At 40.2% G+C, this 288,358-nt stretch overlaps 3 protein-coding genes and 5 long non-coding RNA genes across 8 annotated transcripts; all 8 read left to right on the top strand.

The window, feature by feature from the left end:
• The first annotated feature begins 119,908 nt into the window (after nt 1-119,908).
• On the top strand, nt 119,909-146,461 carry LOC124270832 (transmembrane protein 272-like). Its single transcript, XM_046705889.1, has 4 exons — nt 119,909-120,346; nt 132,659-132,839; nt 140,278-140,337; nt 141,190-146,461. Exons 1-4 carry the CDS (start codon nt 120,335-120,337, stop codon nt 141,636-141,638), a joined length of 702 nt encoding a protein of 233 aa, XP_046561845.1. The 5' UTR covers nt 119,909-120,334; the 3' UTR covers nt 141,639-146,461.
• Nucleotides 146,462-174,003: 27,542 nt separating this feature from the next.
• Nucleotides 174,004-204,551, top strand: LOC124270794. The gene is made up of 14 exons (XM_046705835.1): nt 174,004-174,185; nt 179,221-179,325; nt 186,629-186,718; nt 187,063-187,133; nt 187,443-187,613; nt 200,663-200,803; nt 201,413-201,526; nt 201,905-202,156; nt 202,489-202,624; nt 202,950-203,154; nt 203,239-203,385; nt 203,722-204,073; nt 204,317-204,459; nt 204,546-204,551. Exons 1-14 carry the CDS (start codon nt 174,100-174,102, stop codon nt 204,549-204,551), a joined length of 2,019 nt encoding a protein of 672 aa, XP_046561791.1. The 5' UTR covers nt 174,004-174,099.
• On the top strand, nt 197,035-198,341 carry LOC124270831. Its single transcript, XR_006896884.1, has 2 exons — nt 197,035-197,216; nt 197,390-198,341. It is a non-coding gene; the product is annotated as an uncharacterized LOC124270831 (long non-coding RNA).
• Nucleotides 203,894-277,691, top strand: LOC124270793. Its single transcript, XM_046705833.1, has 39 exons — nt 203,894-204,073; nt 204,317-204,624; nt 205,041-205,167; nt 205,374-205,610; nt 205,738-205,947; nt 206,392-206,666; nt 207,450-207,612; nt 207,824-208,045; nt 208,177-208,321; nt 208,409-208,692; nt 209,368-209,565; nt 209,669-209,807; nt 210,255-210,289; nt 210,819-210,945; nt 211,310-211,542; nt 211,630-211,803; nt 211,915-212,086; nt 212,214-212,459; nt 212,561-212,781; nt 214,810-215,025; nt 215,168-215,358; nt 215,495-215,709; nt 215,796-216,025; nt 216,391-216,544; nt 216,650-216,828; nt 217,037-217,177; nt 217,263-217,428; nt 217,648-217,780; nt 217,899-218,020; nt 218,179-218,315; nt 218,431-218,578; nt 218,755-218,949; nt 219,064-219,267; nt 219,368-220,126; nt 220,795-221,010; nt 221,176-221,271; nt 221,778-222,103; nt 222,948-223,149; nt 276,704-277,691. Exons 2-39 carry the CDS (start codon nt 204,620-204,622, stop codon nt 276,979-276,981), a joined length of 7,521 nt encoding a protein of 2,506 aa, XP_046561789.1. The 5' UTR covers nt 203,894-204,073; nt 204,317-204,619; the 3' UTR covers nt 276,982-277,691.
• Nucleotides 264,842-265,473, top strand: LOC124270826. The gene is made up of 3 exons (XR_006896880.1): nt 264,842-264,992; nt 265,140-265,245; nt 265,363-265,473. It is a non-coding gene; the product is annotated as an uncharacterized LOC124270826 (long non-coding RNA).
• LOC124270829 lies at nt 265,795-267,051 on the top strand. The gene is made up of 3 exons (XR_006896882.1): nt 265,795-265,883; nt 266,577-266,751; nt 267,018-267,051. It is a non-coding gene; the product is annotated as an uncharacterized LOC124270829 (long non-coding RNA).
• On the top strand, nt 269,378-269,921 carry LOC124270830. The gene is made up of 3 exons (XR_006896883.1): nt 269,378-269,405; nt 269,490-269,655; nt 269,877-269,921. It is a non-coding gene; the product is annotated as an uncharacterized LOC124270830 (long non-coding RNA).
• Nucleotides 274,338-274,634, top strand: LOC124270828. The gene is made up of 2 exons (XR_006896881.1): nt 274,338-274,489; nt 274,593-274,634. It is a non-coding gene; the product is annotated as an uncharacterized LOC124270828 (long non-coding RNA).
• Nucleotides 277,692-288,358: the final 10,667 nt, after the last annotated feature.

Below are 288,358 nucleotides of genomic sequence, written 5' to 3'. Positions count from 1 at the left end.
TGTGGAAAATGAAATCCATTTTTTACTTGCATGTCCTTTGTATAAAGATTTGCGTACGAAATATATAGCTGAATATTATCTATGTAAGCCACCTACATTAGCTTTTAAACTACTTCTTTCATCAACTGACCAGCATGTAATAATAAAGCTGTCGTACTATATCAATTACGAGTGTAACAATCTGATAAAGGTGTTGTAGGTCCATCGTATTTCACTACCTGTACATAATTTACTGACTGTATCATGATTTGCTGTTTGGATCACTAATATGGTATAATGTATATGTATAACTCCAATGTATATGGGCCGAATCTTTGATAATGTTGGTATTTCCCGAGCAAGAGCGAGGGATATACCGATTTTACCGAAGTCGTCAAATATGATATTTTACTTATTACCGAAGTCGTCAAATTGAGGAAAATAAACCCAAATCTACTTTCAAACATAGGCTGGCTACCCGCCGTCGCCGCATATAGAACGAGACGTCACAGAAGAAACATGACGTCATAGCATTGTTCATGACGTCACGTCACCGTGACAAAGTGACATTTTGCCCTAGGGCATCGTATGAAAAATATGAACCCCGATATTTTCGCACTCGTAGGTAATAAATATCATTCTTATTATCTTATGTATTTTTTTTAATGAACATACTTTTATGGTTGTGTAAATTTAATGATCAATAGAGGATGGTTCTTGTCAAATAATTTTTTCAACTCATGCGAATACATATCGTTTAACTATGTTATTAAGACAATACAAATGTTGTACTTTTTCCAAAGTCCGAAATGCAAATTAATGTTAAAAGAGGCACATGATCAATTAAAATCATATTTGTAATGGTTGGATAAATAACTGTTTGATTGACTTACGTGGGGTAGCCAAAGCCGTCGCTGGAGGCATGGTAGTTGTTTGGGGTCGACACGGTAAAGGAGCACTGCCTCTTGCCAGGTCCATCACCATCCGATGAACTGAAAGACAACGAGTTCCCTGTGTTGGAGTATTGTCGTTCAGCCTTGGGTGTATCTGAATGAGCCTTGACAGGAATTTGAGCTTGTGGGATCCGAGAATCGTGTTGAGTTGCGGAAAGGGTGACGACGGGTCCGGAAATGGGGACGGCTGGTGCAGAAACGGTGACGACGGGTGCAGAAACTGGGACAGCAGGAGCTGGAACTGGATCAGATTCAGTGATCTTGGGAACGCCTTTATCATCGGCAGCAACGACGTGGTCGACGTTGCCATTTGTTCTTAAAGCCTTGTTGTAGACGTGGGGTGGAGGCGGGGAGGGAAATGACGATGGGGACTCCTCGACGGGTGCACCAGGGGCTGTGTAAGGTGAGACTGGAAGGGTATGGGGATCGATGACTAACCGGTGTCCTTCTTCTAGGGCGGCGACCTTTGGAGGAGCTTCTTCAGATGCAGCAAGACATAGCAGCATAGCAACAACCACTGCAATTCGTGACTGGAAGTTAGAAAAGATTTTGTACTGGTGTATAGTCATCTGTTATGTTGGATGAAAAAACATTTGTTCTTTTACGCCGGTGAACTATCTTACCATAAATCTATCGAATCTGTGAACGACAACCCAGTTGTTTATATCATAATCACCCAACGCCAGACATATCATCGGATCCTATTTAGTCGCCAAAATAGTAATGAGCTACAACCGCCAAAAATACCATCCACATTCACTTATTGTAAGGAAAGCTCTTTCAGAGCGTGTGTTGATTAATGTTAATGTATCTATGAAATTTACTGATCAATATTAAGTGTGTTCTTCCCAGAAATGAGTTAATTTTGTGTGTAGATTCAGAGATATCTGTTCCGTGCTGCCACGTTCTTAAACATTGGTCACATCTTTATGTAAAGCCTTTGTATATTGCCCATTATAAGGGACTGTTATTAGTGAAGACTTTTCATATGTGCGTCAGGGCGGTCTGTAGCTTTGTGGTTTAAGTTAACGCTCGCCGCTTCTTAAATATGAGTTTGATTCCTACAGCACTGTACAAACCTATTTATCTAATTGATCATTTCAGGATCCCGGGTAGATATATACTCTTTAGTAATATACATGAGAACTGGTCAGTATTGTATAACAATATCTGGTTTGTCTGATCCCCCGTTATATAGCTGGAATACTACAAAAGCGTGTCACATTAAACAATGAATACTGTCTCGTACATATGCGTTTAATGCGTACATGTACAATATGTGAACAAGTGACAAACGGATTCATTATGTTAATGGAAATGGTTTTACTGGTTTTGCTGTCACACAAAAGCGGTATGTTCAACATAACGACATGAAAAGAATGACGTATATTAATAATTTAATTTCTCTGTGTTTCAATAAAAGACATTTCAAGAAAAATACCGTTTCTTAGATCTTTACCTTGACCTGACTAGCGTAGAAATTAATAAAATAAAAAATATCAATACAAATTATTGATATCCACACTGTTTGATTCATTTCGAAATAATATGTAGGAAAAAATGTTTTGATGTGAATGTTCAAAGCCAAGGGGAAATATTTGTCCTGTATTGCTCACATTTAAAGGCTTCTAACAGACAAGAATAAATTTACTTTTTTTCCCCAAAGAGAACAAGGAAATCTCAAACACTTTTTAAAATGTTAAAACGGACGGACGCTGCCGGTGTTAGGAACGCAACAAAGACATTAACGGTCTCTGACAGACGCTGACGATAAACATGAGGATCTAAAATGTATTTTACAAAAATAGAATAGCAATAAACATTAAAGAATGCCATAGGTTGGACTTCAAATGTATTAATCAAGAGCGTTTTATTCCTTGACATTTAAGATGAAACGTGTTTTATGATTAAAGTCAGCAAAACATAGATCGTTCCTTTTTCGATATTGTTTTCTCTGCGATATTGACATGTGCGTGTTGAGCATTTAAAGGTCGTGAAGATAACACCGGTGTTATGTCGATATCGATTATCCCAATATCAAAATATATATTTCATATACTGCAGTTCACCTACATGATCGGATTTGTTGTAATAGTTTCAATCAGTCATTCTCGTCACGTTGACAAAAGGTAGACATACACGAATCAAGTGACTGTCTACTCTTGACACATGCTGTGATGTGAAGGTGTTGCATAACGTCATCGTTAAGAACATTTATTCAGCGGGTCATGTACATACAAGTCCTGTATTCCTTGGTAATCGAATTATACCCATGGTAATAACTGTGGCCCCATCTCAGCCAAGAAGCACACAGTAATAATGCACTTTTATATAGCGCCTAATGTCCAACCAGTGCTGCACAGTGGCCCTTTGGTATATTGACGTTGACCATAAATAACAGCGTAGGTATATTTGGATGGAAGTGGTGCAAACTACAAATTATCCTAACGTAAGTTTACGTAAGTGTAGCACGAGTTTCTCGTGTCTGTAACGTATGATTGACTTTCTTCAAACTAGTCCCTACTTCAAAAATACCTTTAGCGTAATTATTCATCCGTAATTACCTTGTGTTAATCCCGTGTATGAAGGAGAGCGGATGAGAACATGTGTCTGGGAATACATTTTCTGTGGTCTATGCGACTAAATTGGATTAAGTGACCCTTTTGGATCTCAGTACGGAGATGCAACAGAATGTGTTCATTCGATTCCCTATACTCTCTCGACTCGACTATTGCAACAGTCTGCACTTTGGCATCAGTTCAAATCATCTTCAGAAACTTTAAAAACTACAGAACTCAGCAGCTCGCATCGTCTGCCTCAAGTCCAAGAAAGATCATATCACTCCTTCACTGATGTCTCTACACTAGTTGTTTGTCAAATTCCGGATTGACTTCAAAATTCTATGTATCACTTTCAAAGCTCTACATGGACAAACACCTGAATACCTCTCCAGTCTTCTGTGTCAGTACATCCCAACCCGACCATTACGATCCCAGAATCACCAGCTACTTGTCAGGCCTAAAGTTCGACTCTCATCCTATGTGGGGCGGTGGGGTAGCCTAATGGTTACGTCACGCAGCCGCCAGTCCCATGGGCACAACCTGCCCATTTCTGGTGTCCCCGCCGTGATGTTGCTGGAAAATTGCTCAAAACCATCAAGAATCAGCTGTCAGTCTTCCTATGTAAAAATCATTCCGACGCAGCGTTCCCTGGAACATCTCCTCCTCAAAACACTTCTTTGGACTTTTAAATCTCCTCTTAAAAACACTTTTTCCGTCTTGCCTATTATTAGATTTTCTATGTTCAGTTGTCTCTCTTTGCCTGTTTTAACTATTTTTCTCCTATAGTATTGTAGAATCATGAGCGGGTATAAGTACCTGGACGTAGCGCCATACAAATACCCACATTGTCATTATTTCAGGAAAATGTAAACAAAAGAAACCGTGAAATTTTTTCTTTATATTTATCTGTGTTCACAGATTCCAAGTGACAAAAATGACAAGAGGAATGACGTTCCCATATTCAACTTCCTCTGCTTTTTGTAATGAAAAATATTCCTTGCCCACATTTGTCGGTGTATGTTTTAAGATTTTGTAAGTACGATCTGACATACTCTTTCTCGGAATATATATAGAGGGTTATACTATTCTAATTCCAAGGATGCAATTTGCATTTGAAAGCTCTCGTGTTGAAGCTTCCAATTCAACTGTAGCCACCACTAATCAAAGAACACGAGGCACTATTCAGAGGTTCTGAATGGATATCAATCACTGTGTCCGACAATTTAAACCGACATTTAGAAAAACATTAGTCGTAATTTCATTAAGGTACACACACGTAGGACATTAAATTTGCACTTTACCTTTTTGACTTGTTATCACATTCTTGAATGTGTTTAAGACGGGTGCCCGCAGGGGTGCAGATTATGTTCACCGTTTCGCAAACACCAAGATTCCTCCCTATTTTATTGTGGTCATAAACACATTTTAATGATATAGTCGGACCTTTCAAAAGGGGCAGTGGGGTAGCCTAGTGGTTAAAGCGTTCGCTCGTCACGCCGAAGACCCAGGTTTGATCCCCACTTTGGTACAATGTGTGAAACCCATTTCTGGTGTCCCCCGCCGTGATATTGCTGGAATGTTGCTACAAAACTCACTCACTATAGCTGTTACTTTGAATGACAGAAACTTGATCAATAAATTGTGTAGTTTGTAACTACCAAAGAATACTTTGGGAACACGGCTTTTGCCCGTTACTGTAGACTTTCCCCCAGCATTAAACTGACACGCTGTGATATAACCAAAGGACTGTTCAATGTAGTATTGATTACTTAATTACTTTTACAGCCCCCGCTCGTCAAAGAATCGCTTTTTACGATCAGCTAAAGCTACCCCCGTGGAACGTTTAGTTATTTTCAAACCTAGACAGAGAGGAGTTTTAGACGTTCTGAAACAAACTCGAAACTGCTGGACAAAACTAATAGGATTTTTCAATTTACTGATTGGTTCAAAATGATCTTGATATCAGAGAGTGGGTGATTAATAGTTGGATGGAATAAGTTCAATTGTCTGCTGTACATGTTTAGATGTATCCCTGCAAGAGCTCCTATTGTGTGTTAAGTTAAGATGGTTGAAAGAGTGACTGAGTGAGTTTATTTTTACGCCACCTTTTGCAATGTTCCAGCAACATCGGGAAGCACCAGAAAAGGCCTTCACATATTGTAGCCATGTGGGGAATCGAACCCGGGTCTTTGGCGTGACGAGCGAACGCTTTAACCACTAGACTACCTCACCGCCCCGATGGTTGAAAGAGCTACCTGATGCCAAACAATGTGGGTTAAAATATGGGGCAAACATTCGCTTATTCTGAATTCCCTAGTGATATTGCTGGAATATTGCTAGATATTGCTAACTCTTACATGTATACTAAGCCAGTTAGTCACTCCCTCGTTCACTGCAATCGCTATAATCACACATCAGTTCCACACACGACCTTTAACACAACCATAATTACTTTATCCGCTTGCTTAATGCCACTCAACATAATGATATCTAAAACTAGTATTCTAAAGCTCTGAAGTAAAGGCTTTAGTAGCGTAAACTTGAGACAATTCGTTAAGCTGATTTTACAACCACTTTTATTCCTGTTTATGAGAGCAATAACTCCTTGATGGTAAGATGTATAACATTATGTTCTCAAAAGCACTGATGGACTCGTTTCTACGATTCACAATACTGAAACCCTACGAGCGAGACACTGACTCTGAAGATCAAGCCTTGCTGAGCGCTTATGCAACTACCGTGTCGTGCCTGTAGTCATCCCAGGTGTACATTAAAGCATATGAATAATGTGTTATCTCACCTCGTGCTCTGTGTAGGTTCTCGTCGCTTGTGTCAGAGATCATATAAAATATTCTTATTCTGTTATGGTCTCGTTGCTTCTATCACTTGATGCTTTCAAGTTATTTATTTTTATTTTGTGACAGAGATTTCATCTATGTATGTAACACAGGCAGTTTTTATTACAGCAAAATGACAACCGTTGTCTGGTATTGTTGTGTGCCTAAGTCGCGTACTAGAATACAGCCTGATTTAACTACAAATATTACGAAGTTACTGCATGCATTTAGTGTCGACTGTCCCCCGACACTAGCCATTGAATTACTATCAATATTCATCTTTCAACTTTCAATCCGTCAAATCAGAATATGTTACTGTGTTGCTATGATATTCCTTATCGAATCCGATTTACCACCATGCAGGTACTGCACAATGGTTACACCAAACTCTTCATTAAAGTTAACTGTGTTCATAAGTCCGTGCAGTGACAATACTCGTTTCAAAAAGACGCGGATCAGTACCTTTAATTTTGGACAGCATTCGTTAATGTATTATTGCATAATTTTTCACTCGGTGTCATATCAGGTAATATTGTTATGTGTTCCAATAATCTGGCTATACATAATTATGGATATTGCATTAACTATTGTTACATTAGAGTAATAGTTTAAACCATATATAGGCCCTGTCTTGGTAAATGTTATTCACACCTTTGAAACCTTCGTCCGTTAACCCATAGATATTTGTCCCAATAATTTATATCAGCAGCAGAAACACCAGTGAGTGCAATGAACACTTACTAGTATATAAATAAGTTATGTAAAGTTCACATATATTTACTTACCCTCATTGTGGATGACATACACCAACACCGCGACTAACTATGTGATCCCTTCAGACTTGTAATGCGTCACAATATTCTTGAGTTGAAGCCATACTAACCTTATTTATGTCTATTGAATAAGCGGGTAGCCCATAATCCACATAGTGGGGGGTTCTACAACAATACCCCTCAGTTGCGTTTGTTTTATCACAGGCGTAAAATGAAGATAAAATACCAGTTACCACAAAGTCAGCGTACAGTTGATGAAATTGTTAGATAATCCTTTCTATTCCATTCATTCGAATACCATGAGTAAACATTCTTTTTTAAGTCAATGTTCGATAATGAATCGATAAAAAGTAACATTTATTAGTAGACCTTATCATTTGAGAACACAACAAGAGATAAATAGGGCATTAGGTGGTAAATAATATTCACCAAATAGCACACCAAAGCAAAAAATAATACTTACCATTTCCATTTCAGAGCAGTTTGGTTTGGTGCGGCGTATGACGCTACAAAGACAGACTACTGGTCATCACACATTTACAATGATTACACAGTAAATAAAACTTAACTGACAATACATGTACGTGTGAAGTGAAATCATTCCACTGGCTTGCGCCGGGCATAAATTTAGTTCCATGAAAGTTGTTAAACTTGATTGCTTTGGTTTCTATGGATAAATTTATTAAATGGCAATGCCCTATAGCTGAAGGTGGTAAATAATCAGTATGGGGTATGACAAGGTGCGACCCCACATCCTCGTCTATTTGATCTGTCATGGTTTAATGGCCACGCAGGGTTAAGCAGAACGACACATACAATAGCGAATGCGTAAGTTAAGAGATTACGTCAGCTGCACTCTCCACGTCTACCCTAGATGAACTATTAATTTGAACAGCAACACAGGCCAACCTGCGGTTTCCACGAAAATAAATGCGAACATCGACGTGACCTTTGATTATAGATTCCGATGTTTAAATTCAGTACCTGATGTGAGGAATGGTTAATTTAACTTCTCTCTACCTCTCCCCTTTGTTCCTGCTTTTTGTTCTCACTCTCTCCCTCTCTCTAGGTCTGTTCTTTCTCTCTCTGTTCTTTCTCTCCCCCTCTCTCTGGTCTTTCTCTCTCTCCCTCTCTCTCTGTTCTTTCATTCTCTCTCTCACTCTCTCTCTCTCTCTCTCTCTCTCTCTCTCTCACACACACATCTCTCTCACAGACACGCGGCGCTTGGTGTAATTAGTACCTTGTGACGAACTTCTATTGTCTCTGTGTTGTGATCTTCAATGAACTGATTAAAACTGGCAAAGACTGTCAACTGCCCAGAGTCAAGACGCCCTTTAAGTGAAGCCCCAAGGACGTCCACAATACTTTCAGTCATGTAAAGTCACGTAGAGGTCACTGACAGTAACTCTCTGACACAGCAAGTCACAGGGGTGATGATGCTTTCTACGTCGTCGACAGCAACAACTCTGTGTATCTCTTCTTCAAACAAGATTTGGATAAATCACAAAATCAATTTCGTACAGCATCAATCATAATGTCATTTACTACCAGTCAGAGAGGGATTATTATATTTTAGCGTATTTGAAAAGAAAAACAGATTCCCCCAGAGGAATTATTGTGATGTATGGAGGGAAATATCTTGCTTGAATAATCTATTATGACATGGTAGGCACATTATTAAAAAGAGACATCGTCTAAAATATTTAAGATGAGTTGGATAAAAATACATATTTTTGTTTATGTGGCATCCGGTGTATAGTATCATAGTTTCAAGCATGTTATTTTCTGGTTTGATCTTATCGGATTATTGCAAAAAATGTACAAAAACTGTTTATCCTCGAGTGTTGATGTAAATATTATTATGATTAAATAACGAATTTATTATCCACATTTCAGGTATCTTATGTCGCCGATGACTCTTTGAATATTGGCATAGATATGTCAAGAAATTAAAGATCGCCTGGTATAGTGTTTTAAATCCCGATTCAACCATCCATATTTCAAACCCTTTTGTGTTGTACGCGTACGGTGCTGTGAAGTGAATGTGTGAGAGTGGCGCCAAGGGGGGCTTTGAGAGAAAATGTTTTCGAAGGCATTGGGTACTTGAAACGTTCGAATCATTCAAGCCAGGCTATATCAGGGTACGACATCACACTACTATTGGAAATACCAACACACGCACAGACACACACACAGAAACACACACACACACACACACTCACGCACGCACGCACGACGAACGCACTCACACACGCACGCACGCACGCAGAGTGGCACATGTAAATGCATTTTGGTTTCTGTGCACAAATAGGGCTAAATGTACATTGAGAAGATTTATATATTAATGCTTATTTATTGAGCTTAGGTTTCAAAAGCCTTATGAGACTTTGTTCTTTTTTATATTCGTAAATGATACTAAACTTACCATTCCCGCCTGTTTTTACTTATATGTATCCTTTGTACATCTGGAGCTTGAATTTGCACAATTGTGAAGCCTATTTCTGATGTCCCCGGAATATTGCTATACGTGGCGTAAAACTAAACTCGCTCACTCACTGAAAACATGACATTTTGAATGTTCACATTTACAAATAAATTCAACATTAAACATTCCAGGGCCATACTTGTGCAGACATGATTTTGTATGAACATCAGTGTGTGGGCTTTTTTTCTTCATTAAATGAACAATTATCATAATAAAATCAACATGGATTCCAATCATTTTGTCGTTTTTTTATGCCTCAAAGGATCGTACGGGTCGGAAAAACTCCATCGTGGCCACTACGAGAAGTTTTTTGTACGTGTTGCAAAAACACATGGGTTGCTTAATTAAGTTCTTTTTGTATACATAGCTGAACATTCTCCGATTCGCAAGGCACCTTCACAGTCACGAGACAATAGGATATTTATGCATTATTTTGGACATTGTCCGAACTACAGAAAAACCAAACCCTTGTTCATAATTTTAAATATAGTATTTCAATAGTCCAATATGAAGTGTGCGTGGATGACTCCCCGGATTCAAACAGCATCATTCTACACACAACCCACCTGCAAACATATCCCCTTATCAGTTAATGAACCATATATATAGAAGTCCCCCCTTATTCGGTCTGGAACGGACACCTTGATATAGCGTTTGAGGTGTCCATCATTCATTAATCTTTCATTAATGACGAACTGAAATTCAAAGGTCATGGGGAAATGTGCGATTAGCTGCAGCAGCACCAGGAAGTGATGGAGGGCTGCTTCCTTGTATCACAAAACATGAAAAGAGAAAAATCATTAGGATGTACAAATAGGATACGTGGCTTCTAGACGCTGAACACCTTCGTTGTTGTGTTCCGGTTTGTGTGACCACTTACATCACTAAATAATGACTCCTTTCACTTTTTCTGGATCTAGTATTATTGCTTTCCAAAGACCTGATTAGCCTTTGCATTTGTTTATGGCAGATGCCAACAGTGGGACAGGATAAGCTCGCGTTTTCGCGAACACCTGATATCATCACTATTTGATCATGAGAAAGAGGAGACTAACGGGATCCGGTGAGCTGGCTCGTTGACATTGTTGACACATGTTATCGTATCCCAAAAGGCGGTGAGGTAACCTAGTGGTTAAAGCGTTCGCTCGTCACGCCGAAGACCCGGGTATGATTCCCAACATCGGCACAATATATGTAAAACCCATTTCTGGTATCCCCCGATGTGTTATTGCTGGAATATTGCTAAAAGCGGCCTAAAGCTAAACTAACTCGTATCCCAAATATGTGTAGATCGATGCTCATGATGTCGTTCATTGGATTGTCTGGTCCAGGCTCGATTATTTGCAGACTTTGGCCATGTAGCTGGAAAATTGATGAGTGCGGCGTTAAACAACAAACAAAACAAACTTACTGAAACTGATTCATACATTCTCATGACATAGTCGGAATCGTACAATTGACTCTGCTTTTAGCTACCAGCTGAGAATGTGGTGAGGGTTCTTATTTACATAGAAAACAATTTGCTATGACGTTCAATTTGTTTTTGAGAACCTGCTTTCTGGTACTTAGCCTCTGATTGGTTCATGAGCATGAATAAGTACATAGCTTGTCTGTCATAGTTGTCAAAATTAAACAAAATTTATGTATTGAATTAGACTTAAGACTATAGCATCGTAAATAACATGTTTCCAAGACAGTTCAAAAGAACCGGTGTCACGTACAAACTAAGCCTGATTAGCAGACACTGGAAACATGAAGTATCTGAAGTTTTATGTTAACGTGAGAATAGATACGGACATTGATTACTAAATGCTTAATCTCTCCAAAATATGAGATTCTGCGTATTATTCTTAATATTCTTAGATGCTGCTTTATTAATCATAAATGCCATGTATTGGGAGACTTGGAAGTTCCGGTTCAGGGTAACATGACCGAATCATATGTAGGCATTTCTGTGATGTTTTATGAAGTCTTGTAGAACCAGTGTTGGCTTTAGTCGTCAAACTGTTCCGTTTCTACTAGCCACCGGCGGTCTTATGATTAACTCATTAACGGAATGAATTCGATATGGGACACGGTTTCCTCTTGTGAACAGCGCTCTGAAGGAGTGGGCGAAGTTGACAGGATGAACTGTAGATATCATGGTGCCCTGTAGCTAGATGTACGTGTTGGTATTGAACTGACCGATATATTCTGTATGCCCCCTCTCTCTCTCTCTCAATGTATAGGTGTGTATTGGACTGACCGATTGATTCTGTATGTTACTCTATGTGTGTGTGTGTGTGTGTGTGTGTGTCTGTCTGTGTGTGTGGAGGCTCTCTCTGTGCGTGCGTGCGCGTGCGCGTGCGTGCGTGCGTGTGCTGTAAAATCTGATATCATGGGTTTCTCATTCTCAGGAACAAATTACCTAATGTCTCATCTGTGTATTTGAAATTGGGCGATGCTGCCATATTGCGTAATGTATTGCGTCTGGTACGCATCGGAGACTGACTTTTTATCGGAGACTGACTTTTTACTTACCGGTTTAAGGAATACCGGTGAGCGACATTTACATATAATTCACATTTCTCCCCAAAATTTGATATTGTTGAAAAATGCAAGCTGTCATTCATTCGTGACAAGGCAGAATCTCTCGGTTGCAAGTGACGAGAAATATGCGTGTAAAGTCATTTTATGGAAGAAAAAATAATGCTTTCTATTATATTGCTGAAAATCTATACATAACAAATGGAAGCAAACACGCTTTGTCTATAACTGTCTGGAAATAAATGAAAGCTCACTCTAAAATGAAAAACCGCTCATAAAGATCAATTCTGCAATAAACTGATTAATTTATAATAAAATATATCTATGGAAGTAGGTAAATTGGCACCATATCATACAGGACAAAAAACAGCATGTCAGCCAAATATGGATGATAATTGTATTTTTACCGTTTCAACGCTTGTGTATTTTATCATGAAAGTAATTCTTTGTAAAATATAGCTCGAATGTATCATATATGTAGTGCATATGATAGTTGTACAATGAAGAATAGAATATAATAAAATTGCTATCACTCTATGATTGGTGCTAAATCTTTGCCTAGAACTTACCCGTTTTTTGTGCAGTTCGTGATCATAAATCTCAAGTCAGACAATTTTATAAAAGAATAGTATCTTAAGACTGATATCCCTGAATCTTTCCCAAGACCTTGTACCTGTTTTTTTATGCACAGTTTGCATGCATCGTAAATCTCGCGTAAGACAATTTTATAAAAGAATAGTATGTTCTACATGGCGTTTTTATGCAGTTCGTGATCATAAATCTCAAGTCAGACAATTTATATAAGAATAGTATCTTATAACTGATATCCCTGAATCTTTACCAAGACCTTGTACCTGTTTTTATGCACAGTTTGCATGCATCGTAAATCTCACGTAAGACAATTTTATAAAAGAATAGTATGTTTGTTTGTATATTTGTTGCAATGTTCCAGCTACATGACGGCGGTTTGTAATTAATCGAGTCTTGATCAGACAATCCACGGACTGACATCATGAGCATCAATCTTCTCAATTGGGAAACAATGCCATGTGCCACCCAAGATCCAGATCCCGTTAGTCGCCTCTACCGACAAGCATCGGTTGCAGAAGGCAAATTCTAACCTGGATCTTCCCGGGCAGAATTATGTTATAACTGATATCGCTAAATCTTTGCCAGGAATGGGTGCAGAATGTTGTAGTGTATGAACAGATCATTTCTAACATAGCCTTGTTGTGATAGACGTTTTAATATGCCGGGTGGTCTTGCCGCTATCATGCAGCTGACATATGGCTGAGTCTGGCGTTAAATAAAACAAAACTACTTATAGTGCAAGTGTGTAGTTGGAAACACAACCGGCCCACATCCAATATATCCGTGTGTTTTGTCCAGTAGATGTAAAGGGCACATTAGGTGGATTCTGTATCCATATTCAGAGTGTAATGTAGTTTCAAAATGTCCTCACATTAGATATATGTATTTCCTAATGTATAGAGAGGTACTGCAGACAAGGCTTTTGTGCGTGTAACGTGTGTTCTTTTGTGCACTTACCCTTGTCAAATGTGATTCATTTGTATCCTTAACGTAATTATCCGAACCAGCGCCTTGTTACACTACGTCTTCCTTTGAAAGCTTTTTGGCAAACAATTCCTAGAGAACACCCCAGGTTTCCATATCCATAAACATCTTCCTACACACACTGATTGTCCATTAATTAGGAATACGACTCGGACAGCTTATGTGTAAAACGGCAGCACTTTAATGTGGAATAAAACAATAACTCAATTCCCATAACCAACCATCTGCTCTTTAGAAGCTGCAGGCTCAGAATGACTTCCAAAAGCATTTATGGTAGATATATTGACATTAGTTTCTAACAGGTGATCCGGTTTATAATTGGTCTTGGTCTTTCAGCAACCCATGTTTGTCGTAACAGGTTTTTGACCCGGGCAACTTTAGTCTTAATTATATTTAGTCTAAATGTGAATGACGATCGAGCTGCGGTTAAAACAAACTGACATTAGTGGCCCCTATTAGTTCGTTACAACCGTATTGTTCTGCATATCAGTTTTGTGTGGTTTATTGGTACTTCCGTACAAAACAGCAAACATAAGGACATTCATAGTTCGTATAAATACTTTAGAACATGTCTCACTATGTAAAGTATTAATCAGTGTATTGAGACCATGCATACATAACGGTCGTGACTAGCAGCTGACATCCATTCCGTCTTGTCACATTCCGAACAGAACGTAATACATAAATAATTGCACCGTCAATATATCTTCGCACGCAACACAAGACATTAATGTTTGATGGTGTTTTGTGCATGCAACACTATCTCCATCAATTTATTCGGTGATAACTTGATTCTGCAATAAACGAGTTTGTTGTGCTTAGCTTTAGAACTAGAGAGTCTTATAAAATTACTGGTATGGGTAAAATGACCGTTTTATACACGTTTTTTGAAGTCTCATCTTGAACTTTCACACTAACCTACATTACTCTTTCATAAGTGTCAATAGCCTTCTGAATGGTCATATTGGTTTGAATGTAACTATCCCGTTAACTTGAACAGAGAGTGTGATTGCCGCCGTAGACAATACGTATCGAGGGTCCCTGTGAGAAAATGTCAAAGCGATTTCTTTGTCATATGAGTACGTTAATAACGTCTTTGGTTTCATATTTCTACCTTTACTTTCAGTGTGATTTCCCATATTGAATGGGGCGGTGGGGTAGCCTAGTGGTTTTAGCGTTCGCTCGTCATGCCGCAGACCCGGGTTCGATTTACCACATGGGTAAAATGTGTGAAGCCCATTTCTGGTGTCCCCCGCCTTGGTATTGCTGGAATATTGTTGAAAACGGCGTAAAACTAAAAAACTCAACTCACTCACTCACTCCCATATTGACTGAGATGCCATGTGGTAAGATACTTACACTCATTGGGGGACTGGTGATGAAGGGCACGGTCATTGAGATGAATTCTCAGAACATCCTGAATGTTAACTGTGATTGTTTGCATCCTTGAGTACTTGAAAGTGTTGTGGAACTTACAGCCATGTTGAATTACAGGATGCTACCACTGTAGTCTATACTGGAGACTAGGCGGTGACAATATTATATTTGTGAGGGTGCTTTTCGTGAACTGCAGTGTATAGTATGTTTAATACAGGTATGGAACGACAACTAGGCCTTTGGCAATCTGCCACGGTTGCACATGGATCCTCAGACTGTGTATTGCCCGACCACCATGGCACACTCGCGATGCTGATGTGTGAGTCTGAAATTGGACTAAAATTGCAATTGTAATTAGTTTTCCTTTTTAACAATGTCTGTATGCATGCATAAGAAAAAAATAGTCGATTACGGGCACGTAATTGTTGTGTTTTACCCTTTTTAGGACCACATTTTTCATGTCTGTCGCCAATACCATGTTTTAACAGCCTACACGGCATTACTGTATGTATGGTACAACAAGAAAAACTAAAACGACCACCGCCCTCACAGTTAGCAATAATGTGGGTGTCATGTTACTAATTTTGTTGCGCATATAAATGTTACCACAAAAGTATTAGGACCAAGGTGAACACCACCTGACGACAAACATCTTATCGAGGACGTTTATATTTGTAAATCTACACCAATCTGCAGGTGATAATTTGTAGGTGCCGCAAACACAGCTCAGATTCCTGCTTTTGACACTTTCAAGAAAGGTCGATTAACCTCTTTGGGCCATTATTTCTGTCAATCGTATTGACTGTGCCAATCATAGAGGAGTCATTTTCTTCAATTCATTCATTATTTGTGTATAAACTAGTGAGGCGGCGTCTGCTGGGCGTACTGTGTCTACGGCAGTTGGCGTCCTGGAAACTGGTAGAGGTCAGCATGCAGTGGCCAGTGTGTTCAATGTTTTGGAGTCTGAGATTAGCAACTGTTCCAAATAAAGCCTAAAACAACGTTGACGATCGACCTCGTTTATCCATCTTCAAGAGCACAACAATTGTTCCGAGACCAGGCTCTCAGAAATCGAAAAGCGAGCATAAACGAATAATCGTATTGATACAAACGTTCACCAGGATACGAGAGCAGGTTTATGTGCCCAGACGATTAAAAATCGACCATATGCAGTTCATCTACTCGCCTGGACAACACCACCCCTTGCTCACCAGGCACGTGTCGCCAATTCCCACCCCCAGCTTCGAAACATCCATGGAATGTCATGGCAAGCAATGACTCCAGACTTTTCGCCCATTATACATGATACAACTGCCTAAACGGCCGGCCTAGGCCGACAAACACGTTGGATGAACTTGGACAGGCGCTGCAAGAGGAGTATAACTGACTCATTAGTCAAATATGACTCGTCAAATGAATGAACATTTGACAAATAAAAGCGGTGGTATGACGCACCACTGATCCAAAACGTGAACTTGTCACTACTGGTTGTTTACGTTTTCCCAGTTTGTTCTTTATCATCATACACATTTTACAAGAATCTAATATCTCTTTGCAATTTGCAAGTGAATTCCGGATATCTCCAACATGTATCATTATTATCTAGTCGATAATGCTGTAGTTTACTGTGATTTCTCGCAAACATGAGATTTGAATAAACGTTTGAATCTAACATCTAACTAACTTCATATTTACATCATTTTCAGCTAGAGCACTTGGCGCTGTCAAATATGTGAGGATATGTATCCATCATTACGTTTTCCATCAAGTACAGGTGTTCTAGAGGGTGTGCGGGGGTATGTTATAAAACATTTTTGGTGACCTAATTGAACACCTGGCTGACCTCATTTCACAGGGGGCAATGACCGCGTACCCGTGGGAATCGGATCCGGCGTGACATCATAGCATCACACCATGACATCACGCCATTATTTTGCACCAATCAGCATAGAGCAACTATTGAACTCACTCCGGTGTGACTCAGGCTGACTGGTGTGTGTGTGTGTGCTGTGTGTGTGTGTGTGTGTGTGTGTGTGTGTGTGTGTGTGTGTGTGTGTGTGTGTGTGTGTGTGTGTGAATGACCGCGTACCCCGTTGGAAACGGATGACACATCCAGCGTGACATCATAGCATCACACCATTATTTTGGACCAATCAGCGTAGAGCAACTATCGAATTGACTTGACCACTGGCCACAAACTAGTTTTATCCGGTTTCAATTTTAACTATAAAAACCCCTCTGAGAATGAGTTGAGGTTATCACTCGCTACATATGTCTTTTTACAAAATGTTTATATTTTCCATACTCAATAACCTTTTCTGTGGCCTGTGGAGAAAATCTGTTATCTCAAATCTCAAAGCGTGCGCCGTTGAGGCATGGTGTTCAATTAGGTCACTTAACCCCCTCTACCCCTACAACATTACAGGATGAGTGCTGGCTCGATTTTAAAGTGTGGTCAGGTAGACTAGAGCTACGTTATTACCCACGTTTACATTTAATTAACGCTAAGATTGATATCCTAAAAGCAATACATAGACATCATAACCAGGTTTTCTTCAATCAACAACATATGAGCAAATTATGTCAGGTTTTTGTCCATCAGTGGTTTTGCCTCCTTATAAGCGACCTTAAATTTGTACCAGCAGAAACTCCAAAGTGTTCAACGCGGTTTTCAAACAGTTACATTCTCAGTGGATTCAAAACGTAGAGCGTCCTGGATTTGGCCGGTTGAAAACAACCAACACGTGACACGTTTATTCTCCAAAGAAATAGATAAACACAAAATGGAAGTAACAATTCGGAAGAAGTCTCGACGGTTTGAAAGTATTAAGTGAGAAAATACAGTATCCCCACCTACGCGTGCTAAAACGAACGGTCATTACTGGTACACGTTCCAACATGTCTGCCTTCATGACACCTATCAAAACCACCCTCTCCTTTAGCTTTTAACTAAATTACTGTTGCGGTAGACAGCATGTCGTGACGAAAAAGCCCCATGTTCTCATTAGGATTTACAAAACCAGGGAACGTTCCGTGACAGCCTACTTCCTTATCAACCAGAAAACAAGTTCTCCGCGTCCAGTGTAGAATTCATATAGATATCGGCAAAGGTACTGGTTGTCTGTAAAGATAAATATATATATTGGTTATGTAGGCTTCAGTTAGAATAAAGTACAGACATATTTTTCAATGAGACCCTTCATGTCCAGACTGGTCCTTATGTAAGAGAGATCTTTGACAGTGACCACAGTGAGAGCATAGATTGTTAACGACCGACAAATGTCTGGGAGACTATGACAGATCCTTGAGGTTCTGCAATTAGAATGGTATTGACGAAGCCTCAGTCAGTTTGACGAAACATGAAGGGCGCGAGAACGATAAATGGTCAGTATATAAAAAATGTCAGACATTATTGACGAATCAAGCTTGTTCTATCTAGCTTTGTACTCAAAATAGTCATTTTAACTTTGGTTTCATGCTTCCTCAAGTAATTTGTCTATCTGCATTTATTTGCTTAATCTAGACATTCACATTTGGCCCAAAGGCTTGATGCAAAGGATAAAAGATCAACAGTGCAGTGTTCAATACTCTTTAAAGTTTTTTCAAATATAAGCGACAAAAGCATTTTCAAAATTATACGAAATATATACACTGTGCATTGTACTATTTATATAAGCATGTGTAGTGAATCTCCATTTCCAAAAGTGATGACACTATCTATTTGAGAACAGATAAACGGATCGTGATTTTCTGGTATCCAGTTATTAAAATCTCAGACGCACACGCACACACACTCACTAACACAAACAAACAACACAGATATGCAATATGAATATCAATATAGAGAGACAGAAACGTACACACATATATTTTGGAGAAGACCCTCCCAATAATATGACTCCATGAGAGTGAACTACCTTGGCCATGCGAGCAAATGTGCAATTAATTTATACCTAAACATGCCGCCCTATAGGGTTTGCCTATTTTCAAAGCATAATCCGTCCAGGTGCAGACGTTTTGGCTACGTGTATAAAAAAGACATCCTTGACAAAGCCAAATATGTGTTTTCCAAATCAGTATTTAAACAAGGCAATTGTAAAGCTCTTCACGAGTCCAATCCCAATGAGGGCATCGAGATTGAGTTATGAACAAAATTTGATTAATTTTCTATTGACTTATGGGCCCCCAATCCTTCCCCACGAGGGTATCAAAATACAACTGTAGACAACATTACAAATTATCTCTTGAAAGACCAAACACTATACCCTAAGTTTACAAAGAAGATACAGCAAAATAGACAGTAATACAGAATATGTGCATAGATGTGACATACCATGCAAGTATAATCACTGGTGTTCTTCCTCTTGCAAATCTGGATTCCGCATCGTGTGATGTACACGGAGAAGCTCTTCAAGAAACTGGAGGAAACAAGCACTGAATCGAGAGGACTCCAAACTTGTTACTTGTCGCGATACGAATCTAATCTAACGGTTCCAATGTAAGAAACACCCCAAAAAATCCCGTATTGTGAAAAAGCAACTCCTTCGGGATAAAACTTCCTGAACTTGAGGTAAAGAAAACTGCTGTGACTTTTCCGGAGGTTTGATTGGATTCAGTGCATGATTGTCAACGCGTCTCCATTGTGGAAACGCGAGCCTCTCAGATTCATACAGAAGAAACCGATCTGTAGTGTCAAACCCTTCCATACGTTAACATTAAAGGTTGTAGGAATAAATAAAATCAGAGACGTTTGGTTCACGTTCTCATTGATTACAGAAGATCCGTTGACAATAAGCCAGAAAGATTACAATTTCGTTATGCAATTACAGTATTTATTTCACTCGTCACTTGTAGATACAAATAAGACTGCTATTATATGATGTTGACATCGGAGTTCTGTGTCTGGGTTCGAGATCGACGCTGAACACGTAAACATAAACCGTCAATGTCCGATAATGATCAGTCTCCATTATCCGTGGAAACAGATTCGATGACAGATTCTTCAGCCACATGACTAATGTGAAATAGAATTATTAAGGTCTTTTCGACAATGCTGTGTTGTCATACTGAATGTCCAGAAGGGTCGGGATGCAAAGTGACAACACAATGCCGTTTGTGGAGCCAAAGTTAGACTAGATCCTGAGAAAGTGTAATCCCAAATATAACATAAAAAGTATATACTGGACAAAATAAGTCAGGGATATTGGTATTTTTATGATTGATATTTTATCAGTGTGTCAATGAATAAATAGATCATTATTCATAATTTCAAAATTTACATATATCCCTAACTATTTTTGTCCAGTATATGTTCGTGAACACCTGGAACCATTACTGTATTTTGATTCCTTAACAGATGATAGAGTCGTATATCGACTGCAGATGTGGGAAGGGTCATGTCGCTCCTATTTGCAATGGTGAGACCATTTCAATGCATCAGATGTACCCATACTTAGGTTAAAGTTTAAATAACTCTCTCGTCCTAGAATGGAAAAGAAACACGTATTGTTCACATTTGTCCTTTTGTGGTAAAGGTGACTGTCATTTGAATAGTTTTAATTAATTTGCTGTCATGAACAGGTTATTGTATTTCAGTGTATTTCAGTTTCCTTTCCTTTCATCAAACAAGATTAATTTGGGCACATTTTAATCATTCTCTCGAATTTCACGGAGGACGTAAGCATGTTTATCATTTCGACATTTGTATTTTTGATTCAAAGATTATGTTAATTTTATGTGTTTTCATTAACACCTGAGGGCGGTGGGGTAGCCTAGTGGTTAAAGCGTTGTCACGTCACGTCGAAGACCCGGTTTTGATTCTCGACATGGATGCAATGTGTGAAGCCCATTTAGGCTGTGCCTCGCCCTGATATTACTCGTATATTGGTAAAATCGACGTTAAACCATAACTACTCACTCGGGAATACCTGAACTAAGAAAAGGAAACCAATAAAAGTGACGTATCTGCTTCACATTTAGATCTATGCATACAATTCAAAGAGTGAATATTCTATCCACAAGACTGTATAGCAATAGGGATGTCTTATACTAAGTTCAAGTTCAATCAGTTTATTGCATGAAGGCCAGAGGCCCATATACAAAATAAATATGTATAATATGTACAACATATACAACATACGACACACACGTTACATTGGATCTCTTCTCAATATAGAGGACATTTCCCAATTTGATGTCTTATGCAATATCCCAATGTTGACATACTATAAACTATATACTAGTATCCCATGGTTTTTAGAAGACAAATTGATTTGGTTTAGCGTGTGTTTGTGACAGTTGCTTCACCAGCGGACGCTCATCCTGTCCCAGATTCATTAGTATTCGATAGTCAATGATTAACACATCCTTGGTTGTGTGTCATACAGAAAAGGGCGTATGGAGGCGTGTAGGTATCGCGCCATTAAGAAAATTTCTTATTTGTCTTTTTCGGTGTGAATGTCCAATATCTTCAGCATTATTATGACCGTACTTAGCACTCCGCCCTCCTTGAACTGCTGACCTCTATCTTTGTTTTGTACAACATTATTGTTTATAGAGGTTTGCTTCATGTAGTATGATTGATGTTCATGGTCTGTGGAGTGGGTCATACTTCTGTCTTATCTGGAAGTGGTGTCCCGAAGAGCAATTGAGCTTTCCAATATTATATTCAGTGCAGGTTTCAGCGGGGAAATAACAGCACTATGATTAATCTGTAAGTAACCTGCCACTTTAAGCTAAATATAAATAGTAACAATGTCAACTCCATTCCTCCATATAGATTTAGCAGCAGCTAAGATTGCATAGGTAGACATTGGAAGGATGAGCCAAACTCATACCCATCATCCTTCAAAATTAGGGTCAGATCAGATGAAGGTATCGTCAACTTCATGAACGAATGTGGATTGAGAATTTTCTTTAAGAATATCCTATCTATGATCCTATTTGTGAGCTGTCAAAGCTATAACGGACTAAACAACTGATTCCAACAGTGCACTGTTGTCTCTTAATTTATTTTCGCGTCATGGTCAAACTAAGGGGTAGTAACCTTACTCCGAGTCACACTGATGTGCCCGACATACTCTGCCTCAACTTGCGATATAAGCAACAGCAGTAGACAAAGTACTGCGTCACTGAATAGGATGCGGCTCACTTCCGAGGCATCCGTAGACGTGTGTCCAGTCTCTCGGAAGATGTCACATGTTACGATACAACCTGTCCATTTTTATTTCCAACCGGGATATCAATTAACGTTTTTCGTGATTTAGACGTTTCTTTTATCTTTCATATAGGTTATCCTTCATCACAACAAACAGGCATCGCAAAACTGCAAACAGTACTGTCGAACATATCACAAAATGTTTGTTAAATATATTTGTTAGACTTTACTGTGTATTTTGCTGTCTTTTGATCGATGCTGACTCTTATAAATATTATTGCAGAAATTGGTTTAGTTTACAAAATTTGATTGTTGATGTCTGTCATTTATAGATAAGACATGAAGACCTTTTCGCTTCTGTTGAAGTTTTGTTGATTCAACTTTTCATTCTGTCATTTATGGATAATACAACAAACGTGCTTTCGTTTGTTAAATATTAGAAATGTTCGCTATAACGTATGTAATGCCCACCGTCTTATATTTTTCAGTGACTTCAGATTTATACAAATGTTAGTCCGAGAAAATTGTTTCATATTTACAATAAATATTTGTAATATATTCCTAATCACAACACTTCGTCTTTAATCCGGAGTATTCCAATAATGTTTTCTTTCAATTACAAAACCAAACCAAAGACTTCACACATGGAATATTGATTAACGCATCCCCACTATATTTACGCACGTGAATACAGTGTGTAGAACACAGGAATGCTCCCTTTTTACACATCAACAAATATATCGACCATTGATTTTCACCACAACATAAAACCTCCAAACAAAGTACATATCCTTGACGATAGTGGTTCCATGACCTTGCTTTAATATGCATTAGTCTTATACTCAGTCTTGCAGGTCATCAAGCACCGCCGTTTTTTATCCCGACAAATCCAGAATATTATCATATTATCATATTATCGAGTCAGCATTTGCAGCAGAGGGATGGGCAGGTGTCACAATGCTTGACAATTGTGGACGTGTGGGAAACGAATTTCTCTTTGGAGAACAGTTAATTTCCCAACATGTGGTTAAGATAATATGTATCATCATTACCAAGTCGATTAAGATGTAGTTTACTACGATTTCTCGCATCTCATTGGCCACACAGGAGTGTTGGAATATACGTTTAAATCTAAAATTATTGGAACGTAATATCGAAGTCAGACAATCCCTAGACCTGAGCATCTGGCACTGCAAAATTGTGTGCCATTACGTTTTCCATCAAGTTCAGGATGAGTGCAGGCTGGACATTAAAGTGTGATCAGGTAGACTAGAGCTACGTTATTACCCACATTTACATGTAATTAACGCCAAGATTGATATCCAAAAGCAATACATAGACATCATAACCAGGTTTTCTTCAATCAACAACATATGATCAAATTATGTCATGTTTTGTCCATCAGTGGTTTTGAATCCTTATTACCGACCTTAAATTTGTACCAGCATAAACTCCAGATTGTTCAACGCGGTTTTCCAATAATTGAATAGTTCTCAGTAGATTCCAAACGTAGAGCGTCCTGGGTTTGGCCGACTGAAAACAACCAACACGTGACACGTTTATTCTCCAAAGAAATAGGTAAACACAAAATGGAAGTAACAGTTCGGAAGAAGTCTCGACGGTTTGAAAGTATTAAGTGAAAAAGTACAAGTGCCCCACCTACGCGTGCGAAAACGAACGGTCATTACTGGTACGCGTTCCAACATGTCTGCCTTCATGACACCTATCAAAACCCCCCTCTTGTTTAGCTTTAAACTAAATTACTGTTGCGGTAGACAGCATGTCGTGTCGAAAAAGCCCTATGTTCTCATTAGGATTTACAAAACCAGGGAACGTTCCGTGACAGCCTACTTCCTTATCAACCAGAAAACAAGTTCTCCACGTGCAGTATGGATTATTATATAACTATCGGCAAAGGGACTGGTTGTCTGTGGAGATAAATATATATTGGTTATGTAGGAAACATTGGCCTCAGTTAGAATAAAGTACAGACATATTTTTCAATGAGATCCTTCATGTCCATACTGATCCTTAGGTAAGAGAGATCTTTGACAGTCACCACGGTGAGAGCATAGATTGTTAACGACCGAAACTTGCCTGGGAAACTATGACAGACCCTTGAGGTTCTGCCATTAGAATGGTATTGAAGACGCCTCAGTCAGTTTGACAAAACATGAAGGGCACGAGATTGATAAATGGACAGTATATCAAAGAATGTCATACATTACTGACGGATCAAGCTTGTTCTATCTTGCTTTGAACTCAAAATAAATAGTTATTTTAACTTTTGTTTCATGTTTCCTCAAGTAATTTGTCTATCTGCGTACTTTTGCTTAATCTAGACATTGACATTCGATCAAACGCCCTGATACAAAGGTTAAAATATCAACAGTACGTGTGTTCAATACTCTGTAAAGTTTTGCAAATTAGAGCGACAAAAGCATTTTCATAATTATAAGACATATGCACTGTGCATTGTACGATTCATATAAGCATGTATCATGAATCTCCATTTCCCATAGTGACGACACCATCTATTCGAGGACAGACGAGTGGATCATGATCGTCTGGTTTGCATTTATTAAAAATCCTCGTAGTCTTTATGCGTTAAAATTCAAGACCGAAATTCTTCGGTCAAAAATATCACATCGCTTTCTCTTGTCAGTGTTTTCAGAAGATGTTTTAATCTTCAGCGAACGAAATTGGTGAAACTAACTGTCAAACCAACACTTCGTATCATAAATATAAGGTTCGAACCTCAGATATATCTTTTAGTGTTACCTCACATGGCTATGTGTCGTTTAGGGCTATCTCCTGTTTTAACAACGATAAACTTATTCTTAATTACCGACCCCTTGGCTTTCATTATGCGATATGATAATTATTTTTAACTTACTATCAACTGTCAAGAAAAGCTTCATATGGAACACAGACACCCTTAGTTTACAAGAAGATACAGTAATATATACTGACTGACTGAGTGAGTTTGGTTTCACGCCGCTTTTAGGAATATTCCAGCAACATCACGGCGGGGAACACCAGAAATGGGCTTCACACATTGTACCCATGTGGGATTCGAACCCGGGTCTTCGGCGTGACGAGCCAACGCTTTAACCACTAGGCTACCCCACCGCCCACAGTAATATACACAGAAATACAGTATCACTATCTGTGCATAGATGTGACATATCATGCAAGTATTTTCACTGTTGTTCTTCCTGTTACTAATCCGGATTCCTCAGTATGCGGCGCCGCGTCTGTGTACGGACAAGCTCTGCAATGAACGAAAGAAAGCCTGGAATACCAGAGAAGTCTCGCATCGCTTCATTAGGGTGAGATACGAAACTAATGTATCCGGGTCATTGCAAGAAAGACCAAAAATCTTCCGTTGTGATATGCATCCTCTTCGGATTAAAACTTCCTGAACTGGAGATAAGGAAAACAGTTCTGACTTTTCCTCGGACTTTTTATTCATTCTACTTTCGCCATAGAATAAGGCGGTGGTTTAAATTGGCTTCATTCTAAGATAGTAATCGTGTATTGACGGGTTCTCCATTGCTGAAGCGCGCGCCTCTGACATTCATACCGAAGAAACCGATCTCTAGTGTCAAACTCTTCAATACGTTAACATTTAAGGTTGAAGGAATTAATGAAATCAAAGACGTTTGGTTCACATTCACATTGATTACAACATTTCTGGGGACAATAAGCCAGAAAGATTACAATCGTACGTTATGTAAGTATATATTTCGTCATTCGTAGACACAAATAAAACTGATATTACAGGATGTAGACATCGGTGTTTGTGTTCGACATCGACGCTGAACATGTAAATGTAAGCCATCAACGTCAGATAATGATCAGTCTCCATTATCCGTGGAAACAGATTCGATGACAGATTCAGCACTCACATTATAAATTGAAATAGAAATTAAGGTCTTATCGACACGCACTGTGTTGTCATACTGAATGTCCAGAACGGTCGGGATGAAATGTGACAACTCGAAGTCTTTTTGTGGAGCCAAGAATTGATTAGAATCTTAACTCTAATGAGAAAATGTAATCCCAATTATAACACATATGGTCATGATCACCTGGTATAACTACTATTTTAATTCCTTAACAAAATGCTCATGATGCATTCAGAAATGTACAATCGAATGCTAATATTTCTTATGGGTGTGGGAAGGGTCATGTCAGTTCTATTTGCAATGATGAGACCATTTCAATGTATTAGGTGTACCCATACTTAGGATTAGGGTTTGACATTCTCTCATCTCAGAATTGAAAAGAAACACCAGGACACCTATTCGTCACATTTGTTCTTTTGTGGTACAGGTGATTGTCATTTGAATGGTTTTAATTAATTTTCTGTTGCTATGAACAGGTTATTGTAATTCTCTTGAAACAAGATAAATTTGAGCACATTTTAATCATTCTCTCGAATTTCACTGAGGGCGGAGGAGGACCGCACTTAAGGGCCATACGATAGTCCATTGGTATAAACCGTTGGAACGTCATGTCAAAGACCCGGTTCTGATTCTCCACATGGGCGAAATGTGTGAAGCCAGTTTCGGTTGTTCCTCACCGTGATATTGCTGGAACATTGCTTAAAGCGGCGTCAAACCATACTTACCTCCCCAGGGACAACTGAACTCAAATATGAAAACCAACAACAACGCCTAATCTGCTTCATATTTAGATCGAAGCATAACATTTTTAGAGTGAAAAAAATATATCTGCAAGACTTCAACTTTCCAAAAGTCAACCTTTCCTTTGTGTGGGTTCAATATTAAATCACCTGCTGTCATTGATGGCTAATTAAACAAATTTCAAAATGCAACGGAACACGTTCTAAGAGGCTTGCTTTCAAGTTGTTAACTCAGGATTCACGACCATAGTAATTGTCTTAAAAATTCATTATGTGTGACTCATGTAAGACATTCTGATTTTGATGTATCATGCAATATCCCAACGTTGACAAACTAACAACTGTTTATCCAATGAATTTCGGACGGCAAACGTGTTTGGATTAGCATGTGTGTGTATGACAGCTGCTTCATCAGGGGCAAGACACGCTCATCTTGTCACAAACACCTAGAATCATCAGTATTCGATAGTCATTCATAAACACATGCTTGTTGTGTGCAATACAGTAAAGGCTGCATGGAGGCGTGTAGGTATCGCGCCATTAAGATCATGTTTTCTTTGTCTTTGTCGGCGTGAATGACCAATATCTTCACCATTAACATGACCGTAATTAGCACTCCGTCCTCCTTGAACTGCTGACCCCTATCATTGTTTTGTACAACATTATTGTTTAAAGAGGTTTGCTTCATGTAGTGTGATTGATGTTCATGGTCTGTGGAGTGGGTCATACTTCTGTCCTATCTGCATGCGGTGTCCTGAAGAGTAAATATCAACTGTGCTTTCTAATGTTAAACTCAGCGCTGGCTTCGGTGCACAGATCAGCGGGGAAATGACAGAGCACTATAATCAATCTTTGACTATCCTGTCACTTATCACTTTTATTTAGACACTAACAATATCAACTCTGTATCAACTAACATATTCCTCCATCTAGATTTCACAGTAGCCATTGTAATCAGTGGACACTGGAAGTATGAACCGAACACACACCCCTCAGCCTTCAAAGTTGGGGCCAGATCATAAAAAGCTGAAATCAACTTCATGAAGGCATTGTCGATTGAGAATATTTCTTGAAAATATATCCTACTTTAGATCATATTGTTAGCTCGAAAATGTCACTAAAACTAACCTATCACGAACAGAAGAACTGATTCCATCAGTGCACTATTGTCTCCGCGTCATGGTCAAACTACAGGGAGGTAACCGTGGTCTGAGACATACTGATGTGACCGACATACGTCTGCTGCAGCTTGTGCTATGAGCTCCCCACAGGGGTAGAATATGTACTGCCCCACTGAATGTGTTGCAGTTACATCCATAGACGTGTGCCCAGTCTCTTGGAAGATGATACAGCTTCCCCTGTGTAAATTTATAGACAATTCCATTAACTTCTTTCGTGGCATAGGTTTTCCTTTAACATTACTATATTAATGTTCCAACAATTATTCATGACAGACACACACCAGCTACAAACAGTACTGTGGAACATAATATTTGTTAAATACATTGGTTAGTATATTGCTCCCTCTTTTGGTATCTGGAATTTATAAGGCCACCCTTTTTAATAGCTTGGATTACGGACCCGCCGATCCTAAATTTCTGGAAATTAGAAGGAAAAGAATTGGAAATTGACGTTTTTTTCCCGCCGACTGGACAAATATTTGCTTATTATTCTGCAAACACTACTTGGGAGAAAAAATGGAATAAGCAACGGCATATTTGTTTGCATTTTCTACCCCGTATAGGAAATATTCACTGAAATGGCATTTGTGATTGTTCTCATAGGTGTGGTAAACAAATAAGAGTTACGCGCCACTGACTAAAGCGCCCTCTATGCGTCGTCTGCAAATGGCAGATACGAAATGTTATGGGAATCTGACAGGTTTTGATCTTGATACACGTTTAACCTTGATGACGTGTACTTGTTCGAAAGTTCTGTACATCAATGATACACTGCAACATTGCCAGGATTTTTTTCGCACTTGTAAGAAACGATTTTATTGGATAGATATTGATTTCTAATGACGCTTTTTCGGCACAGTCTGCTATAAGATCGTGATTGGTCAAAACCATGCACGTGACCTAAGACAGCCAATCATATTACAGCAATGGATACCGTCCCTGCAAACGAAACTTAAGATTTAGACAAATGTTTTGGGTAAAATCATCCTATTCTGAACGTATTAAGCAAACAATCAGCACCTATACGTAAATTATGGAACTTAGAGGACGTATCGTGCTAGGTTATGACCTGTGACAATGATGCGTCATGCAAATATTTTAGCAATAAACTTGTGAAGTCCAAAACGCCTAAAGCCGAGATGTCACTTGACTTACATTACATGATCCCACAAAACAAGATGGAAATAGTAATTTATAATGTACTTTTTGACAACTTCTTTGAGTACAGTTGTTGATTTTATTATTAGTTTATCATTAGTTTATTCAGTTTGATTAATTATTTCCTCGAAACATCGTTTTAATTCTTTGCTCATTGACTACTTTGACGTGCACCCGAGGCCGAAGGACGTGTTCGAGAATCATTTTTATTTTAAAACAAATCATTGCGAAAAATAGTTTATTATCCTAACTCTGTCGGTAATATATGATCATTTGAAATGTAATATGTTTTCAGTCATTGTGAAAAGTGACAGATTTAATAAATGAATGATAGTCGCAATTCTGAAACCTGACATGTTAGAAACATTTTGCTTATTAGTGTGTTTTTTCCCCGCCTACTATATATTTTGATATGTCAAGTCGAAGCGATTGATCGAAATGTGATCTTTTTCCCAAGTTATTTAAAAAGGATGTCCTAAGGCAAGAAAAAGGTTTCGCTGCTGCTGAAATTTTGTTGATACATCTTTTTATGCCTGTCGTTCATAGATAAGGAAAGTAAACATGTTTGCGTTTGTTGAATATTGAAATGTTCGTTATAACATGGTTTATGTCCACAGCCTTATATTTTTCAGTCACTTCAGATTCATACAAAATAGTAGTCCCACACATTGGTTTAATATTTACAATAAAGATTTACAATACACTCCTCACCACAACACATCGTATTTATTTTGGTGTGTACCGCTAATGTTTTCTTTCCATTACAAATATAAAAAGACAATAACACGACTTCATCCATACTTACTAAAATGGGATATTGATTAACGCACTCCGACTATATTAACTCACGTGAATATAGTGCTTGCAACACAGGAATGCAACAACAAGACAGAGTTCCATATTTACACATTTACAAATGTATCGACCATTGATTTTACCATCCCAAAGGTAGGAACTGTACTTGTTCACACACACACGCGCGCGCTCTCGCACGCACATGCACACACACACATACAAATGCAATAGATACCCTTGACGATACGGGTTCCATGACCTTGCTAACATAAGCATTTGTCTTATCATTACCATGAACCTGTGGTGTTGGGAAAGAACAGTTGTTAAAGCATTCGCTCGTGACGCCGGCGCCCCGGGTTCTATTCCCTACATGGCTATATTGTGTGAAGCTCATTGTGGGTTTCCCCTACCGTGATGTTGGTGGAATATTGCTAAAATGTGCGTAAAACCATACTCACTCACTCATTAAAATCCCATTTTATCCTGTCGCATATACTCGCATCGTAATTTTCGCCAATAGGCAATCCAGTTCCTGTTCTTGGAAGCCCAACTTCACATCATCGGAATTAGTCGCACTTATCATAACATCAAGCTGTTGTAGTTCAAACAAAGCTTACATCACTGCAAAGATATTTATGGAAGAGATTTGGAAATGATGGATTATAGTCCCAGTCTCTATTCATTCCATGTGCATTTCAGTAGCAATGTATCTGTTTCATATTAAAACTTTAATCAGGTGTGGTCCAGTTCAAACTGCTGGCCATTTCCAAATCCTGTAGTATAATTGTACTACAGATGTTTAGGGAAACGTTTAGTGTATATGTAAATTTATTTATTGTTGAACGCCACGTTCAGTCTATTCAAGATTCAGGACTAGACAATATAGAGATTGACATCATGAGCATCGATCGGGGGATACGATAAGTGGGACACGATGACATGCACCAACTAAGCGTTTGTCAGGCTCGTTAGGTGATCAGACTCAGCTATTCGATTTTGCGTAGATCGATGCTCATTGTGTCTGTCACTAGACTGTTTGTTCCAGACTCGATTATTTGCACACCTCAAACTATGTTCCACTGTATTCGTTGTATCAGAAAGACATTCACCACTTTTAGCTTCAATAGAATGGAATTGTACCCTAGAATCAGAATACTCTTGCATGTTATCACGCACCGCCGTGTTCTTTCCTGACAAATCTAGAATACATTTTCATAGAAAAATTGAAGAGCAAAGTGAGCCCAAAGATGGAAAGCAAAAGAAAAACTCCTCATGCCTTGTAATTTTGAGAGAGAGTATGCACCAGAAAGATAGGCAGATGACAGACTTGTCACAATACTTGGCACAAATGATGGCATACACATTTGATAACCATTTAAGGTTACAAATGTCATAATAAAGATTGTTGCGGCATATCGTGAATTAGTATAAATTACCCTTACGAGATCAAACTAAGCACTTTACAAAAGTGAGATAGTCGAAACGCTGTAATCTTGAAAGATAATACGTTGTCACAACAGAGTGCCATGAAGTGACAATATGAAAGAAGCAGATGTCCTGCCATGAAGTGATGTCCTCATCTTCTTTTCAGGGGCATATGTCACGGTGGCCTAAGCATTAACGAATCTGTGAGAACTAGAACTACTAGTCGACAACATGATCAACTCTCACCACGAAACATTAACATTTACCTCAGTTTTAACAATATTACGCGACTCCTTTATAATGTTGTTTTATGGTCTTGTATTGTGGCTTATGCACAGCAAATATGAAACAACTTGTACAGTTGCTTCATATCATGATTTCGTGTCTCGCGGTTTGATGAGCTTGTCCACGGTGTGGGTGATAGAGCTGGGGAATCCTGATAATACAATGTCTTTCCTCCGTATCTGTATCCGTATCAGATTGGGCACTGCAGTCTCCTCAGATTGCCTTCAACTGTATCATTCATCTTGAACTCCTGATACATATCTTGGTTCAGTGGGGGGATTAATTACATCAAACTGATGTCGTACTTTCCTAGCTGCCATACGAATTCGGAACCGTGGTAGTTCCATCTAAATCATTCTAAACGTTTTGTAATTGATAGCTGATGAATAGCGATGTTGTGCGTCGACAGTCAGTGTTCAGAGTTACGTCACTTGTTTGACAGGACCTCCTCTTCGGGAATGAATTATGATTCGCTATGATTATGACCCTTTGCCTCTCAGCAAAGAAAACCCTTGCTCATGAGTTTCTCCAGGGTTGTAGAACTATGGGATTGTGTGCTCAGTACCAGGCCAGTTCAGTAACTTCAATAGGAATCATGCGGTGTCTGTGATACCTTGGGGCTTTGAATATACTCTAAACCACTGGTATATCTGGTAGGTATATCAGTGAGAGGAGGGGTGTTTTACTAATATTATATATAAGATGAAATATATACAACTGCAGAAATTCAAAAAAGGAACTGGTATTGTAAAGTTAAATTTACATTGTCTTTCTAGTAGTATAAAGGCAGCCTCTAGGAGATAATTATTCATATAATTTATTCTAGCCAAATTGGGCTAATATGGCTTAAGTCAAAATATTATCTATCTGTCTGGTGTCCAACTGGTTCGCTCTTCACTCAGGAGGCCAATGTCGATTCCTCTTATGGGTACGAAATGTGAAACCAGTTGTCACTCATAGTGATATTGCTGGAATATTTCTTAAAATGAACTAAAACAATACTCACCTACTCCATAATTTAGAAGCCAGCGGCCCGTGAAGATCCGGTTTAGAATTGGTCTTCAGCAACCCATACTTGGTGTAAGAGGCGACTAACGAGATCGGATGGTCAGGTTTGCTGACTTGGCTGACACATGTCATATATCCCAATCGCGTATCTCGATGCTCATGCTGTTGATCACTGGATTGTCTGTTCCAGACTCGATTATTTACAGACCGCCGCCATGTAGCTGGGATATTGCCTGGTGCGGCATTAAACAAGAAACAGGCAAACATTACAAGCCTAACTGTGAAGAAACAAACAACAGAACACGCGGCACGACAAAACAGAAACACTGTGGCGTTAATCCATCTCACTTATCATCCTAGAAAGAAGAAGCGTTACATTGAGTGGCACTCAGTTGTCTCTTTGTGTTGCAATAGTATGATCTATGCCCACTTCAACTGAGCAGATCATTGCAGAATGGAGTCACGTCGTCTGTAGGTCATGCCACGGATTTACTGACCCTTAAAAACAATTGGAAGCGATCGTCAAAACATCCTGCATTGTCTTATAACACAATCTGGAGGTGCCGTGATCGGTGCTTAGCCGTAAAGGTGATCGACATAATCAGCCTTTCACTGCCTATTGTGTGTTAGTTCTTGCCTGGCGAGTCATACGGTCGAGTGCTATTAGCTTGTCTTATCGGTACGGTACAATGTATCTGAGATGAAGACATAGTTTTCTGTATGTTGAAGCGTTGTCCTGAAGCTAAATTATTCTTTCAACAGTGATATACGGTCATATTATTAACAACCTCTCGTTTCCTTTGATGGGTTAATATTCTGATACCCTAATGCTTTTGCATGAAAGCATTTTACTGATGTTCTTTCAGCTTCTAAATGACTTTTCAAACGCTGAATTGTAATGCAATGGGCTGCCTATTCTGAGTGTCAGCCTTGGCATGGCTCGACTCGTACTATCGTGCCTGTACATTGCAGTATTTCTCGAGCTAGAGTAGGATGCAAACACAGAGAAAAGAATGAGTATGGTTTTATGCCGCTTTCAGCAATGTCCCAGCAATATCACGATGGTGTACACAAGAATTAGGGTATGCACATTTTATCCACGTGTGTTATTCGTAGTATTGGCGTGACGATCGTATGGTTTGACCATATACTACCTAGCAACACCCGGCACTTATGAATTTTTCATACTTTCTTCTGACGTTTATTCGATTGTTCATTGACGCCAGTCAGCAATATTCCAGTGGCCTTTCACTACTTGGTGTCTGGACCACTCAAACCAGTGATTAAATATTAACATCGGACAGGTTACGATGACACGCAGACTACCAAAACCCTGATCACCCGATCCAATTAAGTCTTACCACAAACAATGGAGAACTGGCATATATTGGCATCTCCTGTCCCCAAGGGGATTCTTCTGAGAAACCTAACCTTCTTTGATGTCATTAAGGAGTTTATTCAACAAAGCATCCATAAGATTCCTTCATCAGTTTTTGCTTGCCAGTTACAATAAACTATGGTTATTACGAACTAAACAAATAGTTTTATAATCGTAGTTCCTTGTATGCATTTCGACTGAAATATACAGGAAGAGATCGGCACCAGAACACAGCTCGTTAGATCCGCCAGTTAGTTGTAAGCGTCGTCATTATTCACGTAATTTACTGCATGTGAAATCTCTATATGACAGCAATGGAATCTTAAGAGTATGCTTATAATATAGTTGGAATTTTACAATGGTCACTATTTTTAGTGGAAATGTATGATTACGGAAATGATTTTTGTCCTTTTGAAATAGAAACATACGTAGCACAAATGAGTGAGTGAGTTTAGTTTTACACCACTTTTAGCAATATTCCTGCAATATCACGGTCGGGAACACCAGAAATGGGCTTCACACATTGTAACCATGTGGAATCGAACCCGGGCCTTCGATGTGACGAGCGAACGCTTTAACCACTAGGCTACCCCACCGACCCAACATAAATACATGATTACATGCTACAGTAGTTCAAATGGCGTGGATTTGGGTCTGATGACCATTCTGAAGTTGTTCCGCTCTCCCAAATTCCACGCCAAGTCAAAGGTCACAGCACTATGCCCCCAGACACTTAATTAAACGTATGGTAAAGATCACGTCAAGCACCCCTCGAAAGGCCACCAGGCCATCAATGACAACTTCTTTCTGGACAGATAACGCAGAATGGGATGACCACTGGTGATCGGACGTGTTGTAGACAAAACATCCATGTACTGACTTGAGGCATTTGGGAGAAAAACTGAAATTGATTGTGTTTAGATGGTGTGAATTATTTATGAGCCTGTGGATGATGGTGTGGAGAGACGCCAAGAACTTGACATCTTCACAGTGAGACAAGATACGTGTGCTGGGCATGCACTGTTTGCTTGTCAGGCAAGATAAAGTACAAGACCACCCGAGGCCAACTGGGGAGTTATAATTAAAGAATAATTAATGAATAACAAACCTTTAACGATTATCCTTCACGTCGCAGGAAATGGTGTAAGAAAACGTGTTTGTCTCTCAGTTTGTCCGTTTGGAGGAGTGAGGGAGTAATGCTAGTGCAGTATTCCTGTAATTTGAAATAAATATAGAGACGTATCTGGTTTACCTCAGGACAAGCAAACGTTTTAACCACAAGCATCCTCTGAAATGAACGGATCAAAATAAATTATTTTTTTGTATACTTTTGTATACTCACCTATGAAAAAAAAAAGTTCTCAAAAAATTTTTTTGACAACTTCAAACAGAGTTTAATGCAGTTGAGATGATGCAGATAGTGTTCGATATCATTGACAGATATACATTTCATCACATGTTACTGGGTATTAGAAATATTCCAGGAACCCCGTTTACTGTCCCTTAGTCAAGTCAGGATCCGCTGACCGTAATTTACAAAATACCCGAGCATTTCACCATAGCGGAAAACATCAACGGCTTTGGCGCCATTGACATACCCATCTTTGCACTAACGTGTTCATCACTCTGTTTCTTTGGGCAGCGGGGTAGCCTAGTGGTTAAAGCGTTCGCTCGTCACGCTGAAGACCCGGGTTCAATTCCCCACATGGACACAATGTGTGAAGCCCATTTCTGGTGTCCTCCACCGTGATATTGCTGGAATATTGCCAAAAGCGGCATAAACCCAAACTCGCTCATTCACTCTGTTTCCTTAACATAGGCTTACGGCAGCCAAAGCGTTAAGATCGTTTTGTGCAACGGGGTCATGCATCACATAGGACTGTCGTATGTTAGGAGGTGCGTTTGGGTAGCCGAGCGGTTAAAGCGTTCCCCCGTCAGGCCGAACTCTCGTGTTTGATTCCCCACACGGATATAATGTGGTAAGCCCATTTCAAGTTTTGTTTGAAAGTTTGTTAGCGCTGCAATCAGCAGTATTCCAACTATATGACCCCCGTATGTAAATTATTGAGTTTGGACCAGACATGCCAGTGACTGGTAGCATGTGTGTCGATGTAAGCAAATGGAATACGATGACATCAACCAGGTCTATGAGCCTGACCACCCGATGCAGTTAGTACCCTCTTACGACAAGCATGGGCTGTCGTTCTAGATCCGTTCTAACCCGGATCTTCATGGGTCAAATTTATTGTGTCCTCCTGTCTTAATATTGTAGGAATAATACTAAAAGTGGCTTAAACACATAGTACTCATTCACTAACATTCAAATAGAACGCCTTTATAACTGAATACAGTTTAGGTTGAAATCCAACTCACGCCCCCTAATGTCATATAAATAACTTCCAAATCAATACCAGCCTATTCTGAACATCTCACCGTACAGCAATAACGGACAGCCAGTCACTCTAATTAAATACGCGTTATTTCCTTGCCATCTCTCTGAACAGAATCAGTAACTGTCTGACTACTTCTTGCATACAATAACCTGATAGGAAGAAGAACAATTCCTTCCAGACTCAGTAATTACATTTGATGAGACGATTTGCAGCTAACAGCTACCGAGTGACTTGTTGCTGTTTTTAAGCCAATCAAAGTTGATTTATATCATCTCTGTTCCGTCACATAAACTCATTTTAGGACATAACATATTGACCAGAAGAATGTTTAGATATATGTTACAGTACTGAAGATAGTTGAAGTTACAACTTCCAGATTTGTTAGTTTCATTTTCAATAATGAGTTGAGTTGAGTTTAGGCTAATCTTTACACATCATTTCAATAACATACAATCTTGTAACCTCAATATGGGGGAAAAGAACGACCCAGTGCAGGCCATAGACCTTGGTATAACCCACAAGCACATGTGTGGTGCTAAAAATGAAATAAAACAAATCGGAGCTAAAGCAGGATTCGAACCCAGAATCATGGGTTTCTGACTCGCCACTGAGAATAATTACGTTAGGGCCTCTCGAGCCCTGATGTCTAAATACGTTGAGATCATTTTGAATCACTGAAGCTAAGAATCAAATTGTTTTTCTCCAGAGCATCACGTGAGTTTTATACGTTTGATTGATTTAACACGTCTCGCAACCAGACAGAGAAAGGAGTAAAAACGTATTAAAGCTTCAAATCAGAAAACAGAACATCGGCCTGGTTTCACAAGATGGTCTTAATGTTACGACGGCCGCGTCCAAGGAAAGTGACAATAGGATTTGAAACAATGAATGCAACCGTTTTCAGTGGCAAAGAAACGTTATGAGTTAAATTCCAAGCAACAGCTATGTTCCCACATAATATTCTCCATCTTTGAAACTTTGGTGTCTTGTATGTGTCAATTTAAGCCACCGACAGACATGGGACTTTACCGTCTTTAACCAGGTAGAAGTTTTTAGTTCAACACCGCTTTCAGCATTATTCGAGTTATTTGACGGAGGTCTGTAAGTAAACAATTCTGACCCAGTCTGATTCACTGATCCCTCTTGTGACATGCGTCCCAGGGTCCCGATCCACTAATCGTTCGTAAACCTATGATAAACTATAGGGCTACGACAGGTCGTAATGTTACGAACGCTTTGTGGAGTCGATTACACTTAATGAACGAGACAACCGAGACTGTCCACTAGCTCTGTTATGTCGTCTTTTAATTAGGACCACCATGGATACAGAATGCTTGGGACAATTCCACCTTGAATCACGGAGCTAAGTTATGTTAAAGTAATTGGGTTTGTTTTGTTTTGTTTTTTGTTCAGCGCTGCACTCAGCTATATCATATCACATGACGGCGGTGTGGAAATTATCAAGACTGGACCAGACAACCAAGTGACTGAAATCATGAGCATCGATCTATGCAATTTGGATATGATGACATGTATCAGGGAACCTGACCACTCAATTCCGTCAGTAGCCTTTTACGAGAAGCACTGTTGGCGAAGACCAATTCTAACCCCGATTTTCACGGGGTTGAAGAAACTGAGGGTGCTGTGTATTGGCGGTCGTCTTAGTGCCACAGCCGTTTTGAATGACTGATTTGTTCAGTGGTTCTGCTGTATCAGATTAACGGTTGAGTAAGTGATACTATTTTCACTTTGCTGAAAGTCACGAGCAACCCTATTAACGGCGAACCGGAGTTCGAACCCACGATTATACATTACTTTTCTGAGACCCATTTGTGCCACTGCACCGCTTCAAGATCTTTTTTTTTGAAGGAGGAACGACTGATAGTCTGAGACATATCTTCTACATCGTTGTCTGTTGTTTGTAATAAAACAAATCAATATCGTGCATGTGTCATTTTGACATTTTCCGTACCCACACGTCTTACTATATCATTTGTAATAAATATTCTCTTGGACAGAGGCAATGCCGTTGTTTTGAGTAAAGAAATCCTGGACTTGCAATAACAAAAACGCCAAGGTCTCCAATGGAATTAAGATCTTCAAATTACTGCTCATGCCTGCTTGCTCATGACTTTCAGGGTTTCGAGGAAATTTAGTCTGACAGGCGAATAGACGCCTAGGGAATGAATTCAGCGGTGAAAAACGATTTATACACGTAGCGTTCGTTTAAAGATCAGTAAATGTTGCTGTAAAAATATATATTTGTTGGTTTCCATAGTAATCTTTGTCGTAATTCCAAATGAAGCAGCTTCGCCTTACAAGAAGGTTGCTTGGTGGCAGAAAGACATAGAACATGTGGATCTGTTTTTAATAGTGATTGCTTGTTAAAGTAGCGTTGCCAATGATGTAACTGTGTGCATGGAAATCGTAATTTTAGCAGATACATGACATACGTTTATCGTCCATTCTGATGTTCATCGTTCACTATTTATTGTTCATGGGCATCATTTATCGTTTATCATTCTGTTTTGTTTTATTTATCGTTAATCCTTTATCGCAATCGTTCATCGTTTATCGACCAGAATGGGCGTTGGGGCAGTCTAGCCTAATGTAGGTATCGTCCACTACTTATTGTTCATGATTATCATATACCGTTCATTGGTTATCGGGAACTGTGGGGTAGCCAAGTGGTTAAAGCGTTCGCTCGTCACGCGGAAGACCCGGGTTCGATTCCCAACATGGGTACAATGTGTGAAGCCCATTTCTGGTGTCCCCCCGCCGTGATATTACTGGAATATTGCTAAAAGCGGCGTAAAACCAAACTCATTCACTCATTCATCATTCGTTACCGTCCATCATTCGTTATTTATCGTTGTCGTTCATCTTTTATGGCAATCGTTCAATGTTTATCGCTCATCATGAATCATATCGTTCATCGTTCAACATTTATCGTCAATATCGATCGTTCCTCGTTTATCAAAGTGACTTCTGGGGCTATTGACCGATTTGCAAAAACCTTGAAAGTCGGGAGGTGTTCTGTGTACTGACTTTGAAACACCAAGATTGAACAACAGCGGATTTCGTTTCTTTTTCATCTGGATCTCTAAGTACAATTTCGATGATACAAAGTGATTTTGATGCGGAGAAGTCCTTCAGTACCGTGTAACCCATCAGAAGATCAGAGTCAGTTGTTTGTTACCGCAGCCAAAGCTCAGGAGATAATTCCCTGATGAATTTGTGGATCACACCATTCCACAAAGTTTGGCCCCCTGCGAATAATGCTGGGAGCAGTAAACCTGCTGATGTGACAATAGAGACTAACAACGTAATTGCCACACCGCATGTATCACTATTCAGTGTGCAAAACACATTCAATATGCTCATATCACGAATGAGACGAATCAGCCTTAATGGACTATGGGGCCAACATTTCCCCAAAGACTAAATGTCTGTAGTGTCAAATATCGTCAAATATAATTTCCAGTTCCATCCCTTTCAGAGAGCTGTCATACCTTTGGATTAAAGTGTTTGCTTCTAGGAAACATTATGAACTAATCCATTAACAGACTTGTTAAGATCTGTTAACCTAGTCTCATCATATGGGACAATGTGTCTGAGAGAGTCGCGTTCCATGTTGTTCAAGTCGACGGTTCAATCCAAAATTGGAACTCACCTTGCCGATGGCCCCTAGTCTGACCCCGAGTTGCGCCACTTACACGTGTAACTATTTTCTGTTAACACATCACGTCACGTTTGGATTTCAGTCGTCAACGCCAGTCCATCTTTGTGAAAAAGGTATTAGACCTCTGTCACTGAGCGTATTCCTATGGTTGTAAGGTTGCAGGCGGTACTGTAAACCCCTTCAGACCCAACTCACTAAACATGTTTGTTTAACGCCGCCCAAAAATGTTCCATCTTTAAGACAGACGTCTGGAAATAATTGACTGATCCCGTTAGTCGCCTCTTACGAGACGCATGGGTTGCTGAAGACAAATTCAAAACCAGATCTTCCCGTGTCAAACATATATTGAGCAATTCTCCAAAGAACAACAGCGACGTGAAATGACGTCCTAACGTGATCCTACCCAATTCCACAATTCCAAAACACAGACAAATTCTCTCATGTTGAATTTATCTTTAATGATGACAAAATCAACGTATCGTATATGTATCAATTTCGTATCGTGAAAACAAACCCACTACTTTGAATCAGCGAATTCAATTGGTGTCATGGTGGCCGTTCTAAGATTACAGTTTAATCAAGTCAATACAAGTTCCCTGTGGTACAATTGTGTCGCGAGGGAAAGCCGCAGCTGCCAATTTCCGAATCATAGCTAGATTTAGTGTCAGAAACGCTGACGGTTGTCGTAAACCTGGCAGGGGATTGGTCAACAATATCAAATATTAAGCATGCCGGGTTATATACGATTGACACGATTGAGTTTCGGATGAATGTTTGTCCAGAAGCTCTCCTCCTTGTGATGCGTCACAGGGACTTGAACATTGGTTTTGATTTTGAGTGTAACAACACAGAGCTGTGTATTTTCTACCTTACCGTGAGTACATGGAACCAACAACAGTGAGTGAGTGAGTGTGTTTTTGGGTGGGTGGGTGAGTGAGTGAGCATGGTTTTACGCGGTTTTTCTAGTAATACTCCACACAATATCACAGCGGGGACACCAGGAATAGGCTTCACACATTGCACATCTGACGCGGGTCTTCGCAAGACGAGCGACCACCTTATCCATCCGGCTACTGTACAGTCCGGTAACGATTCCTTGTGACGGTTATAAAATGAAATAGAGAAAAATGAAATGTTGCAAATATACTGGACAAGAAGAGTGAGGTATAGTGCAAATTTTGACCGATATCTTCGCTTGTAATAAGGTATCGCTGAAAATATTCACGATACGTTATATTTTAGTATTTAGTGCAAATAAAAAAAACCTCACTCTCGGGAAACTGGGCGCTCTCTAAGTCTTGTTTTTTGGTCCAGGAAAATTGTTTGATTTCTTTTTGTTGGAAAAGGCTTATACCTTTCCAAACACTGACTTCAAAGAAATATTGTCTCAGTCTCAAACAAAATCCCATGCCCACGCAAAGTATTAAGTAGCCTAGTGAAGTAGTGTGTGAAGAGTGATATGACTCTAGATATGTCTTACTCTATATGATGATGTTTGTCCACATCATCAGTGACATATATGAGCTTGTTTACTGAATGCTCACAAAGAAAGTAAGGAGATTCTGTAAATTCGGTGAATACAACAACGAAATAACCAGGTAGCATGACGATGGGATATCAACATTCGACTACCCTTTGAGTGAGTGACTGAGTTAGTGAGTAAGGTTTTATGTATCACTTCTAGTAATATTTGAGCAATATTAAGGCGGGGGACACCAGAAATGGTCTTCGCACATTGTACCCATATGAGAAATCGAACCCGGGTCTTCGACGAGTTGAGCGAACGCTTTAACCAGAAGGCTACCCAGTTGCCCCGAAGAAGATACTAGTATGACTGAAACATGTATAAATAATGAAGACTTACCTTACCTTTACTTACGTTGTAAATCAATGATAAAGGAACATGACAAAGACCGAGAAGACAGTTTTGATTGTTGTCATGGAGATTAAATCCTTATTGCCAAGAAATAATTACATAATAGCTACGAACAGGCCCGAGCCAGAGACTGATACCCGACCCTGTCTTTGCAGATATTAATCATAATTAGTGGAAGATTCAATTATTGTGTCTAGACCAGAAACGTTTAAGTCAGGTTTCTGTTTCCCAATACCGGAGATTGAGGTGTTGGATTTACCAGCTGGCGATCTGCCATTGGGAACACGAAGTTCGACGTCGGGTGGTCTACTCGAATTCAAAAGAGTCGTGAAGGAGGTAGGAAACGTGAATTCAAGCCGTTTCACATACAAACAGCAAGTGACAAAGCCTCGAAGGAATTGGTTTGAGATGGTCACTCAAATGCACCGTATGTGTTGATTCAACTGCGCAAAACACATCTTAATCATTCTAATCATAAATCAGTTATTTTTTTATTATTGTTGGTATTAACGGATGGTGATTAATGGTGATGATGACAACGACGACGATGACGACAATGATGATGATGACGAAAAGACAAATTTCACAAGTATACTAAACCATGAAAATTTTGTTATTATTATAACTACTCAATTTTATAAAAATTTAATATTGTCGCAACATAAATCTTCCCTTGTTCAAATTCACGCTCAAAAGTTGATTTGACCAGGAAGTATTTCACAAACCCACAGATCTGAGGTATTCCTAATTAACATTGTGATCTGATTCACAATATGTTTCTCAGATTTCAGCATGATGAATAGCTTAGGTACTTCATTGTTCAGACATTGATTACACTACTGCTCGGATATCGACACGGCGGTTCTTGCAGGTACTTCCACACGCCATATTACCGATAAGTCTTAATGTGATGTTGACGCCATACCTGCCGTCCACGTTATGGGCAGTTGCTTCATCACCATTGACGGTTTAACTTCATAGTTTGACGTTAAGAAGTTTGTTACGTACGATACAAAAACATATGCGCACAATCGGATTACTTCTTTGCATGAAGTAAACAGGAGAAAATCCATATCAATCTTTACTTTGAAAATAGTTCTGAATGATCAGTTGAAAGTGAACACAGTGTCTCTGTCTATGGTTCCTTATAGGAGAGTTGGTGTGGCCTAGTGGTTAAGGCGTTCGCTCGTCACGCCGAAGACCCGGGTTCAATTCCCCACATGGGTACAATGTTTGAAGCCCATTTCTGAAGTCATCCGATGTGATATTGCGGCATATAACCATACTCACTTATTACCACAAGGTTTTGATTTCACAGAAGTTCTGCTGTTGATCGTAAAATGAATGGTGGTGTCGTATAACATATCTAATTGACAAATTGGGTTGACTAGGATTAAACAGTGAATGTTATCAGAACGTTGTCACGAGCATGAACATTGTGTTTCAGTACATCCTTCATCATTATCCTTACAATCATTTTTTGAAGAGTGGGCGGTCGGGTAGCCTAGTGGTTAAAGCGTTCGCTCGTCACGCCGAAAACCCGGGTTCGATTCCCCACATGGGCACAATGTGTGAAGCCTATTTGTGGTGTCCCCCGCCGTGATATTGCTGGGATATTGCAAAAAGCGGCGTAAAACCAAACTCACTCACTCATTATTTGAAGAACGTTGTCTTCATTTTGACAAAATGTACACCACATTAATGAGACATGATTTTACTAACTGAATCTCCATCCACCTTCTGCTGATCAGGCGGATGCATTTGGTATAGGTTTTATCAGGACATCATATCATTCTGAAGTTGCAACTGTGATATTTCACGTAGAAGGAATCACAACTGATAACTTTGGTATTATGTGTTGTTGAGTCAAATACGTAAATATCCTTATATTTGCGAGCTTTTTCTCTTATGGGATAAAATTCTAACATTTGAGTGAGTGAATGAGTATGGTTTTACGCCGCTCTTATCAATATTCCAGCAATACCAAAACGGAGGACACCAGAAATATACGTGTTACCATTTCTGCCCATAATCCACTAGATTTTACGGCAATGGAGTAGCCTAGTGGTTCAAGTGTTCGCTCGTCACGCCGAAGACCCGGGTTCGATTTCCCACATGTATGACATGTATGATGTATCACGTATGATAAGCGTTAGGGTGGATCCTTCGTCTTCGTATCCTAGTGACATGGATAGTTTGTTTGGTTTCGAGCCGATTTAAGACCACAGTAAATAAAATCATGCAAGTTATCTCGACTCCATAACCTAAAATATGCACGCGAAGGGAACTGCATTCTCTTCCGACAGAGGTTACTGTTGTCATATCTTCCTACGTAACCTCTGTTCTACTACGGCCATATTTCCCGGTTCTCGTAAAATCCCCTAGCGGCAAAAGATCGCAACACGAATTATCTCCCTTCTTTCTATCCAATCAGAACACGTGTTACATCGACTTAGATTCAACTTGACTAACACAAGCAAATGTGAGGCCACAAATATCACCCATTTGCCGGGGACTTGTGTTGATGTTACACACAAGACGTTTAATGGCTAGCTTGTCCGTTGTCAACGAGGGCGATGGAGACGCCACTGATCCGCCAGAACATGACTCAGTTCTGTCTAGAAGAAACGTTTGCGCATCGCGCAGGGGAAGAGGTTTAGTTTTCTCGAAGTATACGAAAATTACCGAGGCCTTGCGAATGATCACTTTTGAAACAACGTCGGTGATTGCACAACTAAATCTGATTGCCTCCAATCACCAGTCTTGAACGCTCACACTATGAAAGGGCCGTATTAGAACAGAGGTTACGTAGGAAGATATGACAAGTAACCTCTGTGGGACGAGAATGAGGGAACTGTGGCGGGTTGTAAATTTTGACACAATTTGTTCCGGGTAAAAAATGAAACAGCTATTCTGTTGATAGGTTTTACCAGAAAATATATTTGATATATATCTTTGGACATGTTTGTCCAGAAACGAAAAAGATTTTAAAAAAATATTTGGTTCGTTTGAAAAGAAATTCCGACCTCCCACCTCATCCCGGAGGCGTACAGCTCCCGGACAGAGTTCAGGTAATGTTCCACAGAGAATACATTATGATATTATAACATTTATGTAAGTTATAACTCCGTCCTTGAGGATTCCAAGGAGAAACGAGTACCAACTGTGTCATTTGTGAAGAACACCGGGTGGTCATCACGCTTCGATGTCACAGATCGTTTCTTATGCTCTCAATTATCTGTACGATGGAAGCTTTAATACAGGGCGACGTGATCTGCATGTACCTGGAACAATTCTGATTGTTTCGTTATGCAACAAACACATATGGGTGGTGGATAAAGAGGGTATATATTAATTGTATTACTATAACTAGTCTTAGTTTGCATGAGAACATAAGTTATCGCTGATACTTGAATTTATGTGCAATACTAAGAATCAAACTCATCACCTTTTGTTCAACGAAGAGACCATCTAACTCTTTGTTTCAACACAATCCAACAAAGCTTGTCCTTAAAAATGTTGAATTCCATTCTTCTAATAAATCAAATAAAACATAACTTCCTGCAAGAATTGTAAGACTTCGAAACAGCAAATCAAACAATGCAAAACATTTCTTTGGCGAAATCATTAGGTTTCCATCACTGACAAAAGCTGCAGATGAGAGTCATTCCATCCATACTCTCGGCATGATTCGCCGGATGCCAACAGCGTAGGCTGAACACCGCCCTTTAACATCGTGGACTGCACGAGTCGATACATTGTCACGTTGCCTTGTGAAGCGAAGGGACTCCACTTCCAGCAGTACTGTCTGTGTTTGTCGTTCTGCTTCGCACGATGTAGGAGACGACAATTCTAGACTCGCGTGTAGAATAGCACCTGGCTAGGGAGAGCTGAGGAGGTGGACAGTTTGGATTGATTCCTGAGTTACTCAGAGTATCATTTGTCGTATTGCGGAGTTACAAGTGCTTTCCAACGATGTCGATGCTTGTTAGGAAAGGGACAATGGTTCGCAAGAAGAGAGGACAGTCAATTAGAAGGGGTGCAAGTCCCAAACCTGCTGACCCAGAGCTTGGCAAATTTCGGGTGACGGACCAGAGTACACTTCGAACTCCAACAAGAGCATATCAAGGTTCATATTCGGTAGGTGAAAGTTCTGTATCTGTTCATCAAAGTGTCATTGGTCGCAACGTCTTATGAACCCTTTTGCCCTGTGAACGTAAAACTTTTCAGAATATGTAGATTCTATTGATTAAATGGGGTTTTTTAAATTATGTAGAGAGGTTTTGCATTTATAACGCATTAAAAAATCTATTGCAGGTTTTTTTCACCCATTTTCACCAACATCCTCGTAAAGGACAGATGTAATAGGGCTTTTTTTAAAACACTACATTCGTCTTCCTGACAAATTGCATGCGGTTTAAATGGGAATTTAAACAAAAACATGGCCTTTGAATCATCAAACGTAAGCGCGAACGGACTCGGAATCAAGTCAAGGAGCATAATGGTGTTTGATACGCCGATGTGAAACAGTATCTTCGGGTTTATTGAAACTCGTATAAAAAACATGAAAAGCTTCTTCAATCCCGACAAACAGTGTAATAATGCAATTGGAATAACAATTTATTGAACTTGCAAACGTTTTCGTTTTTGTTGTGACGTACGGTAACATCTCACTAATCTGAACCCTGTTTTACCGAAAACCTGAGATGATAATTTCACCACATACACAAACTGCATTAGTGTACATACGACCCGTGAAGATCCGGGATAGAATTGGTCTTCAGCAACCCATGCTTGTCGTAAGAGGCGACTAACAGGATCGGATGGTAAGGCTCACTGACTTGGTTGACACATGTCATCGGTTCCCAATTGCGCAGATCGATGCTCATGCTGTTGATGATGGGATTGTTTGTTCCAGACTCGATTATTTACAGACCGCCACCATATAGCTGGAATATTGCTTAGTACGGCGTAAAAATAAACTCACCCAAAGGAATCCGTTTCGGCGGATAATCGGGCGTTTTTATTTCCACGCGTTGATGTTATATATTAATCCAGATATAACGACCGGCAGGAGTATCGTCCGGAGTAATTACGTTATACTGTATACCTGAACACTGTCTGTGAGAGGTTCCCGGAGTATGCAATCATTGTTTCCACCCGACTTGATTATTACCAGGAAGGTTAATTGTCTAAAATACTAGTGCCATTATAAAGATATTACGTGGATTTCGTTTTTCGTGTGAAAGGCAGATGATGTTCTGATGTTTAGGTTAAAATACAGTTCAGAGGATTGGGCAGTTTAATACGGTATTTCAAACTTTTGTAGACCAATGGGTTCTGCAGCTGACCTTGCATTACAATGGTGATATTGAACAGCCATTAGGCAAGCCATTCACATATCGTAGTAAAGCAGTTGGCCTAGCGGTACTAGCTTTCGCTTTGTCAGGCTGAAGCTTGATTTCGATTTTTCACATCGTTACAGAGGCACATTTCTGGTGTCATACATTGGATATTGCTGAAAGTGACATAAACCAATATTCAAGCACTGTCGTAATCTGTGGTGTTTGTTGCGCATTTCGTGTCGCAGAGTTGCGTCCCTTGAGTCCCTTGATTGTAGATTCGAATCCTGGCTAGCTATTCTCCAAACATTCGTAGCCCTTCGAATTTCTTAAGCCCATTCTTAAGACATTGGCTACGATCAAAATTAAAAATTCTTAAGGCTACGAACGTTTCGAGAATAAAGGCCCTGGTTCGCACCCATGAAGTTTCTTAGTTGGTCTTCCCGTAAAGATCCGGGTTAGAATATTGATATTCAGTAACCTTTGCTTGTCGTAAGAGGCGACTGACGGCATCAGGTGGTCAGGCTCGCTGACTTGATTGACACATGTCATTAGTTCCCAATTGCGCAGATCGATGCTCATGCTGTTGGTCACTGGATTGTCTGGTCCAGACTCGATTATGTACAGACCGCCGCCATATAGCTGGGATATTGCCGAGTGCGGCGTAAAACTAAACTCACTCACTCACTCTTAGTTTGTTAGCACCATACACATCCTCGTGCGTTTGCTGAAACAGTGAATGTCTGAGACATGCATTACTTCGGGATTTCCTCACTTACTCACTCACCCACTCGAGTTAGCAAAATGGTTTAAGCGTTGCTCATTCAAACTGTTTTGTTTTCTTCATATATGCATGATTGTACATTTCTGAAAATCTGTTCGATCACATTTGGTAAGCAGCCAGCGCACGTATCTTTCACAATTAACTATACATGGAAATGCATGATATTGGTGGAAACGTATGATGTTGTTGGAAGTGTTTGTTCTGTTTTTGTTACACGCTGCACTCAGCAATCTCCAAACTGTATGGCGGCGGTCTGTAAATAATCGAGTCTCGATCAGACAATCTAGTGATTGACATCATGAGCATCAATCTACGCAATTAGATACGATAACATGTATCAACCAAGTCAGCGAATCTGACCAATCGATCCCGTCAGTTGCCTCTTATGACAAGGATGGGTTTCTGAAAACCTTTTCTAACCCGGATCTTCACGTATATTGTTAGAAATGCATGACATTGTATGATACTGATGGAAATGCATCATTAACAAATGAAACAATACTCAGTCTCTGCTACGACGTCACTAACACGTTAAGCTCCTTTGAAATGAACATTATGATGAGAAACAGAATGATATCTGAAACCTGTGAATAGCATCGGAAAGGACACAGGAATCAATCATATATACTCATGGAAACAAATAAGGGAACATGAAAGTACAAGTGTTCCTTATTCTTTTCCAGGTTTCAACACAAGGTATGTATTGCACTGTGTGTGAAAATCTGGAAGTAAATAAAGGAATACTTGAACTTGCATGTGTTCCCTTATTCGTTTCTATGAGTATATATTCCAATTTAGTAAATTCCATCCATTAAATTCCCTTCTCAAGTTACAAGCAAAGTTAATTGTCCACACAGACAGCTGCAGGTACTCAAGTTACTTCGGTTAACTTTGATATAAGATGGAAACTCGTTAGCCAGTGCTGAAAGTTCAAAGATATATTACTTCCTATACCATATTCACTCATTATGAAATTAATCGAATAGGGGCAAGAAACGCCTACATTTAGTTGAGGGACATTACTTTAACAATGATGCGTGACGGATGCTTCTTTTGCGGCAGGATCCGCTTACCTTTTTGCGAACACCTGGTATCATTTTCAGAATATCAAACATATAATTATTATATGGAGTACCCTACCGTTGTAACGACCTGAAAGGGGCCATTGAGTCTATTTCGATTAAACCGTAGTTTTTTACACGCATTTCGATTAAGATGTACAAGTGGTCGGGTAAAAATTAATCTGTTTTTTTTTTGTATCCGTCGGTTCGTAATAAGCATGGTCGTTTTGTGGCTTGCATTTCCTAATAACGGTTCCTACATCCCGATGTTTGTCAAGCCTGATCATTTCATAGTCTGATTTAATGTGCAGCTCGTGATGATCGTTAGATCGCGGGTTCGATCCCCGGCCGCGTCATACCAAAAGACGTTAAAATATGGTACTTGTTGGCCCCTGCCTGGCGCTCGGCATGAATAGGTACAACACGGACTGGTCGGCTCGAAGTCAGTATAATGTGTCTGAGTGGTGTATTCATGCTTAACTGCTGCACGGTATCTCAGTGAGCTACATTTTAGCACTATAAAACCAGCTTAAGTCAGGGATGGTACAAGCAGCCACAGATACACACGCATGCATATGAGCGAAATATTCTTAAGTTCGAAATTAGACCCCATTTCACCTCACCTTACCCTAATGTGCTGCATATCGATGTTTTACCGTAGGATTGTCATCTTTCCTCTATATTTAGTATATTAACTCATCTATATTCTGATAGTTATTTGTCTTCATGTTGAGTTTAATTCTACGAAATGTAAGGAGCTACTTGCTGAGAACTCAGTTGCTATGAACATTTGAGGTAAACAATGGAGAACATCTAAACGAAAACCTGTTTCTACATGTGGAATGTTTATGCATATTTGTTTTGATTATTTGATTATACGCTTGTATACTTGTCGAAAGTCTCACTCTGCGATTAAATTGTTATGTTTTAGTGACTGATGGTATTTCAGGTTAGTTTAACACCCGTGTCACTTAACACACGCACATATTGCTGCAAACTGTTACAAAATAGTTGCGTGCTTACCAGTCCATTCTACTTTCTGATGCAATCTACCCGGGTTAGAATTGGTCATCAGCAACCCATGCTTGTCGTAAGAGGCGACTAACGGAATCGGGTGGTCAGGCTCGCTGACTTGGTTAAAACATGTCATCGTATCCCCATTGCGCAGATCAATGCTCATGCTGTTGATCACGTGTCCATATTCGATTATTACAGACCGCCGCCATATAGCTGCAATATTGCTGAGTGCAAACAAAAAAAATAAAATAAATAAATACCAATGAATTAGGTATGAGGTAATAACTTAAGAGCATGATTTAAGATTTTGAAACTGTTAACCTAATTTCCCAGAAGTTCAATTTATTCAAACTGACACGGTAAGACCGCCGCCATATACCTGCAATATTGCTCAGTGCGGCGTAAACCAACAACCAACCGACCTCATGCAATCTTAATTCATTTTGTTCCACGTGAGCCTGTTGGTATCTCTGTTTTATTGTACCATTGCTTCAACATCTGAATCCATGTACCCCTCTTTGCGTCAACAAAGGCACAGTTAATTCTGGTCAAAGCAAATTAATCCCTTAAAATGATTCGTAATATATTCCCCAAGACCATAACTCCATAATGCAAGACATCAATCCTGCTAAATTCAATTTCCTCTGAATAACGACCTGCAATATCAAATCAGTTGTCATTAAAAAACGAATTTAATACAACGTTTTGGTGTGTCAGCTTGATCCTTCTTCTTCTTTCGACCCGTTGTGAATAAAGAATACATCTGCTGTACATAAAGAACATTTAATCTTTGTTATCTGTCACATCTCAGAGGTTCTGTGTTCAACTTGTAATATACTGTGCTTTGCGATACAGGCCTGTATGAACTTATACTCTTAAAGAGTTTTCCATGCATCATACAGAATAGGACTTTCTTCCTGCCTGTTACAACATGAGCAATATGTGATCTGATCTCCGTAACCAGTGATGATAATCAATACAATGCCCTAGATCTGAACATGCTGGTGGTAAAAATACTCAAGAGAATGCCATCCTGTTTCCTCCTAGTTGAAGTCTTTGGAGGAAGGAAGTGTCACCCAACGTGGGGAAAATATTTCGCAAGGTAGCACAGCAATCATTGGCCCTTGCAAGGAGTGCCATTGATTTTACACTGTAACATCAAGGGTACTGTTGCAGATCGAAGAAACTAAACTTAATTTGTTGCCTGTAAATTTTTTAAGTTTATCTAAATAAGAATTTGCAACATTTTCATAAAGTCATTACGTGTGATTTTGGCTTCCTGATTGCTTGTCATCATTTGAAATTAACACACAATAACCACTCATGTTTATTCAATGCCCCATTCAAACTATATGACTTCCTTTCCTACTCTTTGAAAATCTGGTTTATTGGAAGGTTTCCCAAATATTCTTTCATTTTATAAACATTTACAAGTGGAACAATCAGCTAAACAGCAAATATTGTGCCTACATATCCGTGTAACACGGTGCGGTGGGGTAGCCTAGTGGTTAAAGCGTTTGCTCCTTACGCCGAAGACCTGGGTTCGATTCCCCACATGGGTACAATGCGTGAAGTCCATTTCTGGTGTCCCCCGTCGTATTATTGCTGGAATACTGCTAAGAGCGGGGTAAAACCATACTCATTCACTCCATATAACATGTGACATTTTGGCAAAAGGTTTACTTGTTGGGTGGATGTGTCACTTCTTGAGTCTGTATGTCTGTCTACCGAGTCAGGTATACAAACGTTTACCTGTCGTAAATACATTACACTTCCGAGTCTGTATGTCCGTATACCACATGTGTGTTAGACAAACGTTTACCTGTCGTATAGACATTATACTTCCGTGTCTGTATGTCTGTCTACTACGTCTGTTAGACAAACGTTTACCTGTCGTATAAACATTACACTTCCCGAGTCTGTATGTTCGTATACCACGTGTGTGTTAGACAAACGTTTACCTGTCGTATAGACATTATAGTTCCCGAGTCTGTATGTCCGTATACCACATGTGTGTTAGAGAAACGTTTACCTGTTGTATAGACATTATACTTCCCGAGTCTGTATGTCCGTATACCACGTGTGTGTTAGACAAACGTGTACCTGTCGTATAGACATTACACTTCCGAGTCTGTATGTTCGTATACCACGTGTGTGTTAGACAAACGTTTAATTGTCGTATAGACATTATAGTTCCCGAGTCTGTATGTCCGTAAACCACGTCCGTGTTAGACAAACGTTTACCTGTCGCATGGGCATTGTGCTTTCCGAGTTTGTTTGTCCCAATACCAAGTGTCTGTTAGACAATCGTTATATATTCATTGCACTTCCCGAGTTTGTATGTCCGCATACTGCTTATCTCTGTCACAAATGTTAACCAGTTGTATGTGAATAGACTTCCCGAGTTTGGATCTTCGCCTACCACGTATCTGTAAGATGGCGATTAACTCTTGGAAATGCATTTAGTTCCTATTCCTTGGTGTCCAGAACTGGTTTAATGCCTGTTGGTTGTTGGTTCCTCAAAATGGCATTACCATTTATACTATTCTGTCATACAGACCCTAAAACAAATATATCCAAAAAAGTCCATGCAAGTTTAAATTATGTGGCAAGTCCAGATATCCACACTTTCTGAAAATGAAGAAAATATCTAGGCTCCTTTTATTATTTTTATGACAATAATTTAGGAACTGTATTTTCTGTAAAATATGTTCATTTCAGAGAGACTATATGTTAGTCTAAACACATTTATATATTTACATATAATCAAATAATATGACAACCTCACTGGCCTAATGTGGTTCCTAGAAGTAAGTGTACCCTTGAATTAGCAAGGGCATTTATCGACGATCCCGTGGATGGCGCACAACACTATTAAATGCTTATCTAGCTGGTTAGTGTCGGGTTAAGCTGAGGATAAAAGCTATAATGGAGTGTTATTTGATTAATCCCAATATGCGTACTGGGATATCCGATATCTAATAGCAAAAGTATCTCAACTCCGACCAGACACGCACCCACACAATATAGTGACATACGAGAAACACCTACACCCACATAGACACACGAAACACGTTCACAAGGTCATTCACCAGTTCTGTATATATGTTACAGTCGATGTGTAAAATCAGTCAATTTGTAAATAGCTTGAAATTTTCAGTCAATTTGTAAATTGCCTGACTCACTCAGTCAATTTGTACATTGCCTGACACTGTTAGTCTGCTACAAGCTGTACAAGGAGAACAAAAATGTGGTGGGCAGGGTTCCACCAAATGCAACTGTTCTAAGAGTGGAAAGCAATGTGCAACCAACTAATGCAAGTGCTTTAATTCGGAGTCAGATCCAACAGCAGGTGCCACGAAAGCCTCACTTGTGCAAACAAAATGTGATCAAACAATGTCACCCAATTTCTTTTTTTTTGAATTTTGAAATATTGTTGAAATATTGTGTTATGTCAATAGAGATGTCCCTTGAGTGTGTGTGTCTTAGGTTTTTTCCTCTAAGAGTTAAGTTTTTATACACTAATAATGATAATACACATTGAAACTGACTTTCAGTCAGCCTGTCAAATAAATCGAATAATTTTTCTGGCAATTGTCCCAATGTTGGGAATCGAACCCTGGTCGTTGCTTCAACCACTAACACCCCGTGGTCTGAGTGGAGCTGTTTGAGAAGTGGTCTGAGGTGCCTCATTGGGTCGGGTTCCCACAGTTGTGTCAGGGTCCTAGATTAAAAATTATTATGATTGGTCCATCTGCAACAGACGAATTGTCCGGGGTTTCACTAACTTGTGTCGTGTTTCCAATCCAAATTAGCCCCTAATTTGATCACCCAACAACCTACCAGTCCTTATGGATTTCACTTACTTGTTTCTAATGCAACACTGGACCACAATGTTATCCCTGGCCAACCAGCAACATGCCCGTCCTCTACAAACGTTTACCTGTCGTAAAGACATTACACTTCCGAGTCTGTATGCCACAATATAGCTGGAATATTGCTAAGTACAGCGTGAAACTAAACTCACTCACTCACCCAAAGGAATCCGTTTCGGCGGATAATCGAGCGTTGTTATTCACACGCGTTGATGTTATATATTAATCCAGATATAACCACCGGCAGGGGTATCGTCCGGAGTAAGTACGTTATACTGTATACCTGAACACTGTCTGTGAGAGGTTCCTGGGGTATGCAATCATTGTTTCCACCCGACTTGAATATTACCAGGAAGGTTAATTGTCTAAAATACTAGTGCCATTATAAAGATATTACGTGGATTTCGTTTTTCGTGTGAAAGGCAGATGATGTTCTGATGTTTAGGTTAAAATACAGTTCAGAGGATTGGGCAGTTTAATACGGTATTTCAAGCTTTTGTAGACCAATGGGTTCTGCAGCTGACCTTGCATTACAATGGTGATATTGAACAGCCATTAAGGCCAGCCGTTCACATATCGTAGTAATGCAGTTGGCCTAGCGGTACTAGCTTTCGCTTTGTCAGGCTGAAGCTTGATTTCGATTTTTCACTTCGTTACAGAGGCGCAATTCTGGTGTCATACATTGGATATTGCTGAAAGAGACATAAACCCATAGTCAAGCACTGTCGTAATCTGTGGTGTTTGTTGCGCATTTCGTGTCGCAGAGTTGCGTCCCTTTAGTCCCTTGGTTGTAAATTCGAATCCTGGCTAGCTATTCTCGAAACGTTCGTAGCCCTTCGAATTTCTTAAGCCCATTCTTAACACATTGGCCACGATCAAAGTTAAACATTCTTAAGGCTACGAACGTTTCGAGAATAAGGGCCCTGGTTCGCACCCATGAAGTTTCTTAGTTGGTCTTCCCGTAAAGATCCGGGTTAGAATATTGATCTTCAGTAACCCATGCTTGTCGTAAGAGGCGACTAACGGCATCAGGTGGTCAGGCTCGCTGGCTTGGTTGACACATGTCATTAGTTCCCAATTGCGCAGATCGATGCTCATGCTGTTGGTCACTGGATTGTCTGGTCCAGACTCGATTATGTACAGACCGCCGCCATATAGCTGGGATATTGTTGAGTGCGGCGTTAAACTAAACTCACTCACTCACTCTTAGTTTGTTAGCACCATACACATCCTCGTGCGTTTGCTGAAACAGTGAATGTCTGAGACATGCATCACTTCGGGATTTCCTCACTCACTCACTCACCCACTCGAGTTAGCCAAATGGTTTAAGCGTTGCTCATTCAAACTGTTTTGTTTTCTTCATACATGCATGATTGTACATTTCTGAAAATCTGTTCGATCACATTTGGTAAGCATCTAGCGCACGTATCTTTCACAATTAACTATACATGGAAATGCATGATATTGGTGGAAACGTATGATGTTGTTGGAAGTGTTTGTTCTGTTTTTGTTACAATCTCCAAACTGTATGGCGGCGGTCTGTAAATAATCGAGTCTCGATTAGACAATCTAGTGATTGACATCATGAGCATCAATCTACGCAATTAGATACGATAACATGTATCAACCAAGTCAGCGAGTCTGACCAATCGATCCCGTCAGTTGCCTCTTATGACAAGGATGGGTTTCTGAAAACCTATTCTAACCCGGATCTTCACGTATATGGTTAGAAATGCATGACATTTTATGCATCATTAACAAATGAAACAATACTCAGTCTCTGCTACGACGTCACTAACACGTTACGCTCCTTTGAAATGAACATTATGATAAGAAACAGAATGATATCTGAACCCTGTGAATAGCATCGGAAAGGACACAGGAATCAATCATATATACTCATGGAAACAAATAAGGGAACATGAAAGTACAAGTGTTCCTTTATTTTTTTCCAGGTTTCTTCACAAGGTATGTATTGCACTGTGTGAAAATCTGGAAGTAAATAAAGGAATACTTGAACTTGCATGTGTTCCCTTATTCGTTTCTATGAGTATATATTCCAATTTAGTAAATTCCATCCATTAAATTCCCTTCTCAAGTTACAAGCAAAGTTAATTGTCCACACAGACAGCTGCAGGTACGTCAGGAGGAAGTTGACTCAAGTTGCTTCGGTTAACTTTGATATAAGATGGAAACTCGTTAGCCAGTTCTGAAACTTCAAAGATATATTACTTCCTATACCATATTCACTCATTATGAAATTAATCGAATAGGGGCAAGAAACGCCTACATGTAGTTGAGGGACATTACTTTAACAATGATGCGTGACAGATGCTTCTTTTGCGGCAGGATCCGCTTACCTTTTTGCAAACACCTGGTATCATTTTCAGAATATCAAACATATTATTATATAGAGTACCCTACCGTTGTAACGACCTGAAAGGGGCCATTGAGTCTATTTCGATTAAACCGTAGTTTTCTACACGCATTTCGATTAAGATGTACAAGTGGTCGGGTAAAAATTAATCTTTTTTTTTTATCCGTCGGTTCGTAATAAGCATGGTCGTTTTGTGGCTTGCATTTCTTAATAACGGTTCCTACATCCGGATGTTTGTCAAGCCTGATCATTTCATAGTCTGATTTAAAAATATGTGCAGCTAGTGATGATCGGAAGATCGCGGGCTCGATCCCCGGCCGCGTCATACCAAAAGACGTTAAAATATGGTACTTGTTGGCCCCTGCCTGGCGCTCGACATGAATAGGTACAACAAGGACTGGTCGGCTCGAAGTCAGTATAATGTGTCTGAGTGGTGTATTCATGCTTAACTGCTGCACGGTATCTCAGTGAGCCACATTTTAGCACTATAAAACCAGCTTAAGTCAGGGATGGTACAAGCAGCCACACATACACACGTATGCATATAGCGAAATATTCTTAAGTTCGAAATTAGACTCCATTTCACCTCACCTTACCCTAATGTGCTGAATATCAATGTTATACTGTAGGATTGTCATCTTTCCTTTATATTTAGTATATTAACTCATTTATATTCTGATAGTTATTTGTCTCCATGTTGAGTTTAATTCTACGAAATGTAAGGAGCTACTTGCTGAGAACTCAGCTGTTATGAACATTTGAGGTAAACAATGGAGAACATCTAAACGAAAACCTGTTTCTACATGTGGAATGTTTATGCATATTTGTTTTGATTATTTGATTATACGCTTGTATACTTGTCGAAAGTCTCACTCTGCGATTCAATTGTTATGTTTTAGTGACTGATGGTATTTCAGGTTAGTTTCACACCCGTGTCACTTAACACACGCACATATTGCTGCAAACTGTTACAAAATAGTTGCGTGCTTACCAGTCCATTCTACTTTCTGATGCAATCTACTCGGGTTAGAATTGGTCATCAGCAACCCATGCTTGTCGTAAGAGGCGACTAACGGAATCGGGTGGTCAGGCTCGCTGACTTGGTTAAAACATGTCATCGTATCCCCATTGCGCAGATCAATGCTCGTGCTGTTGATCACGTGTCCATATTCGATTATTACAGACCGCCGCCATATAGCTGCAATATTGCTGAGTGCAAACAAAAAAAATAAAATAAATAAATACCAATGAATTAGGTATGAGGTAATAACTTAAGAGCATGATTTAAGATTTTGAAACTGTTAACGTAATTTCCCAGAAGTTCAATTTATTCAAACTGACACGGTAAGACCGCCACCATATACCTGCAATATTGCTCAGTGCGGCGTAAACCAACAACCAACCGACCTCATGCAATCTTAATTCATTTTGTTCCACGTGAGCCTGTTGGTATCTCTGTTTTATTGTACCATTGCTTCAACATCTGAATCCATGTACCCCTCTTTGCGTCAACAAAGGCACAGTTAATTCTGGTCAAAGCAAATTAATCCCTTAAAGTGATTCGTAATATATTCCCCAAGACCATAACTCCATAATGCAAGACATCAATCCTGCTAAATTCAATTTCCTCTGAATAACGACCTGCAATATCAATTCAGTTGTCATTAAAAAACGAATTTAATACAACGTTTTGGTGTGTCAGCTTGATCCTTCTTCTTCTTTCGACCCGTTGTGAATAAAGAATACATCTGCTGTACATAAAGAACATTTAATCTTTGTTATCTGTCACATCTCAGAGGTTCTGTGTTCAACTTGTAATATACTGTGCTTTGCGATACAAGCCTGTATGAACTTATACTCTTAAAGAGTTTTCCATGCATCATACAGAATAGGACTTTCTTCCTGCCTGTTACAACATGAGCAATATGTGATCTGATCTCCGTAACCAGTGATGATAATCAATACAATGCCCTAGATCTGAACATGCTGGTGGTAAAAATACTCAAGAGAATGCCATCCTGTTTCCTCCTAGTTGAAGTCTTTGGAGGAAGGAAGTGTCACCCAACGTGGGGAAAATATTTCGCAAGGTAGCACAGCAATCATTGGCCCTTGCAAGGAGTGCCATTGATTTTACACTGTAACATCAAGGGTACTGTTGCAGATCTAAGAAACTAAACTTAATTTGTTGCCTGTAAATTTTTTAAGTTTATCTAAATAAGAATTTGCAACATTTTCATAAAGTCATTACGTGTGATTTTGGCCTTCCTGATTGCTTGTCATCATTTGAAATTAACACACAATAACCACTCATGTTTATTCAATACCCCATTCACACTATATGACTTCCTTTCCTACTCTTTGAAAATCTGGTTTATTGGAAGGTTTCCCAAATATTCTTTCATTTTATAAACATTTACAAGTGGAACAATCAGCTAAACAGCAAATATTGTGCCTACATATCCGTGTAACACGGTGCGGTGGGGTAGCCTAGTGGTTAAAGCGTTTGCTCCTTACGCCGAAGACCTGGGTTCGATTCCCCACATGGGTACAATGCGTGAAGTCCATTTCTGGTGTCCCCCGTCGTATTATTGCTGGAATACTGCTAAGAGCGGGGTAAAACCATACTCATTCACTCCATATAACATGTGACATTTTGGCAAAAGGTTTACTTGTTGGGTGGATGTGTCACTTCTTGAGTCTGTATGTCTGTCTACCACGTCAGGTATACAAACGTTTACCTGTCGTAAATACATTACACTTCCGAGTCTGTATGTCCGTATACCACATGTGTGTTAGACAAACGTTTACCTGTCGTATAGACATTATACTTCCGTGTCTGTATGTCTGTCTACTACGTCTGTTAGACAAACGTTTACCTGTCGTATAAACATTACACTTCCCGCGTCTGTATGTTCGTATACCACGTGTGTGTTAGACAAACGTTTACCTGTCGTATAGACATTATAGTTCCCGAGTCTGTATGTCCGTATACCACATGTGTGTTAGAGAAACGTTTACCTGTTGTATAGACATTATACTTCCCGAGTCTGTATGTCCGTATACCACGTGTGTGTTAGACAAACGTGTACCTGTCGTATAGACATTACACTTCCGAGTCTGTATGTTCGTATACCACGTGTGTGTTAGACAAACGTTTACCTGTCGTATAGACATTATACTTCCGTGTCTGTATGTCTGTCTACTACGTCTGTTAGACAAACGTTTACCTGTCGTATAAACATTACACTTCCCGCGTCTGTATGTTCGTATACCACGTGTGTGTTAGACAAACGTTTACCTGTCGTATAGACATTATAGTTCCCGAGTCTGTATGTCCGTATACCACATGTGTGTTAGAGAAACGTTTACCTGTTGTATAGACATTATACTTCCCGAGTCTGTATGTCCGTATACCACGTGTGTGTTAGACAAACGTGTACCTGTCGTATAGACATTACACTTCCGAGTCTGTATGTTCGTATACCACGTGTGTGTTAGACAAACGTTTAATTGTCGTATAGACATTATAGTTCCCGAGTCTGTATGTCCGTATACCACGTGTGTGTTAGACAAACGTTTACCTGTCGCATGGGCATTGTGCTTTCCGAGTTTGTTTGTCCCAATACCAAGTGTCTGTTAGACAATCGTTATATATTCATTGCACTTCCCGAGTTTGTATGTCCGCATACTGCTTATCTCTGTCACAAATGTTAACCAGTTGTATGTGAATAGACTTCCCGAGCTTGGATCTTCGCGTACCACGTATCTGTAAGATGGCGATTAACTCTTGGAAATGCATTTAGTTCCTATTCCTTGGTGTCCAGAACTGGTTTAATGCCTGTTGGTTGTTGGTTCCTCAAAATGGCATTACCATTTATACTATTCTGTCATACAGACCCTAAAACAAATATATCCAAAAAAGTCCATGCAAGTTTAAATTATGTGGCAAGTCCAGATATCCACACTTTCTGAAAATGAAGAAAATATCTAGGCTCCTTTTTATTATTTTTTATGACAATAATTTAGGAACTGTATTTTCTGTAAAATATGTTCATTTCAGAGACTATATGTTAGTCTAAACACATTTATATATTTACATATAATCAAATAATATGACAACCTCACTGGCCTAATGTGGTTCCTAGAAGTAAGTGTACCCTTGAATTAGCAAGGGCATTTATCGACGATCCCGTGGATGGCGCACAACACTATTAAATGCTTATCTAGCTGGTTAGTGTCGGGTTAAGCTGAGGATAAAAGCTATAATGGAGTGTTATTTGATTAATCCCAATATGCGTACTGGGATATCCGATATCTAATAGCAAAAGTATCTCAACTCCGACCAGACATGCACCCACACAATATAGTGACATACGAGAAACACCTACACCCACATAGACACACGAAACACGTTCACAAGGTCATTCACCAGTTCTGTACATATGTTACAGTCGATGTGTAAAATCAGTCAATTTGTAAATAGCTTGAAATTTTCAGTCAATTTGTATATTGCCTGACTCACTCAGTCAATTTGTACATTGCCTGACACTGTTAGTCTGCTACAATCTGTACAAGGAGAACAAAAATGTGGTGGGCAGGGTTCCACCAAATGCAACTGTTCTAAGCAATGTGCAACCAACTAATGCAAGTGCTTTAATTCGGAGTCAGATCCAACAGCAGGTGCCACGAAAGCCTCACTTGTGCAAACAAAATGTGATCAAACAATGTCACCCAATTTCTTTTTTTTTGAATTTTGAAATATTGTTGAAATATTGTGTTATGTCAATAGAGATGTCCCTTGAGTGTGTGTGTCTTAGGTTTTTTCCTCTAAGAGTTAAGTTTTTATACACTAATAATGATAATACCCATTGAAACTGACTTTCAGTCAGCCTGTCAAATAAATCGAATAATTTTTCTGGCAATTGTCCCAATGTTGGGAATCGAACCCTGGTCGTTGCTTCAACCACTAACACCCCGTGGTCTGAGTGGAGCTGTTTGAGAAGTGGTCTGAGGTGCCTCATTGGGTCGGGTTCCCACAGTTGTGTCAGGGTCCTAGATTAAAAATTATTATGATTGGTCCATCTGCAACAGACGAATTGTCCGGGGTTTCACTAACTTGTGTCGTGTTTCCAATCCAAATTAGCCCCTAATTTGATCACCCAACAACCTACCAGTCCTTATGGATTTCACTTACTTGTTTCTAATGCAACACTGGACCACAATGTTATCCCTGGCCAACCAGCAACATGCCCGTCCTCTTGGATTTCACTTACTTGTGTCTTGTTTCCAACGCCAAATAAGACCCTAATTAAATCACTTCTCAACCAACATACCACTCCTTATGGATTTCACACATGTGTGTCGTGGTGTCCAATCCAAGTTGTACTCGTAATAAAAAACCCGGTTTACCAGAGACAAACCGGTCGACACTTTCTTGTGTTTAGTGCCAAATCCAGATTTAAAACGATCATCGATAATTAGCAACATACATATTCTCACGGATCCCACTTACTTGTGTCTCAATTTCCTGCCCACAATTAGCTACTAATGTGAATCCCAAATCCGCAAGCCACACACCGGTGTTTTCGTACCCCAACGGCTTATGGTGTTCTGCTTTGTCAAGCACTGATTGTCCACACTCTCGTATTGTAAGATTATCGTGACATACATGTAGCTGGAATAGTGGTGACGGCGGTGTGCCGCCACTAACATATATCAACATTTGTGTTATACTTGTGTGTTAAAGACTGACTGACTGAGTTTGGTTTTACGCCGCTTTTAGCAATATTCCAGCAACATCACGGCGGGAGACACCAGAAATGGGCTTCACACATTGTACCCATGTGGGGATTCGAACCCGGGTCTTCGGCGTGACGAGCCAACGCTTTAACCACTAGGCTACCCCACCGCCCCTAGTTAAAGACTGAGATGTCTGAGAACAAGTCATGATTACCCTTTTCGCAAACACCCGGTGTCACTGCTGATTTTCAGCGATCCATTCAAATAATCATCACAGCTGTTTAGCCCTTTGCGAAATTTGTTTCTGAGAATAGCCAAGGCTGGGTGTTGTTTCACCTGACTTAAGTGACTTAATTGCCCTCGTTTGTGAACAATCACTACCTGTATGTATGCTTACTAGCACTGTAAATTGTTGATTTTTTCCTACATCGCTCTCTTCTCTTTCTCCATGTTTTTGTTGTTCTTATGCCAGAGTACCCGTGAAGGTCCGGGGTAGAATGAACCTTCAGTAAACTATGCTTGTCGTAAGAGGAGACTAACGGGATCGGGTGGTCAGGCTCGCTGACTTGGTTGGCATATGTAATCGGTTCCAAATTGTGTAGATTGATGCTCATGCTGTTGATCACTGGATTGTCTGGTCCAGACTCGAGTATTTACAGACCGCTGTCATATTGCTGAGTGCGGCGTTAATCTAAACTCACTCACTCACTCTTATGCCAGAGTTTTGGCGTTTACGCTGATCTTATTCATATAGTGACAATTAAATATAGCATTTGATACAATTATGTGTTATCTCGATTCTTATTATATTTTCGAATACGAACTATACTTTGTATTTGTGCCTGAACAAAGAAGCGAACAGTCTTTAGTTTACGGTTTGGAGAAAATCGCATTTTCTCTGATCAATATATTTTGAATTTAATTACACAAAAAGTATATAATAGATAGAATATGTCATGATGTATTTGTCTACTCGTGACGTTAACATATCACGTTTTTCAAGTCATTCAATGACAGATACATCACATTTCGCAAGATACATAAAATATCCTCTACGTATTTCCATGGTGGTCATCGAATTGTTTGTGTTAGTAAGAAACGTATTATAGTTATCCTGAAACTTCTTATTGAATAATAAGAAGCTGGTCATCAATCGAAATACACTGGCTTGTGATTATAGACGTCGATATCTGAAACACCGGGCGTTATCACTGTCAACCAGCTGTTATCGTTAACAAATACTTGCTTTATTATTTTTGCGATTTGCTTATTCCATATTTGATGACTACTCAGTTACTGCTATAACAGTAATACAGTAGATACATGGGTTTGACGTTATTTATTGGATTGTCCTTTACAGGAACAATAATTGAATCTGTTTAAAATAATTCTCAGATCCTTTTTCTAAATCCTCTCTAAAGAGGGCTATTGTTTAATACCTAGGGTCAACCTTTCCATTATATGAGATCGTGATTGCCGAAGACCTTGTGGCAACATCGTAAAATGTTTGTCCTTTTCAAACTCGTAAATGCTGATAATGTTTGCTGTGTTTTATTGGCTCTTGGTTTAATTGGCTATTTATCTCGACTAAACAATATAACATTCACAACAGTATCAGGATAAATGTTCATCGAAGTAATTTGATGTCCTGCTGTACGGATATCTCTGACATTTTGTTAAATCACAATTTGTCTGGAAATATCGCTGTCTGCATACACGTGAATATATACTCATGCCAATAATGGTTGTCACCCCCTTCAATTTTTGTTATTGGAGAGGGGTTGGGGGGTTGGGTTGGGGAGGGGGTGACAACCATTATTGGCATGATTATACTTCTGAAGCGGTCGGATTTAGTTCGTTTATTTAATCACGAGTTTCTCCTCCAAATGGCACCTTTTAAAAGGCCACTGTCTTATATAATGGATGGAGTCTTTGGAAGACATTGGCTTGAACTGAAATAAGATAGTTTCAGTGTCGCTTGATATTGTCATTGAGCGTCATTTTATTTTTGTTAACAAACTGTTTTGACAAGGAGCGGTCTACAACGTGAGAGCATGGATCGTGTACGCTTACATTAACATTTTGGTTTCAAAGTAATTACAAATTACGAATGAAAGCGACAAACTCTTTCCATAAGCACCATAAATCAAAAGCATTACAATAATCTAACTACACCGAAAGCAACTATGTATGAATCACTACCAAACATATCCTGCGTCAATGGCACGGTCACAAACATAAGCACCAGACATCAAAATGTATGAATCACTACCATAAGCACCAGATACCAAAGCATTACAATAATCTAACTACACCGAAAGCAACTATGTATGAATCACTACCAAACATATCCTGCGTCAATGGCACGGTCACAAACATAAGCACCAGAAATCAAAATGTATGAATCACTACCATAAGCACCAGAAACCAAAGCATGACAATAATCTGACTTAAACCGAAAGCAACTATGTATGAATCGCTACCAAACATATCCTGCGTCAATGGCACGGTCACAAACATAAGCACCAGAAATCAAAATTTATGAATCACTACCAAACTTTTCGTGATAATACATCCTGCGCCAGTGGCATCGATCACAAACATGGAAAGGCTTGTCGGTTGTTCTGAACATTCCCAACACATTGTACATGTCAAAATTGAATCGGGTATGACTTTAAACCAATGAGTGTTCTGAAGTCCGCAGACAAAATATCTTCTCCATCTATTATTTATCTGCACACCAAATCCTTATTTCATCTTTCAGTCTTGTAAAGAAATTATTATTTCACTAATGTATACATTTAGAAGCGTACATGTTATTTCTGATTCGCAAATATTCAGTTTAAAGGCATATTGTCGCAACGGTTTCGTTGGAATACAATTCCGTATACCTTGCGAAATGGTTTATACATATTGCAATGTACCTGTATTTACGGGCAATCACGAACATATTCTCGACAGTGGACGCGTTTGGTTTTACGGTCCACCGTTGTCCATATTGACTGATCTACTTCTGAAAACGCTAATCCATTAAATGTACCTGCTCTTTTGAAAACATAAGGACAACTGTTCTTGTAGCGTGATTTGCATATCTGTTCGAGTGCAGACAAAGTATAGGTAGCCATCGAGCTCTTGTTCCGCTTGCTGCTTTATCCAGAACGAAGTCTACATCATATGTATCGGATAAGTTCTTTCTTTGCGAGATTGATACCTCCCGGGTCTCCCGATGTCTACGGGGTGATGGGGTAGCCTTGTGGTTAAAGCGTTCGTACGTCAGGCCGAAGACCCGGGTTCGATTCTCCACATGTTTACTATGTGTGAAGCCAATTCTGGTGTCCAGCGGCGTAAAACTAAACTCACTCACTCCGTTGCCTCCGATGGTTGTATAGGGCTTATTAATGGATCGATTGGTCAGGCACTTGAGTTGGCTAATATCGTGTCATCGTTATTGTGACGTCGTTGGTCGTTGATGAAACTATTGTAAACCATTCTGATTATCTGGTGCATGCCATCATTTAAATATCACCGTCATAAATGGAGTGTAGCGTTATAAAACACAAACTCACATGCTTTAGTTTTGGTCGATCGATGGTTACATGTTAAAGGTGCACCTTTTACGATAGTCCGTGACCACGTCAACGCAAGCATCAAGTTTGAACAACAAACACAATCATAAACCCAAGGGAGTTATTCGACGTCCATCCACAGCTGATGGTCTGCCGTCCTGGAACCATCACGCGGTTCTGCAGTCACCACTGCGCCATCTGGCGGAAGAAGGCACCACATGACCACCATGATTAGTGTATCCGCAAGTTAGACTGTTGTCGTCCTCAGCAAAACATGTCCCGATATGGCAGGTCAGCACGCCGTTAATTATTTGTAACTCGCAGAATAATGATAATCCAAACGCTGTGTGGGGTTATGAAACGATGTCCGGCTTGATAAGGAGAATAACAACTTTATTTAAATCAGATTTCTACGTCTTCCGTTTCTTAATGTACATGAAGTCTAGACGAATCGCGCTTGACAATTCTGATTGGCCTGATCAAGGTATAGGTAGTAGACACAGAAAAGAACATATTTACGTAAACGTGATGGAATTTAATGCGTCCTTGAGTACTATGTCAGTTGTGTCACGGCGTGTCAAATTGATTAGAGAGGAAGTCATGGAGCGATCACAGACTAAACATCAAAGCAGTTCTGGTTTGGCGCGGCAGACGCATTTGCATTACCACTGCGAATCTGAAATTCGAATCATTGATTCCAAGTACTCAAAGGCTAAAGGGGTTGCATGTACAGACATGGAAGTCGGCACGAATACTCTCACCAAAATGTAAATATCACAAGTTTTGAAAAGTGGGGAGGTGGGGTAGCCTTGTGGTTAAAGCGTTCCCTCGTCACGCCGAAGACCCGGGTTCGATTCCCTACATGGGTACAATGTGTGAAGCCCATTTCTGGGCCCCGTTCCTCAAAGCGATCGTAGCGCTAAGGTGATCGTAACTCCCACACTTTAACATAGACTTACGCTTCATAGCGCTACGATCGCTTTGAGGAACGGGGCCCAGGTGATATTACTGGAACGTTGCTAAAAAGCGGCATAAAACTAAACTCAATCACTTTTGAAAAATCTTTGAAAAAACATTTTTATTGTCTTGCATAAGATGTTTATCGCATACTCTTAACATCGTACGGGGTAAATACACCTTGCTAGATATTAAAAGAAAGTAGAGATTGTAAATTGTGCAATTAGAAGGAAGCAGAAGATGATGACCATATTTTCTTTTTAAGTCAGGTATATGAGTATGTGCATATTGAATACTTATACCATATAGTACAAGTCATTAAACATGTTAAAGTTTATCATACTAATGTCTTTACGAGTAGGACTAGACACATTGGCTATACAGATGGAACCTTATTTCATACCTAGAGCCAATATTGATTGCCCACAGCTGATACAAATCAACATTTTAAAGCGTGTGACATCATATGTATCCATGCAATGGATTTTAGAAAATTGCATGTGAAAGATTTATTCCTAATATTACACTGTCCGCGTTGCCTGAGTCAGAGAGCTATGGCTTTTCACTATGCGTGCAAATAAAGAATGGATTGATTGACTTCATGCGCGCCTTAGATAGCCGGGACACCCGTGTAAACAAGTCTGTCAAGTTCTCGCGAGAATTGAATTGAACTGAATAAAGTATTTTGATCTTTTTTGGGTAGCCAAATACCTGACATGACATCACGTCTTTTTCTTATTGATACGATTTAAGCTACACTTACCATGAGAAGCATCGTAACTTTAATTTCATCATTCAGCACTGACGACATGTAGCCATCCCAGGATCCGCTTGGTGTGGTTCGAATCCATAATCATAATTTTTGTGGATATTACAGTGTTGTGCGGGTATGTTTCTTAACGCAGAGTCAGCACTATTTTAGCCATATACGAGGATATTTGACTTAGTGAGTGAGTGAGTGAATGAGATTAGCTTTACGCCGCTTTTAACAATATTCCAGCAATATCACGGCGGGAAACACCAGAAATGGGCTTCACACATTATACCCATGTGGAAATCGAACCCGGGTCTTCGGCGTGACGAGCGAACGCTTTAAACACTAGACTACCCCACCGCCCCAACCTGTCCTAAAAGTAGTGAGTTAGGTTTTACGCTGCTTTTAGAAATAGTCCAATAATATCACGACGGGGTACTCACGAAATGGGATTCACACATTGTACCAATATGCCCGCTTCATCGGCGTGACGAGCGCACCCTTTCACCACTGGGCTACTGCGCCTCCCCAGCAATATATGGAATGGAAAACAAGAATGGTTCACACATTGCTCCTCTGTGAGGAACGAAACCCTTGAGGTCCTGAATTTACTATGCTGCTTCACTTTCCTTACAACTGATGTTTGTTTGTGTGTTGTTTAACGCCGCACTCAGCAATATACCAGCTATATGGCAGCGGTCTGTATATAATCGAGGCTGGACCGGACAATCGAGTGTTCAACAGCATGAACACGGATCTACGAAATTGGGATACGATGACATGTGTCAACCAAGTCAGTGAGCCTGACCACCCGATCCCCTTAGTAGCCTCTTATGACAAGCATGGGTTACTGAAGACCAATTCTAACCCGGATCTTCACGGTCTTTACAAATGAAATAATCTACAAAGTTTCATTATATCCAACCCAGTCACTAACTCATTTCGTGTTAACGTCCATCACTAAGCATACGGGTATCACCTCTCCTTCCCTTTATTAACCTTATTCAATTGCTTCACGGACAGACCAAGGATTCACTGAAATGTGTCCTTCCAACGCAGTTTCCAAAACTCATCTTAATGCATATCGATGAATATTCTATTTCACATGATGCTTCGTGTCCGGTTACAATTATATGTGGAATATCCGGCTGTATCTCAGGCTATGCATTTCACCATATCCAATCCCTCGGTGAAATATCCGCCGCTGCTAAATTTGCTACGCTGGCTATTTAACACGAGTTCTTCATTTCCGTTTCCTTTACCCACAGGGGCTAGTGCTACGTCTTCTCAAAACAATACCTAGTAACCAAGGAAACTCATTGTTTGGATGATAATGTACACAAGCTTTCGGTGACATATCCACTGATTGAAGACTCGAGAGTCGTAATGAAAGAAACGGTTTTCCTTCGGTAGAAAGTAATATCATCTGTTGATCAGTTTGTTTAAATATGTTGTTTGTGTTTGATTCTTTCAAAGCTTGTGAACTGCAAGACATAAATCCTTAAAAGGGAAAAACTCCAAACTCGAATATTCGGTGTATTCCAAATCCTTTTCTGAGACTTTTTGCAGGAATATCTGTTTCTCTACAGCAGGCGTAATTCAAAATCAGCGGAATGGATTTTCCAGTCCATCTATCACTTGATTATCTGGTTTGTTTACAAGATCCGGGGTAGAATAGGTCTTCAGCAACCCATGCTTGCCACAAAAAAGGCAACTATGCTTGTCGTAAGAGGCGACTAACCGGATTGGGTGGTTTGGCTCGCTGGCTTGGTTGACACATGTCATCGTATCCCAATTGCGCAGATCAATGCTCATGCTGTTGATCACTGGATTGTCTGGTCCATTCTCGATTATTATCAGACCGCCGCCATAAAGCTTGACTATTGCTGAGTGTGGCATAAAACTCAATCACTCACTCACTTACGCCTTAAAATGAATTTTCTGACGCAAGTGAGGACTGGGTAATTCTTTGCAATGACGTTTCATTTAGAAATTCATTAACAAAAAGTGATGAAAACAGATGTTTTCGAAAAGGTGAGAAGACGAAAGGGATTAATCTTACTGGTCTATTTTAGAATGTCTTAGTTGTTTACTGTAGGCTTTTTTAAGGAAATGTCATTGCAGCACCAATATTAGTTCTAGGGCTTCATTTAGATTAACGTCTTTACACGTAATAACAAACCAGACAAAGAGATGCGGAGGCTGCTGCGTCAGTTCCCGCTCGAATATTTCGCCTTTGATGACATTAAAGGTGTTTTTAGGTCCTATCCGGATTGGCCGGTATGCCTTTTCATCTTTATAATTAAACCCTTTGGAAATGACAATTCAATTGTTTACAGTTCGGAGATTACGTTGTGATTTTATAATTTCCATTATGAATAAGTGACTGCTTGCTAAACGGAGTGTTCAATATTAGCCTCCGGCTCTGGAAGTTGAGAGCAGTGTTAATAGGTAATATCGATCATGGGTTATCTAAATACTGTTAAAACACACAAAAAGTGTTCCGTCGATATAAAATGAAACAATACGTCAAAATAATCTCCCTGTTTGTCTGTATAAAATTGATTATATCAGGGTCATTAGTAAGCTTCTCGGTCGGATTAAACGAACAGGTGAAAACGGCATCCGCGATGGTTATACACGGATAAAGATGCAAATGTGAAAGGTCAGGTAGTTACAACTTTCATTGCGTCGCCATTGTCAGTCTGTGATAGAATCAGAAATGGGCCGTCGAACATATTGAGAACAATAACTGTTATTAGTAGAGCTGTGTATCGTGGCCTAAGTAACGAGACGATATATTCCGATACCAGTTTAATGAGGCGAGACGATATATCATGAAAGTTTTGACAAGGAACCTGCGAGACGATTATCATCACAATACAATGGTGGTGATACGATACGTATCCCGATACTTTACAGTTTCTAATAACAGAACATACATGATAGATAAAATGACTGAAACAGCAGAACTTGTGTTCCATTCACACATACTTAAAAAGCTGTTAATCTAATAACATTTCAACATTTAATGCTTAGGAAAGTCAAACACATTCAGTATACCTTGATTTCATATATATACATTTGAAAGTGAGGTTTCCCTTGGGAAGTTGTGTTTCTACACCAATGCTTTCACAAAAAAACTCAATGCCATTTATATCAGCATTCACACTCTCTGACTTATACACCAACTTCTTTGTTCAAGTAACAGAGACAACAGACACAAACAAATTCTTTAAAGTTCAAATTGTTTTTAAAATTCAGAAGTATTCCAAAGAGACTCCTTTCCCATTCCTAATGCAATACTCCTTACAACTTTAAGTAGTATTTAAGTTGTATTCGGATATATCGTGTCTTGTGGCCATACATCGATGTATCACGATATAAATATCCTGATATATTGCCTAAATGTGTTTTGCATCGATGCACTCATATCGCGTAGTTGACGATGTAAACATCGATACTATCGAGGAATCGTTACACCACTAATTATCAGTATCAAAACAGCAGTCTGAGATCTAGATAAATTAGTGTCGGGGACGTAGTTAAGAAGTTTGGGCACATTCAGTGATGTAAATTGCGAAACAATTTAGCAAGGACATTGTCTCCTTATCTTTGCTTGTAGACGCTTGAGGCTCGGCTTCGTTTCCCCAATTGGAAAAGAGTGTGATATGTCCAATCTATGTCCAAATTGTTATTTTGTTTTATATTGTTGCTATGTGTAAATCTGACTCTGAACTTTTTAACGTTATGACCGGACCCTAAACATGGCTCACAGAGGATGGTTAGAGTACCTTCCCTTTGATAAAGGGCGGTTACTCTAGCGAGCATACCTATGGATCGCTGCGAACAGGTAGTTTGTGCTATTCTGTCGCTAAGCACTTACGTCACTGACTAAGAATATTTACCATGCCAAAACACACTCATTTGAAAGAAACTAAGTTCAGATCCCACCTTGTGACAATGACCAAAACTCTCTTGCAAATATCCCCAGTTAAATGTATAGGAATTCACGTTAGAGTGCTTTGTTATTGAGTTTTTGGTATATGTTTCTAATACATAGGTGTTTATGTGACAAAACCTTGTGCACAGGTCCAAAATCATGTAAAAATAGGAAACCGGTTGCGAAGAGCATTTAGATGAGTAACTGTTCACTTCAGAAAGTTTCGGGGCGGTGGGGTAGCCAAGTGGTGAAATCGTTAGCTCGTCACGCCTTAGACCCGGGTTCGATTCTCCACATGGGTGCAATGTGTGGAGCCCATTTCTGGTGTCGTGACATTGCTGGAATATTGCTAAAAGCGGCGTAAAGCCATACTTACTCACCCTAAAAGTTTCGTCCCTTCGGCGTGCCCGGTTCAGTGATCGAATGTTCGATTCCTGGTTTGTCCTGATTTCGATTCCTTGCGTCTCATCACCACATCCATGCCAGTGTTACAAACTTCTAGGGCCTGTCGTCGCCCCAATGTTAGACAGGCACACCTAGGTGTAATGGTAAATTCGCACTAAACGGCGTAAACTCAAGTCACCATCATTCTCCAACATACATTACAAAATGTGCATTGGTGCCCCAAATAACATCACGCTGGCCATAATTCGTCATATAATCATCATTAAATCAAACTTAAATCGTTTTAATCGTAAATACGTTTTCGGTTTCATCACGTTCTAGAAACACGTGTTGCCGCTTCCAGATTTCAATTTGTAATAATTTCTCGTTTTACGATCGATTAGTGCTGAAGCATCAACGAAATTAGCTGTGTCTTCATGATTGATGGTTCTGCCTAATTATCTACTTTAAGCTTTCCAAAGGTTGCCGTTTTTCATTTATGTTGTACTTCACTGAGATAATAACCAGTTGTTATTTTTTTTATTTTGCCACCCTCTTAGAGATAATCCATTAATTCCCTGTGCGTTTCTAGTTATAGTTCACACCACTAAACTCTGAGCCAATAGCTCTGTCATGAACGTCACAACCAACTACATCCATGCAACATCACCAACCACGATCATTGCAGTTTCCGTCTATGCTTTTTTAACTGTCCGTGGTATGAATATATAATTAGGTTTGGTTTTAGGTTTTAGGTGAACTTTATTGATCCATTTGAACTATTTTCAGTGTGGCTGAAAGCATGCATCAGTGTTAGTTTATAGGGTGTTAATGGGATATATATACTATGCAAAAAAAGAAACGCACAAGAAAAAAAGTTGCAAATATGTGACGGAGTTTTTCTGATATTAATACAATTTGATTTGAGCGGGTAAACAAAAGTACGGCAAAAAGACTTTCTGGGGAAAGTGGGGAAAACTCAAAAACGCATCCACGTGGGAGCGTGTTGACAAAAACAGACAAACATGAAATGAACTTGCAACATGAACTGTTTGGTTATGAATACGATGGCTTTTCATTTGTCTGTCATCACAACTGTAAGTGAAAACACGACTGACAGAATCTCAACGCAGCAACGCCGACTGGAGACGTGCGATTCGGCTTCGACTGTTGCCAGTTTTTTCTCTCCAAGCACCATTACATTATGGAACCGTTATCAGACGCAGTGACTTACCAAGATCCGGTCGACCACGCGGCTCAGCTGCAGCGCAGGACAAGTTCATCCGTGTTCGTCATGAAAAATAGTGAATACTGGATCTGGTTCATAAGTTTGATTCATAGTTTCAGGTATCAAATGCGGCTTCATGGCTTCAAGATGTAACACACACAAGAGCACATGCTCTAAGCTCTCATAGCCAGAGATACAAAAGTCGGATTCAAGGGTTGAAGGTAATACTCCTTACAGTTACTGGATGGATTATGAAAGGGTATCTTGGAGCGGAATAGGATTAATAAATTACTGCTTTTTAATAGACTGACCACCTCTACAGCTACAGCAGTGCCATGATTGCGTAGGATTTCAGCCCAGACAGTGAGGAACCGGCTACGGGTATTCGCCCGAGACGACCAGTTCCAGGTGTCATTCTGCCTGATCAGCACCGTCGGCTGCGACGTCATGCAATGAAGACGTGTTTGGTTTAGTGACGAGTCATATTTTTTTTTTATCAAACGGACGGGAGACGAGGAACGTTATGCTGCAAACTGCGTTATGCTGTTATGCTGCGAAACTGCATACAGGTAGTGGACAAGTTTGGTGGCGGAATTGTAATGACGTGGTCTTGGTACACGTCCAGAGCAATGACACATATGGAATAGAAGATAAAAGCAAATGCTGTAATTAACGTGCCTTGGTATGACTCGTTCGGGGATCGAGCTACAACGGTGAAATCATATTGGAAAGCCGATTCACTATATTACTGGGTGGTTGTAGGTGGCAGCGACAACAGCCACAAATATTTTATGATAACATTGTGAACAGTCTCATATCAGGATGCGCTGTATCCAATACGTATGTGGTCTGGGTGCCGACCCACGAACCGATCGTAACGTAACTCTATACTTGATGGCACGAATGGCATAGCGCTACGAACGTTTTATGGATATATATATAGGGTCCCAGTTAACTGTTTGTCACGGCGCCACGAAGCAGGTAATAGTCAGTGGCGTTTAGAGCGCATACTTTATAATTGCGTCAGTGCTCAACTTGCGTTTGATAATGCCACAGTTTAAGTCCAGACTATTTTCATAATGCTTATCGCTGTCCGTGTAGAACGATAAAACGTTATGACTGACAACAAACGTATTCCGTTCATCCTCGATAAGTGGAATGGGAAATCCACGGTCTGTTGCTGGTATGAATCTGGTGGTTAGGTTCCGTAAATTGGTTCATTTGTCATCGTGTCGTAGATTGATGCTCTTGACGTCAATCACTGGGTTGTCTAGTCCACATCCGATTAATGATAAACCGGAGTGATACAGCTGAAATATACTCATTCTCATGATTATAGACACCCCTCTACTAACACGACCCGTGAAGATCCGGCCTGTAACCCATGCTTGTCCTGAGAGGCGACTAACGGGATCGGGTGGTCAGGTTCACTGACTTGGTTGACATATGTCATCGTATCCAAATTGCGTAGATCGATGCCCATCACTGGATTGTCTAGTCCAGACTTGATTATTTACAGACCGCCACCATATAGATGGAATAGTGCTGAATGCGGCGTCAAACAGCAACCAACCAACCATCTCCTAACACACATATTGCTAAGTGATGACGGTGATTGGGAGTATAGGATCAGCATCCAGACTTCCTGACAATGTTTTCCCGTGGACCTCATCCATCGTTCCTGTGGATATATCCTTGACATGGACACAAGCTTTAACGTGTAGAGTTCGGGTGCTTATTGTTGCCAAGATATATCTGTCGTTGGTTCCAATCCAACTCACACCGATTATGATCTTGACGAGTCAATGCTGCAGCAGTGCTCATGGGTTTCAATAAGGTGTCAGACGTAGACGTAGACTATGGGTGACCGCGTTCTCTCTTCATATGATCCCATGACGTCCGATATCACCTCCAAACTCAATATCTCCCATTCCTAACGCCCATAGGCGTCGTCCTTTTTACTGTTCATAAATGCTTGTAAAACGGGTGGCAAATGCCTCTGGGGTGCCCCAAAGAGTTGTGTGAAACGTAATGTTGTGTCCGTTGTCTGTCCGCAACGTGGTTTCAAACCTCAAAATTACAAAAACTGTAATATAGTCCTTGGCTGTTAACACAACCGTCAGGCTGACCAACCGACAATGACCACAACTTGGTCAGCGAGGGATTTAGTCATAAATACAGTCGGCATGCCGTGTAATCAGCTGAGGCGTTTTTAATTTGACAAACGAACGACAACAGAGCATAATATGCATACGCATTAAGAATTAATCCACAAAGTTGCCATTTAATGCTGATTAGTCACATCAAACAAAGTTGATCTGTCGAGTTCATTACGTCCAGGTGTATAGTTAGTATGTCTGGCCACGATCACTCTTTAATCACAAGGAACAACTGATCAGTCTTGTTAAGAGGCAAAATGATGTACACATATAATTTACAAAATTCCATCAGAAAAATATGTTTAATAAAATGGATCATTGTTGTTCTGTGCTCAGGGTACGTGATTCTCTTTAGTTTATCAAGGACTGATCAGTCATCCGCATGCTACATTCACGCCCACGAATATACAATTTCTTCGAAAACAGTGCCCCAACAACGGACAATGTCATTTGTTCCGAAGTTCAATAACGTGGTCAACCACATTATCTTACTGAGAGATTACTAGAGATCGGGTTCCAAATGCCACGGCCATTGTCAGCAACATCATCATTTGGATCTGTTTTGAAATTCTGGTCTTCGTTTGAAGAACATTTTGTGAATGGTCACAAAGGACCCGTTCTTACGAACATGGTTAAAACCGAGGTATTTGTATAAGCTATTGACAAAGAGTTATGATTGATACAGGAACGCCATAAGGGAAATGACATTTGATATTGAGAAAATAGGGATTGTCATAAAGGGACTGACAGCTGAGTGAGTGATGATCAGACCTATAGAAACAGGACTAATACCGAGAGTGTAGGGGAATTTGAGAGTGTAACAGCTCCTGTGTGCGTTACAGCTGCATACAGCTGTTATAACGGTTTGTTGGTTAGCGGACTGATGCAGGTGCATTAATATAGCGGGTAGGACAGCAAGCACAATGATGCAGGTGGACATCTATTGGGGGATGATAGTTAGCAGACTGGTGCTGATGAACTGATATTGGGGATGATAGTTAGCAGACTGGTGCTGATGAACTGATATTGGGGGATGATAGTTTGTAGACCGGTGCTGATGAACTGATATTGGGGGGATGATAGTTAACAGACTGGTGCTGATGAACTGATATCGGGTAGTGACTGTTAGCATACTGATGCTGATGAACTGATATTGGGGATGATAGTTAGCAGACCGGTGCTGATGAACTGATATCGGGGGATGATAGTTAGCAGACCGGTGCTGATGAACTGATATCGGGGGATGATAGTTAGCAGACTGGTGCTGATGAACTGATATTGGGGGATGATAGTTAGCAGACCGGTGCTGATGAACTGATATCGGGGGATGATAGTTAGCAGACCGGTGCTGATGAACTGATATCGGGGGATGATAGTTAGCAGACTGGTGCTGATGAACTGATATTGGGGATGATAGTTAGCAGACCGGTGCTGATGAACTGATATCGGGGGATGATAGTTAGCAGACCGGTGCTGATGAACTGATATCGGGGGATGATAGTTAGCAGACTGGTGCTGATGAACTGATATTGGGGGATGATAGTTAGCAGACCGGTGCTGATGAACTGATATCGGGGGATGATAGTTAGCAGACCGGTGCTGATGAACTGATATCGGGGGATGATAGTTAGCAGACCGGTGCTGATGAACTGATATCGGGGATGATAGTTAGCAGACTGGTGCTGATGAACTGATATTGGGGGATGATAGTTAGCAGACTGGTGCTGATGAACTGATATCGGGGGATGATAGTTAGCAGACTGGTGCTGATGAACTGATATTGGGGATGATAGTTAGCAGACTGGTGCTGATGAACTGATATCGGGGGATGATAGTTAGCAGACTGATGCTGATGAACTGATATTGGGGGATGATAGTTGCAGACTGATGCTGATGAACTGATATTGGGGATGATAGTTAGCAGACTGGTGCTGATGAACTGATATCGGGGGATGATAGTTAACAGACTGATGCTGATGAACTGATATTGGGGATGATAGTTAGCAGACTGGTGCTGATGAACTGATATTGGGGGATGATAGTTAGCAGACTGGTGCTGATGAACTGATATCGGGGGATGATAGTTAGCAGACCGGTGCTGATGAACTGATATCGGGGGATGATAGTTAGCAGACCGGTGCTGATGAACTGATATCGGGGGATGATAGTTAGCAGACTGGTGCTGATGAACTGATATTGGGGGATGATAGTTAGCAGACTGGTGCTGATGAACTGATATTGGGGATGATAGTCAGCAGACTGGTGCTGATGAACCGATATCGGGGATGATAGTTAGCAGACCGGTGCTGATGAACTGATATCGAGAGATGACAGTTAGCAGACCGGTGCTGATGAACTGATATCGAGGAGATGATAGTTAGCAGACTGGTGCTGATGAACTGATATCGGGGGATGATAGTTAGCAGACTGATGCTGATGAACTGATATTGGGGGATGATAGTTGCAGACTGATGCTGATGAACTGATATTGGGGATGATAGTTAGCAGACTGGTGCTGATGAACTGATATCGGGGGATGATAGTTAGCAGACTGATGCTGATGAACTGATATTGGGGGATGATAGTTAGCAGACTGGTGCTGATGAACTGATATTTGGGGATGATAGTTAGCAGACTGGTGCTGATGAACTGATATTGGGGATGATAGTTAGCAGACTGGTGCTGATGAACTGATATCGGGGGATGATAGTTAGCAGACTGGTGCTGATGAACTGATATTGGGGGATGATAGTTAGCAGACTGGTGCTGATGAACTGATATTGGGGGATGATAGTTAGCAGACCGGTGCTGATGAACTGATATCGGGGGATGATAGTTAGCAGACTGATGCTGATGAACTGATATTGGGGGATGATAGTTAGCAGACTGGTGCTGATGAACTGATATTGGGGGATGATAGTTAGCAGACTGGTGCTGATGAACTGATATCGGGGGATGATAGTTAGCAGACTGGTGCTGATGAACTGATATTGGGGGATGATAGTTAGCAGACTGGTGCTGATGAACTGATATTGGGGATGATAGTTAGCAGACCGGGTGCTGATGAACTGATATCGGGATGATAGTTAGCAGACTGATGCTGATGAACTGATATTGGGGGATGATAGTTAGCAGACTGGTGCTGATGAACTGATATTGGGGGATGATAGTTAGCAGACTGGTGCTGATGAACTGATATTGGGGGATGATAGTTAGCAGACTGGTGCTGATGAACTGATATTGGGGATGATAGTTAGCAGACTGGTGCTGATGAACTGATATTGGGGGATGATAGTTAGCAGACTGGTGCTGATGAACTGATATTGGGGATGATAGTTAGCAGACCGGTGCTGATGAACTGATATTGGGGGATGATAGTTAGCAGACTGATGCTGATGAACTGATATCGGGGATGATAGTTAGCAGACTGGTGCTGATGAACTGATATCGGGGGATGATAGTTAGCAGACTGATGCTGATGAACTGATATTGGGGGATGATAGTTAGCAGACTGGTGCTGATGAACTGATATTGGGGGATGATAGTTAGCAGACTGGTGCTGATGAACTGATATTGGGGATGATAGTTAGCAGACTGGTGCTGATGAACTGATATCGGGGGATGATAGTTAGCAGACTGATGCTGATGAACTGATATTGGGGGATGATAGTTGCAGACTGATGCTGATGAACTGATATTGGGGATGATAGTTAGCAGACTGGTGCTGATGAACTGATATCGGGGGATGATAGTTAGCAGACTGATGCTGATGAACTGATATTGGGGATGATAGTTAGCAGACTGGTGCTGATGAACTGATATCGGGGGATGATAGTTAGCAGACTGGTGCTGATGAACTGATATTGGGGGATGATAGTTAGCAGACTGGTGCTGATGAACTGATATCGGGGGTGACTGTTTGCAGACTGATGCTGATGAAAAATGGTCAGCATTTAGTCCATAAACATTGTTGTGGGGACATTAATCATGCGATTCACACATTTCATCGAACCAGCAACTAAACGTCGTCACTGACAAGGCGACAAGGCAATGACGACCCAATCCTGTAACAGCTGGCTGCCCAAAGTACATTGTAGTTGGTCCCACAAATGATACATGGAGCGAAATACATGTTCTACACCTTGTCTAAGTATCCCATGAAGCTGGAATACTGCTGAGTGCGGCGTTAAACAACAGACAAAGACATTATATTAAAGTCGATTAATGATTCCCATTTACCAATCAATACGTTAATGTCAGGGTAATGTACGGTGACAATAAAGGTTTGATTAAATGGCGCATTGATAATTAGAGGTGTTATGTCAAGTGAATGTTTCATAAACGACTGTTCCAACCGGGCCAGTACAAACAAACATCTCGAGCCTTTGATACCTGACATATGGGTTGCACGAACAAGACGATGTGTTAAACTTTATTATTTTCTAAAATTATTTAATTGTTAAATACAGAAGCGTGTTTCAGAGTCTGGTATTCTAATTTAACTATGTGATGCATGGCTTCCTCCTTTGGTTTACAGGCCAAATCAATTAGGATTATTATTCAGACAAGGTTTGCAATTTTAAGAAGCAAGTTTCACCTTTCATGAGCGCTGCCGTCACTTTCGACAACCCATACATGCTCCGCGTAGTGTCAGTGAAACGAGAACACCTTTCCTCCAGCAAGAATTTAAAAGGGGTGTAAGACCAACATAGGAAACCTCGCAAGGGAGATCGAGAGGGATCAAGTGATAAGGCGCAGCAGAGTAAAATTAGCATTGATTAGACTCTGATAGAGAATGAGACTTGCCCGAGCGTTAGTCGTTTTCTCGTCGCCTACTTCATATATTATACGACCGCTTCTAACTTATATCTTACTGGCCTTCAAGAAGGATCGTGCCTGTGAGGTGAAGGGAAGTAACTCGTGAAGACCCGTTTGGTTTTGAAACAAACGGTCTTCAAATATTTCGAAGTTTGTGTTTACGTTAAGTAACCGGTTTTCGGTCTTACTTCAGAAATAACAGAAATTGTCGGATGCTCTGATAAATATTATGCTTTCAACACCAGGAGGTATTTCCCCATTGCATGAACGCACTCTGACAGCTTTCCTCAGAGGTGAATGGCTGTTGTGCAAGTGTGATGGAACGAATATTGCATTTACCATTCGTTTATATTTCAGCATGCCATGCATAACAAACTACTGCAACCAGCTTTGAAATTGACTATGCCACAAATAGACATATACCATGCCCATCAGCGACAAAGCTCAACATAAAGATAAGGGAAGGGAATAGTAAAACATTATGAAATTTGTTTTGGATAGTTAAATATCAAGTGATTAGTTTCGTTGTTGTGTTTTTCTATCATGCCCAGTATAATATGAAAATAATGTAATTTTACGCAACGTTGCACTAGGTAACGTTTTCTGGATATCCAAAAGCAGTCTATTCTACTAAGGCCCATATGATAAGCATGTGTTTGGTGAGCTCATATGGAGAGCGTGAGCGTTTCTGTCCCAACGGTAGTATCCCAAACAAACACATGTAAAGCCAGGGCAAGTGTCACGAAATCACCCACAGACTAGGTTTAACTTCTTTGAACAAAATCCTTTTATATATTTTTGACAGACCGAGCAGAAATTCTGCAAAGAGAAATAGACCAGCAAGAAGTTGGATGGTTTGTTTGTTGTTTACTCAGCAACATTCCAGCTATATGGTGGCGGCTTGTAAATAATCGATCCTGGACCAGACAATCCAGTGATTAACAGCATGAACATCGATCCACACAATTGGGATACGATGACATGTGTCAACTAAGTAAATGAGTTTTCCTATGACTGATAGACCCGTGCAATACCTCTCACTATGTACGGATTTGTGTGGACCATACCACTCATTAGAAAGAAGAAAGGAGATATTTTCAGTTTTCATAATTAACTGGAAGTCGATAGTACTGCTGCACGGTTTTACCAGTTTTGCCCCTTGAGTCACGTACCTTCCTTATATGAAGATATGTCACTTACTTTTAATGGTTATGTTATTTTAGCCTTGTTAATGGAAACCTATGCAGGACAGACGTTGAATAGTCAGAATAGGTCTTTTGCAATTCACTGTTTCATTTTGTGATTTCTACTGACAGTATCTAGCAGTGGCATAACCGGCAACATTTGAGAATTTCGTTTTCTATTTTGCCAATTTTGTGGCACACGCTTCGAGAGCATCCATTATGATTTTAAATTTGCGATGCAAAATGATAAAAGGCTGTTGACAATAGACTTTGAATAGCCGTTTCTCTGGTCATTAATAGGTACACCAGTGATAAGAATAAGAGACCTGCGACCATCAGTGAAGTCGACTTTCTGCAAGAACTTCCCATGCTTAAAAACTTGAATGATATGTTCTTCGTTTTGATTAATCAAACAGAGGTACTGAAATTTGACATATTTTTGACAAATTTCAAATGTAGGAACATAAGGCCATTTACTTGCACCAATTTCTTGTTTGGATATATCAAGAACTGTCCTCTTTAGTTAATCATGTAATCTGTATTGAATATAAATCTTTTGATCAGGAAAAGTGGTTCACACACATACACGAACAAACTCATACACGCACAAACTCATACATGCACACACACGCACGCACACACACACACACACACACACACACACACACACATACATACATACATACATACATACATACATACATACATACATACATACATACATACAAATCACTTCAATAGTCGTCAGCCGCTTGTAGTACAGTTAACGCTTTTTATTAAACCATGCCCCGGACATTGGAGCAACCTTTAAGGTTTCAATATGTTTTTGCACACTAGAAACTGGAAATATGATCCTACAGAATCACTGTGGATCTATGAAACGTGTCCGACAGTGCAGAGGCACTGATCAATGTCTATGGAACGTGTATAAAATATATCACAACTTGATATTTAACAACTTGAGTTCGTAAACACGTATTGTACGTGATGCTTTCAAAGACAGTATAAGGATTGAAATACACAATGCAATTTTAGAAAGTGGTCAAATGTAACATATGTTATATTTCGGATTACACTTTCTTAGTAAAGTACAGATTCTAGTACTTTTTGGTTGAGTCCCATTCGGGATTCGAACCCACACCCTCAGAGTCAGGCACCTAATCGCCAGCACACAAAATCAGACGCCTAGAAACTGTTACTAAGAAAGTGTAATCCCAAATATAACATATGCTACATTTGACTACTTTCTAAAATGGCATTGTGTATTTCATAGCTTTCGGCCATGGGAGCCGTGCCAATTACCATTTATCACAGGGGTACACAAAGTCCGCAGTCTAGACGGTGTCAGCCCGATCTGTCGACAAATGAAAAATAGGATGTTGCTAACCGTCGACAGAACAAAAAACCCGGAGTGTCGACATCGCGAGGTCAACATACCGTGACGGTGTTAATTAATGAAAGAGAATGTTTGCTTAGTGATTTGCAAGTGGCTGTGGTTGTTATGTTCGATTCGTGAGTAAATGAATTAAGTTAATTACAGAGAATGTCTTTTTAACAATTTGTAAGACAATTAAGGTTGCAAACAGGCTATTATTTTACGTTATGCGAGTGGAAGGATTACCATTTTGGAGTTTAACTTGCCAAAAAATTCCCGAAAGAAACAGAGAGCTAATAAACTATTTTGGATATTGGGAGTAGAAGGATTATCGAAATGCTGTTGAAAACATTTATTTGGATACATTTGGATTATGTTACTACCACCTGGATAGAAGGTCCATGGACTCAGCCAACTTGGAATCATTTTGAAAATGATGGACAGAGAACTAACAATAATTTGGAAGGTTGGCACAACAAAATCAACAAGTATGTCATAAAGACACAACCGAATGTGTTTGAGGTTGTCCGAATGCTGCGAAAAGAACAGTCAGCTACTGAAGTTAAAACCCAGCAAATCCAAGGACAGCAGAGAGATCCCGTCCGCAGACGTCGCTACCGAATCATCGACGCTAGGATTCGATCCTTGAAGGCCGACCTTCTTGCCTACAGACTTACTGACTTGAACTACACAGACCATGTGTCAAGAAGAAATATCTGGACTCATCTTTTATATATTTATTGCTTATACACCAGCATAAATCATTTATTTCTATAACACACACACACACACACACAATATATTGTTTGAGATTTATGAAATATATATACAAATATGTTATACTCTGTGACATATGATACATACATGTTATTATATTGAGTAAATAAATATGTTGTCTTACATATATATATCGCACTCTGTTTTGAATTGGTTTGTTAATTTTGAGAACACTGGGCATGAAGTCAATCATGTAAAACATCATCTCCCTTTCCCCGGACTGTCGACAAGTTGTTTGGATGGATTATTTGTTGTTGTCGACAGTCCGGGTATAAACCGTCTAGACTACCAGTCGCCCGACTTCCATTTTTGTGGAAGCCGCGGTGGCCGAGCGGTCTAGGCGTTGGACTTTGTGTGCTGGCGATTAGGTGCCTGACTCTGAGGGTGTGGGTTCGAATCCCGGATGGGACTCAACCCCAAAAGTACTAGAATCTGTACTTTACTAAGAAAGTGTATTCCCAAATATAACACATGTTACAAGTGTAAGGATTCACAGACGTCAACATGACGAATGACATGCTTGTAAACCTCATTCACAAATGCAGTTTAAATCTAATCCATTCCTTGTAAGATTCTGCACTAATATCCAATCACCATATTGAACTCGTTGCATACCAACGAGTTCACCATTGTCGGCGTCTGTTCATCTCATACTGTATGCTGTATCGTATTTCAACCTATCATCCACAAAACAAACGTTCGCGTACACTGTCATGTCTTGTAATGTTACACAAAAACCTATATGTGTCTACAATTACGGTTTGTCGAAGAGTACTGCTCTTTCTCCTTTACACATTACATTTACACAGTTATTGAAGACGACCGTGTGGTCCCCAGGTAGTGAAATAGACACAAGGTAATGATCTTGTATTAGAACTATCCGCAGAGAAGTTATTGCAGATTGCAATTACTCCCTGTGAAGCACATTTCCGTGTGTGCCGATGAATCCAGCCTTGACCTTTCCATCACGGCAGTGTTCATCTAATCCTCGTGTTGTAAGACCTGATAGACGGTTTCCAATTGATTTTCTTATTTATCATAATAGCTCAGTCGTCAGTGACGAAACGAAGGCAAGGTGCATATCTTTTGTTGAACAATGTTCAAGAAACGATGCAATACTTGCTTAACACATGTTGTTTCACGCCGAATAATATCAATATTTACAAATATCAAATACAAATCAACAGGTTTTGTTTTTTCAGTGATCAAAAGAAATGTATGCTATATATCGACCACTGTATGATTCCAGATGCATTATAAGCATGATTGTGTTGATGGATAACTATCAACTAGTGGTGCTACCATGTGTTCGAGAAAAAGAATATGTATGGCGTCCAACAAGACCCATCACAAACCCATGCACAGGCAAGGTAAGTGTTCTCTTGTAGAATACACGGCACACGTCAAAATGGGAAAATGCGTTTAATTTGGAATTACTTCCACCTTTAGAAAGCTCCTTTGATAAGTCATTGAGCTTTCTAACCCTTGTTCAAACAACCTGGCCGTTACGGTCGTGCTTTTGGAAATCTTTGTGAGAAAGTCATGCCCGAGTGTACCTCGAGAGTTCTGAAACGTAAGTACCAAAGACTGGAGCTGCTGCAATATGGCTCGACATGAAAGGAAAGTACACTTTTGGAAAGATGACGTCATAATTCTTGTCATATAACCTTTTCCTTAATTTTGTATTTGTTATCTAAACATGCAACCGACGGGGCAGTTTCGCTGGTCTCATTTATTTCTTTAGTTCAAGTGGGTAAATCGTTTTAGAGAACTGACTAATGAGACGTTATTAAACGATATTTGATAATGGATTTACCTAAAACTTTCGTTCAACTCTTTGGCCAAATTCCGATTCGCATGCCTAAAGAAACTTATCAGCCGGGATCGGAGCACAACTGGCGACAATCTGGATGCCTATTAGTCGGAATGTCCTTTCGCTAAATAGACAGGGATATAAATGTATTGACGGTCACCATATAAAGGCGACCTGTAAATAATCGAGTCGGAAACAGACAGAGCAGTGACAGGGAACATGAGCAATGACTCACGCTAACATGGTGCAAAGACATGCAATCAGACAAGCCACATAGTTTAACCACAGGATCCAGTGTTATCGACCAGCAGTTGGGCGCCATGCATCTATATTAACCTAGAAAAAAACAAATACATCTAGAAGCGAAATGGCACATTCACCCTGCGTACTGTGATGATTTTTTAAGCGAAACGAAGGATGTGTGGTTCTTTAGCCAATAGCATATCAGTTTCTAAAACGATTTAGCTTCATTTCTGTTACAGCTCGTTTAGAAAATGTCTTTTCTTGCAAAGGAAAACCGATAGAGAACACAAATATGAATCCTGATAGTAAGATGTCAACTGTAGATGCAATGACGCTCGGAGAGAAGAATTGTTAATAAACTGCAGTGTATAAAAGCATGTAATCGCGCCTCATTCTATTTCTATCACATGTCGTTGTAGTTCCTCTTCAAGATACAGAAATCAGATATGCGGGTTTGAGTCAAATGATTAGAAGGTTCAAATTCCTGTGAAGGAGCCCTCAGATTGTCACGGAGAATCACTGCACAGCAGAAGGGGATTTTACTGGGAAATAGACTCGATATGTTCCATACCTTACAACATAGTCTCTAACATTGTGAAATCTTCTGATGTATCTGGTGGAAAATGATTGATATGATATTGAGATCAAAACAATGTTCTGAATGTAATAATGATATCATAATAATGAAAAAAATACTTATATCTTCTAATGCATACACAAAGACAAAAACATGTCATATATGTCTGAGACGTAAAAGCGGAAGATTGAGTACAGGTGATGTTTGTGGAGAATAGAAACATACCAAAAAATTACAACTGTACGACTACACTAGATTCCAGTTTGGTATCGGAAATATGCACATTTATGGTACCTGTGATATGTCGTGTTTGTACCAACGACCAATACGCATGAGTGATGGTGTGAATGTGTGTAAAATAGATATTACAGTAAAAATAATTCATAGTTTGCTAGATGGAAATGTCTGACAAAGATGCATAATCCACAGGTGCAGCATTGGAGAGCTGTATTGCATTCTTTTATTTTGCCCATTACGTTGTTATGAAATATAACAGAACGTCGACGAAAGTCACAGTGCAGATCGATATCAAATGTGAAAATGTATAGTTGTTATTTCCGTAAATGTATTTTGTACATTAGTCGAAATGTTTTGTAACATTACCTGAGACATTTATCTATTTCTCACCGCTGATTTTGTCATATGTGAACATGAACGTTTTAAACTGAAAAAGAACGGTTGGAATAACATATACTGAACCGCAATATTTCTGAATCTGTGGAACAAACAATCTTAACACTACGAAAAAACAACAGACAAGTGATTGTTGAAGAAATGAGTCGTGATCTCTGGTGAAAACAACACTCAAGTTTACTGTAAAAGCATATGTTATCACTCCACCCTCACACACCAAAAATGTCACGAAACAGTGTGTCAATCAGTAGCGCGTGTGACCACCATTGGCTGCAATGCAGGCAGCACAACGCAGGCAGCTGGTGTTGTCGCGCCCACTGTAAACGATTTTGGCGGTGACGTTGCGTCAGAATAGGTCCGACGTAAGGACGGCGACATCTGATCCATGCTGCCCTCAGACGACGACGAACAGTGTCTGCAGAGATGTGACGTTGTGGCCCTTGAATGGTTGCAGCTGTCTGTGTTGCTCGTTGCTGTCGGTTACGCAGATGAGTAACCCGGATGTGACGATCTTGCGCTGGCGTTGTTACCCTGGGACGTCCTGAACGTGGTCGGTCAGGAACATTACCGGTTTGACGATGCCTTGCAGATAGACTTGTGATTGTTGTCACGTGACATCTGAAGTGCCTGGCCACTTTAGTTGGTGTGGATCCGGTCTGCAACATTCCAACGGCGATATATCGTTGCTGTTCAGTTAGACGTGGGATGTTTTCTCCGCGTTGTCACAGTCAATTTTGTGTTCTATGGTGTTTTTTGAATGACCTGCCTTATAAAGCTTCAAACTGGAGTGAAATACACGCATTTTTGTGTGAAACACAAAAACTTCATGCAAAAAACACGAAAAACATAAAAATGATTGCGTTTGGGCGATATGGTCAAGAATCAGCGGCAACAACGGCAAAACCATCTTCGAATGCCTGGTTCTATAATGGTATACTTTGTTATCCTAAAAGGAATGCATTTGGAACGTATGTTTTGAAAATAGTAACTTGCGTTTCTTTTGCGGTTCAGTATATTTGATCGTTATGGGTATCGAAGACATCTTGAATGTTTGAAGATAGAAAGTGTTTCGGGATAGATTTACATTGCAAAGTTGGTTGGGGCTTGTTAATATTCATGTCTTTATTCATTCCTTTCTCACCCCAGCTTTCACTGAACGATGCAGGTATGGGTGATCATGATGGATGCATAAACGTAATCAGATACAACAAAAGTTGTGTATAGTATAAATTACATACAAACTAATCTGGGTACTTTATTTTATATCATGAATCATTTTCAACATTAAGTGGTTCTTATGGAATTTATAAACGTCGTAACAAAACAAGCAAGTGTTCTGAATATATAGCCATTCGTCAACCATTAGTGAGGAACCTGTGATGGTCTGGGTTAGAACTGGTTTTCAGCAACCTATGCTTGTCGTGAGAGGAATCCGGTGGTCAGTCATCACATCCCAATTGCTCAGTTCGATGCTCATGATGTCAATCACTGGATGGGTTTTCCAGTCTCGATTATTTACACACCACCGCCATATAGTGTGGCGTTAAACAACAAGCAAACCATTGCTAAAGACAGCAGGACTCTAGATAAGATCGAGGTGGGTGTTTGAACTTTGGTTAACGTCAATTTGAGGTTTGGATGCTATAAAGGACACTCGTTATGTTCGAGTGGGAGGAAAGCCGCTTTTCTGCATTGCGTTGTTGCGTGTCTTCGCTCAGGTAGATAACAGATGGTTAGGGACGTCATTTTGTGCATGATGAGGCTCATAGTTGACATATTCATACAATGCACTATGGATATATTCGGTGGCAAAATTATTTGAACGTTTTCAGAATCAATGGTTGAATAATGAGATTATTCCATTAAACATTTGGATCCGAGACAGCTCTCAGACACAGCTGAATACTTGAACAGTATTGGCAAGGACGAAAGGCTGAATTCTCAGAAGGAAATTGCGTCAAAACGATGTAATCCTCACAGGTGTCATTGTTTGTGTTTGCGTTCCCTTAATTATCTCCTCTTGTATAAGAAGTATGTACACAACCATGAGTCGGCACTTAAAGGATGCTATCGAGCGATGCACAAAAAATGGAAGACCTATAGAGTAACATGTGACATACATGGAATGTCGTTTCATCACATGATGCCAACGTTATAACGTTTGCTTGCTGATAGTATTTACGTTTAGAATGACCGGTTACAAATATGAATACGTGGTTTAAGGCAGCGAAGTTCGATAATTGGTTCAAATAACACCACACTCACCCATTCTCTCATTGAAATGGTGTGCTTAGAAAAATGAAACCAATGCATCAGATATGCAATCGGTGGTGTGTGCATTGTCATCAAAGTGAAACAAGAATGTTAAGAAATCAGTTCAATCCGAACTTCTTCACGTTAGCGTCAGAGTTAATTATTTGTCTGACATGACCTTGAGCTCTCCATCTTCTTCCAGTATCTCACTCTGATCTGAAGAGACAAGCACAGCCACTCTAGTAGCGTGCGGAGCTCGTCACAGCGCCCTCTAGCGAGACAACCAACACATTCTATGCAAATAACTCTTTCTCAAGTCTTCAAATCATTTACCATAATCGTTCTTTTCGAGTAGTCGAGTTTGGCTGATGAATCTTTGTAAGTGACTCACGCGACCATTAACCTTGCTGGCTGATCTAGACGGTATTATGGTGTGAGGCGTTGAAGCTGTAACACAAGTTTTAGCCTCATTGCCGTGCAGTATTATAAAGTGTTAGAAGAATTGTTGCGGCTAGAATCACGTTAAGCTGACTGATGCACTCTAACCAGTAAAAGCTTATTCCCATTTTCAAGGGGCGGTGGAGTAGCCTAGTGGTTAAAGCGTTCGCTCGCCACGGCGAAGACCTGGGTTCGATTCCCCACATGGATACAATGTGTGTAGCCCATTTCTGGTGTCCCCCGCCTTGATGTTGCTGGAATATTGCTAAAAGCTGCTTAAAACCATACTCACTCATTCCCATTTTCGTATGCATGTTGCATCGTTATTAAGTAAAAACGTTTCAGCGTTGAGTACCAAATATAGAAGTTCATGACGAGGTTAAAAGAACTACAAAGAGAAACAACATCCTTCCTGAGTATATAACACACACAAATATGAACCTTTAAAAGTGTGCAGATATTCAAATTCCATTTTTCTAACTTAACAATTAATTAAATCAAAAACGTTTTCTTTTAACTCATTTGAACATAGAAACATGATAAAGTAAAGAAACTATTGAGCAACGAAATGTAGCCTGGTCTTAACATACATTTTCTCTGACATCATGCCCAGAAAAACATGCTATACCAAGAAAACCATGGTATGATAACATCAGCATAATTTATTAAAAAACTTCCGAAACTGCTTGGCCAGCATATGAATTTCACTTTAAACAAAAAAAGTAAATCAAGTTAAGTGAAATTAAGATTGCGAATCCTCATAGTTTTACCTTGCCAATTGAACATTTAAATTTCAGATTTTTTTCAACTTAGGATAAAAGTTGTTTAACAAACGATCATAGTTTCAAATTGCTATTATTGGTTTGTATTACAAATTACAAGGGGGTGAGCGCAGTAGATGAAACCGTGAAACAAAAGCACGTGCGGTACGTGATGAGCGTTAACTTAAACCAACACTACTTGTTCTCGATGTATCATTTAAAGCGCATACCCCCTTGTAATACAAACCAATAATAGCGACTTGAAACCATGATCGTTTGTTAAACAACTTTCATCCTAAGTTGAATAAAATTCTGAGATTTGAATGTTCAATTGGCAAGGTAAAATTATGAGGATTGGCAATCTTAATTTCACTTTATTCGATTTACCTTTTTGTTCAGAGTGAAATTCATCGGTACGTTTTCACTGCAAACAGACTATAGCTGACCGAATTTGTTGGTAAAGTGCAAGCATAACGATCCGCCGAAGCCAATACAAGATGACAAATAGAATTAAAACAAAGCTTTGGAAGCTGTTGTCAGAAGCGTGGTGGGACGTGCTGATGCTATGGTTCCTCAACTGCTGAATCATCCACAACGACGTCATCGCCTCGGGAACATACGTTCCATATCCATCCACAATCTGTTCAAACATCCGATCTTCGTCAATCAACGTCGATAAGAGTTTAAATTATTGCCATTCTTCGCTAGCAGTAACCACGAACAACGTTGAAATGGATACCCGAGTTATGCAGCAAGTGGAGAGTTGACTTGTTTCACCTGATTGTGTTTACATTTGTATCGGGGAACACTACAGACCATATGTCGCTGATCGTAGTCGTTACCACTCATGTGGAATAATTAAGATGGCATCAGAAAAGTTATATATGTCGGAATGTTTTCTGAGATGGGTAAGCGATATTTGGTGTGGCCAGCGGTGTCGGTTGATAGTAGTAGTGAGTGAGTGAGTGAGTTTTACGCCGCACTCAGCACTATTCCAGCTATATGGCGGTGGTCTGTAAATAATCGAGTCTGGACCAGACAATTCAGGGATCCTCAGCATGAACATCGATCTACGCGACTGGGATACGATGACATGTGTCAACCCTGTCAGCGAGCCTGACCACCCGATCCCGTCAGTCGCCTCTTACGACAAGCATGGGTTACTGAAGATCAATTCTAGCCCGGACCTTCACCGGTCTAGATGTAGTAGTAGTTGTAGTAGTAGTAGTATTAGTAGTGGTAGTTGTAGTGGTAGATGTAGTTGAAGTAGTAGTTTTAGTAGGAGTAGTTGCTGTAGTAGTAGTTGTAGTAGTAGTAGTGGTAGTTGTAGTGGTAGTGGTAGTTGTAGTAGTAGTAGTTTTAGTAGTAGTTGTAGTAGTAGTTGTAGTGGTAGTAGTAGTAGTAGTTGTAGAAGAGTAGTAGTTGTAGTAGTAGTAGTAGTAGTAGTAGTGGTAGTTGTAGTGGTAGTGGTAGTTGTAGTAGTAGTAGTTTTAGTAGGAGTAGTAGTTGTTGTAGTAGTAGTTGTAGTAGTAGTAGTGGTAGTAGTAGTTGTAGTAGGAGTAGTAGTTGTAGTAGTAGTAGTTGTAGTAGTAGTAGTAGCTGTAGTAGTTGCTGTAGTAGTAGTTGTAGTGGTAGAAGTAGTAGTAGTAGTAGTAGTAGTAGCAGTAGTAGTGAAGAACGTTTGGTTCTGAGAAGTTATAAGAAGATTAAACACAGTTCATTCGATACTTCAATATTGAAGCGCAGTTTATAACTACTTATGGCTGCCGATATCCCACTGAATTACGTGCGTTCCCTGTCTCAACAACATTTTATAAGACATTCAAAAGCACATCTGCGATGAATTCATGCTATTAACAACATTCCCAAAAGTGAATCATTTTGTAAATAGCACTATCGACGTGACCAACAGTAAATGTATGAACTGTAACCGCTCTCTCTATATATTGGGGATATTTGGGTCTGTTTGTTTTATCGAATCACTTTGCAAATCTGATGACATAGTAGCGCCACCACGAAAGTAAATACTTTTTAAGGTCAGGAGATAAGACAATCCACTTTTTCCATATGCTACGAAATGGTGCCATCATTGATATTCAGTGACTCGTTTATATAACATTCATCACGTTTTGAATTACACGCAGTTTCATGGTCTTATTTTGAAGGCAGAGGCAGACTGATAGATGTGAGATTCAGTTCGCTCGAACCAAATAGCAATTTTTGTTTTAAGATACGCAGCGTTCTTATAATATGCGTTCGAACCTCATCAATGTTTTGGGAGATAGACTTGAACACAAAACATATTTTTTCAGAGTTTAAGTTATTCGTTATTATTACAAGAGTTTCAGTATATTAACGGGTGTGTGTGTGCGTTTGGTTTTACGCCGCTTTTAGCAATATTCCAGCAATATCACGGCGAGGGACACCAGAAATGGGCTTCACACATTGTAGCCATGTGGGGAATCGAACCCGGGTCTTCGGCGTGACGACCACTAGCCTACCCCACCGCCTATTCGGTATATACGTAATGCATAACCACTTATGTAATAGTCGCTTAATATTTTCTCAAAAAACTCGATCAGCGTCACGGAATTATTAGTGGGCGTCACATGGTTGGTGTACTCAGACAAGATTGATAGCATTCGTGACATGCTGATTGTCATCGCACACAAAGGTTGGACATTGTGCCATTAAGTTCTATTTTAGAAGCTTTCGTTTACTTTGATTCTGACAAAAATGTGACATCTATTTATTCTGAAACTCTTTAATGCGATGGCATTTGAATATACGATATGATCAGATGTGTGGGCGTTGGGTTTGTATGGAGATGTGATTATTTCAGCTACTGCTGCAAAACTAGCGTTGTATTTGAAAGACTGTTTTTCACAACTTCCGTTTTCATATGCACACGTTGCCCATGTGTGTGTGGCAGGTTGGGCATTTGAGTGCGTGGAGGGGTGGGGGTGAATGCGGGGGTGTTTTCGATCACCGTTGATGAATCTCAATTTGATCGTCTTTGCCAAAAACGTCTCGCACATTTGCGAGTGAGTGAGTGAGTATGTTCCAGCAATACCACGGCGGAGGACACTAGAAATGGGTTTCACACATTGTACCCATGTTGGGAATTGAACCCGGGTCTTCAGCGTGACGAGTGAACGCTTTAACTATTGGGCACACACACACACACACACACTCTCTCTCTATCTCTCTATCTCACACACACACACACACACACACACACACACACACACACACACACACACAGAGATGATTTGACTACCCGACACAGAGTTCCAGTACGTTGAACTTCTTCTCTACACATATAATCGCAGGTGGAAGTTTTCTTGGCATCCATAAATCCACTGTGTGTGCAATTTGCCATAACATCTGGGATTAAATCTACAGAGAACTAGTTGTGAAGTCTCCAAACAATGAGAAACTCAAAGATGTTAACAAGGGCTTTCGGAACAAATGAAATTTTACAAAGTGTGCTATGACAGTGTTTCCCGCAGGATCCAAAAGGGTCAGGGCGACAAAATTTCAAAAGGGGTTACCCTATTCCAAAAAGTCATGCAGTGACAGATTTCCAAGCATTACGTTAAGTTATTCATACACATGATTCTTGAAAGACTCAAAGAACACAGTTATTTCACTTAACTTCAATATGAAATAGACACTAAAAACCACCAAGTGTTACTGCTCGTAATTTCAATTATTGTATTAAAAAGAAGGGCAGGGGACCAAATACTCAAATAACTGCTCCACAGCATTGTCAGTGTGAAAAAATGGATGACGTTCATTAATGTTCCTGGTTGTGCGTGATGATGAATACAAATTTGCAGTCTGCGTTGGGTGATCTGATAGCGGACACGACCAAAGGTTTTTATCAAACTGAACTTCACGAACTGATGCTGATAACTGACCCGTTCCCCCAGATCCTAGGAACATAACATACCAGATGGTGTTCGTGCTTCTGAAGCTGAGCATAGATGCTCCAGTCCATCCGATGTCGTCTTGGCTCTTGAGGCCATACAGCAACAGAACAAACCTATCAGATGATCGAGCTTAGTTCAATTACAGGCTCCCCCAGGCACGTAGGTCAACAGCGAACATGTTTGGCCGTTTCAACGACGGTGAAGACGCTTCTTGAAGTGAATCAATGTTGATGTAAACTTTGTTTCAACACTTTCGACAGTGTCTGTAGCACCGCTCAGTATTTGTCAAACCGAAAATGAGGCGTTTGATCACAACTGGCTGAAAGAAGTCGATGTGTTGGTTGTTGACAAACCATGCGACCATTATTGGCAGGCATTTGAGCAGCTTTCGTGAAGCAATTACTCCCTGTTCGCTGCCAATAGAATCAAGTGAAGAGTTTGAGTAGGATCTGTTCATTCTTGACATAGACATAATTGCATCACTATATCATGTTCTTCTCACTCATTCACTTATTTTTAATCAAAAGTTTGAACTTTGTTTGCGACCTGTGTAATTGACGAAATCAATTCTTTTATCTGAAATATTTAAACCAGTTCATTCATATACAGTGAATGATTTGAGGTGAATAATCATGAAACAAAACTCTCACAATTAGCGAGGTATTTGTCCCCTGGCCATATTAGATAGATGATGTAAGCATGGCTGTTGATCTCCCTTTTGGTGAAGATAATTCAAGTCTCTGAAACAAAGAAAAGTACTCAAGTCAAAATATCCTGACAAATCGAAATGTGTATGATTTTACAACGTAAAAGTAGCATGTGATATTAACTACTGCGATTATCACACTGAATGACACATTTTTGGCAGGGATCTTCACTATACTCGGTATTGTCGAGTGAAAACATTCCCACCTTTGTAACCGGAGTTGTGTTTAGATACACACTATGTTATGAGTCTGTGCCACCGCCCCATCACCAGAACGAAAGGTACACTGACCACCAGCATGGACTGACCCTTTATCGACTGTTCATGATGATGCAATTGACGTTCTTTGTCTTCAATGTTTTCCTTGCAAAGCCTCTTCTCACAATCATCATCAGCTTTCTTCTTCTTTGCACCCTCGATCTGTCTTTTCTCGAACTCCATGTTATTTGATTCTCTGATTTCGTCACCGAATCATGCGATGACTCAAATCGACTTTTCTGTTTAAGTTTATTTTAAGATTCCTACTCCAAGCCTATTTATACTCCCGTATAATCACTGACAGCATCGTTAGAGTGCTCGTCATTTCCGCTTCAAGAAACAGAGTTAGCACTGAGATGCTCTATGCAGGCTGTCGTGATCAAGCTGTGCTACCGAGGAGTATTCCGTTACGTTGAGATGGTAAATAGACTCTAGTAAGTTACATGCGTTTGTGTATCAGGTAATATTTCTTTATGAACACAAACTATCAAATGTCTTAGAATCATTTTCATACCCAGTACCAATGGGAGATCTCTTGTTCAAATGTGGTAAGCTGCTTTAGTACAAAGAGTAGGTCCTTCGTATATCCTTGAAAGCCTGTATATCGATTCTCTTACTTTTATACTTGTTACAATAATTAGTCATGCATTGGAGAAAACACAGCACTTATCTTACACCATGTGCTTCGATGGTTTCAGAAGCTCTTCTCATGTGTCAATGCTACCTTGAAGCAAAACCATTATCACTTATAAATAATATGGCATGTGTGAAAATAAACTAATCAGGTTTGTTTGTCAAACAATTTTGCTCCACCACTGCACTTGTAGGACAATCGTTATCTTCTAAGTTTGTGACTAATACCCCCGGGGGACTCTATCATTAATGTTTATAAGATCATTTTCATCTCTTATTGAACAAATTGCAGACTTGGAAAGAATAGCTTCCAACAAGATGTCAAACGTCAAGTTGGCTTTTCACAATAACACAATACATTAATTCAGAACCTCGGGGTATTATCTGTTATTGAGTATTATGCTATGCTGAAACAGGACACTTGTTGTTTCATGCTTAACTAATACTCCGCTGTCTTGGTATTGTAGATAGAGAGTCTCGCAACGAGTAGGTAGTTCGGGCCCCGGCAGCGTCAAACCAAAAACCACTAAAGGATTATCATTGTTGGTCTCTGTTGGACATTCAGTATTAGGGAGTAAAACGAATATTACTCGGAATCAGTATTACATGTCTGGGTACCCATGATAAACTGCGCCTTGGTATCTCCAGCATTACTCCAGAGTACTACAAGGGCCATACAAGCACAGCACGCAAGCCTGCCCGCAAACACGTGCACATATTTAACTCGCTGATAAGCGCAATAATCTTGACGGCGACGTGTAGTCCAGGTTCCACATCACCTTGATGACAAACACGTTACACGTATCAACCACAGAACATGGGTAACACGAATAGAACACAATAAGCAGGGAACTTGGGTTCCACGTATAGAACATTAAAATCCTTCAAAATGGGTTACACGTATAGAACATTAAAATCCTTCAAAATGGGTTACGCGTATAGAACATTAACATCCTTCAATATGGGTTACGCGTATAGAACATTAACATCCTTCAAAATGGGTTACGCGTATAGAACATTAAAATCCTTCAAAATGGGTTACACGTATAGAACATTAATATCCTTCAAAATGGGTTACACGTATAGAACATTAATATCCTTCAAAATGGGTTACACGTATAGAACATTAATATCCTTCAAAATGGGTTACACGTATAGAACATTATAACCATAGAACATGGGTTACCTTAAGTCAGTCAGATGTCCATTTAAAACGTTCAGCTCGTTATAGAGTTTTCACAGGTATATTAATCTAGTGCGCATTCCGACAGAAACCCAGTCACTTTGTCTCATGCAATATATCAACTAATTAAACTATCTGCAGATAATCTATTAATTATTTGCAAGGATGCCAACAATTTGCAATTTTATGTCTTAAAATATATTATTGATGAAATGCCATAATCCCACGTTTCGTGGTAATCTTGTTGTCATTTTCCATTAACTACGACGAGAATAATATCCGGTCAACTTATTTCAAGTTATACCTGGTACAAAAAGTGTTTTACGAATGATTCTACATGAAAAAGTTCCAAAACCAATCAATGACGTGAGGTTTCAATTAGGCTTCTAGTATTTGCTGATGGGATGAAGCAAACAACATCATTATTGGATTCTGAAGTGGTATTAGGGTTGTCAGTAGGAGTATAACAGAGTGTGCTTGTCCAGCGTCCGTTAGTTCCGAGAGTTAAGTGAGTAAACTAGGTATTTTTGCGTGGTGTAAGGAATGGCAATGTCATTGGAACATAAGGTAAATACATAGCGGATATTTTGTATTATCTGCTTTTTTGACCATGGAAATAAATCAACATTAAGACTAGATACCACCTGCATTCCTTGAGTTTCTAATTTAAAAACATCAAATTGTGTTTCAATTCGTGTTTCAACATACACCATTGATTTATATAGAAGATAATCAACCCAACAGGATACAGCTTTAACCGCTGTCAATATACATTGAACTTTAGAGCATACTATGACTGAATCGTGAATATCTATTTTCTGATTGCCGTATATGGCATAGCTCAGAGTGATCGGGAAACACCCACGGATTCCCAGATTGGAAGTGTTGATATCAGTGTCGTGTGGGCAAGTGGTCACTTTGCGTCCGGCCGTCACTGTTACCACATACTCTTTGTGTCCAACAGTGTTGCCTTCGTACACGAACGTCATCTGTACCTCTGGTTGAAAGGACAACCGTAATGTGAAGCAACATATGTAGCCTGAGCTAATGAAACAATATCTGGGTGTCATCTCGTTGGAACTGAGTGTGAGTGCAATTTGGAGCGGGGTATTGTCACAAGGTGTTTAATTTGTAAGCTAATGCCCCTCACTTAATGGATTGATACACACCGCAACACGATGTACAGATCGCTCAAGTCAAAGGTTACATAACTGCTTATGGCCAACGTGTAATGGGGCTATGTCAACATTGATGCCAAGTGACATTACTGCTGTAATGACCCCGCATTGCATGTTCGATCTTCTCCACATGATGCACCGCAACGCATAGCGAGTTTAACGTACAGCGAATGAACAGCGGTGGTAAGGCTGGAGTTCATTGAATACATTCTGAAGAGACATACACACCGGCTGCCATGTTGAACGCCATAGGAACGCGGACGTCCTTCCTCCGACCCTATAATCACCAGGAGACCCTAGGAACCTCCCAGTTATCTTTACTGGATAGGAGACCAAGCACCGCATCTTCAGCCACGAGTAGACAGGTAGGATCCTCGCTATAGCGTATCCCTTGTACGTGCAGCAAAAGGCATTTTAGTATAAAATGTTATTTTCATAGATGAAGATCAGACAATTTGTTATGGTGCTGCATAAAACGAAACTAAAGCAGGTTTAAACTGAACGGTTATTTGACTCTTTTCAACAAAAAGATAATTTCCTGATTCTCTACTAAACCATAATTCTCAAGTTGTCTTATTCAATTTTTGGTAAATGGACTATTTGATTTACGTACCTTAACATTTGCGAACATACCATTATAACCATTCGAATATAACATTATACAATATGACTGTGTCATTTGTTTCTAAAGTTTAAACGAACACGAAGTGTCTAAACATTTCAATAAACCTCTTCTAATGGCACTGCATTTCATGATTTATCAATATTGTTTTGATGGCGTCTTCAGAATGCTGATTAAATTGTTGTGCCTTTATCTGGAGACACTAAGTCGACGCACGAAGCCATGGAAAACATTATTGAATTTGTCCCCTATGACATTCACTGAAACCAATATCGACATATTCCTAACTGTCACGATATTGCCAATTAGTATCCATATATCTGATTTATTAATTATGTATTAACACATCGTACATAAGACAGTAGTTTGAAGTTTGCCATCTACCCTTTAATAGAAATGGCCACAATTGCGGTGGTGTTAATGGTGCTAATATTTGCATTCACAGAAATTACGCAAAAATACTTTGCACATAATCAAATGCATTAATTGTTCAAGGAAATAATTAGCTGTGATAATTTAAAATATATTTAGTACCACGAGTAAACGTATGGTATGGCATATGAAAAAAGCGAGTTTTCATAAATCAAGGATGTCCTTATTAAATATTCTGATGAATAAATATGCATCTCATTTAAATACGTTAGTTCAGACGTGCTGCCGTTGAACGTAGACCAAACGTATAATTAACAGTCTGGCGTTGTTATTAGTCCAAATGTCACAAGTTGTCTTTATACACCACTTACTCATTTTACTCAATAAACCCTCGATAGGTGTATATACCGTCAGACAAATTAAGGCTGTATATTTGAAGAAATTAATTGTTTCTGTGAATATATTCTAATGGCTGTTGGGTCATATTTATCAACGTTTTAGTATACTGTCAAACCATGTTAAAATATATACAATGTAACAGATTTTACTATTGGCATTTGCATATTTATTAGTAGTGGTCCGGACCATGCATGCATTATGTCTTCGGTACTTCTCCTATGCCTATTAATGTATCAGATTTCTGATGGTTGTTTTCTGTGATGCTTACCATGGTAATTTCAACAATAACACTGGCTTTGTATGTGTTTATGACAGATTATGTGGCAGGATACGCTCCGCTTTTTGCGAATTCTTGGCAACATCACTCTTTTATAGTGATTCATAATTACATCCTTATAATACAGAATCGTAAATCGGCTCTCACATTTCTTGTTGCTTTGCAAAAGGTTTGGCTGCTTTTTATACAATCATCATTGCTGTTTATGCCAATGCACTCACTCCGAGTAATGCATCCCAAGTACAAATGATAGCACACGTTTCATAATCGCCTGTTAATATTCAGTTCCGCTCTTGTGCATGCAAGTTTCAAGAATATCGTATTCAGCAGCGGGTCATTATCATATACATACACTGCATGACCTTAAGGATACGGCTGTCAAATAGAAAACAATCCATGAATTGAAGACAAATGTAACTTATAACAACATTTGGTTAGCAATCCTATTGTGTTAGATTCAATTTGCCAAATTAAATGTTTAATATACATGATCAAATGCGTACATAAAAAACACATTTGCTCCGATGGAGCTATTGAATTGAATGGAATGGAATTGAAAGTATTCACGCATGTGTATATGCATGAATCCACTATGAACTGGAGTGAATGTGCGTGATAAATAGGTTTCATATTTCAAGTGACGAATTATGTCTTTCTTCCACCAGCACTAGATGGGTACCCGGTGGAATGAGATGATAATTTGACAATAACCTTTAAGCTTCTCATATGAAGTATTCGACTGCATATTTGTCAGTTGATTGTGTAATAACAAAGCTTATTGAGCATGCATCACCTAGCTAACAATTTCACGTTGTTACGACGTTGTCACAACGTTATGCTTTCGTCCGTTCAACGTTATTCTGTGGACTCCCAATTAAGTTGTCCCAATATTGTGGCGTGACGTTGTATAGTGAAGTGATATTAACGTTGTCACTAAGAATGGAAATTACGTCACTGTGACTTCAGTATATTATAGATCACAAATTGTAATATAGTAGGTAAATTATGCACTACGGTCACGTTTTCTGCAGAAATTACGAATAATTCGATGTCACTCTTGTTCTTACGATTTTCGGGAAAGAGACAGTTTACGTCGCATCAACGTTTCTGAAACGATGAAATATAACGTAAAGTAAAGGTCAATACATAACGTTTTGACAACATATATATGTATATGTTGTAACTTTGTAAAATAACGTTATAAAATGACGTAATACTAACGTCGTTACAATGTTGGGTCATGACGTTACCAATCTACGACCTTCCAACAACGTTATGAAAACGTTGTGTGTTAGTTTGGTAAGGAGCATAATTTTACAATTATACCATAATACAAAGAAAACACCTGATGTTGTCACGCACGCAGATAAAGAAGAAACCGAGAATGTGTTCAGCTATACAAAACACCTCCAAACCCTTTTTATAATTATATGGACCTTCTCATCAAAGCAGTGTTGGACTGTTCCACAAGCATGCTATTTTTAAACACTTGCAAAGTCTGGCCAGCTGTCAACCTGCAAAAGAAAGTGAACGTTTGGTAGAAGTTAGGACAGGAAAGTGCACTAGAAAGTGCTCTGATGCGTCAAAATAGGAAATGTGTTCCGCATCTTTACCTTAAAGGTTTTCGAGCATTGCGTAAGATTAACCGGATCAAACTCTTTTTTTCAAGAATGACGCTCCTTGACCCCCTGGAAGAAACCGCATGGCCGATAGTACCTCGAAAATTAGGAATTCAGACTGGGGTAGCAGGAATATTCGCTAACATGAAGAGAAATTTAAAGTCATTCAGTCTTGTGGACAATCATTTAGCATCTTATTCAGCTATCAAATTCGTATGCAAAAATGTTTAGTAGATATTACGGCCCAAGTGCTGGGCGTTTAAATCAGAGAAAGTACGATATGTGACCTTTATTTATCGATATAGGATCACGGAATCGAATTAAACTTAACGTCATAATCTTAATTTTTATGTTATGACATTTTGATTCATAATTACTACAGAACCAGGGGAATCAAATAGAAGCACAACTGATTTCTATAGTAATACTTTTTGCCTGAATGCCTTATTCCTGGTTTTACGTAAATGTTATCGAAGAGAAGATCCACTATTTCAACATGTTTTCTCAACACACTTCAAATGCCATTTGCTTATTTTTTCTACATTTTCCTTATTCTTTCATTTTTTATTCCTCCTGACCTTTGACGATAGACACCTAACTATTATACTGTCACAAGTGTGATTAAAGACTGGATATTTCCCTAAACATAAGCTTGTGGGATCGTAGCACACAAAGTGGAAAGATCAAAGGTTTTGACAGATTCGACATGGTTCTACTTTGAAACTTTAAGCAATTTAATCAAGTCTTTTAGAATTAACGTGGTTTATTCCACGTCTATCAAATACTTTGTGTTAATAAAAGGAAGTCATTCCTTGCTTGTATGAAGGATTATGCTCAATCTTTGAGGCATGGATTTGATGGTAAATCTCCTGGACATGAACTTAATAACATTGTCTAAATACGGAAAAACGAGTCAAAGGTACTTGAAAAAGTCACATTTATATAGTACTTATTTACATCATTGTGTTCTGAGCAGTGATCGCCCTACAGCATTATCTTTCTGAATACTGTCCTAATATATTGGGGATGGCGTCACGTCATGTCATTTCTCCAAGCCCTTTAAACAGGAAACGTCACATGTTTTAACGTCATCACCATGGTTACGTGATAGGATCGAGTCAGTTGACAATGTAGCCTGGACCAACATCCAGCCTTCTGCTGATGCTGTACATTTTTCTGTATATTGATATGCATAACATATTTGCCATTTATCATGACAGTGATTATTATTCATAATTTGAAATGTGAGATATAAATTCGTTTGAAGAAAACCAGACACTAAGTACAAATCAGTCTGTTAATTGGATCTGCTAATAGTCTGCTTATATTTTCCATATCCAATGTTTTTAATTTTTTTACTTAGAATAATACAATTATGTTTCATTTGCTTTGGGTACATAATCATTTTACATAGTGTCATTATACTCTTATGATTTGGTTGAATAACCTAATTACCTAATTAGGGTTAGAATTGTTCTTCAGCAACCTATGCTTGTCTTAAGAGGCTACTAACGAAATTGGGTGGTCAGGCTCGCTGACTTGGTTAACACATGTCGTTGTATCCCAGTTTCGAATATCAATGATTATATTGTTGATCACTGGATTGTCTGGTCTAGACTCGATTAGTTAGAGACCGCTGTCATGTATTTGGAATGTTGCTGATTGCAGCGTTAAACAACAAGAAAAAAATACCTCATGCGAGCTTCCAACGTAATTGATTCATTTAAATAATCATGTTATGTAGTTATCTGCTAAATACTGTTTGTCTGATAAAAATATTCAATAAAAATACACAGATCTCACTTAATTATCTTATACCGACGCACAAAGAAACAAGTGAGTTAATTGCGAACAAGAACTATTCCTATTGTCCTCGATCGACACAAATTTAAGATCAAAGAAATATTTTTTCCGTGTATATGTAACCGGCAGCTAATTAGACAGGGATAACTCATTTGAGTTAATATTTCCTCCAGTAATTGACTGATGTTTAGCAGCAGATGTGCGTTTGCTCTCTACCGTGTCTTCATAAATAAAACGACAGAACAAATACGCTCGCTAACTATACTAAGTCGATTTTAAATGTCATAGCAATTGTCTGAAGGTCTTGTTCTGACGCTACCTATCTCAAATTAGATTTAGAATTGATCATAAAGAGAATTATGTGGCATGCTTAAACGCCCTTAATTGCTTCAAATCATGTTAAGTATACTACCTGGTGTTATGTTAGTACATCACCTGACGCACATGCGTATATTCATTGTTATTTTTTACGTTTAGTTCTTCTGTGTGTCTAAATCGGTATGTGTGTGTGTGTGTGTGTGTGTGTGTGCGTACTTATGTGCAATCCTTGCGAAACTGAAGGCGTATGAACACTCCAAAGCCTAACTGAATTCATTCATTGTTACAATCGTATACAAAGCAACAAATGCTATATTTATGTTATTTATGTCAAAAATACATATACCTTCTTTTCCAAAGTTGATATCTTATAACCTGTTCTTAGGGTTGTTGTTTTTTTGTTGTTGTTGTTTGTTTTTGTTTTGTTTATTTTATCATTCCATCAACTGAATTATTTTCATGGTATACACATTACATTTGTACAAACGCTATTTTTCAATTTAAATCCTCACTGCTGAACATAAGGTTAAAATGATTTTCATGTCTCAAAAGAAAAAGAAAGGATTTAACATATATTGCAGCAGAGGTACTGTAGATTGTTGTTCTGGGAGGCAACATAACATATAAAGAGAAAACCACACGAGGTCTCATTACATACGAATTATACGAAACGAGTGTCCTTCCTATGGTATCTGACCGAGCGAAAGCGAGGTCAGATAACATAGGAAGGTCACGAGTTGCGTATAATTCGTATGTAATGAGACCGAGTGTGGTATTTTATTTATTACCCACGTCTTACATGCATTTAAATGGACAAAATACCGTATTTTTGTTATGTTTTTGGTTTCAAACCGAAACCGGTTTCATAAAGAGGTTGCGGAAGAGTTTTGTACTGTAGTACAATATTTGCATGACGTTAAACTAAGGACGTCACTGCCATGGTAACCGACGTCACGATGCATGTCAGTTGTCATCGCCTCGTACAGCCTCCTACAGTAAACTACTCCGTTGAACCTCGTTTCTTGGTTTCCAGTTGCTTCATTCGGCTAACATCACTGGTGGAAACACTGCGTTTACGTTTTTCGACAGATATAATGTCTCAGTTCGACTCACACTTAAACAGCGACACGGCAACGTTCGCAATGTTTACATTCCCACAATGCATTTAAGTTGTAGAATGAATGAATTCACGTGTTTGTTATGAATGAAAAAATAGTTACGTCAGAATGTGACCTAATCGAGAGGTCATCGGTTATCCAATCAAATCGTTAGAATTTCAGGTCAAGTCGTTACGACATAGGTCAACGCGATACGACACTCATGTGACGTACGAGATTGATATGCAACTACCCATACGTTGACCACGTGGGTAATAAATGATGGAAAAATGTTCGACATACCTTCTTGCACCGCGGTAACATTCAGATAGACCTTTGTAGGTGTAGAAGTAGCAGGAAGCGGAGCCATCGCAAAGACGACGTCCTTACCATGACATGGTTTCATCTTTAACAAGGGGGACCAGGAGGATACCGAATCAGAGGGTCCGTTGTTTGAATCCCATCTCCGGACATTAATTTTCTTTGGCCGCTGCAATGTAAGTTTTGGGGTGAACTATTTTCGGTCTGTCAAGATAATACCTCCCCCATCAGTGGACCTCAATTCAATGGCGTATTTGTTCGTATTCTTCAAACAGTGGTTCCAGATTTAAACAACCTGATTTGTGCGGGACCACATACGAAAATATACACCGGTCTGGTATATTGTGAAATACGGCGATTCATGTGGTGTTAAAGACCTGGTTCCCGATCCACAAAGCGTTTGTATCGTTACGACCTGTCGTAACTCTATAGCTTACCTTTGGCTTAGGTATGTCGTAGCGCTACGAATGTTTGTGGAGACGTGAGTTTTTCAACATCCCGAGGTGGTCATGAATTCCTGTTGCCTGATAGTATAATCATGAGAGGCGAAGGTCACAATATGCGATTGACGTCAGTTTATCTATTTTGAACAAATAATATATACTACATGTTACCCTCATATTTAGGCAACATTAATAAGTGAACCAATGGCATTAATGGAATCAAATCCTTCCTTGAAATGCCTTTTGATGGTCACCTTTTGGAAGCTTTATGGAATACAGAGTTTGACGACGCACTCATATATACATCTGTGCATACACCCTGTATTTTTACCAATTGAATTTGTCTGAAATGAAATTCTAAACACTTTCCAAAAAATAACCTTATAATTTGATAGAGCAATCATTTAACATTTCAAAAACGAAAACATAATTGAAATACCATGTATTTTAATTAGGATAACTCCCTATATTGAAAACAGGTGTTTTTCTGTCCTAAAACAAGTTACCTCATTTTGAATTTAAAGTAATAATTGATTGTTGTGTGGCCTATAAATTCGTTATTTATTGTGAATGGATGGAAGTTTGTCAACTAAGATTTAGGAATAGTCACAGTCAAACTGAAAAAAGGAAAATTTTAAAATGCCGTAAAAGTTGCTTTACAAACAAAACAAACATATTTTAGCTGTAATTATCATTATCCGGCAAGGAGAAGTGTTTATTCTTTACAATAAACTCAAATCATAAAAAAAAAAATATTCCAACATGTTTGGACATTCGGGTTCTTCCTGATTATGCATAATTAAAGCTTACTTGATGTTTAAATGTCACCTTGGTAGTCAAAACTTAATTCAATTGTGTAGTTTGAGCAGGAGAGGAATAGTTATTTTGGGTAAAAATGTAGTCCCATCACATTTTCATCAACATATTCTTTCATAAAGAATAGAAAAGGTTATGGTATTTGTAAACCTGTCAGTGGATAAAGCTTCTTTAACTACAGGTTGATTAAAGTGATGGCTATTCCCTCACTTTTTTTGTAGCATCACATCTTATTTCAAAATAGGGTTGTGCTTAATTAATGCACAGGTGTATATATTCGAGCTATAGGGCAACGGTCTGTAAATAATCACGTCGGGTCCAGACAGCCAAATGGTCGATATCATGAGCACAAATCGACGCGAATGGAGCAAAATGAAAGTACTGGTATGTGCAGTAAATATTGAGACAATGGAACGTGAGATATTTGGCTTGAGATACCCGTTCCGATTGTAAAACACCTTTGCTGAAAAAGCAAAGTGCGTAACACTTAGAATTCCTGATCAAGGAGTAGAACGCCGTAACTAACGCCAATGTCAAGGACGAACAAGATCTATAAACTTTCCAATTGCAACAGGAGCCATATGATACCGACTTTGAGTTCTTGGTGGTTTATCGATCAAGATAAGATCGACACTCGTGGTTTTTTCGTGTCCCTGCTTATCGTTCGATGAAATAAACCCTTGATTAGAAAAATAAGCCATCGTATTGAATGTGCGTGGTCAACTTACGACAACTCATAACCTGTCTCCAACTTGGATTCAAATTCATTAATCTTGGGAATTACAATAGTATCGAGAATGGGGACATCCAACTTGAGCTTTTAAGAATGCTTAACCCAACGAAAGTTTTGAGACCAGGCAGGCAAGGCGCTTTTTTTCAAAGTGATAGTATCCCAACGATTGTCGTAACTCCCAAGGTTTATCATCGATTTACGACAGACAGTCGTAGCGTCAACACTGCTCCGGGAAATTACACTCTGACCGACATGTCCCTTTTTTACAATCTGCATGTCTGTCATTTTTCCTTTAAACATATCGATCTACCAAAGGGTGAGCATGATTCATTACGAAGTTATCAGTTAATCAAAACTGCGACTTCTGTGTTAAGTGCCTTACAAGCAACGCAACCCCTACTTCATGAAGTTCTTGCGAAGTCCGCAGAACCACCAAGTTTTGACAGCGACTCTATTTCCTCTGTCCGTGAGATACATAGAGTGTGAGCAGGGACAAGTGAATAATTACACGACTTCTTCAGATCCTGGATAGGAAGTCTGGATCAGCCATGTTTGATCTACCGCCAGTGGTATTGATCGGGGGATTTATGTCACGAGGTTATGTTTACCTGCAAATAATCACGCCAGTTATAAACGCATCAAACAGACGACTGTTTTCTGACTGCACAATGCAGCTGACCAGCCGTGATTGTATTGACAATTAACCAACGTAAATTGCAATGTATATTTCTGTCAGACAATTAGTTACAATGGCATTTCCTTTCATTTTATGACAGGTCATATACACCTTCCCATGATTAATTGACACTTGTCATGATTTCATTTCTCCCAAAGCCGTGATCTGAGGAATTACACTCTTGTCCAACAACGTCGGGTTTTATCGAACAAGCGGCTATTACCAAGCATAGCTGAATATATCTATAATTATTTACTACCTTGATTTCTTCTCACATCACCGAGGACCGCCTCCGTGGTGTAGTGGTTAGAGCATCCACCCACAGAGCGGAAGGTCGTGGGTTCGATCCCCGACCGCGTCACTCCAAAAGACGTTTAAGTATGGTACTTGTTGGTCCTGCCTGGCGGTCGGCATTAATGGGTACATCATAGACTGGTTGGCTTGGCGTCAGTGTAATGTGTCTGAGTGGGATATTCATGCTTCACTTTGGCATGGTAGCTCAGTGGGCTAGCAGTATAAAACCTCACCTCACCACATTACCGAGCGTAACATCTATGACTTTTGGCAAATTATTGAAAACAAACTTCCTCTTCCGGAAGATGTATTACCTGATAGGCAGAACGTCAGTGAAGATACGAAAGATAGCGCAGGAAAACGCGGGAAATGTCACCATTTGAAGTCTGGTAATTTGTTCTAACTCATTTATTGATATAATAAAAACAACCGTTTCAAGGGAGGTAAACCTGTATTGACTATACAAGAATTTTGTCGGTTTGAGGTCACTAATGCAATTTATTGTTTGTAATATATTTGTAATGCAAAAATAACAAATGTGAATTTTTTTATTTTTTTATTAAATTGATTGGTATCAATGACTCGATAATACGGCATTTTAATAATTCCAACAATTTCACAAGATACTCCGTCCGGACAAACGCGACTTTATTTTATGAAATTTTATGAAATAATTTACCCTTAAATCAGTCCGCACGATCTAACAGTCAGATATACAAGTACAGCAAACTGGTTGGATAAGCTGGACAATTAAAATCTGTTTGATTATGTACCACAACGTCCCAATTAACAAGTGTTTGCAGAGTACATACCTCGCCAATACTAGTATGTGAATGAGTAGGACAATACCGCGTGTGGAGAAGCCGGAAACGGGCTTCACATTTTGTACCCATGTTGGGAATCGAACTCGAACTCTTCGGCATGAGGAGCAGTCGCTTTGACCACTAGGCTACCCCACCGTGCCTACTTGGGGAGCAGGACAAGATAGACTGACATGTAGTCAAGAATATAGTTTACCAGAACATTGTAATTTCCTCTGGTTTATACTGGGTAGTATACATTAGGGAGGAAGTTGCAATCAATGCAATTTAATACATATGACAAATACCTAAATAAAAATGTAGCCGAGATCGAAAGCTAATTTCTAGTTCAGAGGCAATCTTAATTTGTCCAGTCCTAAGATGAACACATCGTGTCATGTTTCTCTTGGGTGTGGGAGACTAAAGGGCAAGGTTGCACGAAAGTTACTTGTATTGAACAGGAAAATGTTGTTGCACGCTGAAACAAAAGCGACAAATCTTCTCTCATAATTAAATAGATATTTTGCTAAAGACAGAGTTCACTGTTGTACGATTCCGATAATCTAAGGATGTTTTTTTTCATGAATTACACAGCAACGATACCAAGTATTTGGGAAAAGTAACTCCGGGTTTAGTTACATGTGATGAAATGTTTACCAGGAAGTATGCAGTGTCCAATTCCAACTATAATCAACACTTGACTTTAACTTTTGTCTGTTGTTTAACGCCGCACCCAGCTTTTTCCAGCTATTTGACCGCGGTCTGTAAATAATCGAATCTGGACATAACTCATGATCGACTCATGAGCGTCGATCTACGCAATTGGGATACGATGACATGTCAGTGAGCCTGACCACCCGATCCTGTAAATCGCCTCTTTCGACAAGCATGGGTTAAACATCAATTTTCACGGATAATAATCTCTTAAGCAACGCGTACTGAATTAGTGCGAGGGGCGTCCCAAAAGTAGTCGGCCCCACCTAGAAAATTATACAAATGCAGATGTTTTTATGTTTTATTATTCTACATATTATCTCAACCTCAAGCACATTGCTTATGCCATATTCCAGCCTCACGATCCCCGTCTTGTTTGACTCTTTATCTTGGTAACCCCCCCCCCCCCAAAAAAAAAAATTAAACAACAACAAAAAAAAAAACACAACAAAACCGCAAGATCTTCATCAAATGCATCACAAACTTCAGGAAACAAAATATGCAAGAAACATTTTGTGTGTTTGAGATAGGCAGAAGTCCTCTAGAATCAAACGTAGATATTAAAGTGCATTAAAATGCAATTTGAAACTACAATCGCGTGTTAAAGTGACTCCCCTCGTGATGTTTACTGAAAGAGCTTGTTTTGGAGACACTACCCAACCCATTTCAGATGACGTAATATTAAGGACATAACTTATTCTAATGTTTTCACTTATTCATACATGACAAGGGTTCAAACTAAATACTAAATGGTCACACAAGTGTCAGCACTCAATTTATTGTAAACAGTGCCAGCTTCAATTTCTGGACACAGTGTTTTAGAAAGCTTAAAATGCGGGTGTCCTGTAAAAACAGCCCCGTCTAAATATAAATCAAGCAATCCAAATCTTTCAATGTTGCTTATGACGGAAAGTCATCCAATACTATACTGACCATATTCAATATGATATTATCTGAGGGCATACAATTATCCAAGAGGTACAAAATAACAGATCGTTTTTCACTTTCTGCAATTTTTAAAGAAATATTATACCCAAATGTTTTGTGATGACTAATATCTCGTTAACCACATTACCCACATATGTGAAATTTTGGATATGGCTTTTTTAATGATTCCTTCAAAGTAAAATGGAAGTTTTTCTAACATTGGACATCGAGAATATAGTTAGGCCGACTACTTTTGGGACGTCCCTCGTACATATACGCAGACATAAGGCGGTTTTATTGCGGACAGCGGATTTACTGTTAGGCAGTAAGCGTGTGGTACAGAACAAATAGAATGACATCATCAATGTTAACGTGCACGGAATTAAGCCTGACATAGTAAAGTACGGAGTTATCCTCGGGACAAAAATCCGGTTTTCTAAAAACGGGTTGCAATTTTGTATGTACCCAGTGCGTCATCCACGACTGTGAGTATCGAGTTCAGCAGTGAAGGATAATTACAAAGACCACAGGTCGAACGTGAACTTACACAGTCAGGAGCACCCCTTTGGGGCCTATTTGCCAGAACATTGTAATTTCCTCTCGACCGATGTGAGGTCAGAAAATGTTATTTTGGGGTACTATAGAGAGGAAGGTGCAAATCAATACGATTGAAATTGACCAAATACCTACATCCAGCAGGCAGGATAAATCTAGAGACAAAAGTCAACCGCACTCTTACACACGATCGATGCGTGGTTCGTTGTTAAAAGATTCTACAGTCTCGCTAGAAGACCGGGTTCGATTCTCTACATGGGTGCAATATGTGGAAACCATTTATGTTCTCACGCCGTAATATTGTTGGCATATTTCCAAAAGCGTTGTATAACAATACTCACTTAGAAGAGAAGACGTACCCTCTAAACATTGTTTAAACAAAACTGACATTGAAATCCATATCATCTTGTTTGCCCTTAGAATGGCGGATCTTTAATGTCAGTTGACGATTTAATTTCCTTCTGAGAAATATTCTGTAAATGTCAAAGCTTGGCATTTAATCAGGAATTAGTCATCTGCTGTCTCTTTGCACGTGATCTCAAGAAATACAACTTGTCACCGATGATCAATGTATTGACATTCTTCCATTGTAAACACACATCTTAATTCCAACGTATCGTTGTCAAAGTGTACCTTAAGTACATGGTTGCCTGTGCATTAAGTATTTTAGAACTTTAGCTGCCTTGCTAAATGTCAGTTTGGGATATAATCTTTCATTTTCATTATTTAACTGTTTCGAGATCAAATAATATAGGTATATATATTCGAGTTCATGGTTTAAAGGTTAAATGTGTATATTAGTTTTGCATTTTAATTATACCAACTTATGTCATAATTGTTTATTGTGTTTTAACCCCACTATTAAATTTAATTAATAATATCATGTAAATAATCGTGCCTGGATCAGACAATCCAGTGGTTTATGTTATGACCTCCTGGTATGATGAAAGGGATACAATGGTGATCAAAGATACATTGATTGCAACTTCGATTTATATAAGCGTTCTAGGGTCAAATTTCTCCGCCGCTCTTCATTTCTCTTTGAAAGACTGTATCTATATTCGTGTATATCTATTGCAAAATTAAAACAATGATTATGATAAGTTTTTTTGCTTGTTTGTTTGTTTGTCTCTTATCATTTTTATTTTGTGTGTTCCTCATTGCCCGACCCTTCTAATTGTATTGCCGACACCCCCATAAAACTTTTTTTTTCATTTTTTTCCAACACCGCCGACTCAAAACTAAAACGTACCGTCTCGTCATATAACATGTTTATCTAACTAAAATGTTTTAATCAGTCACTGCCACAAGTCCAAAGAACGCCAGAAATTGTAATAAGAATTGCAATAAATGAGAGTCAAGAACATTATTCGGACAATTTTGTCTTTGTTAATTTCTTTCTTTTTTTTACTTTTTTTTCCCCGACCGACCGACCCATGTTCAGAATTGGGTTGCTTCGTGAAACATAAAACAATGATGCCCTTACCGTCGCAAACAGCAACATTGCAGCTATATGAAGGCGGACTGTATGTCACTGGAAACAAACAATCCAGTGATTGTCATCATGAGCATCGACCCACGCAAACTACATAGAACGATTAAGAGTAGAAACAAATGCCGTTGAATGTGAGGTCCAAATTGTTAACGGATACGCCCCATGCAAATCAGCAGGTCCCGATTGAAAATGTCCCCTTTCGGACACACCTGATATTGATTAACACCTGGATATCCGGATCAGGGTGTCAGAACGCTGGGTCTTATGCTGTTTGTCTACGTCCAGTCAATACTCGAGTCTGCGCCAGAGATCCTGGATAACGTTAGTTGCCTCTCAAGCCAAGCAAGTGTTGCTGAACACCAATATACACTGCAAGTAGAGCAAAAGTAAAATATTTCTGTGTAACTTAATATTATTCAAACTCTTTAACATTATGAAATACCAAGCCATTGATTTTGGGAGTCTTTTAATTTTCCCCCCAAACATGGAACTGATATTCACAAAACGCATATAATTGAATGGCCAGTACACCATTTGGACGCCAATGAAATGCCTTACACGCTGTACAACGGTCACTATAGACGGAAGCGGTGGTAAAAGCCTCAGATTTATCCTTTGTCGGATCGATTTCCGTTCCAATAACTATCAAACATTCTCTCCCTGGTAACACTTCTAGAACAAATATACTGTACTGTCTTGCACTTGTATGCCAAAATTACTGACATTCATCATATTTATTGTTTACGTTATTGTTTCAATGGATGAATAATTTTGAAATTTGTATTAAAAGGTTATATTTTGGAGGACACTAAAAGTGTCATTTTGATAATGCTCATCGGTAGGTGTACGATGCTAGATTGTGCCGAATCTGATAATCCAAAAATCTGCGGATCCTGCAGACCAAAAAGAGGCGCAACTGCACTGCCAGCTGTGCCCCCGATTTGTTTCATTGAAAAAGTAGCATTGAAAACATGACAGTGATAAGTGCATGCATCATCACATTATTCTTAATTGTATTCTCAGTTGTTTGTAACTCTAATAAAAAGTATTATATTATCAGAAATGTGTGTAGATGAATCTATACCTCGGTTTGTTTACTCACTCACTCACTCCCTCAATCAACCCATCCAACTCAACTTCTCATTCACTCATGCATCTGTCGTTTTAAATCAATATACTCATCAACATGGAATATCCGGGTTAGAATTGGTCTTCAGCAACCCATGCTTGTCGTAAGAGGCGATTAACGGGATTGGGTGGTCAGGTTCGCTGACTTGGTTGAAACATGTCATCGTAGTCGAATTGCGTAGATCGATGCTCACACTGTTGATCACTGGATTGTCCTAGTCGATTATTTACAGACCGACGCCGTAGCTTGAATATTGCTGAGTGCGGCGTTAAATAACAAACACTCACTCCCTTACTCACCATAGCGTCCACTCACTCACTCACTCACTCACTCACTTACCAACTTACTCACTCACTCTAGGCGATGCTGATTTATCACTTCTACCGCTGACGGATTCACGCTGTCTACACAGAATATGCTTGTCTCCGTATACCAACCTGGAAAATTGCATCAAATCACATTACATTCCATAACGTCTAGGGAAAACTCTTCCATCTTATTTTTTCGCATGTAATAATGAAAGTGCTTTTATCAACATCCTCTTTCAAAATATTAGCAAAATATGATTCATCATCGTAATAATAAACCCTATTGTATCAGATGCTGTGTACATATACGAGAACAGAACAAACAGTCTCATAATTGCAAAATGCCATAACAAACACCATGTGTTTAGACTCAAAAGACTTAGCAGCTATAGACTAATACGTTAATACTGACATTCAACGTGTTTATTAATGCCACGTGGGATTATGTCTAGACCCCGGTAGGCATGATTGGACTGGAAGCTTCAGTGTTAAACTGATCGTTGTTATACACATTCAGTGTGTAAATCCTCTGTGCAACATTTTTGGGCGGCATGTCAAGGTAAACTCATGGTGGGATAGCCTAGTGGATAAAGCGTTGGCTCGTCGCGCCGAAGACCCGGGTTTGATTCTCCACATGGGTACAATGTGTGAAGCACAATTCTAGTGTCCCCAGCCGTGATGTTGTTGGAACATTGCTAAAAACGGTGTAAAACCATACCCCATCTCTCACTCACTCACTCACTCACCTACTCATGGTGACTGCAGTAATACACGTATACATCAAAGATAGTCACGTGCTGTGATAGGACCAGTTTGGTAGGACCTGTTTTTATTACCCATGTGGTGAAGCATAATCAGTGTCATATATATTATATGTGCACATGTGCACATATCACTTTGGCCTTGCAACCATTGCTTCTGTATTTCTTCGTCTGTGACGTCATTAAATAATTGAACGTGACGTCAATGAAGAGGGCCGTCATATTTGCTTACAAATGTACATGAATAAAATGGATGATGTAAGTGTGTCGGGATTTAGTAATAAAATATATATATATATATATATTGTACAGGAACACAGCACAAATGACTGAACCGTACACAATTTTTTGCAACAGACATTGCCCAGTTGTTCAAGGCGCCGCCATTTTTTTCTGTTCCAGGAATATGTGAGTATGCGAATATGGAAAGGGTTCGAATCTTGGAATTGCCCTGACTGTATGTCTGGGCTTGTAAACATGGCAGTTCTCGGTAAACAACTCTCACTGTTTTGTTCGACATTTTTACCTTTTACGTTTCTCTAATTATTGGTTGAATCTAGAGGTGATTGATGATGCACCGGGGCTTAGTTGGAAATGCTGGTTTCACCTCCCGTCTTACCAGTCGCCCTGGTGTAGATTTGTCCTATCAGCCTTGGATTGATAGCACTATAGAAAAAACATATATGACGCTTTCATCAAAGTGGCAAATGTCCAAACTGTCTCACAATATTCTGAAATGTTTTAACTAGTGTACTGATACTCTCTGACACCCTCACTCACTCAACAATGCACTCACTCAACCAACAATCAACCCACGCACGAACTAACTAATCAGCGAACTAACTAACTCATTCACTCACTCAACAACTTTGCACTCATTCACTCGTATTCTGCTTGTCAAAATTGATAAACTCACAGTGTATTCTTTGATCAGCAAATAATCTAATATAATTGGGCACTTTTCAAGTTCCGTCCCGCATCGTCCTCATACAACGAATAAACAGTGTTCACTCACTCACTCACTCACTCACTCAGTTGCTCGCTCGCTCGCTCCATTAAATGGTTTCCCACAAGCTCTGTTGTGAAACGGAAATTAACAGCGTCACTTTTGAACTTTTCCCGGGAGTAAACGAGTTTTTCCGAATGAAGTCGAGTCAAGTCGGCCATATTGGGCATGACTCACATCCAAATAACACGCAAACCGGCATGTACCGTCACATCTGGTAGTGTCATTCGCACAAACCCCTGCTTTCTGAGTATAAAGCATGACAAATTAATCAATCGCCAACAGCATGCAAACTGTCAAGTAAATCGTTATTGGGATTTTTTTCTCCAACGATGTTTTGGGTACTTTTTTAATAGTTTCGGGGAAAACACCCTCAACTAAAAGACTATCCAGACTAAAGAGCTGTGTTATAATTGGGCATTCGTTATTGATTGTTATTATATTTTTTTGAATAGAAGGGAGGATTGTTCGAGGTCAGTGTGAACGTGACCAGTGTTCTTTCTGATATCGTGACAAGATATTTACAAGGTAGCATTAACCACAAAGTTAATTATATGGCTCATGCGTTTTATGAAATAACCAAATACGAAGCTGAAATTGACTAATAGAAATAGGCCAACCTGTTACGACTATTACGGAAGCAAAGTATTATATTTCGTTTAATCATTCTTGTGATAACGTGATCAATATTGTAGGACAAATCGTTTTGGTAATTTGATATGGTTTACGTCGAGTTCAATCAATCCATTGCGTTGAGTTAGTAAATGGTGGGATGGGTAGATATTTGGGATGCTTGAGTGTGTGTTTCATGTAATCCAGCTATATGGTGGCAGTCTGTTAATAATCGAGTCTGGAAAAGACAATCCAGTGATCAAAGGCATGAGTATCGATATATGTGTCAATCAAGTCCACGCGATCCCGTTTGTCGCCTCTTACAAGCATGGGTTGTTGAAGACTTATTCTAACTCGTATCCTCACGGGTGGTGAGGTTGTTTGGGAAGAATGAGTTGGTGTGAGTCGATGAGCTGGGTACTTGGTACTTGGATTTGAGCTGGGTACTTGGATTTGCTTGTCTGAGCAACTGGATGAATTGTCTTTGTATTGTTGCTTGGATTACTGAATTTTCCAACATGACGGTTTAATATGTGATATAAACTGTATATATCTGGTTACTTATTGATAAATGAAAATTTAAACTATAAGTTAACGCAAAAATCTACACGCAAAACAATTCAGTATAAGCAACAAGTAACAAAGGCATGATATACCATTAATGACTACTATACAAAATTAACTATGTTTGTAAATCAATACAATTTACTGACAAATAATAAGAAATGCTTTACAAAAATAAAAAGGCAGTTTTTGGCAGGATGTAACAAAGAAATAATAGCAATAAAATCAGTAGTAAATATTTATCTTGAAGAAACTGTTTTAAAGTTCCCCAAATAAGACATAGGCAGAAAATATTATCTTCATACAAATGGTTTTTATGTGATATGCTATGATTTTATCGTCTTAAAAAGCTTCCGGGATGTTTATAACTATTCTGGATTATTCTATACTGTTCTCGAAGATTCCGGATTAGTAACTACCGGGCGACTGTTTACATTATATTGTAGTGCATTCCTGACAGCTAATTATGGTTAAAACACAATGTTATGAACCAATACTGAATTGTTACAGAAACAGAAACAGGGGAGTAGTTGTCAAACGCGGTCACCATTCCAAGGACTCTCCGTAACCGTAACAATTTAAAGACTTTAAATTTCAATTGGTCCCTGGAATAGAAATACACTCATGCCAATAATGGTTGTCAACCCCCTCCCACCCCAAAGCCCCTCACACTCACTCCCCACCCCTCTACAATTAAACAAATTGAAGGGGTGACAACCATTATCGGCATGAGTATATATTAACTGTTTCGTGAAAGTGTACCGTCTTTACCGATGTCGACCCCATGTTGTAAGCCAGGCCTTTAAACTACAATAAAACGCAATTTCTGGCCAAATTGTCCAGCTCATTTTCCGAGCACAGGAAGCGGAACACATCAACGCCCTTTCCGCACCAAATGTCTCCTACTGGAAAATATCTGTACACACAGATCAGTTTTCATTACTGGATGGGTGTGCTTTTAAAACACATAAACATCTTACACTATTTCATCCAATCACAGCTGTTACAAGTCTCTATCTCTTCAGTTGTAACATACGGTGCTTGCTCAGGGATTCTGATTTAGTCTAGTGGAACCTGAACCACTCGTGGAACCATGGCCAAAGTGGCATGACCAATTGCCTCGACGAGTCTGTCATAACTCTCTTGCCTGAGTTTGACATTATGAACAATATTTTTCCGTTTAATCCAGATGTTTCCAACTTCGTTGGGTTTATGTTTATGCTGTCATATTTAATGTGTTTTTAGAATCTGCATTCAGCGTTTTTGCACAATCGATCTCACAGAAAATGACGTACATTATTGCCGGGTTGAACGTTCAGGGTCGTTCACGAGCTAACCATCAGCGACAAATGTTGTAATGAATCCCTACCCATATATCAACATCTTGTTTCATTGTAGAATCTAGATAATGTGCAATGTTTATGGGAGGAATAAATATAGAATGTAACAGTCACAATTACATACCGTTCTTACCGTTATTACACTGAGAGCATATCAAAACCTAACTCGATTCCTTTCTATTAGTACGTTGTGAAAGAATAAAATATATCCCGACTTGTTTACTAGTGATGCTTATTATCTATCAAATACTACCATGATACAGATCGCTTCCATGGTGTAGTGGTTAGAGCGTCCGCCCGGAGAGCGGAAGGTCGCGGGTTCGATCCCCGGCCGCGTCATACCAAAAGACGTTAAAATATGGTACTTGTTGGTCCCTGCCTGGCGCTCGGCATTAATGGGTACGACAAGGACAATCAGTATAATGTGTCTGAGTGGGGTATTCATGAGTAACGGCGACATGGTATCTCAGTGAGCTAGCACTATGAAACCAAAAGTCTGGGCTAGTACAAGCAGCCACACATACACACGTACGTCGTCATTTGAGCGATATATTCTTAAGTATGACGTTAAACCCCATTTCATCTAACCTAAATATGTGTTATGCGGTTTGTGTGATACCTTCGGAAATACGGTTGTGAGAGCAATTAGGTTTTCCCCGCTTTTACAACGGCGAGTGACACCAGAAATGGGCTTCACACATAGTACCCATCTGGAGAAACGAACCCGGGACTTCGCCGTTCCAACCACTAGGCTACCCCACTGTTGATTCCGGTCTATCAGAGAACCCGTGATAGTCTCACGTGAGAAGTGACCAGTACGACGAGATTCGGTGCTATGAGAATATCCATTTGGTAGTATGTGTAATTGTCGGCCAAAACATACATTGTTAAATGGGTTTTTTTTAAATACCTTTAATAATGAATCATAATTAAATATAGTCTCAAAACCAAATCCCTACCCACCCCTACCACACGCCTACCTATAGTTGTCCTGTATGTCTGTCATTGCTACCTGATCACACACGGTGTTAGTCACATGTCCAGATTATTTGCAGTTTATTATGTCGCAGCTGCAATATTGCTGAGTGTGCAAAAAATACCATTCGTTAATTCAGTCACGTTTTAGTGCAGGTAAGAGCTGGCTCGGTTTATTTGCACAAAGCCTTCTTAGATTATTGTAGTGCAAACACTTTAACATAGGCAATATTCGCGGAACTCAGATTACTTGTGTAAATGGGCATTTTCATTTGAGTGCGGCGGTACCAATGCTTGTACTTAGATACATAGGACTTTAAACCTATTGCATCGGATCAGAGTGAGTTAGTTTAGTTTTACGCCGTTTTTAGCAATATTCTAGCAATGCCACAGACACCTGAAATGAGCTTCATACATTGTACCCATGTGGGGACTCGAACCCGAGCCTTCGGCGTGACGAGCGAACGCTTTTACCACTAGACTACCCACCGTGCCCTTATTAGAGAACGAGTTAGTTCTATTATTAAAGATAGTAACTGCAACTTGTACAGAAACAATGATATCACCACATGCATATTTTCCATGGGGGACCTATCACTATCTTGTCATTGATATGACTGATCGCAAATGCAAGCATCCGTACGCGTCAATGAACAGCATGGATCGTTATTGTATACAGCTGAAGATCCAAGGCTGACAGCTGTTAGTTCGCAATCCATTAAATCCCATAGTGTAAGCTCAAGGTAACAACCGGCATTATCCGCCTCACATTTCCAGCCAGTCTGATCCCGTAATCTCTTAGCGTAAGCTCTCCGTTTTATCCACCCCGCCACTCTTCCTCTGTCTGAAGCATGATGACATAATCGATTCCTTCCTGCTATGCACTCGTTTATCCATTCCGCCTCTACCAAGCGCCTGGATCCAGGACAAAGGATTCGTAATCTGATCACAAGTTATTGAAATACATTGTCCTTCAAAAGCGTCAATTTTGTTAGGAAATAAGATATAGGTTATGTGACGGAAACACAAATATTGTATAGCGCATATGTTACTCCCATAGCGGTGGTTAACTAAGATCAATTCCAAGCAGCCTCCGGCTAGTCGTTGCCAACAGGTGGGACGGCCTCGCGATACTTCCCTACGCTCGCTGTTCATGGGAACATAAATTGGAAGTCACGTTTCATAACAAGGCCCAGCTTTGTCGTAGGGAAGCTATGGTGGACGCGGTGTTGTGTGGTGTTTGATGAAGGTGCACTGCAATCTTGGCACGGCCTCTTCTGGTGGCACCGACCGTGGAGCATCAGAAGATAAGGGATCAGTTCTTTTGTTCCACAACCATTGATCTATGACGACATGGGCAAAAAGGTAGGCCCTTCACTTGTATCATCGTGATATGTTATTGCATGTCATGGCCAATATGAAAACACCCATTTCATGATATATTCATTGACTACCTAGACTATATGTTTTCAATTTGTTCTTCTCAAAAGATCAAGAAAAAGCAAAACGTTCCAATGAAGTATGATGACCAGTGCCTATCTGTTACCTTCTTGCAGTGCATCAGTGCTGTGTAAGCAATGCAATGATTTGCATAAAGGCAGTTTTCCCCAACTCGATTCCATTATCGAACTGTTGGACTGTTTCCATATGATGCGAGCTGATTTGAGCCTATTAGAGACAATCGCTTCATGAAAACTGTTATTATATCTTATATTGTTATCTTCAGTAAGGATGGGTAGGTAACCAAGTGGTTACTAGTAAATTGTCGGCTTATCTTCACGAAGACCCGCAAATATTCCCAGATAGGCACAATGCGTGAAGCCAACTTTAGGTTTCAACGGGCTAGCAACATTGCTGCATCTAGATCTCACGAGTTTATTTTACTTGTAAGAAGGATGCCTTGGTATTTCTATGACAACGCGTGTGACACATTCAGAATCAGATTTTCAACTTTTTGAACACACTTGCGTAATACTAAAGTCTGAATAAACCATCCCGGCGTCATATATTCTGGGTTGTTTATGGTTTCAAACAATATCCCGCCCGATACTCCGATAGTTTATAAGTGATAGCATTTCTTGTAAAGACATTCATTCCTCTATGAGCTATTTCAGGAAGAATAATAAAAAGTAGGTCAATACGATGCCTGCTTGTGGTTATTGTTTTTCGATTACTTGGCAACATGTGGTTCTAAGAGTTGCTTCCCAGTCAGGCGTGATAAGGATGACTGCCATCTCGCCATGAGTGTGATCCTGTCCCGCACTGAGCACAGGTGACAGTCATTACTCACGTAGTTTACAGATTGTTGTAGATAGGAAACTGCATGTATCGCGTTTGGGACGTGGTCGTTAGCAAGCTGTACCCTGCAAAAGACTCGTAGCTCTGAATATTGTAGAAACATTAATGTTAGGCATTTTAATACGAATTTATATACTTTAAACATGGAACGTGTTCGTTACTGAGTTGTGTACTTTTCCAAATAATTTTAGCTCTGACAATATTGTCAAAGAATATTTACTGTCAGAGATATTAATGCGAATTTTTATACTTTAGAAATGGAAAGTGTTCGTTAGTGAGGTGTGTACTTTTCAAAATAATTGTAGCAGTGAATATTGTCAAAGAATATTTACTGTCAGAGATATTAATGCGAATTTTTATACTTTGGTTATTTACCTTAAAAACAGAAGGTATGGGGATTGCATAAATTTAAGACGCGATTAGAACCGACTGTCTTTCCTTTGGGTAAAGGACGTACACAGATTAATCTAAAACATTTTAGAAAGGTCGGGTTTTAAAGAACAGTTCAATGGAGGAAGTCATTGATGAATATACCACATCCTGACTGCACTGCTTGAACATCGCATTGTCATGTTAAAGACATGCTCGGATGCTTTTCAAAAATCGTTTCGTAAAATACGATAAAATCGATACTCCACACATTTGTAATCATTACTCTTGATGAGGTTGTAAGTGCCAAATATAAAAAGCTCTCCTATATGTTTGAATCGGTTTTGAACCAGATTTGTTTCCAACATCTTGTGTTTGGTTGTATGCATACAGTGATCTCTATTGCACGAAGTAGTTTAATGTCACAGATTCCACTCAACCTATTGATAATTTTATTCTTTATAAAAAGCCCTTTCTACAAGAATGTGTGACATTCATTTAATTACCACATACAGCCATATATATGTATGTGTCATATATATGTGCATATCAATATAATATATTCACACAAAATAGAAGTTTCAGCTTTTCATTAATAGATCAAAGTAAATATCAGTAAATATCTCTTGACAGCAAGAATATAAAACGATAATATTCAAGATTGTTAACAGGTTCATTTGCCTTGTTAGTGGGCATGCTAATAGGATCCTGCACTAGTTTATAGTAAATATAAAGCATGGTTTATATCTTAAGTATAGGAAGCCAGCTTCATTCAATTACAAGCGAATGATTAACTATAGTTTCTCCAGAAGTATTGCCAGTATATCATTTGGTAAATGACAAAGGTGTTATATAGGATAACCCACGCATCTTACATACGAACGCTGGATGGGATCGTGATAGTCATTTTTCTTTGTTACTTGTTGTGTTTCCTTTAAAATCTGCAAATATTTCTAAATGTAGTAAATGTGGATGAAGTTAGTGAGTGAGTAGGCGAATGGGTAGGTGAGTAAGTGAGTGAGTGAGGTGAGTAAGCGTAGTTTTGCGCCGCATTTAGCAATATTCCAGCAATATCACGTCGGGGACACCAGAAATGGAGCTTCACACATTGTACCCATATGGGGGAATTGAACCCGGGTCTTCGACGTGACGAACGAACGCTTTAACCACTAGGCTACCCCACCTCACCTGTAGTACATGTGAATACATTAAAACTATTATACTTTTCAAAAGTTGAAACGCTCGTTAACTGTAGGGATTAGATCATCCAGACTCTGGCCAAATTTAAAATAGATTGCGACATATACCGAATATGGTTCTCTTAGTCCAGTGGTAGGTCTAAGCCTTTTATGTGACGAAACTGAAACAACACTTTTCGGTGTTTAGATGGCAATATAATGTCCACTTTACTAAGAATTCACTTCAGTGTTCTGGTATTGTGGGATTGTGTCTGCAGATGAGTAGCCGTTGTCATCTTCATCAGTGGAACACAGGAGTCTACGATATACACTCATTCCAGTATATATGTTGGCTGTGTGAATTACAGTGAATCGGTGTCATAGTGCGGTAGTTTATAATTGAGTGACCGATCTACCTGCTTTACAGCTTTACACAGTAAAAATGTACAAAATTTTGTTACTGCGAACTACCAAGACTACCAGTACCTAATATGAAAAATCCGATACGTGAATATCCGGGTTAGAATTGGTCTTCAGCAACTCATTATGGTCATAAGAGGCGACTGACGGGATCGGGTGGTCAGGCTCGCAGACTTCGTTGACACATGTCATTGTATCCCAAATGCATAGATCGATGTTCATGCTGTTGATTACTGGACTGTCTGGCCCAGATTCGATTAATTGCAGACTGCCACCGTGTAGCTGGAATATTGCTCAGTGCAGCGTTAAACAACAAACAAACAACGAATAATCCATTGTCTAGTTTGTCAAAACAATATTTCAGTATTAAGTGTGATAGGCGTATGAGTCTACATATACTTGCTGTCACTGATTTGCATTATCAGTGAACTATTTAGGTCACTGTCATTGTTTAATCTTTGGAATGTTTTTCGGCAGATATCTCATACTTACGTTTTTCTGGCGTTCACGTGAATTTACCGAAACAGTTCTCACGAATAAGGGCTTCTAAGAAATTTTATTTTTTTTTGACTAAAGTTGACAGGACCAATGAGTGTTTTGTACATCGCATTTTACATCCTACATTATACTTTAGATCACATGGTGACAATGGGACTTTAAATACGTTGTGGACGGGTGGGTTGTTGTTTATGTGGGTGGGTGGTCGGGTGTTTGGTTGAGTGAGTGAGTGAAGCTTTGCGCCTCCTTCATCCATATTCAAGTAATAATGCGATAATCTAGTGTTATTAGACTGAGTAATTTATGTTATTTGGATAATGTGCAACGTAGACCGTGAAACCCGGATTCAAACCTAAGACCACTAGTGTCTGGAACGCCTTAGGGACACAGATCTGCACAGAAAACTGTGACTTAAACAATGAGTCACTTTGTTCAAACTGACCCCTTCTTCTTCTCATTAAATACTAAGCTAATCAGAAAAGAAACAATACCGTCATGACGTTTACCAAAATGATCAAATAACTGTGGTAGCCACGTGTTGGACGCACGTCATGTTTAAATGACACGCGCTATTAGGAAAACCATTTCTGTAACATTTTCTGGGTCCAGTTGGATCGTTCTGTTAAAAGGCAAAATGACACTTTATCATCACATTAGTCCTGTGGCTACTCGTAACGGTATAGCCAGTGCAGGATCTTGTATAACACTTTCTCGGCGTCAGCACACGCTATGATGCCTTCCAGACTAAAAGGCTATGCATTCTGTCGGCTGATTCCTGTAACATTGGCACATTCCTGCATTTTCCCTTTGAAACACTCTTAGATATATGGTCTTCAAATTCGTTTGGGTACAAGTATCAAATCGAAAGAGATTGATTGTTATGTGTTAACACAACTTTCCCATTTACACCTTTTGCTTGAAGCAAGTAATGACAGACATGAAATACCTGACACCTTTCACCCATTAGTACCTGTTATTGAATGCCACCTCGATAAGTTACATTTATACGAAAACAACTTTTTGTCCGACAGAACAGTTGATGCAGTCAAATTAAATTTGCAATATCATTTCTCTTTTGCAATTATATTTATATTTTTTAATGTTCCATAAATCAAATTGCTTCAGATCTATGCTATCAAACTCAGTAATCAATCTCAGTTTCAAACACAACTATCCAGTATATCCCATAGAATCCCGCATCCCATATCCCAACCTAGCCCGGACCATCGTTACGCTCAACCTTATCCCAGTTGCCATTACATCGTCATCTTGTCTAAAGGTAGACTTTCATACCCTTAATCCGTATCAAATCAGTTCAGTCATCATTGTATCCAGTATTCGAACATAATCCCTACCTCCACCCCTTCCGCTTCCCAATTTTACATTAACATTATCCAAATCATATCTCTCACTCACTCATACACACACACAAACACACACACACACACACACACACACACACACACACACACACACACACACACATACACTTTCCTACCCACACCCAGTTCAAGTCACAATCACAATGTCATCCAAAAGTAAGTCTTAAGCAACGTGACCATCTAATGCCAATCTGCATCCTGATTCCCATCCCTCGCTGTATACCTGCATGAAGTGTCAGCATGCTACTCGTATCCAATCCTCAGATGACACCACTTCAACGTAAAGGCTAAACGTTGTTATAAAGTATCGCATGTTATTCCATCGATCACAATAGACGCAAAGGAGAGGCGGTGTATTAAACATTTACAATGTCAAACGTGGGCCGGTAGTGTCTGGTAAACCCTATATGAAGATGTACAATACCTGCGTGTTATTTCAAATAATACTGGTTTTATGCAGTTTGGTATAATGCTCCCTTTAGAACATTCAACACACATGATCTACTACCTAAATGATCATTTTCTCTATCAAAGCGGAATTAAATGAGGTATTGTCTGTTTGAATTCTGAATAAAACCTAGTGTCTGATGTACGTAACTGCTCATGAGCTATAAAAACTATTACCCACACAGCTGCCTTTGAGTTGTCCCTCTTGCAAACTCCGTGTTACATGGCAGTGCATTGTATCATTTGGGAATTTTTGGTAAAACATAATTTTTGTTAAATTATTTGTTCCCGATGTAAAGTCGGCGATGCCATCCTAATCTGATCATTCATGCGCCACCCCATTCTGTGTGTTCCCTGATCCCAAAACCCATATATATATGTACTCTCAACTCTACTGAATTTGTCTGGTTTATGTCATTCTGGGGCGATGGGGTAGCCTATATTAAAGCGTTCGCTCGTCACGCTGAAGACCCGGGTTCGATTCCCCAGATGGGCACAATGTGTGAAGCTCATTTCTGGTGCCCCCTGTCGTGATATTGCTGGAATATTGCTAAAAGCGGAGTAAAACTAAACTCACTCATTCACTCAATTATGTCATCCTCATCCCTAATTCAGTCCTATCCCCATCACAATTCTAACCCATATCCGCCCTTATCTTGACACCTGATCTTCCCCATCCCAATCCATCCCCAGTCTTGTCCCATCCTAGTTTCAAATCCTGTTCTTGTCTCCACTTACCATTGACAATGACTTCGCCATTCACGTCCACCATTTCGTCTCCGTTTCCTTTACCATCCAGATCTATCTGCCGTCCCCAATCTCTTCCCATCCCAACCCGGCATCTTTCTGTCACCATCCCCAATCCTGCCCTATCACAATCAACAATCCCGTTCTCTTATCTAATTCTGTCACAATTAGCAACAACTCCCCCATCACCCTTTCGTCCCCATTCCCGTTCATATCCACGTCCATCTGCCGTCCTCTATCTCGTCCTGTCCCAACCCGGCATCTTTCTGTCATCCCCAAATTCCGTCACCATCCACAAAGACGTCTCCATTCAATCACCAATTGCATCCCCGTTCCCATTTACACCCATATCCAGTCCACATCCACATATCGTCCACAGCCATGTTGACGTCCATGTCCAAATCCCCACACACCATTGTCACCAGCCCCAGCCCCAGCCCCAGTCTCAGCCCCAGCCCCAGCCCCAGCCCCAGCACCAGTCCGAGCCCCAGTAACAGCACCAGCACCAGCACCAGCACCAGCACCAGCACCAGTCCCAGTCCCAGCCCCAGCCCCAGCCCCAGCCCCAGTCTCAGCCCCAGCACCAGCCCCAGCACCAGCCCCAGTCCCAGTCCCAGCACCAGCCCCAGCACCAGTCCGAGCCCCAGTCCCAGCCCCAGCCCCAGCACCAGCACCAGCACCAGCACCAGCGCATCTTTACCTTAATTACTATGGTTTGTTACACACGTCCAGGTGAAGTATTCAAGTTGTTTTCTTCATCAAAGGGACACACAACATTAAAAACGCCACCAGCAAGCTTTGTCCGTCTGGACAAGTGGTTTGTTTTCGACAAAATAAGAAATATACTACTATCATAATTATTACAGGATTTCTGTTATCATTACATCTTAATGGCCAGGGTTACTTTTGCTTATATATATAAGGACGGTTGGGTAGCCTAGTGGTTAACTCCTTCACTCTTCACGCCGAATATATGGGTTCGGATCCCTAAAGGGTACAGTCTGTGAGTCCCATTTCTGGTGTCCACCGCCGTGATATTGCTGGAATATTGCTAAAAGCTGAAACAAACTAACTTTGAGTATATACGCTACAGTTCTGTCCTTTCTTGCGTTCAGTTTTCTAAACTTATGAAAGAAAGGGCACTTGTTAAGTGTACTCAGACAGCCGTGTCGTGTAAAGTCCACAATCGGAAACTGACCTTTATCCGTCATCGACAAGCGGCGTTACCATAGAATACGTATTGTGTGAAAGTAATTCAATTTAATCGACACACGGGGTTAAGACGTCGTATGTTGGGTGTGTGTTTCAAACAACGCTTTTTCTGAATGACGTCTGGCTGGAATTCGAGAAATCGATAAGACATTTGTCGTTTAATGACATGTCACAAGAGGGCACTGTGTAATACTTATCGAGTAGTATTTATCGTAAGTACCAACAGCCGTAACTTTGTGAAAGACTGTTAGTTACAGATGGTTGAACAAATGTGCCTCTGTCCCTGTTGGTCCCTGTTTTGTTTTACACTTCGAAGTAACGATCTTATTGAAGTCGAGACACATATTGCTGGCGTAATGAATTATGTATATATTGCATCTTTATGTCTTAACACTTCTGACGTAACTGCGTCAATGTTAGTTCTATATGTTGCTTAACATATGGAAGCAATTTTCCTAATGAAGCGCAGCTGCATTTTATTGTAAGTAATGGTGCAGGTTCGCAAACGTTACCAATATCACAAGGAGGCACTTGTGGTCCAGAGGTTTTGTTATCGATTCATTGGTAATTCTTAGGAGGATCTACAATAATGTTCCAGAATCTCTGAAACATGTTGCTTTTAGCATAGGGTTCAGAATATTTTGTGTTCTAGGAAATACTGGACACATATTGAGGTCGGGTTTGCTGAGCATTGTTGCTTGTCCTGAAAATTTATATTTTGTTTTCGTCCCCCTTTTGAGACGTCAAAATGACATGTCTTGAAGTATACACCGACAAATGCCCGTCCAAAATAACTTGCCAGCATACGTAGGCTGTGGCTACCCTCCAAAACGTGTAGGTATACTAAACAATAACTGTCAACCATATATATAATTTAAGACATCTGATTTCGACTTTCATTCGAATAGTTTAGAGAATTCAATAACTTTTGAATTTGAATGAATTTTCCATCGGGTCCAAATTATCTTTTATCCAAACTGGTACTTCACCAATAAGGATTATGTGTGAGATTATTGTCCATAAGGATCGTTTTCTGTTAGTTCTTGCTGTCAGAGGGTACCTGCTCTACAAATATACCTCGGTATAACTAGAATGATCATTAAATGAGGGATGTATAGTCACAATACAATTTTTTCAGACAAACATTAGCCGGGTGATCACATGTGGTGACTTGGTTCAGTTTCATAATAATTATATATCCCGAATCCCAAGGGCGTTGCTTATGATATCAACCACTTGTTTGTCGAGCAAGACACGAACATCAAAAGGTGGCCATGTTATACTTGTAGACCAATGGTGTTGTCTGGGACGTAAAACAACAAAGAAAAGAAAAGCCAAAGCTAACTAAAACATAAAAGTCATTCAAACACAATCATCTGTTGTCAATCATCTTTTGATATTCATCCATCATTTGATATTTTTCTCGTGGATTTTAGCCTTCAAATACAAACAGCTAACAGACTGTAATTCATAGTGACAGAGTGAAGTCTAAGGTACCTAGAGCCACACGTTTTCATTCATATGTCAGATCAAAGACGCCATTACCACGTATAAGTCAGCACCGTATTACGCCACCAAAGGAAACAATTTTATTTGCCTCATTTTTCACTCCACATAATCATCTGGGAGACAACGTATCAGCCCAGCCCGCCACGCAGCTGGCGACAGGCCCTGCTAATGCCAATTATTATATCAAAAGCCGTTGAATGCCGGATCAATGAACGAGGTAAAGGTATTCTCTGCCACAGTGTCCCGTTCACGTCCTGGCGTTTAATATTCAAAGCCCATAGAGAAACAGGTTGGATAAATCTTTAATCAATTTTCAATTTGAGATTACTTGATCTTTGTCAATGGTTTGGTCAATTAATTGAATTCCGACGTGAATAGGAAGGAACACACGTATCTGTGTCGCATTAAAAATGCAAGAATGAACCAAAACTGAAGTAACAGTCGTCATCAAGTTATGGCACTAAACACATGATGAGTCTGCAGTGGTCTCTTTGTTATCTGGGATGATGGTATATGCAACAAAGCAATAGCATAGGCTGGTGATTGAGTCGACTGTATCCGCCACTGTATGAAGATCATGTTACCACCTCCCAGTCGATTCATTTACTTCAGGGGGCGGTCGGGTAGCCTAGTGGTTAAAGCGTTCGCTCGTAACTCCGTAGACCCGGGTTCGATTTCCCATATGGGTACAATGTGTGAAGCCCATTTCTGGTATCCCCCGCCGTGATGTTGCTGGAATATTGCTAAAAGCGGCGTAAAACTAAACTCACTCTCCCATTTACTTAACCGGCCCAGACACCCATTCTCTACAATCTAGGCATATTATTTCATGTCGATGTGAGAATATTTCGCTCATATGACGACGTGCATGCGTGTGTGTATGTGCGGCTGCTTGTACTAGCCCAGACTGAAGCTGGTTTTATAGTGCTAGCCCACTGAGATACCATGCCGCAGTGAAGCATGTATATCCCACTCAGACACATTATACCGACTCCGAGCCGACCAGTCCTTGTTGTACCCATTAATGCCGAGCGCCAGGCAGGGACCAACAAGTACCATATTTTAACGTCTTTTGGTATGACGCGGTAGGGGATCGAACCCGCGACCTTCCGCTCTCCGGGCGGACGCTCTAACCACTAGACCACGGAGGCGGTCCTGTTGAAGACGTCTAAATTGGACGTATGGTCCTACACTTCTGTACGCTTTAGCCAGAAGCCCGGATTAGTGAGTTGTTAGCCTGCTGAATAAACTCCAAATATCGAAAAGATTCGTTTCTTTGGTCAAATATTTTGAAATGTCAGCTCCGAGATGTTTGTAGATTATATGAAAGAAGTCTAGCAAGCCGTTTGCTCGAATACAATGATTATCAGTATACTAATGCGATTATACTTATTGATGAATTAAAGCCTTAAATCTGGGACGTTAAATCTGGTCGGTATTGAGATCCGGAATAACACGATTTCGGTTTGGACAATTTGCTGTACTCGTTGTTCTAGAGTAATCATCGTTGGTTCCTTATTTTCATCACGGCTACTGGTGAAAAGACCTGAAATAGGAGGGCGCAACATTGGGTTTCCAAGGTGATTACTCATTCACAGTTGTCTTCAAGTAACAAACCATTTAAGCCGCGTTATGCAGGGTCGGGGCTGGTCCCCAAGGAAGCTAAAATTACTTCGTTGAGACTCGAGTTTAGACATGTCTGACCTTTCGCTTCGTGTGATCCGACATTGAAACAAGATATCCAGATCACTGACTGTCTTGGGTATTAGCAAAACGGCGTAAGGGGAGCATTATTATAAAAACCGTGAAACGTTCAAGACCCAGGTTCCACTCTCGACAATGTGCGGAAGAACATCATTGCTGCTATGGTCTTTCTTTTTTCACAATGACAGTGATTTTGGATGTTGGGGAAAAGGACGTGACAACTGCATTTCTCCTCTTCCCCATTCGACGTGACATGCTCTACATACACGATACATCTGAAACGACCTGATTTATGACCTGTGGAGTTATTGTTGTTACAACAATTGGTTTCACTTCAATCAAGGATTAAGAAATAAATCAACAACTTTCATAATATTAATATTTCATTAAGATTCAATTTATAAAACACACGACAATAAATATATATACAAAACATACAATATATATACAAAACATACAATATATACATAAAATATATATACAAAACATACAAAATATATACAAAACATAAAAAATATACAAAATGATTTATTTACATTGCTTTGTAGCCTATGTAGATACCTCTGGGATCTGGAAACCTCCTACGTATAGCCAAAACCACACACGAAGTAACTACACGTCTGTTTCCATGACCAGGTGAAATTACAGTGTAAACGTTTGGCCCATCCACTACACAGTGGAGAGGGCTTATTTAAGTTGGATAACTTGTGCCCAATCCGTTGGGTTTCCAAGGTGATTACTCATTCACAGTTGTCTTCAAGTATCAAACCTGGTCATGGAAACAGACGTGTAGTTACTTCGTGTGTGGTTTTGGCTATACGTAGGAGGTTTCCAGATCCCAGAGGCATGATGCATGACCTCATAATTATTCTACGCAATTACTGATAATGTAATATGATATGAAAGTAGTTAATCTTCGAAACTAAGTTTCAGGAATGGAAACCAACAGTAGACACATGACTATAGTTTCTTGTTGGTTTCCATTACCGGAACTATCAGTTTACAGTATCCATTATGGATTCTATTAGGAACCTAAGTTACCCAGTTTCAATGAAAGGGTACCAACTGGATGCCAGGATGGTCAACTACATGCCAAATAGTTGCATATTTGAAGTTACTTAGTTCAAAACAGTGCACAGGAAACCAACATGAAACTACATATTCTGGTTTTATGTTGGTTTCCATTTAATGAAACTTCAATTGCAAATTCCAGGAATGGAAACCAACAAGAAACCTATAACCTTAGTTTCTTGTTGGTTTCCATTTTCAGAAATGCAAAAATCAAAGAATCCAAAATGGAATCTAGTTGGAAACTCAGTTACTCAGTTTCAGTGAATGGAAACCAACTGGATTCCCCAATTACCCGCTATACGGATGGTTTCAAGGTTTCAGGAAACCAAGTCATTTTTGTAGTGATAGTGAGTGATTTAAGTGACTCTAAACTTTTGATGGGTAGTATATATAAAACCGTTGTGTCGAAGTTGACGGGACCTACGTAAATATTTCGAGTTATCCCAGGTTTGGGACAACGGCAAAACGATTTAATATTAAATACGCAGGGACCAAACCTTAAATTCGAGACAAGCGTAAGTGTTTGACTGTATCATCTTCAAGGGCTGCCTTTAGTTTCACAGTTGAAACAAGCTTGGGGAAGATGCAACCCTCAAGGTTAATATATTATATAATGAAATTGACTTACTCCCTTTTCACAGCCTTGGACATAGATTATTGTCCATCTGTGACAGAATATGACCGTTTATCATACATAACATACAGACTGTGACCATGTAGACCGTAAACTGTAAACACGCGTGCACGCCGCCACCCATACACAACTGAAAATAAATAAATAAAAATACTCTCGAAGCCGGCGTTAAGCCCAACTCAATCATTCTTTCTCTTGAAATCTGCAGACACTCGACGACGAAAAGAGCCTATGTAGAAGCACCAGCGAATTCTCCGACGGGGATCAGTATGGCAACGGTGGCGGTAGTTTCTATGGCTCAATCTTCCATCAGCTCCAAGAAGTGAACGAGGAATCTGAAGACCCGTGTGAGTTCCTCGGTCGGGCATTCGACATTATCTGGAATTCATGTAAGTTATTGCGTTTTATATATAAATTACAGTAGCGTAATCTATACAGTAGGATAAATTATAAGTAAATAACCGTCGTTGCAACTGAAAGAATCCCTCGAAGATCGGGGTTAGGATTGGTCTTTAGCAACCCGTGTTTGTCGTAAGAGGCGACTAAAGGGATTGGGTGGTCAGGCTCGATGGCTTGGTTGATACATGTCATCGCATCTCAGTTGCGTAGATCGATGCTCATGCTGTTGATCACTGGATTGTTCAGACTCGATTATTTACAGACCGCCGCCATATAGCTCGAATATTGCTAAGAGCGACGTAAAACTCAACTCACTCACTCATTCAACTGAAAGTTAATCTATTTCAATAGCTTGAGGTGTAAGATGGTGTATTATGAAGCATATAGAGCAGGATGATGTGTTACAATTGCTTAAACAGCATGGTAATACTGTAACATGATATTAGGTTAAACAACAATAATGTATATTATAGTAGCTCAAAAAAGTGATACGCGTAATTATAATAATCTATGCTTATAACGAACACGGTTATATCGAATTGACGGATATAACGAACTGCGGTTTTGGTCCCAGACACTTGTGTATAATCGTTGAAATGCGTATAACAAACTATAGTTATACGAATTAAAATGAGTGGCTCTTTAGATTTCTTTGAGAGGCATTTTAGAGTTCGTTATAACCGTAGTTTAATGCAACTCGAACAAGCATTTACCAGTCACCAATATACCTTTTTGAAAACCCGAACAAGCTCCTAAATCGTTTCCATATGCCCTACCTACCGGCCAGGATATGGTCAGCAGGCATCCTTGACCCAAGAAATGCGATGAATATATTATTTATGCCGGTACATCTCATGTCTGCCCTAGTCATGGCGAGGTATGAATAAAAAAGTAATATTTTGTCAGTTAAGTATTATTTAACTGGAACATATACATCATTTTGATGGATATTGATTATTTTGTGTATGTTTGTCAGAACCAAATCAATAGCGGCACCATTAGCGTCAGATGTGCCTTAGATAAACATTCATCTTAGTTGTACTTAATACAGAGGGACAGGTTGTACATAATTCATACACAGATAACATTTTGTGCTTTATATTGAAAACAATAGTTTGTGAAATGGCTTTCTTAATGGTACGCCATCTTGGTTCAGATCGTGGCATTGCAGATTTTCAAGTCACTTCGATTTGGATATATTTGAAGTCTTTCAAGAATTATCGTTTTGATTAATTATAGATTACTTATGTTCAGATTCTTCATGCTTCTTAAAACACCCACGAGAACAATTGAATATACATGTACACTACATTTATTGTTTGAAAATTAGAACATATCTTATTGTAATTACTCGGTGAAAGGTACAAGCTAGTTTGGCTAACTTAATCACTAAGTTAATACACACACGCACACACACACACACACACACACAGACAGACGTATATATATATATATATATATATATATATATATATATATACGTATATATATATTGATTAATCTTGATATATACCTCTATACTTTTGCTACTTCACATGTACATGTCATTACGGACATGAGAAAAGGACTATTGCAAATAGAACTAATTCATTTAGAACAATTGGTTGATAGATACATCTTGCTCATTGTTACATATCTTACTCGGCGTCGCCCATGAACATATCTTACTTTGTGTTATATAGCTTAAACAACGTTACATATCTAACTAATTGTTACATATCTTACTCTGGTAAATATCGTACAGAATGCTGCAAATCTTACATGATGCTGCATGTCTTACTCGGTATTTCTGAACCAGATTCTAACATATTTCGCAGATTATTCTGGTAATTTCTAAGCTTAGAAAATACTTCTAAGGTGGCAAGACTAAGAAGGTCTTTCTGACCAGGTTCCAAAGTATCTTGTCCCATACTGTCAGTAACGGCGGAATGGACTACGAAGGACATGAAGATAATCGTGACGTTCTATGTCAAGGCACGGAGGCTGGGAGTGAGGAACTACGAGGCAGGCACCTTGTAATCTGAAACACGAGATATATTGATCTATTTATACCAAATCTCAGCATACACACCACATACATAACCACGCTATTATGTCGTCAAAATGTCTACTTAACTAGATTATCGTAGTCTGTGCAATATGTATATTACCAAACCCAATATTCTTTGCGATTGGACATAATCTTTGACGGGGTTTAATGCAAATGAATCTCAGTGTCCTTCAACAAATGTTTTGTCATTAATGTGAAACTCGGTTACCACCAACGATTTGTCTTTACGCCACCACCACGCCACGCCACGCCACGCATAAACGAACTTCGTACAACAAATTATCTTTACACAGACCCGTAATTAACCTACGTACAACAGCCCGTCTTTACAGCTGACCCCCAAATGACATTCGTACAACAACTCCAAAATGGCCTTCGCGAAACAACTTGTCTTCACGCCCATTCCCAAATGGCTTCCTGCAAGAACTTGTCTTTGCACCAACCCCCAAATGGCCTTCGTGCAACAACTTGTCTTTACACCCATTCCCAAATGGTTTCGCGAAACAACTTATCTGTGCACCAACCCCCAACTGGCCTTCGTGCAACAACTTGTCTCTGCACCAACCCCTCACATGGCCTTCATACAACATGTCTTACACGGACCTGCAAATGACCGTTGCACAACAATTTGTCTTTACACCAGATCCAACATGACCTTCGTACAAGAACTTTACACTAGAAATTATACCTTTCACACAGCATTCATTTCTTTACAGTATACCCCCAAACGTACAACATTGATGAATATACCGTGAATATGAGTTTATTAATATTGATTGATTCTATACCTATCGTGTTGCAAAACCGTTAAAGTACCTATACATGAAACGGTTTGATAGTCAGTTTGAAAAATTCGTATATATGAATCATGAACCTTCAAGTTACACAATGACGCCAGTATGTATGTTATTGATCTGCTTCGTGTTCTGACAATCACATATGAGATAATCAATAAGCATTATACTAAATTATGAACTGTGTGTGGGTTAAGAGTCATGCTCTGAAACATGTAAAAATACAGGTTAATGTACTTGATGAAAAAACTCCATGTGCGGTTCTAAAATACTGTTTGATAAGTTTTCCTAAACGATCAAGCACTATCTCACTGAATGACCGTGCACCTTATCGAAAGATGCTGCATATAACATCCATAACAGTCTTCCATAAGAATTGCTGAATCAACGAATTCAGCTCCTTCTACGTGTCTTTTGCTATTTTTGCGTAAGCAACATATGTTGGTAATTATTCTATGGTTGTCTATGGACATGGTTTGTTTAATTCTATATTGATTAGGGTACTTGTATTGGATTGAAACATAGGTTCACCTTGACATTTTTTCTGTATTAGTTTACAACGTGTTATATATCTACGAAGCGTGTAATGTGTTCATGTCTATAATTTTATATTGAAACACGTGTGTACTTTTATCAAGTCCAAGGATAGGAGTTGCTCTATTTCTGATGATAGTCTCGACGGAAAATTATTTTCAACTGCCATTATATATTATAACATCATCCGGTCGGATGCAATTTGAATATCTAATAAAAATAATATATGTATAAGACAATCAATAAATCACATTAAAAATAGTGTCATAGACATTTAAAGAAGCAATTGGAAAGGGATCTGACATTTGAGGTGAGGTGAGATGAAATGGGGTTTAACGTCGTAAGAATATTTCGCTCATATGACAACGCGCATGCGTGTGTATGTGGCTGCTTGTACTGGCCCAGACTTAAGCTGGTTTTAAAGTGCTTGCTCACTGAGATACCATGCCGCAATTAAGCATGAATATCCCACTCAGACACATTATACTGACTCCGAGCCGACCAGTTCTTGGTGTACCCATTAATGCCGAGCGCCAGGCAGGGACCAACAAGTACCAAATTTGAACGTCTTTTGGTATGGCGCGGCCGGGGATCGATCTCGCTACCTTCCGTTCTCCGGGCGGACGCCTGGCCACAACACCACGGAGGCGGTCTGAAATATGAGGTTTGATTCTTTTTTTACCCAAGTACAACTCTGCGTAGTTAGACAATCTGTCTTAAACTGGGATTTGGTGGGTCCTAGATATCTAGTGTCACACGTGAGACAGTGAGGTACCGCTCCATAACGCGTGATTTGTTCGTATTGAGGAGCCTTAATTTCATTGTTCAATTTTAAAATCAAGCTACATCTTTTACTGAATAAAGATCGTGCTCAGTTGCGATGATTTATTCATATTAATCTATTTATTCGGTTGGATGATAAAAACATAAATGTAACTATGACTCTACCATTTCAACGCCCGTCAGACTTTTCCCTTCGCGTACTTTACCTTTTACTAAACCTTGGCAGTGTCAGGTCCACTTTTCAATAGTCATGTCTCTCTTTATGTCGTTATACATTCAAGTAGCTCCATCCTTTGATGTTGACATTTCACATTTTTTTACACATAATCGATCATCTTATTTCCTTTTTCTATAATATTTTTTTTTTATTCCAGCAGCACCCACGTGATGAATGCTTGTATGTAACGGGTGACTGTGGCAGAATGAATTTAAAATATAGGGATTCAGATGAAACTATTTTTTCTGATAACCGATAAAAGCAAACACAAACTTAGAGATACCTATAGTTCATATGTGAGTACCATGACCTCATCCACTATGACAGGAGACTACGGGACAACTGGAATAGTACATACATCTATATAGAGCAAAATACAATAGTATGTGAAGACTACTTAAAGGTAGTCATCAAACAAACATACATTGCCCATTAAATTTACAAAATAGAATTATTGCATGGATTTTTTTTCTATGTAAAGTATTTCTTTCAATTAATGAATTTTTAAAATGGTTAAAAATGAGTTTCGCTTTATTACATTTGCATACATGTATATGAATGTAATACTTTGCCCCAGGTAATAAACATATGTGACAGAGATTAATTTTAGCACCGGTTATCATCTTTTAAAGAGACATTACTTATTTTGGAGATAATGAGTGAACCATTATAACATATTTATGTTTTGTCAAGAAGGAACGTAATATGGGAAACGGGCCTCCTTGGAGACTTCAGACAAAGCAAATTGGTTTTAAAATACGAAGAGTGAGTGAGTTTAGTTGTACGCCACTTTTAGCAATATTCCAGCAATATCAAGGCAGGGGACACCAGACATGGGCTTCACACATTGTACCCAGGTGGGGAATCGAACCCAGGTCTTCAGCGTGACAAGCGAACACTTTCACGATAAGGCTACCCCACCGCCCCTAAAGTACGAAGAAGAAAATGGATGCAATATGTAACGTTTTAAAGGAAATGGTTAGATAAGGAGGAACAAAATCAGTAACTACATTTCTTATACACAAACAATAGTTTCTAGAAATTTCCATTTTGTTCTCTGCATCAGAGGAAGGTTCTAGTACATTCCAGCACTCTGTCTAAATATAGTACAAGTATAAATATGGCACACCGCTTCCCCTACAAGTATAATGTGTAACACTGCCTCATGACACTTCATACATACACTAATGATATAATATTAGACGCAACAGTTGTATGAAGTTTATTCTCCTCCAGTGAAGTTGGTACAACATATTTTATTGGCTTCTGAAGATGTTTACAGAATCTTTTGCAGTTCCCTGACATATTTGTGGACATGCCATAAAGCGATCCAAGGTTTAAAAAACCCATTAAGAGCAAATAAGAGATAATATATAATGCAAATGGCTGTTCAGCTGAACTCTTTATATTCTTTCGGATCGATATATCTTAATATATATTGAGATGTTTACATCATGCTTTTGAACTGGATGAAATATCTATTACTCAAGTGACTGGTGTGATAACTAATTTTCAAAAGGGAGATACACCCAAACTGGAGATCAATACCTCTTTTGAACAGCATCCGGTGTAGCTGAAAGAGTTATACGTTATTACTATAACTTATTAATGACGATCGGGTACATTTCATAGCAAACCATTACATTGGTGATAACATCCGGTCGTTATATGATACTATGGCAGTCAAATGAAAGCATACTCTTTCTAAGAAGATTTCAAAGAGCATCAGCGTTCTGTCAGCGTTAAAATATTCAGTAGAAACGACAAAGAAATCTTTGCTGAAAGCATAGTCGATGGTACAAGTCTGACTATGTCATGACTGTGTGTTTGTTTGATACCGCATCCACCAGTATTATAGCTGTACACCCCCCCCCCCCCTCATGTCCCATTTATGCTTGACAACGGTACAAGAATCTGTATCGAAACGTCGCACTCATGAATGAAAGAAGTTGTTATCCATAAAGTTTGTTTTATATTGTAATTTCCAACTTATAAAATGCCACACAAAGAAATTGTACGGTACGGTCTGTAAACAATCGAGTTTGCATCAAACAATACAGTGATTGACATCATGAAATACGCCAACAGGCCATGTGCTAATGAATCACTATCAAATAGTGATGATATCAGGTGTTCGCGAAAAGGTGAGCTTATCCTGCCACACCTGTCACCCGTCATAAACACATGCAAAGGCTTGTCAACTGTTCACCTGATAATAATCGAGAATGTGTGGTACAAGTCATAATATTGAATTGCTGGGACATAATGTTTGTCACTGATGCGTCCAATTTTGAAATAACCTCCACATGTCTACCATAAATCTTTTTACCGAGGCCTTGAAAGTTGTAACCTTGATCCAAGAACTTCATGGTAAAAAGAGCATGCTTGATTCTACGTCAAAAGCTGTAAACCTCCAAAATGTTTTAAGGTAAACTTTCACAAAACTAATTACTCATCAATTAAGATGACTGAACCAAATATTTTGCAATTCCCTATATATCTTGATGCTTGACATACCTTCGCATGTGTTTGTGACGGGCGTCATAGTTAGAGCAGGGAGTCGGAATCGCACAATTGGCCCTGTATTTGCAGAAATTTTCTTAAAAGTATGGAAATGCATTTGTAATTTTAAAATGTCGTTTCATAATCCTATTGGGGGAAAACCTGGCTGCTGCAGATATCATATAAAATAAACAAATTACAAATAAAAACATATTTTTCAGAATAAACAACATTTTTAACGTTCGTAATGTCCTTATCTAGAAGTTGTATTGTGAACCTAGAGATGTACGAATCATGTTTATTCGAGAGTTATGTCCATGTATATGTATAACCTAACACTGAGTCATTAAACATTTTGCACACTCAGCAATTTGTCAAATTGTCAGTTGCGTCATTCTGTGACTGGTGTCTTGCTGAATTCAATGCCGACAATGTACATAAGGATTTTAATAGTTTGCTGTTTTCCACGATGTTTTGTCATTTTGCTGTTTTGTTAAATGAGTGTTCAATTATGGGAGTATATTTATTAAGAATCTGTCTGTTTCAAGGGCTGATGACCATCTTCTTGGTGTCACTCACTGGCCTACCCATCGCCATGATTGTCATTGGTGAGTGAAATCAAATATATCCCTGCTTTGTGTAGAGATTACAGAAGAGTACAGTGTGTATACCGTATGGTCGTTATAGAAAATACAACGTTCTATCAGTGTTTTTACTAATTACTCTGTAACATCCATTTGCTTGTTATAGTAAATTATTAATATGTAATATTTACACGTAAATTGTCGACCTATAGAGCATAATGTTACGAGGAACATGTGTGTGCCCAGTTGCTATAGGCAGTGTCAGTTTACATCGAAGCTTCATAAACCGTGAAGATCCGGGCTAGAACTGGTATTCAGCAACACATGCTTGTCGTAAGAGGCGACTAACGGGATCGGGTGGTCAGGCTCGCTGACGTAGATGATGAATGTCACTGTATCCCAACTGCGTCGATTGATGCTCATGGACTCATCAGTCATTGGACATTCTGGTCCAGATTCCATTATTTACAGCCCAGCATATTGCTAGAATATTGCTGAGTATGGCGTTAAACAATACGCAAACAAACAGAAACGTAATACATTTTCAGTGAAGAGGAGAGCTATATCCATAAAATAAGCAGTATAAAATATCTTCCTGTATACGTTCGCCAATTCAAATGCTAATGCTTTCAGAGAAGAATTAAGGAGATCCAAATATATACTTGGGATCCTGGCACCGTCATTATTATAATAACAACGGCTAGATTGAACACCCTTGGCTTACCCACCTTCAGAATGTTACATGATCAGTCCGTAAATGTACTTGCAAGAACATTTTACCCTGTAACATGTTTATGAACACTAACGTAGCTTGCGTGCATACGATATAAAAATAAGCAATGAACGTATTTACAACTGATCATTTCCTTTCTGCAGGAGGTTCTCACCGAGTAGACTGTCCCCGTGAACCCAAGGTTCCCATCTACCTTCTCGTTGGGGGAGGATTCGGACTCCTCAAGATGCTGCTGTTGCTATGGAGGCAGAAGAAGTCCCGTGACTACGAGCGTCTGGACGACTGTGCTGACGACGACACCGACGACATTGTGATGTCACGTAGCTTGCGGTTCAGCGGATACATCCTCACCATATTCCTGCTGTCGTGGTTCATTCTCGGCAACGTGTGGATCTTCCAGGTGTGGAAACCTAACTTTGTCCAGCCCTTACACGAGCCCATGAACTGGTGCAACGAGACGGTATACATGTTTTCTGTGTATCAAATATTTGCTTGCTATGGCCTGATGGGATTCTGTGTATTGGAACTGCTCACACTCCTCGTTGCATATGCAGTACAGAAACTGTGGGTGAAACCTTCTCAGCAGAAGTAGACGCAGAAGACCAGCAGAGAACTCTATTTTTGTACATTACAAATACTCCACGATAGCAATGACCGTTACCTAAGGAATGGCTTATTCAAACCACTGAGCATAAGGACAGCATATCTTTGAGTTATCAGCTAAAGCATGTGTTTCACTGCATAACGAATGCATTACAGCTTCTTTGTCATCCATCGACTCCTATGGGTTTTACAACACTTTCAAGTGCTACTGAACTGCGACGGACACATACTAAATGAAGCATTTGTTTATTGGCATAACAAAATACGTTTTGCTGGTGGATAATCCGTCTACTTTTCAGTCATAGTAATTCTTAACAACCCTACCAAGTGCTAGAAAGTAATTGGATAACAAGATTATGTGTTAATCATCCTAAATAACGAATATGGATTTTCTATGTGGCTCATCCACCGCTTCTTCGGACATTCATTATAACCCTGTCAAGTGCCGCAGAACGGCCAGGCAGTGATACTAACTGAAGCAAGTGGTTATTGGCATGAGGAAATACGTTTTGCTTAAGAAGCACAATCCGTCGACTTTTCAGTCATAGAAGATTGAATTTTTTTTAAAGTGGCTAGGCAGGGATACCAGCCGAGGCGTGCGATTTTGGCTTAAATGAATATTTCCTTATGGATTATCTATCGTTTCTTCTGTCATTCATTTCCACCATCTCAAGTGCTACAAAACGACAAGGCAGAGATACCAACAGAAACATGTGTTTATTGGCATAAGGAATACGTTTTGCTTAATGTGGATCATTCGTTGTACAACCTTTCAAGTGCTGGAACGTGGCAAGGCAGACATATTCAACTGAAGCATGTGTTTTTTGGCTTAACTGAAGAGTTTTTGCTTATGGACAATCCTTCGTATTATCTCATTGTAATTTTGCATGTGAGCACAATTTGTGAACTTGTGGGTTAATGGTTGATATCCTCATTGCACTTCTCAGAACATTTGCTCACTGATTCAATGGTGCAGTTTTAACTTGGTTTATGCCCAAGAACAACCTTTGTTATGTGTAACAAGTGACTATCCAACACATTGACCACAACGACCTACCCAATGTTGTATCAGTCGATACTCGCATTAAGAAACCGTTCAGCTTGGAAATCGCCACTAATCGTGCAGAGTTGTGTCCCCTTCCAGATTCCACGGGTTGAGGTTCGTTCTGTTATCTTTGTCTGTCAGCACCAAATTTGTGCTCATGTGTCTTGCCAGATTGTTATACGTGACTTGTACTGTTCCTTATTACGTTGACGTAGATTGATGCAACTGAGGCGGTATTACTCATTTTAACCTCCATCAGATGTTTTTAATTGTACTGAAATCTAGAACTGTTTGTATCATTCAATGACGCTCGGGCTTATATACATAACTAAGCCGAACAGAAGGGGCAATGAAAGCAGATTATCACATTTTAATTAATTCAACGCACGCATTAACTGACACATCCCTCTAGGTTTGCTTAAATTAACAATGCTTTCTCAATTCACACATATATTTTAACTCATTAAAATATAATTTTGTTAATGTAAAGAAGTATATATTAAAAGATTTCTGTCATATGCGATATGCTGGTGAAGCATTTCTACTCTGGAGCATCAACTTGGCTCATTGTAATAATCTATCTACCATAAAAGAAACTATGTATTTTACTATTCTTAAGGATTACACACGGCGGATACAAGTGCCTGTAAACTGTCTGTTTGTGTGCGTGTTGTGGAACGACAAGAGATTCGGCATGACAGCGTTGTTTGCTAGCATGTGATGAATGATACCATCAACATTGTGGAACCCACACATATTCAAATGTGTATTGGAGCTGTGATGTCGTTGAAAAACGTGAAACATTGTCTGAATATAGAAAATTAAGAGATGCCAATGTTTCAAATATATTGTTGAAACGCCATAAACTGGATCTAGAGTGTACATGGCATGCTGGTAACTAAATGTTTAAATGTTAATAATGTTATTCTCTTAAGTACAACATTTGTATTTGTATTGAACAGACACTATTATTGGGATGTTGTATATTCTGAGAGACATATATATAAGTTGTGTACTCAGTCCTCACTACCAATAAGACATCCTTGTAATATTCATAATCCTAACTGTTGTGTTCATCATACATAGAATAATAAGATCTATATCATACAGATTGAACGAGGACATGATGTAATGTCGACAGTGATAAAATATTTTCGATCTTGAACATATAAACCAAATACGAAATATATCGTTGTTTACACTCAGCAATAACGGGTTTTTTAAGATAAAACAACATATTCCATGTACAGGGACTGTGATAGCTTTTAAATCAAAGTATTTATCATTTCCACCAGAGATTGTTACTATTGTAGAATAAGATGAGGTATAAAGATACTGCTGCATATTTGGGTTATGATAGTATGAAACAGGTGCGTTATTGTTAAGTGGGGAGTAAAAAATGTATGTGTCCAAACCATTGACACTGACATCATTAAGACAGACATTAGCCGGATTGACAACATGGGTATTGTTCCGTCAGACAGTTAAGATGATGCTCCTTCGTAAATATTAGTGCTTGAGAAAAATGAATTTAGTATTTGTTCATTAGCAGGTTTTATTCAACTGAGCATATGGATTTAAGCCTTATAGTTGTGTGACTAGGTGCTGATGCTATTGACTACAACAATGTCCTCATGATCAAGCGACAGAGATGAATTCATTAATTTTGTGTGGCTTAATGAAAATAACACAGCAATTTGGTCCTTATATTGATTTCTGATAATCCTGACATTTCTCTCACTTGATTTATATTAAATTACATCGGAGGCATTTGAGAAGCGGCTCTCCTTTATAATATATGTCCATACCTTATCATGGAATATTAAAACGTCCACACGCTGCCGTGCAATAACGACGACCTACTGACACTAGGTCGTTGTCCAGTACTAACACCAGATCATTGCCCGGTTCACCTCTTTCCTGCCGCGTGGGTGACAGTCATGATGTGAAATCTATGCGATTAAGTACCTAGATGGAACATAAGACACTTGATGCTGTTGTGCTAAAGTTCATATATGGGATCTTATTGAGACAGCTGGATCAGGGATTATTTCCCTTCCGGATGGAAACTGAAGACGAGGTTGATGGGACTCAAATACAAATAGATGGGATAGAAGCTTCAAGCACATGCTGTAGGCTTGCCACTGAAGTAGTCGATAAAGACATGAGTAGGTGGTCACTGGAGGTATTGTAAGCCTCACTGGAGATGACGTTCAGGGGATATAAGGACAGATTCATGTAGATCCGACAGTTGACGTTACCTGATGCTAGAGGATAGACACCAAAGTTAATTAAGGTTCGGTGGATACAAGAACAGATGTAAGGATCTGGACGTCCCAAAAAAATGTGTTCTGATATTTTTCATTTTCTGACTTCTTTGTTCTGAAGCAGTAACTAACTATATATCCATTTCCAACAAACAATGCCAGACCCCAAAAGAATATTATAAGGCGCTTCCCCAGGGCACTGAGCTGGGATAGGTATTGCACACGAAAAAGAGCTGACAATAAAGTTAAAATCTTTTATCTCTCGACATTAAGCTATGTGTTCTTTTAGTTTCGATGCCTTTTCCATTCCAAGAGCAATAAGAGCAATATGCTCTTGCCTGCCGGATATTCGACGCACACTTGATTATTTCATGCTAATAGGTCTTAAGTGGATATTTAAAATAATAATGAATAGCATACTTTGGTGCAAAATGCTTTTATAGCCCATATAATGACACAACAGAACTACTATACGTACTTTATATGCACCTGGAAATAAGTAGAATATAGTTCCTTAAATTTCCATAATCTTTATCTTGCGTGTATGTTTTGAAATATCAGTACGTTGTAAGGGCATTAATTCTGTTTTGAGACATACCTAAGATACCGCCGACACCTGCTGACATTTTATACAAGAACAACGTGTTTCACAAGACGTTTTGAAATAATCAAACTGCCAGACAAAAGTAAGTATATATGAGACATTTGGACTTGATATGAATCCAAAACTTACAAATGTTATAAAAACGGTACTAGGCAGATGAGTACTTAAAACATATGAGACAGATATAAAAATATCACCATGGAACATCCATTCCTTGTTTTTATTTCAACCACCTTCAGATAGGAGTGAACACTTTCTTTGTAAGGTAGCTGTTTATACCAGGTGAAAGAGTAGTCAAATATTCATCGCGGTTTACAAGACGTCGTTAGACAATTTATTTCGTTATCAATATTCCTTTATTGGTATATTACATTTTAAATATAAAAATAATGGGGTTGGTTTTAGTTATTTTTTGTCAGAGAAGTGACACAGGGTAGGATATTAATTGAATTGCTATTTCATAGGGGAATATATGGTTAACGGTCATTTATTACTTTCTCGGTGTATAAATCTCAGCATTCAACTATATGTGTTGTATTGTGTTTCTCAAGACAAAAAAGTATATTTTTCTATTACAGGCCTTTACACACTTCTGTAACACAATTCTGTCTATTTTCTACTTTTATTAACACCTGTTTTTGATTCTTGTTGTTGGTTACTATTCATTCATTAAGCCTGGGGACGCTCAGTGCCTGTTTCCCCCGTTGTTACATCGCTCCAATATTGCTAAACGCGGCGTAAACCCACACTCACTCACTCACAAACCAGTACCGTGAGAGGGATGTGAAGGGGTTGACATAGTGGGTGATAGTAACAGTGGAGGAAAGTACGGTTGGACAAAGATATTACCTGACCTATCCATCGTATGAACTTGAAATGATCGGAAATACTCAATGCCATTTAGAAAGTGGTCAAATGTAACATACGGTATATTTGGGATTACACTTTCTCAGTAAAGTACAAATTCTAGTACTTTTGTTGGGTTGAGTCCCATCCGGGATTCGAACCCACACCCTCAGAGTCAGGCACCTAATCGCCAGCATACAAAGTCAGACGTGTATTTCACAGCTTTCGGCCGTGGGAAGCCGTGCCAAATTAACACTTATCAGAGGGGTACACAAAGTCCGCAGTCTAGACTACCAGTTGTCCGACTTCCATTTTTGTGGAAGCCGCGGTGGCTGAGCGGTCTAGGCGTCTGTGCTGGCGATTAGGTGCCTGACTCTGAGGGTGTCGGTTCGAATCCCAGATGGGACTCAACCCCCAAAAGTGCTAGAATTTGTACTTTACTAAGAAAGTGTAATCCCAAATATAACGTATGTTACATTTGACCACTTTCTAAATGGCATTTTGTATTTCACAGCTTTCGGGGGTGGGAGCCGTGCTAATTAACACTTATCAGAGGGATACACAAAGTCCGCAGCCTAGACTACCAGTTGTCCGACTTCCATTTTGTGGAAGCCGCGGTGGCTGAGCGGTCTAGGCGTCTGACTTTGTGTGCTGGCGATTAGGTGAATGACTCTGAGGGTGTGGGTTCAACCCAACAAAAGTACTAGAATTTGTACTTTACTAAGAAAGTGTAATCCCAAATATAACGTATGTTGAAATGATCTGTTTTTAATCTGATACATTCATTTGTGTCATTGTTGTTGTTTTGTATGTTAAACTGTTGTATCGTTGTTCTGTTATTGCTCTTTACGAGTGTGTGTGGTTTCCCCGGCAGTATAATAACGTTCACTGCACATGTTCAACACACTACTATGAACCAATAAATCATTGCAAACCGATCTGGTGTTATTAGTTTTTGTTGTTTTGTGTTTTGTTTTTTGTTTTCGACACATATAACACAGATGCTCAACACTACATACATGCAGACATTCAGACGGACAGACATTTCTATAGCGCCGATATCCAGCTCAGCTGCTCAAAGGCGCTTTGTTTTTTCCCTCGATCACTGGATGTCAATACCAACGGCACGTCGTATTATCAATCTCAACTGGGGTTCATACAACTCTTGCTGCCACTAGGCGCACCGAGTTAGTGTGGCTTTCCCATTCTTACGAGGTACCCATCCACAGCTGTGTGGGCTGGGACACATAGTCACAGTACTTTGTCCAAGTTTACTGCGCGTTGCTGTACCCACAAGTAGGTGTTTGCACGTATTCATGTGGCCACCATCTGGTCATATACAAACGGATTCGTGATATGTATTCACGTCAATGCTTGAAACTAACCAGTCTCGACTTTTGTATTTGAACTGATCCCATTGGGTGTAGAAGGTAATTGCGGTAACAATTATATAAATCGTCATGTGAAAATCAGGTTTTCATAACCGCTCTCTATGCCTGTATGTATGTTTTCATAACCGCTCTCTATATCTGGATGTATGTTTTCACAACCGCTCTCTATGCCTGTATGTATGTTTTCATAACCGCTCTCTATATCTGGATGTATGTTTTCACAACCACTCTCTATGCCTGTATGTATGTTTTCACAACCGCTCTCTATATCTGGATGTATGGTTTCACAACCATAGGGACATAATCTTAAGTCTAACAAATGCAGACACTTTGGGTTCTCTGTCACAATTTTCTGCACGGGCTATCGGACGAACGTAATAACTCCATCTCGCTTGGTTGATGTAAGGTTATCCTTGGCTTTCACGCTTGTATTAACTACAAACAATACACAAATTGTACACAAATATGAGGACAGTTTCCACGTATATTAGTTTAAGTACATTGCATTTTCTCTCTTTATATAATCATGAAAATTTAATCTAAAATTTTTATCTAAAAATATAATGCTTTAAAAACCTTAAATGATATATATTTCACCTATTACAATTGGTTTTGTTTGTTTGTTTTAAGCCGCACTCAGCAATATTTAGCTATATGGCGGCGGTTTGTAAATATTCGAGTCTGGACCAGACAAATCAATTCAATTCAATTCAATTTATTACTCAAAACACCACAAACGGTGGTACATGAGAATACAATATTACTATAGTCATATAAATATATTCATGACAAGATGGCAGATAAAAGCGAAAAAGAACCAAAGGTTAATGTATCTTTGTAGACTTAAATATTACATTAATGTACGTTGCAAGATTTTTAAGATTGCGCGTTTGTTTAGACGAGAACAGTTTGACGACTTTCCACAAGGTTATTGGAATCAATAACTGACATCATGTACATCGACCTACACAATTGGGATACGACGACTTGAAACAACAAAGTCAGCAAGCCTGACCACCCTGTCCGGACAAGCTATCTTGCGATGGTTTGCTGATCGACGATCAATTCTAGCCGGGTTCTTCGCGGATGACTACGTAGATCCAGTTAAGGTTTACATTGAGCTTCTCGTTGAATACCCAAATCGTTTCATATTTAAACGACATAAACATACTCCACCAGCTGTGAGGTACACGGCGTTCCTATTATCACGTCACATTGAAATCGCAAAGAAATATCTATGCACAACGATAAACCGACAGCGTCATGCTTGTCATAGTAAAATATGTATGGGACCCGTGCAGATTCGGGTTAGAATTGGTGATGAAACATACTTTTGTCCCATCCAGCATAGTTTGATTTTAAATACCATATTGTCACAGTTAATTCATCTGAAGCAACCGAAAACATTTATCACCACGGCTCACCACTGAATGAAATATATTCAAAATATTGCAAATCCTCTCCTGGCAATGGCATACATGCAACGAAAGATTTTAGAAACAGCTATAGATAAAGCAGCCTAAGATAAAACACTGTAAGTGAGTGATTGAGTTTAGTTTTACGCCGCTTTTAGCAATATTCCAACAATATCAGAGGACACCAGAAATGGTCTTCACACATTATACCCTTGTGGGGAATCGGACCTGAGTCTTCGGCGTGACGAGCGAACGTTTTAACCACGAGGCTATCCCACCGCCCCCCTGTAAGCAGTAGCTATAGGCGATTGTATTGCGATGTCTCAGGGGAGTATTATAAGGGTTCTTCAGCCATAACAGAAAGTTGGTGCATTAACGAAACTACACGCAAATATAGATTAACATTGATATTTTATGCATAACCCACAAAAAATTCCCCAGCCAAAACATCAACCTCTCTTCATGTCAACAAGATCCGAGTTAGAATTGGTCTTCAGTAACCCATGCTTGTCGTAAGAGGCGACTAACGGGATCGGATGATCATGATCCGGCTCTGTTACGACGTAAATTGTAATAAAAACGCAAATTGTAATACTTGCAGCAAATTGTAATAAACTTGACGTAAATTGTAATAAAAACGTAAATTGTAATAAAAATTCACGTAAATTGTATTACGCAAATTGTAATATAAATTGACGTAAATTGTAATAATTTTCGTTGCGTTAATATGTAATAGATATTGACGTAAATTGTAATTACAGTTTTATTCACTCGTAAATACGCGGGTGTGTGTTTTTCGTTGCATTTCATACATCAAGTAAGCTTGTTAGGGCGATAACTCAAGAAAGAAATGATGGATTTTGTTCAAATTTGGTACCAAGGTATATTGGCGAGATTCACCGACACAAGTGAAATGGAGTGACCTGGAGATAATTTTCAAGGTCACAGCAAAAGTCTGAGGGTTTTGCCAATATAAAGATTGTTAGCGCGTAACCCAAGAAAAAATCTGAATTGACAATGATATTCGTCCTGATATATAATCGATATAAAATCTCTTACTGTCCTCTGTATCATGTCTTTTCGCAAATATCTTTTGAGGTTTTGATATGTATAAATATAAAGTGGGGTGGGGTGGGGGTGGGTTTCTAACGGGTATATCAAATCAAATCAAATCGAATTAGACATTTGTATAGCGCTACATATCCAGAGTCCTGCTCGTGTGCGCTTAGTCGAATGCTCGTTTGAAGAGGATGGTTTTGCGTCAAGATCGGAAACTGTTGATATTTTCCGATTTTCTGACATTTTCAGGTAATCAATTCCAGAGTACAGCACCCGGTCTGCTAAATGATCTGTCTCCGTATGTTGTGGTTCGGACAAATGGAATAGCCTAACTGACTAGCAATAAAATGCATCACAAATTAAACTTCAGGAAACAAAATATGCAAGAAACATTTTTGTATGTTTGAGATTGGTAGAGGTCGGCTAGAATCAAACATAGATATTAAACTGCACAAAAAAGCAATTTCAAAACTACAATCGCTTGTTCAAATGACTCCCCATTCTGTTTAATGAAAGAACTCGATAAAGAAATGATGGATTTTGTTCAAATTTGGTACCAAGGTTTATTGACTGGAGATTGGAGATTTACCGACATTACTTGAATTTAGTGACCTTGAGGTCATTTTAAAGGTCACAGCGAAGGTGTAACAGTTTTGCACATGCCAAGCTTGGTAGCCGCGAACTTAGGAAAGTATTAATAGATTTTGATCCAATTTTATATCAAGGTGTATTGGCGGGAATCCCCCTACACCAATTGAAACAAAATATGCAAAAAACATGTTGTATGTTGGTAAAAGTCAAACTTAGATATTAAGCTGCAATTTTAAACTATAATCGCTTGTTCAAGTGACTCCCCCTTCATGTTTACTGAAAGGGCTTGTTTTGGAGACACTACCCACCCCCTTTCAGTTGACGTCATCATAAGGATATAACTCATCCTAAAGTTTTCACTTATTCATAAATGGTGTCAAATACTGAATGGTCACACAAGTGTCAGCTCTCAATATGTTTTATATCTGGACACAATGTTTTTGAAAATTTAAAATGAGGGTGTCCTAAAAAAAACAGTCCCCGTCTAAATGTAAATCAAGCAATCCAAATCTTTGAATGTTGATGATGACGGGAAGTCATCAATACTATGCTGAACATATTTTATATGATATTATCTGAGGGTATACCATTATCCAAGAGGTAGGCAATAGTGCAGTTGTAAGGCGTCTGCCTATCACGCTGAAGGCCCGGTTTCGAGGAGGCACCGAGGTTCGGTTCCCGAGATGGGCACATTTGCGTAGTATCCTTGGACAAGATACTTAGATCTACACTGTCTCAGTTCACCCAGCTGTAAAATGGGTACCCGTGAGTATGTGCTGGCAATGTGAGTGTTTAGTTCATTGCGCCTAACAGGCAGCATGGCTGTACAGTCCCCAGGGAGTTGAAAAAGTATCGGAAACTACGATAGTGTCCTATGATCGGGGATAGTAATGTACGTAGCGCCGTGAGCAGGCAATGTGCCTGGATGTGAGCGCCATATAAGCGGACTATTACTATTACTAGATACCAAATGGGAGATCGTTTTCCATTTTCTGCAAATTTGCAAGAAACATAATACCCCAATGTTGTGATGACTAATATCTCGTTAACCACATTACCCACATGAAATTTTGGATATGACTTTGCTAATGATTCCTTCAAAATAAAATGGAAGCTTTTCTTCAAACATTGGACATCGAGAATATAGTTAGTTTGACTACTTTTTCAACGCCCCTCGTAAAATACTTAAAAGAAAAGAGAACGTCTAAGGAAAAAAGCATTTCGATCTCTGAACACTTCTGAGCTATTTAAATACAAAAAGCAAAGGAATAAAGTAAATAATCTGAAAAAGAATAGCCAAGGGAAACTTTTAATCTACTTTTGATAACTATTTATCACCTCAGTCTACTCAATCAGGTGGTTACTACTTCATCGGGACCCATTCCCCTTCTTGTCACTGATGATTCTGGGATACCTTCAGTTTTTACAGATTTGGATAAAGCTCAAACATTAAATGAATATTTTGTATCTGTTTCAAATGTTACTGATGGCGGCAAGACTTTGCCACCTGTTAGCCATCGCTGTGTTAACAGTATAACAAATGTCATTGTAACCGAAAAGGAGGTATCTGATAAGACCTTACCAACAAACAAATCTAATGGACCTGATGGCATTAACATGAGAGTGTTAAAACGAATTTGTACATCTATAGCTGAACCTCTTTGTTTGTTGTATAATATATCACTGAGTGACTGTATTTCCTACATTGTGGAAAACGGGTAATGTTACTCCTATTTTGAAAGAAGGAGATGCATCCCACCCAACTAATTACAGACCTATTAGTTTATTACCCATCCTTTGGAAAATCCTTGAAAGAATAATGGTAAAGCATGTGCACGACCATTTCCATGAACATAACATTTTAAGTAAATTCAAGTCAGGTTTTACTGCTAGTCATTCTACTACATCTCAACATAGACATTTATCACAATATATGCTCAGTCCTAGATAATCACCACCTTTACTGTATGCTGTTTTGTGATATTTCAAAAGCTTTTTACAGGGCATGGCATAAAGGTTTATTGCACAAATTAGAAAATGATGGTGTTCGTGGAAACGTACTTAGTTGGTTAACTAACTCTGGGCCCGGTTGTTCAATACTCGGTTATCTTAACCGCCGGTTAACTCCTAACGGCCGGTTAAATCCTTAACCGGCCGGTTAAATCCTTATCGTTAAATATGCGTTGTTCATAACATGGTTTGTCCTGCCGTTAGCTAACGTCGCCGTCAAAGTTTAACAGTGTGGTTAACGTCACTGGTTAGCTTCCATATATCCCATAGTTCCGTTTTCTGTTTACTTCCGGTTTACCAAAAATGGAAACGCAAAATGTCGCCTGCACCCCAAGGAAAAAGAGAAGTCGAAATTTCTCTGCTGACGAAGAGAATGTAATCCAGTCAATGGTTGAGGCCAACTCTATAGTTTATCATAGGCATGCGAATGTCGTAGCGTTACGAACGTTTTGTATTGGAAAACAAGGTTCCAGCCGTTTGCATAATTTATATTTCAAAGACTTACTTCAATTCCAGCAACAGAAAAAGACATTTTAATGAAAACCTATAGCACAGCTATAGATAAAATATGATGAATCCATGAAAATAATATTAATATTAGAAGCATGTTGTCCGTGGATAGAAAATGTATAAATATTACACACAGTTACGCTTAGACGGCTACAGTCTTAATGAATCTTTGAATTCCCACAAGACCTATCGCTCACTTTTCACTCCTTAAATTGTCATGACTGTATGGCCAAGTCGTGAAGATGCTATCAATATCATTTATTAATTATTTGCCAAGTCTGTCAAAAATTGTAATGTATGAACACACATTGCCAAATCTTTTAACATCAAACAATATAGATGTTGTGTAATTAATACCATAGCTTTTATCTGAAATATGCATTCAATACCAATAGAAACTTAATATGTTACTAGCACCACGTGCAAGTAATCAAACTGTAATCGTATAGGCTAAAATCGATCTATTATCCGACCTTACTTTTGACAGGAATCTCATGAATAATACTGTGCAATATCGTCATTATCTGAACGCCTTCACAGACGCATATTCCGGAAAGATGTCTTGAAAAACATGAAGCTGCGTCTAATTTATAGATGAACATAATTTCCTCGATACTCATTAATCAGATGAACCTTCATTTAGTTCAATTCACAAGTGACTGCAGAAAATGCATAATTTTTGTTAATGACTTCACGGTCGGAAAACATATATTATATTTCATAAGTGCATTATCGAACACTAGATAAACATAATTTCCTCGATACTCATTAATCAGGTGAACCTCCATTTAATGCATAGATAGTTCTTTTCAATGTCTTCAAAGGACGGAAAAACATGTATTATATTTCATAAGGGTATTATAGAACGCTGCAACGATTCGGCAGAGAAATACTATTGTGCCATAGTATTCCTTATATGAACCTATCAGTGTATAACATTAGCATTCAGATATTGTTATAAAATAAGTTACAAATTCCAAATATTATCGTGTAATATGACAAGAGATAGTGTTGTGTTCGCTGTGACAAAAAGGTTTTGATATTCAAATATAACATTTAATCAAAGTGACTACGAAGTAGGCCTGCATATCACTCACAACAGAAATAGATACATAATAATGTTATGTTTATTTTCCTACACATCAGTTGCGAGAGCAATGTTTATGCTAACTAAGTTTTCATCAATTAATACAGCATTTTTAAAATATGATTTGCTTCAATTAAAACATTCGAAGAATGAAAAAGAAATTAGGCCTATTGCTGAAATGATTAGTAAAAATATAATTAAAATCCATCTATGGGAAGGGATGCCAGACGGACTTATCAAAACAAAATCGGATAACTACTTGGAGTATAGACTTTCAAAATAGCATATTAATTAACAATGATATCAGTTTTTAATAAAAACTCTAATAATTCTGAAACGTTGCCGATAAGCCTGGAATCGTGTTCAGATGTTTTCATAAATACACTCACACGAACGCCCAAGTGCACTTTGCACCCTATTGGGATAGTGTTTACAAAATCACGTTTCGCAAAGGCCGGTATTGAAACGCCAATTACATCACTTGTATTTCATATTCAGCGGCGACAAATGAATCACTGCATTCTAAGGCTGGGACGGGTACTCGGGTACTCGAATCCGGGTCGGGTACAGCTGGAATCGAGTCCTATTTGTAGGAATCGAGTATCCGGAAAGGGAGAGAGCTCTGTAATGACAAGGGCAGACAATAGCTTGTCTTTTTCATTTTTGACTTAACACACATTTACATCATTGAGTGAGTGAGTGAGTTTAGTTTTACGCCGCACTCAGCAATATTCCAGCTATATGGTGGCGGTCTGTACATAAACGAGTCTGGACCAGACAATCCAGTGATCAACAACATGAGCATCGATGTGCGCAATTGGGAACCGATGACATATGTCAACTAAGTCAGCGAATCTGACCAACCGATCCCGTTAGTCGCCTCTTACGACAAGCATGGATTACTGAAGATCCATATTCTAACCCGGGAATTCTCGGGTTTTTACATCATTGGTATTGTCCGATTAATGAAGCATAGTTTTAATGACTGTAATTTATCTGTGCATGTGCAGTGAGTAGTTAAGTTACAGTAGCAGCAGGAACAAAACGTTCGTTGTTATAACGAGGAATGTAAGTAATGGTGTTACTCTCTATATTGGTTAAACAGACGTAAATTAAATAGCTTGAGGTCAGTTTTAATGTCTTATTACCAACTGTTCAAGTTTTCTACAATAACCTCTGTCAAATCGTGATTGAATATTCAGAAAGATGACCCGAATGTATTTCTTACATCTCCGGGTACTCGATTCCGATTCGGGTACGTACATGCGGGTACTCGATTCCATTGTTTCCTACTCGTCCCAGCCCTACTGAATTCCTCATACATTTTAGAATCTAATTACAACTGGTCTTTTTGGCACCAATACCAAGTGTCTAGATAAAGTGAAACGAAAGATATTGGGGGTGGAAACAACTGCTGTGCTCGAAATACAACACCTGTTTGAAATGTAAACAAAGAAAATTTCAGACTTTACACTGTGTAGCATTTTCTCAAATTTTCAGACACCCATTTGCATGGAAAGAGCATAGTAGCAAGAAATGGGAAATTAAAAATAGATACAATACAGGAATGTGATGTGTTTACACGAAACTGTCAAGTTTCTGTGCAACTTGACGCCATGACTGATGCAAGTGTTAAAAGATGAAACGTAGGCATCATGTACTTGTACAACATGTATTTTAGTTCCTATGATGTGCATAGATACAGTTTCGTATGTAACTCTTCGTCAGAATAATTTCCAATATCGAAGTCCAGTCCACGATACACCCTATCGTTTCTTTGCTGAACTGGCATCATGAAAGCAGTGTTAGCCATGAACGCCATTTGCGAGTTAACCACACTGTTAAAAAGTTAGCGGCGGTCCTTAGGTGTGTTAACTTAACGTCACGTTAACAGCCTGTTAAAAGTTAACAGAGTTTTGAACAACAAGATAACCCTCTGTTATTAGGTAACAGTCGATCGGTTAAATGTACTTAACGGCTGGTTAAAAGATAACCGAGTTTTGAACAACCGGGCCCTGATAGACGACAGTGTGTCTCTGTTAATGGAACATTATGAAAAACTAAATGTTACTGCAGGGGTTCCTCAAGGATCTGCCCTTGGTTAATTTGTGTTCCTTGTATATATCAATGATTAGCCTGGAAATTTACAAAATATCACAATAATGTTGGCCGATGACACATCAATCGGTGTTGCGGGAAAATATGTAAAATCCATAGAAGCAACTCTCAACTATGATTTAGCCCAATTGAATAAATGGGCAGAAAAGTGGTGTGGTGTGTTCTAACGGTTAGATCTAGCATACTTTAAGACATAGAGGGGGTGGTGGTGGTTCTAACGGTTATATCTCAAATACATGTAGAGGCGGGAGGCCTAACGGGTATGAACAACAATAAAAACTTTCATGCATTTATAACCCACATTTTCGAACCCTTTTATCGGTCTCTAAAAGGGAGCTGGCAATAGATTTTAATGAGCTTCGTCCTTCAAGCCTGAAAACCGTTTAATATGGTTGATTAATCCTTTGTCATTTATCAAAAAAAATAGTGAGGTTGTGCTCTATTGTTATAGATTTCTAAAATATATGGACACTACTGGGACGTTGGTAACTGTCATCAGACATTATTTGACGACATTTCTCATGGTTTGAATATAGCCGACTTTATAGAAGATAAATATCAGTTTACAACACAACTGCCTAAATCTCCGTATTTTCGGAACCAGAGAAGGGATATACCGATATTTAGGTCGTTAACCTAGCATATTATGGTCACGAATATAATTTTCTATTTATTACCGAAGTCTTTAACTGCGGAAATTACGCGATAATCTACTTTCCAACAAAGGCAGGCTCCCCGCCATCGTTGTATTTAGAAGGCGGCTTCTTAGAAGCAACGTGACGTCATAACATTGTTCATGATGTCATGTCACCATGACAAAGTGATATTTTACAAGGTGCATATCGCATGAAAACAAATTATCCCCGATATGTTTGCCTTCGTAGGATATAAGCATTGTTATGATCATTCGTTGAGGTTAATGCCACCTGTTGAATTCTTTGTTGCATTTTGAGCGGTGAAACTAAAAAAATGATTTCTTTGGTCTACCCATAACAATTAAGGTGTCAACTTCCACTGTATACCTTACAGAAAGAAGTTTTGACTTTACTTTGATAACGAGCACATCTGATCGATTCCTTGAAGCAAATGATGCAATTCAATATCATTTCTACATTATATTTTAAATGCATCAATCAAATACAACAAATGAGTAGACAGATTGACTGCTATGTGGCAAGGAATAACCAGGCGCCAGCGATTTATGATATTCATAGCAAATGTAACTTAAAATTCCCTCTCATAAAAATACAATAATATATAGTAATATGATGAAGAAAATAATACGAACCAGGTTAAACTATCACAACGCAATATAAGAATGTATGATCGAAACATAAATGATAATAAATCACATAAACACGTCACAATTTAATTCTGGACTCACAAAGGTCCAGAAACTCTCCCCACTGTGGGCACTTTCTGACAAGGGATTTGACCAAATTAAACATGCAGTTGTAATGAACATATGCCAAGGATAAAAAAAATGAAAAAACTTTAAATTTCAACTAGCTCGCCCATGGGCGAACAGTGGCCCATGGGCGAGAATGTTTAATTTCGATCAGAATTCATGTTTTGGAGGTTGTAAATGAATGAGTGTATGTTTGTAAGCATCATGACACAAATTCCAACTCATTTTGACTTAATTCGACTAACGAAGAACGATATTAAAAAATCTCGCCCATGGGCGAAAAATAGGTTGGCCCATGGGCGAGAATATTGACTTTTACTCAAAATATATGTTTTTCCATGTTTTGGAGGTTGTAAATGAATGAGTGTATGTTTATAAGTATCATGAAACAAAATTCAACTCATATTGACTTAATTCGACTAATTTTGAGCGATATTAAAAATCTCGCCCATAGGACGAAAAAACATTTTGGCCCATGGGCGAGAATATTGACTTTACTCAAAATACATGTTTTTCCATGTTTTGGAGGTTGTAAATGAATGAGTGTATGTTTATAAGTACCATGAAACAAAATTCAACTCATGTTGACTTAATTCGACTAACGAAGAACGATATTAAAAAATCTCGCCCATGGGCGAAAAATAGGTTGGCCCATGGGCGAGAATGTATAATTTCGATCAGAATTCATGTTTTGGAGGTTGTAAATGAATGAGTGTATGTTTGTAAGCATCATGACACAAATTTCAACTCATTTTGACTTAATTCGACTAACTTAGAGCGATATTAAAAAATCTCGCCCATGGGCGAAAATATTTTGGACCCATGGGCGAGAATATTGACTTTTACTCAAAATACATGTTTTTCCATGTTTTGGAGGTTGTAAATGAATGAGTGTATGTTTATAAGTATCATGAAACAAAATTCAACTCATATTGACTTAATTCGACTAATTTAGAGCGATATTAAAAAATCTCGCCCATGGGCGAAAAACATTTTGGCCCATGGGCGAGAATATTGACTTTTACTCAAAATACATGTTTTTCCATGTTTTGGAGGTTGTAAATGAATGAGTGTATGTTTATAAGTACCATGAAACAAAATTCAACTCATATTGACTTAATTCGACTAACGAAGAACGATATTAAAAAATCTCGCCCATGGGCGAAAAATAGGTTGGCCCATGGGCGAGAATATTGACTTTTACTCAAAATATATGTTTTTCCATGTTTTTGAGGTTGTAAATGAATGAGTGTATGTTTATATGTATCATGAAACAAAATTCAACTCATGTTGACTTAATTCGACTAACAAAGAACGATATTAAAAAATCGCGCCCATCGCCGAAAAATAGGTTGGCCCATGGGCGAGAATGTATAATTCGATCAGAATTCATGTTTTGGAGGTTGTAAATGAATGAGTGTATGTTTATAAGTATCATGAAACAAATTTCAACTCATTTTGACTTTATTTGACTAACGAAGAACGATATTAAAACATCTGCATTATTTACGGTAACATGGATTAGCTAATAGCGCATTGCCGGGAGACCCACATTCACACGATCACTCAACCATACCCATTGCCGGTTGAGCCAAACCATTTTCAACTCTTGTTCTCTTAAAAGTGGCTTTCCCGGACTATAACTATCAGCACACCCCAATCCGACCATCTGTCATTAATTACCTGTCATGTGCTATCAGTTGTATTGAAAGCTCTCGCCTATTGTTTCATTACTTAATTGTTTCACGGATAGGTATGTAGTCACTCCAAATTCACCATATGTGCGTGACTGTCCTCTCCGACGTCCGCGCCCACCTCTCAACCAAGCAATCTCGATCCACTTTCTGCTCACTATCAAGCCATCTATAACTTCACCTCTCTCCCCAACCACCTGTCTTCTCAGAGGTCCGCGCGCCTCTATATTCCTTCATTATTTCACACCAACTCTACCTCCCAACAACTACTGTCTCCTCCGAGGTCCGCGCGCCTACAGCCACCACCGACCCCCGCCGCCTCTCAAGTACCAACCATAACAAACTCCACGGTCAAGGCCGCCCATAGCCCCTCAATTACTACACTCGCTCAGCCTGCCTTGGCCCCCTCAATGCTCCCATACCACCCCTTCACCCCACCCGACCTAGAAGGACTTACAGGGTCCCTTTATATCACTTAAAAACACGACTGTGCACAAATTTAGCCATCACTTAAAAACACAAGTATCCTACTATTATAAACCTGGTATATCTAAATTTACTCCAAATGTTTTGAGACTTACGTACCCTCTCAAGAAGACAAAACTGTGAAACCCGTAAAGGTCCGGGTTAGAACTGGCCTTCAGTAACCCATGCTTATCGTAAGAGGTGACTAACGGGATCGGGTGGTCAGGCTCGCTGGCTTGGTTGACACATGTCATCGGTTCCCAAGTGCGCTGATCGATGTTCATGCTGTTGATCACTGGATTGTCTGGTCCAGGCTCGATTATTTACAGACCGCCGCCATATGGCTGGAATATTGCTGAGTGTGGCGTAAACTCACTCATCCAACTGCTCTGATCGATGCTCAATTTGTTGATCACTGGATCGTCTGGTATAGATTCGATTATTTACAGACCGCCGCCATATAGCTGGAATATTGCTGAGTGCAGCCTAAAACTAAACTCACTGGCTCACTCACTCCAAACTGTGAAAATTAGGAACACCTCTAGCTACCAACAATATTAACAAGAACAAGAGTCCCTGCATCAATACATCTTCAAGACTAAACGAATTGATAAATTATTCTAGACCAATATCTGTACACAAATAATTAAATGTAACTGCAAGTTCAAGGTTCCTAAGCACGTACAATGCATATTTACCCTACCTCATGTAATAATGTCCATCTCTGATTGTCCATCTCTGATTGATTCACGTGACCTTGAACAAATGGTGGACGGAAAAAAGTCATAGGAAAAAAAGTCATGAAAAAAAAGACATAGAAAAAATAACTATTATAAAACATCATGTTCTCCAGTTATTTACTTTGTTTATACTATTTCACTTTCAAGTTAATTATTCCTTTAGTGTGACGCTGTAAGCAATTGGATCTTATCAAAACAGGAGAAATGAACAGATTATTATTGTGGGATTGTGGGATTAAAAGTCACAAGTCACATGATTGTTTGTTTAACTAGCTTTGAGCTTGACGATATCACACCGATTAGTGAACTCATGGGGTTATCAGTTAATGCTTTTACTCAAATGACTTCCTTCTAGCAGCTAATATAAGACACGCTGGCCGTAAGACTGTGATCCAAACTCTTCACGGCATTGGCTGGAACATTCAGTTAAATAAAAGTGTTATGATGACATGTATTTTACTTGAATGATTACATTAATTTTATAAGTTAGGTTCAAATGTGGTAGTGCTGTTGATGATAATATTGTTATGACTTGTTAAATAAATACATTATCAATACTGACCTTTTTTGAGTTTATGACTTTTTCCTATGACTTTTTTTCCTACCCAAATCTATTACTTTTTTCCATGACTTTTTTCCTATGACTTTTTTCTACTTTTCTACAACCGAACAAAATACAATGTATGCCGGGTGCACGGTTGTGCACTGCTTTGGTGGTGTTGTACAAATCATCAGGCAGAATAAATCATTTATATCCCGCCCCATGGAAAAACCGGTATCTTCCCATAAGACAGACAGACAAAATAGTTTATTTATGTGTCACGTGAATGTACATAAGATAGACCTCCCAAGTTACAGACCGCTTTTAAAAACAGCACATTTTATGGTTGGTTGCATAAGGCTTAATGAAGCTGTACCCTTGAAAATATGCATCCACGGCAGTCAGTGAACCGTGAAGCAGTGGTTCAAATCGACTGGAATATACTATGTTAGTGAAATATATGACTGAATTTCATGCTATATTTACATGAAGAGAGATTTAAGATATTTTTGCCTAAGGTTATGTATTTATATGGTTTTATAAAAATCTTTCTATGATGTATATTTTGACCCTCTAGATAACAGTGTCTCATAAGCCTGTTAAGGCTGGATGTATGTAAAGCATTATGCGTTTATTTTATATGTATTTTATATCTTGTTTACATACATGGGACACTTTAATAACCTATGTCTATCTGTCTGTCTGTCTGTCTTTAAACATTCGTTAAGATAAATTCTGTTTACTATTGTGATGCGGTGTATTCGGGGATTTTTGCGTCCCGTTTTATCCACCTAGCCGAAGGCGTCAGTGACAGTTTGTTACTACTTATGATAGGAATTAATTTGACGTTTTTGTGTATCCAGTTCTTGTGTATTCTGTTATATTATATATGTACCGGTGAGGTATTAATAAAAGCAATGTTTTGCTTGTTTACCAAACCAGATTCTCTGAGACTATAAATATGTTTAAACCATATGTTCAAAACTGAAATACAATATGAACATGCACACAATAGCAAAATTGAAAGGCACATCTTGCCAAACAAGGTTTTCAAGAGCATATACGCATAAATGTGCACGTCTTGAGAAAGGTCAAAGTTCCTATTCCTATCTCAGTAAACAGGGTTGTTCAATCACACATATATACAGGGTCTGTATGGCAGACTAAGTCGGACAGTTCACCCACCGTTCCCACATACCGGCGCTTTGTAAACACTAAGCAAAGGTACCATACTTTATCGATGATAACTTCTTTATTATATTTTGATGCGACGGTATAGGGATTATATACCGCATTATAGTATAATAAAGAAGTTGTGATCCATACAGTATCGTACCGTTCTCATTATTCATTAACTTCTCAAATGACAATCGAACAGATCACAAAGCAAAGCGCTCATACAATCCTGTGTACTTGGTATGGATATTCAAATGTGATTCTTGCTTGCGATGATTCTACTCCTTCGACAACATTGAGGTAGGTATTATTTCCCTGGGGTGCTTGTATTTGTATCTCCACCCGCCTGATCAGTAGGATGTGCATTCGTTCCATGTTAATCATCTCCACCCGCCTGACCAGTAGGAATTGCATTCTTTTTACGTTAATCATCGCCACCCGCCTGATCTGTAGGAATTGCATTCTTTCCATGTTAATCATCTCCACCCGCCTGACAACTGGGAATTGCATTCTTTCCATGTTAATCATCTCCACCCGCCTGATCAGTGGGAATTGCATTATTTCCATGTAAATCATCTCCACCCGCCTGATCAGTGGAAATTGCATTATTTCCACGTTATTCATCTCCAAACGCCTGATCTGTAGGAATTGCATTCTTTCAACGATCATCATCTCCACCCGCCGGACCAGTGGGAATTGCATTTTTTCCACGTTAATCATCTCCACCCGCCGGACTAGTGTGAATTGCATTCTTTCCACGTTAATCATCTCCACCTGCCTGATCTGTAGGAATTGCATTCTTTCCATGTTAATCATCTCCACCCGCCTGATCAGTGGGAATTGCATTATTTCCATATTAATCATCTCCACCCGCCTGATCTGTAGGAATTGCATTCTTTCCATGTTAATCATCTCCACCCGCCTGATCAGTGGGAATTGCATTCTTTCCACGTTAATCATCTCCACCCGCCTGATCTGTGGAATTGCATTATTTCCACGTTAATCATCTCCACCCGCCTGATCAGTAGGAATTGCATTCTTTCCACGTTAATCATCTCCACCCGCCTGATCAGTGAGAATTGCATTCTTTCCACGCATTCCACCCGTTGATCAGTAGGGGATTGCATTATTTCACGTTAATCATCTCCACCCGCCTGATCTGTAGGATGTGCATTCTTTCCAATCATCTCCACCCGCCTAATCATCTCCACCCGCCTGATCTGTAGGAATTGCATTCTTTCCACGTTAATCATCTCCACCCGCCTGATCAGTGGGGATTGCATTCTTTCCATTTCATCTCCATGTTAATCATCTCCACCCGCCTGATCTGTAGGAATTGCATTCTTTCCACCTTAATCATCTCCACCCGCCTGATCTGTAGGAATTGCATTCTTTCCACGTTAATCATCTCCACCCACCTGATCAGTAGGATGTGCATTCTTTCCACGTTAATCATCTCCACCCGATGTGCATTCTTTCCATTAATCATCTCCACCCGCCTAATCATCTCCACCCGCCTGATCTGTAGGATGTGCATTCTTTCTACGTTAATCATCTCTATCCGCCTGATCTGTAGGAATTGCATTCTTTCAACGTTAATCATCTCCACCCGCCGGACCAGTAGGAATTGCATTCTTTCCATGTTGATCATCTCCACCCACCTGACTAGTGGGAATTGCATTCTTTCCACGTTAATCATCTCCACCCGCCTGATCTGTAGGAATTGCATTCTTTCCATGTTAATCATCTCCACCCGCCTGATCAGTAGGAATTGCATTCTTTCCATGTTAATCATCTCCACCCGCCTGATCTGTAGGAATTGCATTCTTTCCACGTTAATCATCTCCACCCGCCTGATCAGTAGGAATTGCATTCTTTCCACGTTAATCATCTCCACCCGCCTGATCAGTGGGAATTGCATTCTTTCCACGTTAATCATCTCCACCCGCCTGATCAGTAGGAATTGCATTCTTTCCACGTTAATCATCTCCACCCGCCTGATCAGTGGGAATTGCATTCTTTCCATGTTAATCATCTCCACCCGCCTGATCTGTAGGATGTGCATTCTTTCCACGTTAATCATCTCCACCCGCCTGATCAGTGGGAATTGCATTCTTTCCATGTTAATCATCTCCACCCGCCTGATCTGTAGGAATTGCATTCTTTCCACGTTAATCATCTCCACCCGCCTGATCTGTAGGAATTGCATTCTTTCCACGTTAATCATCTCCACCCGCCTGATCAGTAGGATGTGCATTCGTTCCACGTTAATCATCTCCACCCGCCTGATCTGTAGGATGTGCATTCTTTCCACGTTAATCATCTCCACCCGCCTGATCTGTAGGAATTGCATTCTTTCCACGTTAATCATCTCCACCCACCTGATCAGTAGGAATTGCATTCTTTCCACGTTAATCATCTCCACCCGCCTGATCTGTAGGAATTGCATTCTTTCCACGTTAATCATCTCCACCCACCTGACCTTTCCACGTTAATCATCTCCACCTACCAGTAGAATTGCATTGCATTCTTTCCACGTTAATCATCTCCACCCGCCTGATCAGTAGGAATTGCATTCTTTCCATGTTAATCATCTCCACCCGCCTGATCTGTAGGAATTGCATTCTTTCCACGTTAATCATCTCCACCCGCCTGATCAGTGGGAATTGCATTCTTTCCACGTTAATCATCTCCACCGCCTGATCAGTGGGAATTGCATTCTTTCCACGTTAATCATCTCCACCCGCCTGACCAGTGGGAATTGCATTCTTTCCACGTTAATCATCTCCACCCGCCTGATCAGTAGGAATTGCATTCTTTCCATGTTAATCATCTCCACCCGCCTGATCTGTAGGAATTGCATTCTTTCCACGTTAATCATCTCCACCCGCCTGATCTGTAGGAATTGCATTCTTTCCACGTTAATCATCTCCACCCGCCTGATCAGTAGGAATTGCATTCTTTCCACGTTAATCATCTCCACCCGCCTGATCTGTAGGAATTGCATTCTTTCCATGTTAATTCTCCATCATCTCCACCCACCTGATCTGTAGGAATTGCATTCTTTCCACGTTAATCATCTCCACCCGCCTGATCTGTGGGAATTGCATTCTTTCCACGTTAATCATCTCCACCCGCCTGATCAGTAGGAATTGCATTCTTTCCATGTTAATCATCTCCACCCGCCTGATCAGTAGGAATTGCATTCTTTCCACGTTAATCATCTCCACCCGCCTGATCTGTAGGAATTGCATTCTTTCCACGTTAATCATCTCCACCCGCCTGATCTGTAGGAATTGCATTCTTTCCACGTTAATCATCTCCACCCGCCTGATCAATGGGGATTGCATTATTTCAATGTTAATCATCTCCATCCGCCTGATCTGTAGGAATTGCATTCTTTCCACGTTAATCATCTCCACCCGCCTGATCTGTAGGAATTGCATTCTTTCCACGTTAATCATCTCCACCCGCCTGACCAGTAGGAATTGCATTCTTTCCATGTTAATCATCTCCACCCACCTGACCAGTAGGAATTGCATTCTTTCCACGTTAATCATCTCCACCCACCTGATCAGTAGGAATTGCATTCTTTCCATGTTAATCATCTCCACCCGCCTGATCAGTAGGAATTGCATTCTTTCCATGTTAATCATCTCCACCCGCCTGATCAGTAGGAATTGCATTCTTTCCATGTTAATCATCTCCACCCACCTGATCTGTAGGAATGCATTCTTTCCACGTTAATCATCTCCACCCGCCTGATCAGTGGGATTTGCATTCTTTCCACGTTAATCATCTCCACCCGCCTGATCAGTGGGAATTGCATTCTTTCCACGTTAATCATCTCCACCCGCCTGATCTGTAGGAATTGCATTCTTTCCACGTTAATCATCTCCACCCGCCTGACCAGTGGGAATTGCATTCTTTCCACGTTAATCATCTCCACCTTTCCACATCTCCACCCGCCTGACCAGTGGGAATTGCATTCTTTCCACGTTAATCATCTCCACCCGCCTGATCAGTGGGAATTGCATTCTTTCCACGTTAATCATCTCCACCCGCCTGACCAGTGGGAATTGCATTCTTTCCACGTTAATCATCTCCACCCGCCTGACCAGTGGGAATTGCATTCTTTCCACGTTAATCATCTCCACCCAACTGACCAGTGGGAATTGCATTCTTTCGACGTTAATCATCTCCACCCGCCTGATCTGTAGGAATTGCATTCTTTCCACGTTAATCATCTCCACCCGCCTGATCAGTAGGATGTGCATTCGTTCTACGTTAATCATCTCCACCCGTCTGATCAGCAGGAATTGCATTCTTTCCATGTTAATCATCTCCACCCGCCTGATCTGTAGGAATTGCATTCTTTCCATGTTAATCATCTCCACCCGCCTGACCAGTAGGAATTGCATTCTTTCCACGTTAATCATCTCCACCCGCCGGACCAGTAGGAATTGCATTCTTTCCACGTTAATCATCTCCACCCGCCTGATCTGTAGGAATTGCATTCTTTCCACGTTAATCATCTCCACCCGCCTGATCTGTAGGATGTGCATTCTTTCCACGTTAATCATCTCCACCCACCTGATCTGTAGGAATTGCATTCTTTCCACGTTAATCATCTCCAACCGCCTGACCAGTAGGAATTGCATTCTTTCCACGTTAATCATCTCCACCCACCTGATCTGTAGGAATTGCATTCTTTCCATGTTAATCATCTCCACCCGCCTGATCTGTAGGAATTGCATTCTTTCCATGTTAATCATCTCCACCCACCTGATCTGTAGGAATTGCATTCTTTCCATGTTAATCATCTCCACCCGCCGGACCAGTAGGAATTGCATTCTTTCCATGTTAATCATCTCACCCCACCTGATCTGTAGGAATTGCATTCTTTCCACGCTAATCATCTCAACCCACCTGACCAGTAGGAATTGCATTCTTTCCATGTTAATCATCTCAACCCACCTGACCAGTAGGAATTGCATTCTTTCGACGTTAATCATCTCCATCCGCCTGATCTGTAGGAATTGCATTCTTTCCACGCTAATCATCTCCACCCGCCGGACCAGTAGGAATTGCATTCTTTCTACATTAATCATCTCCTCCCACCTGATCAGTAGGATGTGCATTCTTTCTACGTTATGAGACGACTGACTGACTAAGATTAGTTTTACGCCGCTTTTAGCAATATTCCAGCAATATCACGGCGGGGGACACCAGAAATGGGCTTAACACATTGAGCCCATGTGGGAATCGAACCCGGGTCTTCGGCGTGACGAGCCAACGCTTTAACAACTAGGCTACCCCGCCGCCCCCTTATGAGACGAACATACATCTATATATACATGTGCACAATTCACATCTACTTAAAATTTGGACAAATGTTTTTCGAGTTACACCTGTCAGTCAAGGTTGCCTGAACATTTTGTCATTTTTGATTGTTAGTGTGAAATAGTCAACATGATACTTCATAGAGTACAACGGACATTTGAGACAGGTAGATCGTATTATCGTAACTATTGTTGGCCCCACTGTGTAAGGAGATTTTCATACAACAGCCAACTACTACTATTTATGATACAAAAAAGTCTAAAGTACAATCTGAGCTTTGAGTGTATTCAAGAAGTTGCTAGTGGCATGTGTCAGTCAGGTCGTGTGAGTGACAGTCAGATACACCATTCAATGGAAAGGGGTTGAGTAAAATGTGCACACATAACATCAAGAGATAGGTATATACCAGGCCAATAGTGAGACCTGGAACAGAATGTTTACACACTTCACATTGAATTGAATTTACAGGACTTCACCTACCTGGCGGCGGAATCGTTGAGGTTCTCAAGTTCACATTCTGAGGAACGACCAATGCCCGTGTGTGTGACGTCTTCTTCTTACACATAAAGACGACAAGAATTACTATGACAACTAGAACCAGGACGGCGCCTACTCCAATCCCTGCCTTGACAACCTCGATGGGGAACGCCCTTCCACAGAAAACATTTGATAAGTAAAATTGTCTCAGATTGAATGTTTATGCATGTGGAAAGAACAGAATTGTAACAATGATGTATACCAGTCATGTAACCACGTTCCAGTGACATCACCGTCGCCTGTAAATACTTGAGCAAACCATTGCAATATGAATACCGTCACATTACTTACAGAGCCACATCATCTGATCCCTTTTCAGTTTTTTTTACGACAAGCAACCAGTGCTGGGCCCCGTTCCACAAGGTGACATTCCCATACTTTAACATAAGCGTACGATAGGCGTAGCGCTTATATCGCTTTGCAAAACGGGGTAAGGTGACTTATTCCGACATCAAGACATAGTGGAAATTCATTTTACGTGAAACATATTTTACTTAACAGTAGCACAGGACATCAGAAACTTATGACGGCTACAATTTGATTGTGCATACGGTCACGATCAGATGTAAATATACCATCTCGCCTTTATGATTAGTGGTTGTCTGCAACTGTTACATATTACATGCATAAATAGTGGTTAAATGTGATATCAGTTGAATTTGAGAATAAAACCCGAAGTAATAAAAAATCCTGGCGTTAATTACAACTTTCATGACTTTCTGTACTTTTTCACACACAGAGTCAGTTTAGATGTCTGGTGGATACAAATATCTAGCAGCGTCCAGGAACTCAAGAGACACTAAGTTTTAAAATGGAGTATTTCCTTAAATTGGCATAATAGTTCAATTCGAATCGCTTTTCTAAGAACGTATTCAAAACAATCGGTGTGCAGAGTAGACGTATTAACTTATGTTTGACAAGCAGTTGGCTCTCACACACAAGAAAAGCGGGCAAGTCTATTATATGGTAGGGAGCATGCCCTTTGTTGTTTTGATTAATCCGGCTCGTTCCGGACTAGTGGCCGTATGAGAAATGGACGTGTGACTAACAGGCTACAACCATCCCTAGAGCTTGTGTATCATGTCGACAAAAATAGAATCAGTCTGAATTCTGGATTTGAAGCCGCGATCGTTTGATTCCAGAACACGTAACATAGACGTAACCCTGCACAGCGACTGCATCAACGTGACCATCAGCGACTAGGTTACATTGATCAAGATAAAAAAAATGTTAATGTACATGACGTTTGCATGGCCATAAAGCGACTTACTCCTCGTCACTTGGACAGAAGTATCGCTGGTATATTTCCCCACAACATCCGTACAGGCACGAGAAGGACCATGGGCCAGAAGTAAGGGAGGTTTCTCGACATTCCACGCAATACACATCTGTCATAAAAACAAATAAAAGTGCTAGAATAGTTTGTTTGTTGAACTTAGGATAATATAGAATACTGACGCCGCTGAACGTTTTCACAAATGAGAACTAGGAATTTCTGTTCCTATGAGTTCCACGCCTCTGGGGGGAGTACTTCAGCTTCAGCCTTCATGGACAACTGAGGGTCGTATTCTGGGTCATATATACTTGCATGATCTACCAACTTCAAGTTTGGAGGAATCATATAATCGTTATACAGACAGCGAAGCGTCTCCGTCTTCGCGAGTCAGTTACAATAACTTTAACACCCCCAGTAACTGCCATTTAGTAGCCTTTGTAAAACACCATGATCACCAGACCTCGTATACAACGGTAGGTTAAATGTAATTCTACCATGACATTTAAGTATGTTCGTTTTTGATTGGCTGTTACTAAAAAAACAGAAGTGAAAATTTTTAAACACCACTTCTGAGAGCCGGTTCACTGCGAGTAGGAATATTTTGCACTCATTAACCCTTACAAAAGTAAACAACACTACGCAAAGGTAATGAGTGCATATTTAAAACGCGTTTTATTCATGGTGCATATTTCATGGTAGACTGGAGATAATCCTATCGTGTTTACATTTTGAAAGTTGATTATAGTTGGTTGAACGTTGCTAAATAAAACATTTAGCAGCGTTCAACCAACTATAATCACTTCCAAAATGTAAACACAATAGGATTATCTCCTAAATATACATTTTACCCATCTTACCTGTAAAGTGAGTGAGTGAGTGAGTTATTATTTAACGTCCCATCGGCAATATTTCAGCCATACTTACCTGTAAAGTGGAATATGACCAGTATTGAAGCAAGTAAAACTGTTCCCATCTTACATATCACACCATTGTTGCTGACTTGTCCATACGTGAGAACATACACAAGATATAAACACAAAGATGAGCGAGATGGAGGCAGTATTTGTATTGACCATTAATTGATCCCTACCAGGATGTTTGAACTGATCTGCCGCTTGCAACTAATGGCTGTCGGATTCATGCTCAAGTATACACGAAGCACAGAGGTTTCAGCATGAAAGAAACTGTACTCGTGAATCGATTAAAGAGATTTGCAGTTCTATACAATGACCATGGACAACACGAGAGGTTATATATCTAGTTTCTGTTGCTAAAACAACCACAGAATGACTGCAAACATACCTTGAACCAACTACAAGAAGGCTTTGTTCGTGTGTATTTAAGACTGTTTTGACCCTGAGAAACCTGATTTAAGTATAATAGAAGCTCAAATTGTTTTTATCGGACTAGGTTATATAGTTCCAGACCAGCGAGATCGACCGTTTTCATATCAATATATACAGGGAATGTTTTCACTTGCTACGGTTCGTGTAAGTCATATCAAGCTACAATCAATATAATAATAATAATAAATAATAGTAATAATAATAGCATGCTTGTAATGCGCTGTTTTCCATGTACAACATGCTCAAAGCGCAAGACATAGATGTACATACAAACAGACTATAAGAGAGAATAAAAGATTAGAGCGATACATGGAAACAATGCAAGGAATTATCGTTTACACTCATAAGCTAATCTGAAAAAGTGAGTCTTTAGTAAAGATTTAAAATTAGAAAGTTCTGTACAGTCACGTAGATATTGAGGTCGTTGATTCCAGGCTGTAGAGGCTGCATACGAAAAGGACCTTTCACCATACGTAGAAATCCTCACAGTGGGGATAACGAGGAAACGTTTATCCTGTGAACGGAGAAAGCGACATGGGCGGTGCTGTGTGAGGGACTGGGCCAGATACGAAGGGGTAGATCCAGACAGACAGCGGAAAGTGAGGCACAGAAGCTTGAATTGAATCCTATAGTGAATGGGCAGCCAGTGTAAAGAATGTAGGAGTTTCAGAGCGTCATCAGATTTACGTGACTGGGTCACTATACGTGCAGCAGCGTTTTGCACACGCTGAAGTTTCCTTATCTGTTATCTATGATAAATACACACTCATACACATATGACTCGAACATTGTTTTCCTGAATGTTCTGTCTAATCTTTAAGATATATTACATGTTTGTTGAGGTTACCATGAGAGTGTGCTCATATGAAGAGACATGATACATGCATGGGTATTGAACAGGGTTTGCTCACAAGTTAACTATAAGTCACTTTCCTTCTTCATGATGTACAGAATTTTGACCATTTTAACATAATTCATAATTAACACCTGCACTAAGATCTCAAAACAGCCCCAAGCCTGCACTCCTTCAAAACTCTCCCCAAAACGTTTTTATTTAAGAAGTACTTTGTCTAGACTCTCACCCAAATAACTTTACTTGTAGCGCCAACAGCATACCAGCTGGCGTGGAGATTGGCGCGTTACAGATTCACTCATTATTATTATTATTATTATTAAAACAATTCTATTGATTTGAGAAGTGCATATTATAATCTTGAAAGAAGGGTCCTTCAGCTATAATATTTATCCTGAAAAAAAATAAAATTAAATCTGCTTGTGCATCTTGCATGCTTTTAGTGATACGGAATTCAAAAGAAATTAAGTTAAAAACTGTCGTCTTGTTGAAGGCATGAACATGTTTTAAATGTGCTTGTGTTTGTGTACAAGTGATTTTTTGTGTTGGTGTTTTCGTTGTTAACTCGACGTGTCAATTCTGTTTACAAATGGCTGTTTAATACATAACTAGATCCCAAAATAGTTCAAAGTTAATTTAAACCTACCACTATGTTTAATCGTAGCATATATGTTATTTTAATTTATGGCTAGATTATCTAAAATTGCCAATAGCTCCATCTAGGGTCCATGCAGGAAGCAAATGTACTGTAAGTCCCCATGGTCCCTAGTATGGTGATCTACCTTCAGTTGTTGGCGATCTATAGCCTGTTTTTATATTGTCTTGTCATTTATAGTTAAAGTATTTTAGATTTAATTACTAGTTTTAAATTTATTTCTGTGATAATCTAGTTGTTTTACTGTCCTTTGCCGACAGGTAAATATATTTGCTAACGTTATTTTGATTCATTTATATATGTACAACTTTCTTGGTCACGATATGGCTGAAATACTGCCGATGTGACTTTACATTTTAACTCACTCACATAAATAGAACACTATATTTTTGTAAGTGTATACTTCTGTTTTATCATCGGATGCTATTTACATACTGTCGATTTATGTGTGCGATTATTTTATTAATGGATGTATATGCATGATCGCTCAACCATGTATACTTACACAGGAGACATAATATACCCGAGAAATCGAGAAAGTACAGTCCCACAGAAATAATTTCCCTTTTCGACACACCGAAATACTTCCCATACCTCATTTTACCACTATAGTCATCACTATTGGTAATATTACTATCAGAATGTTTCAAAACTATTAACACAATGTGTCCATAAAGTGTATTTAAAACATTTGTCGTCCTTGTACACTTGTCAAAATATACCTTGGAATGTCAGCATGCATGAAAATCTCTCCATGCCCCTGCATTGCTAACGCGAGCATTCAGATTATCTATTTGAAATAGTTTTTGACAAGAAGGACAAAGGAGGTTTTATATAGATTCAGTGTCAAACGATGACTAATTCGTTACGATATGCCAATAGAGTGCATGTCACTCCCCAGGGAAAAGACGATTGCATTTTCAATACACTTCCCGGACCTTCAGATAATGCTTTTAACAGATTCAGTGAATCATGCATATAATGCAATTCAACATTTCGTTTCAGAACATATTATGCAACTGCACTGTATGCAATGTCGGGGAAAGCTCGAGTCAGGTTGTTTCACCTTCCCTGTTAGTGGGCGTTGTTGAGGAGCACTGACTGTGTACCGTGCAGTGACGTCGATATGGACATTTAACATGTCACTTCATGTAGGCAACTACTTCAACCTACTTTAAAAATATTTGAAATATGCCCCTGAAGTCTTTTTTCGTAGACAGCAGTTACAGTGTCCCTGTTAGATATTGATCTGAGCATGTTCACGAAACCAGCCAAGCATGTATTTCATCCCTTAAGACATTTCTGTAAACTTCCTTGTTCACGATATTAGACGAATTCTCGAAGACTCCCCTGTGACATCGCACAATGTCTTATTGTTGCAAAACGACCCGGCTTGACCCGTCCCAGTGTATTGACGGCGTTCGGCAGATGGAGGTTGTCGTTAGGTGTTCTCCATAATTATACAGTGGCGTGATGTGCAGTATATTGCAAGAATCCTTTGAAAGACAAGCAGGAAGTCATGACAATAAAGTCTTTATCCTTTACAGGAGAGAAGTGAGGTAAAACATTAAAGTCACATGGGCAATATATCAGCCTTTACCTGACCATAACAGGTCATATGTTAATAAAAGGTAAATACATGATAAGTCTGTCGACAAAGGACAGTAAAACAACTTGGATATCACTGTTAGATATCACTATCACTATAGAGGACAATACCAAATGAAACGGGGTAATGATCGCCAGCATCTGAAGCTAGGTCACCATGCTATCGGCAATGGGGACTTACAGTACATTTGCTTCCTGCATGGACCCTAGCTGCATTTACACCGTCCCTTTAGATGCTTACAAGGGAGGATGTAGTGCAAAATTGTTAAATACAAGCCACATGGCTGAACTTTATCGACAGTTTTCCAACTAATTAAACTCTAAAGCTAAGGCATGAAAACCAACATATTTAAATTTATGAAAAGTTATTTGCAACTATGAAATCCAGCAATCTGAAACCCATGAAAACCACGAGCTGTAATGATGGCTGTATTGAAAGACAGTCCAAACGTCCACCTGTGACGTCACCGTGGATAATGAAGTCAACACTATGCCACACTCGCTGACATATCCGTTTGTTGGTTGGTTGTTGTTTAACGCCGCACTCAGCAATATTCCAGCTATATGGCAGCGCTCTGTAAACAATCTAGTCTGAACGAGACAATCCAGGCATGAGTATCGATCTACGCAACTGGGATATGATGACATGTGTCAATCTAGTCAATGAGCCTGACCACACAATCCTTTCAGTCGCCTCTTACGACAAGGGTGGGTTGCCGAAGATCAATTCTAACCTGGATCTTCGTAAGCATACGATTATTTTTTAACTACGTTTCTCTGTTGTCAAATGAAAATTATTTTTCACTCTCCCCAAAAAGAAACGGATGGTATATGTTCACAAATTTAATCTGCTACCTTTAAAGCGAGATAACACATGTAATTCTGGATCATTTGCAGCATCCGTTCCCGGTTAGGCGTTGTCATCAGTATCTGTTGTGGCCATGAGCCCCCCAAAACTGCTCTGCACCTACATTGTGAAATTCTGGCCCATTCCTCTTGCAATGCCTGCAACAGTTGATCTGACGTCTGGGTGATTGTTGACGTCCACGTACGCGTCGGTCGAGGTCATCCCACAAATGCTCGATGGGGCTGAGGTCGGGCTATTTCAAAGATCATGGAAGCACTGTAATGTTCTCATTCTGAAGATACTGGTACTCTTGTGAAGTACATGTTGACAGGCAGATTGAGACTCCCCAGCCTCCCGACGTCCAATGGCAATGTTCCGATTTACAGCAGTGAGTCGCGGAATAACTATGTTTTTTGCATTTAGCAAAAAATGTCAATAACCGTCTAGAAGCAAAACAAGTCTAACCAATGTTCCTGTTCACGCGTACGGTTCCTCAGAACTGCTCCTTTTCGCCATGACATTTTCATGCAAGTTGACACTTTCGAACGTAAACGTGCATTTAAGTTTCCGAAGATGCTTTTTAGCACTATGCATTTCGTTTTGATGACGAAAATATAACATATCAAACACAAAGTTTGATAAATATTTGAAATTTATCATATCAATATCACCTATCCCTTTCTATTTGGGAGAGTATATACACAATATATGCAACTCAGCGACCATCCTACTGTTTCTTGGCGTTAGTATGGGTCCGACAAAAGGACGACATCAGATTCCAATCGTCCCATGGCGAAACAAGATGGATCATATTCGATTACGTGGACCTTGTTCTCTACTGCTCGTGCATGTCGATCATGATCACGCAGATGATTTAATGAAGATGGGCTGAAATAGTGTTCAGGAAAAGAATCTCTTACAAGGAATGTCAAGTTTCTTCTCCTTCGCAACCCAATGTTCGTTGTTGTCAAATTTAGATCGAAGGATGCTGTCATGCGTGATCTCTTTTACTTTATTACACCGCTGTTTGTCATGCAATTTTCACAACTTCCTGGTACAGCGTACTTGCATCAGTATCCAGACCTGTTTATACCCAGGGTACGGTAGCCCTGAATGCAACACTGTCGTAGCAGAAGCACAGAAAACAGTTGTGATATTTCTGTCTGTTTGTCCCCGACAATATTTGGATGTATATCCAAAGCAAGATCGTAAGTATATTATACGTTCGTGTATATATTTCTTTATCTGTGGATATGTGTATCTGCACGTTACAAATGTACGTAATAGAACCAACGAGAATAATTTAGAATCTTCACAAAATAACGCTAAAGTGACATTATGACCAAATATATAAGCCGGAATGGGTTTTAAGAAAGTTGGTGCATACAAAGGTGACCTCCTGATAAGTTACTTTCCCAGGTTTTATTTTAAAAAGGCGCTACTTGCACGTATGCAAAATGTGTTGTTTTGTTTTGTTTTGTCACTGAAAGTAATGTCTTACTGGCATCCGGCGTCTTTAAATGTCTTCTCGTCGGAAACCACACGACCAATATTTTATCAATGAAGCTTCACATGCTTGTTCCCACCAATAACGACAGCTAAATTTGCCCAAGAATTTCCAGTCCGAATTATTAAAATAGTGTTCAGTATAAGTTCAAAACTCGCCTTTGTTTGTGTATGTACATGTTGTTATTGAGTTTAGTTTTACGCCGCACTCAGCAATATTCCAGCGATATGACGGGTATGTACATATAGTTAGTAATGTGGTTTACATGATGCATTCATGTAACATATGTTTCGTGTTTTGCGATTAACCTTAGTGTGACGACCATCACATGTTTATACTCTAAGTGTCCGGAGTTTACCCTGAGTGCCTGACAGGCTGACATTCCACATGGCTGTGTCTCCTAACGAAACCTCCTTTTGTTATTCAGCACTTAGAATGACATTTCACAAGTAATATATATTTCAGACGAAATAGACTTAGGAAGTTAAACCTTTGTCTAAAGGTTTTGAATGAACACCAAGACATTCTCCTATTTGTCAGAATGTACTGTGTTACACTTTCAATGTATTGCATAAATTTTTTAAGTTGTTGGCTGTTTATTACAGAAATAAAGTTGGCTTCTCATCAAATCAAAAAGCTTAATTATCTTCTAACACTGTTTTCAGAAAGTATACTGTGTATAACATAACAGCAAAGTGGAAGTTTATACAACAAAGTGGAAGGAGAGTATTGAAATGTTTTTAAGATCTGCTCCAGGAAGGAGCACTACCACCAAATTCAGTTGAAGCCTAACTTGTTGCCATGGAAATGCAACAAGATGACATCCTCATTGCCACAGCCTAAGTCATGTAATACAAAAATAAACTTCGCATCTGGGTCTAACGCCCAAAAGACACATCTAGGGATCATGGTGACATGTGTACCTAGTTTGGTTAAGCTATCACGAACAGTTTAGGAGATATGCTTCGGACAAAGTCTGACGGACGCACGGACGTACGGACGAACAGACGTACGGACGGACGGAACTCGTTTCTATATCCCCCGCAACTTCGTTGTTGCGGGGGATAATAACATAACATAATATGAATTCTGATGTCGCGTATCGGTCGTGACACGTGCACTTTGTGCACAATGAACTTACTCACGTTTTGCACGTCATGTCACGGCTTACAGAAATTCAGCGTCTTGGGTATGCTGGAGACTGGAATGGCCCAAAATGAAGTGGCCATACATTTTGGTGTCAATCGAAACATAATCTCATCTCTGTGGAGACGTTTTCAACATAATATGAACACGAGAGATTGGCCTCGAACCGGCGTTCATGCGTGATGTCACATCAGTAAGACAACCACATTCGGCTGACCCATCTAAGGAACCGATTCCAGGCTGTCAGTTTGACTGCTCGGACCATTCCTGGCTTACGTCCACAATCAGTTCCAGGACGATACGGATCCGATTGAGGGACAGCCTGCAAGACGTCCACTTCTGCTCCAACGTCAACGTCTTGCCTGATGCACACGGCATCTACGGTACAGAAGACAAGATTGAGATGGTGTTTTCTTCACTGTCGAGATTTGATCGGGACAGCTCAGATGGCAGGGCAAGGATGTACAAACGACGAGGTAAACGGTATGCTGATGCGTGCATTGTTCAACGCTGTTCGGTTTGGTGGCGATTGCGTGATGGTATGGAGGAACATCACATCTCATAATCGGACACAACTTGTCATTGGCAATGGCAATCTGACAGGTCTGCGATACAGGGATGAGATCATTGGACCTCATGTGCAGCCGTTCATTCAAGGTCAGAGACGTAAATTCACGTTTCAGCAAGATAATGCCCGACCACTCCGGTACTCCCTTGTCCAGCAGTTTCTCTGGACCTGTCCTCACCGAGCACGCTTGGCGTGAAATGGAACCTGGAATCAGCCATTGACGTTAGCTGACTTTAGAGAAGCGTTGGTTCACACAATGAACAGCATTCCCCAAGCTTGTTTAATGTTCAAGACTACATTCCAGTCCAGCTGTCTGGCGGCGATGTATAATTAGTCGTGACTAGACCAAACAATCCAGTAATCCACATTATGAGCATCGACCTACGCAATTGGCTTACGATGTCATGTGTCAACCAAGTCAGCGAGTCTGACCACCTGAACCCGGTAGTCGACTCTTACGACAAGCATGAGTTGCTGAAGACCAATTTTAACCCGGATCTTCACGGGTCGCTTTTTGAGAGTATTTGTCTTGACTTACATCGGCTTATGGTGCAAGGCCGCTCTGATGCATGTTACAGTTTAGCTTGACAGAACCGATCAGTTATTGGTTATGCACCAATTGCAGAGCGCTAGACATGGTAACAAAGTATCCAGTCTACGACATTTTGACTGATCCTGACTTCCACTGCTTGAAAGTAACTCCCAGCGTCTGAAAGAGATAAAAGTCATATGATAACCCAGGGATGTCTCAATAAGTATAATTGTCCATTTACTCAAATTGCAACAAAATTGAGGCTCCCAGTCACTACGGTTCAATAATCACCTTCCTTGTACTGTTGTAGTGTTCGGCAGTATATATATTAGTGTTTCTCACATGTAAGGGAAGGACTGCGGTGATACGTTCTTTTCATCCTTCAGTGAACATCGTCAACAAGGAAGTATGGTGTCTGTACAATACTGTATAGTGTTCTGGGTCTGTACACTTGCAACGTGGAATCTCAGCACAGGACTGCAAGCAAATGGGTAAGAAAGTATTTCTGTTTTATCACTTAGCCGGTCAAAATATATCCACTGGGTATTTATCTGAAAAAATCAAACAAATTTAATATAGTTTTCAAAAATTATAGATTTTTCTTTAATATTGCTATCCTAAGTTTGATTGTTCTGTGTAATGTAAACATGCACCTGTTGACAGTGAGATATACTGATCTTTAGTCAGCTGAAAAAAGGCCTTTTATTATTGATATTTACTCATTATATGATTGTTATGAGCAAAGTTTTCTTATTGAGCTACATGCTAATTGACTAATATATTAAGCTAGACATGGGAACGGTCTGTATGATCTGGTTTGAAATCATAGAAATATTACGAGATTTAGCTAATGGTGGTCTCAAACACCTTAAACACGCTGCACTTTCCTCCATGTTGTCCAGTATTGTATCATTTAAAATATCTGCTTTTAACTCTAACGCAGACTGCACTACTTTGAAGGTATTTGTGTAACTAAAACGTAACTAAAACGTGTCTACGCACCTCTGGTCCATTATTTCATCAGCTCAAGGGTTTCATGTACAATACTTGTTTTCCAGATTTTCTGACTCTACATTACTGGAATGTTACCTTGTACTGGTTTTTTTTGCTGTGAAGATGTTGAACAGTTTACTTCTACAGTCCTCTGTAACAATAATATGTATTCTCGAAATGACATTGTTTGTTCCCAGAGTGTAGTATCTTTATAGATTTTGGCGAGAAAACATATGTCCAGTAATACAAAAGATAACACATTGTCTTATAGCATAACCTATCATTTCAATTCGGAAATCAATTCTTCGAAGTCAGTCATTCTAATTGGTCAAGCTTGTTACGTGATGGAAAAATGGACTTATTCAGAATAATGTGTTCAGATTTATGCATGAAATAATGCTTTAGGATATATATATATACTGCATGGTGTATATATAGTTGTAAGTCGAATGGTTACTCTGTAAAAGAGCAAATCTTGGAGTATCTGTTACAAGTTAGTTGCTAAATGGTGTTTGCCGCCCGAACTTATGTCTCTGTAAGGACCATATACATAATAAATGCAACACAGTAAACCTTTTTCTTAATATATAATCCCAGTATGTGAGAGGAGCTTTTGTTAGATTTTTATTTTATGTTCAGGAAACCCATCGAAAATAACACTGCCCGTGCGTGAGTGGTCATAAGATATGTTCAATATGTTCACAAGCATAAAAAGACGTAACACGCCATAAAAGTAAGGACTACTGACATTACCTCAAAATAGTATAAGATGACAATACTTTATATCGTCGGGAAACTCATTCTTATTGCAAATGGCTGTTCTAGGAAAAGAACATCACAGGTGATGTCTTTTACCTTACCTGTTTGTGAACACTTACTATAGATATTGGAACTATGAGGCTATCATAGCATTATGGCTGATATATTTTGTAATCTGATAAGAAACATACTGGTTTTAGTATCAGATTCTCATTGAAGTACACCACTGACTGAGTGTGTAGAAATTTAAGATGACATTCTCGAGCTAAATCGCCTCGAAAACGGATATGTCACCAGTCCTTCTGATGATTAGTGTTTATGTTTAAAGTACAAAATCCCGTAAGTATATGTCATCTAACTTCCCAAATGGTTTAAGTGTGGTTAGGCTTTGGAAGTGGTACAGCATTAGCTGATCAGAACAGCTTCTGACCAATTCTAATTGTATGTTAGGTATAATGTATTGTAGATAAAAACAAGCAACAGAGAGAAAGCAAAAACTAAACAAAACGCATTCATATCAAGTAAGTGTATGAACATTTGGATGCATAATTAAGAAACAAAGGTCCCTGAATCTATAAGCATACAGACAACATAAATATACTAGGCATCTTCAATACAGGGTCAAATGCTCTATAGCACCTGTGAAGAAAGGTTTCACACAAAAAATAGAACTAAGAGTGTCACCAAAATGTTTAATGTGTTGACAAACGTGACACATCGTGACATACAATCAAAAAGTTTAAACAGCACTAGCAAACACCAGTTGTATAGACCAACCCCCAAAATGAAAACGAAAAGCATGAAGCACTCGGTCATTCAATATCTTGTGTACCTTCCACGCACGTTCATGACACAGGTGCACCTTGGTATCATGCTCCTTATCACGTGCAAAAAGAAAGCTTGCGGAATCGCATTTCATTTCTCCACTAGAGCTCTGCAGAGTCCTAGGAGATCACCGGTGCTGGGTGACGTACACACGTCGACCGAGTTCATCCCAATCATGCCCAATTGGGTTGAGGTCTGGCGACTCCATCCGCTCTACACCCTGCTCTCAAAGGAATTTCGTGACAATCCTGGCCCTATGAGGCCTAGTGTTGCTGTCTTGCAGTAAAGAAGGTTGACCACAAGCCATGCATAGCTTGCAGGAATGGTACTGCTACAGGAGCCAGAATCTCGTCCCGATAAGGCTGTCCGGTAAGATTTCCGTCGACCACGCGCTGTGGAATACGTCCAGTAGGAGTTATCACTGCCCAAACTATGACCGACACCCCGCCAAATCGGTTATGCGTGTTCACAGTTGCATCTGTGATTCGCCGTCCATTGCGACGATAAATCCTCTGCCGATCATCATGGAAGGACCCGATTGATGTTGATTCCAGCCACCACGATGTCTACTCCATCTCCACCACGGCTGTCTGTGACGTGGTTTTAGGTGACCTGCAGTTCGTCTACCACTATAGGCTAGCGGAGTCCGGCTGCCCTTATACGTCGACGAACGGTGTTCCTGGATATCCTGACAATGTTAACATTGAAATGTTCTGTCTGAAGACCTGTTGCGTTAAGGAATCTGTTACCTAACGCTGTGTTAATGATGTGACCATCATCTCGGACTGTTGTGACTCTGGGTCGACCAGGTCGACATGCATATTCCACGGCCCCTCTCTGCCACAGTCTACCAATAGCACTCTGACTCACATTAAAGCGGACAGCAACCTGCCGCTGAGTTTGACCAGATTCCAAGAGGCATATAGTCTGACCCAATTCAGCAAGTGCCAAAACAAGGATGCATTTTAAGATGCGATATTAAACGAAACAGTGAACGACAGTGAAAAAGCATCAATGCATGTGTATTGTCCTCCATTTTCCATGGAAGAGCAAATCATTGACATTAAGTGGCAGGTGGATTTCCATGTTGATAATTTGAATAACAAATGTGTCATTTGTAACAGAATGTATCGGACGTTAAAGAACGTTAAAGAACGTCATAATGACATTTCTAAGAGCCTGATGTGTTTTTCCATTCTGTTAAGAAAGTTTGTAAAACATACAGTTGTGCATATTTCAAACAAAAACGAAGATTTTACAACTTTTAAGAAATAGTGTTACTTCACCCTTCATTAATGACGCCAAGTATACTTTCATCTAAATAAAAAATATAAATGTTGTATTTGTTCCTTGCTTTGGAAAGGATTAAATCGGGAATTGTCCTTAATTACGGACACATAACGGCATGCCTTGACGTAAAAGACAAAAACACAACTTGATTATTCATTGAAATTCATTTGGTAAAGCTGTCTCAAACGTAGACTCAAATATTAAAACCCGATTTAGATTAGGGGAATCTTGAGGTCAATCTTCCAGCTGAGAAGAGTTGAAAGATGCCCCGAACATACGATCTGCCCCAAAGCAAGAGATGAAGTAAAGGCGATGGTTTACTGTAGAGGTCATTTGTACGACCTTTGGAAAGATTAATATTCGAGAATATAAATGTTCGCAAAAGCGCTGTCAATATTTCGAATTGTTACTATTGTCGAGAAAGCGACAATGCAACCTGTTGTTATATCCAACAAACTCAACATTGTCAAATGAGACCACAAGAACACGAATTTGCGAAATTAACTTCCGTAATGTTAAGACGTATGCTGACCTTTATGGACAATTAGACATGCTTCTTTCTTTTGTAGAATGTAGAATGCTACATTTTTAAACACGCCCTTTTAATACTTAACATTACTTCTAAGTTAATACGGTTTGCTGTCATGTAATGTGAATACGTCCTGTGCCGTTGTTACTGTTTCAACTCCAAACTCAAAGTTACTTTAACAGATCACTTGTTACTTTAATACAAAAACAAATAGACATAAAAGAATCAAACCAACGCGGACTGCAATAAAAACAACAGACCATCTATAGAAAACAATTGCATAATTTTTGTCACAAAAATAAAAAAGTTGTGTAATAAACTGTCATCATTTATTTGTGCGCTTTCCCAGTTTGTTACAAGGGCGCAGTGGCCACTAAAGGAACAGCGCAAAAAGCGAGATGCACGTGCATTAGTGACGTTAGAGACATGTGATTACTGCTGATTGACAAAGTGAGAGAAAATGAAATTTTCTCCCGACGAAAGTCTACAATTTAGAAAATCTATGATTTCTTCAAGGATGAAAACGACAGGGGGAGACCCAAGTATGCAATTACCAAGCGCATACAGCGCACTGCCTGTGCAGTTGGGGTACGTGTCATCTCAGTTCAAAAGATTGCTGAGAACCCGTTAATGCACGTGCATCTCGCTTTTCGCGCTGTTCCTTGAGTTGCCAATAAAGTTGGTCTGTTGTTTTTATTGCAGTCCGCGTTGGTTTGATTCTTTTATGTCTATTTGTTTTTTGTTAGATTGCAATTCATCGGTATCATTTTGTCTCAAACGGACTGCAATAAGTGTTATCCACTTACATTCTTGATGAATCACTACATGTGTGTGTCAGAGAGGCCGAGATAGTGTATAGTAAAGTCGGGCAGGGTTAGATCTTGAGGGAAATGATGATGTTTGTTCGTTCCTTCAGTCCACTGTCAGCTAAAGTCCATCTATGATGAGCGATTTATTGAGGTCTCAACCTGACATATAACAATCTCACCTGAAGGTATTTAAGTAACAAACGACTGTTGGCTATTCATGATATACACATATCTAATTCTTATATCGTGTCTTAAAAGTCGGTTACATATCTGGTGAAAACGTTCTGTAAATATGTAACATTGCTTCATGTACAGGCTAAATTTGTTCGCTCGTCTTAGAACTACACTTCATTCTAATCCCAGATTCTGTAAGCTGACTACTACTATAGTAAATCGTGACACAAACAGGCCAAATATGCCGAATAGAGTCTGCCGTTGTGACACGAACGAAAGATTTAACCTGCCTTGGGAGTTAGACGGAAGACCGACAACCATTATTAGTTTGCGCGTTTGTGTTTATTATTTTTTTCAGGCGACAGTGCATGAAGTGATAAGTTCGATATGTAGTATCGTGTCATGAAAATACAGTTCAAATTGTCATTCACTCTTGCATACTTATTGTCTTAAACAACCTGCCATATAGCTAGAATATTGGTGAGTGGGACGTAAAACAACACTAAAACTAAACTCTGAAACAACTCTATGGGACCCCCTCAACTAACGTCAGTCAAAATATGGCAAGTTATAGGTATGTTTAATGCCGGGTTGTCCATGAGACAAACAGCCAGGCAATTAGGTCACCTCCCTTCAACAATCAGTCGATTAGTGAAGAAATATCACCAAACAAACGAAGTAAAGGATCGTTCAGACAGACCACGCAAGACATCAGCTAGACACGACGCAGCCCTAGTAAGACTTGTTCGGCGATTTCCCTTTGCACCAAGTCCAATGTTAAAACGGCAATGACTTACACATCTGCAACTCTGTCATTAAACTGTTAGAAATCGACTGAAAACAGCAGGGTATAAGGCCAGGAGACCTTCCGTCGCCCACATGGATGCAAAATTACGATGGTGCTGTGACCGACATTGGTGGAACCTGGCTCCTTGGAGGAAGATCCATATTTCAGACGACAGCCGGTTTTTGCTGTTTGTTACTGACGGAAGGACGCGTGTATGGCGACAGAGGAACATGGCATATGCTCAAAGGAACATCCTGGAAGAAGTTCCATTCGGCGGAAGATCCATGATGGTATGGGGCTGTGTATCGTATGACTGCAAACTTCAGCTTGTCACAGTGAGAGGAAATCTGAATGGACAAAGATACCAATAGGAAATCTTGAGGAGGCATGTAGTGCCTCATTTCGATAATCATCCCTAATTAAGAAGCCCAATCTCTATGGATGACAACGCCTGGTCAATCAATCTTTATTCGGTTCTTAAAAGGCCTCAGGCCTATAGTACATTTATATACACAATATTTACAACTGAGCAGCCGAAAAGCATATGTCAAATACTTACAGATTACAAATTTAAAGCAGATTTTGTAGTATGTATAAATACAAAATAACAATTCTAAGGAAATCTATGACATGGTATAGATAACAATCGTAACCAGTACTTTCTAACTTTAATAGTAGAATATATGTATAATGGAAATCTACCACACTCGCCGTATACCATAGTGCTACATGTGCTAGATTTCACACCGATATATTTTTTGCATGCATACAAATGGACTTTTTCTATAGATTCATAATTATTCAAACCCCATTTTTCTTATCCATATAACAGTATTGGGCTTACTTTTACGTAAAACATTTTAAAGAATGATTTATATGATATTTCCCAAAAATACATATTTCTAATTATAGTTATCAAAACCTTAAGGGCTTGTACAGATGCCTGTTTTGGGTGGTTAATCCACGAAAGATGATTAGAAAAACAGACAACGCCAGGTCACATCGCGCGATCATTGATTTCTTACATCAAGAAGCCTTTACCACCCTGGTTTGAACCCTATCGAGAATGTTTGGGACATTCTTGGGCGTAAGGTTCGTCAGAGAGATCGGCCAGTCCAGAATATTGATGAATTAGAGCAAACATTTCACCAAGAATAGAACAGGTTGCCCCAACATCGGATTCAGCGTCTTGGGCAATGAGGACGAGGGTTCAAAACGTCATCCAGGTGGGCGGAGGTTACACAAGATACTGACTGTGTCTTTTCTTTCTGAAACGTAGAGACCTTATTTGTATGAATTAGGACTATGCACTGTGTTACCCGTTTGGTATGAACATACTTTTACTGACACATTATGTTCTCTTAATTTCAGTTATCACTGGACCCGTGTTTAATCAAATTATACCATTCAGATTCTTTATTGTTGGCTTTTGTGTTAATGGAAAGTCCTTTTAGGACTTTGGCGGTAACATAATTTCCTGTGAAGATGCAAATGACATATAAACTGTGATTAAATATAGGTCCTATCATAATACTTGGGTGTTGCGATACTTTTCTCCATCTGTATACTTTAAATACATGTGTGAGGCGAAGAAATAATGATACCTCCAAGTCTTACTTTCCTTTCAGTGAAAACGTAGAGGCGTATACAACTTACTGGGCACATCGTTCCACAACGACGTGTGGTTTTTGGTACTTGCGTCGGTGCTCAAGATACAGGTAAAAACTTAATTACTTGAAACGAATTGTATTATTCATGATGTTTGTTTATTTTCTGAATATACAAATGACGCTACCTTCGTGATTTGACGAGGTCTCCCTGTTCTGACTTTTGATCGAATATTTAGTAGTATTGTGACAACCACACTGGTGGCCATTGCGTCACAGTTGACCTCTATGACAAAGGGAAATTCCCAGACACAATTGTAAGAACCAGATCATAGATGAGGCAGGTACTGCGTTAGAATATTACAGCATATGATATCAACACTGGTACTAAGTCGTACATTCTTATGTTGACAATATCATACGCGTCGTAAGAGTACACGTTTTTGTTCTCCCAGCCATAGGTCAGCCACAAATTACAGATGCAAAACAGGGTACAGAAGCACAGATAACACAGGCTGCCCACATCGTAAGTGAATTGTGCTACTTTGGTTGAGGAACGTATGTCCTTGCTACAATTGTTATCATTATGATCTGACGATCCTTATACCTTGGTAACTAAAGGTTGGACGGGCCGTGTAATGTATTTTGAATAAATTCCCAGGCTATCGATTATCATTCACTGTTGTGAATGCTCACTAATGCAATATGCTTTCGTTTGTTCTAATTCCAGTTGAGCACATTTTACCACACAAGATAAATCAGAATTCGGATGATTTGACATTAACATGTTCACCCACACATACTGTAACAATGAAACACCCTTTACACATTGCAGCTATATGTGACAGCGAGATCAACCCCGCTGCTTGCAACATCGACTACAGCACATCTCACATCGTCCACAGTAACGGCACCACACAGTATAAGAGTGGAGGCACATGTATTTCCCCTGGGACCTGTGACAACTGTAATGAAGGCTTTTACCCCAGCAATGAACGCTGCAGAAGTACGTGTACATAGGTTCAGTCGATTCATTCATATCGGAGACAATTATGTGCCGCCATTCACTTTGTAGAGTAGTAGTGAGGTGACCGCACATTTCCGAGGTGACGTAACGTGACGCAACCTCGAAAATATGCAGCCACACTGACGTCATACACCTATGACGTCACGACGATAGGTCTCGTGACGTCATGACCTACAAACGAAGGTGGTGACGTCACTGGTTGTGACGCAACCTCGAAAATATGCTACTACACTGACGTCATAGGTCACGGAGACGGTCATGAGCTGACCACCCCTGTGACATCGCACACAAATGGCGGCCATAAGAATCCGAGTGCGTCCGTCAAACTAAAAATAATCTCAATTGCTCTCGCACGCATTTTTACCTCATAAATGCACCATTAGCGTGCCATTAAATATCTGGTTTGAAGGAGGCTAGGGAATGTCGTACTGTCTATGTAAAGCTCTCTACAATACTAGACCGCAAGGCATACCTATACACTCTTCATCACACGGCCACCCCGTCTGTGTAAAGCTCTCTACAATACAAGACGGTAAGACGGTGATATTCTACATAAAAAACAAATCTGTGAGGTAGAAAACGGCAAAGCAGCAAGAGTAGTATGGAGTGTTTCGTTCTTTACCTCGTATAGTAAACCCCAAAGCGGGAATGAATAACAATTTTGAAAGAGGTCTGTAAATGTCGTGCTGCCAATGCAAAGCTCTCTACAATACAAGGCAGCAAAACAAATGTATCACGACGCTCAAAAAGAATAACGCGCCCTCCGGTTTATGTAAAGCTCTCTACAATACAACACGGGAAGGCGGTTATATTCTACCAAATACATAGAAGACATCGAGTCGGGCAGTCTATGTAAAGCTCTCTACAATACAAGACCACACGAGCACCGTATTCTTCATTGTTTAAACCACCCCCAAAAATATACCCACGAGGTAGACATCGTCAACACCTTTTTATAAAACACAACAGAGGCAAGTAAACAACATTTCACAAATTTTATTCGTAAATATGCTTAGATTACATTTCTACTCACAAATCAGCTCTCAGTTCACAAAGCAGTTCTCATGTCAGTATCAAACCTGACGGGGCAAGTAATTTTCAGGAATGAGCACGATGGGCTAAACCTGTGATGTTCAAAGTCAATGTCATCCTCGGCACACCATTTCCACAATCGTAATCCACACCCGGCACAGGCGACCTTGTCCGAAACACTGGTATAATAACACCCTCTCTGGGCTAGCTGTCTACCCTTCTGAACCAGCTGTTCGGGCCAGTCCTTAAAAGTAGCCATCCTGTCGTAGCTTCGTTTGTCGTGTTCTAACTGACTATCTCGATGCCTGGGAGGTCAGTCAGTCAGGGGTAACGACGTGCGTGACATCATCGTCAGTCCCTCCGTGGCAGGTCAATCAGTCATGGGTAACGACGTGCATGACATCATCGTCAATCCCTCCGTGGGAGGTCAATCTGTTAGGTTAGCGACGTGCGTGACATCATCGTCAATCCCCAGGGGCACACACTACTCCACACCCCAGGCATTAAGGACCTGTACACCATGCTTCGTTATACAAGCGTGTCGGAGCAAACACATGAGGGTCTCTGTCTCCGCTAATCAAAACAGAATCCACTAAGAATACACAACCTTACTCCCGCGCCTATTTACAATTTTTCGAGCATACGTTTCACGCTATCATCATACCATCTGAAAACCATCGAATCGTTCTTAAGCGTGTTCTTTTGACTGTAATGTTTCACTATCTCGTCGTTGGAAATACCCCTAGAACCACAGCTACTGAAATATAGGCTATGGTGTCCTCAAGCTACACACGATAGGCTCTGCACGCGAACTCTATTGTAGGTATATTGCAAACGACCATATTTTGACACAAAATCGTGAAATTCGACCCAAATTCGCGTGTAATCTATACCGTATGAGTCGTGTATGTGTAATCTACCGGGTGCTTCTATACTTAACGGGAACCAGTGACTGCCCGGCTCACTCTTCTTAAACAGGATAGGATATTTCAATCTTTTCACCCTGCTAAGCATAATACTGCGTATTTCATTACCACACACCTCTTCCAAAGTATCCCTACTACTGATACCACCGTAGTTGTTTTTAAGAAAAGGGTCGTTATGTCCAAAACCATTGTAAATCTCGTCCGTACAACATGTTAGAAGGATATGTAACCTATCCGTCGTCTACATCAGTGTATAGTAGCATTTCTAAAGTGGTCAAATTCTGTGATACTGTCCAGCTCTCTATAGCACACCAACGTCAACGCTCGGGGCGTTGGCTGCGAAAATTTCAATTCTATGCCAACCTTACCGGAGCTCTTCGGATAGACGTGTGACATGTCAGCACCCAAATCGTGCGTTAAATCGAATACAAACAACGTAGTACCGTCTAAAAATTCTCCCAGAGTCACTGCGTGCGTGGAATTTCTCCCAAGGCCACCCGTATTTCTAAACAGCTCCAGGTATGTCTGATACATTCGCGTAGAGTCGGGCTCAAAATTGACGGTATGACATCTTTTACCTACCTCCTGACCGTTCACTTTTACGGCTATTTCAGTCAATGCAAAAGATTGGAAATTAAAAGGAATTTTATTCGAAACCCCCGAAAAGGATTCGTTGTCGACGAGACCGAGTACTATTCTTTTAGGGATATGACCCATTATTAAGTGTTCAGAATTATATTCTCTCAAGCCTTGAGGAATGTCATGTGCCGTGGTTTTCACTTGGGCTATAGGATACTTTACAGTGCTACCACACGTCAAACCCCTGATATGACTGTCTCTAATGGCAGGTGCTACGTTTACCTGTCTGACATGAAACTCGGCTGATAGTATGTGGCAAGCATAGCCGGGTATGAGAGTACCAGCCTGGTCTGTGCTACCGTGTACCATGTAGAAATTGTGTGGACTACGTATCAGTTCAATTTTTAAAGGCACGCCGTCTATGAGATATCTATGCTGTATAAACAAATCAGAGTGTAATTTCCAGACGAGCTCTACGGGTCTACTGGGGACACATTTGCTTCATCGTTCCACGAAACGCGGGTTTTAATTTCCCTGTCCTAGAGTGAAGTTATTGAAATAACCCACCTTATCTTTAATGAAATACTGTGCTACCAGGTTGTTGTCTATTTGTGATTGATCACAACTCAGTTGGGTCTCGATAAACGCTCGATAGGTGCCCAGACTGTCCGTTATTCTAGCTGGTTAGACCCCGCTATCACCCTTACCTCACGAAATAGAGAATGTAGAGTGTTTGTCACTGGTGCGCACACGTCTCTGTGTCTAGTCACCGTCTGACCATCCTCGCTCACCACATTGTCAGCGACGGCAGCACGGCCATCCACCGTCTTAAATTTGCATACAATTCTCAGGTAACATTCGGCCAAGTCTACGTAGCTGTTTATAGGGTTATTGATATCAAACCTTATGGTACCGTCCAACTGTCCGAGACCTGTAACTGGGCTATATTTGGTCCAATGTGAATCCGTCATCGTGGAAACCATACCCGGTAGTGAAAATAAATCCAGCTCACTTTTACCACATTGCACGTGATCCATATTCCCCGACATCATAATTTGAAACTATGTGAAATCTCTACTAGAATACCAAGCTTCTCTTAACCTTTCTCCTATGCTTCTTTCTTTTCAACAGGGCGCTACGTCCCACGCCAACCGTAGAAATCCTCTGTTTTTTCCTACGTTTTATCGGAACAAATGAGGGTTGTTGCTGCTACGACTTTTTAACAAACCGGGAGAGGTATGAACCGTGCGCATAGACAGCGATATTTTTAGTAATTCAAACAACGGTTCCTCCACCTTCTTTATATCCTCAGCTAGATCGGTGGGCGTAGTACCTCTCAGAGACAAGTAGCATACGACCAGTGGAATGTAGACCGTGGATAAAAACAGCGAACCTTAGATACTGAGACGAAAATCGCCATTAAAGCATAAGTGTGTCTCTGTCCACGCGCTATTGGCGACTACTCTAGTTATCGTGTGCTGCATGTTGGTGTTGATAACTTTACCACATTCGTCGAGAACAGTACCCCTCAAAACAATCGTCAACGCGACGAGTGCGAACCTAACAAATACCGGGTGTATGCGGAATTAGCTACGCCTTTCGGCAACAAAATGTGTTTCCATTTGTATGAAAGAAAACCTACCTATAATCGATATTAGACAATTTCTAGCCGGCAAAGCGACAATTTTACGTATATCTATTTCTACAGAAGAATGGCGTAAATTAACCGCAGACATTTCGAGTATAAATAAACGTATAAAAGCGCTTCTGTGATGCCTTTATAACGAGTCTGGTGCTGTTTGTTTGTTGGTGTTTTTTCCTGTGTGAAAAGAGAGAGACGTGCGAAAATAACAACCGAATAACGGGTTTTGCATTTCAACGGACCACATGATCCGTTCGTTTATTTCGTTTGTATGTCGGGGGTGCGCTTTCACTCGTCGCTTCCCCCAATCAGCTCAGCCACGAGCCTCTGTAATTCACCATCGAGTTCGACAGTTGTTTCTTCTTCTTCTTCTCCTCCTAGCTCTCGACCTTCTTGGATACCTATGTTCGTAGAAGAAGAAGGTCTTTTGTTTCTTCAGGGGTTTTGTTTTTTCTTGTTTTCGCTGGCAACTGTCGTTGTTATGACGTCGTTTGTCTTCTTCCTTTTCTTCTTGCTATCGCGACCCGTGGGTGTCGATAGCTTCGGGTTTGGGTGGTCAGCCATGGTGGTGGTGGTAGTGATGGTGGTGGGGGGTGTGTCTTCGTGCCGGTGTTGGTGGGTGTTGTTGTTGGTGGTGGCAGGTTCTCCGATGTCGACGATGATGGTCTGTCTGGGGTGTGTCGTCTCTTTCGTGTTCTCATTGTGGGGTCGGTTTTGAGCAGCCCATGCTGTGTTGGAGGGCTACCATCACGTGTGACAGTGTGAGGGCGTAGTTGATTTGAAACATGTCGTCGTCCTTGTACACCCCGTTGTTTGGCTGTCGAGACAAGACAATAGATAGTAAAGTAAAGTATGTACGTCGAGCGTGTCGTGACGCGTCTGTGTGTGTGTGCGTGTGTGCGAGTGTGGCTCACTAAAGTAGAGATCGCGGCTTGGTGGGATGCCAGATTATTTACCAATCCAGTGCGATGGACGAATCACGCAGGGTTGGTGTCGTAACCGTAGGGTACCATGTAGGTCAAGTTAGAGGTTACGGGGTAGGCGATGATGCGACGTGGGTTCTCCGATGTCGACGATGATGGGACGGTGTGTCTGGGGTGTAATTTACTCGTGTGAAAGGAGGGGTGTCGCTCTACTCCGAGGGTGTACAATAAAATGACGACTAAAACTCACAATCTTCATATGTATTGTGATTTATTTCCTTTTCAGAACAATCTTGGGTATTGGTATAGGAGGTATTATCTGACCGCTGCTGTTGTTACGGTGTCGCCCACCACCCTCGTCGCCCCAGGCGAATGTGACACGTTCTACACTGTATACGTCATCCTCGGTATCGTGGTTGCTATCGCTGTCGTCGTTATACAAAGCTTCATCATCCCGGTAATGTAGCAACGTGTCGCTGTCCCCAAACAAAGAAGAAGACTAGAGTACTAGAGTCATCGCTGTAGTCATCGTATGACGTCGAAGAATAGTCGTCATCATAGCTGCTGCTGCTACTATTGCTATCCTGGTCTTCGTCGATCATGGTCCGAGTCACAGCTTCCCCCCACGACCGTCGTCTGCTCAGCATTTCATTCCCCGAAACACAAGTCTGAGCATTATGGCAATCCATTCTATTCACTTTTGCCTAGGTCAGTACACGTCTATTTCTCCGTGTTCTCTGTTTAACTGGTTCCCACGCACTCTAAACTCGTCGGGCGTGTTCTGCATTTAATCTAGCAGTATGTAAGTGTGCGGTTGTGATGTAGCTTCGGCATAAGCGTCTCTTATAAAGCCCGACTGACCCGGAAGTATTTGTCTATCTGGCTTCTATCTGGCTTCTATCTCGGGGATTCTTGTACACAACAATATGCGTACAATTTAAACTGATCGTTCTATGGAATGGTGTTCACGCAAAACTATTCTGTTGTAAGTATAGTATACTGGTCTGTCTGTGATGCAATCTCTTAACGAACCATCTCAGTAACTCTTGCTCGTCCTCTTTTGTCTAATCGCCTGCCGCGTCGTCGATGACTAGCCAGTTATACTTGGAAGCATCAACGTAGCCTTCTACATCGTCACTAATCTTTTGCACGAAATGAATGTCGATACCTCCCCTGACACAGATGGCTTTTATAGTGTCGTATACGAGTTGCGTTTCACTGTAGACCCACACTATAACGTTACTATAATTTTTGTAGTAAAGGCAACGGGCCATCTATATCGTTTTGTAGCATGTGCTTCACGAAAGTGGTTTTACCCGCACCTCTAGGACCTCCTAGTAAGAGTCTGAATATCTTGGGGAATTGGAAATGAATTCTGTCGACTAAGCGTTCCTGCCCGTCAGCACGATACTTGGCCATGTTTACTTGGGAGGTGGTGACAACGCTATGGACTTCTCTCGCTCTCTCAACACGACTGTATATAAAGGGGGTAAGAGTGTACGAGTAGAGGAGGGAATACGCTTATGCCGTATTTGTGTTGCGTGCGCATGTATGCGTTGAAAATGTCGAATACCCCTGAAGAGGATTGTCTTTATTTGAAAATGGAAACCACGGCAAGAAAGGGAGAAAGAGACACGTGTGTATCAAAGCATACAAGTTTGACAGTGCTCGGGCTATTGGTAACTACCGCGTGCTGCACGTTGACCGTCATAGCTTTACCACTCCACTCATACGGAACAACACCCCTCAGGACATTTGTCATGGGAACAGGCGTGAATCTAATGGATAACGAGTGTATGCACAATCAGCTACGCCTTTCGACAACAAAACGTGTTTCCTTTTGTTTAAAAAGTAAATTACCCATCGTAGATATCAGGCAATTTATAGCTGGCAAAGAGACAATTTTAGGTATATCTATCTCCATGGAGGAATGGTGTAAATTAACCGCTAACATTGTGCGTATAAATAATCTTATCAAAGTGTTACCGTGAAACTGATGCAGCGTCTTTGTTAAATCACGTATTACTGTTTTGGTTTTCTAGTGTCCGTAGATTTTACTACTGAAAAATGTAGGGAGAACGTATAACCACACCCAAAGGTATGACACACTGATCCAAAATTAGGACACGCTATTCTAAAAGTGTCACACGTCCTTCCCAATGTATGACTAACTGTTCCACATGTATGATGCATCGTTTCAAAAGTATGACACGACATTCTAATAATTACACGCACTGTTCCAAAAGTATGACAGACCCTTCCAAAACCGCGTCATTAGTCGTGGACCTGTTCCATAGATTTTACTACTAAAAAGTATGGGGAGAAGGTATAATCACGCCAAAGGTATGACAAACTGTTCCAAAATTACGAGAACGATATTCCTGAAAGTATCAATCGTCGTTCACAATGTACGACTAACTGATCTATAAGTATGACGGGGTAGTTCTAAAAAGCTGTGACAACCATGCCCCCTTTTCCAATTCAGACCTCGACATACCCTGCTGGGGTGCGAGAATAACGAAAGAAATAGCAGAATATACATTTTCAACGGAACACACGATCCGTTCGTTTATTTTGTTTTTAAATATTATTATCTTCATCGTTGTTATAATCATCATATCGACACGCCGAGAGGGGGCGTGCGCTTGTTCAGGCGCTTGTATCAGAGCCTGCTGTACTGCCTATCAGAGCTTCTGCAACTCGATGTCTAGCTTAACGTTGGTTTCTCCTTCCCTCGGGTGTTGTTCGCCGTCGAAAAGCTCGTCCTCGGTGTCACGCACAGACGACAGTAATGCTGTATGGTTAATCTTCTTCTGCTTCTTCTTGTTCTTCGTCGTTACGTCGTCGTTGATTTTTCTCTTTTGGCATGTGGTTGACTTAGTCGGTTTCTTCGGCGGGTGGTGGTTCGTGGTTGTCTGGTCTGTTGTCGCCGCGAGTGGTTTTTCGTGGTGGTGGTCGGTGGTGCTGCTGTCGTTGCTGGTCGTGCTTGGGTGGTCTATGTCGTCGTTGTTGTTGTTGGTGGTTGTGGTGGTGCGGTCTCTTTTGGTTCCCTGAAGTGACAGACTGGAGGATTGTATGCTGAGACGCAGAGTTACCATGACGTGTGACAGGGCATTCGTCAGAGGGTAGCTGATTTGGAACACGTCGTCGTTCTTACACATATGGTCGTTTGACTGTTGAGACATGACTGTACTACGCCGTAAGTAATGGTGAATGGCGCGAGGTGAGGAAAGGTTCTTATACAGCTGGAAGCGAACTGGGGGAGTCGCTCGTGGCTTTTAAAATGGAGAGCGACTGTCTAGCAAACTACCGGTCGGACACGGCCGAACGGATCACGTGGTACTGGTTTTGAAACCGTAAGGTACGGTATAGGTCAATCTAGAGGTTACGGGGTCGTGGATAATGCGACGTTTGTCGTGCTACCGCTGCTGGAGAAGACAAGTTATATGCCATCGTTGTTTGCAATGTACAAAGCATTCTTTTGGGAGAGATGAGTGGTCCTGAAAAGGACCGTTGGGTGGTGTGAGGTGGACTCACAGGTGTAGTGTGCACTGACACTGGTGAATTGTCATCCTTTGCCTGATATGACGCTTACTATCGTGCGTCAAACATCGCATGTATGTGTCCTTCAGGATGGTACCACAATATACACACTGAAATCTACCATTATAATCTATAGTCCCGTTTGCATACACGGGGAGACACCTTTGGTGACATTGCCATGCAGGACACGCTGATGATGCTTGAGATGATGATGGTGGCAATGGTGCTGATGCTTCCACCGACATCAGCTCTAAATCCCAGTTCTCTTCCGCGTTGGCAGCAATGACTCCACTCTTGCCCCTTGAGAATAATTCTGCCTCCCAGTCTTCCGTCCTATCGGTTGTAACACAGCCCCTGTCCCCTCCCCACCATATAGCAGGGCTCAGCCATTCAAAGGACATAACGTCATCACCCCGTGTGCGAGCATGGCGTTGTTGAAGTATGATGAGAGTTAATACAAATTTACTAATGTGTCCTTGTTTGTGACGTCATAAAGGGGAGAGAGGTCCTCTCGGAGGAGTCATGGCTGTTGTGAGGTCATGAATTGCATACCGATGTTACAGCTGTCTCTCACACCTCTAGATTTTTGTATTTCAATACGTACTTTCTTAATCAATACCATTCAATCCTTATCTAATTTAAACAGATTTCGAAACGTTCGACATTCATGTTGTACATTTTCTGCAGATGTTTCTACAGTAAAGGACGGGAGAAGTATAACCCCTACCAAAGGTATGACACAGTGCCCCAAACATAGAACAATTCGTTCCAGAAGTATGACAAATCCTCCTAAAAGTGTAACTTTAGCCTCGTACAATTCTCACAGATTTTACTACTTAAATGACGGGAGAATGTATAACCATGCCCAAAGTATGACATTAGTGATTGTCTTGTGGTGAGATATCGCAATTTCTTTCCACAGAGCGTTTGAGACTGTGTGGCTAGTGACTCGCTCTGTGTGTTATCACTATTTCTAACCACATAACCAAGCCTCGATAGGGTATATGACCATCGGCTGGTGACATAATGATTTGCTCGATGTAGTATGTCAATTTTCTCATCACTTAACCTGTCCACGATAGACTACATGGTCAACGGTTAGTGTCATAGTGGATGGCACGATGTAGTATTGCATTTTTTTCTCATGGCTTAACCCGACCACAATAGACTATACGGCCAAAGGATGGTGTCATAGTGGATCGTACGATCTAGTATGACAGTTTCTCATCACTTAACCTGTCCACGATAGACTATATGGCCAACGGCTAGTGTTATATTGAACCACACGATTTAGTATGTCAGTTTTCTCATCACTTAATCCGTCCACGATAGACTAGCTGACGACCTTCGTGTCTTCTATCAGCAACGTCACTACCCTGACTGACTGACCTCCCAGATATGTTAATCTCGAAGTCAGTTAGAGCTCGACAGCCGGAGAGTGAGGTTGCCAAAATTTTCGAGTGTCCACTCACTACGGCAAAGATGTCTCAGTACTACGATACCCTTAAACACCAGAAGGATGGAGAAAGGGGTCAATTGTCCGATTGCTATGAGGATGATACTGACGCGAGGAAGCAGCCAGTGACTTTATCGGACTATGTATACGAAGACAGTGTATCGTTGGATGGTAAATATCATCTTCAACGTGGGCACTACACCTGTGGGAAACAACCATCGGTAGTGCACAGAAAGCTGCTGGTCGATTTAAGTCAGAACTACTGCCACGAAACGATGTTATGTAGCTACGACAGGATGGGTACTTTTAAGGACTGGTCCGAACAGCTGGTTCAGAAGGGTAGACAGCTAGCCCGGAGAGGGTTTTATTATACCAGTGTTTCGGACAAAGTCGCGTGTGCCTGGTGTGGATTACGATTGTGGAAATGGTGTGCCGAGGATGACATTGACTTTGAACATCACAGGTTTAGCCCATCGTGCTCATTCCTGAAAATTACTTGCCCCGTCAGGTTTGATACTGACATGAGAAATGCTTTGTGAACTGAGAGCTGAATTGTGAGTAAAAATATAATCTAAGCATATTTACGAATAAAATTTGTGAAATGTTGTTTACTTGCCTCTGTTGTGTTTTATAAAAAAGTGTTGACGATGTCTACCTCGTGGGTATATTTTTGGGGGTGGTTTAAACAATGAAGAATACGGTGCTCGTGCGATCTTATATTGTAGAGTGCTTTACATAGACAGTATGACATTCCCTAGCCTTCTTCAAACCAGATATTTAATGGCACGCTAATGGTGCATTTATGAGGTAAAAATGCGTGCGAGAGCAATTGAGATTATTTTTAGTTTGACGGACGCACTCGGATTCTTATGGCCGCCATTTGTGTGTGATGTCACAGGGATGGTCAGCTCATGACCGTCTCCGTGACGTCTGACGTCAGTGTAGTAGCATATTTTTGAGGTTGCGTCACAACCAGTGACGTCAGAAACCTTTGTTTGTAGGTCATGACGTCACGAGACCTATCGTCGTGACGTCATAGGTGTATAACGTCAGTGTGGCTGCATATTTTCGAGGTTGCGTCACGTTACGTCACCTCGGAAATGTGCGGTCACCTTACTACTAGAGTTACTTCCCTTGAGCACGTTAAAACCTAAACATAAAGGGTTCAAATCCCGTTTCGTCACGATTTTGATTCTTGATCTATCAGCACCAAACTCGTGGTTTTACTAACGTGATGAACGTCAGAGAACTACTTCACATGGAGCCTTCCTCCCACATTAAGCCGGCATGTATTTAACTGCGTCGTTGAGTCCAGCTCACTCACTCATAGAGGCTCTTGTGATCACAGAAGTTTCTGTGACATCTTTCCTACAAGCTTAGAGTTCACGTTGCTCGTGATAATGCCATTTCTTACCTGGACAATGTGCACCACTGTCAATAAGTTTAACTTAGGCATAGCAGGAATACTGTAAAATGCAGCTTTGATACCAACTCACAAAATCAGTTTTCCGTCCATAAAGGATCTTGCGATCACTATATGTTACTGCTATATCTATACTATCGACAAAAATAAGGGAACTAAGAAATTGAATGCAGCAAACGTAGAGCTGAACGGGTGCGTTACCGTAGCATTGCACCCGAACGCAACATCCAATGACATTGAAATTCCACATGATGCATTACCAACACGTGATGCACGTACACACAGAAGTAAACCTCTGTAAACGTATTGGATAACTCACAATCACTAATGCAAGAGAGTTGAACACATGCTGAAAAATGCCTCCGAGGCAGTATGTCAATGAACAAACAAAATGGAGAATTGTGGGGATGATATAGGGGGGGACATCACTGTGTCAAGTTGCCCGAATGTTGGGTAAATCAAAAAGTGTAATTATACGCCTGTGGGACAAGTACTATGAAACAGGTGGGGTTGCAATGAGACCTGGGCGTGGCAGACCAAAATCAACGACACCACGACAGGTTCGTCTCATTACATTAATGGCCCTACGCGGTAGATTCAAGTCAGCACCTGCCATCAATAGGGAATTCCGTACACTCACTGGGTGACGAATTTCACACTCAACCGTTAAAAAACCGGCTCTACCAAGCACGTCTGAAAGCAAGGCGGCCTTTCAAGGGTGTTATCCTTACAGCTCACCATAGGAGCCAAAGATTGCCATGGGCTAGGCAGCACCAGGAACGGGCTTTGCTCCATTGGCGTTACACCATGTTCTCAGATGAGTCAAGGTTTTTGGCGCCGTAGCGGTGAGCGGTATGCCAGAGCGGTACTTATTGACCATGATCGATATATGGGTGGTAGTGTCATGGTGTGGGGCGAGGTTACACATGACAGGCGATCAGATCTGGTCATCGTTAATGGATCCTTGACTGGTCAGCGATACGTTGACGAAAGTTTGCGTCCTGTCGTGGCTCAGCTGGCTAGAATCACCGGCAGGAATTTTGAATTCCAAGATGATAATGCCAGACCACATCGGGCCCAAATTGTCACAGCTTATCTCCGACGAGAGGGCATACAGACATTGGGACTGGCCCTCTAAGTGCCCAGACCTGTCCCCAATTGAACATCTATGGGACATTCTCGGTGGAAGGGTGTATGCCAGGGACCCCGCAACCGTCAACCTGGCCCAGTTTGGTGCAGCTCTTCAGGTGGAATGGCGGGCAATACCACGGGCAACCATCTGGAAATTAATCAACAGTATGCCATCAAGGTGTCGTGAATGTGTTGCCCAACATGGCGGACACACGAGATATTGAACTTTACGCCCACATTTGAATTAGTGGACATTCAGAGCAATTTCACATTCACTGTCATTTCATCAGTTCCCTTATTTTTGGTCGGTAGTATATGTTGCGAGTCTGAAATTTACGCTGTTCAAGATATGAAGATGTGTTACTCTTGCCAGTGTGCAGCGCCATCAGTAACTGTGACCTGGAGACATGCAACAGCAGCAGCAACCAGGTGTGTAGTCGCTGTGAGGGGGTCGTGCTGAACCAGACAGGATACATGGCATATGTGGCGTCTTCTGATAGAAGATCATGCATACGTGAGTTGCAATTGGTGAAAAACGAGTCAACAATATATCCCCCAGTTACATTAATGCATGTTGTTAGGTTCCTACTGATATTATCACAGTTAATCGAGTTATGAATAAAACAACATACAAGCAAACCCTAAGAATTTTCAATCTAAACATATTACTTCTTCTATTCCCTGGTCTTTTATTACTGAAATGGGTTTTATTGATCCATCTATTTGTATGGTATCCTTCGACTCTATCTATGGGTATGTCAAATAAAACAAAATCGTTTCTAGTCAAAAGCCAGGAAGTGGACATCGGTTTTACGTATATTGTTTCTTATTACAACAGATCATGTCGAAGTAAGACTGACTGACTGCCTGAGTTTGGTTTTACGCCGCTTTTAGCAATATTCCAGCAACATCACGGCAGGGGACACCAGAAATGGGCTTTACACATTGTACCCATGTGGGGATTCGAACCCGGGTCTTCGGTGTGACGAGCCAACGCTTTAACCACTAGGCTACCCCACCGCCCCTGTCGAAGTAAGAATATGCCTTGCCGTCAACGAACAATACAGATTTAGATACTTAACCGACCATGCTGTGAAGCCAGATCCCACATTTGTGTCTACAGAGGCGTGTTCGTGGCGGAGTGACAGCACCCGGTGTTATCCCGGAACCTGCAGGAACGAGTACGCCAGTAACTGTGCCTGCTCCAGCGGCTTCACAGGGAAACATTGTCAGACAAGTGAGTTGACGCTACCTGGGAATACAAGTAGCAAACAACAAACACGTAAAGCTTCTTTTTCATGCATGCTTACCTTTTTCTCGAAGACCTTGTGCCATCATTGATTTTCGGTGATTCATTCATTATATACTTTTCAGCGCTATATGTTGCTTCAGGATTCTTTGAATCTGTTTCTATGGATGATCGGCATTGGCCTTTCACTGGCGTTGATTTTCCATATTTAAGTAGTTCCCTTCAGCGAAATGGACACCGTATGAATAGAAACCTTTGACCTGGAAATGTCAACGAAATTGTAAATCTTTTGTACTGTCGTTTATAGTATTTTTTCGTATATTTTGTACATTCGTCTTTTGTTTATACATTACAAGTATGTTACAGTAACAATGAAGCCCACAATAAATTCCAACCTCCTGAGACTGACCGCCAGCAACGGTGACACGACAGAGGCTCCTCCCGACATCAACAGTGGTTCATCTCAGTCCACCAGCTGGTCAAACATCAACTCTCCATCCAGAATGTACTACAAGTTTACGGCAAAATACAAAATGGTACCTCCATCCAGACATGCCTTCATTGAAAACTTCCGTGTTGGAATTGTCAGTGGTTCTGCTACATTCAAACTCATGAGAGGTATGTCGAATATCAGAGGGCACAGTATGCATAATGTGACATTTTGCTGCATACATTGGAATGTTGGAATGGATACCTAACGTGTCAGGTATTATATTGTAAAGTTTATCTGGCTTTACAGCGGTATATACGGTGGGGAATTCATAATCAAATACCCTTTCCACATTCAAGTCGACTGTTCAATTCCGACTATATCACGGGCATGCATTTATGTATCAGCATCAAACAGCGATAATACCATGTGTTGGCGAGAACATAACCTGAATCACCTAACTGATGAACTCGTGCTTCTTGTTTCATCATTGTTCACTCACCTGACTGCGTTGTTGTAGGTGCAGGTGTTGTCTCCACTAAGGTCTATAACTGTGGAGGAGCCAGCCGAAGCAGCCCGGACACAGACCTGTACACCTGTGAAGGAAACTCATCAGGGACGTCTGTGCTACCTCTACCCTTCCAACACAGAGATGTGTGAGTAGTGATGAGGGGCTAGCTACGATACAGGCACCGTGCGTTATTTTGAATGTTTTCATCTTTCAGCTGGGAATCTGAATGTCAGATATAAACGAAATAAAACCAAAAATATGAATAGTCCAAACGAATAATTGTATATATAAATCTACTATCAATATGATCATATGTACACTCGGTATGTTGACAAGTTAAGTGACCACTGCTGTGTACAGTTTAAGTTAGTCGACAGAACGTTGATGAACTACAGTGCAACTGTTTCTCAATTGATATAAGTTTCACCATTAGTAGAATTCTGTAAATATTTTGACATTATTATTTTCAGTATCGAATTCACTTATTCAGCAAGTAATGGAGGGTATGTGGAGGTCCGGGACAAGGAGAGTAAGACACTAGCGACCTACTACTACAACGGTGCCACACAGACCCACACCTTTACTGTGTCCATAGACCTGGTGGATCCCTATCACTGTACTGGTACTACGGCCTGTGTTGGCAGCATGCTGACTGTTCCCGATGTTATCAAGACTGTGAGTTTATGACTACAGTTATATTTCACATTCACACCCGATGTTAACTGTATACAGGAAGAATGAATCTGTGACTTGTTTCAGCCCACAGTGAACCTCCGCTGGAGTGGCTGGTCAGATACTGATGCAGGAGTCGACCACTTTGTGAGGGACGTGTATGAACTCCACGCTATTGGGGATGTACTCAGAGTTAAGCGTCGTGTTAAGACTACAGCGTTGACAAGCTCAACGGTGAGGAATTGTGGTTCCAATATTTACATCAATACAAATTATGGTTGATCATTTGCAGTCTCGTGAATATACTAAGCGCTAGGTGAATGCATGCGCGTGTGTTTGTGTGTGTATACATGTGCGTGCGCACGTGTGTGTGTTGCCTTCACAAATAAGAAGAAAAAAATAAGTACTACTAAATGATCCAGCTACAAAACATCTGAACTGACACGAACATGACACTTGAACTAACAAGGACATTAATTCCATTGAGAATCGAACTGTCACGGTGTGTAGTCACGTGTACAGTTTACAGAGTTATGTATTGTTAAAACTTTATAAATGTACATATTTCAGACCACCAACAGCTACACACTGACTGAGGCGGGCGTGTACTCTGTTGTCCTATCTGCCTATGACAAGGGAGGTAATCACAGAAGTGCTAGAAGAATAGTGATATATGATGGTACTTCGACTGTAACAACACAAGCAAATACATCTCTCCGTGTGACAACAGAATCATCAGCAGCATCATCAAAGTGGCAAACTACGTCATCATCAGTGACAGTAGACTGGGCCAACAGATACATCAACACAGTCCACCACAACAACAAGTGGCTCCACGGCGTGGCTTCTCTTGGTGACATCAATTCGGACTATGACGATAAGGAGGGTGACAGAAGTGTGGCTGCCATCAACAATGTTCAAGGTTGGCACAATTTAGCAGCTTGTGTATATAGAACATACACATGTTCTGGAATCTAATATATATTGACACATTTATCACAAGATAACAACTATTCATCATTGGTGTATACACACTTATGCAACGAAGCAATTAATAATGGCAATATAGAACCATTCATAATAGTTTTGTTTGTTAACTTTTAACCCTGAAATCCCAAGCATCTCCCTCTTCTGATAAATAAGTATGGTCATGTATGTTCAACAGGTGTAACACGATTCTTGACGTCATACAAAGTCGACCACCAAGGAGGGTCGTCCATCACCAGTCCACCAGCTGATAACCTGTTCACCAGTCAAGGTCTGAATCAGTCACAGACCATAACACCCTCACTAGTGGACGGGGACACTGTACGCTTCTGGGTACGAGCCTGTGACATCAGACGCGAATTCCTTGAAGAACAGGTGACAGTCCACATCGACACATCACCCCCCAGTCATAGAGAACCTTTGGCTAACCAGGGGAGACCGACTCAACATCAGTGTACATGGAGCAGAGGAGTTTTCCGAAATGACGCAAGTCCTTGTTTTAATATGGCGTTAATTAATTAATTATTATAATTCAGCAGCATTATTGCTAGTTCATGTCTAGATAACCTTTAAGAATTTGGATAAATAAATATTTTGACTAAGTAAATAAACATGTCATGAGATGTATTTTTCCCTTCGTCCATCTTTACCAAAGTACTTCCGAAATGACGCAAGTCTTTTGTTTGCTTATGGTGTTCATTGATAGATAATTATACATAAATAGTATTATTTTTTGTTCGTTTTTTAGATACCCTTTAACAAACATTTGAGACTTATATCGGGGACATGACCTGTATTTTACCAGAGTACTACTCAAAACAGTGGACTTCCTTGATCACGGTTAAATGTCCGAGACAACGGTCTGATGTGATGAATTGTCAAACCTTGTTATGCAATTTCAGAATGGAGTGGATTGCATACGATGGCCACAGTGGCTTGGAGACGGTGTCATGGCGTATTGTAGATAAATACCAGGGTTTAGATATCGTGCATGGAGTTCAGGACGTCACGGCTCAAGGGGAAAGACGTGTAAGTAGTTTTGAGTTTTATGTATGCCATAGTTGTACTTCTTGCGGTAATGAAACATGCGCTTTACTCCATTACTTCTCTTGTTAAACACACTTTATCACATATTTGACAATGGAGGTTGGTCAGACGCCATCAATAATATTAATGACAATATGCCTCAAAAGCTAATTGTATTGTTAAAAATATCTGGTATGTAAATAACACAGAGTATTGCTGACTGCAAGAGCGCCAACGCTAATGCCCCAAGGGGAGCTAACTGTTACTGTACGCCAGCCAAAGGCTGCTACCATCGTCACTTCCAAGTAAAGCCCATCGTAGTAGACAGCAGCCTCCAACATGGAGGAATATTCAGCAACAAAAGCAGGGGATCACATGACTCTGACTACTACCTAGAGGTCAATGTGACAAACCACGCCAAGCTTACAACAAAGATGGAGTTTAAAGTAAGTGAAACTTTCGTATGATTGATGGAAATCTCTTCTATGCGTTGAATACAAGTATATATGATTTCCTTTTGATCAATATATACATGATCTGTTTCCTAACATGCTGTTCCACGATCTTATCCAGGTGACAATTGATACAAGCTCCCCTCATCCTGGCGTTGTTCAAGATGGTCAATTTGGGAACCCGGAAGTGGACTACCAGCAGCATCTCCAACTCTACTCTCACTGGGACGGATTTCTTGACAAAGAGAGCGGAGTCAAATTTTACCAATATAAATTTGGACCTCACTGTCTCTCAGCGAATGAATTTGGAGTTAATAAATCTTCATTTGAGGTAAATATAGAACGTCAGCGTTAAAGAATACACAGTTTTGACTATCCTTGAAACAAATTCTGTTTGCTGTAAAGGGGGAAACTGGCTGTGTGAGTCACGTGAATGGATCACTGAAAATCAGTGATGAAACCATGTTCACGGCTAAGCATCTCCTGCCCTACAATAATCATACTCCATTCACAACATTTGCCCAAAACTGGAAGTATTTTCGCAGTACCCCTGCCATGCGACGACTACCTGAAAACAAACCAGACAATCATGTGATCGATGAATTGGAAAATTTGGTGAATGTAGATAATATGGAAGTACGATGTGTGCGTGCATGTGTGGTGCGTGTGTGTGTTTCTGTACCGGAGATAAGATGAAATGATGTTGTTGTTTTTCTCTTGTAAAAATCACACATATCTGCCAAAATATGTCGGATCATTCACTTATGACATGCAGGTCACGGAAACCTATTCCACATCCGCCTCCTGGACAGCGCCCTCTGTCGGCAAGTATCACGTGACAGTGGTGGCCTTCAACCGAGCACTGGAAGCATCTGACCCAGTGTGTTCTGACGGAGTGACTGTAGACACAACACCACCCAGTGTCAGTGAGGTGGCAGTGAGAGACTCCAGGGTGATGGAGGGGCTGGTCAAGTCATCAGATAATACTGTGTGGTTCATCGACGCCCACAGGAGACGTACCCGGGTGGTCAATCCAGATGGCAGTTGCAGGTACAACAGTTTAGTGAAAAGTGTATGCGTTTCTTTTGTATTTTTTTTCTAATTCTGTGATACGTGACTGTCCTGTGTGATCGTCATACTTCCATTATTATTGGAAGTACTTAATTATGGTTCTCATTTTCACATGATACCACGAAAGATGAAATCCGGCTGGAGGTTTAAAAACTTAATTGTAATTGTGCCTGAATAATTACCAGGACACATCATGCTGATACCAGAAGGATAACAACTGGATATGCAACAGGTGACTGTTGGGCCATATTAAAAATTAGCATTGTGTCTGATTGAATATTTTCTGACATTATTCTGGATTTATGTTCGGGGCTGATGTCATCGGCAATTTACATTGTCTTATTTAGAGGAAGGAACATTGCCGTCTTTTTAATTCTTGAACGACAATTTATCCTGAATGATTTGCGTTTTGATGTTACATCTGAACTCAAGGCTACGCACATGTTCTTATAAGACAATCCTACTTTCCCCCCGATATGAATGCAATTTATGTTATATTCACGATGTGAACGTCGACGTCATGATTAGCCGACTTTGGTCTCATGTGCACAACCAGTTCAAGTTTGTCTCATCAACATCAAATTCTATCTGTAATTAAATAGTCATTTGGTAACGAGGATAACTCGAAACCTATTTATCGTTAAACAGTGTCCTCATTATAAGCAATCAGTAGCTCACAAGCAACATTAATATCGTTTCCTATACTCCAGTATAAAGTATACAGTTAGGCATCACACAGATATTGCATGTAACTGTCTCCAGTTCCAAGGCCACGCCAGTAGGTGATAAGAGACTGTCCCTGTTTCCAATACATCGGTACAACAATGGAAGTGGGATGCAACTTGGGATCAATCCTGAGTGTGAATCTTTACCAGCATTGCCTGTCAGCTTCACCAACTTACTCTATGTCTACAGGGAACACCTCGTGAGTACCAACATGCACACCCCTTTGTGTATATTTTATTACTCATTATTTGTGAAACTTACGAATGTTTTCTCCAGCTTATCATATCAGTATTTGATTATCTGTGTCAAGTAACAACGTTTTTATCCGTATGTCAGTTCAGTTTTTGATCATGTGTCGTCTATTTATAAACTGTGCACTGCTTTCAGTAAAGTGTTTGATTGTTTCCCAGCTCTTCGTAAACTGGACTGGCAGTGACTCTGAGAGTGGTATCTATGACTACGAGCTGGGGCTGATGTCAGATCCTTCTGGTGAAGCAGCTCCAGATATCCTGCCCTACACGTCCACTCATCATCATCCTCAGTATCAGGGCTACCATCCCCGTCTCAGTGAGGGGCAACAGTTCTACATCGCCATCAAGGCCATCAACAAAGCTGGCATCTCAACTGTCAGAGTAAGGGCACAAAAGAGAATCACGTTGTATGTTTATGAAGAATATATGCATCAATTTCTTTGGACTGATGACTCTTTGCGTAAACACACGTATATGAACGAAATGACCAGATGTAACTGTTTTCATTAAAGGTTGTTGGACCTGTCACCGTGTATACACGATACCCTGCATTTACTGGATCAGTGACAGTGACGCTGAGACACAACTATTTGATTGCACGTTGGCCAGAGACAGCATTCGCAGACATTGGGTATCTAAAATATGAAGCTACAGTAGGTATGTGCAGTCGTTATCGCTCTAATATCCTTCATCTTATTTCAAATGCCTATGAACCTGCCATTACACACACGTGATTTTCGTCAGGAACTAAGGACGGCAAGTCGACAATAATGCCCTTCACGACGCTGCAGTCAGGAGGAGGTTGTACACTGACGTCGCCACCCACGTGTACAGCTGTCGCCCTCACAGACCTCCACTGGGACCTCCATCACAGCCACACCTACTTTGTGTCAGTCAGAGTCACCAACATAGTAGGACTGTCTACAGTGGCAGTGTCTGAACCCTACGTCCATGACGTCATGCCGCCGTTACGTGGTGTAGTAGAAGACGTTATTCCAGCTGGAGAAGAATCCTTGTTCACAATACCGGTATGTGTATCTTTAATGTTATTAATCACGTATTCGGCAAACGAACGCGAATGTGTGTTTGAATATCATATCACGAAAAAAACAGGTTCACACAATTTTATGCTAGTGATTAATATAATCTGTATTTTACATGATATGCATGAGTCGATCACGTTAATCATATTTCAAACACAATTCAGCTTTCTTTTTGTCGATAGTGGATATTTCTGTCATCACGTATTAAGTCAGTAACTATAGTCTTCGAGACGTATTGTCATAAATGTCGTGATTAGTAGGACACTTCATTGCTTATACAGCCTGTTATTGTTTCGTGAGTTTCTGGTGTAAAGATAGTGTTATGCTGACGTGTAAAGAAAGGGATATAGCCTTTGAATATTTTGAGATCATTATTTTAGTTCTTATATCCCATAAGTACAACTCTTGTCATGTTCAACTGGATACATTTTGCTTTTGAATCTTTTGCTATTTATACAACAAATGTTTTCTTTCCATTATTTTCTGTTTGCATTATTTATATCTACATGTTTGTAGATCATTCATTACCTCATGAACTCGTGTACTACAATATACTCCTATGACTCCTATTAATGTTTGTTTTATATACTCGATAAAAACACTGTCCCTGTAGTATGTGTGATGACCATGGAAGAAATAAATATGTCTGTATACTTTCAGCGTACTGATGACACAGACTACCAAATATCAACCCGAACTTTAACAGCGAGATGGTATGGATTTGACAATGGAATAACTGCCATTACGTACACGGTTGGAATTGGGTCTCAGCCATTTACAACAGATATCCAGGCGCATGTCTATGTTGGAAGTGCAACCTTACATTCTTTCACTGGTTTGAGCCTGCATTGGAAAACGGTTGGTAAACAGATGTTGATTGAAACACTTGCAAACTATGGTTTGTTCTATTGTTTACAGGATTGTATATGTACAATGAAGTGGCGCCTCTGTCTAATTTCAGAAGTATTTTGTGACTGTCGTGGCTGCTACCGATGGCGGCGGAGACGTGACGGTGTCCTCTGACGGGGTGACGATCATCAGGCCCAATGTTGACATCACAGATGTCATTGTCAGAGATGGCCTAGGATGCAGTGATTATGGTATTTGTTGTAGTTGTTATGGATGACGAAAAATTGCATTAAAATGTTGCATATACTTTATGATTATAATGATTCTCAAATATATGATTTCAGATTTTGCAACTCAAATGTTTTAACCTTAACCGTATGATAAGGACTAGTTTCAAATTGTCCGACACGACAAAAAATTAACTTGTAATTCTATAATTCTGCAAGTGTGACAGTTTCTATGGGAAATGATAAAAGACATGGCTTTTCAGCACAAAACACGATTGAACGAAAGAATATTTTATAATTAGAAATATTAGTTTCAGAAGTTCTGTTGTTTATTTTGATACACTTTAAAAATTATAAAACCGCAGGATTCTTATTAGGCTAACTGAACTAATGTGAACTAAAATCCACTAGAAAGTCAATTTATGTTCTTAGTTGTCAGTTAATTGAGTTTTCGACGAAATCTGATTTTAGTGAATGGTGCTCTCCGAAGTGCAGTAAACCAGACGGTGAGTGAGATATTACGGAACTGGAATTAGTAGGCTGTTGTGCATGTGATCAAGGTATAGCCATGCACATATTATCCGTTTACCTGGATATTTTGTGCATACGGTTCGCAACATGCACGTCACAACGCCGTCACAGTCTATGTCGCCGCGTTAGCTGATCAACAAGGCATTCAGTATGGAAGTCGACACATCTCGACAACAAACAAAAACAAATCTTTTACATATTCATAAGAAAACTCTGCAATTCCTACTCCGTCAGAATGTGTTTATCAAACTTTGTTTGCGAAGCGCACCGACGAACAGTGTCTCTCATGAAGATTTTATAACGTGTATCCTCACGATTTTACGATACTTGAGTCAGTGTTTGTATATATTCCTCGATCGGTTTGAAAATACAATTGTGTGTCCCTCACGCTCATGAAATAATATCCTTAGCCATATAAGTAACATATTGCTTGTGTGATGCAAAGTCGCTACACTTGTGGTCTTCTATGTGAGAGGTTAAATGTATTGATGAATGTCTTAACAGAGATGTTCACGAGACAACACATACCAAGTATCTACTTCATCATATGCGGCCCACTGGGATACAAGCAACTGGCTGCTCAGTTATCCTGATGTACAATGGAGTTTGCAAAAGAAAGTTCCTCGCACTGGTATGTGAAGATTGCTCTATGACAAAAAGATAAGCATAGTCACGATTGTCCTCAGGCCGAGTGGTTTATTAAACAATTTTACTTTTTAACTTCCCTGCTGGAAATGTATAATAATTAGGTAAACTATATCCAGTAAAGTACTGGTCATGTTTAATCCATAATGTGCTTCCTTCTACATTGGTGTGATATTATTTCACCATTGTACATGACAGAAGAGATGTATTGTAAGATAAACGCCACAAAACGTTTACTGTACACTGTATATCTCATATACAATAGTGCACTAGGGTTGTCGTCGTTTCTATAAATGCATAATGAACTGCTGAAAAGTTGCAATTTGGCCATTCAGCTTTTATTCTTATAGTTGACCTATGGGACATTGAACGAGAGTTTGAGCCCCTTGGAACATCGGATATGGTGGTGGCTAGCGGTCTTCATCTAGAACCAGGGACAACCTACAGAGCTGCTGTCAAGTTCTGTGTAGTGAATGTATGTTCTAAACCCATATACAGTGATGGCGTGACTGTCATAGCACATCCTCCAACACCAGGCAATATATCGCTGACGTATCGGGAATCTGACAGTGGACAAGCACAGGCAAGTTACATATTTCTTTCCAAGCGTTCCGTTTCTTTCCATCTGAATGTATTATGTTATTATGGTATTTATTGCATGGTGTTTTAGATCCAGGTGAAGATGGCTCGGTTCCGTGATCCTGATATAAAAGTACTACAAGAAGCTTATGACGTCATGGACAGATACCAGTGGGGTCTTACAGATGACAGTCACAACGACAAAATGTTGATAGACTGGCAGACAGTGGATGCTGATGCTATTGAAAGTGAGGCTGATGACAAGGTAAAATTGTTCATGGACTATTTATCTATTCTGTATACCTTTGATGCCTTTCCGATATCAGTGAACAAAATGGTATATGCGTTGGCTACCACTTTCTTCTCCTGTCTTCAGATAAGTTTCACTCTAAACCTGCCAAAACTGATTCGCTTTACCAAGTGCAGAAGAGTATCAGTCAGGGGCTACAACCACGTTGGTTTACATACAACGGTGTCAGCAGATGTCAAAGAATGTGCAGCATATAACCCTCCAAATATCGTGCCTGCAGTTGTCCTAGATGTTATCGGTAAGTGCGTGGTTACAATAAGTTTCAGGAAAATGTGTAGTCCCTCGTTAATTGTACGTTTTAAGGCTAGCGAACTGAATGTTCTGTCGATGAAACATCCCAGGGGTACATTTATGATTCATTACAGGAACAAACAACGAAAATGTTGGTCAAGGAATAACCTTTGATCAGAATAGTCACTGGAATGATGCTGACTACACTCCCTACAAGAACATCCTGTCTGCTGTGTGGCCGACTCTACACCACAGGAACTACACCTGGGCAGTGGTGGTAGCTGACCAGTTAGACCCCTCGTCTCACTACAAGAGGGAGACTCTGATGACCGTCACTGACCCCTGTAGCATGCCGGATGTCATCAAGTGTGGACACACGGGTGAGTTAGTGTTTTAACAATATTTCGTAAAAACGTAGGGTGTTGGCTTTTATAAAAGATGTCGCATTCATCCATGCCTTCATCTTTTCCTTTTTTTCAAGTGAACGAGTTCATCAACGTGGAATTTGCAGAGCTGTCCTACTTACAACACGGCAGGCGATTTTATGTGTGCATCCATGCTGATGACAAAAACACTCGTTTTGAGAAGTGGACATCACCTCTGACTGAAGTGAACGCCTGCAGTGACGGCATCACTGTCGATCTGACTCCACCTACACCGGGGACAGTGAACATAGAGAATCTCATAGACGGGACATTTCAGGTTAACTGAACCATGTTAAATAATGTTCCCTTTGGTTTCGATACCATAAAAAGTAACTTGGTTGTTAGTGTGAGGTCAATGCTGAAACTACAGTAGAGCCATCGATTTAGGCAAGTACACTGATATTGATATATTTCTCATGTACAGGTTAGCAAAACAGAAGTTGCAATTAGCTGGACAACTTTTGTTGATGTGGAAGAGGAAGGTTTCTCTGCTCATGCTGCTGGGATTGCCTTTTATGAAGTTGCAGTGGGTAATGAACTGAACAATTTGTCCACGCTGCTCTACCATATAACGTATTCAATTTTAATTCCTTGACAATTATCACTGTCTCAGGTAAACGTATGACATTCCTGATAGATAAATGTTTTCTACCTTCAGGTACTTTCCCTGGTGGACAAGATCTTGTCATTTACACCCGTGTTGGATATGTAAACAAGTACATTCTACACAGGCTCAACCTGCAGACTGGAAGTACATACTATATCTCAGTGAGAGGTAAGCTGAAGGTCGATAAAGTTCAGCTTTGTTCATCTAAACTCCATGTTTTGGAACACAGGCCCAGGTATACGTGACAGACTTAAATATGTTTTATTGTGGCAGTTTTGAAACCTTCATTCAAATCTAACAAAGGTGACATCAATGCATTTTTCAATGTCTTGGACACAGGATGAATACATCATGGGTATACATTCAACTTATGCTATGCATTAAAAAAAATGCTTCAGTTCTTAAGCAATGTCTTATCTCTTAATAATATTTCTTTCAGCCACAGATTTTGTGAAGAAGACAACAGTTGCTGTATCAGGGGGTTTCCTTGTCGACGCCACACCTCCAGTACCAACAGGGCAACACATTGACGTGGAGGGACGATACATTACATCTCGTCTTATACATGTCTGGTAACGTTGAGAAAGTGGCATGTGAGCTCGTACAGATGTTTTCAGAGAAACCTTTGAAGGAAAAAGGGCCAGGTTGATGCTAATATGTTGGGTTCTCGAACAAAATTAGCATTCTATACGAAAATACATTTCATAATATTTTTCCCGACCTTGTTGAGTCAATAAATACATAGGCTGCATTTGTTCTTGTTACAAGACATGTTTTCAATTCTAAACACAAACTTAGTCGAGAACTAGAGATTACTGTACAACTGCAGCAATTTTCCACAACTCTGCATCTGTAGATAACGTACTGACTTTCTTATTGAAGCTGACATGTCCAGTTCTGGTCGGATTAACGTTAAATATTCATATATAGCTGCCAAACTTGCTCGACCTATTAACACTGATTTCTTTTTCTGTTGATTGTATTATTATTCTTATGTGTTGAATTCTTTAACTAATTGTTTTATATGGGTAACATTCACAAATGTACAATACAGAATAATAAACTTTGTGTGCTAGGTATACTTGTAATATATCCTCACACATTAATTATCAAAATATTTAGGTTTCAATATTTACTTTAGTTGTGGACAAAACATACACTGAAGAAGTCACACGACCTTTCTGATTTCATGTCCTGTTCTAGGCAAATGTTGATGGAGTAATATTCTACACTGGAACATCAACAATGTTGATATATTCCACAGCTGGAGGAACGTTTTCTCAGACGAGGAAAGTGGAATAAAGTCATACAGCGTTGCTATGGGCACCAGACTTGCGTATACTGATGTGTCAGAGTACATGATGACCGTTGAGGATTGTTTGGACATTGACACACTTAATAAAACAGAGGATGGTCACTCTTATTATATAACTGTGAAGGTAGCTTTGGACGTTTCTATCTTCTTTTCTTTCATGTGTACAAATAATCATGACACAAAATGATCCCCGAGTGTTCGTTTATTCGTAGATCTCGATCGTTGAGGTAGCTGGGTTGTAGGAGTCTAGTCTATCTCAGTTAAACAGACAATCGTCTTTGATTTAAAGATTCAAATAATAATATAACCTTGTTTGTAATAAATAAAGAACGGTCTGAAGTCCTAACTTATGTCGGGCAATCTTATTGATGTCCTTCTTCCAGGCCATCAACGGTGCAGGTCTGTACACACTGTCCTCATCACGACCTCTGGTTGTGGACACCACGCCTCCATCTTCTGGCCACGTCTATGACGGAGTACAGTCAGCTGCCTCACATGATGACAAAGACAAGGACTATATCACCAGTGTCTCCGAGATGGCAGCCTACTGGGAAGGCTTCGACGATCCTCATTCAAGTGTCGCCATTTACAAGGTCAAGGTCGGAACCTGCGCAGGATGTGACGACAAAATGAAAGAAGCCAAGACAGGGCTACATCAATGTGAGGATTGTTCATTGCTTTCTCGACTGTGCTTTTTTAAAATAATGTCAAGAAAAACATATCGATACAATACAATTTCAGATATCAGCCTACAGCACATCATGCTCTCCCCCAGGAGTGAAGTACTTCACCACAGTGACAGCCTGTAACACAGCAGGCCTCTGCAGCAGCTCCTCAACCTCAGACGGTGTGATCCTGGACAGCTCCCCACCAGTTCCTGGAACAGTGCAGGATGGTACAGGCGACATGGACATACAGTTCCAGGCGACGAGGTGATAAGGAGTATTTGGTATTACAATAGAGTATTTCGTAGAAATGATTAAGTAGAAGCAGTTCTATCTCGACGGAAATATCATTAAATTACTTTGGAACTATGCAGTGTTTACAGAGAGTTGGTATGTTTCACAGGACATTCATCGGTTGCAAGTGGCGAGGCTTCAGCGACCCTGAATCAGGATTAGATTACTATGAATGGCGTGTCGGAACAAAACCAGGAGCTGACAACATTCTCTCAGCCCGCACTGCAGCCTTGGGTGAGGTCATCTTCCACACCCTGTCACATGACCAACAGTTGCCCGTACGACGGACATTGTACAACACTATCCGGGCATTCAACAAAGCAGGTATGTTGCAGACGGTTGACGAGAACAGTCGACTTGTAGATGTAAGAGGTAGTCAAAATCGTGACAAACACTGCATCATGTTTCAGGGCTTTATTCAGAGGCCATGTCTAATGGGGTACTGGTGGATGACAGCGTTCCCATTGTGGTTACACTTCCGACAGTGAGAAGTTTAATGTCCCTTGTTCCCAACACTACAGTCAGTCGGACAGCTCTGAGTCTACACTGGGAATTCCAAGACGTTGAGTCCGCTATAGAACGCCAGTACCTCTCGTTATCATCTCACCAGCTTGGAGAGATAGATAGTTCTAATCTTGAGGTAAAGGTTTGTCTTATATAGATAAAACACAGTATATTTGGCATTCAGTTAGAATTGGTCTCCAGCAACCCATATTTATCGCAACGGTACTAATCGTATGCGACTAACGGGATCGGGTGGTCTCGCTGACTTGGTTGGCACATGTCTTCGTTTCCCAATTCCGTAGATCGATGCTCATTCTGTTGATCACCGGATTGTCTGGTCGAGACTCGATTATTTACAGACCGCCGCCATATAGCTGGAATATTGCAGAGTGTGGCGTTAAACTAAACTCACTCACTCAAGCTGAAGAGTGACCACGAAATATTGTCAGTACACAGAAATACTGAACGTTCATCTATTCATCCATGTATGTTGTATTCCAGGTTCCTGGTTTACTTCGAGAATACACTTTTGTGAACCTTGACTTGCATGATGGAAGTAAATACAAGGTGAAGGTTACCGCGTGCAATATGGCGGGTCTCTGTGTATCGGCACATACAAACAACATTTTAGTTGACAGCTCTAAACCAAATACAGGTATGATTTTGTTGTGCTCCAACGGAACAGATTGCGGAACGGTAATTTTACTCTTATTAGAAATCCGATGACAATGATGATGATGAAATAATATTTAATTTGCAGGTACGTTCGCCATAGAAACCGACCATGCAGTGAAACTTGCAAGACATCCGACTGGCTGGATGACTTGGACCAGGACCAGACTGAACCTGGCGTGGCTTGGCTTCTCTGACCTACATTCAGGGGTGGACCATTACCTTGTAACAATAGGATCTCATGAATTCGGAACAGATTACAATACGGTGAGATGATTGTAAGAGACAAAAAAGATCGCATAACTCATATACAGAAATAAGAGTTGCTTATACGTGACCGCCATACAGCTGAAGCATTGCGGAGTGCAGCGTTAAATTAAACTCACTCATTCTACGTGCAATTTTACACGGTGTAAATGTGCAAGTAGGAAATACTGATCCAACTTGAACATACACACACATTTATTTATTGCAGGGTACACTACCGGAGAAGGTCTTCCATAGTGACTCGGGTGTTAACAAAGGTGATGAAGGAGTCCTGCAACGTTTCACAGTACACAGTCGTGCCCTGCCGTCATCAGGATCTGTGTTTGTAGCTATTTGGGGTGTGAATGGGGTAGGTTCTTTGACACTGTCCTTAAACTTTTTAAACTGAAGTTATCCTATACTCAAAGCATGATTGTATCCAATTCTACTTCTAGGTTGGACTACAGAGTGATGCCTACCACGCTGAACTGGTCCTGAAGGCAGACTCTACTCTGTGGCTGGTGAGGAGGTGCCAGGCCTACAACTGTGAGGGACATTGTGTCTGTGCAGTGCAGGGCGGTACCTGTTCTGCCAGTAAAGCATGTGCACAAGACAAAACAGGTTTGTGGAGTAACGGGAAACCAAACAGAACAAGGATTAGGACCTAATATCACATTTCAGTCATTTTCGTAGCTATAGATCTCTTACACGTGTCTTGCATTTATGGCCAGTACATAAACTCACAACAGGTTAACAGAGCAGGAAGGATTAAGCTGCTAGAAACCCTCATTTCCGTTTTCTAACGAAAACTTCAACCCCTTTGCATCTTGATGGAAGCAGATCAAAATATCACAATCAAAGACGTGGTGGACGTCATGTCTCCGGGTGGTTCTAATGACGTCGACGTCAGTCTCTTCAACACCGTCATGGCTGCCACTTGGACTGACTCGTCAGGGGGATCATCTGTTTCACGGTAAGCAGCCGTTCTATACGCACTATGCATACTTTGTAACATTTACATGAGTTCACAGATGCATCCTGACACGTGTTATTTGTTATTTGTTGTCTGTAACATTTGTCCTTTGGAACAGATATGAATACAGTATAGGCGGAGGAGAGAGTGATGAGCCAATGGGAGTGTTTGACGCCACGGCCGACAGGATTTGGTTTGATGCAGGTCTACAAACATCTGCTGTTGTCTCATTACCTGCAGGTGAGAGTGAATCATACTTGTGCACAACTTCACACGACAGAAACATGCTCATATTGAAGCTTTAATCAGTTGGTATCAATTCAATCACTAATCGACATAGCACTTCAACAATCTCAATATACGTAAACAGCTGTTATACGTGTCATGATGATTTGCAGGCAAGTCTCTGATATCTGGAGTGAACTATTACTTTTTTGTGAGAGCGTGGTATAACAAAACCAACAGCATCTTCAAATCGGATGGCGTCCTCATCCAAACGGCACCACCCACAGTAACAGTCAAGATGGGCCAAGCTGTAAGTATCTGCTATTAGATTGTTCATATGTCTTTACAGAGCTGCTGTTGGTTTCAGTGTTGTAGAAGGTGAATGTGTTTAGATGGAGTGACTTAGCGCTGCTGTGTTACCACAGGTGAAAGAGCTTGCACACCCAACTGACACCAAAGATACAGACTTTCAGACACAGAACGAAACTCTGTTTGTGCAGTGGAGTGGAAAGTTCCTTCAGGGTCAGAGCGGCATCCTCAGATACAGGGTCTTTATCAGCACTGTGCAAGGAGGTATTTTGAATACTGAATTTGACGAATTTCGTCTAATTGCAATTCACTAATTCAACAGACAATCGTATAACTGTCGAATTTTGAGGACCCCATTCTTGACTAAATTTGCCAAATGACATTTAATTGCAATCACCTATTTAAACAGACCATCGTGTAACTTTCCAATTCGGATGCAGGTCACAGTATCCACAAATCAGAGGAGCTGACCTCCGCCAGCTATACAGCGACAGGTCTAATTTTACTTCCAAACACCGTCTACTACTGCAGTGTCCTGGCTTACAACAAGGCTGGTCTGGTCAGCTGGGCCTATTCTGATGGAGTACAGGTGGACGTCATGCCTCCAGTGGCAGGCAGAGTGAAGGATGGACGTGGTTCGTAATATTGTAGATCATTTCGTCTCTCTTAATATGGTATTAACAGAGGTATGATATATACAGTATACTAAACTTTTATGCATGTTTTCATACTGTTGAATATTGATGCAGGCATCCATGACTTGGACTACCAGAGTTCAACATCCGAAGCATCCGCCTCCTGGTACGGCTTCTCGGACACAGACTCCACAATAATCAAGTATTTTTGGTGTGTGGGGACAAGCAACGACACATCAGATTGCAGTGTGTTGGACTGGTTGGATATAGGACTACACACATCTTCTAGGAGGTCGCTGTTGTCTCCAATCGTAAATGGTCAGTGAATATAGAACGCTACATTATGTTAGTGCCACTTATGTTAGATATGGGATAATACGTATATACCTATCACATGATCACATTGTCTTGTGTTCAGGTACAAGAATATGGAGCAAGGTGTATGCTGTGGATGCTGTTGGTTACACCTCAGATGTTGTTGTTTCTGATGGAGTCGTTGTTGATGCATCTCCACCTGAACGTCAGGATGTAGCATATCTTGGAGACAATCTGGTTAAGAACCCATCTTTAGAGGGAGACGATATAATTGGTACTACCACGAAATGCAACCTCGTCATACCAACATCATGGGAAACTGACATAGCGTCCTGTATCAAGGTTCAGGCGCCGGATTCACCTTTAGCTAAAGATGGACATAAGTTTGTGTCCGTAATTGGAAGCATCCAACAAATGATCTCAGGTCTTGAGGTTGGGAGGCAGTACAAGCTGACTCTGCATGCTGGATACCCAGAGACTGTTTCCAACACCCACAGATCAGTTGATGCAATAGTTACAATAGGAAGTGAAGTCTTCAGCTTTACCCTGGACCCTAACCTCTGTAGAGGCACCTGCACTGTCGGAGATCACTCAGTCGTCCTGTGGAACAAGCACACATACAGGTTCACAGCCGTAGATACCAGTCTAGTGCTGAAGATAACGTCATCGTCCAGGATGATGGAGTTTGCACTAGACCATGTAAGTGTCCAGACTGTGGACTATGTTGCTGGTCAGGACAGTGTGGACACCGAGGAGCATCTGGTGGTCCACTCTGTGTTCCTGTCACACTGGTCATCTCTACATGTTTCCTGGCACTTCGAGGACCTACAATCTCCAATTACACAGTACACATGGGCGATTGGTAACTAGATTTATTGTCATTACGTCAACTGACTTTTCTGAATTAGTAAATGCAACACTGTGTAGTTTAGTGAGATGGTAAATGTTCGATATTATAGATCCAAGAATAATATGTTAACTTGAATATTGCGTATTTGTTTCAACGACTATCACTGGGGATGGGGAGGAAAGCATAATCTCTGACATAGGACCAGATCTGAAATTGTGACAAAATAGATTCCCGGCTTTGGTTCACGTCGTGGGTACAATGTGTAAAATACATTTATAGTGTCCTCCGCCGTGATATTGCTAGAATGTTGCTAAAATCAGCGTACCATCACACACTCACTCACTCACTCACTCACTCGCTAATGTAGACAGTTCTTTCTAATCTTTCAGGAGCTCATCAACACATCATTGTTTCAGTGTACCGTTATCGCAATGAGGATATATATACTCATTGAAACGAATAAGGGAACACTTGAAAGTACAAGTGTTACTTTATTCTTTTCCAGAATTTCACCTACAGTACAACACAAATCATGTGAAGAAACCTGGAAAAGAATAAAGGAACACTCGTACTTTCAGGTGGTCCCTTATTCGTTTTCCTGAGTATGTTAGTCCGTGTATAAGTTACTTATCATATCATACTCTGTGCGTTCGTATAATCAAAAGGTCCTTGTGTTCCAGGCACAACTCCAGGTGGTACACATGTCCAGGGCTACACGGACCTAGGTCGAGCCACACAGGGAACACTGTCTAATGTGCAACTGCTCCATGGCGCCACTGTTTATATTACTGTCATGGCGACGAATGCTGCTGGGCTGACAGCTGTGACATACTCTGACGCCATCACAGTAGACATGACTGCACCACAGTTCGACCTCATCAGTGATGGTCTGGATGGTAAACTTGAAATTTATATATATGTCAGATGAATAAAAACTAAGTGCAGGTCTACAACTCTTGATGGATTAATATTACATCAAATGCAATAATTGAAAGAGTTCTTCGTAACGTGGTAATTTAGCTGCTTCATTGCCACAGATTGAGTGTTTACTTTTGTTCCAGGACGAGATGAAGACTATCAGACATCAGGTGTGGTGAGTGTCTACTGGCAAGTCAGAGATGAAGAATCAGGTGTAGAACACTGCGACTGGGCTATTGGTACGTGGAATACTTCATTGCCAACAATATTAAACGCTAGCATTTTCTGTGTTGTTTAACATAAAGTCGCTGGAATGAAAGATCCATGGCAACAAGACGTGCACTTCGTGGTAACTTTCAAAGAGTAAACATCTTATGTCAGACGCAAATTCAGGCAATCCTTAAATTAATCAATACAATATGAATGTTCAATATGAAATATATTTCAGGGAATTCCTGACATTTGCAAGCCACAAATGATAAAATATTTGGTTGACATATGTGTAATCAGGAATCCAAACTTAACCATACGGTATAATTAAATTTTATGGATGAAGCGTGTCTTCACTACTGTAGTAAATGGACATTGTTTGAGATTTATATGGAATGTAGATGGAAACAGTTCCACGTGTAGCGAGTTTGGCGTCACAGTATTTAAACATAGTCCTAATGTATTCATATATATACAAACATCTTTACCATTTCTTGTACGTACGCCATGTACTAGTATCTTGTTCAATGACAAGGGAGGACACGAGGCAGCAGCGACATGAAACAGTTTGAGAGGATCCCCCCAGGTCAGTCCACAGCCCAACATGACATCGCCTCCAAGATCCACTCGTCATCTGTGACAGTCTACACCACAGTCCGGTGCTTCAACAAGGCGGGGCTGGCGGCGGCCATGACGTCGGATGGAGTTGAAGTGGTCCAGACAAGGAACCAGACATCAGTTCCTGGCTTCAGTGTCCTGAGAGAAAGTCAGTCGGTGTACAGTGAGAGGGATATGTGTCACCAGAGTCAGGAGAAAGTCCGACTCCGATGGGACAAAACCAGCCGACATTTCAAAACAGTGGTAAACTGAATATCATCACAAAATCAGAAAACAAGGAACGTGAAACATCAATAATTACATCTACATACATCTGTTGTTGATTACTATGATGACAGTAGTTGCTGTAGTAAAACAGTATTTACGTATACAGTAGTTGCTATAGTAAACCAGTACTTGGGGTAGCTGCTATAGTAAAACAGTACTTGGGGTAGTTGCTATAGTAAAACAGTACTTGGGGTACTAGCTATAGTAAACCAGTACTTAAAGCACTAGCTATAGTAAACCAGTACTTGGGGTAGTTGCTATAGTAAACCAGTACTTGGGGTAGTTGCTATAGTAAAACAGTACTTGGAGTAGTTGCTATAGTAAAACAGTACTTGGAGTAGTTGCTATAGTAAAACAGTACTTGGAGTAGTTGCTATAGTAAACCAGTACTTGGGGTAGTTGCTATAGTAAACCAGTACTTGGGGTAGTTGCTATAGTAAAACAGTACTTGGAGTAGTTGCTATAGTAAAACAGTACTTGGAGTAGTTGCTATAGTAAAACAGTACTTGGAGTAGTTGCTATAGTAAAGCAGTACTTCCTGTGGTTGCTATAGTAAAACAGTACTTGGAGCACTAGCTATAGTAAACCAGTACTTGGAGTAGTTGCTATAGTAAAACAGTACTTGGAGTAGTTGCTATAGTAAAGCAGTACTTCCTGTGGTTGCTATAGTAAAACAGTACTTGGAGCACTAGCTACAGTAAAACAGTACTTACAGTAGTAGCTATAGTTAAACAGTATTTCCTGTGGTTGCAATAGTAAAACAGTACTTGGGGTACTAGCTACAGTAAACCAGTACTTACAGCAGTTGCTGGTGTTTCAGATTGGTATTGAGGGAGATACGCTGACACAGCAGAATGTCGTCCCCGTCCATCTGGAGTACACCTTGGCCACATTAGTGGGTGTAACACTAAAGTATGGAGCGACGTATCATGCCCTCAGTTTTCCTATTGACGGGATGGGAACACACGGAGAGACAACTGTCTTGAACTTCACGGTGCATGGGCTTCCTCCAGCGATAACAGGTATGTGGTTTGTGCTGTAAAACAGCTTAATCTTGCCAAACAAATGCAGGTCTATACCAGATAGCTTAGATTATGTTGCTCAAAAACCGTGATAAAATAAGTCACACTATCTAAAATTATGGATAGTTTTCATAAAAGTAATTCAGTTCTGTAAGTTGCCAATGCAACATAGATCTGCTGGTTAGTGGGTCATGCCCTCTACGGTCAAGTTAATGGTGAATGACAATATACACGTGTTTAACATCTCCCCACAGCTTCTGGCCGTTTGTCTGTGGTCAAAACTGGCGACCGACTGACCGTCACCTGGCGGAATATGTTTGCTTCTCCCTGGGACGACCTGAAGTATGAAGTTCACGTTGGAACAGTTCTCGGAGGCGCCGATATTGTAGACAAGCTGTTAACAGAGAATGATGAAATCACTCTGACTTTAAATTCACAATATCGGGGATTTAGTGAGATTCATGTTACTCTTACCGCTATTGACACGTGTGGTCTGTCGACCTGGTCCACACAAACAGTAAGATTGAACTAAGTGCAGTTCATTCATGCTTCCTAAATAATGGTTAAATGTATAACCAAACACTATGTCACTGTATGGTCTGTCGACCTGGTCCACACAAACAGTAAGCTTAAACTGAAGGCAGTTCATTCATGTTTCCTAAAGAATGGTAAGATGTATAACCAAACACTATCCCACGGTGCACCGGTTGTTTTGTTTTCTTCAACATATGATATAAGATATAGTTATTCAATTTGAATAGTATTTTTATTGAATAATACAAACTATACTTTTACGAACACATTACTCATTTCGTGCAATGCAAATGCACACGCAACATGTCTCTCATGAGAAAGGTATCAGCCTTTTCATGGATGCTCTCTCATGAGAAAGGTATTCGCCTTTTCATGGATGCAGACCGAGCGGCATACTGACATGCAACAGGGGGCATGAAGCGTGAATGTTGTACATATTTTTTTCTATACTTACATAGCGTGCATTTCATATTCTGTTATAACCTTGGTATTTACATTTGACACCCATCCTATAGACATATACATGTATTTGTGCATGTCAGTGAAACATATATTCTGGTGTCCCCCGCTGTGATATTGCTGGAATATTGCTAAAAGCGGCGTAAAACTAACCTCACTGACTCACAGAAACAAATATTCAGGTGTCCCCCGCTGTGATATTGCTGGAATATTGCTAAAAGCGGCGTAAAACTAACCTCACTGACTCTCTGAAACAAATATTCTGGTGTCCCCCGCTGTGGTATTGCTGGAATATTGCTAAAAGCGGCGTAAAACTAACCTCGCTGACTCACTGAAACAAATATTCTGGTGTCCCCCGCTGTGATATTGCTGGAATATTGCTAAAAGCGGCGTAAAACTAACCTCACTGACTCACTGAAACAAATATTCTGGTGTCCCCCGCTGTGATATTGCTGGAATATTGCTAAAAGCGGCGTAAAACTAACCTCACTGACTCACTGAAACAAACATGATTGTATCGATTAGTATAGATAAACATGTTGCAGGGAAAATATCAAATTAATTCCCATTCTTCTATAGTAATTAGGATATTCTCCCTCTTGACACAACCCTACTTTCACACTCTTTCATGTTCTACTTGTGGAAACTATTTGGAAAATAAACAAGAGCTTTTTGTAGCCTTATTTGTGTTGTGTGAGTAGTCTTTGAGCGATGCACTCGGCATATGTTCTCTGTCTTATAAGTATGCTGAATTCCATCGCAAACGGATGAACTCAATGCACAGTACACCGCTGGTTCAACGATTAGTTCATCAATCAGCCTGTAGTAAATAGGGTCTGTGAGTGTGTGAGTTGAACTGGAGACCGCTGTCAACAGTATATATCACGGCGTGTCATGATAATATCGAAGGACATTGATCCGAAGCGAGATAGGTCTCAGACGTGAAACATTAAACCTGGAAACATAATTTGAGAGATCAACACAAGGTTTATGGCGTGTCGAAAGTCTGCACCTCTTTACGGGGAATGACTGCGCGATACAGGATCCGAACAAAGAACAAACAGTTAAGTGCTTGTCAGATTTGTTTTAGTTTTTGTTGTCAAAGCTTAAATGATGTAACACTAAATGTTGATTATACCTTCAAGTTGTTAGAATTCAAAGCTTATACAAATTTTGAAAGACAAGAATAGTTCATTTCTTACCGTAATAACATTTGTACAGAATGAACACACTCCCTTAAATCGCAATTTGGAGATACACATGCAGTATGCCCCATTGTGTGAATGATGTTTCACGGTTTTATGAATTAATGATGAAAACGTTGACTTAGAAATTTTCTTTCATACCTTTATCGTCCCTCACGATTGTTGGCGGTCATACCATTACTGCCATACTTGACTACAGGTTGTAATGTGCAGCTACTGTGCTGACTATGATCACACAATAACCATCATTGGTATATAAGTCTTAAACACACTTCACCTAAAATACTGACTATGGTGTTATTGACATCCTAGTCAAATGAGCCAATTTCCTACCTCGCACTTACACATACTCACTAAACGTATCACAGATGATGGTGTCTTCCTTCTTCACAATGATGTACACTCACTCACTTACTCACTCAAACCCACACACTGATACACGTGGGGGTAAAAATTTCAAAAGAGGCAAATTTGTCATGGAAACCATGTTCACATTAGTGTGTGTGTGCGCGCGCATCAAACCGTCATCAAAATATACTATAATGGTTTTCAATTTAAAATATCTCATGGTGAAAACACGTGCGCATTAATACTGGATCTCTACCACGATCAGGCCTAAAGCATGTTGTTCGGATGAGATTTGTTATTTTGAGATAATGTTATTAACCAGCTATTAGCGGGAGATAACACACTGTCCACAGCAGAACCGATTCAATGACGAGATTGTTAGTATAGTTGCTGTGGATCAGTGTATACTGTACGAACGAATCGGTACTTAGTTAAACTGCCCTGAAGGCGCACAAAGTGTCTGCGTTTAGGATATTAGCGACACAATTATTGGCAAAACGTTATTTCGATGTCGATAGACACGTACGCTTCCGTCTAGTCACTGAACCATATACGCGTCGACAGATTTGTAGATTCCAGAATCGAACGGTATTGCACCACTGGATCCGTCGACGTCGATGTAGTCGTCGCAGCACAGGACCACACTCGGATCTTCTGGCTCGAAGTCGAGCTTCTCTTTAACGATTACGAATTGTTTGCGCCGACACTCTCCTCAAACTACACACTGCACTTGCAGTTGCTGTGACATTCCGATTCAGCAAAAATAAGTACCATAATGTACCTATCCTGGCATGCAGTGGTATTCCGAGGTCTACTGCTGAGAGGCCGATCGTGCGTAAGAGTGCTTTGTTGATATAGGTCCCATAAACTTTGATGCTACTCTGGTGAACATTTGGGGGACGTCCACAGCAGATTTCGACTCCCCCAACCTCCCCAGATGTCCAATGACAATGTTTCGATTTGCAGCAATGAGTCGTGGCATAATGATATTCTTTCAGTTAGACCGCCTCCGTGGTGTAGTGGTTAGAGCGTCTGCCCGGAGAGCGGAAGGTCGCGGGGTTCGATCCCCGACCGCGTCATACCAAAAGACGTTAAAATATGGTACTTGTTGGTCCCCGCCTGGCGCTCGGCATTAATGACTACAATTTCTGTTCGGCTCGGAGTCAGTATAATGCGTCTGAGTGGGGTATTCATGCTTCACTGCGGCATGGTATCTAAGTGGGCTAGCACTATAAAACCAGCTGCACATACACATCCTCATATGAGCGAAATATTCTCAAGCACGACGTTACTCCCAATTTCACCTCACCTTTCATTAAGCTAAAAAATGCAAATTACCGTCTAAAAACAAATGGCCTAAAATCGGCAATGTCCTTGCTCACAAGGTGCATATTGCGAACCACTTTTGCTGCAAAACATTTTCATGCAAGTTGACACAATCGAACGTAAACGTAAACTAGTTGTTGGCGGTACATTTGGGTTAGCATGGGTCCGACAAAATGACGACATCTGATTCCCATCGTCCTAAGTCGACAGCGAACCAAGATAGATCAGCTGGGATTATGTGAACCTTGTTTGTTATTGCTCGTCCATGTCGATTATGGTCACGCAAATGATGTAATGAAGATGGCCTGGAAGAGTGTTTCCTCGGGGAAAGAATGTCTTACTAGGAGTGTCAAGTGTCTTCATATTCGTTGGGGGCGGTGGGGTAGCCAAGTGGTTAAAGCGTTGGCTCGTCACGCCGAAGACCCGGGTTCGAATCCCCACATGGGTACAATGAGTGAAGCCCATTTATGGTGTCCCCCGCCGTGATGTTGCTGGAATATTGCTAAAAGCGGCGTAAAACCAAACTCAGTCAGTCAGTCATATTCGTTGGTGTCAAATTTACACCGACAGACACTGTTAAGCGTTTCTTAATTCCTCTTTTTGAAGGGTATGATGAACATGAATGTTCTTGAAACGGTTATTGAACACCTAAAATCATATCGGGGTACTCATGTGGCTTTATATAACCGGCGTTTGTCATGCAGGCCCGTTTATACCCAGGGCGCGGGAGCCCGGAATGCAACAGTTGTGATATTTCTTCTTGTTCACCACAACATTTGGATGCATTTTAGAAACAAGATCGTAGGTATAATATGCATTTATGTATATTTTTCTGCACTGAATCTTATGAATCTGTGGTTGCAGGTGATCTATAGCCCGTTCTCCTGTTGTACTGTTGTCTCTCGTGATATATTTTTATGATTGCGTACTAGTTTTACATTGAGAGCTTTGATATTCTACTAGTTTTACTGTCCTTCGATGACAGGTTTTTACGTTATACATTTATTGATTTGAATTTTGATATAAACTGTTCTCGTCACGATATGGCTTCAATATTGCCGATGTGACGTTAAATGTTTACTCACTCACTCACTCTTATGTATCTTCACGTTACAGATTTAGGTGTATGCAACAAACGACAATCATTTAGAATCTTTATGACTATATATATGTTATAGGTATCTTAACACCGTGAAAGTCCGGGTTAGAATATTGATCCCATGCTTGTCGTAGGAGGCGACTAACGGAATCGGGTTGTCAGGCTCGCTGACTTGGTTAACACATGTCATCGGTTCCAAATTGCGTAGATCGATGCTCATGCTGTTGATTACTGGATTGTCTGGTCCAGACTCGATTATTACAAACCGACGCCATATGGCTGGAATATTACTGAGTGCAGCGTAAAACTAAACTCACTCACTCGCTTAATAAAAAAACGCTAAATCGACATTATGACCGAATATTTTATCAGGAATGGGTTTTAAGAAAGTTGGGGCATAAAAAGGTGAGCTCCTTTACCAATCTGATAAAAAAAATTCCCAGATTGTATTAAAGAAAGTTGCTACTTGCACAATAATTTCACTGAAAAAAATGACCTTCTTGTCTGGCGTCCGGCGTCTGTAAACGTCTTCCCGTCGGAAGCCACACTATCAGTATTTTATCAATGAAGCCTCACGCTGTTTCCATCAATAACTACGGCTAAATTTGCTCTAGAGTTTCCAGTCCGAATTATTGAAATAGTGTTCACTGCTGCAGTATAAATTCAAAACTTGACTTGAGTATGTATGTGTAGTTAGTAATGTGGTTTACATGAAGTCTGCGTAGCTGACAAACTGAATTTCCACATGGCTGCTCCTCCTAACGAAGGCTCTTTTTATTATTCAGCGTTAAAATTGACATTTCACCAGTGTATTCTTTTATATCTTTCCTCAGAATGTATTGTGTCACACTATCAATGTAGGCCTATTGCACAACGTCAACGGCTGGACACTCATGATACTGAATTTGTGAATAAGTTGTCACAGTGATAAAGTTGGCTTCTCACCAAATCACCCAAATTAATTATCTTCTTACATTGTTGTACAGAAAGTATACTAAATTAACCGAGCATGACCTAAAATTACATAAGAAATATTGAAAAAGTTATAAAAATAACCTAAATAAAAATGTAGCAAAGCAGTTTGCATTAATTTTGATGTCACGTATCGCGCGTGGCACATGCACTTTGTGCACAATGAACTTACTTATTGCATGCTTTTCACACCTGATATTGAAAATTGGAGAACGGTTGCTCATTCTCTAACCTCTGAATGTTGTGGAACACATGTTAATTCAACCTAAACTGTGCGTACCTCATGCCGCGGTTTACAGAACATAATATGAACACGACGAAGTTACCTGTGCGGAACTGACTGAGCACAACTTCCGGCCACGGCGACCAATTTTGCACCAGCGTCACGACGGGCACGTCTTGCCTGGTGCAAACGGCATCTACGGTACGGGAGACAAGATTGGGATGGTGTTTTGTTCACAGACCGAGTCGAGATTTCATCTAGACAGCTCAGATGGCAGGGCAAGGGTGTATAGACGGCGAGGTGAATGGTATGGTATGGTGCTTTGTTCAACGTCGACAGTTGGAAGCGTTGTGGTATAGGGGGCATATCATTGTCGGACACATCTTGTCATTGTCAATGGCAATCTGACAGGTCTGCGATACAAGGATAAGATTATTGGGCCTCACGTGCATCCGTTCATTCAAGGATAAACGCAACTTCATGCTTCAGCAAGATAATGAGCGTCCACATTTCGCTCGTATTGTGACCTGTCACCTATTGAGCACGCTTGGGAAGCGGCGTTTACGCCAAGGCCCAGAACCAGCCATTGACGTTAGCTGAATTGGCACAAGCATTGGTTCAGACATTCCCCAAGCTTTTTTCAATCACTTAGTATCGTCTAGGCGTCGTCGCTGTCAAGTCAGCATCAACACCAATGGTGCACACACATGATACCGATTTTGCGAAAAGATTTTTGAAACCACATCTCTTCATGTCAGGGCATGTCACGATGTCTTATGTCAAATCATAAACATTTCGATTTCGATATCATCCTGTCAACAGTTAAACAGTGGTTAAGTAAAACACCACATTGTTATCTTTTTGCATTAAAAATGATACACAGCATCAAATAATGCACAGTTACTCTATTCCAGGAGAGAAAGAGTGTGTAAATAATGATGTTTTCTAAAGGTCACGGGGCCAACGTCAGTGTTTAATATCTAAAATGTTTGGTTACTTTTTGTCTCAAAGTATTATTGTTTCTCTCTCTCTAAACTTGGAGTTTGTCTTTATACTGAAATACGGTAACTTCCTTGTCTGAAATATACAACATATACTTATACAACATATACTCATACAGCGTGAGACAATGCATGTGAGTGTGCGTCTTGTTTGTTTGTTGTTTAATTTAGTCTGTTTGTTGTATAAAGCCACACTAGGCAATATTCCAGCTATATGGCGGCGATCTGATAATGATCGATTTTATTATAATGATCAACAGCACCATAATCGATCTACGCTATTGGGATACGATGACATGTGTCAACCAGGTCAGAGTGCCTGACCCCCCGATCCCGTTAGTCGCCACTTACGAAAAACATAGAATACTGAAGACCAATTATAACCCGGATTTTCACGCGTTGCTTCTTATGAGTATTTGTTTGGTTTATGGTGCAAGCCAACGCTGATGCATGTCACAGTTCTACTTGACTATGCGATCAGAGCCGATCAGTTATTGGTTATGCACCAATTGCATAAACTCAAGACATGGTAACAAAGTATCCAGTCTACGACCATTTGACTGACCTTGACTCCTACTGCCTAAAAGTAACTATCGGGTTCTGAAAGACATAAAACCCTTATGATTACCCATGGATGTTCTTATACGCACAATTGTCTCAAACGAACGCTAGCTATGAAAACAAATATGAGTCTCCCAATGGGATCACTACGACTCAATAAGCAGCTTCCTTGTAGAGCTCGGCAGTATGTATATATAGTGACTTTGTCACGAGAGGGTAGGACTGCAGTGATACGTTCTTGTTATCCAGCAGGGAACATCGACAGAAAGGAAGTATGCCTTTTGTACAATACTGCATATTGTTTTGGGCCTGTACATTTGCGACTTGGAATCTCAGCACAGGATTGCAAGCAAAGGGGTGAGAAAACCTTTCTGATCTATCACTAACCTCGTCACGTCAAAATATATCCATTGGCCTCTGGGCAATCATCTGAAGCATTTCAAATATAGATTGAAAAGACCAAGGACTTTTCTTCATTACTGTTATATAGAGATTAGAGATGTAAATTTTTCATTGAAAATTAATGAAGAGTGATCTTGTATGATAAAGGTAAAGCCTCGGATATTTGTAACTTTATCAACTCGTGTTGATATAATTGATATCAGAAGACACGAGGGTGAGATTCTATTTATCATACAAAATCACTCTTCATTAATTTTCAATGAAAAATTTACATCTCTGAACATGGCACTGCCATTAGACTTGCAGTGCAGCGATGTCATAGCATTGTGACGTCATCAAGTACATGACGTCATATCATTGTTAGGGCATTGTACAAAATCTACTGTCAAAACGATATCTCCTAGGAGATATCGTTTGATCTCACACAAGCGATGTCTCCTGTGGAACACAGTTTTGGATGATAAACTAAGTTTGTTTGTTCTGTGTTCATACACACGTACCTGTTCACTGTGAGATATATTGATGTTTTGCCTGCTGGAAAATGGCTTCGCATTATGGACAGTTACGCATTATGTAATTGTAATGAGCAAGGTTATCTTATTGAGTTAAATGCCGATGGACTAATATATTAAGCTACACATGGTAATGGGCTGCATGATCTGGTTTGAAATATGATATAAAATCGAGTATTTGACAACGTTGCCATGTACCAAGAAACACGTTCTCATGCAAGAGTGAGTGAGTGAGTTAAAATTTATCGCCACATCGGCAATATTTCAGCCATATCGTGACGAGAACAATCAATTGTTATACATAGTAATTAATGGCAAATTATACAAACCTGTCAACGAAGGACGGTAAAATAACTAGATTATCACAGATATGAATTTAAAACTAGTAAATAAATCTAAAATAGTTTAACTATAGAGGACAATACAATATAAAAACGGGCTATAGATTGCCAACAACTGAAGGTAGACCACCATACTAGGGACCGTGGGCTCATGCAAGAGACATCTTACCAGATTTCGTTCAGGGTTGTCTAAAACACCGCAAACATGCTGTCTTTTCCTCCATGTTTTCCTGTATTTATCATTTGAAATATAAGCTTTAACCAAACGTAGACTGCACTACTTTGAATGTCTGGTGTACCTTAAAAGGTGTGTATATTGTACACAGTCGTAGTCTATAATTTCATCACCAAAAGTTTGAGCGTGTCATGTACAATTTTTGTTTTCGTGACTTTTTTACTTTTTTTACTCTACATTACTCGAATGTTACATTGTACTGCGTTTGCTGCTAATAAGCCGTTAATCAGAGGCTCCTTTCACGAAGCAACCTTTACTAAGGTTAACCTTATCTCCCATTCTTTAACATTGCACTAAGGTTACTTATTGACTTACGATCATCTCAGTGCTTCGTGAAAGGAGGCCCAGTTAACTACTAACGTCCTCTGTCACAATACACTATGTATTATCGAATTGAGGCTCGGTATGTTCCGTGGATGTAGTATTTAATAAAACATGACGAGATAACGTATGTCCAGTAAGATCTGAGTATTTAAATGTCATCATCACACACCAATGATTGCACACTTTCTTTTAGCTCTATCTCCGTTTGGTACATTTGAACTTAGCATTTCAATTTGGAAATCAACTCTTCGAAGTCATTCAAACTGGTCAATCATCTTATTGATGGACAGGTGGGCTACTAGATCACCGTGTGTTCAGATTTGATGAAATAATGCTTTAGGATACAACTATTATATAATTATGTTAGATTATATAAGTTGTATGGTTACACTGTAAATAGAGCAAATTTTGGGGATGACGCATGTGTTGATAAAATACATAATATTATTATAATTATTTTAGAAATATTTCACAAATTGAAATCTCTTCAATAGCTGATATAATACTGAAAGTTAGTTGCTGTATAGTGTTTGCTGCCCGAACTTATGTCTCTGTATGGACCATCTAAATAATAAGTGCAACACAGGAAAACATTTTCTTAATGTAAAATCACCAGTATGTGAGAGGACCTTTTGTTAGAGTTTGATTTCATGTTCAGCAAACCCATCGAACATGACACCGCCCGTGTTTGAGTGGTCTTACAAAGCCATAAGGTGTGTGTTATATAAAGCCGTTTGCATCACATGTAACAAGACATAACACGCCATAAAAGTATGGACCAGGCGATTCACATTACCTCCAAATAGCGTAACATGACAATGGTGAGGTGAGTTGAGGTGAAATGAGGTGATACAGCATTTGTTGATGAGAACAGCCTCTCATCTATTCTAGTTGTATATAACTGGTATTACATGTTTCACATGAATACTTGCGTGTACACAACGAGATACCGATGTTTTGATCGGAGGTGTGCGATAAACACCTGAGATTAGAGCTATCAAGCCAAAAGGTGGACACTCGGCACAAGAGATTGTACTTCCAATCGCATTGGCTACACCTGCATGCAGTTGAAACCCAATAATTGCTAATACCTTAGGTAAATAATGACATTGTTTATGCTGATGTGATGTAACAAACATATAGTACAACTGTATGTTTAACCGTTTAGTTATTTAATCTGTGTTTGAGGAGCCGCATGTATACCCGTGTGAGCCCTGCGTTATATTCCCCCCTGACGTGTTGCAGCATGCATGACGAGTCTCAGGTTCAGTGGATTTGACAATCTCGAGAGAGATATATGGAGTAACATTTCATGACATGACTGTATTCATGTTAGCTAAACAAACACTTCCGTCATGAAAGCACGTTTTGTGTTGTTTATTCTCGAGGTGTTAATTATATACAAATCTTCTTGTAACAAATCCTACTGCGGACACCTTGATTGTCATAAGTCGTGACAGGTGTCGTTAGATAAAAATAATATCTCATATTCGGGTTCAGACTAAATGTAACGGTGACATAGCAAAATTCAAATACATATTCGAGCATGGGAACAATGTAAAAAAACATCAAAATTAAATTTTGTTGTAGTTAAAAACAAACTAACAAAACACACTGACAGAAAAAAATAAAATAAAACATGCATTCGTGTGATTTAAGTGTATTGACAATAGGTCATTGAGAAACAAGGTCTTTGAAGTTATCGGTATGTGTGTGTGTGTGCGTGCGTGCGTGCGTGCGTGCGTGCGTGCGTGCGTGCGTGCGTGCGTGCATGCGTGCGTGTGTGTGTGTGTGTGTGTGTGTGTGTGTACTTTATGTGACTTCCCGTGTCTGTGCGTGTGTATGTATGCGTGATAGGAGTTGTTCAGGCCACAACGTATGAAGTAATATGTTCAGTATCGAGTGTATATGGTAGATACCACATATGTCTAGTACATTATAGGGTAGGTAAACTCCAACCAGGAGCTTTGGCAATGTTAATCACAAACGCCTGACAAAATTAACATTTGACAAATTAAAAATCGCAGTGCGAAATCGAACTCCCATACGATAGCATAAAATTCCGACATTCCCCGATTCGCCTAACAAGGATAAAATGGGTTCACAATTTCTGTCCATTAAGCCTGCCTCCAAATTACAGGGCTTTTACTGTCTGGTCAACCATTTGAGTATTTGGTGTTCTTTTGGGAGCTCTTCCTACTTGTTATATATCATTAAGGTGCAAGATCACATGCGCGTAGTCACCCGTGAAGGTCAGGGTTAGAATTGACCTTCAGTAACCCATGCTTGTCGTAAGAGGCAACTAACAGGATCGGGTGGTCAGGCTCGCTGACTTGGTTGACACATGTCATCGGTCCCCAATTGCGCAGATCGCTGTTGAGCACCGGATTGTTTGGTCCAGATTCGATTATTTATAGGCCGCCGCCATATAGCTGAAATATTGCTGAGTGCGGCGTAAAACTAAACTCACTCGCTGATTCGCTCACTGATTCACTCACCTGAGCGTGGTGATTAATACATTAAAGGACACAAGTAATTGGCGAACACCATTCACATTCACTGAAACAAGTTAAAACATTAAACAATGTATTTCACTGAGTGATTGGACATATCAATCTTACAGAAAGAGTTGGGCTATAAAAGGAATTACAGACAAAAACAATTATCACCCTTAAGCTAAATTTGTCAAATTTTGATTGGTAATAGCCAAAGCATACCAAACTATGTAGGGCATTTGCGAGTGTGTACGAACCGTACACCCCGTCAAATCTATCATGAGACACACTACACGGTTTTGTAAGAATGACCTTGACCTTAGATGGAATGTGGCTGCCAAACGGCTGATCGCTTCGAAATTTTAGAGTTGGCGTATACAATTATGAGTATAAACAGAGTAATCAAATTGTTGTCATAATTTCTTATTAGTTTGTGTCAATAAATATACCCCCAAAATAAAATGTTTCTGTGAAGAACTCTTTCACTTAGAAGATAAAGCTACTCTGTGTTCAATTTTGCGGTCCTTTATCGCTGATTTAAGACCGCTAAATGTAATTTAAAAACCGAACGCGTTAGCGTGAGGATTTAAATTAAACATTTACCGGTCTTAAATCAACGACAAAGGACCGCAAAATTGAAAACAGAGTAGCTCTATCTTCATTCTAGCACGACTGATAAGCATTTTAAAACCGAACTGTTTAGCGCGCAAGAACACAAGGCGCAAAGGGGCCCTTTTCTGGAAATCGCTTGGAATCGTCCCGTTGAGGGACAGGTTGTGTAATGAACAAAATAAGACATTTTCAACAACATAAATGCTATATTTCAGGAACCAGTATGCTTGTATTTGTAACAAGAAGCATACAAAAGTATTTAAAAATACAGTTTATACTGTGAGCAAGTACAATTATTTGATTTTTCTCAAGCGAATTATTGATCTCCCCTACTGTATGACAATATACTCGCCCAAATGCAAGCCGTAAACTCGCTAAGTTTAGTCGCCGTTAACTTTATTCACGGAAATAATTGTTGATAACCACGCTGCTAGTCCCAATTTGGAAAAGACCTAACATGCCACGTTTTATGTGGGATACATGGACAGTGGAAGTGGAAGTGGAAGTACTGGGCATTACGGCCGGGACGGAAGCGGTCAGGTTTGGACCAGTCGGCCGACGTGTGTTGTCGATCCGGATACTGTTCATAAATAAGACCTCCATTCATTTGATGTTGTTCACGTCAATGAGTCGTTAACTTGATTGCTCATGCGTGCATGTGGGCATTTGCAGTTTAAATAGATGCGTGAAATAATGCTATGTCCAAGTCTTACTTTCCTTTCAGTGTAAATGTAGAGCCGTATACAACTTACAGGCCATCACGTTACACAACGAAGTGTGGTTGGTTCAAGTGGCAACAGTGCACAAGATACAGGTGAAAATGTCATTTCTTAAAAGCAAAGGTTGTTATTCATAATGTTTTTTTCTCTGAATATATGAATGATGATATCTTCCTGATCTGACTTGGTATCCCTGTTAATGACATTTGAACGAAGATTTAGTTATATGTGGACCATATTTTCTCTGCTGGCCAGTCAACCTCTGTGACAAACGGGAGAATTCGCTGATTTGCAGAGACCAAATCATAGTTTAGGCAGGTATTGCGTCAGAATATTAAAGCATATGATATTACCAGTGTTTTGAAGTTGGACATTCTTATGTCGACAGTATCAAACGCATCCTAACAGAACACATTTTTTGTTCCACCAGACGTCGGTCAGACACACATTACAGATGCAAATCAGGGTACAGAACAACAGATAACACAGGCTGCCCAAATCGTAAGTGAATTGTGCTACTTGGCTTGAGGAACGTCTGGCCTCATAACAATTGTTATCATTATGATCTGATGATCTGTATACCTTGGTAACATAAAGATGGACGGGCCGTGTAATGTATTTTAAATAAATACACAGGCTGTTGATTGTCATACACAAACCTTCGTTGTAAACCCACTGACGTAATATGCGCAAGTAGCATGCTTTCGTTTCTAGTAATCCCAGCTAATCATATATCACAGGATGACAGGAAACTACAGAAGTCTTTTGACTGTACATTATATGTTCACCACACATAGTGAAACAAGGACGATCGTTACACATTGCAGCTATCTGTGACGATCAGATCAACCCCGCTGCTTGCAACATCGACTACAGGACATCTCACATCGTCTACAGTAACGGCAGGACACAGTACAGGAGTGGGGGCAGCTGTACTTCCCCTGGGACCTGTGCCAACTGCAATGAAGGCTTTTACCCCAGCAATCAACGATGCAGAAGTATGTGCATATAGGTTTACACTCTATTAATGTATTCCGGCCTATGTGTGTTAGAAGAAACGTTCTTGAGTAAAGGTTTAATGCAGAGAACGATGCAGAAGTACGTGAATTTTGGTTCAGTCGATTCATACATATCGGGGACGCGAATGTGCCGCCATTCGTCTCGCGGAGTTACTTCCCTTTGGCACGCTATAAACATATACATGCGAGTTTGAATCCCGCTTCTACCCGAGAGTGTTTCTTGTGCTATCAGCACCATACTCGTGGATGAACCAAATTGGTAAACATCATCTGGGACTCTTTCCTCACATTACGCTTGCATGCCTGTAAATGAGGCGTTGAGTACAGCTGGCTCAAACGCAAAGGCTTTTGTGACCACAATATATTTCTGCTATATCTACGTTCCAAATTCGAAATTAACGTTGTCACATATTGCTGTTCCCAGTGTGCAGTGCCATCAGTAACTGTGACCTGGAGACATGCACCAGCAGCAGCAGCCAGGTGTGTAGTCGCTGTGAGGGGGTCGTGCTGGAGCAGGCAGGACACATGGCGTATGTGGCGTCTTCTGATAGACGATCATGCATACGTGAGTGGAACATCCATGAATAACGAGTCAACTTTATGTCCACAAGTTACACAAATACATGTTTTTAAGTTCCTACTGATATTGTCACTGTTCAACGAGTTAGGAATAATGCAACATACAAGCAAACCCTCAGAATCTTCAATCTTAACATATTACTTCTTCTATTCACTGGTCTTTTATTACTGAAATGGGGTTTATTGATGCATCTTTCGGTATGGTATCCTTCGATTCGATCGTTGGATCTGTCATATAAAATAAAATCATTTCCAGTCAACGTAAGGAATTAACTGGACATCTGTTTTGCGTGTATAGTTTCTTCTGACAACAGATCAGTTAGAAGTTAGAATATGCCATGCCGTCACCCCACCGAACAAAGCAGATTTAGATACCGACCATGCTGCAAAGCTAGATCCTTCATTTTTGTCTACAGAGGCGTGTTCGTGGCGGAGTGACAGCACCCGGTGTTATCCCGGGACCTGCAGAAACGAGTACGCCAGTAACTGTAACTGTTCCAGCGGCTTCACAGGGAAACATTGTCAGACAAGTAAGTTGACGCTTCCTAAGATTACAGATAGCAAACAACAAAGACTTCCTTTTCGTTTGGAAAGTGTGAATGGCAGGTGCTGCCAGTGGCGCCAGGCATGCTTACCAATTTCCAGAAGACCTTGTGCCATCACTGGTTTTTGGTGATTCATTGATACTTATCAGGGCTATTGTAGTTCAGGATTCTTCGAATCTGTTTCTATGGATGATCGACACTGCCCTTTTACTGGCGTTGATTTTTCATAGTTAAGTAGTTTCTATGATTGTACATCTACCCTTTAGCGAAATGGACCCATATGAATATAAACGTTTAACCTGGAAATATCAACGAAATTGTATGATTGTACATCTACCCTATAGCGAAATGGACCCATATGAATATAAACATTTAACCTGGAAATATCAACGAAATTGTAAATCTTTTGCACTGTCGCTTATCGTACTTTTTTGCGTATATTTGTACATTATGAGTCTGTCATGATCACAGTAACAACGAAGCCCACAATACACTTCAACCTCCTTAGACTGACCGCCAGCAACGGTGACACGACAGAGGCACCTCCTAACATCAACAGTGGTCCATCTCAGTCCTCCAGCTGGTCAAACATCAACTCTCCATCCAGAATGTACTACAATTTTACGGCAAAATACAAAATGGAACCACTCTCCAAACATAACTTCACGGAAGAATTCGGTGTGGGAATTGTCGGTGGTTCTGCTACATTCAAACTCAAGAGAAGTATGTCGAAAAACAGAGGGCACAATAATACAGCATTTATTGCATGCATTCAAAGGCGGAATGGATTTTCTTATGGGCTATAATACTGTTATCTTTATCTGGCTTGAGAACGGTATATGCTATCCGCTGGTAAATATATATGGTATGTAAATTAAAGTTACAACAGCCTGTTCACAACCATAAGAAATCTCCGAAATCTCAGTTCCGACTCATCATGACTATGTTTTCAAATGACAGTCAAACAGCGATGATACTATAGTACTGTCGGAAATAGAAAAAAAACTGTTTTTTGGCTCTTACTCTGTACCCCTAAAATTTACACAACTGGAAATAGCATATGTCGAAATAACCCACTTCGGCCTAACTTGGCATTCAGTGGGATGCGTAATAGGATATCCAGAAAAGCATGTTTACTCGTAAAATCGGGCAAAACTTAGAAAAAAAAAGAATAGCTGCTGAAAACAATAGATCAGACTATAGATGGCAATTAGGTCGCTCAGCCAGGTATGACAACGGACCGTCGACTCACCTGGCATGAAATGCATGTGCTGCCTACAGGCGCCCAAGGGGTCATCTCAAAGATATGTTGTGCTTCTCCATGTGTGTTGACTCTGCCTGATCTATTGATTAACAGCTTAAGTGTCTTTCTTTCATGAAGTTTATGTTGAGATATGTAAAAGAGTTTGATACCTGATAACCATAGAAATGCATCTTATTAAATGTTTCAAAATATATAGGTGGCATGACCACCCGATCGCGAAGATCGACAGGACTGGATCTTATTTGTAAATTGTTATGACATGCCGTGTACTTGCCCAGTATAATTGCCCTAAAGGATTATCGTATCTTAGCTGATATCTCTATCCCTAAGCCCGACTCCAACGATCATCTGCGACACCCGTCGAGGTTTTGCTTTTGAGACGAACCCTCCTATCTGTTTATTTTTATAGTGACAGTGAGACTCCATGGTAGCTACATACTTAATAGTTTCAGCATGAAAGTTATTATTTTTTACGCCAGCTATCGTTTATAATGAAGCTACGTCTCATTTCAAATTGGTCACTTAAAAAGTGTCCTTTATAATACAATATCGTCGCACACTAATTTGCATACAGCCATGGTCTGTTCCAAATAATTCGTTTTGGACTTTGAAAAAAATTGCATTGCTCATTTCTGCACTAATCTCTCCTCAGTAAAGTCTCTTTTCTACGTTTCTTGTGTCCCTACCATTGAGACTGTAGTTAGGCCGAACTTAGTTTAAGAGATATTTCTCACTTGCACATATCAACTACATACATTGTAGAGATAAATGAGAAAATACAGTTTTTTTCTATTTCCGACAGTACTATAGGTGCGAGCATCTCCTAAGTCATCCCACTGATGATCTCGTGCTTCTTGCTTCATCCTCCCACTGAAAACCATTATTCACTCACCTGACTGTGTTGTTGTACCAAGGTGCAGGTGTTGTCTCCACAAAGGTCTATAACTGTGGAGGAGCCAACGGAAGCAGCCCGGACACAGACCTGTACACCTGTGAAGGAAACCCATCAGGGGCGTCTGTACTACCTCTACCCTTCCAACACAGAGATGTGTGAGTCTGGGGATAGGGTTGGGTGACTTTGTAAATGACGGGATACATGTTAGGCTGTGTCAGAATGAACATTCTGTTGTTTTGTTTTTTTTTACCCTTGCATTAGAGTACACCTACTTCATCATAATATATTTTCCGTTTCAATAACAACTAAACTCTGTCAAAAAAGAAACGCAACCCCTGTATTTTAGAGATTTTGATCTGAAGTTTTAAGACGACACAGCATTGTTATTATTTAAGACAGAAGTCTGAAATTTGGCAGAATAATAACCAAGATGGGCATGTTTAAAATTGTCATTTCAAAAGTCATCTCACAGACACCAGTTTGTCACCAGGGGGGGCGTCTTTCTCAGTATCTCATATGAGCACCACGAGCTGCAATCACTGCACGGCATCTCCTTGGACAAGAACGGATAAGACGCCGGATTCTTTCCTGGGGAATGGCTCTCCACTCCTCCTGCAGTGCAACGCCGAGCTGTTGCAGCGTCTGTGGCGGCGGCTGACGTTGACGTACGCGTCGACCCAGAGTATCCCACAGGTGTTCAATAGGGTTGAGGTCTGGTGATTTAGAGGGCTATGGCAAGACATTGACGTTGGAATTCTGCAGAAAGTTCATTGTTGCACGTGCAGTATGAGGCCGGGCGTTGTCTGGTTGAAAAATCTGTGTCTGTTGGTCAATAATCGGGAGAAGGTGAGGCTGTAACACGTGGTTGATGTAACGTTGGGCTCTCAGGTTCCTTCAACGATCACCAAGTCTGATTTCTGGTTGTATGAGATGGATCCCCAAACCATAACGCTTTCTCCGCCAAATCTGTCCCCTGTCGGACGCAGATGGGCGCAAAACGTTCATGACGTCTCCTATACACACGTTTTCTTCCGTCGTGATGTTGCAAAGAAAACGGGATTCATCAGAAAACCAGATGCGCCTCCAGTTTTGTAAAGTCCATATCCTTACGTTGTTGCACCACCTGAGTCGTCGGCGGAGATGTAGGGGCGTAGTACAGGTCCAACAACTGGTCTACAGGCACGTAAACCCGCTTCTTTCAGACGGTTCCTAATCGTTTGAGCTGACACTCTCCTCAAACCTGGTATTTGTGTGGCAGTCACGGTTGGTAGGGCATGCCGATTACGCAGGTGATGGACCCGGATGTACCGATCTTGAAGGGGGGTCGTGATTCTTGGCCTTCCACTTTTCGGGCGATCGTTGGTCAAATTGAAGTTGTTGTAGCGGCTCCAAAGTCGGGATATCGTTGTTTTGTGAACATTTAGGTGCCGTGCAACAGTTCCAAAACTTTCTCCGGCTTGAACACGACCAATGGCGATATTTCGGTCGGCAGCACTCAATCGTGGCATTTTCACACAGCTTTTCATGCGACAAATGAATGAATATAATACGAAAGCACATGGGCTTTTTATACACCCTACATTAACTGCCATTTTCATGATTTGCATGTGTTTTTTTTGTGCGAAGTCACCATGAGGGTCATTTCATGCGTTGTGACGGAATAAGCAATAAAATACACTTATGCGTACAAATGCAGTTGTTTGGATGGTAATCTTCATTAATTACGTGTATAATTTCAATACATTCGAATAACATTTAGTTTGGAAGCAATAACTTCATTCAAACGAATTTTTCATATCTGAGGACAGGGGTTGCGTTTCTTTTTTGACAGAGTTTATAACGTATTTTGTGTGTGTAAGTACCGCTACTAAACTACATTGTCATATACAAAGCTACGATACAGACACTGTTGTTTATTTCGAATATTTTCCGTTATCTTCTAGCTTAGAATCTGAATGTCATAATATGAAAGACACAGAGCCAAAAAATTCAGGTGTTCCAAACAAATAGTTTAAAGTAAGACGATACTGTCAACATAATAATCATTTACACACGGTATGTTGACGAGCTAACTTAAGTGGCTGTTTTTGTGTACATTTCACGTTAGTCGGTGAAGTATATGTGTGGTGGTGTGTGGTCCTGTGAATACTGCTCAGCTCACAAATCAGGTGAAGTAAAGCAACGTTATGCGCGGAGAGTATTTGGATGGGTGACCGTGTTTGGCTCCTGAGAGTTTCTAGGACTTCAGTCCTGTCCCACAACAAAACACATGTGGTACATGTGGTCTCACCTTAGGCAGGCGAGTTTGATTAAAATTGCCTCTGTTCACCAGAAAATGGGTATCCAGGGGATAAGTCATCGCGCAGGAGAACTGCGCATGATAAATTGACTAATATTAATATTAGTTTAAGATAAAAAATGCAGCAAAGAAGGTTCGGGTGATCCTGGCACAGTCAGGCTGGTAAGGCTCATCATCATCCCAGGGCTCTTGCCCCAACTACCCACAGACCAGACAGCGAATGGGGCTTCTCCCATGAAATGCTGCCGTATCGAACCCACCAAGAACCTTTCGGAGAATATGTAGACTCTCCAACATTGCAGCCTTCTGCGTTACCCAGAGTGTCAAATGAGCAGTGCTCCTGGTGCAAAACCCGGGCACTCTCTTGATCTAGACCAAGAGATCATGAGGTACCATACCAAGGGCACCAAGAACAATGGGGAGCCTGACGACAGTGTATTGGGATGCAAGCGAGACATTTCAAAGGCGAGATCCGCATATTTAGCATGCTTCTCCTGAATCTTACCAAGCAGATTGCTGTCAAAAGTGACCGAAAATTTAATAAAGTAGTTAATGGAATAATAGTTTAGACCAGTCACTAATAAGTCTTAACTTTAATTAATTAAGTTCCAGCAATGATGAAGCCATTGGTAGATGAGATCATCATTGATATACATGGGAAATTTGATGAATATGGGTCAAATAGTTATCGGAGATATTAAGAGTTATTTCTCTGAGGTGGGGATTGATCTGTTGACTGACAAACAACTATCCAACGTTTATAGTTGAGGGTGTCGCTCTCTATCATCTGGCTGGTGGTAACACCGTGTCATAAGGTACGACCAGCAGTTCCTCTCTGACGAAACCTCTTGGCGGTCCGTCGATCAAGTAGTACAAGTTTGGTTCATCGTCTTTGATGTCCACTTTTTTCTTCTTTCCGTTGCGCAACAGCGCAGCCAATTCAGTGGTTACCGATTTCATTTTAATGGCATTTTGTTGGTGAGATGAGGTTGCTGCGTGACCCATTCTGTGGCCCGCGAGTTGTTGGTTTTGTTCCCACTCATCTCCTGCGCCTACTGATGCCCGAATAAGTGCTCGGCTAAAGTCCTGTTTAATCTCTCGACAATGGTTTGGCTGCGCTGAGGTCCGGCCACACAGCGCCTGACATAGATGTGGTGGTTGACCAGCAGTCTCGACACAGCGCCCATTATAGGAACCTCAAAATCTGGAGGGCACCAGGACTTTCGTCCAAAATGCAATGGAACAAAAAAGTCCAACGTTTCAAGATTTTCCAATTAGACACTTGGTGCCCAAGCATGTATACAGCAACCTATCCGTATTTCCAGAATGGCTGTAGAAGCATAATACGAAAATATGTGCCTGCGAGCCGAAAAACCAGTGGCATACCACCTCCTACTGGAAAATACGGTGGGAAGCAATCTTCTTCCAGACATTGCCCATCTTGATTGCAATTTCAGCCATATCGTGATTAAAACTAGTTTTAAATTCATAATACATACATATGATATATAAAACCCTGTCAACAAAGGACAGTATAACCACTAGATTATTACAGATTGAGTTAAAAATAGCTAGCATATATCTTTAAAAGTAGAAAAATATTTTTGGACAATACAATGTAAAAAATGGGCTATAGATCGTCAACAACTTAGATCAACATAATTAGGGACCATGGGGACTTACAGTGCCTTTGCTACCTGCATGGACCCTAGCTGGAGTTACTCCGTCTCCTTAGCCACTGGCGATTGTAGGAAAATTTAGACGAAAATTAACTAACAAAAATGCTACGTTTAAAAAATTTGGTATGTGCAAATTTTACTTTGAACGGTTTAGGTCTTACATACCCTCTCAGGGAGAAAATAATTTTGCGATACTTAAACCCCCCTTTTGAGGGTACAGCCATAAACAATCTAAGTTACTTATCAAAACTACCAATCATTAAAACACACCTATGTACAGAACATATTAATCAAAATTCATCAATTAAATCAATTTCTTTGAAAAAACACAATAATTAAATGGGAATTAAAAAAATTAAAAAGGTCGTTAACTGTTTTTACATTCAAAAATCTATCCCTTATGATGGAAAATTCAACACAGTACGTGAAGACAGAAACACCCAAACCAGTTTCCACAGCCAAACCCAGGGACCCCTTGTACATGGCCTAGAAAAACAATTGTGTACGTAATTGGAAATATAGATATAGAACTATATATTTTGCAGCATGCACATTGTATACAAAAGAGGGAATCCACCTCACTACCCATTCGAGGAATTCTACAATGCCCTAGCAAACAAACCAAGCATGGAACACAGTTCCTTGGAAGATCTGAATGTATTGCCAAGAAAACAGAAACTCCTACCATACTTGGACATATTTATCCAGAAACGGCCAAGAAGTGGAAGAACTGGTCTCTTGGTAGTTTCTATCCAGTAGCAAATCGTGGGAAGATTTTGTTCTGTATTTCTATTGGCAACATTGTCTTGTAGACCTTGCAATTTCTAGCGAGTCTATTGTTCTTTATCTGTGGTGTTCTTTTTGGTTTGTTGATGGAGCACAGAATCGGAGATTCGCTGTTTCGAAGAGTCTCGTGTCCTCCAAGACATTCAATCTCTTTTTCTAGATAGAATCCACACAAGGGTACACTTCCGTCTGTTGTCTCCACCCCATCTGCAATCGGAACCAGCCACAGTATGGTTCTCTGGTTTCCACGACAGGTTGCAGAAGCAAATTTCTGACAAATGTATTCCCCAGGATGTATATCGAACAGACGTGTTGTTTCATTGGATTTTGTTGGCTTCTTTTCTTCTATTGCCTTTTGTTGTAGTCTGTTGAGATCTTGCACCGCAGATTCCACAGCAACTGCTCGGTGAACAGATTCTTCTATAGCATCTGGCAGCGATATGACAGACACTGGATTCCAATGGGTCGGAACACCTTTTTCTTTTTTGAAACTCCTACTAGGCTCTATGCAGAAAGAAATTGTTCCATTGGGAGTCCAATACGTAGTTTGTCCCCACCTATCTCAATTCTCTTCTGCAAACTCGTTGCATGCAGAGAGAATTCGTTCTAGACCTTTGTTTGCCCAAATTGCTATTGGTTCATCGTTGTTTTGCACAACTACTCTATAGGAAGTCTTCCTGGAGCCCCATTTGGATTTCTGTATACGCCATCCGAAAATGGAATGGGTTTTTTTTTTCCGAAAGGCAAGACATGCGGATTGTGCTGGGAAAGGAGAGACTGTTTTCGGCCATTTCCTGTGCTTTTTTCTAAATCTCTGCATAGCGCTTTTTGGTGGCTGCGATCTCTTCAAGGCGATGGACTTCGTCCATTCCTTTTTCTGCGTTCTTTTTGTAGTCCTCTTGCATCGTCTCTAGATGACTCCATGCATCTCTTCTGCATTGGCGGCATGCAAAATCCCTTCCAGTAGTCTTTCGCGATCTCTCGTTGACCCGCATAGTATAGTACGACCTACTACGATTTCCGGTACTTCCTCTATCTCGTATTTCGATTTTTCTATGCCAATGGCGTGATTTGTCTTTTTTTGCGCCATTCAAAAGCGACTAGTTTGTTCGGAGGTAGCAATGTATCTGGATTTGGACCTTGGGGATGTAGCTGCATCAGCCTACAACTTCGAGTTCTCGTATGGGGAGCTTTTGTATAGCATTGTAGTGGTCCTATTTCTACTCCTGTAGTTGTAGCAGCCAAAATATCTACTCGGAACAGATGACATGCCCGGAATCCGAAATTGGCTGTAGCCCATTTTACGGCGCAATTCCATCGAGTATTGTCTTCTACATTGGCTTTGGTGGGTTGTACATGGATTCCGGATACTCTTCCCATGCCTGTGTGCGCGTACCAGCCCACGAAGATAGTTCCCTTGGGTCTGACAGCAAGCTCCATGCATTGGTCTAGACATGTCAAAAGATTCTCCCACTGCTTTGCTGGTGGTTGTACACCGAACAGGTTTTCTCCCGACAATAGCTCTAGTGCTTCGTCTACCAAATCATTGGCCATTTCGGTGTTGGTCCTGTGCGCGTACAAAGAGACCTCTATGTGAGCACAACCTGTAGACTGGACATCTGGATGGAGAAAGGTTGTCTGCAGGTATTCATTGGAACACTCTACATAGTCAGCCAAATGGCCACCAATGTGTAAATTTGTGTTCACATTGTATATCCTTTCCAGGTTCCAACCCAAGTACAGGCATGGTTGCCTACACTACCCGTATTTTCTAGGATGGCAGGTCCTTCGCAGTCCATGGCGGTTGCAAGATCTCTGTGTTGTCGAAAGTCGTGACTATTTTGGAGGTATTCCACGAGACTCTTTCTGTCTAGGGTGCCGGTGAATCCCTTGTATAGTCGATAGAATACAGTCAGTAGCCATGTGCCAATAGAAATCCCTTCCCACGTTATTTTCCAGTAGGAGGTGGTATGCCACTGCTTTTTCAACTCACAAGCACATGTTTTTGTATGATGCTTCTACTGTCATGGTGGAAACACGGATAGGTTGCTGTATATATGCTTGGGCACGAATTGGAAAATCTCGAAACGTTGGGCTTTTCTGTTTTCTATTGCATTTCTGCCGAAAGTCCTGGTGCCCTACAGATTTTGAGGCTCCTATAATGGGCGCTGTGTCGCAACTGCTGGCCAACAACGACGTCCATGTCAGGCGACGTGCGGCTGGAGCTCAGCACAGCCAAGCCATCAAGAGATTCCACAGCACTTTAGCCAAGTGCTTATTTGGACATCAGTATGCACAGGAGATGAGTTGGAACAAAACCAACAACTCGTGGGCCACAAAATGGGTCACGCAGCAACCTCAAGTTGTGTAGGCTATCAATAACGAAATCACTCGTCTCACCAACAAAAAACAGCTGACGCCATTAAATGAAATTGGTGACCGCCGAATAGGCTGCGCCATAGCATAACGGAAAATAGAAAACAACACCCGACTGGGTATTTTTGAGGTCCCTGTACCAGCTGGGTGAACACGAGGGGTCACTCGGAAACGAGCCACCGATCTGACATGGTTGATCAAAACTTACAACAAAGATATAGTGGACATCAAAGACAACGAACCAAACGTGTACTACTGGAAAGACGGACCGCCAAGAGGTTTCATCAGAAACGAATTGCTGGTCGTACCTTACGACACGGTGTTACCACCAGCCAGATGAGAGAGAGTGACGCCCTCAACTATAAACGTTGGATATTTGTTTGCCAGTCAACAAATCATCCCCTACCTCAGAGAAAACCTTAATATCTCCGAAATTTGACCCATATTCTTCAAATTTTCCATGTATTTCAACGATGCTCTCATTCATCGAGGCTCAGGTTATTAATCATTGCTGGAGCCTTAATAAATTAAAATTAAGACTTATTAGGGACTGGTCTAAAACTATCATTCCCTATATTACTAATAACATAAATAAATTCATTGGCTTTATCATTCATATTATTATTTTACAGATTATAAAATGAAAATGCAGCAGACAGGGTTAGGGTGATCCTGGCACAGTAAGGGTGGTAAGGGTCAACATCAGCTCAGGGCCCTCGCCCCTTCTACATGCAGCCCAGACAGCGAATGGCACTTCCCCCAGGAAATGCTGCCTAATCGATCCCACAAAGAACTTTCCGGAGAATATGTAGACTCCCCAACACTGCAGCCTTCTGTATTACCCAGAGTGTCAGAAGGGCTGTGCTTCCGGTGGAGAACCCGGGCACTCTCCTGATCTGCGCGAAGAGATCGGGAGGTACCAAACCAAGGGCACCAAGAACTATGGGGATTTTGACGACAGTGTACTTGGGATGCAACCAAGACATTTCAAAGGCAAGGTCCGCATATTTAGCATGCTCCTCCTGAATCTAGCCAATCACTTTGCTGTCAAAAAGGTCCCTAGAGTCTTATGCCCAGAAGGCGGTGGCTCATGGGCCAATCTGGTGGAATTATTAATCTTTTAATTCTTCTGCTGGAGTATATCATCCAGGTATCCTTGGTGCTGCAAGTTGGAAATCCACTTGTTTTTAGCATTGTCCTTGTGATACTCCGTGGTGGGTGGGGAGCTCGGATGATGAAATCTAACAAATAACCATGGCTTATCAAATTCCAACCAAAAAAAACAAACGTCCTCTTGACAATGACCCTGTTGACAACGAACTTAGACTGCCCAAACCAACTGATTACTGGCCACGTTTTGTTGTAATTCAGACCAAAGATGATACACCATTAAAATTAATTCCTTTTGCTGTGTCTAAAGGTAACCAAGGTATTGCTGGCGATGTGAAGAACGTTAAAAGATTACATTCTGGTGCGTTGTTAATTGAATGTGGCAAGAGATACCAATCAAACAACCTATTGAACACTGAAACTTTTGTCGGCATTCCCGTCACCGTCACGGCTTGCAAGGGAAGCGTTAGAGATCGTGAGCGATTGCTGGCTGACATGTCGGAACTAGATATCGTTTCCGAAATGAAGGATCAGGGTGTACTCTATGTTAAACGTTTTTCTACACGTAAAAACGACACAACCATCAAAACCAATACCTATCTGTTTTCTTTTTATTTACCCATTGCTCCAAAATCTCTCAAGGCAGGCTATTGTAACCCCCATGTGGAGACTTACATTTCAAACCCTCTCAGGTGCTTTAAATGTCAGAAGTTTGGCCACGGCGTAAATACTTGTACATTGTCTGTTGTGTGTGCTCACTGTGGTGAAAAGACACACACCACAGAAGATTGTAACAGTAATGTCATACAGTGCATCAACTGCGCGGGGAATCACCCAGCTTACTCTAAGGACTGCCCCGTATGGAAACAGCAAATGGCAATCAATCAAATAAAATTCACGCAAAACATTAGTTTTGCAGATGCCAAGAAACTAGTCCAGGGCTCAGAACCGACAGACAGTTATGCTTCCATTGCCAGAACAACGGCTGAGGCAACATCTAGAGTAACTAAAGTATCTGCTAGTTGTCAGACAAACTTAACCTGGGTCAAAACAGAATCTCCTAAACCTGTCTCGGCTGCTACTTCTACACAAACTGTAAACTCACTTCCCGGTACATCTCGAATCCAATCAGAGACATCCCCTGATCATGAACCATCTTCTCAGCCGTCCACAAAGTCTCAGCAAGGTCTCGTTAAAACCAAAATTAAAAAGCCAGATGTTTCAAAAAAAACTCAGTGGCAGAGCCCCAAAGGGGTCAGAAAATCAAATTCAATTATTCAACAAATATGGATCTCTTGAGGATATGGACGTGTCTGAAAACGTCCGTAGTAGGGCACACAGCTTGTTGCCCACCAAACAAGTGCGGGGTAGATCCCCAATAAATCCCCCTAAAAGATAGGTTATCAGAATAATATCCTACAGTGGAATTGCAGAGGACTAAAGACAAATTTAAATGAATTGCAGCTTTTAGTCCAGGATTTAACACCATCAGCGCTCTGTCTGCAGGAGACTTATTTAAAACAGACAGATGATTTTTGTCCTGTGTTCTTTCAATGCATATCATTGTTTTTCACCTATGGGTGACAGGGCCACGGGAGGATCTTCCATCTTAGTCAAACAGAACATTATCCATAGCCCTGTTGCACTTACTACTAATCTGCAGGCTGTTGCAGTGCGAATTACTTTACATGTTGCGTTTACATTGTGTTCTGTATATATCTCTCCGTCTTCAACGTTTCACAAAACTGGTCTTCAAGCTCTATATGACCAACTCCCGAAGCCCTGTATTATTATGGGAGATTTAAATAATAACCCACTCTGGGGTAGTGTAAATACAAACGCTAAAGGTAAACTAATGGAGGAGACAATGATTTATGTATTTAAAATGATGGTTCCAACACGTATTTACACCCTGGTGCAGGAACCTATTCTGCTCTCGACTTATCGATCACGAATTCAGAATTACTAAATGAATTTGAATCGTCAGTCCATGATGACCTCTGTGGAAGTGACCATTTTCCAATTATACTACAACCTGTAAACCCATATTACTCCATATTCAAGATGGAACTTTAAATTGGCTAACTGGCCTTTGTATCAAGCTCTGTGTTGTAGCAGACTTATCCCGAACTCTTTATAGAATGTACTGATCCTATAAAAGATTTCTCTGATGAACTAATTAACATTGCTGATGAGTGTATCCCCAAATCCTCTGCAATTCCACACATGCGAAAACCATGGTTCAACAATGAGTGCAAACAGGCTAGGAAGGCACCGAAGAAAGCTGAGAATTATTTCCGTCGCCATCCTATGGCCCATAATTTGAATACATTTAAATTTTTAAATGCTAAGGCACGGCGTACCTTCAAGCAAAGTAAACGTCAATCCTGACGAAAATATGTATCGAACATAAATTCACGAACGCCGATATCAAAGGTATAGAACATGATTCAGAAAATAAAAGGGAAGGGCTCTCAATCTAGCATTAAGCATCTCAAAGACGGAGACGAATTATTAACTAGTAATAGTAAAACTGATATAGCAAATAAACTTGGAGAAACTTTGGCCAAACATTCTTCTTCTTCGAATTATATCCCCCAATTTCAAAACTATAAAATGCAACAGGAAAAGAAAACTATTAATTTCAATTCAGATAATGGGGAAGATTATAATGAAATATTTTCTATTCATGAACTTCATACTGCTCTTGATCAAGCTCATGATACGGCTACAGGTGCTGATAACATACATTATCAGCTCCTGAAACACTTACCGGATTCATGCTTAGAAACCCTTTTAAACATGTTTGATGATATATGGACTTCTGGCCAATTTCCTTCTTCATGTCGCGATGCTATTATTGTCCCTAAACCTGGACGTGATCATACTGATCCTTCGAATTATCGACCAATCTCATTAACTAACTGCGTTTGCAAGACCATGGAGCGCATGATAAATAATCGACTTGTGTGGTACCTGGAAACTAATAACCTTATAACAGACATTCAATGTGGTTTCCGTAAAAACAGAAGTACTATCGATCATTTAGTGCGTTTAGAATGCTTTGTTAAAGATGCCATTATTAAAAAACAACATGCAGTGTCGATCTTTTTCGATTTACAAAAAGCATATGACACCACATGGAAACATTGTATTTTAAGAGATTTACACGATTTTGGATTGAGAGGCCGTTTGCCTCTTTTTATATCAAGAAATTGATTTAATGACTGAATTTTGAATAATATGTACTGTACATATATGTATTTTAATTATTGGTAGAGATTTTTAAGAGATTTACACGATTTTTGATTGAGAGGCCGTTTGCCTCTTTTTATATCACAGTTCTTAACAGACAGGCAATTTCAAGTTCGCGTGGGTTCTACCCTGTCTGATTGTTACAATCAGGATCAGGGTGTCCCACAAGGCAGTATTTCGCCTGTCACACTCTTTAGTATTAAACTAAATAGTCTTTCAAAGGTTTTAAGTGATTCAATCAATGGATCTCTTTTCGTGGATGATTTTAATATTTCTGGCCGTGCTAAAAACATGCGAACTATTGAGAGACAATTACAAATTTGTCATAACAAAATTCATAAATGGTGTCTTGAAAACGGGTTTAAATTTTCGAAATCCAAAACCAATTGTCTACATTTTTGTAGGAAATACAAACCCCATAAAGATCCTGAATTATCATTAAATGGCACACCCATCAAAGTTGTCAAGGAAGCTAAATTCCTTGGTCTCATCTTTGATTCGCATTTAACCTTTCTGCCACGTATCAAACATCTAAAAGCTAAATGCCTGAAGGCACTCAACTTGTTGAAAGTCGTTTCCAGTTCAAAGTGGGGAGGGGACCAAACCACCCTCCTTCATTTGTATAGATCACTGGTCCGATCGAAACTTGATTACGGCTCTATCGTATATGGCGGGGCCTGTAAAAGCAACCTCAAACTACTTGATTCTATCCATCATCAGGGTCTAAGACTTTGGTTTGGGTCTTTCAGAACCTCTCCAATTGACAGTCTCTACGTTGAGGCCGATGAGCCATCTTTAAAACTTCGCCGTATCAAATTGTCCCTACAATATATCACAAAGTTTTATTCTAATGAATCCAATCCTGCTCACACTTGCGTTTTTAATCCTCTTTATGAGGAGTTGTATAATAAAAAATCTTCACTTGTTCCACATCTTGGGATAAGAATCCAACAATATATTTCTGCTGCTGGCATTGAGTTGAAGAATATGTCTCCTTCCCGTCTTCTTTCATCTCCTCCTTGGCAATTAGTGAGGCCACAAGTTGACCTAACACTGACAAAGTTTAAAAAATCCGAAACTAACGAATTACAGTATAAACAAGAATATAATCAATTAAAGAATAAATATAATACATACAAATCCTTATTTACAGATGGGTCCAAGGATGGTGGCGCGGTGGCATGTGCCACTGTCATTGGATCCCGAACAGTACCTTCTCGATTACCAAATAATAGCTCTATTTTCACAGCAGAAGCTAACGCCATATTAACAGCTCTTAAATATATTATATTCATTAATCAACACCGTAAATATAAACAATACATCATCTTTTCTGATTCTCTTTCGTGTCTCCAGGCTATTAAAAATATTTCTTGTAAACATCCACTTTTATTAGAAATTATTGAATTGTATAATGAGCTTGTTACTGGCCAATGCAACATCGTCCTCTGTTGGTTACCCAGCCACGTTGGCATTTCTGGGAATACAATGGCCGATCTTGCTGCCAAGGCAGCACTCAACAAATCTGTGACACCACTTCTTATTCCTTACTCTGATTACAAAGCTAGCATTAGAACTTACATCCGTGATCTGATGCAGACGAAGTGGGACACCCAGGTAGGGATCAATAAATTACATGAAATAAAACCCTATATTGGTAACACTTACTTGGGTTGTCAGTCCAGATTTGAAGAGGTCATCATGCGACGATGTCGTATTGGCCACACTAGATACACTCATGCATACCTATTGAAAGGTGAGGATCCTCCGTTTTGTATCCCTTGTGTTGAGAGAACCACGGTCAAGCATGTCCTGATTGACTGTGTTGAATTCGCCATCGTAAGGGATAAATACTTTAATGTGAAAACAGTTAAGGATGTTTTTAACACTGTTAATTTTCATTTCATTATTGGCTTTTTAAAAGAAATTGATTTAATTAATGAATTTTGAGTAATATGTTCTGTACATATATGTATTTTAATTATTGGTAGATTTGATTAGTAACTTAGATTGTTAGTGGCAGTGCCCTCAAAGGGGGTTGAAGTAGCGTAAAATTATTGTCCTCCTGAGAGGGTACGTAAGTCCGAAAACATTCAAAGTAAATTTAAACCTACTACTATTTTAATCGTAGAATATATGTTCGTGTAATTTATAGCTAGATTATCTACCATTGCTAATAGCTGAGGGGATGGTGTAAATCCAGCTAGGGTCCATGCAGGAAGCAAATGTACTGTAAGTCCCCATGGTCCCTGGTATGGTGATCTACCTTCTGTTGTTGGCAATATATAGCCTGTTTTTACCTTGTATTGTCCTCTATAGTTAAACTGTTTTGGATTTAATTACTAGTTTTAAATTCGAATCTGTGATAATCTAGTTATTTTAATGTCGTGGACAGGTGTTTATAGTTTACCATTGCTTAGAATGAGTCGTTTGGAATGGATATTCTTTTCCACACACTGCATGTACACACAACGCAATGGCTTCTCAGAAAGCTTCCCCACAAATCATCAGACTCGGAGCAGACTTGGTGAATGACTGCACCTGGTTTACTCTCATCCTGTACCATCCAGCAGTACATTGCCATCAATAAAATCAACCTCAAATTTCAGATTCTGTCCAGCAAGCTTGGCAGGCTTGAAATAGCTGTGGAATTGCTTGCTTTCTTCATGAGTTTACAGTTTATATCCTTTTGCTTACGCACACTCAAGTAGTGTGGTTTTAAGATGGCTTGACCAAGATATTCTTGGTCGGGTTCTGTCCCATCACCAGTATTGTTTGTTTCACTACCGGAGGAAGCTGACTGGGCTGCGAAAGTGAAAGACAATAATTGTCCTCTTGGTTGTCAGTAATCCAGTAATTTACTATCTTCGGGGGGTCAGCTCTACCTGGGTGATGTACGTTCAGTTTAGGGAATATAATTCCCCTATCTTGTCCCACCACGGAGAGGCGTACATCATCACGCCCTTTTTCATCATAGGTCCACTGTTTCTCGTTTAATATAATTTTCATCTTTAGTTGGATTTTAAAAATATTTTGACATTATCATTTGCAGCATTGAATTCACTTATGCAACAAGTAATGGAGGGTATGTGAAGGTCCGGGACAAGGAGAGTAACACACTAGCGACCTACTACTACAACGGTGCCACACAGACTCACACCTTTAATGTATCAATAGACCTGGTGGATCCCTATCACTGCACTGGTACCACTGCATGTGTTGGCAGCATGCTGACTGTTCCCGATGATGTCAAAACTGTAAGTATATGACCACAGTTGTATTTCACATTTGATGTAATGGTAATTGGCCCTGTTCCACACCCGAGGTTGATGGCATACATTAAGAATGATTCCATGAATTGTTTCAGTCCACAGTGAATCTCCGCTGGAGTGGCTGGTCAGATGCTGATGCAGGAGTCGACCACTTTGTGAGGGACGTGTATGAACTCCACGCTGTTGAGGATGTCCTCAAAGATAAACGCCGTGTTGACACTACAAGACTGAACAGCTCAACGGTGAGGAATTGTACTTGAAATATGTAGATCAATTCAAATCATGGTGATTATTTGCAGTTTTTGGGAATATAGTAAGTGCTATGTGACTGTATGCGCACGTGTGTGTGTGCGTATGAATGCGCCGGCGAGCGTGTGTGCGTTATCTTCACAAAGCTACCGAACGCTTGCACTGACACGAACATGACGCTTGAACTTGCAAAGACATTAATTCCCATTAATTCCAGTTAACAGATTTATGCATCGTTAAAACTTTTTTAATGTAAATGTTTTAGACGTCCAACAGCTACACGCTGACTGAGGAGGGTGTTTATTCTGTCGTCCTAACTGCCTATGACAAGGCAGGCAATCACAGAAGTACAAGAAGAATCCTGATATATGATGGTACTTCATCTGTAACAACACAAGCAAATACATCTCTCCGTGTGACAACAGCATCATCAGCAACATCAGTGTGGCAAACTACGTCATCATCAGTGACAGAAGACTGGACCAACAGATACATCAACACAGTCCACCACAACAACAAGTGGCTACTGGGCGTGGCTTCTCTTGGTGACATCTGCTCGGACTATGATGACAACGAGGGTGACAGAAGTGTGGCTGCCATCAACAATGTTCAAGGTTTGCACGATTTAGCAGCTTGTGTATATAGAACAGACACATGGTCTGGAATCTAACGACACATGTTTCACACGATATGACAACAATTCAGCATTGGTGTATAAACGCTTATTCAACGAAGACACTAATATTGGCCATATAGAAGCATTTCACGATATATTTAACAGGTGTAACACGGTTCTTGTCATCATACAAAGTCGACCACCAAGGAGGATCGTCCATCAACAGTCCACCAGCTGATAGCCTGTTCACCAGTCAAGGTCTGAATCAGTCACAGACCATAACACCCTCACTAGTGGACGGGGACACTGTACGCTTCTGGTTACGAGCCTATGACATCAGACGCGAATTCCTTGAAGAACATGTGGCAGTCCACATCGACACATCACCCCCAGTCATAGAGAACCTGTGGCTAACCAGAGGAGACCGACTCAACATCAGTGTACATGGAGCAGAGGAGCTCTCCGAAATGACGCAAGTCCTTGTTTTTATATGGCGTTTATTACTTTATTATTGTAATTCAGCAGCATTATTGTTAGTTCATTTCTAGATTCACTTTAAGAATTTGGATAAATAAATATTTTGACTAAGTAAATAAACATGTCATCAGATGCTTTATTCCCTTCGTCCAACTTAACCTGAGTACTTCCGAAAGGACACAAGTCTTTTGTTTGCTTATAGTGTTCATTAATAGATAATTATACATAAATAGTATTATTTTTGGTTCGTTTTTAGATTCCCTTTAACAAACATTTGAGACTTATATCGGGGACATGATCAGAGTACTACTCAAAACAGTGGACTACCTTCATCACGGTAAAATGTCTGAGACAACGGTATGATGTGATGAATTGTCAAAACTTGTTATGCAATTTCAGAATGGAGTGGATTGCATACGATGACCACAGTGGCTTGGAGACGGTGTCATGGCGTATTGTAGATAAATATCAGGGTTTAGATATCGTACATGGAGTTCAGCACATCACGGCTCAAGGGGGGAAACAAGCGTAAGTAGTTTTGAGAACACACCTGTGTATGCCATAGTTGTACTTCTTGCGGTAATGGAACATGGAGGTTGGTCGGACATCATCAGTAATATTAATGACAATATGCCTCAAAAGCAAAATGTATTAATAATTGTTAAAAATATCTGGTATGTAAATAACACAGAGTATTGCTGACTGCAAGATCGCCAACGCTGATGCCCCAAGGGGGAGCTAACTGTTACTGCACGCCAGCTAAAGGCTGCTACCATCGTCACTTCCAAGTAAAGCCCATCGTAGTAGACAGTAGTCTCCAACATGGAGGAATATTCAGCAACAAAAGCAGGGGATCTCACGACTCTGACTACTATCTAGAGGTTAATGTGACAAACCACGCCAAGCTTACAACAAAGATGGAGTTTAAAGTAAGTGAAACTTGAAAATCTCTTCTATGCGTTGAATACAAGTATATATGATTTCCTTTTGATCAATATACACATGATCTGTTTCCTAACATGCACTTTCACGACCTTGTCCAGGTGACAATTGATACAAGCCCCCCTCATCCTGGTGTGGTTCACGAGGGTCAGTTAGGGAACCCGGAAGTGGACTATCAGCAGCATCTTCAACTCTCCAGCCACTGGGACGGATTCTTTGACAAAGAGAGCGGTGTCAAATTTTACCAATATAAATTTGGACCTCACTGTCTCTCAGCGAATGAATTTGGAGTTGATAAATCTTTAGTCGAGGTAAATAGCGAACGTCAGCATTAAAGAATACACAGTTTTGACTATCCTTGAAACAAATTCTGTTTGCTGTAAAGGGGAAACTGGCTGTGTGAGTCATGTGAATGGATCAATGAAAATCAGTGATGACACCATGTTCAGGCAAATCTCCTGCCCTACAAGTATCACACTCTATTCACAACAGTTGCCTAAAACTGGAAGTATTTTCTGCCTTTCACTGCACAGCAGTACACCTGCCATGAGGCGACTACCTGAAAACAAACCAGACAATCATGTGATCGATGAATTGGAAAATTTGGTGAATGTAGATAATATGGAAGTACGATGTGTGCGTGCATGGGTGGTGAGTACATGCGTGCGTGTGTGTGTTTCTGTACCGGAGATATGATGTTGTTATTTTTCTCTTGTAAAAAATCACATATCTGTCTAAATACTTCGGATTATTCATTCATCACATGTAGGTCACGGAAACCTATTCAACATCCGCCACCTGGACAGCGCCCTCTGTCGGCACGTATCACGTGACAGTGGTGGCCTTCAACCGAGCAATGGAAGCATCTGACCCAGTGTGTTCTGACGGAGTGACTGTAGACACAACACCACCCAGTGTCAGTGAGGTGGCAGTGAGAGACTCCAGGGTGATGGAGGGGCTGGTCAAGTCATCAGATAATACTGTGTGGTTCATCGACGCCCGCAGGAGACGTATCCTGGTGGTCAATCCTGATGGCAGTTGCAGGTACAACAGTTTAGTGAAAAGTGCATGCGTTTCTTTTGTATTTTTTTTCTAATTCTGTGATACGTGACTGTCCTGTGTGACGGTCATACTTCCAGTATTATTGGAAGTACTTAATTATGGTTCTCATTTTCACATGATACCACGAAAGATGAAATCCGGTCGGAGGTTTAAAAACTTAATTGTAATTGTGCCTGAATAATTACCAGGACACATCATGCTGATACCAGAAGGATAACAACTGGATATGCAACAGGTGACTGTTGGGCCATGTTAAAAATTAGCATTGTGTCTGATTGAATATTTTCTGACATTATTCTGGATTTATGTTCGGGGCTGATGTCATCGGAAATATACATTGTCTTATTTAGAGGAAGGAACATTGTCGTCTTTTTAATTCTTGAACGACAATTTATCCTGAATGATTTGCGTTTTGATGTTACATCTGAACTCAAGGCTACGCACATGTTCTTATAAGACAATCCTACTTTCCCCCGATATGAATGCAATTTATGTTATATTCACGATGTGAACGTCGACGTCATGATTAGCCGACTTTGGTCTCATGTGCACAACCAGTTCAAGTTTGTCTCATCAACATCAAATTCTATCTGTAATTAAATAGTCATTTGGTAACGAGGATAACTCGAAACCTATTTATCGTTAAACAGTGTCCTCATTATAAGCAATCAGTAGCTCACAAGCAACATTAATATCGTTTCCTATACTCCAGTATAAAGTATACAGTTAGGCATCACACAGATATTGCATGTAACTGTCTCCAGTTCCAAGGCCACGCCAGTAGGTGATAAGAGACTGTCCCTGTTTCCAATACATCGGTACAACAATGGAAGTGGGATGCAACTTGGGATCAATCCTGAGTGTGAATCTTTACCAGCATTGCCTGTCAGCTTCACCAACTTACTCTATGTCTACAGGGAACACCTCGTGAGTACCAACATGCACACCCCTTGTGTATATTTTATTACTCATTATTTGTGAAACTTACGAATGTTTTCTCCAGCTTATCATATCAGTATTTGATTATCTGTGTCAAGTAACAACGTTTTTATCCGTATGTCAGTTCAGTTTTGATCATGTGTCGTCTATTTATAAACTGTGCACTGCTTTCAGTAAAGTGTTTGATTGTTTCCCAGCTCTTCGTAAACTGGACTGGCAGTGACTCTGAGAGTGGTATCTATGACTACGAGCTGGGGCTGATGTCAGATCCTTCTGGTGAAGCAGCTCCAGATATCCTGCCCTACACGTCCACTCATCATCATCCTCAGTATCAGGGCTACCATCCCCGTCTCAGTGAGGGGCAACAGTTCTACATCGCCATCAAGGCCATCAACAAAGCTGGCATCTCAACTGTCAGAGTAAGGGCACAAAAGAGAATCACGTTGTATGTTTATGAAGAATATATGCATCAATTTCTTTGGACTGATGACTCTTTGCGTAAACACACGTATATGAACGAAATGATCAGATGTAACTGTTTTCATTAAAGGTTGTTGGACCTGTCACCGTGTATACACGATACCCTGCATTTACTGGATCAGTGACAGTGACGCTGAGACACAACTATTTGATTGCACGTTGGCCAGAGACAGCATTCGCAGACATTGGGTATCTAAAATATGAAGCTACAGTAGGTATGTGCAGTCGTTATCGCTCTAATATCCTTCATCTTATTTCAAATGCCTATGAACCTGCCATTACACACACGTGATTTTCGTCAGGAACTAAGGACGGCAAGTCGACAATAATGCCCTTCACGACGCTGCAGTCAGGAGGAGGTTGTACACTGACGTCGCCACCCACGTGTACAGCTGTCGCCCTCACAGACCTCCACTGGGACCTCCATCACAGCCACACCTACTTTGTGTCAGTCAGAGTCACCAACATAGTAGGACTGTCTACAGTGGCAGTGTCTGAACCCTACGTCCATGACGTCATGCCGCCGTTACGTGGTGTAGTAGAAGACGTTATTCCAGCTGGAGAAGAATCCTTGTTCACAATACCGGTATGTGTATCTTTAATGTTATTACTCATATGAATATCATATCACGAAAAAAACAGGTTCACACAATTTTATGCTAGTGATTAATATAATCTGTATTTTACATGATATGCATGAGTCGATCACGTTAATCATATTTCAAACACAATTCAGCTTTCTTTTTGTCGATAGTGGATATTTCTGTCATCAGGTATTAAGTCAGTAACTATAGTCTTCGAGACGTATTGTCATAAATGTCGTGATTAGTAGGACACTTCATTGCTTATACAGCCTGTTATTGTTTCGTGAGTTTCTGGTGTAAAGATAGTGTTATGCTGACGTGTAAAGAAAGGGATATAGCCTTTGAATATTTTGAGATCATTATTTTAGTTCTTATATCCCATAAGTACAACTCTTGTCATGTTCAACTGGATACATTTTGCTTTTGAATCTTTTGCTATTTATACAACAAATGTTTTCTTTCCATTATTTTCTGTTTGCATTATTTATTTATATCTACATGTTTGTAGATCATTCATTACCTCATGAACTCGTGTACTACAATATACTCCTATGACTCCTATTAATGTTTGTTTTATATACTCGATAAAAACACTGTCCCTGTAGTATGTGTGATGACCATGGAAGAAATAAATATGTCTGTATACTTTCAGCGTACTGATGACACAGACTACCAAATATCAACCCGAACTTTAACAGCGAGATGGTATGGATTTGACAATGGAATAACTGCCATTACGTACACGGTTGGAATTGGGTCTCAGCCATTTACAACAGATATCCAGGCGCATGTCTATGTTGGAAGTGCAACCTTACATTCTTTCACTGGTTTGAGCCTGCATTGGAAAACGGTTGGTAAACAGATGTTGATTGAAACACTTGCAAACTATGGTTTGTTCTATTGTTTACAGGATTGTATATGTACAATGAAGTGGCGCCTCTGTCTAATTTCAGAAGTATTTTGTGACTGTCGTGGCTGCTACCGATGGCGGCGGTGACGGGGTGACGATCATCAGGCCCAATGTTGACATCACAGATGTCATTGTCAGAGATGGCCTAGGATGCAGTGATTATGGTATTTGTTGTAGTTGTTATGGATGACGAAAAATTGCATTAAAATGTTGCATATACTTTATGATTATAATGATTCTCAAATATATGATTTCAGATTTTGCAACTCAAATGTTTTAACCTTAACCGTATGATAAGGACTAGTTTCAAATTGTCCGACACGACAAAAAATTAACTTGTAATTCTATAATTCTGCAAGTGTGACAGTTTCTATGGGAAATGATAAAAGACATGGCTTTTCAGCACAAAACACGATTGAACGAAAGAATATTTTATAATTAGAAATATTAGTTTCAGAAGTTCTGTTGTTTATTTTGATACACTTTAAAAATTATAAAACCGCAGGATTCTTATTAGGCTAACTGAACCAATGTGAACTAAAATCCACTAGAAAGTCAATTTATGTTCTTAGTTGTCAGTTAATTGAGTTTCGACGAAATCTGATTTTAGTGAATGGTGCTCTCGAAGTGCAGTAAACCAGACGGTGAGTGAGATATTACGGAACTGGAATTAGTAGGCTGTTGTGCATGTGATCAAAGGTATAGCCATGCACATATTATCCGTTTACCTGGATATTTTGTGCATACGGTTCGCAACATGCACGTCACAACGCCGTCACAGTCTATGTCGCCGCGTTAGCTGATCAACAAGGCATTCAGTATGGAAGTCGACACATCTCGACAACAAACAAAACAAATCTTTTACATATTCATAAGAAAACTCTGCAATTCCTACTCCGTCAGAATGTGTTTATCAAACTTTGTTTGCGAAGCGCACCGACGAACAGTGTCTCTCATGAAGATTTTATAACGTGTATCCTCACGATTTTACGATACTTGAGTCAGTGTTTGTATATATTCCTCGATCGGTTTGAAAATACAATTGTGTGTCCCTCACGCTCATGAAATAATATCCTTAGCCATATAAGTAACATATTGCTTGTGTGATGCAAAGTCGCTACACTTGTGGTCTTCTATGTGAGAGGTTAAATGTATTGATGAATGTCTTAACAGAGATGTTCACGAGACAACACATACCAAGTATCTACTTCATCATATGCGGCCCGCTGGGATACAAGCAACTGGCTGCTCAGTTATCCTGATGTACAATGGAGTTTGCAAAAGAAAGTTCCTCGCACTGGTATGTGAAGATTGCTCTATGACAAAAAGATAAGCATAGTCACGATTGTCCTCAGGCCGAGTGGTTCATTAAACAATTTTACTTTTTAACTTCCCTGCTGGAAATGTATAATAATTAGGTAAACTATATCCAGTAAAGTACTGGTCATGTTTAATCCATAATGTGCTTCCTTCTACATTGGTGTGATATTATTTCACCATTGTACATGACAGAAGAGATGTATTGTAAGATAAACGCCACAAAACGTTTACTGTACACTGTATATCTCATATACAATAGTGCACTAGGGTTGTCGTCGTTTCTATAAATGCATAATGAACTGCTGAAAAGTTGCAATTTGGCCATTCAGCTTTTATTCTTATAGTTGACCTATGGGACATTGAACGAGTTTGAGCCTTGGAACATCGGATATGGTGGTGGCTAGCGGTCTTCATCTAGAACCAGGGACAACCTACAGAGCTGCTGTCAAGTTCTGTGTAGTGAATGCATGTTCTAAACCCATATACAGTGATGGCGTGACTGTCATAGCACATCCTCCAACACCAGGCAATATATCGCTGACGTATCGGGGAATCTGACAGTGGACAAGCACAGGCAAGTTACATATTTCTTTCCAAGCGTTCCGTTTCTTTCCATCTGAATGTATTATGTTATTATGGTATTTATTGTATGGTGTTTTAGATCCAGGTGAAGATGGCTCGGTTCCGTGATCCTGATATAAAAGTACTACAAGAAGCTTATGACGTCATGGACGACGATACCAGTGGGGTCTTACAGATGACAGTCACAACGACAAAATGTTGATAGACTGGCAGACAGTGGATGCTGATGCTATTGAAAGTGAGGCTGATGACAAAGGTAAAATTGTTCATGGACTATTTATCTATTCTGTATACCTTTGATGCCTTTCCGATATCAGTGAACAAAATGGTATATGCGTTGGCTACCACTTTCTTCTCCTGTCTTCAGATAAGTTTCACTCTAAACCTGCCAAAACTGATTCGCTTTACCAAGTGCAGAAGAGTATCAGTCAGGGGCTACAACCACGTTGGTTTACATACAACGGTGTCAGCAGATGTCAAAGAATGTGCAGCATATAACCCTCCAAATATCGTGCCTGCAGTTGTCCTAGATGTTATCGGTAAGTGCGTGGTTACAATAAGTTTCAGGAAAATGTGTAGTCCCTCGTTAATTGTACGTTTTAAGGCTAGCGAACTGAATGTTCTGTCGATGAAACATGCCAGGGGTACATTTATGATTCATTACAGGAACAAACAACGAAAATGTTGGTCAAGGAATAACCTTTGATCAGAATAGTCACTGGAATGATGCTGACTACACTCCCTACAAGAACATCCTGTCTGCTGTGTGGCCGACTCTACACCACAGGAACTACACCTGGGCAGTGGTGGTAGCTGACCAGTTAGACCCCTCGTCTCACTACAAGAGGGAGACTCTGATGACCGTCACTGACCCCTGTAGCATGCCGGATGTCATCAAGTGTGGACACACGGGTGAGTTAGTGTTTTAACAATATTTCGTAAAAACGTAGGGTGTTGGCTTTTATAAAAGATGTCGCATTCATCCATGCCTTCATCTTTTCCTTTTTTTCAAGTGAACGAGTTCATCAACGTGGAATTTGCAGAGCTGTCCTACTTACAACACGGCAGGCGATTTTATGTGTGTGCATCCATGCTGATGACAAAACACTCGTTTTGAGAAGTGGACATCACCTCTGACTGAAGTGAACGCCTGCAGTGACGGCATCACTGTCGATCTGACTCCACCTACACCGGGGACAGTGAACATAGAGAATCTCATAGACGGGACATTTCAGGTTAACTGAACCATGTTAAATAATGTTCCCTTTGGTTTCGATACCATAAAAAGTAACTTGGTTGTTAGTGTGAGGTCAATGCTGAAACTACAGTAGAGCCATCGATTTAGGCAAGTACGCTGATATTGATATATTTCTCATGTACAGGTTAGCAAAACAGAAGTTGCAATTAGCTGGACAACTTTTGTTGATGACGAAGAGGAAGGTTTCTCTGCTCATGCTGCTGGGATTGCCTTTTATGAAGTTGCAGTGGGTAATGAACTGAACAATTTGTCCACGCTGCTCTACCATATAACGTATTCAATTTTAATTCCTTGACAATTATCACTGTCTCAGGTAAACGTATGACATTCCTGTTTTCTACCTTCAGGTACTTTCCCTGGTGGACAAGATCTTGTCATTTACACCCGTGTTGGATATGTAAACAAGTACATTCTACACAGGCTCAACCTGCAGACTGGAAGTACATACTATATCTCAGTGAGAGGTAAGCTGAAGGTCGATAAAGTTCAGCTTTGTTCATCTAAACTCCATGTTTTGGAACACAGGCCCAGGTATACGTGACAGACTTAAATATGTTTTATTGTGGCAGTTTTGAAACCTTCATTCAAATCTAACAAAGGTGACATCAATGCATTTTTAAATGTCTTGGACACAGGATGAATACATCATGGGTATACATTCAACTTATGCTATGCATTAAAAAAAATGCTTCAGTTCTTAAGCAATGTCTTATCTCTTAATAATATTTCTTTCAGCCACAGATTTTGTGAAGAAGACAACAGTTGCTGTATCAGGGGTTTCCCTTGTCGACGCCACACCTCCAGTACCAACAGGGCAACACATTGACGTGGAGGGACGATACATTACATCTCGTCTTATACATGTCTGGTAACGTTGAGAAAGTGGCATGTGAGCTCGTACAGATGTTTTCAGAGAAACCTTTGAAGGAAAAAGGGCCAGGTTGATGCTAATATGTTGGGTTCTCGAACAAAATTAGCATTCTATACGAAAATACATTTCATAATATTTTTCCCGACCTTGTTGAGTCAATAAATACATAGGCTGCATTTGTTCTTGTTACAAGACATGTTTTCAATTCTAAACACAAACTTAGTCGAGAACTAGAGATTACTGTACAACTGCAGCAATTTTCCACAACTCTGCATCTGTAGATAACGTACTGACTTTCTTATTGAAGCTGACATGTCCAGTTCTGGTCGGATTAACGTTAAATATTCATATATAGCTGCCAAACTTGCTCGACCTATTAACACTGATTTCTTTTTCTGTTGATTGTATTATTATTCTTATGTGTTGAATTCTTTAACTAATTGTTTTATATGGGTAACATTCACAAATGTACAATACAGAATAATAAACTTTGTGTGCTAGGTATACTTGTAATATATCCTCACACATTAATTATCAAAATATTTAGGTTTCAATATTTACTTTAGTTGTGGACAAAACATACACTGAAGAAGTCACACGACCTTTCTGATTTTCATGTCCTGTTCTAGGCAAATGTTGATGGAGTAATATTCTACACTGGAACATCAACAATGTTGATATATTCCACAGCTGGAGGAACGTTTTCTCAGACGAGGAAAGTGGAATAAAGTCATACAGCGTTGCTATGGGCACCAGACTTGCGTATACTGATGTGTCAGAGTACATGATGACCGTTGAGGATTGTTTGGACATTGACACACTTAATAAAACAGAGGATGGTCACTCTTATTATATAACTGTGAAGGTAGCTTTGGACGTTTCTATCTTCTTTTCTTTCATGTGTACAAATAATCATGACACAAAATGATCCCCGAGTGTTCGTTTATTCGTAGATCTCGATCGTTGAGGTAGCTGGGTTGTAGGAGTCTAGTCTATCTCAGTTAAACGAACCAATCGTCTTTGATTTAAAGATTCAAATAATAATATAACCTTGTTTTGCTAAATAAATAAGAAGAACGGTCTGAAGTCCCAACTTATGTCGGGGCAATCTTATTGATGTCCTTCTTCCAGGCCATCAACGGTGCAGGTCTGTACACACTGTCATACTTCACGACCTCTGGTTGTGGACACCACGCCTCCATCTTCTGGCCACGTCTATGACGGAGTACAGTCAGCTGCCTCACATGATGACAAAAGACAAGGACTATATCACCAGTGTCTCCGAGAGATGGCAGCCTACTGGGAAGGCTTCGACGATCCTCATTCAAGTGTCGCCATTTACAAGGTCAAGGTCGGAACCTGCGCAGGATGTGACGACAAAATGAAAGAAGCCAAGACAGGGCTACATCAATGTGAGATTGTTCCACATTTTGCTTTCTCGACTGTGCTTTTTAAAATAATGTCAAGAAAAACATATCGATACAATACAATTTCAGATATCAGCCTACACAGCACATCATGCTCTCCCCAGGAGTGAAGTACTTCACCACAGTGACAGCCTGTAACACAGCAGGCCTCTGCACAGCAGCTCCTCCTCAACCTCAGACGGTGTGATCCTGGACAGCTCCCACCAGTTCCTGGAACAGTGCAGGATGGTACAGGCGACATGGACATACAGTTCCAGGCGACGAGGTGATAAGGAGTATTTGGTATTACAATGGGTATTTCGTAGAATGATTATTAAGTAGAAGCAGTTCTATCTCGACGGAAATATCATTAAATTACTTTGGAACTATGCAGTGTTTACAGAGTTGGTATGTTTCACAGGACATTCATCGGTTGCAAGTGGCGAGGCTTCAGCGACCCTGAATCAGGATTAGATTACTATGAATGGCGTGTCGGAACAAAACCAGGAGCTGACAACATTCTCTCAGCCCGCACTGCAGCCTTGGGTGAGGTCATCTTCCACACCCTGTCACATGACCAACAGTTGCCCGTACGACGGACGTTGTACAACACTATCCGGGCATTCAACAAAGCAGGTATGTTGCAGACGGTTGACGAGAACAGTCGACTTGTAGATGTAAGAGGTAGTCAAAATCGTGACAAACACTGCATCATGTTTCAGGGCTTTATTCAGAGGCCATGTCTAATGGGGGTACTGGTGGATGACAGCGTTCCCATTGTGGTTTACACTTCCGACAGTGAGAAGTTTAATGTCCCTTGTTCCCCAACACTACCAGTCAGTCGGACAGCTCTGAGTCTACACTGGGAATTCCAAGACGTTGAGTCCGCTATAGAACGCCAGTACCTCTCGTTATCATCTCACCAGCTTGGAGAGATAGATAGTTCTAATCTTGAGGGAGTAAAGGTTGTCTTATATAGATAAAACACAGTATATTTGGCATTCAGTTAGAATTGGTCTCCAGCAGCCCATATTTATCGCAACGGTACTAATCGTATGCGACTAACGGGATCGGGTGGGTCTCGCTGACTTGGTTGGCACATGTCTTCGTTTCCCAATTCCGTAGATCGATGCTCATTCTGTTGATCACCGGATTGTCTGGTCGAGACTCGATTATTTACAGACCGCCGCCATATAGCTGGAATATTGCAGAGTGTGGCGTTAAACTAAACTCACTCCTCAAGCTGAAGAGTGACCACGAAATATTGTCAGTACAATAGAAATACTGAACGTTCATCTATTCATCCATGTATGTTGTATTCCAGGTTCCTGGTTTACTTCGAGAATACACTTTTGTGAACCTTGACTTGCATGATGGAAGTAAATACAAGGTGAAGGTTACCGCGTGCAATATGGCGGGTCTCTGTGTATCGGCACATACAAACAACATTTTAGTTGACAGCTCTAAACCAAATACAGGTATGATTTTGTTGTGCTCCAACGGAACAGATTGCGGAACGGTAATTTTACTCTTATTAGAAATCCGATGACAATGATGATGATGAAATAATATTTAATTTGCAGGTACGTTCGCCATAGAAACCGACCATGCAGTGAAACTTACCAAGACATCCGACTGGCTGGATGACTTGGACCAGGACCAGACTGAACCTGGCGTGGCTTGGCTTCTCTGACCTACATTCAGGGGTGGACCATTACCTTGTAACAATAGGATCTCATGAATTCGGAACAGATTACAATACGGTGAGATGATTGTAAGAGACAAAAAAGATCGCATAACTCATATACAGAAATAAGAGTTGCTTATACGTGACCGCCATACAGCTGAAGCATTGCGGAGTGCAGCGTTAAATTAAACTCACTCATTCTACGTGCAATTTTACACGGTGTAAATGTGCAAGTAGGAAATACTGATCAACTTGAACATACACACACATTTATTTATTGCAGGGTACACTACCGGAGAAGGTCTTCCATAGTGACTCGGGTGTTAACAAAGGTGATGAAGGAGTCCTGCAGCGTTTCTGGTACACAGTCGTGCCCTGCCGTCATCAACAGGATCTGTGTTTGTAGCTATTTGGGGTGTGAATGGGGTAGGTTCTTTGGCACTGTCCTTAAACTTTTTAAACTGAAGTTATCTATACTCAAAGCATGATTGTATCCAATTCTACTTCTAGGTTGGACTACAGAGTGATGCCTACCACGCTGAACTGGTCCTGAAGGCAGACTCTACTCTGTGGCTGGTGAGGAGGTGCCAGGCCTACAACTGTGAGGGACATTGTGTCTGTGCAGTGCAGGGCGGTACCTGTTCTGCCAGTAAAGCATGTGCACAAGACAAAACAGGTTTGTGGAGTAACGGGAAACCAAACAGAACAAGGATTAGGACCTAATATCACATTTTCAGTCATTTTCGTAGCTATAGATCTCTTACACGTGTCTTGCATTTTATGGCCAGTACATAAACTCACAACAAGGTTAACAGAGCAGGAAGGATTAAGCTGCTAGAAACCCTCATTTCAAGTTTTCTAACGAAAACTTCAACCCTTTGCATCTTGATGGAGCAGATCAAAATATCACAATCAAAGACGTGGTGGACGTCATGTCTCCAGGGTGGTTCTAATGACGTCGACGTCAGTCTCTTCAACACCGTCATGGCTGCCGCTTGGACTGACTCGTCAGGGGGATCATCTGTTTCACGGTAAGCAGCCGTTCTATACGCACTATGCATACTTTGTAACATTTACATGAGTTCACAGATGCATCCTGACACGTGTTATTTGTTATTTGTTGTCTGTAACATTTGTCCTTTGGAACAGATATGAATACAGTATGGGCGGAGGAGAGTGATGAGCCAATGGGGGTGTTTGACGCCACGGCCGACAGGATTTGGTTTGATGCAGGTCTACAAACATCTGCTGTTGTCTCATTACCTGCAGGTGAGAGTGAATCATACTTGTACACAACTTCGCACGACAGAAACATGCTCATATTGAAGCTTTAATCAGTTGGTATCAATTCAATCACTAATCGACATAGCACTTCAACAATCTCAATATGCGTAAACAGGCTGTTATACGTGTCATGATGATTTGCAGGCAAGTCTCTGATATCTGGAGTGAACTATTACTTTTTGTGAGGAGCGTGGTATAACAAAACCAGCAGCATCTTCAAATCGGATGGCGTCCTCATCAAACGGCACCACCCACAGTAACAGTCAAGATGGGCCAAGCTGTAAGTATCTGCTATTAGATTGTTCATATGTCTTTACAGAGCTGCTGTTGGTTTCAGTGTTGTAGAAGGTGAATGTGTTTAGATGGAGTGACTTAGCGCTGCTGTGTTACCACAGGTGAAAGAGCTTGCACACCAACTGACACCAAAGATACAGACTTTCAGACACAGGAACGAAACTCTGTTTGTGCAGTGGAGTGGAAAGTTCCTTCAGGGTCAGAGCGGCATCCTCCAGATACAGGGTCTTTATCAGCACTGTGCAGGAGGTATTTTGAATACTGAATTTGACGAATTTCGTCTAATTGCAATTCACTAATTCAACAGACAATCGTATAACTGTCGAATTTTGAGGACCCCATTCTTGACTAAATTTTCCAAATGACATTTAATTGCAATCACCTATTTAAACAGACCATCGTGTAACTTTCAATTCGGATGCAGGTCACGAGTATCCACAAATCAGAGAAGCTGACCTCCGCCAGCTATACAGCGACAGGTCTAATTTTACTTCCAAACACCGTCTACTACTGCAGTGTCCTGGCAACACAACAAGGCTGGTCTGGTCAGCTGGGCCTATTCTGATGGAGTACAGGTGGACGTCATGCCTCCAGTGGCAGGCAGAGTGAAGGATGGACGTGGTTCGTAATATTGTAGATCATTTCGTCTCTCTTAATATGGTATTAACAGAGGTATGATATATACAGTATACTAAACTTTTATGCATGTTTTCATACTGTTGAATATTGATGCAGGCATCCATGACTTGGACTACCAGAGTTCAACATCCGAAGCATCCATACTCCTGGTACGGCTTCTCGGACTGGAGACTCCACAATAATCAAAGTATTTTTTGGTGTGTGGGGACAAGCAACGACACATCAGATTGCAGTGTGTTGGACTGGTTGGATATAGGACTACACACATCTTCTAGGAGGTCGCTGTTGTCTCCAATCGTAAATGGTCAGTGAATATAGAACCTTTACATTATGTTAGTGCCACTTATGTTAGATATGGGATAATACGTATATACCTATCACATGATCACATTGTCTTGTGTTCAGGTACAAGAATATGGAGCAAGGTGTATGCTGTGGATGCTGTTGGTTACACCTCAGATGTTGTTGTTTCTGATGGAGTCGTTGTTGATGCATCTCCACCTGAACGTCAGGATGTAGCATATCTTGGAGACAATCTGGTTAAGAACCCATCTTTAGAGGGAGACGATATAATTGGTACTACCACGAAATGCAACCTCGTCATACCAACATCATGGGAAACTGACATAGCGTCCTGTATCAAGGTTCAGGCGCCGGATTCACCTGCTAGCTAAAGATGGACATAGTTTGTGTCCGTAATTGGAAGCATCAACAAATGATCTCAGGTCTTGAGGTTGGGAGGCAGTACAAGCTGACTCTGCATGCTGGATACCAGAGACTGTTTCCAACACCCACAGATCAGTTGATGCAATAGTTACAATAGGAAGTGAAGTCTTCAGCTTTACCCTGGACCCTAACCTCTGTAGAGGCACCTGCACTGTCGGAGATCACTCCGAGTCGTCCTGTGGAACAAGCACACATACAGGTTCACAGCCGTAGATACCAGTCTAGTGCTGAAGATAACGTCATCGTCCAGGATGATGGAGTTTGCACTAGACCATGTAAGTGTCAGACTGTGGACTATGTTGCTGGTCAGGACAGTGTGGACACCGAGGGCATCTGGTGGTCCACTCTGTGTTCCTGTCACACTGGTCATCTCTACATGTTTCCTGGCACTTCGAGGACCTACAATCTCCAATTACACAGTACACATGGGCGATTGGTAACTAGATTTATTGTCATTACGTCAACTGACTTTTCTGAATTAGTAAAATGCAACACTGTGTAGTTTAGTGAGATGGTAAATGTTCGATATTATAGATCCAAGAATAATATGTTAACTTGAATATTGCGTATTTGTTTCAACGACTATCACTGGGGATGGGGAGGAAAGCATAATCTCTGACATAGGACCAGATCTGAAATTGTGACAAAATAGATTCCCGGCTTTGGTTCACGTCGTTGGGTACAATGTGTAAAATACATTTATAGTGTCCTCCGCCGTGATATTGCTAGAATGTTGCTAAAATCAGCGTACCATCACACACTCCTCACTCACTCACTCACTCGCTAATGTAGACAGTTCTTTCTAATCTTTCAGGAGCTCATCAACACATCATTGTTTCAGTGTACCGTTATCGCAATGAGGATATATATACTCATTGAAACGAATAAAGGAACACTTGAAAGTACAAGTGTTACTTTATTCTTTTCAGAATTTCACCTACAGTACAACACAAATCATGTGAAGAAACCTGGAAAGAATAAAGGAACACTCGTACTCAGGTGGTCCCTTATTCGTTCCTGAAATATGTTAGTCCGTGTATAAGTTACTTATCATATCATACTCTGTGCGTTCGTATAATCAAAAGGTCCTTGTGTTCCAGGCACAACTCCAGGTGGTACACATGTCCAGGGCTACACGGACCTAGGTCGAGCCACACAGGGAACACTGTCTAATGTGCAACTGCTCCATGGCGCCACTGTTTATATTACTGTCATGGCGACGAATGCTGCTGGGCTGACAGCTGTGACATACTCTGACGCCATCACAGTAGACATGACTGCACCACAGTTCGACCTCATCAGTGATGGTCTGGATGGTAAACTTGAAATTTATATATATGTCAGATGAATAAAAACTAAGTGCAGGTCTACAACTCTTGATGGATTAATATTACATCAAATGCAATAATTGAAGAGTTCTTCGTAACGTGGTAATTTAGCTGCTTCATTGCCACAGATTGAGTGTTTACGTTTGTTCCAGGACGAGATGAAGACTATCAGACATCAGGTGTGGTGAGTGTCTACTGGCAAGTCAGAGATGAAGAATCAGGTGTAGAACACTGCGACTGGGCTATTGGTACGTGGAATACTTCATTGCCAACAATATTAAACGCTAGCATTTTCTGTGTTGTTTAACATAAAGTCGCTGGAATGAAAGATCCATGGCAACAAGACGTGCACTTCGTGGTAACTTTCAAAGAGTAAACATCTTATGTCAGACACAAATTCAGGCAATCCTTAAATTAATCAATACAATATGAATGTTCAATATGAAATATATTTCAGGGAATTCCTGACATTTGCAAGCCACAAATGATAAAATATTTGGTTGACATATGTGTAATCAGGAATCCAGACTTAACAATACGGTATAATTAAATTTTATGGATGAAGCGTGTCTTCACTACTGTAGTAAATGGACATTGTTTGAGATTTATATGGAATGTAGATGGAAACAGTTCCACGTGTAGCGAGTTTGGCGTCACAGTATTTAAACATAGTCCTAATGTATTCATATATATACAAACATCTTTAACCATTTCTTGTACGTACGCCATGTACTAGTATCTTGTTCAATGACAAGGGAGGACACGAGGCAGCAGCGACATGAAACAGTTTGAGAGGATCCCCCCAGGTCAGTCCACAGCCCAACATGACATCGCCTCCAAGATCCACTCGTCATCTGTGACAGTCTACACCACAGTCCGGTGCTTCAACAAGGCGGGGCTGGCGGCGGCCATGACGTCGGATGGAGTTGAAGTGGTCCAGACAAGGAACCAGACATCAGTTCCTGGCTTCAGTGTCCTGAGAGAAAGTCAGTCGGTGTACAGTGAGAGGGATATGTGTCACCAGAGTCAGGAGAAAGTCCGACTCCGATGGGACAAAACCAGCCGACATTTCAAAACAGTGGTAAACTGAATATCTTCAGAAAATCAGAAAACACGGAACGTAAACCATCAATCATTGCAGCTTTATACGTTTGTAGTTGATAAATGTCATAATCTTGAGAGTAGTTGCTACAGTAAAACAGTACATGGAGTAGTTGCTATAGTAAAACAGTACTTGGAGTAGTTGCTACAGTAAAACAGTACATGGAGTAGTTGCTACAGTAAACCAGTACTTGGAGTAGCTGCTATGGAGTAAAACAGGAGAACTATAGTAAAACAGTAGGTAGTTGCTATAGTAAAACAGTACATGGAGTAGTTGCTATAGTAAAACAGTACATGGAGTAGTTGCTATAGTAAAACAGTACATGGAGTAGTTGCTATAGTAAAACAGTACTTGGAGTAGTTGCTATAGTAAAACAGTACATGGAGTAGTTGCTATAGTAAAACAGTACATGGAGTAGTTGCTATAGTAAAACAGTACTGGAGTAGTTGCTATAGTAAAACAGTTACATGGAGTAGTTGCTATAGTAAAACAGTTCATGGAGTAGTTGCTATAGTAAAACAGTACATGGAGAAGTTGCTATAGTAAAACAGTACTTGGAGTAGTTGCTATAGTAAAACAGTACTTGAGGATAGTAGTTGCTATAGTAAAACAGTACTTGGAGTAGTTGCTATAGTAAAACAGTACATGGAGTTGCTATAGTAAAACAGTGGAGTAGTTGCTATAGTAAAACAGTACATGGAGTAGTTGCTATAGTAAAACAGTACATGGAGTAGTTGCTATAGTAAAAAAACAGTACATGGAGAAGTAGTTGCTATAGTAAAACAGTACATGGAGTAGTTGCTATAGTAAAACAGTACATGGAGTAGTTGCTATAGTAAAACAGTACATGGAGTAGTTGCTATAGTAAAACAGTACTTGGAGTAGTTGCTATAGTAAAACAGTACATGGAGTAGTTGCTATAGTAAAACAGTACATGGAGTAGTTGCTATAGTAAAACAGTACATGGAGTAGTTGCTATAGTAAAACAGTACATGGAGTAGTTGCTATAGTAAAACAGTACATGGAGTAGTTGCTATAGTAAAACAGTACATGGAGTAGTTGCTATAGTAAAACAGTACATGGAGTAGTTGCTATAGTAAAACAGTACATGGAGTAGTTGCTATAGTAAAACAGTACATGGAGTAGTTGCTATAGTAAAACAGTACTTGGAGTAGTTGCTATAGTAAAACAGTACATGGAGTAGTTGCTATAGTAAAACAAAAAACAGTACATGGAGTAGTTGCTATAGTAAAACAGTACATGGAGTAGTTGCTATAGTAAAAACAGTACATGGAGTAGTTGCTATAGTAAAACAATTACATAGTAGTTGCTATAGTAAAACAGTACATGGAGCAGTAGCTATAGTAAAACAGTACATGGAGTAGTTGCTATAGTAAAACAGTACATGGAATGTAGCTACAGTAAAACAGTACATGGAGTAGTTATAGTAAAACAGTACATGGAGTAGTTGCTATAGTAAAACAGTACATGGAGTAGTTGCTATAGTAAAACAGTACATGGAGTAGTTGCTATAGTAAAACAGTACATGGAGTAGTTGCTATAGTAAAACAGTACATGGAGTAGTTGCATGGATACCAGCTAAAAAACAGTACATGGAGTAGTTGCTATAGTAAAACAGTACATGGAGTAGTTGCTATAGTAAAACAGTACATGGAGTAAGTTGCTATAGTAAAACAGTTCATGGAGAAGTTGCTATAGTAAAACAATTGCACTTGGAGTAGTTGCTATAGTAAAACAGTACATGGAGTAGTTATAGTAAAACAGTACATGGAGTAGTTGCTATAGTAAAACAGTACATGGAGTAGTTGCTATAGTAAAACAGTACATGGAGTAGTTGCTATAGTAAAACAGTACATGGAATAGTTGCTATAGTAAAACAGTACTTGGAGCACTAGCTACAGTAAACCAGTACTTACAGCAGTTGCTGGTGTTTCAGATTGGTATTGAGGGAGATACGCTGACACAGCAGAATGTCGTCCCCGTCCATCTGGAGTACACCTTGGCCACATTAGTGGGTGTAACACTGAAGGATGGATCAACATATCATGCCCTCAGTTTTCCTATTGACGGGATGGGAACACACGGAGAGACAACTATGTTGAACTTCACGGTGCATGGCCTTCCTCCAGCGATAACAGGTGTGTGGTTTGTGCTGTAAAACAGCTTAGTCGTGCCAAACAAATGCCTGTCAATACTAGATATCTTACATTATATTGCTCAATATTGCCGTGATAAAATAAGTCACACTATCTAAAATTATGGATTATCACATTCCGTCCGTTTTCGTAAAAAATATACACAATATTCACGTGTTTAACATCTTCCCACAGCTTCTGACCGTTTGTCTGTGGTCAAAACTGGCGACCGACTGACCGTCGCCTGGCGGAATTTGTTTGCTTCTCCCTGGGACGACCTGAAGTATGAAGTTCACGTCGGAACAGTTCTCGGAGGCGCCGATATTGTAGACAAGCTGTTAACAGAGAACGATGAAATCACTCTGACTTTAAATTCGCAATATCGCGGATTTGATGAGATTTATGTTACTCTAAACGCTATTGGCACGTGTGGTCTGTCGTCCTGGTCCACACAAACAGTAAGCTTGAACTAAGTGCACTTGATTCGTGTTTCCTATATTATGGTAAAATTTAAAACCAGCATGGTGCACCGATTTTCATTCTCTTCAATTATGATATATTATACAATTATTCAATCTGAATAGTAATTCATAGAATAACACAAACTATACTTTTACGAACACATTACTCATTTTGTGCAATGCAAATGCACACGCAACATGTCTCTCATGAGAAAGGTATTCGCCTTTTCATGGATGCTCTCTCATGAGAAAGGTATTCGCCTTTTCATGGATGCAAACCGAGCGGCATACTGACATGCAACAGGGGACATGAAGCGTGAATGTTATACATATTTTTTCTATACTTACATGGCGTGATTTTTGTATTTTCTTATAACCTTGGTATTTACATTTTTTATCCATCCTATTCACATATACGTTCAATATAAGTATCCACCATAACTGAACGTAACCTATAAAACAAACACACACAAACATCCTTGTACTTGTGGATGTCAAGGAAAGAAATATGATTGTATCGATTAGTATACTAAATAACAGGATTGCAGGAGGGGAATACCCGAGTAACTCCCATTCTCCTGAAGTGATTGAACCAAGGATCCTCCTGAATATGGAAAGTTTTTAGAATATTCTCCTTCTTGACAGAACCCTACTGTCACACTCTTTCATTTCTTACTTGTGGAAGCTATCTGAAAAATAAACGCGAACTTTGTGTAGCTTCATTTGTGTTTTGTGAATGTTCTTTTGATGCACGTGGCATGCGTTCTTTGTAGTTTCAAGCATGAAAAGCTTCATCGCAAGCGGGTCCTTACAATGCATAGTGCACCGCTGGTTCATGGGGTCCTAATCGTAAATATTAAAAGTCGCCGTTTTATAGAAAAAATGACCTTTGAGTGTGTAATTTGGGTTTAACGCAACGTTCAACAGTATAAAACACGGATATACGGGAGGAAAATATCTCACATGCACACCTCAAACGTGAAACCTCTTGTAGGGGTGATGCACATCTCAAACGTGAAACTTCGTGTAGGGGTGATGCACATCTCAAACGTGAAACCTCGTGTAGGGGTGATGCACATCTCAAACTTGAAATCTCGTGTAGGGGTGATTCACATCTCAAACGTGAAATCGCGTATAGGGGTGAAGCACATCTCAAACGTGAAACCTCGTGTACGGGTGATGCACATCTCAAACGTGAAACCTCGTGTATGGGTGATGCACATCTCAAACGTGAAACCTTGTGTATGGGTGATGCACATCTCAAACGTGAAACCTCGTGTACGAGTGATGCACATCTCAAACGTGAAATAACGTATAGGGGTGATGCACATCTCAAACGTGAAATAACGTGATAATGTATGATGGGTGATGCACATCTCAAACGTGAAAAACGTATAGCGTATAGGGGTATGATGCTGTCAAATCAAGAAACACAATCTGAGCGGCGGCGGGGTAGCCTGGTGGTTCATGCGTTCGCTCAACACGCTGAAGAACCCAACATGGGTACAATGTGTGAAGCCCATTTCTGGTGTCTCCCGCAGTGATATTGCTGGAATATTGCTAAAAACGGCGTAAAAAGAAAACTTCCCTCACACAATCTGAGCGAACAGGGATTCGAACGAGCGATCAAAGGTGTATCGCATATCGAAACGACGCACCTCTCAATAGGGACTTGCTGCGTCTGGACGGATCCACCCGATGTACCCCTGTACCATACAGAGCTCAGAACAAACAGTATTTGCCAGATTTGTTTTGGTTTTTGTCGTGAAAGCTTTGCAGGATGTAACACCGTTATAACATTTAAACGGACTGAACAGAATCCCTCAACTCGCCATTGGGAGATACACATGCAGTAACGTAAACTTAGAAATTCCCTGTCTTAACCTTATAGTCCCTCACGACTGTTGGCGGTCATAGCAGCAACTGACATACTTGACTACTGGTTGTAAGGTGCTCCTGATTACTTGTCTGACATCATACAATTATGTACAAAGAACTTAATTAAGCATCCGCTGTATGTTTGCAATGATAGGTTTTCAACACGTACATAAAACGTCTCGTGGTGACCACGATGGAAAATTCTGAGTTTTTCAGATCCGTATGATAATTTGACTCATCAAAAACGACAAAATGATAGGAATCCATATTGATTTTATGATGATAATTGCTCATTTAAAAACACACACACACTGATTTTCATACAAAACCATGTCTGTACAAGTATGGCCCTAGAATGTTTAATGTTGAGTTTTACTGGTGTATGTGAACATTCAAAATGTCATTTTACGTGTCATACACGATTTAAGGTCAAGGCCGAGTGTATCCTCCATGTGACTGTATGACAGCCAGCACACTCCTCCTCATACCCCTGCCAGCCTCCTGATCCTCTGAAGGGACAGTCTACGCCATTCCTCGTGTAAAGCAGCTTCCAAATGGGCCAGGTTCGGTATAGGAGGATCCCTTTGCTGCACACGACGAGCATTCCACCCCAGATATGCTCGAAAGGGTTAAGATCGGGGCTTATTCAATCGTGTGATATGTCATGCGGTGCTTAAATATGTTCTTTGTGTATGTCATCATTGGTTTACAAACCTCACTTCAACGCACTGTATTCATTATACTGCCTTACTATTATGACATCATGTTCATTTTCACATTTACCAGCTCGCCGTTTTACCAAAATGTTTTGTAAAGAGGCATTGTTGAACATTTGTAATGGAAACTGTGTTCAAAATGTACCGGAACGAAATTCGATTCTTATGATAAAAATACATGCGTACAAGCACTGGAACTTTGTTCCTTTTCCTTAGACAGGCCTAGGGTATGTTAAGAGCCAGACCAGGAGGGTGTTATTAACCAGCTAGTGGCGGGACAAAGGGAGATAACACTTGAGTCCACAGCAGAACCGGTTCGATGACGCGTTTGTTATTATATCTGCTGTTGATCAGTGTATACTCTTCCAACGAATCAGTATAAACTAAATTATAATTCTTCTTGTAGCAACGTATGCATTATTATATGACCGCGGGATATACAGGAAGGTATCAAATTACGTATTGACGATCACTGCCTCTGCCTTGTGTTGTGCCGGAATTTACAAGCATGTGTGTTTAGCACGTATATGGGTGTTGCACGCTCCATTATCTGTACTCAGGTGTTTCTTGTAGTTTATCGTTATTCCGGTATTACATGTTACAGTTATATTTCTGAAAACATTTGATTTGTATGAAAAACAGTCAAATGTATATATCTTAATATCTAATACATATAAAGTAATGAATATTGTAAAGTAGGTAATAAAGGGAGTAATGAAGTAACACCGATATGCAAGACCTTTAGTGTTAAATATGCATATGAACAATTCATCCTACGGAATTACATGTAATCCGCGAGTACAACATGTACTAGACACTAGACAGTTTAATTCCACGCTATCATTAGTAATATCCAGATATACCAGACACAGGAGCCACATATAGGCATTAGTCACATAGTCGATGTTGGCAACTGTGGCGATACCAACAAGCACAAGGTTCATTGCATTTTAACTTTGTGGTTAGGTAAGGATCACGATTCATATTGTGGGCGAATTATACGTTGTAAGTTTACACTCCACCCTGAACTACTGTGTGTCTATTCAAAGTCAGGCCAAGGCTGACTGGTAGCGATTTCCAGAGACGTTATTCATACTCTATTGCGCGGATGTCGTTTTCTGAATGACGCATTCGAGCACACTTTACTGAGACGTGTACTAACTTTCCAGATTGTCCGTATACAATTCGATCGCAAATCTGACTCGATTCTATGGGACACTTGGTCTGAATAGCTACTGTGAATAGGTTGAATAGGTCCTTGGATGTGTGTCAGATTTGTGAAGTTGTTTAACTCTTTATCATCCGGCTCTCCCAATGCGATAGAAAGTTGTTAGTTTACATATGTGTGCTATACCCTGCACAGAGTCGCATGAAACAACCCCTGAAATATGTCACATTGTTTAATGTATACAATTACACAATGGATAATAATGTTAATTATAAAGGTTATATCAAGTTTATTGTTCTTCGCTACAATTATAATATGCGTGTTACACTTTGCACAGTCTGTGAATGATCGAATTTGTAGCAAACCGCCCAGGGATTGACATTATAAACACCGCCGTCCCAATTCACCTAATCGAACCAATCAATTCATATATTTTGCTTGTAACAATCAGCAGTTATACAGAATAAAAGGAATCTCATGGAGCTAATGGAATAAGTACGTTAGTTGCACACATATTCCATGTATCATCAGATTAAAAACACATAAATTAGTAATACTTTGCTTGTGAAACAGTATAAGTTTTGTAAACTGAATTCCTAATAATTGTTCAAGAATTATCACTTTCATGTAATAGGTTAGAGTTAAAATAAAGACCACGCTCCTTTATAAGATACACATAAGACTGTGCCATATGCGGAAATATACACTCTTTTACGTGTTCATATCCATTGACATACACCTTGACATATTTCACTGTTCCATGTTCAAACTCACTGAGAAAATTATCTTCATGACATCATGTTAAAAACCTTATTTTAGACTTCCCAATATCGTTACCACACGAAACAACAAGGAGCTCACGCAGTTAATCAGTATTTGGATAACACATTGTGCAACATACACGCACTTATAACAGGCGTTAAGTTCCCCTTCCAGGCGTGGCTTAATCTCTCTATCACCAAGAGGGTTAACGTCTGTAACGTAAATTCGTACATGGGTGCTTTTCCTGTCATCTTGAAAGGAACAAGAAACTTAGCTGTTTCCATGACAAAGTCCGTTTTAATATCACTTCCTGGTATGCCGGTTTGGGTGTGTGTGTGATCATTGGGGGGTTGCGACACTTACCTATTGACTATGAGCTTGTATATGTTGAAGGCAGAACAAGTTTTTCTCTCAGGTGGGATCGGTGATCTTAATGGATTAGTGGACTGTCCAGACGAAATTCAGGATTGCAGTAGGTGATATGGTTAAGCCAGCCTTATAATAAGTGTTTAAAATGTCAACATGTGCTGTGAGATTACTTGTCTTCTTCGTACTCCAAACCACGTCGTCTGGCCTCAACAAAAATGGGTAAGTACATCAATATGATGGCATACAGTATTTCAACCCAGAATGTATCGTGATAGTTCCATTGCAGTGACTATCTTTTGTCATTGTACTGACTGACTGAGTTTGGTTTACGCCGCTTTTAGCAATATTCCAGCAACATCACGGCGGGGGACACCAGAAATGGGCTTCACACATCGTACCTATGTAGGGATTCGAACCCGGGTCTTCGGCGTGACGAGCGAATGTTTTAACCACTAGGCTACCCCACCGCCCCTTTGTCATTATACGTTTGGATATTTTTTATATTGTTGGATGTGAGCTAAAGCATACCCTGCACAAAATAATCCTTATAAATATAGTTTGCGTTATTAGTATAATGAGGCGCGAGTGGCCAGGTGGCTACAAGGCTAAATCACCGTTCTGTCATCAAATAGTCATGCCAACAAACTTTCAGCTGAAGTCCATACAGATACCGGGTTACTATTGACTTTACCATGAATAGTATGTATAACAGTAGTCACTATTAACTTCAATAGTTTGGGTCATATGGATAACAATGAATGCCGACATAGTAGCGTATACACCGTATACATGATATCAGTTGGTCTGGTAGAGGTTTCCCACAGCTAATAATGTTATTCAGGAATCCGTCAACAGCTTCATAAATGTCTATTTAGTCCGTCTGTCGCCAAAATGAACCAGTACAGTCCATACTTTATCAAATACGGACATAAACAAATTCGTAAAATCTTAAGCACTTGTCTAGCGGGACCGCAAGTGTAACCTGTTTGTGTGACGTCACTGAAATTCATAAAAAGTGACGGGAATACATTAATGTGGCATATCACTTTAATGTGTGAGAAAATCACCGTGATGGCAATTGCTGTACAGATCCTGAACTACTGACACTTCAGTGTATGTGTACACGTATGCCCCTTTTACTGACAAATGCTGTTTAAAAAAACCAGCAGACATAAAACACTGTTGACGACAAACATGCATTCATTTCAATCATGTTATATATTTTTTTAATGAAATGACATCATTTTTTTTCTATTTTCCAACTCAGGGTGAACGTCATAGAGGTGACTGTCACCAAATTGATAAAAATAGAAGACGCACGTACCACATAGGAGTAAGTATTTCAGGTATCACGATTTGACCATGTATGCACACATATTCGTCATACGTCAAAGTGTCCTTGCTGAAGCAAGTCAGTTCTATGCATAGAGGATATATAGATAATCGATTCGATCTGAAAGGGACAAGGTTGTATTTCTTCATGATACTATTCCTTGATACCATGTACCATCAGTGATACAAGGACACACTCTTGCTGGAATGTTTCACCCACATTATATTACATCAGTAGCATGTGTACATCAAGATACTCAAATTTCAGATTAATTGAATCTCAGGAATATAATTCGGATATATTTATATATTTCAGGGTATCAAAACTCCTATGTCTTGCGGGTGGTATTCCCAGGGAGATCGATACATGACATATGCTTGTTTTGAACAATGTTTTAACATGAAGAAGAGTATTGATGTAATTCACACAGTGACTATGCTTTTGGTATTTTCATAACACGTAACTCGTAATAAACGAAACCAACCAATGTGACAATGCGTGAACATACAATCATGGCAATGTCTAACTCGGACATGGCGGTCGGACATGCATGTATCTACTTTCAGAATTGTTTATGAACGACGCCTCAGATGTATGGACGGCTACAGATCGACGGATGATTTCGGATGCGAACACGGTGAGTTCTACAACGTATTGTGTGTCATGTACAACGTAAGACAGTTAGATGTTGTTATTGTGCCGTGTTTTTCATTGTGTAACGAGTAGGGGGCTTGGTGTGTGCTATATCTAGACTTTTGGTATATTTAGACAAAGTTCTGGAATCTACTACAAGCCTCCTCTGAGGCAGGCAACAATTGGTGGGTTTTTGTAGGTATATAGGGGAACTAACTCTTACCTCTCAACTCACATTAAAGGTCACATGCAACGTAAAACACAACTTTGCAGATTCTGATACCTTTCGGTATGGACTTACCGAAACAAAGCGTCAAAAATGCAAATTCAACTTATAAAGTTGAAAAATAACGCGATGAAAACAAACGTGCGAAATCGGAGTTCAAACGTTTCACTAATTTTCCCCAGACTTTTCTGGGGAATACGGGTTTCAACAGCTGGGCTGCGCTGCGCTCATAGCACGTGCGCAGTGAAATAGGTTCGCGCAACTTGGAAGCGGGCTGTCTGGTGAATACTCGGTGAAGGCTTTGGTATGAGCTATTTTCATAATGTTTTGTTGATATCTCACAGGCGCGAGCTTTTTATATGTTATGACAGTAAATAAACTGTTTATATAATTTCATTTGTCTATTTCACCACACGTTCTTCTTACCGAGTCACTTTCTCAGTTCGATACTTAAAAGCAATGTCATTATTTAGCGTTGACACAATTTCTAACTGTGATATAGATATGTCGCTGTCACAGACAAAACTCAATGTCTTGTTTTATTGACACCTGTGTGTCTGCCTGCCTGTCTGCTAATGACAATATTCAATACACAACTTCGATCACTGACCACATGCAATTTGAACTTAACACCAATCAGGCTATACACCATAAACAAAACGCATTGATTTATGGCCCGAGTTCGGTCTCTGTCACATTATGTAATTACACAGACAGGCAGGTGTGATACTTGAACACATGACATGTTATGATGTCTGTTTATTGCAAAATGTTATACACAAAAAAATGAGCATGTATTTACAAAGCCCAACATCTCTATATACTAGTATACACACACAATGAGCCGTGAAGGCGGCATCTGCTAATGAACCAGCCGTTACACTTGAGTGCACACCCACCCGCTCTGACTGGGTTCGGTATCCCGGCTGCTTCGTTTCGAGGGAGGTAAACCCAAGTACAAAATATTGCACTTTTGATTTGCGATTATACGCTTATAATTTTGTTTATTTGTTTTTTCATAATCAGCAATGCATATTATATGTCATGAAGAAGTGATAATTGTGTTTTAATTATGTTTGATTTTTTTGGTTGCATGTGACCTTTAAGTTTCAAGTTTCCAGAAGGTTAGCATTGTACCTGGTAATCATTATACCCACGGATACTTGCAAGCTGGATTACTGATGCTAAGAGGTGAAAATACCATCACTGCCTTTCTCGCTGTAATCACTGCCTTTGTGTTTATATTGCCTTTAGATGTGTACTGCCACTCTATGTTGTACTGCCATTGTGGTACGTTTGCATTAATAGGTGAACTTAGTTAATGTTAGAACTGAATTGTTCATTATAACATATGCTTTTGTTGTTTGTTGGTACAACCCAAGGTCTCTTGCGGACTATATTCTGGTAAACTTTTACGTTTCACCTTTGGAATCAGATAAGGAACCAACTTTATGGATGAACAACTTCTTATTCGTTAGTTTGTTCATCCATAAAATGTTGGGCCTTATCTGATTCACCAACTTCTAAACATGCCACTCAAAGAAGTTACCCTTGGAATCAACACATAACAATGTACGAGGTTCGTCAGCTACATTATGTTTCAGAGTACAACTGTGTTCTGGTACAATGTGTCAGGTACTCTGAGAATAAAGGTATAAAGCGATCAAGGTACAATGTGTGTCAGTGTACAACGGGTGTCAGTGCACAACGTGTGTCAGTGTACAACGTGTATCAGGTACAACATGTGTTAGGATACAATGTGTGTCAGAGCACAACGTGTGTTAGTGTACAACGTGTATCAGGTACAACGTGTGTCAGGATACAATGTGTGTCAGTGTAGAACGTGTGTCAGTGTACAAAATGCGCCAGTGTACAACGTGTGTCAGTGTACAACGTGTGTCAGTGTACACCGTGTGTCAGGGTACAATGTGTGTCAGTGTACAACGTGTGTCAGTGTACAAAATGCGCTAGTGTACAACGTGCGTCAGTGTACAACGTGTGTCAGTGTGCAACGGGCGTCAGTGTACAAGGTATATCAGGTACAACGTGTTTCAGTGTACAACGTGTGTCAGTGCACAACGTGTGTCAGTGTACAAAGTGTATGAGGTACGACGTGTTTTAGGATACAATGTGTGTCAGTGTAGAACGTGTGTCAGTGTACAACGTGTGTCAGTGTAAAACGTGCGTCAGTTTACAACGTGTCTCAGTGTACAACGTGCGCCAGTGTACAACGTGTATCAGCTTCAACGTGTGTCAGTGTACAACGTCTGTCAGTGTACAACGTGTGTCAGTGCACAACGTGTGTCAGTGTACAAAGTGTATCAGGTACAACGTGTGTCAGGATACAATGTGTGTCAGTGTAGAACGTGTGTCAGTGTACAAAATGCGCCAGTGTACAACGTGTGTCAGTGTACAACGTGTGTCAGTGTACAGCGTGTGTCAGGATACAATGTGTGTCAGTGTACAACGTGTGTCAGTGTACAAAATGCGCTAGTGTACAACGTGCGTCAGTGTACAACGTGTGTCAGTGTGCAACGGGCGTCAGTGTACAACGTATATCAGGTACAACGTGTTTCAGTGTACAACGTGTGTCAGTGCACAACGTGTGTCAGTGTACAAAGTGTATGAGGTACGACGTGTTTTAGGATACAATGTGTGTCAGTGTAGAACGTGTGTCAGTGTACAACGTGTGTCAGTGTAAAACGTGCGTCAGTTTACAACGTGTCTCAGTGTACAACGTGCGCCAGTGTACAACGTGTATCAGCTTCAACGTGTGTCAGTGTACAACGTCTGTCAGTGTACAACGTGTGTCAGTGCACAACGTGTGTCAGTGTACAAAGTGTATCTGGTACAACGTGTGTCAGGATACAATGTGTGTCAGTGTAGAACGTGCGTCAGTGTACAACGTGTGTCAGTGTACAACGTGTATGAGGAACAATGTGCGTCAGGCTACAACTTAAGTAACGACTTTTCGAATCTAGATATTATAACTGTCAAGGACCTGATATTACTCTTGTTTCTTTTAGCTGTTTGCAACGGCACAATCAATCCTGTCGCTTGCAAGGAGGAGCATCCCCTTTCTGACGTTACATACTCAACTGGCGGATTTTGTGAATCTCCGAAAAGATGTGTGGACTGCAATAATGGATCATATTCTGACAGAGGGCGATGTATAAGTAATCACATTCAATCTAATCCAGCCTTGTCGCGAAAATAGTGCTACTACTGGCAACTGTTATATTTTCCACCTATTAATTCGCTGCCACTGAAACTCAATAGCATTATATTTTATAAGTAGTTCCATTTGCATCAACTTTTGTACAGGTAACAAATTAACGTGTTACACCTTCTACAATAATCTGCATAATCATTATTGTTATATAGTTTTCAAATTTAAATACTTTTATGTAGAGTTTATGTTTGACACCTCTGTCATCAATATTCCGGCTATATGAAGGTGGTCTGGACCAGATAATCCAGCAACTAGCATCATGAGCATCAATCCACGTAGCAGGGATAGGATGACATGCATCCAGCAAATCAGCGAGCCTAACCACCCAATCGCCTTGGTCGCCTCTAACCACCCAATCCCCTTGGTCGCCTCTAACCACCCAATCGCCTTGGTCGCCTCTAACCACCCAATCCCCTTGGTCGCCTCTAACCACCCAATCGCCTTGGTCGCCTCTAACCACCCAATCGCCTCGGTCGCCTATAACCACCCAATCCCCTTGGTCGCCTCTAACCACCCAATCCCCTTGGTCGCCTCTAGCCACCCAATCCCCTTGGTCGCCTCTAACCATCCAATCCCCTTGGTCTCCTCTAACCACCCAATCGCCTTGGTCGCCTCTAACCACCCAATCCCCTTGGTTGCCTCTAACCACCCAATCCCCTTGGTTGCCTCTTACCACCCAATCCCCTTGGTCGCCTCTAACCACCCAATCGCCTTGGTCGCCTCTAACCACCCAATCGCCTTGGTCGCCTCTAACCACCCAATCGCCTTGGTCGCCTCTAACCACCCAATCGCCTTGGTCGCCTCTAACGACCAGCATTGTTTGCGGATTTGACAGTTGGATTCTGACTGGGTATAGTTTCAATCAGTGAAATAAAACAGTTCCTGATTAGATTATACATGTTTCAGAGTGCAAAACTATCATGAACTGCCCATACGAAATGGTTGAATGCAGCAACGATTTCAAAGCAACATGTCGACACTGCGATGGCGTTGTCAAAGACGAGGCTGGTTCTCGTACATATGTACTGAGTTTCGACAGGACAAAATGCATACTTGAGTGGAAAGTAGCAAA

This window comes from Haliotis rubra, unplaced genomic scaffold, assembly GCF_003918875.1.
Source record: "Haliotis rubra isolate DU_JTF1 unplaced genomic scaffold, ASM391887v1 Scf155, whole genome shotgun sequence".
Taxonomy (NCBI): domain Eukaryota; kingdom Metazoa; phylum Mollusca; class Gastropoda; order Lepetellida; family Haliotidae; genus Haliotis; species Haliotis rubra.
The sequence above is the reverse complement of the archived record's forward strand: the minus strand, read 5'-3'. Positions and strand labels throughout refer to the sequence as shown.

Bases quoted from the DNA above. Each gene is read 5' to 3' on its own strand.
- LOC124270832 (XM_046705889.1), top strand. The intron at 132,840-140,277 runs GTAAGTTATTGC...GTCTGTTTCAAG, and splicing joins CGACATTATCTGGAATTCAT to GGCTGATGACCATCTTCTTG. The intron at 140,338-141,189 runs GTGAGTGAAATC...TCCTTTCTGCAG, and splicing joins CATCGCCATGATTGTCATTG to GAGGTTCTCACCGAGTAGAC.
- LOC124270794 (XM_046705835.1), top strand. From the start codon at position 174,100: ATGTGCAGTATATTGCAAGAATCCTTTGAAAGACAAGCAGGAAGTCAT. The intron at 174,186-179,220 runs GTAAAACATTAA...TTCATCCTTCAG, and splicing joins CTTTACAGGAGAGAAGTGAG to TGAACATCGTCAACAAGGAA. The intron at 201,527-201,904 runs GTGAGTTGACGC...AGTATGTTACAG, and splicing joins AGGGAAACATTGTCAGACAA to TAACAATGAAGCCCACAATA.
- LOC124270793 (XM_046705833.1), top strand. The intron at 217,429-217,647 runs GTTTGTGGAGTA...TGATGGAAGCAG, and splicing joins ATGTGCACAAGACAAAACAG to ATCAAAATATCACAATCAAA. The intron at 217,781-217,898 runs GTAAGCAGCCGT...CCTTTGGAACAG, and splicing joins GGGGGATCATCTGTTTCACG to ATATGAATACAGTATAGGCG.